Below are 288358 nucleotides of genomic sequence, written 5' to 3'. Positions count from 1 at the left end.
ATCATCAATGAAGCACGCCATCCATGCAGTGTAAAAACAAAACAAAAAAAGTGTTAGGGTTTTCTGGAAGCCGTTTTGGGTAATGCAGCACCTGATGGTGAACCACTTTCTAATAATGTAATTATCCAAAATGTTCTTAGTGTGTCAAATTCATTAACCAACCGATTAAGAAATGTTACATAATCCGTAAGCGGAACCCGAGAACGGCTAAACATTGAATCCTTCCGGATGGAGCAGGAGGGAGTCTGATGATGCCTCCTTTTGTTTCGACAAATCCTGCAAGGAAAAATGCATATTTTAAACTCAGACACAGGTTCGTGTTTTAGAGACTGACGCTAAGTGATCATTGAAATGGAACATAGGCTAAGTAATTCTATTAAATGAAATTCCATTCTACTATGATTAACAATTACCTTTTTCAGTAGCAGTAGGAATACATCCACATTGTTGGAAATAGGAGAACAAAATCTTTCCAGACAGACATGAAACATCTTGAGTGGTAGGCTGCAGGCCAAAGGTAGACTAGAAGGGTGTGCATCTCCAAAACTCTTCACTCGCTCTACATGGGCTTGCAGTCCATAGTGTCCAGAGTTGGAATGCAGCCTGGACACAGAGGAGCGCGAGCCCTTGTAGAAAGACTGGAAATCAAATTTCTCAAGCAGCACATACACAATGATGAAGGACAATGGCCAATGGAACGCTTAGATTTTTCTCTTCAATGAATGTTCATAGCAACATTTTTTTTTTTAAATCCGGCTTGTGAAAATATATAAAGGTCAATGTCAGAAGAGGCTGATGGGAGGAGCTATAGGAGGACAGGCTCCTTGTAATGGCTGGAATGGAATAAATGGAACAGTTTCAAACAAATAGAAACCATATGTTGACTCCGTTCCATTAATTCCATTCCAGCCATTACAATGAGCCCGTCCTCCAATAGCTCATTCATGGAAAATAACTGTTCAGCAAACAAGTAGTGCTGTTGCGCTTGGACATTACTGACTATGGGTCAATGAACACAGATTGACCCATACAGATCAACTGCTCACCCCTTTTTTTACATGTGTTATTAGGTAGGACCTAAATCCATCTTGACTGTTTGTGTTATGATTATTGCGGAGGAAAGAATGGTTATGCGACCTGTTTGTGTGTATCACAGATCTGTGCATTAGCCAGGCTATAAACTATAAAAAAGGGCAGGCCAGTCCATGGCCTAGTGGTTGGGAATCCCTTGCTTTAAGCAATCATCCGTTGGCTGACATTTGCCTGAATGTTCCCTTCATTTCTCTATTTACTGTAGGACAAGGGGTCAGACTCTCTCCCTAGGACCAAGTCCTGCCTCTTCTGTCGGTACGTTTATTTGCATTGTTTAATGGCATCTTTAAAGTTTTGTTTTAAAGTAAGGGACAGAGAACTTTCACATAAAATAAGAGTGAGATGGCGTACTGAACATACCGGTGCAAAATAAATACGGAATATTCAATATCAGCATGTGCGACTAAATATTAGCACTTCATATACTCGTGGGTAATTACATTCCATCTGGATAATAATACAAAACAAATCCTAAGGCTAGAGAAATGTATTGACAATATTGTGAATACAAGCAACACTCAAACATGATTGAGAGTAAACGTGGAGAATGAATCTCCAGAAGAAAATGTGACTCCTCCACGGATACAAACGAGTTATGCTTTTCACCACTGGGGCTGGTAAGTGTGGAACGCGATCTGTTAAAGTTGATAAATTACATACTTGAATTAGTCAGTAAGGAAATAAAGGAGTTGAAGTTGAGCCTTGAAATAAGTGACGAAGAGCTGCGATAATGGAGAAAGAAACAAACAAGCTAAAAGGGACAATCAATAAGATAGAAACGGACTTAATGTACTTAAAAAGGAGAACATCTTTCTGAGAGAAGCATTACTAGACATACAGACTAGATCTATGAGAGAAAATCTAGTACTTACAGGTATCCAAGAAAGAGAAGGAGAAGTTCCCGAAAACGTAGTGATGGTATTCTTTCTTACAACGCTTCAAATCCCACTCGATGCCTGTCAATAAAATCCAACCCGAATGTGTACACCGTTTCGGACAAAGAGGACAGAGATATGAGCATCCAATCATTGCCAAATTTGCTTTCTTTAAGGATAAAGCAATGGTTTAAAGCTTGGGTAAAAGACTTGCTGGCACGAAAATAGGCATGAATGATCAGTTCCTGAAGGAAATTGTAGAATGGCGCAAAGTTCTGTATCCAATCTTCAAGGAAAATAGATTAAAAGGGAATCGTGTAGCTCTCGTAGTCGACAAACTGTATATTGACAACCAAATGTTCCGAGACACAAAGACTACTCAATGGCTATTCTAAAATTACAAAGTTCTCATAGAGGAGTCAAATAATGGAACACCTAATACAAGCCATGGTAAGGATTATAATAATACAAAAAAAAGATAGAAAAGCAATAAAATAAAATAATGATTTAATACACTGTACCTTTTGAAAATAGGGAATGTTGTCAAATAATGCGTATTACATTACATAAGACAGTATTAGAATGATAACTAGAAAAATAACATCTTCAAAAATAACTAATTGGAACAAAAAGGTGCTAATTCAGCATGGTGGCAGTAAAAACAGCAAACAGAAGACATAGAAGGCACAGTATGTGGTATGTGTGGATGTATTTTGATGGAAGGTGTGGTGTGTTTTTGGTGTTGGAAAATTGTGGCATTAAGTGAGTGAGAAAGGAAATGGTTGCATATCCCAGAACCAATGTGTGTCTGTGAGCAGGGGTTGTGAGAGAGAGCTTTCAATTTTGTGCAGATGAGGGATATACATTTAAAATAAATGATACATCTAATTTATTTATTTATTGTCCTATCATGATGGAACTACATTTTAAAATAAATTATATACCTAATTTATTTATTTATGGTCCTATCATGATGGAACAGTCTACAGCCCTATAGCCTAGACACCCACCTGAACAACCCATACACTAAAGAGAAGTCCCTATCTGTTTTATGGGCCTGCTATAAGCTGCCTATATGCCGCCAAAACAGAAAGATAAATGCGGTCAGAGACCTACTAGAGCAGCACCGCCCCCTCAAAATGCTGAGCCCGCCTGGCAGGGTTGGTCCAACAGAGCCAGAGCCCCCTGATGGGAGAGCATAATATACAAGGAAATTCTCAAAGCTGCTAATGAGAACCTTGACAACCTTGTACATAGCCGGTGGGGATTCCTGTGGGGTATCCCCACCCAGGTAGTGGCAGTGCTGGCAACACTGGCTGCAGTAACCCATGGGGATGGGGTCACACTTGGACAATCAGAGAGGGGGCATACTATTGTGGCCCTTATAGTTGATTGTGGAGGAAAGGGGTTGAGTGTGTGTGTGTGTGTGTGTGTGTGTGTGTGTGTGTGTGTGTGTGTGTGTGTGTGTGTGTGTGTGTGTGTGTATGTATGTATCCCACATCTGTTGCAAGGGGGTAAGGATGTTAGGGATAATATAGAAGGAATCACAATTGTTTGCTAAAATAATAATTGCTTGACAAAAATGTAATGTAATGCAATGGCAATTCTGGTCATAGTTAACAATCCTTTGCACAAACTTCCGACATGATTACGCATATTAATTGTTAATAAAGGAAATAAAGATAAGCAAGATATTTGAATATACACTGCTCAAAAAAATAAAGGGAACACTTAAACAACACAATGTAACTCCAAGTCAATCACACTTCTGTGAAATCAAACTGTCCACTTAGGAAGCAACACTGATTGACAATAAATGTCACATGCTGTTGTGCAAATGGAATAGACAACAGGTGGAAATTATAGGCAATTAGCAAGACACCCCCAATAAAGGAGTGGTTCTGCAGGTGGGGACCACAGACCACTTCTCAGTTCCTATGCTTCCTGGCTGATGTTTTGGTCACTTTTGAATGCTGGCAGTGCTTTCACTCTAGTGGTAGCATGAGACGGAGTCTACAACCCACACAAGTGGCTCAGGTAGTGCAGCTCATACAGGATGGCACATCAATGCGAGCTGTGGCAAGAAGGTTTGCTGTGTCTGTCAGCGTAGTGTCCAGAGCATGGAGGTGCTACCAGGAGACAGGCCAGTACATCAGGAGACGTGGAGGAGGCCATAGGAGGGTAACAACCCAGCAGCAGGACCGCTACCTCCGCCTTTGTGCAAGGAGGAGCAGGAGGAGCACTGCCAGAGCCCTGGAAAATGACCTCCAGCAGGCCACAAATGTGCATGTGTCTGCTCAAACGGTCAGAAACAGACTCAATGAGGGTGGTATGAGGGCCCGACGTCCACAGGTGGGGGTTGTGCTTACAGCCCAACACCGTGCAGGACGTTTGGCATTTGCCAGAGAACACCACGATTGGCAAATTCGCCACTGGCGCCCTGTGCTCTTCACAGATGAAAGCAGGTTCACACTGAGCACATGTGACAGACGTGACAGAGTCTGGAGACGCCGTGGAGAACGTTCTGCTGCCTGCAACATCCTCCAGCATGACCGGTTTGGCGGTGGGTCAGTCATGGTGTGGGGTGGCATTTCTTTGGGGGGCCGCACAGCCCTCCATGTGCTCGCCAGAGGTAGCCTGACTGCCATTAGGTACCGAGATGAGATCCTCAGACCCCTTGTGAGACCATATGCTGGTGCGGTTGGCCCTGGGTTCCTCCTAATGCAAGACAATGCTGGACCTCATGTGGCTGGAGTGTGTCAGCAGATCCTGCAAGAGGAAGGCATTGATGCTATGGACTGGCCCGCCCGTTCCCCAGACCCGAATCCAATTGAGCACATCTGGGACATCATGTCTAGCTCCATCCACAAATGCCACGTGGCACCACAGACTGTCCAGGAGTTGGCCACCTCATCAGGAGCATGCCCAGGCGTTGTAGGGAGGTCATACAGGCACGTGGAGGCCACACACACTACTGAGCCTCATTTTGACTTGTTTTAAGGACATTACATCAAAGTTGGATCAGCCTGTAGTGTGGTTTTCCACTTTAATTTTGAGGTTGACTCCAAATCCAGACCTCCATGGGTTGATAAATTGAATTTCCATTGATTATTTTTGTGTGATTTTGTTGTCAGCACATTCAACTATGTAAAGACAAAAGTATTTAATAAGATGACTTCTTTCATTCAGATCTAGGATGTGTTGTTTAAGTGTTCCCTTTATTTTTTTGAGCAGTATATACTTTTAATAGCTATATATAAAGCAAATTGAGGTTAGAGCATTGGAAATACTTTCAGCGGTTGATCTGCTTCTGTTCTGTGGGTGGCAATCTGTGCTCTTTTCGAAGGATGGGTCTAGGGATCCGGGGGGACGTGGGTGGTCTGCCAGTCACTGGGATGACAACCCAACTTTGGAGGGGCTTTGGCGGGTTGAGTTGAGGAGAACAATTGGAGGATTACTTAGTAGCAATGCAAATATCATGTTACAGCTATAATTGTAATTGTAATGGCTTAGCAGATAATAAGAAAAGAAGAACAATATTTACCTGGCTCAAAGAGAAATAATATAATATCTATTGTTTACAGGAAACTCATTCAACAATTTTAGATGAAGTTGTGTGGAAAATGTACTGAGGGCATGAAATATACTTCTCCCATGGGCAAAAAAACTCAAAAGGGGTGATGATATTAATTAACAGTAATTTTGATCCGAATATGCAAATTGTCCAAACAGATCCGCAAGGTTGATGGATGATTTTAAATGTTATTGGACCATAATGTCACGTCCTGCCCATAGAAAGATGTTATTTTCTATGGTAGAGTAGGTCAGGGCGTGACAGGGTTTTTTTCCCTATGTTTTCTATTTCTATGTTGTCAGGTTCTAGTTTTGTATTTCTATGTTGGGGTTTTGTTTGGGATGATCTCCAATTAGAGGCAGCTGATCCTCGTTGTCTCTAATTGGAGATCATACTTAGGTAGAGTTTTTTCCACCTGGGTTTGTGGGAGATTGTTTTTGAGTAGTGTAGGTTTCACCTCTGCGTCACGGTTTGTTGTTTTGTTTGTTATTGATTTCGTGTATTTTTGTATTGGTGAGCTACGGGTATTTTTACCCATGTTATTTTTATGTACGTTGGTTTTGGAGTTTGTGTTTGTTTATTAAACAACTCCAGTTATAGCAAGTTGGTTTCTCCTGCGCCTGACTTCCTTGCCAACTACACACACGACAATGACACATAAACCTTTACGAACCAAATAATGATGATCCACGCTTCTTTGAAAATATAATAAGTTATCAATCCTGCAAGCAATACTCTATTATTGCGAAGGGAGATTATAATACTGTTTTAAATACCTCAATGGACAGTAAAGGAAATCTCACTACAAACTATCACCCTCATGCTCTTAAGGAAATCATGAATGTCATGGATATATTGGAACTAGTGGATATATGGAGGTTTAAATATCCTGACCTAGTGAGATATACACGGCAGAGACTCAATCAAGCTAGTCGTCTTGACAGCTTTCTTATGTCATTCACGTTGGCACCTAAAGTGAAAAAAGTGTGGGGATAGAATGCGGTCGGACCATCAGATAATTGGCATATTATCTTCCTTTAAAAGTTTATGAGCTAATGCAGCAACCATTAAAATGCCACCATCTACCACAAGAGGGAGTTAGAAGGCTGATCTATCGGTAGTCTAAACTGTGGCACAAATTGACTATCTTTTCATAAATTAATGGAGGTGTTTTCAGTCTGAGAGTCTCTCTTCTCTGGCACTAGAGTCCTGCATCAGGCAACAACAACAACAAAAATGTTGGTGGTTCTGGAGTTAAGAGAGAACTTGGGTAAATACAATGGGGGAATTACCCTTGACATGTGGACAGACGATTTTGGAAAAAATAGGCATGGTGGGCTTTTGGTTTCTCTCCATCTAAAAACAGACATAAATAATTCTAAACAACAAACTGTCTTTATTTACCACAGTGTGAAAGAGTGATAGCCCCTCTATATAAAGCGAGTTTCTGAAACACGGAGTCCTTCTTTGCTGATGTGAAGATATTCTTTTTTAAACAAGCCATAGAAAGTTGGTTGCAATTTCAGTTTAATCCACCAGCAAAGACAATATAAAAATAATACAACAAATATTGTGGTTAAACTCAAATATATTAATTGATCAATTGGAACCTTTATCAAGTGAAGGGGGAAAAAGTAAAGAACTTGTCTGTCGGCCCTGCAAAAAAGACCATAATTGGTTAAAGAAAATTGTTGATGAATAAAAAAGTATACCAGTTTCATTTCACAACCAAAAAATTGACAGCCGTGCCATATAGACTGCAAAATACTTTGGAAGAGATTTTTGACGTACCGATTCAAAACTGCAAATGTTTTATATTTATTATACAGAATTCTTGCAACCAACAGAATGTTATATATATGGGGGATACAACCTTCCCAGCTCTGCAGATTTTTCTGTGAAGAGACAGACACATTAGATAATTTGTTTTGGTACTGTCCATACAGTGGGGAGAACAAGTATTTGATACACTGCCGATTTTGCAGGTTTCCTACTTACAAAGCATGTAGAGGTCTGTAATTTTTATCATAGGTACACTTCAACTGTGAAAGACGGAATCTAAAACAAAAATCCAGAAAATCACATTGTATGATTTTTAAGTAATTCATTTGCATTTTATTGCATGACATAAGTATTTGATACATCAGAAAAGCAGAACTTAATATTTAGTACAGAAACCTTTGTTTGCAATTACAGAGATCATACGTTTCCTGTAGTTCTTGACCAGGTTTGCACACACTGCAGCAGGGATTTTGGCCCACTCCTCCATACAGACCGTCTCCAGATCCTTCAGGTTTCGGGGCTGTCGCTGGGCAATACGGACTTTCAGCTCCCTCCAAAGATTTTCTATTGGGTTCAGGTCTGGAGACTGGCTAGGCCACTCCAGGACCTTGAGATGCTTCTTACGGAGCCACCCCTTAGTTGCCCTGGCTGTGTGTTTCGGGTCGTTGTCATGCTGGAAGACCCAGCCACGACCCATCTTCAATGCTCTTACTGAGGGAAGGAGGTTGTTGGCCAAGATCTCACGATACATGGCCCCATCCATCCTCCCCTCAATACGGTGCAATCGTCCTGTCCCCTTTGCAGAAAAGCATCCCCAAAGAATTATGTTTCCACCTCCATGCTTCACGGTTGGGATGGTGTTCTTGGGGTTGTACTCATCCTTCTTCTTCCTCCAAACATGGCGAGTGGAGTTTTGTGCAGGTCTACAATTGTATCCCTGATGTCCTTACACAGCTCTCTGGTCTTGGCCATTGTGGAGAGGTTGGATTCTGTTTGATTGAGTGTGTGGACAGGTGTCTACATGCTTTGTAAGTAGGAAAACCTGCAAAATCGGCAGTGTATCAAATACTTGTTCTCCCCACTGTATGTAGCTTGTTTTTGGTCACAGGTCAAGGAATGGCTGAAGAATTGCAATATTTACCTGGAGCTAACCCAGCAGATAGAAGTACTGGGCGATCTGAAAAGTCATTGTCAAATGATCAATAATATAATACTTTAAGCAAAACATTTTATTTTCAAATTACAATCTGTAGAAACCATGAAAATAGAAAGGTTCAGAACTTTTGTGAATCATCACAGCACAGTTGAAAAATATATGGCAAATAGAAATCCAATATGGATGGTATTAATTAAGAGATAGATGGGAGGGGTTAAATGGAGCTGAAGGTTGGGATTACTAACAACTAGTAACAACAAGATAACTAATGTAAAACATACTGTGCCCGTAAAGCGTAAACAGGTTAAGAACTTTTTTGAAAAACACAGTTTGAAAGATATGGCAAATAGAAATCAAACCGGATGGACATCATAAATATGGGACAGGTTGAGGAAGGACAAGAGTTAATAACAAACAAAATAAAACTTTTGTAAAATACAATGTGTCCATAAAAAGTATACAGTATGTGTAAGGAGGAAATACAGCCTTAAGTGTTGTTCACTCAAATTGGGGGAGGGGTGGTAGGGTTGGAGGGTAATAAAGGAAATAGAGATGTGTATACAGTGGGGGAAAAAAGTATTTGATCCCCTGCTGATTTTCTACGTTTGGCCACTTACAAAGAAATGATCAGTCTCTAATTTTAATAGTAGGTTTATTTGAACAGTGAGAGACAGAATAACAACAAAAACATCCAGAAAAACACATCACAAATGTTATAAAATGATTTTAATGAGGGAAATAAGTATTTGACCCCTCTGCAAAACATGACTTAGTACTTGGTGGCAAAGCCCTTGTTGGCAATCACAGAGTTCAGACGTTTCTTGTAGTTGGCCACCAGGTTTGCACACATCTCAGGAAAATTTTGTCCCACTCCTCTTTGCAGATCTTCTCCAAGTCATTAAGGTTTCGAGGCTGACGTTTGGCAACTCGAACCTTCAGCTCCCTCCACAGATTTTCTATGGGATTAAGGTCTGGAGACTGGCTATGCCACTCCAGGACCTTAATGTGATTCTTCTTGAGCCACTACTTTGTTGCTTTGGCCGTGTGTTTTGGGTCATTGTCATGCTGGAATACCCATCCGCGACCCATTTTCAATTCCCTGGCTGAGGGAAGGAGGTTCTCACCCAAGATTTGACGGTACATGGCCTCGTCCATCGTCCCTTTGATGTGGTGAAGTTGTCATGCCCCCTTAGCAGAAAAACACCCCCAAAGTGTAATGTGTCCACCTCCATGTTTGACGGTGGAGATGGTGTTCTCGGGGTCATAGGCAGCATTCCTCCTCCTCCAAACACGGCGAGTTGAGTTGATGTCAAAGAGCTCCATTTTGGTCTCACGGTTGTCCTCTGAATCATTCAGATGTTCATTGGCAAACTTCAGACGGGCATGTATATGTATTCTTGAGCAGGGGGACCTTGCGGGTGCTGCAATATTTCAGTCCTTCACGGCATAGTGTGTTACCAATTGTTTTCTTGGTGACTATGGTCCCAGCTGCCTTGAGATCATTGTCAAGATCCTCCCGTGTAGTTCTGGGCTGATTCCTCACCGTTCTCATGATCATTGCAACTCCACGAGGTGAGATCTTGCATGGAGCCCCAGGCCGAGGGATATTGACAGTTCTTTTGTGTTTCTTCCATTTGCAAATAATCGCACCAAATGTTGTCACCTTCTCACCAAGCTGCTTGGTGATGGTCTTGTAGCCTATTCCAGCCTTGTGTAGGTCTACAATCTTGTCCCTGACATCCATGGAGCGCTCTTTGGTCTTGGCCATGGTGGAGAGTTTGGAATCCGATTGATTGATTGCTTCTGTGGACAGGTGTCTTTTTTACAGGTAACAAGCTGCGGTTAGGAGCACTCCCTTTAAGAGTGTGCTCCTAATCTCAGCTCGTTACCTGTATAAAAGACACCTGGGAGCCAGAAATCTTTCTGATTGAGAGGGGGTCAAATACTTATTTCCCTCATTAAAATGCAAATCAATTTATAACATTTCTGACATGCGTTTTTCTGGAAATTTTTGTTGTTATTCTGTCTCTCACTGTTCAAATAAACCTACCATTAAAATTATAGACTGATCCTTTATTTGTCAGTGGGCAAACGTACAAAATCAGCAGGGGATCAAATACTTTTTCCCCCCACTGTATATATGTATTTATATGTTATGTATGTGTGTATATATATGTTATGTATGTGTGTATATATATATATATTTGCAAAAAAATATATGGAGGATTGGAAGTGATGCAGACAATTACATTGATGGAAGCTACAATCTATCTGCAATAATAAAGCTGATCTACCCCCTAAAAAAAGAGTGATTATACAGTGCCTTTGGAAAGTATTCAGACCCCTTGACGTTTTTCCCCATTCTGTTAGGTTCCAGCCGTATTCAAAAACGTATTAAATCATTTTTTCACTCATCAATATACACACAATACCCTATTAACAACTGGAATATGATATTTACATACAGTTGAAGTCGGAAGTTCACATACACCTTAGCCAAATATATTTAAACTCAGTTTTTCACAATTCCTGACATTTAATCCTAGTAAAAATTCCCTGTCTTAGGTCAGTTAGGATCATCACTTAATTTTAAGAATGTGAAATATCAGAATAATAGTAGAGAGAATTATGTATTTCAGCTTTCATTTAATTCATCACATTCCCAGTAGGTCATAAGTTTACATACACTCAATGAGTATTAGGTAGCATTGCCTTTAAATTGTTTAACCTCTATGGGCTAGGTGGGACGCTAGCGTCCCCCCCGTGGTGCACTCCATCAACAGCAGATGCATTTCAAGAGCGGCAAATTTGAAACCAAATAAATGTCAAAATTCAAAGTTTTCAAACATACAACTATCTTACACCCTTTGAAAGATAAACATCTCCTTAATCTAACCACGTTGTCCGATTTCAAAAAGGTTTTACGGCGAAAGCATAAAGTTAGATTATGTTAGGAGAGTACATTGACAATAGCTGTGTGTAATGTTTTGTCAATTCAAAGACAGGGTCACCAAAACCATAAAACCAGCTAAAATGATGCACTAACCTTTTACAATCTCCATCAGATGACACTCCTAGGACATTATGTTAGACAATGCATGCATTTTTAGTTCTATCAAGTTCATATTTATATCCAAAAACAGCGTTTTACTATGGCATTGATGTTGAGGAAATCGTTTCCCTCCAATAACCGGCAGTCAAGTCAGCACCACAAATTAAATAATTAAAATTAGAAAACATTGGTAAAATATTATATTGTCATTTAAAGAACTATAGATTTACATCTCTTGAACGCAATCAACTTGCCAGATTTAAAAATAACCTTACTGGGAAATCACACTTTGCAATAATCTGAGCACTGCGCCCAGAAAAATACGCGTTGCGATACAGACTAGACGTCATGTTGGGGAGATCTAAAATCGAAAATACTATGTAAATAATCCATTACCTTTGATTCTCTTCATCAGATGTCACTTCCAGGTATCACAGGTCCATAACGAATGTAGTTTTGTTCAAAAAAGCTCATCATTTATATCCAAAAAATCTGTGTTGTTAGCACATGATCTAAGCCAGCCGGACTTTTCGTCATGAACGAGGGGAAAAAATATATTTTCGTTCGTTCAAACATGTCAAACGTTGTATAGCATAAATCATTAGGGCCTTTTTTAACCAGAACATGAATAATATTCAAGGTGGACGAATGCATTCTCTTTTAAAACGTTTTGGAACAAGGGGACCCAACATGACCTCGCGCGCCAGAGTCTAATCGGCCATCATCGTTCCATGGCTCTTGTTCGGTCAGATCTCCCTCCAGAAGACTCAAAACACTTTGTAAAGGCTGGTGACATCTAGTGGAAGCAATAGGAAGTGCCAAAATATTCCTCAGCCCCTGTGTTTTTCAATGGGATAGGTTTAACCTCTTGGGGCTAGGTGGGACGCTAGCGTGCCACCCGTGGTGCACTCCATCAACAGCAGGTGCATTTCAAGAGCGGCAAATTTGAATCCAAATAAATGTCAAAATTCAAATTTTTCAAAAATACAACTATTTTACACCATTTGAAAGATAAACATCTCCTTAATCTAACCACGTTTTACGATTTCAAAAAGGTTTTACGGCGAAAGCATAAATTTAGAGTATGTTAGGACAGTACATTTACAAGAGTTGTGTGTAATGTTTTGTCAAGTCAAAGACAGGGTCACCAAAACCATAAAACCAGCTAAAATGATGCACTAACCTTTTACAATCTCCATCAGATGACACTCCTAGGACATTATGTTAGACAATGCATGCATTTTTAGTTCTATCAAGTTCATATTTATATCCAAAAACAGCGTTTTACTATGGCATTGATGTTGAGGAAATCGTTTCCCTCCAATAACCGGCAGTCAAGTCAGCGTAACAAATTAAATAATTAAAATTAGAAAACATTGGTAAAATATTATATTGTCATTTAAAGAATTATAGATTTACATCTCTTGAACGCAATCAACTTGCCAGATTTAAAAATAACCTTACTGGGAAATCACACTTTGCAATAATCTGAGCACTGCGCCCAGAAAAATACGCGTTGCGATACAGACTAGACGTCATGTTGGGGAGATCTAAAATCGAAAATACTATGTAAATAATCCATTACCTTTGATTCTCTTCATCAGATGTCACTTCCAGGTATCACAGGTCCATAACGAATGTAGTTTTGTTCAAAAAAGCTCATCATTTATGTCCAAAAATCTCCGTCTCGTTAGCACATGATGTAAGCCAGCCGGACTTCTCGTCATGAACGAGGGGAAAAAATATATTTCCGTTCGTTCAAACATGTCAAACGTTGTATAGCATAAATCATTAGGGCCTTTTTTAACCAGAACATGAATAATATTCAAGGTGGACGAATGCATACTCTTTTATAACGTATTGGAACGAGGGTACCCAACATGAACTAGCGCACCAGGTGTCTAATGGGACATCATCGTTCCATGGCTCTTGTTCGGTCAGATCTCCCTCCAGAAGACTCAAAACACTTTGTAAAGGCTGGTGACATCTAGTGGAAGCAATAGGAAGTGCCAAAATATTCCTAAACCCCTGTGTTTTTCAATGGGATAGGTTTAAAGTCAATACAACACATCAGGTATCCACTTCCTGTCAGAAAATGTCTCAGGGTTTTGCCTGCCAAATGAGTTCTGTTATACTCACAGACACCATTCAAACAGTTTTGGAAACTTTAGAGTGTTTTCTATCCATATATAATAAGTATATGCATATTCTAGTTACTGGGTAGGATTAGTAACCAGATTAAATCGGGTACATTTTTTTTATCCAGACGTGCAAATGCTGCCCCCTAGACCCAACAGGTTAAAGGTAATACAACACATCAGGTATCCACTTCCTGTCAGAAAATGTCTCAGGGTTTTGCCTGCCAAATGAGTTCTGTTATACTCACAGACACCATTCAAACAGTTTTGGAAACTTTAGAGTGTTTTCTATCCATATATAATAAGTATATGCATATTCTAGTTACTGGGTAGGATTAGTAACCAGATTAAATCGGGTACATTTTTTTTATCCAGACGTGCAAATGCTGCCCCCTAGACCCAACAGGTTAAAGGTAATACAACACATCAGGTATCCACTTCCTGTCAGAAAATGTCTCAGGGTTTTGCCTGCCAAATGAGTTCTGTTATACTCACAGACACCATTCAAACAGTTTTAGAAAATGTAGGGTGTTTTCTATCCATATGTAATAAGTATATGCATATTCTAGTTACTGGGTAGGAGTGGTAACCAGATTAAATCGGGTATGTTTTTTTATCCAGCCGTGTCAATACTGCCCCCTAGCCCTAACAGGTTAAAATAAAATGTATTCCCTTAGTGCCTAATGAACATCCCAAGACAAGCATCATGATTCCACTATTTATAAGGCAATGCCTATAGATCAAATAGATTAGGATCATTTTCACTCTCCAGATCAGAGTTCACCCTCTCCATTCACCATGGCATGTTTATAATAGTGTCAACATCTTTAGTTCATATCAAAAATCAAAACAATCAATCCCATCCTTGTCGCCAAATGTGGCGGTTAATTTCTGTATTATCAAACGAGGAGAGATAAACATTTCACACAAGTCAGAGTTATACTTAAAGTAAATCTTTAATAATAAGAGCTATGCAAATGACTTTCAATGATTCACCATTTCTAATGAACCGTTGAGAGTGATAAAACAAAAGTACAAAGATCTTTTATAGGCAAGATACACCCCTCTCAACCTACATGATGAACAACAGATACATAGAATGGTCACAAGGTTAAGATTTGTATAACATAATCTTGCAATTTCCATGACACCCTCTATCCTGTGTATGTAGTGCCAAAGTTGACTCGAGTGACTTCCTTCATGATAAAGTCAAGCTCTGGAAAGTACTTTTGTTCAAGGGAGACTGTAGAAGAGGCTCCTGGATCCACACCTCACCTTGATCTCAGCCATCTGTGCCAGCTTTGATTCTGCTGCTTTCTTCAGCTTGAGGATGGAATGGCAAGCTTTCCATGCCAGGATATTTTCCTTTTTCATTTCGACCACCTCCTCCTTGCCTGCATTGGAAGTGGTGACCACATGGAGGAAGTCCCCGAAGTCATACACCACACCTCCAGGTCGAGCTTTCATTTCCTGTTCCATGCCATGATGGAAATTGTCTGCACTCATAAAATAAAAAAAAGTTGAGTTGGCATTGACAACACTCAACCCAATACACTGCATGCTTGACATACCTTTCCCTCTCCAGTGCTGTTACGTAAAATGAAGAAATCTCCTCTGCCTTCTGACCAGCTGTTCCATCATGCCATTCCACTGTATTCTTCTTCTTTTGAAACTTCTTTCCAATGGTGGCGAATGTCTCATAAAAGGCAACGATTCTTCTTGTGAACACTGCTGTTTTCACACCTGGCATACGAGGGTGCATGATGACTTTCTGCATGTAAACGCTCCTCACAGACCAGTCCTCTGGCCAATCTTTCTGTGCATCAGCCTGGTAATGGCTTCTGCTCTGCCCTGCAGACTTCTTATGTTTCTCATATTTCCTATATTGCATGCAGTCAGGGTTGAACATGGTGAATTCAGGTGCTGCATGGATGTTGCCTTGGCAGGCTTGGGTTTCCATGGCCTCATTCTCCCAGTGCTCCATCTTCAGATGATGACCCTGCACCAAGCGGAGCTCGCACTCCTCCTCTCCAAGCTTCACAAAGCTGATGTTCCTTCCCTTTACTGCCTTGCGGATTTCATAACCACAGCTAGAATCTTTTTTATTTACCTTGTAGTCACTATGCATGAACCGAATATTTACGTCACTCGGAAGGTAGAGGCAATGTGGGGCATGCTCTCGTCTGTAGTGGCTGATTTGAGGATGGAAGGACTCAATGTGTTGCAGGATTGGGTTAATGTTCAATTTGCTCGCTGAAGCTTTCTTTCCCCTCTGATCCTTTGGTGGATTCAGCTTGGTGGTGATTGACTTCCCCATCATTGTGACAATCAGCTTATCATTTTTGGGGTGGTCACCCAATGTTGTCAGAAAAAACACTTTGCACACCTGTTGTGAAGTATCACTCTGGTCTGGAAGATGGTACACAAATTAACTGCTGTGTCGACTGTCAGCGCCAGCAGTTATATTTGTCTTAGATTGCTGTGCCACCATGTGTAAGAGCCATGCCCTCTTCTCCTTATACTTCATCTCCCAATACTGTTCCCATATTTCCTATTGCCTACCCTCTGAAATATTCTGAGTACATTGCATTTGGGACCACATGCCTTACCCATTGGTGGAATCTTTGATTTCTTGTTTGAAAGTACGTCTGGAATTGTGTTCAGGGGCTCAGTTACCACTTGTGCTGGAACATTCAACTCTGAAGGTGGATGATAATCCGCATCATCGGCATCATTGGCAATTGATTTCTCATCGAGTAGACTGATGTTACGGATACAGGTATCCTGAGTGTGTATCCTGTGTGTGTATTTCTTTTCTCTCCTTCTCCCCTCACAGGTGACAATCATCATTCCCCAATCAGTCAGTAATCAGAAAACACCTGCTCCTTTTCTATTACCCTATCACATCCCGTTCCCTTGGTTTAAAAACCCAGTCAGTTGTTTTCTCTGGAGCTCGATCTCTCTGTTACTCAATCCCCCACTCTCTTTGTAAGCTAGATCTCTCTTTTGTTTTGCACCTACATGTCACATTTGTCCGGTACCTGTGAGTATTGTTTTGTTAAAGTATTGACTGTTTGTTTGATGGTGGGAAAAGGGGGTACCAAGACAAGTCGCCCATGGACATACAACACCCGTATGAATACTTTGTCTAAGTACACTAGTTAGAACTGGGTGGACCACCCACTGTATTTTTGGTTAGTTAGCTGGCTGTTGTTGAAGCAGGTAGACTAGCTTAGGGGTGTTTTTGAGTACTTATTATTTCTTTCCTTGGGTCCAGCTCAGCCCCTTTTCCCGCCCCCCTTTACCATGTTTTTAGAAATAAACCCTGAGAGTTTGATGGTAGATTTAAGTTGTCTGTGGTTTTTGTTCTCACTGTTCCTTTTCACTATTATAATTTGCATGAGTTATGTTACGGGTCTCGTTTCCATCCCCCCTAGACTGCAGGTCCAAAGGGATTCGTAACAGATGTCTAAGGAGTCAGAGACCACCCACTGGTTATTTTTCTTCAAATAGTGTTGACACTGACTTCAGTTGAAGGGGGCAGATCAGGAATCTTTGTTGGAATGTGGCCCTCACACAATTGAAATAAATAGAGCAAATAATCAAGGACATGCATCCTAATGATTCTATTCTGTCATGGATGATAATTATTAATACTGACATTTTATGTTGTGCAAACATATGATCATAATCCTTTTCAGTTATTCTATTCTATAATATAGGATATAATCAATGTTGATTTTATTTTGTGCAAACATTATCATGATAAGAGATTGGGGGGAGAAGTAATTTTGGCTAAACTTAATGATGGTACTGAAGCAGACACATTGAGCACACATTTTGCATAACAACGCTTGTTGTACTAATTACACACGCCACCAACAAAGGTGATTAATATAACATGGGATTTTAACAGTCACTCAATACTGGAATATAAAAGAGAACCAGAAACCCTGGACATGTGAGTAGATCCATTATTAATGAGGTAACAACGCTGTGTGTGCTCAACCGGAAAACGAGGGTGTGTGGCTTTTGACATTTGTGACCGACCGCTTTGATTCGGTCTTATGTAACAAAATTTGAAATTGTGTTTTTTACATTGGATAAAAGCAGAGACACTTCAAAATGGTTTATCATACACTACATTTGAGGAACAATGGGAAGGTAATTCTGCTTTGAAAGTTGATCAACTTGTAACCCCACTTTTGAGAAAATGGCCCTTTAATGTTTTCGTACACCTACTGGAGAGCTCATCTTTGTCTACACCCATTCAGCATCGTTCACACCCTCTTAAGCCAGTCCCACCCATCTCTTTAAGGATTCACATGTGATGTCATGTGCTAAACAATGAGTAATGTAGTAAAGATTAAGACTAAGTGGTAAAAGTAATAGCCTACAATAAACAGTGTCCAGACACAAATATTTTATAAATATTAGATGACACACTTGTCTAAATTGTTGGGTCATGTGAAAGAAATGCTATAAACCCCAGCCACATCTTGCTAAGTGGATGGGTCTCTACAGAATGTGTTAACAGTACAGCGAAATGGTTACTTGCATAGTAGCAATATCAAAAATAGATAGTGTTAATGCCAGTTGAGGAAGAACAACATAATATACAGAATGTACAAGAACAATATCAATAACGATATCAGTGACATGAGGTAATTATATGCATACAATCAGGTGTGAAGTGCCTGAGCAGCAGGATAAAAAAATAAATAGTAGCAGCAACATATGGCGTGTGTTAGGAGAGAGTCATGTGAACAGAGGCACTACAGATAGTGCCGATGACTGGGAACTCACCCCCAGTGATGAACTGGTCTGTCCGAACCAGGCATGAACAAGGTAATCTATACTCAGAGTCTGTTTCTGTCCTGCCCTTGACTTTGGTGCAGGGCATGTAATGTCCATAGCCTCTTTGAAGCAAAAATCCCTGATCTTCTCAAAGATCAGTTTGTCTAGCTGTGTCCAGTCCAGGAGGTGCTTGTACAGGGACAGCATATATGGGAGGAAGGATGTCAGCATTGCGCAGCAGCTGAAACCTGCTCCCGACTGATTAAGAACGCACCTTAGACGTCAACAGTGAAGCGGCGACTCTGGGATGCTCTTCACAAAAAATGTCTAAACTACAGTTAAATGAATGAAATGAATAGAAAATATAGTCAAGATGTTGACAAGGTTATAAATAATGATTTTTAATTGAAATAATTGTGTCCTTCAAACTTTGCTTTCGTCAAAGAATCCTCTATTTGGAGCAATTACAGCCTTGCAGACATTCGGCATTCTAGTTGTCTCAATAGGGTTGAGATCCGGTGACTGTGCTTGTCACGACTTCTGAACCTGAGGCAGGGGACGAGGAGCACGCCGGATTTCGCTTTGGACTTCCGGACCCTGGCCGTCAGCGCGGGATGAAACGACAGGGCCCTGATCGATCACTACCGGTGCAGTCTGCGCGAGGACATCCGTCGGGTTGGCCTACTGAGACACCACCCTCACGTTGGACCAGCTGGTTGACCTGTCCATCCGGCTGGACAACCTGCTGGCTACCCGCAGACATCCGGATCGGGGCCTGTCAGTTCCATCCCCCAGCACCTCCGCTCCGACGACCATGGAGCTGGGAGGTGCTGCGCTTAGGGCGACCGGAGGAGGGGCCATTCCCTGCACCATCTGTGGCCGCAGAGGGCACACTGCTGGTCGGTGCTGGGGGGGTTCCTCAGGGAGTTGGGGCAGCAGGCAGGGCACTATTGTGTCACCCCAGGTGAGTCGGCACCAGGCTCACATGTATGTGTTTATTACATTTCCTGAGTTTTCCCCGCATTCCCAGGATAAGGAGCTCGTAGATTCAGGCGCAGGTGGGAATTTTATTGACCGTTCATTTGCCCATAGTTTAGGGATCCCCCTTGTTCCTGTGGATATGCCCTTCCCTGTGCATGCCCTAGATAGTCGACCATTAGGTTCAGGGCTGATTAGGGAGGCCACCGCTCCACTAGACATGGTTACGCAGGAGGGTCAAAAGGAGAGAATCAGTCTCTTCCTTATTGATTCTCCTGCGATTCCCGTGGTGCTGGGCCTACCCTGGTTGGTCTGTCATGACCCCACTATTTCGTGGCAACAGAGGGCTCTCAAGGGGTCGTCATGAGAGTGCTCGGGGATGTGTGTAGGAGTTTCCATCGGTGCGACTACGATGGGGTGGAGATGGAGAGTGACTGCATTTCAGCCGTGCGTAATTGGCCGACTCCCACCACGGTAAAGGAAGTGCAGCGGTTTCTAGGGTTTGCCAACTACTACCGAAGGTTTATCCGGGGTTTTGGTCAGGTAGCGGCTCCCATTACCTCACTGCTGAAGGGGGGACTGGTGCGACTGTAGTGGTCGGCTGAGGCGGACAGGGCTTTTGGTCACCTGAAGGCTTTGTTTACCTCGGCTCCCACGCTGGCTCATCCGGATCCCTCTTTGGCGTTCATAGTGGAGGTGGACCGAGGCTGGGATAGGAGCCATGCTCTCTTAGCGCTCGGGCACGCAACCAAAGCTCCGCCCCTGTGCTTTCTTTTTGAAGCTCAGCCCTGCGGAGCGAAAATATGATGTGGGTGACCGGGAGCTTTTGGCTGTTGTCAAGGCTCTGAAAGTGTGGAGACATTGGCTTGAGGGGGCTAAACACCCTTTCCTCATCTGAACTGACCACACCAATCTGGAGTACATCCGAGCGGTGAGGAGACTGAAGCCTCGCCAGGCAAGGTGGGCCGTTTTGTTTTCACAATCATGACAGAAAACTGAGCCAATCAGTCGCAACACTCCGTAATTTCTGTTGGCTAGCTCCATCACTAGTTGTGTGGTTGTGGTCAGTGGTTGTAGTCAGCAGTTGTGTCAGTAGTTGTGTCAGTAGTTGTGCCTAGTAGAACCGGGTAGAAGCTGGCTAGTGATGGCTATTTAACAGTCTGATGGCCTTGAGATAGAAGCTGTTTTTCAGTCTCTCGGTCCCAACTTTGATGCACCTGTACTGACCTTGCCTTCTGGTTGATAACGGGTTTAACAGGCCTTGGCTCGGGTGGTTGATGTCCTTGATGATCTTTTTGGCCTTCCTGTGACATCGGGTGATGTAGGTGTCCTGGAAGGCAGGTAGTTTATCCCCGGTGATGCGTTGGGCAGACCGCTCCACCTTCTGGAGAGCCTTGCGGTTGCGGGCGGTTCAGTTGCCATACCAGGCAGTGATACAGCCCAACAGGATGCTCTCATTTGTGCTCTGTAAAAGTTTGTGAGGGTTTTAGGGGCCAAGCCAAATTTCTTCAGCTTCCTGAGGTTGAAGAGGCACTGTTGCGCTTTCTTCACCAAACTGTCTGTGTGTGTGTGGACCATTTCAGATCATCAGCGATGTGTACGCCGAGGAACTTGAAGCTTTCCACTTTCTCCACTGTGATTCCATTGATGTGGATAGGGGCGTGCTCCCTCTGCTGTTTCCTGAAGTCCACGATCAGCTCCTTTGTTTTGTTGACGTTGAGTGAGAGGTTATTTTCCTGAAACCACTCTCCCGGGGCCCTCACCTCCTCCCTGTAGGCTGTCTCATCATTGTTGGTAATCAGGTCTTCTACTGTTGTGTCGTCTGCAAACTTGATGATTGAGTTGGAGGCACGCATGGACGACTGAGCATGCACCATTGTGGGGCCCCTGTGTTGAGGATCAGCGAAGTGGAGGTGTTGTTTCCTACCTTCACCACCTGGGGGGCAGCCTGTCAGGAAGTCCAGGACCAAGTTGCACAGGGCGGGGTTCAGACCCAGGGCCCCGAGATTAATTATGAGCTTGGAGGGTACTATGCTGTTAAATGCTGAGCTATAGTCAATGAACAGAATTCTTATATTGGTATTCCGCGTGTCCAGAAGGGATGTGCAGGTGTGCAGTGCGATGGTGAATGCATCGTCTGTGGATTTATTGGGGCGGGACACAAATTGAAGTGGGTCTCGGGTGTCAGGTAAGGTAGAGGTGATATGATCATAACTAGCCTCTCAAAGCACTTCATGATGACAGGAGTGCTACAGGGTGATAGTCATTTAGTTCAGTTACCTTTTCTTTCTTGGGTAGAGGAACAATGGTGGACAATTGAAGCAAGTGGGGACAGCAGACTGGGATAGGGAAAGATTGAATCTCTTCGTAAACGCTCCAGCCAGCTGGTCTACGCATGCTCTGAGGACGCGGCTAGGGATGTCGTCTGGGCTGGCAGCCTTGTGAGGGTTAACACGCTTAAATGTCTTACTCACGTAGGCCACCGAGAAGAAGAGCCCACAGTCCTTGGTAGCGGGCCGCGTTGGTGGCACTGTGTTAACTTCAGAGCGGGCGAAAAAGGTGTTTAGCTTGTCCAGAAGGAAGAGGTCGGTGTCTGTGACGTGGCTGGTTTTCCCTTTGTAGTCCATGATTCTCTGTAGACCCTGCCACATTCGTTTCGTGTCTGAGCCATTAAATTGTTGTCAATAGTTGTGTGGTTGTGGTCAGTAGTGCGGTCCGTGGTTATGGTCTGTGATTGTGGAGAGTAATTTTGGTAGTTAGTTGTGGTCAGTAGTTTAGTGGTTGTGTACAGTAGTTGTGGTCAGTAGATGTGTTCAGGAGTTATGGTCTGTAGTTGTATTGTTTTCGTCAGTAATTGGGGTCAGAAGTTCTCTGTTTGTGGTCAGTAATTTTGGTCAGTAGTTGTGGTCAGGAGTTATGGTCAATAGTTGTGTTCAGTAGGTGTGGTGTAAGTGGTGGTGGTAGTTGTGGTCAGTAGTTGTGTAGTTGTGTTGCAGGGACTTTGGACGGTACAGTATGGTTGTGGTCATTACTTGTGGTCAGTAGTTGTGGTCATTGATTGTGGTCAGTAGTTGTGGTCAGTAATTATTGTCAGTAGTTGGGTGGGTGATTGTGGTCAGTAATTGGGGTCAGAAGTTGTCTGTGGTCAGTAATCTTGGTCAGTAGTTGTGGTCAGGAGTTATGGTCAATAGTTGTGTTCAGTAGGTGTGGTGTAAGTGGTGGTGGGTTCGGTAGTTGTCGGTAGTAGTTGTGTGGTTGTGGTCAGTAGTTGTGTTGCAGGGACTTTGGACGGTACAGTATGGTCATGGTCATTACTTATGGTCAGTAGTTGTGGACATTGATTGTGGTCAGTAGTTGTGGTCAGTAATTATTGTCAGTAGTTGGGTGGGTGATTGTGGTCAGTAACCGTGGTCAGTAGTTGTGGTATGTAGTTGTATTGTTTTGGTCAGTAGTTGTGTGTTTAGTATTTGTGTGGTTGTGGTCACTAATTGTGGTCAGTCGTTTTGGTCAGGAGGTGTGGAGTAAGTAGTTGTGTGTTTGTGGTCAGTAGTTGCGGTCTGTAGTTATATTGTTTTGGTCAGTAGCTGTGGTCAGTAGTTGTGTGTTTAGTATTTGTGAGGTTGTGGTCAGTAGTTTTGGTCAGGTGGTGAGGGGTAAGTAGTGTGGTTGTGGGATCAGTAGTAGTTGTGGTCAGTAGTTGTTTATTTTAATATTTGTGTGGTTGTGGTCAGTAGTTGTGTAGCAGGGTCTTTGGGCTGTACACTATGGGCTGTACACAGGGTCTTTGGGCTGTACACAATGTCAGTAGTTGTGGTCAAGAGTTATGGTCAGGAGTTATATTTTTGTGGTAAGTAGTTTTGGTCAGGAGTTGTGTTCAGTACTTGTAGGCAGTAGTTTTGGTCAGGAGTTGTGGTCAGTAGTTGTATGGTTGTGGACAGCAGTGGTGTAGTTGTGGTCAGTAATTGTGGTCGGTAGTCATGTGGTTGTGGTCAATAGTTGTGGACATTAGTTGTGTGGTTGTAGCCAGTAGTTGTGGTCAGTAATTGTGATCAGGATTTGTTTGCAGTAGTTGTGGTCAGTAATTATGGTCAGTAGTCATGTGGGTGCTTGTGGTCAGTCGTTTTGTCAGTAGTTGTGTGGTTGTGGTCAGTCGTTGTGAAGTTCAGTAGTTGTGTGGTCAGTAGTTGTGGTCAGTGAATGTGGTTAGTGCTTTTGGTCAGTGGTTGTGGTCTGTAGTTGTGGTCGGACGGATGTACTTGAAGTCATTCATTATGGTCATCAGTTGTGTGGGTGTTTGTGGTTAGTAACTGTGGTAAGTAGTTGTGTGGTTGTGGTCAGTAGTTGTGGTCAGTACATTTGGTCAGTGGTTGTAGTGGTCAGTAGTTACAATCGTCCCAGTCAACAAGCGACAAACAAGCGTTAAGTTAACGGTTGCAAAGCACCGTACATCAAAAGTGATTTTTATACTCCTATGTGCAGCTCGGAATATACAATTTACATCAATTATGTTGTAAATATTGCACATGTTTCCTTTGTGGATATTTGTGGTGCATTTTGTTGAATATAATTTCAGCTAATGCTGGCTGAAAAACAAAAAATGCACATTCAGAGGCATAGTTCCTCGTGGCCGGTGATTTTAATGCAGGGGAAACAAATCTGTTTTACCAAAGTTTTACCTGTGCAACTGGAGGTGACAAAAATCTAGATCTCCTTTATTCACTACACAGAAACGCATACAAGGCCAAGCCTTTGGAAAATCAGACCATAACTCTATCCTCCTGCTTCCTTCTTACAAGAAAAAACTCAAACAGGAAGTACTAGTGACTCGCTCAATACAGAAGTGGTCTGATGAAGCAGATGCTAAGCTATAGGATTGTTTCGCTAGCACAGATTGGAATATGTTCCAGGATTCATCCGACAACATTAAGGCGTTTACCACGTCAGTCACCGGCTTCATTAATAAGTGCATTGACGACAACGACTCAACAGTGACCGTACGTACATACCCCAACCAGAAGCCACAGATTACAGGCAACATCTACATTGAGCTAAATGCTAGAGCTGCTGATTTCAAGGAGCGGAACACTAATCCAGATGCTTATAAAAAAATCTCACTATGACCTCTGACAAGCCATTAAACAGGCAAAGCGTCAATACAGGACTAAGACCGAATCCTACTACGCCGGCTCTGATGCTCGACGGCTGTGGCAAGGCTTGTAAACTATCATCGATTAAAGGGGAAACCCAGCCGCATACCAGAAGAGCTACAGTAAATGCCTTCGCTTTGAGCAAGCAACACTAAACCATGCAACAGGTTAACATTTGCAAGGCCACGGGGCCAGATGGAATACCAAGACGTGTACTCAGAGCATGCACTGACCAGCTGGCAAGTGTCTTCACTGATATTTTCAACCTTTCCCTGACCCGGTCTGCAATACCAACTTGTTTCAAGCAGACCACTATAGTCCCATGCCCAAGAACGCCAAGATAACCTTCCTAGTTGACTATCGTCCCAAAGCACTCATATCTATAACCATGAAAGGCTGGTCATGGCTCACATCAACACCATCATCACAGACACCCTGTACCCACTCCAATTCGCATACCGCCCCAACAGATGCATAGATGATGCAATATCTATAGCATTTCACACTGGCCTCACCCACCTGGACAAAAGGAATACCTATGTAAGAATGCTGTTCATTGACTATAGCTCAGCATTCAACACCATAGTCCCCTTCAAACTCATACCCAAGCTCAGGACACTGGAACTGACCAACTCCCTCTCCAACTGGATCCTGGACTTCCTGACGGGCCACCCCCAGGCGGTGAGTATAGGCAACAACACATTGGCTATGCTGACAAACACGGGGGCCCCTCGGATGTGTGCTTAGTCCTTTCTTGTACTCTCTGTTCACCCATGACCGTGTGACCACGCACAACTCCAACACCATCATCAAGTTTTCTCACGACACAATGATCACAGATGATGATGAGGCAGCCTATAGTGAGGAGGTCAGAGACCTGGCAGTGTGGTGCCAGGACAATAACCTCTCCATCAATGTCAGGATCTGATTGTGGTCTACAGGAAACAGAGATGAGCACGCCCCCATCCACATCGATGGGGCTGTAGTGGAGCGGGTCGAGAGCTTCAAGTTCCTCGTTGTCCACATCACTAAGGAATTAACATGGTCTACACACAGAGTGTGAGCTACTGCTCAGTCTATTATCTATCCTGTTGCCTAGTCACTTTACCCCATTATGTACATAGCTACCTCAATTACCCCATACCCCTGCACATCAACTCGGTACTGGCACTCCCTGCATATAGCCATGCTATTTTTACTTTTTATTGTTATTCACTGTGTATTTATCCCTCATGTCACTATTAATATTTTTATTTGATCTTTTTTTATCTTTAACTCTACATTGTTGGAAAATGACCCGTATGTAAGCATTTCACTGTTAGCTTACACCTGTTGTTTACGAAGTATGTGACCAATACATTTGATTTGATTCTGAATTTCACATCAGATTTAGAGAGTTTAGAGAAGTGCTCAATATAGTCATATACACACACACTGCTCTGCATGATACTGTCCAGAAGACATGAAACTTAGCTTACTGCATGATAATGCCCTGAACACAATTTTGCCATGTCTCGGCTCATTTGGGGGACTGGGGTGCTACTGAGGGTCCTGTCTAAATGGGGTGGATCGTCCCGGGGTTCCAGCATTACATCAGCATGGCATTCTCAAAATAACAAAATAGACAGTAGAAATGGGGGGAGTACAGGGTGACAAGATGAGACGGAGAAGAAAGGGAGAAAGTGACGGGGAGACAGAGAAAACAACCATAGTGTTGGACAGTGGCTTGTTCAAATCAAATCCGAGTTGCTGTTGGAGTTATGTAGATGTAATCTTCACTGATAGGCAGTACATGCTTCCTGTCTGTCTATATGTTGTGTGTTTGAGAGAGGGAAGACTTTGCAGCTTTACATCTAATAGGCACAGAACGGACCAGTAAGAGCGTGTGTGTATGTATACGTTTGTGGGTGTGTATGAGGGTTTACGCGAGTATGTATGTACGTGTGTGTACGCGAGCGTGTGTGTAAGTGTCCATACATTTGTGGATTTGAGCCCCTTGTCGAGATCCTGCATGATTCATGAAAGGGGAACAAAGGGAAGTTTTTCCTTTGCTTTAGCTGCAAGGGCCTGCAAAGAGAGGAAAGACGGAGGGATCTTCTCCAAATGCCACCGTGGGTGCACTAATGCCTGCTTTGTTCGTCCAAGGCTAATTCTATTATGGTAATCGAGGATGAATCCAAGCTTCTTTCCCTTCTTGCTACTTCTTCCCAGATAAAGTCTCCAGTTATTCCTGTTGCTCAGTGCTTCCGGCAGGTGATGTCACAACACGGCAGTGGGCTGTGGCCCCTAGGGGCTTCTGGGTGAATATCAATAGAGCAAAGACCTCTAGCTCAACTCTGGGTGTGTTTACATCAGGAACCTTTTTCAGTTCACCTACCCAGGGCAATTGATCAGTTTAGTCAGGTCCCCTCACACACACACAATGATTTATTTTATTATAATAATACAATTATATTTAGTGACTTTACTTTTCCCCCAAAATGTGTTACAAAGTTGGATTACAATGAACTGTTATTTTTTGTCAACAAAATACACAAAATTATCTGTTTCATTTCAGAAAACTAGGCGTATGTCGAGTGTCACTACATCACAGGAGAGACATTTGAACGTAAACTTAAAAAAAAAAAATCTAAATGCGTTTTTTGGCTGAAGTGCACTCTGGAATATGTAAACTTTCATGTACCTTAATAACAAACGTCTATGCCATCTGTACGAATAAAATTGTTAAATTACAAGCCTAGTTGGTTTAGCCACAGAAAAAGCCAGGAACCTTCCTACTACCCATGATTGGCTGAGATAATGGGTGGGCTGGACATGCCGAGAGATGACTTCGGATTGCTCTGCCATCTAGCACGCTTCTGTCTATAACATGAGCTGGTCAGTATGTGTAGGTAATCATATTTAACTTTTTTTAAAGAGATCACGTAGTAAAACTGCAAAAATGTTGCTCTTCACTTTCTGGAAGACCGAGTTTTGAAATTAGTGGAATGCACAGTGGAATTAGAGTATGACAGCTAAGGAGATTTGGCATTTGATTGCAAATATGCAGACAGAGTTGAAAAGAAAACACGCAGAAGGCTGTTGTATAAAACACCCATCTCAGGATTACATATTCAAATTTCTATACTGACCACACCGCTCGCATCGCGTGCATGAGCGTTGCAAAATAACGTACAAATAGATGTTTAACGCTGAACACGGTGCAAGTCCTGCCTCTCCCATATCCTCATTGGTTTACAGAAGCATATACTCACGTGCCATCTCCTCATTGGTTATTATACCCATGTGGGTGATTGAAAGATGAACTGAGGTCGGTCGGTTGGTCAGTTGTGGTAATACACCTTATTATGAAAGTTAGATGCCAATAGCCATATAAAGTCCAAAGAAGAAAAAGCCTGGAAGGAGGAGAGATGACTAGAAACGATTTGGCTGACCGTTTTATATGTGGATTAATTGTTGGAGTAGAGGACCTTGTGCATTTCAGGTAAAATAACAACTCAACGTTTATATCCCAGGACAAATTAATGTAATTGGTTCAGAGTTTGTTTTGATATTTCAATCTGTGTGTCGTGATCGCGTTTGGTGTGGGGGTACAAAATCAATTTGGGCGCGCGTCTGGTTTGGGCATGGTGCAAGGCAACCATGACAAAGGGAGAAGCGTACATCCATGTATACGGGTAAGATAGTCTAGCAAGCTACATTTTCCGATATTACACATTTCTAATTTTGTCAGAAAGTCATTTTCATTGCAAGTTAAAGCATACTGTTAGCTAGCTAGCTAACATTATCTGACTGGCTCGCTAGCTAAGGTTCCATGTATGATCTGTGTAGTAATATTATTTGTATCTCAGAGCTTTTTGCATTGCTAGTTATAGCCTAATGTTAGCTAGCTAACATTGAACCTGGTAGGTTAGTAACGTTAAATTGGAATTGGGATTATTGAGTTGGGATTATGGTTTATTGTTTAGATAGCTAACTACATGTCTAAACAAAAGACTCCACTATGCAAGTAACCATTCAATAATGTTCATGATGTCACTGCGAAAACTGTCGATAGACGTAGCTGGTAAATTTGCTCTGGCTATCTACTCCAATTTCAGAGCACTCTAGTCTGAGTGTACCAGAGCGCGGAATAACTGACAAATTTACGAACGCTCAACACCCGTTGAATATGGCTGGTGTCAGTAAAAGTTGGCAAAATAGTGTAATTAAATTGTTGCCAGCAGCACAGTTGCAGTCATCAATGCTCTGGATAACATAAAAACAGCCTAACCAGCACCTCAAGGGCAAGTAAAATGGTCAGAGTGAGCTGTTCCCTCATTTGTCTGGAAGTAGCTAGCAAGCTAGCCAACGTTAGCCAGTTAGCTTGGGTGCATGACTGTTAGGTCAGAACGCTCGGATCAACCCTACTCCTCGGCCAGAGCGTCCAGTGTGCGCTCTTAACGCTCCGAGAGCAAATCGCTCTGAATTTACGAACGGACAATCCGACAACGAGATTACGAGCGGCCTGAGCGCGCTCTGAGCACATTATGGCACTCCAGATTGAATTTCCGAACACACCCGTAGTATAAACCAGCCTTTAGTCCTGAAATCTTTGGTTGTTTAGTACATGGCCTCATGTGAATCCTTAAAGAGCTGGGTGGGGCTAAAGTTTAAGAGGGTGTGAACGATGCTGAATGAGTGTAGACAAAAAATTCTCTCTCCAGTAGGTGTACCAAAACATTCAATGGCCATTTTCTCAAAAGAGCAGGTTACAAGTTTACTTTTATCCAATATAAAAAACACAATTTCAAATGTTGCTACATAAGACCGAATCGTGTTAGAATCAACTTTAGTAGCTATTACAGCAGTGAGTCTTTCTGGGTAAGTCTCTAAGAGCTTTGCTCACCTGGATTGTACAATATTTGCACATACAACATTTGCACATTATTATTTTTTAACTTCAAGCCCTGTCAAGTTGGTTGTTGATCATTGCTAGGTAGCCATTTTCACGTCTACCATAGATTTTCAAGATGATTTAAGTCAAAACTGTAACTAGGCCACTCAGGAACATTCAATGTCATTGTGGTAAGCAACTAAAGTGTAGATTTGGCCTTGTGTTTTAGGTTATGTCCTGCTGAAAGGTGGATTTGTCTTCCAATGTCTGTTGGAAAGCAGACTGAACCAGGTTTTCCTTTAGGATTTTGCCTGTGCTTAGCTCTATTCCATTTATTTTTATCATGACAAACTCCCTTGCTGATGACAAGCATACCCATAACATGATGCTTGAAAATATGAAGAGTAGTACTCAGTGATGTGTTGGATTTCCCAAACATAATACTTTCTATTCAGGACAAAAACAAATGTTTTTTTGTAGGGAAAGATAAGGGATGACAAATATGAACGATTACATTGGATCAAATTATATTACCTTTATTGTCCACTTACATGGAAATTGATTTTGTACAGGTCAGCACATCACAATTATAAAAACAATTTATCCATGTGATCACTTTGACCATTGTTTCCTCTACTCCATTTGCAGGCCTGGCATTGCAGAAATGAAAATCTTCCCTTTGTTTCCCACTGGTTGGTAAGTCTTGTGCTGTGGCAGTCTGAGGGGTTTGCGGAGGTACCAGTCTAAGTCTGAATGAGTGCCAGCCAGCATTGGGCAGCTGAACACTGCAACCCTGGGTGACTGTGCTTTGGTCAAACCCTGCCGTCTCCTCTCCTGGGACTGACCACCCGTCTCCTGTTGGCTGGTGCCCCATGTCACTACCCAACTGCACCATAGCTTCAAGGTCTGGGAACAACTCCAAAATGGAATAACTCAGTGTCACCAAGTCACAGTTAGTTGCATGATTGTATGCCATGAATTACACTAAAGGTATATGAAAGAGAAAACAGGCGAACGGACCACTGATAAATCTGAAATAATGAAACAAAGCTATAAGTGGAAGCAGGGGGTGATTCTTGACACAGGCTATGTCACAAATGGCACCCTATTCCCTACACTGTAAAAGAAAACTGTAAATTATACAATCATTTTGTTATTATTAACAGTAAAATACTCAAATGTTTTACTGCAGCATACTATAAATGATGGTGCATTGTGGGAAAAGTTTGTGGGCAGGGAAAGAATTCCTGTATTTAGAATGGTACTGTAATTCCACCCCTCAGAATACAGTTCTTACTGTATCTTTGGAGTGCCAAAAACCCTTTGACCACTAGTGCGTGCATGGTATTGTTGTTTCTGGCTCATTAACATATTTTGAGGTGTGCCTTGTAAGAGGCTATATTTGTTGCACCTTTGAGTGGAATGCTGTGACAATTTCATTCCTATGTGGTTATAGTGCCTCATTAATTTGTAGAGGGGACAGATTGGAGTGGCAGCAAGTCTTGAAACGTAAATGGTTGAGGATTTTGCCATGTCCTTTTGTTGTGTTTTGCCCTGTAGTCGCTGCCAGTTTGTAAGCCTTTGTTAAGGCCTCTAGAAGTGCAAATATTAATATGTACCTAGCAGCCAACCTGCTTGCACCAACCCTTGTAATTTCAGTAAAATACAAACCCATCCCTTCAATGAATTTAATTAATCCATTCATTAGTTCATTTGGATTACGGTACCATGTACGTTCTTACAGTATAATACTGTTGTGGTATGGTACTGCACGTTATTACATAGTACTTGCTTTGATACCATATTTATTTTACAATGGGTGTACTGTAATATGAAATACAGAATTTTACTTTCCACTGAGCTGCCTGTAAACTACCGTCAAATTCACAGTAATCCCTTTGGCTATTGGGTGTGGATGATATAATACACTAATCTAAACATTATATACTAATGTAAACATTATATAACATCGAAACACCTTATGGAACAGCGAGGACTGTGAAGCAACAAACATTGGCACAGACACATGCACACACACGATAACATATGCACTATACATACACATGGATTTAGTACTGTTGATAAGTGGTAGTGGTGGAGTAGGGGCCTGAGGACATACAGTGTGTTGTGAAATCTGTGAATGTATTGTAATGTTTTTAAAATTGTATAAACTGCCTAAATTTTGCTGGACCCCAGGAAGCTAACGGGGTTCCATAATAAACGGGGATCGATAATAAATATAAATACTGACAAAAGCACAATTTTTTTTACCTTCATAATAAAGCATTGCATGCATCTATCATCACATTTGTGTAGCAGCATAGAGTAATAACGACCTTATCCAATGTGGCTTTACTAACAGTAGTATTTCCCCCTTACGGCAATTATCCTAACGACTATAGGCTAGTTGAGCACACACAATAAAACAAATTATCTTGGGATTCTTGAGGCCGGGGGCTATGTGTGTCTGTTGTTAATTTGTTTTCTGTAAAATAACTTAACCATTAAAGAGTGCTCTGCTATTCTTTGGTAGCGGAATGACCTTTGCCTCCCTCCATGTCTAAGGGCACACACTGTCTTCTTGGCTTAAATGGAAGATGTGACAAACAGGAGTCACAATGTATTTCGCTACCAACCTCAGCAATTTACCATCCAGATTTTGTGTTATTTCATAGTTATTATTATTCTACAATGTAGAAAATAGTACAAATGAAGAAAAACCCTTGAGTAGGTGTGTCCAAACGTTTGACCGGTACTGTATGTCACAACAGGTGTAAATGAGTCATGACAGTGTTCTGACCATATTATGACAGATTATGACTGCTGTTATCACTGTGTCATAATGTGTTAAGATGCTGGGTGTTAAGTAAAGTGTTACCCCCAAAAATTACTTGAAAATGGCAAAAATCTCCGCTACACTGATAAAACCCACCCTAGTTATATAATATATACATTAGAATTGTAAATAAACAAATACAATGAAGATTATATGACTTATCAGTGAAGTTAAAGTCCCAATGAATGTACAAAGTGTCTCAATAGCAAAAATCATCAAAACACTTCAGTACTGAGAAAAATAAGACACTGGTGCCCTCCTGGGGCGAAATGAGGTACAGGTCAAACTGCACTAGCAAACTCTTATCTGATTCTCCAATGGAAACCACGGCAAACTTCTGGAATGGAAGCCCAGCGAAGGATGATCCAGAAGAACGGTCACAGCACCACTTTAACAGTACTCTTCTTGCGTTGGGAACAATCATCGACAAAGAGTCCAGCATGTAGCACCAGTTATGGATGTATTATCTGATAGGAAACAGCACATCATGCAATAGACACCACATATCATCATCCTACTCTCTGCATACGTGTTGGTTTGGCAATGTTGACTGATCCGATTCAATGGTTTCCAAAAATAATACAAGTTTACAAGAATAATACAATAAGTGACATGAAAATTACAATGCACAATATAATTATAATTTCAACAATGTATCTGATAAGAAACAGCATGAATAGCATGTTATGCAATGCAGCCAACCAGATCATCATCTTACTCTCTGCACGAGCTGTACAAAATACATGCTGTACAAAAATAGTGCCAGCATCAGGCTGTGGTGGTAAATAGACAGCTATGAAAAATATAGCTAAACTATTGGTAAATAGTATGGTCTGCAGCTTATCATGAGGTATTCTAGCGCAGGTGAGCAAAAACTTGAGACTTCCTTAACATTAGAGATTGCACACTAGCTGTTGTTAACAAAAGGGACACGTACCCCTCCTCCTTCGACTTACTACTACCGAGTCTGCTGTCCAGTCTTGACGATGTGTAGAAAAACCAGCGTGATATATATCCATGTCCTCATTCAGCCACGACTCTGAAAAACATAGGATATTACAGTTTTTCAGGTCCCGTTGACAGGATACCCTAGAACAGAGCTCATCTAGTTTGTTCTCCAGTGACTGCACGTTCACCAATATAACAGAGGGCAACGTAGTCTCGTCAGGGTGCCGGCTCGCTTGCCTGTCTTTTGCCGCCATTTCCTCTTTCGAGTCCTGGGGATTATGGTCTGGTAGGGAGAATGCAGAATGTCCGGAGCAGTAAGAGAAGTAAAACAAGTTGTCTAATTCGAGGTTAGCGATCCCTGTTCTGATGTCCAGAAGCTGTTTCCAGTCATAGGAAATGATGGCGGAGACATTATGTACAAAAAAAAGTAAAGATCAGTGTGAAATATTATCAGAATTGGTCAGGAGCCCATAAGACGGCTGCTATCCACTGCAGTGCCATCACAGAAGAAGGTGGGAATGGAGGGGTTGGGCAAATTTTTATTTTTATTTTTTATAATCTCATGTGTATGTGATGTAGCTGTTCTTAGTAATAAGAGTGGAATCCACTGTGAGGAATATGTGTCATTCAAATTATAATTTTTTGTTTACAATAAAGATACGGTTGAACTAGCTTACGTATTGAGAATTTAAATTAGAGAGAATTACTGGACTGAGAATGAACAGTGAATGAACCTTAGAAGATTACCTCATACTCAGACTGAATTCTCCCTCACAACACTTACATTGCCACATAGCCAGACCTATGCTGCCCCCTATTCGACATAATAACAATTTTAATTTCAGAAAGGACAACACAAGATTCCATAGCCATAACTTTTCCAACCAAAACCTTAAAGGACAAACAGTTACAGTTTGACTTGGGTCTGATTGATTACCATCATAACTTTTTAGCAGTTAAGATGCTTTCCTATGAAGGCCACCAGAGAATGGCAACCAGGGTCTGGTTGCGTTTGGCAGAGTAACACGCGCTAACCTACAGGAGTGTGAGCCTGCCCTGGGCGACAGACTCTGTGTGTGTGTGTGTGTGTTTGTGCATGTACACAGACAGCGGAACAGACCAGCCCAACCCTCCTGTGCCTCCACCGTCCCTCACATCCCCTCTCCACACAGCGCTGATGTGTCCGGCTTGCTGCACAAAGAGGAAACGTACTCCGCTTGACTAGAAACATAAACACATTACTCCTCTAGAGTCCCCCCTAACTGCAGAACTACTGGGCACCAACACCGAAAAGAAGCCAATGTAGTGAGAGTAGGGTTCAGATACATACGTTTGCTTGCACATACACACCCCATCGTGGAAATTCTAACCAATAATAAGGAGAGACAAGGTCAATCACCAATCAGGATATTAATTTATTCAAAACAATAAATTATTGCAATAATGAAGCTGGTCGACGACCCACCTGTAGGTGATTCGTTGAGAGCCCAACGAGGGGATTTGAGCCACAGCATTTCATAGCAAAGTGCTATAAATGTTCATGACAAATGTTCATGACAAACAACAGATGTATGGAATGCGTCACATGATTAGGATTTAGGATTTGTATGAAAGATACTGCTGTAAAGATTGTTCTCATTGTGTAGGAACCAGGGTCTGGCCCCCAAAACAAAGTTACTCTCATCGTTATCCATACCGGAGCCATCTCCACCCCAGTACCTCCTGGTACCTCCCGGCACACAAACACCAACTCATTCTATGGAATGTGGGCTCCGAGAGAGGACAAGACCATCATAAATCACTTGCTAGAGTTAAATCTCAGAAACTCCTCTCACTTCACACAGACACAATAGAGTTCTAATAACCCTATTTTGTTGCATAAAACAACCATTTGATGCAATAACAGTATTATCAACATAATCTTGTCATTTCTCCACGATATACTCCCCCCCTTTCCCCTCCATCCTACCCTGAAAAGGAATACCCAATAGTGATGCACCGAAAATGACATTTTTGGCCGAAACCAATATCCGATATTATCCTTGCCAAAAAAAAACGATACCGGTATTTAACATTTTTGCGCCTTTTAAGCATTCTAGTACAGTAAAATAGTGAACACACACACGGACGCAGCGGTCTAAGGCACTGCATCTCAGTGCAAGAGGAGTCACTACAGTCCCTGGTTCGAATCCAGGCTGTTTCACATCCAGCCGTTAGTGGGAGTCCCATAAGACGGCACACAATTTGCCCAGCATCGTCCGGGTTTGGCCGTCATTGTAAATAAGAATTTGTTCTTAACTGACTTGCCTAGTTAAATAAAGATTACACACACAAATACACACACACACACACCTCACACTGACCAAAAAGTAGTTTTGTTGGCATTTACATTACCAGTAAAACATAATCAAAACCTATTTCTTTCAATTACTTGCTGTGCTGTTTCGTTGTTCATTTGTTCAGTCGTTTCATTCTCAACCAGGATTTCTCATACTATGGAACGCCATTTGGGTCTATGAGTGTCAAAAAACATTCACGTCAAATAACACTATTTGACTTGCCTAGTCAAACATAGGAAAACAACAATATGTTTCAGTAGCTATAGTTAGCTAGCTAGCTAACTATATAGCTAGGTGTCATCATCTAAATAACCTTAAGAATAATGAAAATGACTTCAGTTTCTACTGGTCACTGTTTTCAGGCTGGTTGTATTGGTGCTAGCTAGGTACCAATCTAAAGCTAGCTACCCCAGAACTTGTGCTCGAACAAATAATGCTTGTAAACACATCGTTCATGGCTGGTGTTCGCTTGTTTGCAGACTTTTTTGTACAGCTTTAACAGTGCTACTGGCGGTAGTGGTGGCGCTTGGCTTGCACGTGCAAATTCAGAATACAACATTCTATAATAGAATTGTGTTATTTGACATGTCAAATGAAAAGCTTATTTAATGCGTCAAATAGTGTTATGACAGACAAAGACCCAAACGGCGTTCCATAGTATGTCGTTAAGCTAATAGCAGTGATGCTATTACTGTGTATCTCCGGTAGAGCAACATCTGAAAAAGTGTACTTGGTAGTGTGTACCGGTGCTCGACCAGTCAGCGAAAGCCAACATCACCTACAACAGAGAATGGTTGATTGTCAAGGGCAATGAATTCCATTATCTTGGTGTTAATGGGTTTCGCCTTTGAGTTGTCTTGCTGAAATGTTCTTACTCTTTCAAATGACTGCTCGACTTGTTGACTGTTCGATCCACACAACAGACATTGTGGCTAGGTATGGAATGCTGTGTTGCATGTGTAGCGCAACATTTTACGTGGCGTCATTACGTCATGTACCTACGTTATATAGGTACGCACATCAGCTTTGACATCGGTTTTGCACATCGGCGTTAAACTAGACATCAGGCTGATACCAATGTTGGCATTTTTAGCTAATATCGTCCGATTCTGATATGTTCACCGATATATCATGCATCCCTAATACCCTTATTTATCCGGCTGTATGCCCAGCTCAGGTTACTACAGAGTCCATGAGAGGCCATTTCCTTCATAATCAACCATGTCCTCCCCTCCTCTAATCTCCCCAAGGACCGTGAAAATTAGCTCTGGGGGTTTTCCTCTCTACCAGGACAATCTGAGGCATCTCTGTTACCTAGTCTGCATCCAAAATGGCACCCTATTCCCTACACAATGCATTACTTTTGACCAGGGCCCATATGGCTTTGGTCAAAAGTAGTAAATATTGTAGGGAATACTGTGCAAGTGGGGACGCACAGCCTTAAATGTCCAGACTGAAACAGACTACTGCAACACACATATCCCCTCCCTGTAGAAACAGGTAAGAGTCCTATACTGGAGCCAGAGACTATATGCTACAGTAATTGACGGAGGCAGTACCACACTTCCACTATAATGTCCCCATTGATTCACGGTGCTTTTGTAAATAACGGTCTCCACCACAGTATGCAGGCGTGGCAGCCACAAAAGAGCCGTTTTAAAGATGGCGCAAGCAATTTAAAGATTATTCTGTCCACAAGTCATTACAGGGAGTTGATAACAGTATGTCATCACATGGTAATGTTCCAGAAATCCTGTTGCTTTGCCATTCTTTTTTCCTCGATCCCCCCCTTTTCCCAAGCAAGTCTTGAAGGAGGGTAGTGTATTGCTGTGGTAAGGTGAGGCTATGGTTCACCGAGCACTGTGACATTCTGAATCTAAATGGCATCAGATAAGATTGAGGCATGAATAGCTCCAACATAAACATCACCTGCAGCCCCCAGCCTTGCCAACCACTGGCCCGGCCAGTATAGAGGGGGCAGCTGTGGGTCAGCCAATAAGAGGAGGAGAAAAGTCAGGGGCATCTCCATTTTGACCAATCAGAAGTGGCAAGCAGTGCAGGTGTATCAGATCAGAGCTGGTTCCCTGCCATGCCAGAAGATACCCCCAGATGTGGATGAGGGAGGAGTGTGAGAAACAGATATGACCTTGCCACATGTATCAGGTTCCCTGTAGTGGCCTAGGAGGAAAGTAAGGAAATGTTGTTAATTGACAAAACTAAGCACAGGAGAATAATCATCTTGATTTATGATGTATGTATGGAGGTGGATGATCGAAAAACAAGGGGACGAGAAAGGGTTGTAAAAATGTTAAATAGCAGTGGTGACGATAGAAAAATTACACCCTGTGCTGTGGAAGGAAAGATGACGAAAAAAGCAAGAAATAGTAATGATTCATTTTCTGTAGGAGGAGCAGGCTTAGATCTGCCTTACCTAGATAAAGCTATCTGTCAACACCAGTAGTGAGAGAATATCCTCCTACGAGAGGGTCCAACTATATTTTACTGCAGCCCAGAGTACTGCAGAGTACACCTCAGTTGCACAGTGCTATATGCTTTCGCAAACCACCGCCTAAGGGGGCCTATTGGATCGATCACCACTTGTATGGAGGATTGAACATGCTTTAACCCTAGGCCATCATAAATGGTTGTTGATGAACCATATCAGTCGCGAGACCCCAGCAAAAATCTGTTTTTCATTTATTTATATACACTGCTCAAAAAAATTAAGGGAACACTAAAATAACACATCCTAGATCTTAATGAATGAAATAATCTTATTAAATACTTTTTTCTTTACATAGTTGAATGTGCTGACAACAAAATCACACAAAATAATCAATGGAAATCCAATTGATCAACCCATGGAGGTCGGGATTTGGAGTCACACTCAAAATTAAAGTGGAAAACCACACTACAGGCTGATCCAACTTTGATGTAATGTCCTTAAAACAAGTCAAAATGAGGCTCAGTAGTGTGTGTGGCCTCCACGTGCCTGTATGACCTCCCTACAACGCCTGGGCATGCTCCTGATGAGGTGGCGGATGGTCTCCTGAGGGATCTCCTCCCAGACCTGGACTAAAGCAACCTCCAACTCCTGGACAGTCTGTGGTGCAATGTGGCGTTGGTGGATGGAGCGAGACATGATGTCCCAGATGTGCTCAATTGGATTCAGGTCTGGGGAATGGGCGGGCCAGTCCATAGCATCAATGCCTTCCTCTTGCAGGAACTGCTGACACACTCCAGCCACATGAGGTCTAGCATTGTCTTGCATTAGGAGGAACCCAGGGCCAACCGCACCAGCATATGGTCTCACAAGGGGTCTGAGGATCTCATCTCGGTACCTAATGGCAGTCAGGCTACCTCTGGCGGGCACATGGAGGGCTGTGCGGCCCCCCAAAGAAATGCCGCCCCACACCATGACTGACCCACCGCCAAACCGGCCATGCTGGAGGATGTTGCAGGCAGCAGAATGTTCTCCACGGCGTCTCCAGACTGTCACGTCTGTCACATGTGCTCAGTGTGAACCTGCTTTCATCTGTGAAGAGCATAGGGCGCCAGTGGCGAATTTGCCAATCTTGGTGTTCTCTGGCAAATGCCAAACGTCCTGCACGGTGTTGGGCTGTAAGCACAACCCCCACCTGTGGACGTCGGGCCCTCATACCACCCTCATGGAGTCTGTTTCTGACCGTTTGAGCAGACACATGCACATTTGTGGCCTGCTGGAGGTCATTTTGCAGGGCTCTGGCAGTGCTCCTCCTTGCACAAAGACGGAGGTAGCGGTCCTGCTGCTGGACACTACACTGACAGACACAGCAAACCTTCTTGCCACAGCTCGCATTGATGTGCCATCCTGGATGAGCTGCACTACCTGAGCCACTTGCTTCCTAAGTGGACAGTTTGATTTCACAGAAGTGTGATTGACTTGGAGTTGTGTTGTTTAAGTGTTCCCTTTATTTTTTGGAGCTATATATATATATATATATATATATATATATATATATATATATATATATATATATATATATATATATATATATATATATATATACACACACACACACACACATATATACACACTTATATTTAGCCTCACAAATAAGTGTTTTTACAATTTTCTTTTCAGGACATCAAGGGCTACAAGTAGACCACAAAACAATTTCACAAGCAGTTGCATTCATGCGTTTTATTGACAAATGCGGTCTTACAAAGCAATTGTTTCAAATCAACTGTTTCAAAGCAACATCATACAAATAAATGTATATGAATGCTGTAAGTACAGAGATTGTCTGCTCAGTGAGAAATTAATATGCAACTAGTCTGACAACCGTGTGGAATTTGTGACAGCAACTATGTGAGCTTTTTACAGTATTATAGACAATATGTCCTTGGATTTCCTATAATCTTCTACGTAGACAAACCCCTTACCTTCTAACAAGTTGCGTAGCTTGTGAGCATCATAGAGCAAAGCATGTTACATGTGTGTGTGTCTGAGTCTCAGCTTTTAATAGTTTGTAGCTCAAACCATTCGGACTCTACAGATGTTTTTGTAAAAAGACCCGGCCTCGGGCCCCTTCGGGATCCACCCTTGTCTCACAAACACAGCTCTTGCTCAGCCCCCGTTAATCACACAGACTAATGGTTGGTACCAACAGATGCAGGATAAATAGACAAATCCAATAGTACAACCATGAAAGAAGTAGTTAAAGTCCAAATCATGCCGGCGTCGCAGTGGGACTCATTGGGTAAATTATCTTTGTAACAATGTATTCACCATGGTGTCATGACTTTACTTTCATTAATCTGATGACTGGTATTTATTTAATCCCCTAACTATGTTTAATTGTTACCCGATTAAATGAATCATGTAACAATGAACTCCTTAGGATTTGGGGCACCACGGAAGAAGTTGTTATAAAGAGTTACTATCTCCCGAAATAAACTCTATAAGGTCTTTACCTATAACATCCATAAAACAGTCCAAATATTAATCATAACCTCTTATCATATCATCATTCTAAACAGTCATAACCTTCTTGAATCTGCAAAAAATCCAGCCTTACTCATGATTCAGTACTACACAAAATGGTTTAATTATTTATTTATTAGTTAACCTGTCTGGGCTAGGGGGCAGTATTTTCACAGCCGGATAAAAAACGTACCCAATTTAAACAGGTTACTACTCCGGCCCAGAAACTAGAATATGCATATTATTAGTAGATTTGGATAGAAAACACTGAAGTTTCTAAAATTGCTTGAATGGTGTCTGAGTATAACAGAACTCATATGGCAGGCAAAAACCTGAGAAAAACTCAAGCTGGAAGTGGAAAGTCTGAGAATTGTAGTTTTTCTTTTGATTCTCTATCGAAGCTACAGTGTCTGTGGGGTGACGTTGCACTTCCTAAGGCTTCCATTGGCTGTCTAAAGCCTTCAGAAAGTGGTTTGAGCCTTCTCCTGTCACTGGGCAGAGTATAGGAGCTCATTCACTGAGTGGTCTGCCTGGCAACAAAGGGATTGGATATGCGCGAGCATGCCGTTCCTTATTTTTCTTCTTGAATGAATATGCTATTGTCCATGTTGGAATATTATTGCAGTTTTACATAAAAAATACCATAAAGATTGATTTTAAACAGCGTTTGACATGCTTCTAAGTACGGTAATGGAACATTTAGACTTTGTCTCTCGTTCCACGCTCACGCGTTATGCCTTTGGATAAGTGATCTGTACGCACGAACAAAACAGAGGTATTTGTACATAAATATGGATTATTTGGAACAAAAACATTTCTTGTGGAAGTAGCAATCCTGGGAGTGCATTCTGACAAAGATCAGCAAAAGTAAGAGAATATTTCTAATACTAATTCTGAGTTTAGGTTGCCCCGAACTTGGTGGGTGTCTGAATAGCTCACCGTGATGGCTGAGCTATGTACTCAGAATATTGAAAGATGTGCTTTCTCCGTAAAGCTATTTTAAAATCTGACACAGCGGTTGCATCCAGGAGTAGTCCATCTATAATTCTTTAAATAATTGTTATATATTTTGTCAACGTTTATGATGAGTATTTTTGTAAATTGATGTGCACATTCACCGGATGTTTTGGTGGGAATACATTTTCTGAACATAACGCGCCAATGTAAAATGCTGTTTATCGAACAAAACATACATGTATTGTGTAACAATGTCCTAGGAGTGTCATCTGATGAAGATCGTCAAAGGTTAGTGCTTCATTTAGCTGTGTTTTGGGTTTTATTGACACATGTCCTTGCTTGGAAAATGGCTGTGTGATTATTTTTGTCTATGTACTCTCCTAACATAATCTAATGTTTTGCTTTCGCTGGAAAGCCTTTTTGAAAATCGGACAATGTGGTTACATCAAGGAGAAGTGTATCTTTAAAATGGTGTAAAATAGTTGTATGTTTGAGAAAGTTGAATTCTGACATTTTTTTGTTTTTGAATTTGCCACCCTGATATTTCACTGGCTGTGTCCCGCAGGTGGACGCTAGCCCATAGAAGTTAACTAAATAATAACACAGAATAAACATACACCTAATACATGAGGAAAAGTCCCTAGCGGACTAACAACATGACTGCTTGTTTACCAAAAGTGGGGGAGAGAGAAGAGCGAGAAAGAGACGTATCGTTGATACATTTGGAAACTACTTCCACAGTAATCATTTACTTTGCACATGAACCACCGCCTGTTTGGAGTAAGAAATCATGAATGCATTTACGTGTGAATGCCTTCGTTCGTCGTCTATCGCTGTCAAAACCAAACCTTCTTGGAAAGGGGTTTGGTTGGGTCTCCTCACGTGTAAGGCTTTGGGGTGTTTCCTCAGAACTTCTTAGCCGTACCAGTGATTGTCTGAGAGGGGAGACAATCACTGGTATGGCGACATACTTTATAGCTATTTTGTCCTGGTCTGGTAGGCGAGTTCATTTTCTTCACCTCGTGTTGAGGTTCAAAGTTCCAACCATTTCAGACATGTAGTGACCGCTCCACGCTTTTCTGGTCTAATGTTAATTTCGTTACCAAGGCTTTTTATGCACTCTGGCCAAAGGGGATGGCTCCGTCCGTCTGACATGCTCTCCGACTTTACTCGGGGCGTGGCTACTTACTTATGCAGAGTTCATAGGAGATAGATTCTCTTATACCTCCTACAATCACATTCCTATCTTAAGACAAAATACTTTCATATTTGTTTCATATTATATGCACAACGTATTGGATGGAAACTTGACAGATAAAGGGGATATACTTTCCAAATTACAGTATTTCGTCCATACAGTTTTTAATGGCATCACAAAATGAGTTCCCCACTGACTATTCCCCACATTATGTTAGAAATATTGTTCCGGTAGTCACTTGTTGGACGTTAGAGGGCGGGAGACAAAGAGCATTCCTTTAGCTAATACTGGAGGGTAAAGAGAGAGTTCTCTCCTGCTTAATTTACAACGGAGTGTGAGCTGTCAACCCGGAAGTTCCCTCCCCCCCACCCCCCCTTTTGCGGGTGGGAGAGGGTCTGGTTATTGTCAACCATTGCCAAGCTGATCTGAGCCATGTTATCCTCACAGGACAGTCATGACAATGGTCATGGAAGACCATGGTCATGATTGAGCAAGTATTGAATAAATACTATAAATACACGATGCAACAGTGTCTGGAACAATGACTGTTTACAGCTAAGCAAATTAGACTTGAACTGTTGGATTTGCTAGCCTTTGAGGAAAGGCAGAGGCATGAAGAGGTGAAAGAGGAGAGAAGGAAGAGAGTGATGTACTTTCTTTCAATCTCTGGAACTAAACAAGTATTCCAGGAAACCAACTAAGAAAAACACAAAACCAATTCAATGTGTTGTGTGGTGCAGAAGCGAGTGTTGGCTCTATGCTTTAGAGCTGAGGGAGAGCGAGAGAAGGGGAGAGAAAGCAAGCGATAGAGTGAGATAAAGCGACAAAGAAAGAGAAAGAAGGGCCACATCCAGGGTGGTAGAGGGATCTGTGCAGTTCTGAGAAACGGCGGATGGGAGGGTGTACCGGGGATGTCAGGGTGAATACAGGACCAATCTGGCTGGCTTGAGGTGCAGAGGAACAGTGGGGAGAATAGGTTAGCTGTGGCTCAGGCCAAGCCCTGTTAGGCCCTACAGCATACTGATGTTCCAGGGGTGCGTCCAAAATGATACCATATTCCCTACATAGTGCACTACTTTTGACCACAGCTCTATGGGCCCTGGTCAAAAGTAGTGCACTATAGGGAATAGGTTGTCATTTGGGACTAAAAGCCCAGGTCTAACGGATGGGACCCATACCCAGCCACTTTCTTTAAAGCACTAAACAGCAGCACACAATCAGGCTGTTTGTGTGGCCCAAAGACCTTTTGTTTCAGACTGTTTTTCCTCTCTCTTTGTTCCATTTCACAGTGAAGAGAAGTAACAGAATGCACATGACTGAATAAATTGAGGTGAGAGAGCGCTAGAGAGAAGGCAACAGCACAAACGTGACATTGGTTTGGATGCAACAGCTCAGCACTTGCCAGGAAAGAGGAACAAAAATGTATTCTAAACGTGGGGGGTGGGGGTCAATCAACCACAGCAGGGCCAGTTAAACCCCCTTACACCTCGATCACACCGACAGCGTCATTGCATTTTGGTACACCAGGTGCACATTAATTTCCAATGGAATGTTGCGTTTGCCTTGCAGCATTGCGATGCAGAGGCAGTGCGTTCTGTGTGGTGCATACATTGGATGAATTACATTTTTGAATAAAATTTTTGTTGTACACATATCCAGATGATGCTTCGTACATTTTGCGCAATGACGTTGTAGGTGTGATCAAGGAATTAGTCAGTGCGTCAATCTAAGTAACATTAAAAAAAAAATCCCCATCAAAATATGAGTTTATTCTAGAGATATGTTTTTTTAGCATGGGCTGCGTCTCAATCCACCTCATCCGCTTATGTCACCCTCCGCCATCTGCAGTGGAAAGTAGCAGAGCTACAGTGCTGTCTGTCAAACCAGGAGACATCCCAAAAATTGGTCTTCCCATGAAAACGTCTGCAGCATCCAAACGGTTTGGCCTACAAACTACTATGACCACTCTAGAAAAGGGAGACTGTGCTCTACAACCCCCACAACTGTCATGGGACTCAGCTAAATGTAACCCATACAAATGAATGTTAGTTTCGTGCCAACAAAAATAAGGGGTTAAATGTGTTTAAAAAATATATATATTTCCTGATTGCCTAGGTATTTTTTTAAATATTTTTAGTTAATTAACCTTTATTTAACTAGGCAAGTCCGTTAAGAACAAATTCTTATTTACAATGATGTCCTACCAAAAGGCAAAAGATATAGGACATACACACAAAACCTTATTCCTTTTTTGCCATTTATGAATGTGTTATTCAATGCATTTCTATGAGCTAGTAAAGGCCAAATAAAACATTTTATCCAATAATTTGAATATATGTTTTTATACATAAAGGGGTGCTAAAATCCAAAATCAAATACCTAAACAATCCATGGTATGACCTCCTGAAAACAATTCCATGTCAGCTTAGACCCTCCCCACGGCTTAGACGTTTTAAATTACTTAACATTTGATTTAATGTGCAAAAGGGATTTCCCAAAGGAATTCCAGTCTGTCCATGGCTGTTTGATACACTTTTTTACTCACTTTGTCTCTCTCATAGTGCAACAGTGCCCACATGTGGTCAGATAGAGAGAGACACAATATAGGTAGATACTTTAAATGCTTTTATTGCTATCCATTTTAAATTTTTTTCTAGAACAAGATTTATAAAGCTCAAAGCGGATGTGAGGGTCACTCAGTGTAAACATTATGAGACGACAAGAAAAAAAGGCAAAGCTTTTCCATTTTTGACACCGTCAAAATTCTAAATTGTCTTCAATCAAAACAAAATAAAAAGGCAGATTTTTTTTCTATATGTAGTTAACGTCCAAGTCACATACAATAACCCCTTAAAAGGCAGACAGTTGTTCTGTAAAGTTTAACAACAAAATGAAACAAAGCAGCAGTTGTTAATACAAATCTACTTTAAAAGACACCAGAAGGAAGGGGTACAGTAGCCTGATTCCAGGTCTGTTTGTGCTGTCTTGCCAACTCCTATGGGCAGCATTGGCAAGACAGCATAAATAGATTTGGGACCAGGCTAGGGGTACAGTGGGGGCCAATATTACTTTGACAATACTGTAGGACATGATTAGATCAAAATAAACAGTATCATATCAACTAATTGGATCTTTTAGACCACAGAAATAGTAAACCATAGATTATATTTCTATGGTCTGGACTCTAGTCCATTTCAGGCATAATGGAAACTAAAACTCCAAACACACAAACTACATGTCATGGATATGTGGGAACTAAGCCCTGTGTAATCCCCAAAATAAGCGTGGGTTACCATTGTGACATTGCCTAGGGTGGTCAAACAAGATCCCAAACTAGAACAGCACTCACGTGTTTCGGCAACAGAACGACACACGGATTTAGTTACAATATCACTTCAGAACAAGAAAACATAATACAAGTGCTACTAAACACAGAATTACTTTTCATGTACATCATTCACATATTTTTTTGTATATATATTTTTTAATAATTAATTTCTTTAATAGTTTTGACTTTTAACAAGACAGACGAGGCAGGGGAAAAAAACTATATTTTACCCGCTCTCCTAACACCCTATACGGAAGAGTTGACATGGGATTGGTCGTTTTTGGTGAGTGGTTTAAGAGCTATACAGTTTTTGGTATGTGGGTGTGAGTCAACAGTTAGACTGGTTTAGCCTAGTGATACAGTTGAAGTCGGAAGTTTACATACACTTAGGTTGGAGTCATTAAAACTCGTTTTTAAACCACTCCACAAATGTCTTGTTAACAAACTATAGTTTTGGCAAGTCGGTTAGGACATCTACTTTGTGCATGACACATGTCATTTTTCCAACAATTGTTTACAGACAGATTATTTCACTTATAATTCACTGTATCACAATTCGAGTGGGTCAGAAGTTTACATACACTAAGTTGACTGTGCCTTTAAACAGTTTGGAAAATTCCAGAAAATTATGTCATGGCTTTAGAAGCCTCTGATATGGTAATTGATATAATTTGAGTCAATTGGAGGTGTACCTGTGGAAGTACTTCAAGGCCTACCTTCAAACTCAGTGCCTCTTTGCTTGACATCATGGGAAAATCTAAAGAAATCAGCCAAGACCCCAGAAAAAAATGGTAGACCTCCACAAGTCTGGTTCATCCTTGGGAGCAATTTCCAAACGCCTGAAGGTACCACGTTCATCTGTACAAACAATAGTATGCAAGTACAAACAATAGTATGCAAGTATAAACACCATGGGACCACACAGCCATCATACCGTTCAGGAAGGAGACGCGTTCTGTCTCCTAGAGATGAACGTACTTCGGTGTGAAAAGTGAACAACAGCAAAGGACATGGAACAACAGCAAAGGACATGGTGAAGATGCTGGAGGAAACAGGTTCAAAAGTTTCTATATCCATAGTAAAACGAGTAAGAACAACAGCAAAGGACATGGTGAAGATGCTGGAGGAAACAGGTACAAAAGTAACGAGTCCTATATCGACATAACCATTCAAAGGCCGCTCAGCAAGGAAGAAGCCACTGCTCCAAAACCGCCATAAAAAAGCCAGTCTACGGTTTGCAACTGCACATGGGGATAAAGATTGTACTTTTTGGAGAAATATCCTCTGGTCCGGTCTGATGAAACAAAAATAGATCCGTTAATAATGACCATCATTATGTTTGGAGGAAAAAGGGGGAGACTTGCAAGCCGAAGAACACCATCCCAACCATGACGCACAGGGGTGGCAGCATCATGTTGTGGGGGTGCTTTGCTGCAGGAGGGACTGGTGCACTTCACAAAATAGATGGCATCATGAGGATGGAAAATTATGTGGATATATTGAAGCAACATCTCAAGACATCAGTTAGGAAGTTAAAGCTTGGTCGCAAATGGGTCTTCCAAATGGACAATGACCCCAAGCATACTTCCAAAGTTGTGGCAAAATGGCTTCAGGACAACAAAGTCAAGGTATTGGAGTGGCCATCACAAAGCCCTGACCTCAATCCCATAGAATATTTGTGGGCAGAACTGAAAAACCGTATGCGAGCAAGGAGGCCTACACACCTGACTCAGTTACGCCAGCTCTGTCAGGGGGAATGGGCCAAAATTCAACCAACTTATTGTGAGAAGCTTGTGAAAGGCTACCCGAAACGTTTGACCCAGGTTAAACAATTTAAAGGCAATGCTACCAAATACTAATTGAGTGTTTGTAAACTTCTGACGCACTGGGAATGTGATGAAAGAAAAAAAAGCTGAAATAAATAATTCTCTCTGTTATTATTCTGACATTTCACATTCTTAAAATAAAGTGGTGATCCTAACTGACCTTTTACTAGGATTAATTGTCAGGAATTGTGAAAAACTGAGTTTAAATGTATTTGGCTAAGGTGTATGTAAACTTCTGACTTCAACTGTACTTAGATACAGATTGTGTAATGCAGTTTGTGGATCCTTTAGAATTGCAACCCTACAGTATGCAACAGGAAGTACTTGCTGATTGGTTCATTTTAGTCCTGAGCCTGGTACCAGCCAATGCCATGCTCCTGATGAGGGAGGACTTTTAGTGATCTTGACAGAACAGCAGTCAACTTCATGCTGATTCTGTCTTTTCTGGTCCATTAGAATGATTTGCTAAACATTATATTTTAATGAGACATCTTCATACTTCACACATCAGAAAACACACAATAAAACTGACATCTTATGTCCTTATAGGAAAAAGCTGGAGATCAATCTGCAATCCAACTGTTGAATACTTCATGCCCACATTTTATATATTAACCAAGAAGCCCTTATAGCTAACAGTGGTCAAATCCTCTCTTCTGTGTAGGGGTATAATATACTGTGTCTGTTAGCGCAAACAATCCTGGCTAACTAGACTAGAGGAAGAGCCTCATCAGTGTCCCATCTGTAATGGAGGGACAAGTTGATGAATGCAGTCCCCTGTGCTAACTATGCCTGGCTTTGGTCAGTCTTAATAGAGCTACTCTATACCACCTACTCTCAGTTACTACACAGCAGACCGGGGCTCAAATACTACCACAAATACTTAGCTGTGCTTGACTGAGCTTGCCTGTTGCAATATAACCAATAGATACGTCTCAACCGTGCAAACCACGCCCATCTGACACTCCAAGCAGGCTAAAGCAAACACTCAAAGTATTTGAAAGATTTCAAATAGTATTTGAACCCAGGTCAGGTACACTGTGTGGGACATGTTTCATGTCTGAGCTACAGGGAATGGACACTCACTTGACCTAATGTCATTCATTCAAACATTTAAACATTAATTTAATTTACACTGACACCAGGATTAAATAAAAGGGAGTGCATAATACAGAATGTTGAAGGATAAAAGGTTGTGCCACTTTTAACTGCTTTAAACAGTAATTGCAGTACATCGACAGTCAGCAAACTTTGAATCTTCCACAGAAGAGTCAGATTATTACAAAACACTCAAAATAAAGCTAACAGACCATTCAAAACCTCAAATCAATCAACAAAAACTGATTATAATCTCTTAATCTGTTCTTAATAACCATAAATTGATGCATTAGATGAATGTATGCATTTGCTGTGTGAGTGAGTGTATGGTTCCATTTGGCCTGCCACTGGGGGAGAAATCGACATGCATACACATACACTGATCATGTGATGAATCAGAACACACATAAACATATTAACAGACATGGCAATCTCCAGTGACAAACACTTCCTCTCCTCTCCCCCTAAATTGCCCCTAGAACACTGATCCAAGATCAGTTTTGCATTTTCACCTGTAATAGTTACGATTAGGAGGGGTGAGCGTTAGCTGATCATAAATCTTTGCTTATGGGAAACTCCTCCCCTCTCCTCCACACTCAGGGATCACTCGGTGTTCTCCATGCCCTCCGTTTCCTCGGGCACTGCCCCCTCTCCCTGGAAGAGTTCTTCCAGCAGCTGCTCTCCGGCGCCCCCTGCCCGCGATGCCCAGAACGCGGCGCTCTCCCTCAGGCCCAGGGTGCGCAGCAGTCGGGCGTAGTCCACGAACGCAGCCCCGATCAGCTTATGTGGCAACACATAGGTCAAGGAGAAAACACTGGGAAATGGTATCAAATAAAAACACTCAATGGGCCCGAACCCAGGACATTCTGCACAACAACTACTTTCGATTCCTCTCAATCAAGATTACTCATGGAACAGACACACAGCAGACTACTCTCATGGGCTAACCTAGCAGAGTATGCCCCTCCAGGATAACAATCAGAGTTTTTGTTCTCTGTGTTCGAGTTCTCTGATATCTTAGACAGAAAGTAGCCTAACCTAGCTATTTAAAGAGTGGCAGTGAATTTAAGTTGCTAAATAAAGTGTGCTAAAAACAAGAAACAGACAAACCCCAATGCACAGTAAGATCTGGTTGGATAAAGGATGTGAAGTGTTCAGCCTGTAGTTGAGTGTTAACACTTCTGGCTCTGCACATACTGTGTACCACAACCCCGGAGACTGGGGTTCAATCCCCGCCTCAACCCTTCATACTGTTTCACCTATACATCAATCTCCCTCTCTTCTGTCTGAATAAAACATCAAAGTACAAAAGGTAGTGTGGTGTCCACTCTTCAGGTAAAGAAAATAAAGCATGTGAACTGTACTATAAAGGTACAGTAAGTCCATTCTGTTCCAGACTGCTGTAGTATTAGACTAGACAAACTTTGTGAGAAAGATTGAGAATAACCTGATTTGCACAGCCAGACTGTATGATGTCTTGACTTTGAAAGGATATTGGTGGAATCGTTGGCCTCCATCACACCGTACTTCAGGCAGGCTTCAATGAAGAGCGCTGCACGGTCAAAGTACCTCATGCTGTCACAGTTGAGATTGATGGATGAATGGATGGATGGGAGAAAGAGGTAGAGACAGGAGAGAGAGAAATAGAGGAGGGGTGGAAGCGACATCATAGACTTTCATCACAACTTTCTTGAAGTTTCACGTCAACCTGCCAGCCACACGCCTTTCTAATTTCATTTGAGATGTGTCATGGGGAGAGGCACATTAAAATGCAGGCTGCCACTGAGACAGCAGGTCTACTTACACAGAGCAGATCAATATTGAATGTGATGAGACAAGCAAGGTAGGAGAGCACCACCACACCTTTGTAAATGCTCTAAGTTAGACAATGAGGACCAATATGGAGACAGAGTCATGGTTAACACAGAGCTGAGCAAAAAGCAGAATAAAGTCCCAGAGGAGCTGATAATAGGGAACATGAGAGAGAGAGAGGCTGTTACTGTTACCTTTGGAGCATCTCTCCTACTTTATGGAAGCAGCCCAAGGACAGCAGCACTAGGATGGCCTTAGACTTCTGGTTGACCTGGGGGGAGCAGAGGTGCTCTGCCCAACGCTTTAGCACGTCTGAGCTCTCTGCCGGGTTCAGACGCACCTGACACACATGTGCAGGCAAATGCGCATACAGAGGCACACATAAGCGATCAAGTTATAATTTAAATGATGTTTTATAGGCTTTATCTTAAATACTACAACATTTTATATTACAGTACACTCTTGATTTGCAACGAACCATCTCCTTGATGCCAGCCCAGCAATATGATTTGAGAGTTTCTCTGGCCCTAATACTTTAAATGGGATACTGATGATGGACAGATGAGTGAAAGATAAGTTACCTTTGCCAGCCAGGCAGCGCGGTTCCACTCCCCATAGGTCTGCAGGTATCGGCATGCGTCCGCAGCCTTGTCAATCAAACACAGCAGTTGCACTCCCTCTGACAGACGGAGAAAAAGAGAGTGAGAGAGAGCGAGACAGAGAGAGTGATGGAGTGTGTGAGATGAGGGTGGTTGAGGGTTGATTACTAAGGGAAACTATAACTGCGCTACAAGGCCTTTTTTTTATGGGCTGTGGAGTTAAACTACCTGTTATGTGAGCTGTTGTGCTGCAGAAGGGGACCGTGGTAATAATACACTGCATAATAATACACTCAACACACAACCTACTCCATAGAACTAGAGGTGGGGGTTGTGCAATGGCAGAGGCTCTGCCTAGGCTGGTCTGGGTATTAGAGCCAAGGTAGGAAGATCCCATGGCATACACCACAATGGTACCACAGTTGAAACAATAGTCTCTTTGTTGCCACCTGCGTAGATATACAGTGTAATACTAGAGTGACTGACATCATAAAACTTAATGGAACTAGTGTTCTATTTAGCTTTATGGCCACCAGTACATGCCAGCTTGCCTTTGGCGATCATGATTGTGGCCACCAGTTTGATGGTGCTCTGGGAGGGCAGCTTAGAAATAAAATACTAGAGTGGCAGATGTCATAAACCTTCCATAAACTAGAGTTATATTTAATTATATGGCTTCCAGTTACCTGCCAGCTTGCCGTTGGCGATCATGTTGGTGGCCACTAGTTTGATGGTGCTCTGGGAGGGCCCTGAGGAGGTGATGGTGGTCACCAGACACGCCTTCAGCGAGTCACAGTAGTAACTGGGGTTGTCAGCACTAGTCTCCAACAGCAACTGCACCGCTCGGTCCGTCTGAGGGAGAGAAGGCAGAAGAAAAATGTTTTAAGATTATTTGTTATTTTAAAGGAGGCAGTCCCACAGCTTGCAACTGTTTTCATTTCTTTATTGGGGATAAAGACCGTGAGAGAGAGTCAGGGAAGTTAAGAGGGTTTGTGTCAGAAGTATTTTGTTTCTTTGAGTTCTCTCGTCTCACTGTTCCTTATTCAATGTCTGTGATGTCTACCGTTGTCCATTGTGACAACTGCAAAATTGACAGTGTTTTTCATATGTTTTAGGGGCATCTCTGTTATGCTTGTAATGTCTTTCTTTTGTGGACTCCAGGGAGACTAGCGGTCGCTAGGGCCAAGGCGTCAGCTAATGGGGATCCAAATAAAGAACAAAGAAAAGAGGTGCAGAGAGTGAATGAGAGGAGAGGAGGGAAAAACACAGTCATTATTTATACCTTTAATCAGGTAAAGAATGGTGGCCATACACTATGGACCAGTGAGTAATTGACCAGTAGTTAACATAAACATGTTTAGGATCTCCAGATTTTCAAGCATATGGTGCATTTGGAAAATATTTGGACCCTTCGACTTTTTCCACATTTTGTTAAGTTACAGCCTTATTCAAAAATGGATTCAATTGTTTGTTTTGTCTCGTAAATCTCCAGACAATAGCCCATAATGACAAAGCAAAAATAGGTTTTTAGAAATTGTAGCAAATGTATATAACCTCAGCAAAAAAAGAAATGTACCTTTTCAGGACCCTGTCTTTCGAAGATAATTCGTAAAAATCCAATTAACTTCACAGATCTTCATTGTAAAGGGTTTAAACACTGTTTCCCATGCTTGTTCAATTAACCATAAACAATTAATGAACATGCACCTGTGGAACGGTCGTTAAGACACTAACAGCTTACAGACGGTAGGCAATTAAGGTCATGGTTATGAAAACGTAGGACACTAAAGAGTCCTTTCTACTGACTCAAAAGAAAGATGCCCAGGGTCCCTGCCCAGGGTCCCTGCTCATCTGTCAACGTGCCTTAGGCATGCTGCAAGGAGGCATGATGACTGTAGATGTGGCCAGGGCGATAAATTGCAATGTCCGTACTGTGAGACGCCTAAGACAGCGCTACAGGGAGACAGGACGGACAGCTGATCGTCCCCGCAGAGGCAGACCACGTGGAACAACACCTGCACAGGATCAGGACATCCGAACATCACACCTGCGGGACAGGTACACCGGCAACACGTCGCCTATGGGCACAAACCCACCGTCGCTGGACCTGACAGGACTGACAAAAAGTGCTCTTCACTGACGAGTCACGGTTTTGTCTCACCAGGGGTGATGGTCAGATTCACGTTTATCGTCGAAGGAATGAGCATTACACCGAGGCCTGTACTCTGGAGCGGGATCGATTTGGAGGTGGAGGATCCATCATTGTCTGGGGCGGTGTGTCACAGCAGCATCATCAGACTGAGCTTGTTGTCATTGCAGGCAATCTCAATGCTGTTGGAAAACAGTAAAAGCACTGAAGAATACAAATTCCTTTTCTTCCCTGCCTAAGCAAGTTCTGACTCCGGCATCATAACTGAGAAGAATGGAATAAGTGACGCTTCAATCATCATTTTATTTCGGCAGCATTTGTATTTGAGAGAAACGGTGCTTTAATTGACCCTTGTCAATCAATCGACAGCTCTTCCAGCACCTAGCTGACTCGACTGTTAAACCCATCAACTTCGAGTGAATCTTTGTTTTCATGTCAACAATTTACTATATGTGATGTGCTAGATGCCTTGCTTAAGACTGTTGGAAAATCCACTGGGGCTGATATGTTGGATCCATTTTTGCTGCAGCTCTCTGCTCCCGATTTCTAAATCATTAAATCATATGTTTAACCTGATGACTATTTCTGGTACTATCCCCAAGATATGGAAGGCGGCCAATATACAACCCCTTCACAAGGGTGGTGACCCCAGACTTAAATAATTATTGGCCTATTTCTAAACTTTCTTGCCTAGCAAAAATATTAGAATCCTTGATTATCTCTTAGCTAAGAACTTTGAAATGTATTCTAAATGTACATCAGTCGGGTTTTAGACCAGGTCATTGCATCATCTCAGCTGCATCCCTAGTTATAAATCATGTGGTTAACGCTGTGGATAAAAGGAAATGTTGTGCTGCCCTCTTCATTGACCTGTCGAAGGCTTTCGATACTTTTGATCACTCACTGCTAATTCAGACGCTTTCCTCAATTGGCCTAGAGCAGCCTGAACGTAGCTTGTTTAAAAATTATTTGACAGATAGAACACAATGTACAGTGCATTTGGAAAGTATTCAAACCCACTGAATTTTTTCCACATTTTGTAACGGTACAGCCTTATTCTAAAATGTATTAAATAAAACATCCTCAGCAATCTACATTTACATTTAAGTCATTTAGCAGACGCTCTTAACCAGAGCGACTTGCATTCACCTTATGATATCCAGTGGAACAACCACTTTACAATAGTGCATCTAAATCTTTTAAAGGGGGGGGGGGGGGGTTAGAAGGATTACTTTATCCTATCCTAGGTATTCCTTAAAGAGGTGGGGTTTCAGGTGTCTCCGGAAGGTGGTGATTGACTCCGCTGTCCTGGCGTCGTGAGGGAGCATGTTCCACCATTGGGGTGCCAGAGCAGCGAACAGTTTTGACTGGGCTGAGCGGGAACTGTGCTTCCTCAGAGGTAGGGGGGCCAGCTGGCCAGAGGTGGATGAACGCAGTGCCCTTGTTTGGGTGTAGGGCCTGATCAGAGCCTGAAGGTATGGAGGTGCCGTTCCCTTCACAGCTCCGTAGGCAATCACCATGGTCTTGTAGCAGATGCGAGCTTCAACTGGAAGCCAGTGGAGAGAGCGGAGGAGCGGGGTGACGTGAGAGAACTTGGGAAGTTTGAACACCAGACGGGCTGCGGCGTTCTGGATGAGTTGTAGGGGTTTAATGGCACAGGCAGGGAGCCCAGCCAACAGCGAGTTGCAGTAATCCAGACGGGAGATGACAAGTGCCTGGATTAGGACCTGCGCCGCTTCCTGTGTGAGGCAGGGTCGTACTCTGCGAATGTTGTAGAGCATGAACCTACAGGATCGGGTCACCGCCTTGATGTTAGTGGAGGACGACAGGGGTGTCACCTGAGGAAGCACCTGAGCTCAATTTCGAATCTCATAGCAAAGGGTGAATTACATTTTGAAAAATGTCTAAATTAACAGTTTTGGCTTTGTCATTATGGGGTATTGTGTGTAGATTAGGGCTGTTGTGGTGACCGTATTACTGCCACACCGGTGGTCACGAGTCAGTCAAATTCCACATGACCATTTAGTCACGGTAATTAGGCTTCTCCAAGCTCTAATGCTGCTAATGGTCATTAGTAGCCAACCAAATTTGCTAACTGCCTGGTACTCAGCACTATTGTCCCTCTAATCACTATGACATCAATGCAAATGCCATCGAAAATCTAATCAAACACTTCATGAGAGTCCATGAGGTCATGTTGCACAACATTTCTATAGGCTATGCAATTGTGCGAGAAAACAGATTGATGGCCTCTCTTAAAAAGAGAAGAATCCCATCAGCTTTCTATAGGCTAAGCCTACTATATTTATTTCTCAACTTTCCTAATATTAAGCAAATATAAAACACCTTGCTTATCTTTACAACAGGAGTATGAAAGTATGAAAAAGAACCACAGGAAAAGTGTCCTCCATTCGCTATTTATGTGCAGAGATGAAATTTATTTTTTCCCCCTGCCCGTTTCAAGTCAGGTGCATGTTAATGGTCCATTCTAAATCAAAATGAACTTCACACATATATTATTTAGTATATGTAAAGCCAAGATTAAATCAAGAATAGTCTGATGGGTGACAATATTAGCCTATCACTTACAAATTATATGTTATCACTTGTGAATGATGAACAGGTTAATGCAAGAAACAATACTTAATTTGTTTTACTTTGTCGAATCCTAGTCGCACACCTCATGTTTTGATAAGGTTTGTATCATAACTAAAGTGGCCAAATAACTTCTTAAAAATAAGCACATTAATCCACTTTATAATACTGTATGCAGCACGAGTTTCAAGTTTTGGGAAGATCATTTTCACCATAAAAATGCACCTTTATAATAAAAGCATAACATGCATAATCACATTTGTGGTCAATTTTGATAATGTTTTCCCGTTAATGGAACATTCGCGCTTATAGCCTACTGCCGTGTGTGCAACGCTGCGCTTATAATGTGAAGAAAGTGTAATAGTTGATCAACATTTTCAGCTAAACATTCTGATGTGTTGCGTCAGCCTCATTCGGCAAAAACCTTTTTCATTTTTTTTTTATTATAGTGGTTGTGTTAATTTGGGATCTATCGCATCCCACAACTGTCCCAGATTTTGTTTGGAATATTTATTTCTCGCACAGAATAGCTCAACTTTTGTACTATGGGGGATAGTAGATTGACATAGGCTAGTGCTTTTGCTGCTCTTCAGGCCTACTCATCTTGTGGCTGACAAAAACTAAATGTGGACAGTTCTTACAATATCTTCAATATGCACCTCGGAATTGGATAAGGACACGGACAGTTGCGTCCCCGATGTGTCTGTCTTCACTTATAGCCTGTGTGAAAGACCAGCTGACGTGATGGAGAGCTGTGTGAGTGAGGTGAGTGGTGCTTCGGAGCAGGCAGCACACAGGGAGAAGGGCTGCAAAAGGCATGTTTTTTTTTTGGGGTGCATTATGGCCAGACAAACGGGATGCCGCTGGGAAATTGGAAGCATTATCAAGTGTAAATGAGAGACTGACGAAGTGTGTACAGCCTGCGCAAAAAACAAAGCAGAGTTCATGCCTTTCAAGCAACTTTTTTCAAATCATCATTAGTCACATCATGCAGCCTTACAATGTATTAAAAATAAAAACATATAGCCCAGTGTTTGTAGAACAACTAACGTTTCATTAATAACTCTAAATTAAGCATAAAAGAGTACCTATTTCTTTGTTAACCGCTCAACACAGAATAGCCGCATGTGCGCACTCCATCAAATCGTTTGGAGAAAAATAGCCTTTCTATTTTATTCAGCTTTGTTCATTTGTATTCTTCATACTATAAAATAATGCCACGGAATTCTAAGAAAATCTAGTCTGCTAAATGATATGGCATAGCCAGATCAGGACCTAACATAAGGACAACTCAGAGTATGCTATTCTGTTCTTCTGAAATAGACTACATTTCCTTCATATCATGTTTCTTTAGACCTGTCTAAAATAAATAATGGTTTTATTGTGAAGGTGTAGGCTATATTACATTAATTTATTAGACTATGAAGCTAAATGTAGATGTTCCAAAGGTCTGCATCAGTGGCTTGTAGGCTGTGTGTGGAACCATTTTAGAATTAGGCTGTAATGTGGAAAAAGTCAAGGGGTCTGAATACCTTCCGAATGCACTGTTTATGTACGGATGTTAAAACAGGTTTACTGGATATTACAAAAGGTGTCCCGCGGGGGTTGATTCTGGGTCCTGTAATTTTCACTGTTCACAATATCAACTTGTCTGTAAAAAATGATAACGTGCACTTGTATGCCGATGATACTGTTGTGTATGCTATTGTCCCCACGGTTGACCAGGCTCTATCTGAACTATAGTCTGCCTTCATTGTATTACTGAATGCAGGTAAAAAAAACAAAGTATATGTTATTCTCCAGCACATAAACAATTCTGATGATTTAAGCCTATGTACTTTGGATAGAGTCCATATTGATCATGTCTGTGCCCACAAATATCTGGGCATCTGGATAGATGAAATGCTGTCTTTTAAAAAACATAATGATCAGTTAGTTAAGAAGCTGAGAATAAAATGGGCTTCTTGTATAGAAATAGGTCCTGCAACTCACTAAAGAGTAGAAAGCAGATTATTCAGTTGACGTTCCTATCGGTTGTCGACTATTGCAACATCCTCTATATGAACGTAACTGCCACTTTATGGAAGCCGTTAAATGCAGTTTATCATAGTGCACTGTGCTTTATTTCAGGCAACAATTTTTGTAATCATCACTGCATTCTCTACCAGAAAGTTGGTTGGCCCTATTTGATGTCACATAGGCTGATACATTTTTTTTTATTAACCTTAATTTAACTAGGCAGGTTAGTTTAGAACACATTCCTATTTACAATGGCAGCCTACCAAAAGGCAAAAGGCCTCCGGCGGGGATGGGGCTGGGATGCAAAAAAAGATATAGTACAAAAACACACAACAAGAGACAACAACACTACATAAGAGAGACCGAAGACAACAACATAGCAAGGCAGCAACACGTGACAACACAGCATGGTAGCAACATAACATGACAACAACATGATAGAAACACAACATGGCAGCAGCACAACATGGTAGCAGCACAAAACATGGTACAAAAGATATTGGGCACAGACAACAACACAAAGGGCAAGAAGGTAGAGACAACAATACATCACCCAAAGCAGCCACAACTGTCAGTAAGAGTGTCCATGATTGAGTCTTTGAATGAAGAGATTGAAATAAAACTGTCCAGTTTGAGTGTTTGTTGCGGCTCGTTCCAATACCTAGCTGCAGCGAATTGAAAAGACGAGTGACCCAGGAATGCGTGCGCTTTGGGGACCTTTAACAGAATGTGACTGGCAGAACGGGTGTTGTATGTGGAGGATGAAGGCTGCAGTAAATATCTCAGATGGGGGGAGTGAGGCCTAAGAGGGTTTAATAAATATGCATCAACCAGTGGGTCTTGCGACTGGTATACAGAGATGACCTGTTTACTGAGGAGTACAGAGTGCAATGAGGTGTCCTATAAAGAGCATTGGTGGCAAATCTGTTGGCCGAATGGTAAAGGAAATCTAGCCGCTCGAGAGCACCCTCAACTGACGATCTATAAACTACGACTGCGTAATCTAGCATGGGTAGGATGGTCATCTGAATCAGGGTTAGTTTGGCAGCTGGGGTGAAAGAGGAGCGATTAAGATAGAGGAAACCAAGTCTAGATTTAACTTTAGCCTGCAGCTTTGATATGTGCTGAGAGAAGGACAGTGTACTGTCTAGCCATACTCCCAAGTACTTGTATGAGGTGACTACCTCAAGCTCTAAACCCTCAGAGGTAGTAATCACACCTGTGGGGAGAGGGGCATTCTTCTTACCAAACCACATGACCTTTGTTTTGGAGGTGTTCAGAACAAGGTTAAGGGCAGAGAAAGCTTGTTGGACATTAAGAAAGCTTTGTTGTAGAGTGTTTAACACAAAATCCAAGGAGGGCCCAGCTGAGTATAAGACTATCATCTGCATATAAATGGATGAGAGAGAGCTTCCTACTGCCTGAGCTGTGTTTATGTAAATTGAGAAGAGCGTGGGGCCTAGGATTGAGCCTTGGGGTACTCCCTTGGTGACAGGCAGTGGCTGAGACAGCAGATGTTCTAACTTTATACAGTGCACTCTTTGAGGTAGTTAGCAAACCAGGCCAAAAACCCCTCAGAGACACCAATACTCCTTAGCTGGCCCACAAGAATGGAACGGTCTATCGTATCAAAGCTTTGACCAAGTCAATAAAACTAGCAGCACAACATTGCTTAGAATCAAGGGAATGGTGACATCATTGAGTGACACATCCATAACCAGATTGCATACCAGAAAGATACTATAGACGTCAAGAAAGCCAGTCAGTTGATTATTGACAAGTTTTTCCAACACTTTTGATAAACAGGGCAAAATAGAAATAGGCCTATAACAGGATCAGCTTGATCTCTCCCTTCAAATAAAGGACGAACCGTGGCTGCCTTCCAAGTAATGGGAACCTCCCCAGAGATAGGCTTGGCGATGATAGGGGCAGCAACCTTAAAGAATAAAGGGTCTAAACCATCTGACCCAGATATTTCTGTGTGGTCAAATTTAAGGAGCCTCTTTAGCACCTGGGATTCAGTGATCGCCTGGAGAAACTTTGTAGCGGGCAGGGAAAAAGAGGGAGGAGCATCAGGGCTAGTCGCATTAGAAGGGGTGAGAGATGAGGAAATGTTGGACGGGCAAGGAGGCATGGCTGAGTCAAATAGAAATCCTGACTTAATGAAGTGGTGATTAAAGAGCTCAGCCATGTGCTTCTTGTCAGTAACAACCACATCATCAATATTAAGGGACATGGACAGCTGTGAGGAGGAGGGTTAATTCAAGAGGTCTTTAACCTCTTACATCTAGACGTTCTGCTAGCGGAACACCGCTCCAATATCCAATGATAGGGCGTGGCTCGAAATACAAACTCCTCGAAAATCCGAAAACTTCCATTTTTCAAACATATGACTATTAAACACCATTTTAAAGACAAGACTCTCCTTTATCTAACCACACTGTCCGATTTCAAAAAGGCTTTACAACGAAAGCAAAACATTAGATTATGTCAGGAGAGTACCCAGCCAGAAATAATCAGACACCCATTTTTCAAGCTAGCATATAATGTCACAAAAACCAAAACCACAGCTAAATGCAGCACTGACCTTTGATGATCTTCATCAGATGACAACCCTAGGACATTATGTTATACAATACATGCATGTTTTGTTCAATCAAGTTCATATTTATATCAAAAACCAGCTTTTTACATTAGCATGTGACGTTCAGAACTAGCATTCCCACCGAACACTTCCGGTGAATTTACTAAATTACTCACGATAAACGTTCACAAAAAACAAATTATTTTAAGAATTATAGATACGGAACTCCTTTATGCAATCGCGGTGTCCGATTTTAAAATAGCTTTTCGGTGAAAGCACATTTTGCAATATTCTGAGTAGATAGCCCGGCCATCACAGGCTAGCTATTTAGACACCCACCAAGTTTAGTACTCACCAAACTCAGATTTACTATAAGAAAAATTGGATTACCTTTGCTGTTCTTCGTCAGAATGCACTCCCAGGACTTCTACTTCAACAACAAATGTTGGTTTGGTTCCAAATAATCCATAGTTATATCCAAATAGCGGCGTTTTGTTCGTGCGTTCAAGACACTATCCGAAGGGTAACGAAGGATGACGCGCCGGCGCGTTTCGTGACAAAAAAATTCTAAATATTCCATTACCGTACTTCGAAGCATGTCAAACGCTGTTTAAAATCAATTTTTATGCGATTTTTCTCGTAAAATAGCGATAATATTCCGACCGGGAATCGTTTCCGTTCAAAGACTGAAAATGTAAAATGGACTCTTCACGTGCACGCGCGCACCTGTCTCATTGTTCTAAGATCGACCACTATCCAAATGCGCTACTGTTTTTCAGCCATGGACTGCAAAGTCATCATTCAACGTTCTGGCGCCTTCTGAGAGCCTATGGGAGCCTTAGAAAGTGTCACGTTACAGCAGAGATCCTCTGTTTTGGATAGAGATGACAAAGGAGGCCAAGAAATGGTCAGACAGGGTACTTCCTGTACAGAATATTCTCAGGTTTTGGCCTGCCATTTGAGTTCTGTTATACTCACAGACACCATTCAAACAGTTTTAGAAACGTTGGAGTGTTTTCTATCCAAAGCTACTAATTATATGCATATTCTAGTTTCTGGGCAGGAGTAATAACCAGATTAAATCTGGTATGTTTTTTATCCGGCCGTGAAAATACTGCCTCCTATCCATAACAAGTTAACCTTTTTCCAGAACTTCTTGGGGTTAGACCCACAGAGAGAACTGCTCCTTAAACGAACTAACTTTGGCCTTCCGGATAGCCTGAGTGCACTTATTTCTCATTTGCCTGAACGAGAGCCAGTCAGAAGGTTATAACCAGAAAGGTTAACACTCTTCCTTAACCTGTTAGGGCTAGGGGGCAGCATTTGCACGTCTGGATAAAAAAAATGTACCCGATTTAATCTGGTTACTAATCCTACCCAGTAACTAGAATATGCATATACTTAATATATATGGATAGAAAACACTCTAAAGTTTCTAAAATAGTTTGAATGGTGTCTGTGAGTATAACAGAACTCATTTGGCAGGCAAAACCCTGAGACATTTTCTGACAGGAAGTGGATACCTGATGTGTTGTATTACCTTTAAACCTATCCCATTGAAAAACACAGGGGCTGAGGAATATTTTGGCACTTCCTATTGCTTCCACTAGATGTCACCAGCCTTTACAAAGTGTTTTGAGTCTTCTGGAGGGAGATCTGACCGAACAAGAGCCATGGAACGATGATGTCCCATTAGACACCTGGCGCGCGAGTTCATGTTGGGTACCCTCGTTCCAATACGTTATAAAAGAGTATGCATTCGTCCACCTTGAATATTATTCATGTTCTGGTTAAAAAAGGCCCTAATGATTTATGCTATACAACGTTTGACATGTTTGAACGAACGTAAATATATTTTTTCCCCTCGTTCATGACGAGAAGTCCGGCTGGCTTAGATCATGTGCTAACAAGACGGAGATTTTTGGACATAAATGATGAGCTTTTTTGAACAAAACTACATTCGTTATGGACCTGTGATACCTGGAAGTGACATCTGATGAAGAGAATCAAAGGTAATGGATTATTTACATAGTATTTTCGATTTTAGATCTCCCCAACATGACGTCTAGTCTGTATCGCAACGCGTATTTTTCTGGGCACAGTGCTCAGATTATTGCAAAGTGTGATTTCCCAGTAAGGTTATTTTTAAATCTGGCAAGTTGATTGCGTTCAAGAGATGTAAATCTATAATTCTTTAAATGACAATATAATATTTTACCAATGTTTTCTAATTTTAATTATTTAATTTGTGACGCTGACTTGACTGCCGGTTATTGGAGGGAAACGATTTCCTCAACATCAATGCCATAGTAAAACGCTGTTTTTGGATATAAATATGAACTTGATAGAACTAAAAATGCATGCATTGTCTAACATAATGTCCTAGGAGTGTCATCTGATGGAGATTGTAAAAGGTTAGTGCATCATTTTAGCTGGTTTTATGGTTTTGGTGACCCTGTCTTTGACTTGACAAAACATTACACACAACTCTTGTAAATGTACTGTCCTAACATACTCTAAATTTATGCTTTCGCCGTAAAACCTTTTTGAAATCGTAAAAACGTGGTTAGATTAAGGAGATGTTTATCTTTCAAAGGGTGTAAAATAGTTGTATGTTTGAAAAATTTGAATTTTGACATTTATTTGGATTCAAATTTGCCGCTCTTGAAATGCACCTGCTGTTGATGGAGTGCACCACGGGTGGCACGCTAGCGTCCCACCTAGCCCATAGAGGTTAACCACATCTCAGTAAGGACCAAAATATGTAGATTGGAGCTGTGAACCCACACTTTCAATTTATAAACTTTAGGTAATAAGATCCTAGTGTTAATGTGCAGAAAACCCAGGCTTTTACGAGAGCAGAAATCAATGAAGCAGATATCAGAGCACAAGTCAGAATTGGGGCTAGCAACAGTAGATGGGCCAGGGTGTACATGCACATTTCCAGATATCAGCAGTAATACAATCAAGGCACAGCAGATGAAAGGGAGAGCTCTGCAGTGTTGATTTATGACATTTTAATGTGCATTAGATGGCAACAAGATCATATTGTACAGCAATTTTATCAGGTAACATGAATACAAAGCCGGTGAGAGGTTGTTAGAATAGGATAGGAGGCCAAAAGTCTGTAACCAATAGAGAGTCAGAGTCCCGAGTGTGGGAACAAACAGATGGTTTGGGATGAGTTGGACCGCAGAGTGAAGGAAAAACATATGTGGGAACTCCAAGACTGTTGGAAAAGCATTCCAGGTGACTACCTCATGAAGCTGTTTGAGAGAACGCCAAGAGTTTGCAAAGCTGTCATCATGGCAAAGGGTGGAAACTTTGAAGAATCTCAAATATAAAACATAAGAATGAGTGTGAGTTTGTGTCACAACCTGGCTCGTGGGAAGTGACAAAGAGCTCTTATAGGACGAGGGCACAAATAATAATATAATGATTTTACTCTTTATTTAGCCATCTTACATATAAAACTTGATTTGTTCATCGAAAATTGTGAATAACTCACCACAGGTTATTGAGAAGGGTGTGCTTGAAAGGATGCACATAACTCTGCAATGTTGGGTTGTACTGGAGTCTCAGTCTTATATAATTTTCCACACACAGTCTGTGCCTATATTTAGTTTTCCTGCTAGTGAGGGCCGAGAATCCACTCTCACATAGGTACTTGGCTGCAAAGGGCATCAGTGTCTTAACAGCACGATTTGCCAAGGCAGGATACTCTGAGCGCAGCCCAATCCAGAAATCTGGCACTGGCTTTTGATTAAATAAAATTTTCACAGAACCGCTTGTTGCAATTTTGATGAGGCTCTCTTGTTCAGATATCGGTAAGTGGACTGGAGGCAGGGTATGAAAGGGATAACGAATCCAGTTGTTTGTGTCATGCGTTTCGGAAAAGTACTTGCGTAATTGCGCACCCAACTCACTCAAGTGCTTCGCTATAGGCCAGTCGCTATAGGCCAGTCGTGTGAAAAACGTCATCATCATCATGCAAGCGGTCAGACATGTGAAAATTATGGTCAGTAAAGAAAACTTTAAGCTCATCTCTCAATTAAAAAAAAAAACATGTCAATACTTTGCCCCTTGATAACCAGCGCACTTCTGTATGTTGTAAAAGTGTTACATGGTCGCTGCCCATATCATTGCATAGTGCAGAAAACACACGAGAGTTCAGGGGCCTTGCTTTAACCTGTTAGGGCTAGGGGGCAGTATTTGCACGGCTGGATAATTTTTTTTTACCCGATTTAATCTGGTTACTAATCCTACCCAGTAACTAGAATATGCATATACTTATTATATATGGATAGAAAACACTCTAAAGTTCCTAAAACTGTTTGAATGGTGTCTGTGAGTATAACAGAACTCATTTGGCAGGCAAAACCCTGAGACATTTTCTGACAGGAAGTGGATACCTGATGTGTTGTATTACCTTTAAACCTATCCCATTGAAAAACACAGGGGCTGAGGAATATTTTGGCACTTCCTATTGCTTCCACTAGATGTCACCAGCCTTTACAAAGTGTTTTGAGTCTTCTGGAGGGAGATCTGACCGAACAAGAGCCATGGAACGATGATGGCCCATTAGACACCTGGCGTGCGAGTTCATGTTGGGTACCGTCGTTCCAATACGTTATAAAAGAGTTTGCATTCGTCCACCTTGAATATTATTCATGTTCTGGTTAAAAAAGGCCCTAATGATTTATGCTATACAACGTTTGACATGTTTGAACGAACGTAAATATATTTTTTCCCCTCGTTCATGACGAGAAGTCCGGCTGGCTTAGATCATGTGCTAACAAGACGGAGATTTTTGGACATAAATGATGAGCTTTTTTGAACAAAACTACATTCGTTATGGACCTGTGATACCTGGAAGTGACATCTGATGAAGAGAATCAAAGGTAATGGATTATTTACATAGTATTTTCGATTTTAGATCTCCCCAACATGACGTCTAGTCTGTATCGCAACGCGTATTTTTCTGGGCGCAGTGCTCAGATTATTGCAAAGTGTGATTTCCCAGTAAGGTTATTTTTAAATCTGGCAAGTTGATTGCGTTCAAGAGATGTAAATCTATAATTCTTTAAATGACAATATAATATTTTACCAATGTTTTCTAATTTTAATTATTTAATTTGTGGTGTTGACTTGACTGCCGGTTATTGGAGGGAAACGATTTCCTCAACATCAATGCCATAGTAAAACGCTGTTTTTGGATATAAATATGAACTTGATAGAACTAAAAATGCATGCATTGTCTAACATAATGTCCTAGGAGTGTCATCTGATGGAGATTGTAAAAGGTTAGTGCATCATTTTAGCTGGTTTTATGGTTTTGGTGACCCTGTCTTTGAATTGACAAAACATTACACACAACTCTTGTAAATGTACTGTCCTAACATACTCAATTTATGCTTTCGCCGTAAAACCTTTTTGAAATCGTAAAACGTGGTTAGATTAAGGAGATGTTTATCTTTCAAAGGGTGTAAAATAGTTGTATGTTTGAAAAATTTGAATTTTGACATTTATTTGGATTCAAATTTGCCGCTCTTGAAATGCACCTGCTGTTGATGGAGTGCACCACGGGGGGGACGCTAGCGTCCCACCTAGCCCATAGAGGTTAACAAAGTTGACCATTTTCACTGTAGCGTCCAAAACGTCTTTCAAGCTGTCAGGCATTGCCTGGGCAGCAAGCCTCTTGGTGGATGCTACAGTATACCCAAGTGGCATCGGGAGGAACTGCTTGCATACGCGTTACCACTCCACTATGTCTCCCTGTCATGGCTTTTGCGCCATGAGTAAAGATACCAACACATCTTGACCACCAAAGTCCATTTGATGTCACAAAGCTGTCCAGTACTTTAAAAATATCCTCTCCTGTTGTCCTGGTTTCCAGTGGTATGCAGAAGAGGATGTCTTCCTTAATTCCTTAAGTTCACCATTCTGCCATTCTCACTGTTAAACATCGCACAGTGTTCAACACAACGGCTCTTTATGTCAATCATTTGATCTGATCCTCCACAACAGTATGGGGTTTGCCTGTCCTAACCACTCGGTAGCTCACCATATAAGACGCTTCTAGCCCCTTCTTAGTAATGGTATCTGTTGCTTTTATACATGTCTTACTACTCAAAAGTCTTAACCTGTTGGGTCTAGGGGGCAGCATTTGCACGTCTGTATAAAAAAAATGTACCCGATTTAATCTGGTTACTAATCCTACCCAGTAACTAGAATATGCATATACTTATTATATATGGATAGAAAACACTCTAAAGTTTCCAAAACTGTTTGAATGGTGTCTGTGAGTATAACAGAACTCATTTGGCAGGCAAAACCCTGAGACATTTTCTGACAGGAAGTGGATACCTGATGTGTTGTATTGACTTTAAACCTATCCCATTGAAAAACACAGGGGTTTAGGAATATTTTGGCACTTCCTATTGCTTCCACTAGATGTCACCAGCCTTTACAAAGTGTTTTGAGTCTTCTGGAGGGAGATCTGACCGAACAAGAGCCATGGAACGATGATGTCCCATTAGACACCTGGCGCGCGAGTTCATGTTGGGTACCCTCGTTCCAATACGTTATAAAAGAGTATGCATTCGTCCACCTTGAATATTATTCATGTTCTGGTTAAAAAAGGCCCTAATGATTTATGCTATACAACGTTTGACATGTTTGAACGAACGGAAATATATTTTTTCCCCTCGTTCATGACGAGAAGTCCGGCTGGCTTACATCATGTGCTAACGAGACGGAGATTTTTGGACATAAATGATGAGCTTTTTTGAACAAAACTACATTCGTTATGGACCTGTGATACCTGGAAGTGACATCTGATGAAGAGAATCAAAGGTAATGGATTATTTACATAGTATTTTCGATTTTAGATCTCCCCAACATGACGTCTAGTCTGTATCGCAACGCGTATTTTTCTGGGCGCAGTGCTCAGATTATTGCAAAGTGTGATTTCCCAGTAAGGTTATTTTTAAATCTGGCAAGTTGATTGCGTTCAAGAGATGTAAATCTATAATTCTTTAATATTGCGGAAAGAATATTGCTTCCATCAATGTAATTGTCTGCATCATTTCCAATCCCCCATTTATTTTTTGGTAAATATATATATCACATACACATACCTATATAGACATACATACTTTTTTAAAGAATATACCTTTTTTATTATTCCCAGCAAACCCTAACACCGATCGCCCAATTGGAGCAAACTAATTAACACTTTGGCTTTTACCTTCAATTTATTCATCTTATACACATTTTACAGACAGTCTATTTTACAATAGTTATTTTTTGTTTGTTTCTAGTCCTTCCTCTATTTCTGACGTCCATCCAGTTTGATTTCTATTTGTAACTGTGCTATATCACAAAAGTTCTGAACCTATATACATTTTACAGACCCCGTATGTTTTACATTGTTAATCTTGTTATTAGTCCCACCCTTCAGCTCCATTCAACCCCTCCCATCTATCCATCAACATCATCCATTTCGGATTTCTATTTGCCATATATTTTTCAACTGTGCTGTGACGCTTCACAAAACAATTGAACCTTTCTATTCTCATAGCTTCTACAGACTGTAAATTAAAATAAACATTTTTGCTAAAATAATTATTATATTATTGATTGATTGACTATGGCTTTTCAAATCACCCAGTAATGCTATCTGCAGCGTTAGTTCTAGGCAAATGTAGCAATTCTTCAGCCATTGCTGGACCTGTGACCAAAAACGAGCTACATATGGACAATACCAAAATAAATGATCTAATGACTGCCTCCTCACAGCAGAATCTGCAGAGCTGGGAAGATTGTATCCCCTATACAGTGGGGGGAAAAAAGTATTTGATCCCCTGCTGATTTTAAACATTTGCCCACTGACAAAGAAAGGATCAGTCTATAATTTTAATGGTAGGTTTATTTGAACAGTGAGAGACAGAATAACAACAAAAATATCCAGAAAAACGCATGTCAAAAATGTTATAAAATGATTTGCATTTTAATGAGGGAAATAAGTATTTGACCCCCTCTCAATTAAAAATATTTCTGGCTCCCAGATGTCTTTATTACAGGTAACGAGCTGAGATTTAGGAGCACACTCTTAAAGGGAGTGCTCCTAACCGCAGCATCTTACCTGTAAAAAAGACACCTGTCCACAGAAGAAATCAATCAATCAGATTCCAAACTCTCCACCATGGCCAAGACCAAAGAGCTCTCCAAGGATGTCAGGGACAAGATTGTAGACCTACACAAGGCTGGAATGGGCTACAAGACCATCGCCAAGCAGCTTGGTGAGGTGACAACATTTGGTGCGATTATTCGCAAATGGAAGAAACACAAAAGAACTGTCAATATCCCTCGGCCTGGGGCTCCATGCAAGATCTCACCTCGTGGAGTTGCAATGATCATGAGAACGGTGAGGAATCAGCCCAGAACTACACGGGAGGATCTTGTCAATGATCTCAAGGCAGCTGGGACCATAGTCACCAAGAAAACAATTGGTAACACACTACGCCGTGAAGGACTGAAATCCTGCAGCGCCCGCAAGGTCCCCCCTGCTCAAGAATACATATACATGCCCGTCTGAAGTTTGCCAATGAACATCTGAATGACTCAGAGGACAACTGGGTGAAAGTGTTGTGGTCAGATGAGACCAAAATGGAGGTCTTTGGTATCAACTCAACTCGCCATGTTTGGAGGAGGAGGAATGCTGCATATGACCGCAAGAACACCATCTCCACCGTCAAACATGGAGGTGGAAACATTATGCTTTGGGGGAGTTTTTCTGCTAAGGGGACAGGACAACTTCACCACATCAAAGGGACAATGGACGGGGCCATGTACCGTCAAATCTTGGGTGAGAACCTCCTTCCCTCAGCCAGGGCATTGAAAATGGGTCGTGGATGGGTATTCCAGCATGACAATGACCCAAAACACACGGCCAAGGCAACAAAGGAGTGGCTCAAGAAGAAGCACATTAAGGTCCTGGAGTGGCCTAGCCAGTCTCCAGACCTTAATCCCATAGAAAATCTGTGGAGGGAGCTGAAGGTTCGAGTTGCCAAACGTCAGCCTCGAAACCTTAATGACTTGGAGAAGATCTGCAAAGAGGAGTGGGACAAAATCCCTCATGAGATGTGTACAAACCTGGTGGCCAACTACAAGAAACTTCTGACCTCTGATTGCCAACAAGGGTTTTGCCACCAAGTACTAAGTCATGTTTTGCAGAGGGATCAAATACTTATTTCCCTCATTAAAATGCTAATCATTTTACAACATTTTTGACATGCGTTTTTCTGGATTTGTTTGTTGTTATTCTGTCTCTCACTGTTCAAATAAACCTACCATTAAAATTATAGACTGATCATACAAAATAAATTATAGACTGAACGTACAAAATCAGCAGGGGATCAAATACTTTTTTCCCTCACTGTATATATAACATTCTATTAGTTGGAAGAATTGTGTATAGTAATTTAAGTTTTGAATTCGGCGTTATTTTGCGTATCAATTCATAAACCATGTGCCATGGAATGGCAACTGCCAACTATGTGTCTGTCTATCCCTGTTCTCTCCTCTCTGCACAGGCCACACAAACGCCTCACACCGCGTGGCCGCTGCCACTCTAACGTGGAGTTCCAGGTCTCCGGCACCCTCTGGAACTGCCGGTCTGCGGCCAACAAGGCAGAGTTCATCTCAGCCTATGCTACCCTCCAGTCCCTCGACTTCTTGGCGCAGTGACGGAAACATGGATGACCACAGAAAACACTGCTACTCCTACTGCTCTCTCCTCTCCGGCGCGGCCCACGCTTGGATTGCGTCCTACCTGACAGGTCGCTCCTACCAGGTGGCGTGGCGAGAATCTGTCTCCGCACCACGTGCTCTCACCACTGGTGTCCCCCAGGGCTCAGTTCTAGGCCCTCTCCTATTCTCGCTATACACCAAGTCACTTGGCTCTGTCATATCCTCACATGGTCTCTCCTATCATTGCTATGCAGACGACACACAATTAATCTTCTCCTTTCCCCCTTCTGATAACCAGGTGGCGAATCGCATCTCTGCATGTCTGGCAGACATATCAGTGTGGATGACGGATCACCACCTCAAGCTGAACCTCGCCTCGGCGGAGCTGCTTTTCCTCCCGGGGAAGGACTGCCCGTTCCATGATCTCGCCATCACGGTTGACAACTCCATTGTGTCCTCCTCCCAGAGTGCTAAGAACCTTGGCGTGACCCTGGACAACACCCTGTCGTTCTCCACTAACATCAAGGCGGTGACCCGATCCTGTAGGTTCATGCTCTACTACGTACCGACGAATATGACCCTGCCTCACACAGGAAGCGGAGCAGGTCCTAATCCAGGCACTTGTCATCTCCCGTCTGGATTACTGCAACTTGCTGCTGGCGGGGCTCCCTGCCTGTGCCATTAAACCCCTACAACTCATCCAGAACGCCGCAGCCCGTCTGGTGTTCAACCTTCCCAAGTTCTCTCACGTCACCCCGCTCCTCCGCACACTCCACTGGCTTCCAGTTGAAGCTCGCATCTGCTACAAGACCATGGTGCTTGCCTACGGAGCCGTGAGGGGAACGGCACCTCCGTACCTTCAGGCTCTGATCAGTCCCTACACCCAAAGAAGGGCACTGCGTTCATCCACCTCTGGCCTGCTCGCCTCCCTACCTCTGCGGAAGCATAGTTCCCGCTCAGCCCAGTCAAAACTGTTCGCTACTCTGGCACCCCAATGGTGGAACAAGCTCCCTCACGACGCCAGGACAGCGGAGTCAATCACCACCTTCCTGAAACCCCACCTCTTTAAGGAATACCTGGGGTAGGATTAAGTAATCCTTCTACCCCCCCTCCCCCCAAAAAAAGATATAGATGTACTATTGTAAAGTGGTTGTTCCACTGGATACCATAAGGTGAATGCACCAATTTGTAAGTTGCTCTGGATAAGAGCGTCTGCTAAATGACGTAAATGTAAAATGTAAATGAATGGGCACATCGAAAATCTCCCCAACTATTTTGCAATTTATATGGCATAGCTATCACTTTTTGGTCCTTAAATGAAATTGGTATATGTTTTTATTTATCACACTTTTCTTTAACCATTTATGTTCATTGATACAGGGCCGACATACAAGTTCCTTACTTTCTTCCCCTTCTACTTGCCTCTTCCATTTTTGTGGTAATGCTGCAATTAATTGGTTGTAATTTTGGGTAGAGCAGACATTTCCATATGTCTGTGTTAGCTGCATGTGTGACATCACTCCACCAGTCGTATTTATAATATCATTCACTAAAATTATACCTTTTTTAAACATTTCTTCGAAAAATCGTTTTTTTGTTTTTTTTAAATCAATTACCGTAAATTCCGGACTATAAGCCACAACTTTTTTCCCACGCTTTGAACATCGCGGCTTAAACAATATATGGATTTTTCCCACTTTCAATTTTTTTTCTTACAAAAAAACACATTCTGTGACGTGCTCAGTTTTTTGGCGGCATGAAGCTTTCATTAGACCAATGAAATTGCCAAACGGGTTAAGGTTAAACAACTTTTTTGTTTACTGTTTAGATTAAATCGAGCGCTCTCAACCTTCCCATCATTCTGATTACGGTAGTCATTTTGTCACCCTCATCATGGCAAAGACATGGAGAAATGCATATGATGCAGCTTTCAAGATGAAGGCGATTGATCTGGCTGTTGGAAAAAGAAATAGAGCTGCTGCACGGGAGCTTGGTCTTAATGAGTCGATGATAAGACGTTGGAAACAGCAGCTTGAGGAATTGACTCAGTGCAAAAAGACAACTAAAGCTTACTGCTAATTTTAAATGTTTTGTTACAAGCCGTGTTTCGTTAAAGCCCATTTATTTTTGTTACAAGCCGTGTTTCGTTAAAGCCTGTGTAAAGTTAATTTGTTTCAATGTACCGGTAGGCACCTGCGGCTTATAGACATGTGAGGCTTATTTATGTTCAAAATAATATTATTTTTTTAAATTCAGTGGGTGATGCTTATATTCAGGTGCGCTTAATAGTCCGGAAAATACGGTACTATATTTGAATTTAACCACAATATTTGTTGTATTAATTGTTCTGTCTTTTCAGGTGGATTAAACTGAAATTGCAACCAACTTTCTAAGGCTCGTTTAACCTGTTATGGCTAGGGGGCAGTATTTTCACGGCCGGATAAAAAACGTACCCGATTTAATCTGATTATTACTCCTGCCCAGAAACTAGAATATGCATATAATTATTAGCTTTGGATAGAAAACACTCCAAAGTTTCTAAAACTGTTTGAATGGTGTCTGTGAGTATAACAGAACTCATTTGGCAGGCCAAAACCTGAGAAGATTCTGTACAGGAAGTACCCTGTCTGACCATTTCTTGGCCTTCTTGATTATCTCTATCCAATACAGGGGATCTCTGCTGTTATGTGACACTTCCTACGGCTCCCATGGGCTCTCAGAAGGCGGCAAAAAGCTGAATCGTGGCTTTGCAGGCTATGGCTGAAAAACAGTAGCGCGTTTGGATAGTGGCCGGTCACAGTACTATGAGACTTAGGCTCGTGCACGAGTCGACTCCATGTTTTTATTCTTTCATCTGTGAACGAAAACCACCACTCCCGGGCGGAATATTATCGCTTTTTTACGAGAAAAATTGCATAAAAATTGATTTTAAACAGCGTTTGACATGCTTCGAAGTACGGTAATGGAATATTTCGATTTTTTTTTGTCACGAAATGCGTCGTGCGCGTGACCCTTCGTCACCCTTGGATAGTGTCTTGAACGCACGAACAAAACGCCGCTATTTGGATATAACTATGGATTATTTTGAACCAAACCAACATTTGTTATTGAAGTAGAAGTCCTGGGAGTGCATTCTGACGAAGAACACCAAAGGTAATCAAACTTTTCTAATAGTAAATCGGAGTTTGGTCAGGGCTAAACTTGGTGGGTGTCAAAATAGCTAGCCGTGATGGCCGGGCTATCTACTCAGAATATTGCAAAATGTGCTTTCACCGAAAAGCTATTTTAAAATTGGACACCTCGATTGCACAAAGGAGTTCTGTATCTATAATTCTTAAAATAATTGTTATGTTTTTTGTGAACGTTTATCGTGAGTAATTTAGTAAATTCACCGCAAGTGTTCGGTGGGAATGCTAGTTCTGAACATCACATGCTAATGTAAAAAGCTGTTTTTTGATATAAATATGAACTTGATTGAACAAAACATGCATGTATTGTATAACATAATGTCCTAGGCGTGTCATCTGATGAAGATCATCAAAGGTTAGTGCTGCATTTAGCTGTGGTTTTGTTTTTTTGTGACATTATATGCTAGCTTGAAAAATGGGTGTCTGATTATTTCTGGCTGGGTACTCTGCTGACATAATCTAATGTTTTGCTTTCGCTGTAAAGCCTTTTTGAAATCGGACAGTGTGGTTAGATAAAGGAGAGTCTTGTCTTTAAAATGCTGTAAAATAGTCATATGTTTGAAAAATTGAAGTTTTTGTATTTTTGAGGAATTTGTAATTCGCGCCACGCCTATCATTGGATACTGGAGCAGGTGTTCCGCTAGCGGAACGTCTAGATGTAAGAGGTTAAAAAATAAGGATATTTTGGAGATTATTTCCTTTTCAAACAACCGAAAGTGGGCAGGTGTAATCTGAATAAAGGGAAAAAGGCCCTTCTTGAACATAGGATGAGACATTTGTACCAATTTACTAGAAAACCAGTTTGGATTTAAATATAACTTTGGTATGACTGATGCCTTTAGTGAGAGGTCTAATGCTTTAATATGTAATAATTTCTGCCCTCCGAATTCATATTCGTTATATAAATAGACCCTTTTAATTTTATCTGGCTTGCCGTTCCAAATAAAATGGAATATTTTTTGTTCATATAATTTAAAAAGCAGGTCACTAGGTGTAGGCAAAACCATAAGCAAATAGGTAAACTGTGATGCGATTAAAGAGTTAATCAGGGTGATTTTTCCACAAATAGACAGGTATTTTCCTTTCCATGGTACCAAGATCTTACCTTTTTTTGCCAACTTTCTATAAAAATGTATTGAAGTGTGATCATTTCTTTCTTTTGGGATTTGTATACCGAGTATGTCCACATCTCCATCAGACCATTTAATTGGTAAACTACATGGTAATGTAAAATGTGCATTTTTTTGTGATCCAATACGTAATATAATAATTATCATTATTTGGTTTTAATCCAGAGAGGATAGCAAAAGTATCTAGATCCTCTATGAGGCCGTGGAGAGACTAATTGTGGTTTTATAAGAAAACATGAATCATCGGCGTACAATGACACCTTGGTTTGTAAGCCACGGATTTCTAATCCCTTAATATTATTGTTTGAGCTAATCTTAACAGCTAACATTTCAATTGCAATAATAAATAAATATGCCGATAGTGGACAACCTTGTTTTACTCCTCTAGATAGTTTAAAACTTTCTGAGATGTAGCCATTATTTACTGTTTTACACCTAGGGTTACTATACATAACTTTAACCCATTTTATAAGAGATTCCCCAAAATTGAAATATTCTAGGCATTTATATATAAACTCGTCGTACTTTATCAAAAGCCTTTTCAAAATCAGCTATGAAAACCAGGCCTGGTGTCCCCGAAATGTCATAGTATTCTATTGTTTCCAGTACTTGTCTTATATTATCTCCAATGTATCGTCCATGTAAAAAACCTGTCTGATTAGGATGAATAATATCTGACAATACTTTCTTAATTCTATGCGCCAAGCATTTGCTAGGATTTTTGCATCACAACACTGAAGTGTAAGAGGTCTCCAATTTTTTAAATGGACTGGATCTTTATATATACCATTTGGGTCCCGTTTCAGTAATAATGATATCAGACCTTGTTGTGTGTCTGATAATCTACCATTTATATAGGAGTGGTTAAAACATGCTAATAATGGTACTTTGAGTATATGAAAAAAAGTTTTGTATACTTCCACTGGTATGCCATCCAGCCCTGGAGTTTTCCCATCCTTAAAGGCCCTAATTACATCAAGAAGTTCCTCCTCTGTAATTTGGCCTTCACATGAGTCTTTCTGTACAGATGTTAATTTTACATTATTATTAGGGGAAAAAAACATACAATTAGTTTCAGTTAGTGGAGATAGAGGAACCTGAAACGAAAACATATTCTTAAAATACTTTTCTTCCTCTTTCAAAATATAATTTGGTGAATCATGCGTGACTCCATCATTTGTAACAAGTTTTAATAAAAAAATGTTGGTAGCATTAATATATTGAAGATTGAAAAAGAATTTGGTGCTTTTTTCCCCATATTCCATCCAGTTCGCTTAATTTTTATAATATATTACACTGGATCTTTCTTGAATAAGTTCCTCCATTTGTTTTTGTTTTTCCTCTAACTTATTCTGTGCCTCTATGGTACCGTTTTTTATTGCTATCTAACTGTACTGTTAGTCCTTCAATTTCCTTTGTTTAATATGGACTCTTTTGATCTAAATTGCTTTTGTTTTATAGATGAGTACTGAATTGCATTGTCTCTAAAGGCACACTTAAGTGTCCCATACAATAAGGGGATCTGCTGTACCTATGTTATATCTGAAAAAGTCAGTTATAAATTCTTCTGTCCTAGTTAACCCACTGTTCCTAGTCATTGTAAATAAGAATTTGTTCTTAACTGACTTGCCTAGTTAAATAAAAAATACATGTAAAAAAAAAATCTCTCTCACAGGTGCAACAAATATAGCCTCTTACATGCGTCAAAATATGTTAATACATCAGAAACAACAATACCATGCGCCCACTAGTGGTGAAAAGGGTTCTGGCACTCCAAAGATACGGTAACCATTAGAAATTCAATAATTCTATCCCCAGCCACAAAATGTACCATAATTTACAGTATGCTGCAGTAAAACATAGTATTTTACTGTTGATAATACCCAACATTACTGTATAAATTACAAATCAAATCACATTTTATTTGATATTATTTGATATAGTGTATAGAAATGTTGCGCAATAAGAACACATTTCATTTCACGCATCAACAAGCTATTTTAGGAGCTGAATTTCTCCAACTCTGTTCCTTGAGAGCTAACCCTCCTGAAGGTTTTCGCTCCAACCTCAGATGTTACTAACCTATTTCAGCTTATCAACTAGCTAATTATCAGCCTCACATTCCAAAATGTGTTCCAATGGCATGAAGTGTTTGATTTGATTTTTGATTATATTTGCATTGATGTCAGAGTGATTAGAGGGACAATAGAGCGCCAAGTACGAGGCCATTAGCAAGTTTGGTAGGCTACTAATGACCATCAGTGGTACGAGTGGCGGCATTCATACAGAGCGCAGTTTTGGAGTAGCCTTGTTACCGTAACTCAGCGGTCACGTAGAATTTGACTGTGGTCATAACTGGTGACTGCCGGTGTGGCTGTAATACGGTCACCTTAACAACCCTATTGGCGCGTCTTCATCCTCCACTGACAGGGGTGTTGGAGGGAAAGAGAGCAACAACACTCATCCCTGTCCATCAGGCTCCACCCAGAGTGGAGGCTGGGCGAGAGGGGGTGAGAGAAAGAGGGAGCGAGGGAGCAAGCAGAAAAGAACAGTGTGTGCGTTGTAAATATTTTGTGTGTGAAAGAGTGATATTCGTATGAAAGACCGACTGCAGTATATGTTCTTCTGCAGGTGTGCTCAGGCGAGTGTGTGTGTACAAGTGTTTGTGTACAAAATAGAGATTTAGTCTGATAGAAAGAATACAGTATATTGTATTTGTGTGTGCATATGACAACTTCTACAGAAGCCCATACAGTAGTGTAAAGACAGTAGTACTGACCTGTCCCAGCAGGAGGAGCTGGTCAGCACACTTCTTGGTGTGTTCATAACTGGACCTCTTCACCTCCTGTAGATGGACTCGCTCCAACTGGAACCTCTGTTACAACATACAGAGAGCGAGATTGAGAGATGGAGAGAGAAAGAGGTGAAGAGATGGAGAGATTATTATTTAACATGTACTTATCCAGATTCGTATCATTGAAATAAAAATCTATTTTACAAGAGAGACCTGTTTCAAGATGGCAGCCATCAACAGTTACTAAAGTTACACACATATAGTAAAGGTACATTCAATTAAGTTATAAACAAAACATAGCAAAAGCAATCCTCAAGTCACGTGGTACGAGTGGCAATCACAATTGTCATCTAGTTATTTAATCGACCAACCTCTTAAATTCCCGAAATATAAAAATACATTTTTGGCCTGGTGAGATTGTTTAAGAGATCATTACATGAGTAGAAGAAGAGAAAGTATGAGAGACAGGAGATGGAGAGTAAGAAGGTAAAGGGATAGAGACTAGGTAAAGAGCAGACCATGTCATTACATTTTGTTTAAATATTCAAGAATCATTATTCTATTGCACTGCCACGCTTCACCAGACATTTATATTCCGCACCACCCCATCACAATGATTGCATTTAATGTTCACTGCAGGATAATTGATGGAACTCAGACAAATGCATGAAAGTGTTTTCAGAGCAAAGAAGAAAAGTAATAAAATCTAGAATTACATTGTCTAGTGGATAGACTCGATGGATTTTCCAAAACACAAGAGCTAATCAGAGTATTATAAGAGGACTGACGAGAAGATGCTGGGCAGAAGAAGTGCTGTGTACCACCCATTACCTAGTTAAATAAAGGTTAAATAAAAATAAATAAAATACCAAAGTTCTCTATGACAACTAAGGGGAGAGTGCTAAACACATATGTTCACTGCAGGTAAATGTAGTGTTCAGAACATGTTGCTGCAACAGTTGAAGATGGATAGAGGAGAGAGTGGTGGCTGTTTTGGTGCCATCATCATCTTCCCCATCTGCTACACCATCTTAGTTAACCTGCTAAAGCTAAAGAAGAGAGCAAAAGTGTGGAGGCGAGCTGAGCCTGATGAACAAAGAGACTGAAATTTGACAGAGATTGAAAAGTGTCTTGTTACTTGAAGTTGACCTTTGCTTATTGTCTAAGTTCAGGGGGGTTCTGTTTTAACATGCTCTGACCACAGTCCTGCCATGAATCTCCTGTGATGATCCAAAGGATCAGGTTACAGTGGATCAGCTCTACAGAGCTCTCTCTCTCGCAGAGGGGGAGAGGGATGGATGTGGGGGGGGGGGGGGGGGGTTTATGACACCTCGATCGTAAACCATGGGCAGCAGACGATTCCTTCTGAGGCCTAATTTGGGCAAATGGAATGTCTCTGTGTTACAGAAGAGTTTACCGCCCAAGAACTTCAACATCAAACCATGGACACTGGGACAATTTATTTCAAAATCCGAATATTGGGACTGATGAGAGATGGAATATGGAAAATTAACGTCTATTTTGGGATGTCATTAAAAGTTGCATGAAGACATTATAACGAAAACATTGTAACTTGAAGAATTTTCATACAGTGTATGTCATGTTTACATGCTTTGCGTTGTGTGGAAAATATCCAGGATAAAGTGAATGTTTTGTGACGATAAGATTGTGATTTTATTTCTCTAACGAGATCATTGTAAATTGTGATACCTTGCCTCTTAACTAGCTACACCCCAGGGAACCCAGAGAGTGTGTCAGCAAGACGTAAACACCCCCTTTCTACCCGAGGGTATAAAGCGTTTTAGTTAAGAATTAACATATCAGACTAGAAGGGACACAAGCTGCAGCTGAGGCCTACAATTAGTCACGACCCCGAAATGCAACACGAGTTTGAAGAAGACAAAGGAACCTTATAACAATCAATGATACAGTTGAGTACTGAGACCTGTATCTAAGAATGTGAATTTCAGCAGGACCATATGGTTCTTCTCTTCAAATCATTGTTCGTCTACACTGCTTTTATCACCACTCTGGAATCATTGACATGGCTGATTAGCTGTCCTCAGGAGACTATTCTTCCAGAACGAGTGCAAGTAAACAGACAACTAAGAAGGACAATATGACATCTTGTGGACAATCAGAGACTTACACCTGAGAACGAAGGAGAAGGACATTCAAAGAACAAGTCCTCTGTCAAACCCTTATCACTGAACCTGGCCCACGAAGGTCTGGGCCCAACAGAGATACACCAACAAAGACCTTCAACGTGCAATTTTTTTAATAAAAAACATCCCTTTTTCAGGACCCCATCTATCAAAGATAATTCGTCAAATCCAAATGACTTCACAGATCTTCATTATAAAGGTTTTAAACACTGTTTCCCATGCTTGTTCAATTAACCATAAACAATTAATGAACATGCACCTGTGGAACGGTTGTTAAGACACTAACAGTTTACAGAGGGTAGGCAATTAAGGTCACAGTTATGAAAACTTAGGACACTAAAGAGTCCTTTCTACTGACTCTGAAAAAAAAAAGAAGAAAGATGCCCAGGGTCCCTGCTCATCTGTGTCAACGTGCCTTAGGCATGCTGCAAGGAGGCATGAAGACTGTAGATGTGGCCAGGGAAATAATTTGCAATGTCCGTACTGTGAGACGCCTAAGACAGCGCTACAGGGAGATGGGACAGACAGCTGATCGTCCTCGCAGTGGCAGACCACGTGTAACAACACCTGCACAGGATCGGTACATCCGAACATCACACCTGCGGGACAGGTACAGGATGGCAACAACTGCCTGAGTTACACCAGGAATGTACAATCCTTCCATCAGTGCTCAGACTGTCCGCAATAGGCTGAGAGAGGCTGGACTGAGGGCCTGTTGTAAGGCAGGTCCTCATCAGACATCACCGGAAACAACGTCACCTATGGGCACAAACCCACCGTTGCTGGACCAGACAGGACTGGCAAAAAGTGCTCTTCACTGACGAGTTGCAGTTTTGTCTCACCAGGGGTGATGGTCGGATTCACTTTTATCGTCGATGGAATGAGCGTTACACCGAGGCCTGTACTCTGGAGCGGGATCGATTTGGAGATGGAGGAACCGTCATGGTCTGGGGCGGTGTGTCACAGCATCATCGGACTGAGCTTGTTGTCATTGCAGGTAATCTCAATGCTGTGCGTTACAGGGAAGACATCCTCCTCCCTCATGTTGTACCCTTCCTGCAGGCTCATCCTGACATGACCCTCCAGCATGACAATGCCACCAGCCATACTGCTCGTTCTGTGCGTGATTTGCTGCAAGACAGGAATGTCAGTGTTCTGCCATGGCCAGCATAGAGCCCGGATCTCAATCCCATTGAGCATGTCTGGGACCTGTTGGATCGGCGGGTGAGGGCTAGGGCCATTCCACCCAAAAATGTCCGTGAACTTGCAGGTGCCTTGGTGGAAGAGTGGGGTAACATCTCACAGCAAGAACTGGCAAATATGGTGCAGTCCACGAGGAGGAGATGCACTGCAGTACTTCATGCAGCTGGTGGCCACACCAGATACTGACTGTTACTTTTGATTTGACCCCCCCCCCCCTTTGTTCAGGGACACATTATTCAATTTCTGTTAGGCACATGTCTGTTCAGTGTATGTCTCAGTTATTGAATCTTATGGTCATACAAATATTTACAAATGTTAAGTTTGCTGATAATAAAACGCAGTTGACAGTGAGGACGTTTCTTTTTTTTACATACATTACTTCTTACCCATAAGAGCGGCAGTTTGGGGCACGGTATTCGGACTAAACTAAGCGTAGTTTACAAATGTATCCAAGTGTTGTTTCTCTCTCGCTCTATATTTCCATCTTGGGTAACCAGTGTCATATTAGTCTGCCAGGGACTTGTTGTCATCGTATTACGTTTCTATTCAATAACCTATACCGTTGGTATATGTGTATCTTATGTTATCACTTAGCTTATTAGTGAATAAATAACCAAATCAATTTGTGTGGTATGGAATGATCAGTGAGACCCGGGTTTGTGCAGATTGATGGAGTCTACGATGTTCAGAATGAGACTGATATGAGGAAACTATTAATTGATGACTGGTATGATATCTATATATTCTTGAGTTAATTTGTGAAATGGTAACTCATTAACCTCTTGAGGATACCCTAGGATAGGGGGCGCCACAGCGCATTTTGAAAAAAAATCGTTCCCATTTTCAACGGCCTACTAATCAAACTCAGAAGATAGGGCATGCATATACTTATTATATATGGATAGAAAACACTCTAAAGTTTCTAAAACTGTTTGAATGGTGTCTGTGAGTATAACAGAACTCATTTGGCAGGCAAAACCCTGAGACATTTTCTGACAGGAAGTGGATACCTGATGTGTTGTATTGAGTTCTAACCTATCCCATTGAAAAACACAGGGGTTTAGGAATATTTTGGCACTTCCTATTGCTTCCACTAGATGTCGCCAGTCCTTTCACAGTGGTTTGAGCCTTATAGAGTCAAAACTCAGTGAATGACAGGAGTTTGAAATTGGTCACAGGGGATGGGCCATCACCATTATGACGCCGGCGGCCATGTCTGCCCCCACCTTTGGAAACGGTTTTAAAGGCAATGAAATCATCCCCCTCGAATCTTATTGGCTCTCTTGGTGTTAGTGGCCCTGAACATTTATTTTATACAACGTTTGACATGTTTGAACGAACCTACATGCGCGAGGATTGCTTTCAGTATGAAGTGCAGAGCTGCGTTTGGAGAGAGCCATAGGACGCGCTACCAACATCAGGCTAATGGAACGTGAAGTATGGACTTTTTGACCGAAAATACATCTGTTGTGGACCTGGGATGCTTTCTGATGAAGACAACTAAAGGTAGGCGATTATTGACAATATTATTGAAGATGAGATGGTTCATACTGTTGCATCCAAGATGGCGCCGAGCACTGTATATTAGCTGATTTTCTGAGTATCGCATCTCCTTTTATCGCAAAGTGTGATTACCCAGTAAAGTTAATTTAAAATCTGGTATGACGGGTGTTCTCAAGAGATATTCATCTATAAATGTTAGATTGACAATATACATTTAAAAAATCGTTATAGTATAGCAATTTATTGAAACGTAGCATTGTTTACCGGGACGCTTTTGAGGGGAAATTAGGTAGTCAACGTCAGACAGAGATGTAAAATGCTGTTTTTATATATAAATATGACCTTTATTGAACAAAAGAATGCATGCATTGTATAACATGATGTCCTAGGGGTGCCATCTGATGAAGTTTGTAAAAGGTTAGTGCTACATTTAGCTGTTTATTGATAATATGTGATGGAAGTGGTTGGTCGGAAAATGGCTATGAAGCTGCTTTTTAAGATGGACTCATCTAATATAATCTAATGATTTGCTTTTCCTGTAAAACCTTTTTGAAATCGGACGACGTGGGTCGATTCAGGAGAGGTGTATCTATAAAAAAAAAAAAAAAATATTTTTTATTTTTGTAAAAAATTATGATAATTTTTTAATGCTAATTGGCGATATGATTTTTCGCTGGATTTTGATCCCGCTAACGGGATCAGATGCTCAAGAGGTTAAACTTTTCCCATGGTGCCCCAAATTCCTAATGAGTTAATTGTTACATGATTAATTTAATAGAGTAATAAACATAGTAGGTAATTATTCGATGAATAGCAGTCATCACATTAATGATAATGGACTGTCGTAACGTGACTGTTTTATAATGAGTGAAGTCGATGGAGGTTTGTTTAGTGTTATATCTACACTATTACTTTCAATTTAGTGGAGACAATGGAGTGTGTTAAGTGTTATATTCACACTCAATCACTTCGAAAAAAGTGGAGATGGTGGAGTGTGGATAGCACTGAAGGGTGTTTCCATAGGAGGTGGCCCAATTTCATTATAAAAGGGAGAAGTAGGATGATAGATATTCATTCTTCCTCTTTTGGATGTTGTGGGCGGTGGAGGCTGGTGGGGCGGACCTGTGGGAGAGCGGGCTCATTGTGGTGGTTGGAGTGGAGTGAACTGTCAAAGGTGGTTTCCATGTTTGGTACCGTTCTGTTTGTTCCGGCCAATGCGGTGGGCCCGTCTTCTTACGGCTCCAATCACCGGCCTCCACTGCTTGTGAGTATTCTTTGGCAGTTTTACTTAAATGCAGGGGAGCTAGTTACGCATGTCTGTCTTTACTTTTTGAGGGAAAATGTACTTGATACGATTGTGATACCCTGGATAAGAGCATCTGCTAAATGACTAAAACGTCAAATGTAACTAGAGCTTTTATTCAATTCAGTGATTAATTCTGTGTCAACCACCTGCTTTGGACATAAAACCACATACAAAGAACAATATTTGTCTTATTGTTCAGTAGGTTCAAAAGCCTTCCATAGACATAGACTGTCAGTGTACTCTCATTAGGCTCATGTTATGGTGATTTTGGAATACTCTGACAAATGTATTTTTGACTGAAAGCTTATCACATCTTATCTAATATTGCAGATCATTTTTCTTCATGTTGATATTGGTGGGCAATGGGCATGTAGCTGAAGTGTCTCAGAGTATCTAGGATCAGTTTTACCTTTTAGATAACAAGGAATAACATTGTGGGGGTCCTGATCCTAGATCAGCACTCCTACTCTGAGACGCTTGATCCATACAGCCCATGGAATATGATATTACTTGACACTAGTGAACAATGGACAGTGTACCAGCAGCACTTGTGCTCTGAGTCTTTCATCATTGTCTACTTTCATCTCATGGGCATGAGATCATAGAGGAATAAGACTTATTTCAACAATTAAAGGGGAGGGGAGAAACTGGTCTGGCTCTCACAGATGTTGTCGAGACAAATAAAAACAGGACTATTGTTATGCTTTCGAGCATTGACATGATTATTCTAGTGAAACTGTTCTGGTATTTGATGTATTGAGTAGAACAACTACCAGTCAACAGAAAAAGCTTTCTGAATTGGTTTATGTGTCAATGCCATTTCTTATGATAATAAGTATTGTTAAATTACACTTTGAACATGGAAATATACGGAACAAAAACATAAACGCAATATGCAACAACAAAAGATTTTACTGAGTTACAAATCATATGAGGAAATCAGTCAATTGAAATGCATTAGGCCCTAATCTATGGATTTCACATGACTGATATGCATCTGTTGGTCAGAGATACATAAAAAAAAAATAGGCTTTCCAATGGGCCTTAGGATCTTGTCGGGGTATTTCTGTCCATTCAAATTGCCATCAATAAAATGCAATTGTGTTCATTGTCCATAGCTTAAGCCTGCCCATACCATAACTTCCCCGCCACCATGGAGCACACTGTTCATAACGTTAACATTAGCAAACGGCTCACCCACACAACGCCATACATGTGGTCTGCGGTTGTGAGGCCAGTTTGACTTATTGCCAAATTATCCAAAATGACGTTTGAGGCGGCTTATGGTAGAGAAATGAACATTAAATTCTCTGGCAACAGCTCTGGTGGACATTCCTGCAGTCAGCATGCCAATTACACACTCCCTCAAATCTTGAGACATCCATGGCATCGTGTTGTGACACAAAACTGCACATTTTAGAGCTGCCTTTTATTGTCCCCAGCACAAGTACATCAGTGTAATGATCATGCTATTTAATCAGCTTCTTCATATGCCACACCTGTCAGGTGGATGGATTATCTTGGCAAAGGAGAAATGCTCACTTACAGGGATGTAAACAAATGTGTGCACAACATTTGAGAGAAAAAAGAAAAAAAAATTGTGTGCAAATGGAACATTTCTGGGATCTTTTATTTGGTCTCATGAAACATGGGGCCTACACTTTACATGTTGCTTTTATATTTTTGTTAAGTGTACAATCCAAGATTGATATTTCCTAGGCCCTAAAAAAAAGTATGTTGCTCGAAATCTCCATTAGACAGACCGACAGAAGAATGTGACGCTCATGAAGGCCCAAATGCACCATCTCTGATTAAAAAGTATTCTCCATCAACTTGGCAACTGACAAGCGGATGGATCACAGCTGAGTCCGGTTGTCACGTGGTTGCCATGTCAACCAGTCATGCGATAGACATAACAGAGACAGGCCAATCAATATACACCGATTTAGCACACCTCCTGAATCCTAACCCTCCTGTGTCCAAAATGGCAGCTTATTCCCTATATAGTGCAAGTACACTAATTTTGACTAGGGCCCATACAGCTCTGGTAAAAAAGTAGTACATTATGAAGGGAATAGGGTGCAATTTGGGATACACCGAGAGGATCCAATCAATTATTAAGGTTGAAAAAAATCCACCAGCCTTGCTGGATTGTTTCTCAGGGCACTCTTCTCTTCTCCGTCCAACTACTCAGTTTCTTTTCTCCTCCGCCCTACACTCCTATTTTTTCACTCCTCCCCCATCTCCTCTGCAAAGGCAAAGGGATACTGCCAATGACAGAGCACACCACAAACAACGGCCCAAAGAGGGAGGGCAGTTGGCGGTTTGTGTGACTGTGTTGACCGGTCAAAACTGCTGACACGGCAGAATGGCTGAGGTCACAGGGGACTGTCTGCTAGAGGAATTACTATGTGGTCTGGGGCCAATACAACCTGTGGTGTTGACAGTTTGACAAATGTAATGGTATATACCCATTAACTCTCAAACACTGACGCCCACCTCCTTGGACGTTAACTAGAATAAATCCCTTGTAGAGACAACACATTGATTTGTTAGACCAGTGGATGCTGGTGTCACTTTAAATTGGAGGACGGGCTGATTGCAATGGCTGGAATGGAATTCCAGCCTTCAATGAGCCTGTTCTCCAATTTCTCCCTCAACCAGCTTCCAGTGTGTTAGACAAGGCACACTGCCTAATAAAAAAACATCCTAAACGTCCATTTGTCCATTCTTTCGCTCACCTGGAAATAGAAGCTCTCACACAGGGTGTCGTGGTAGATGTCCAGGTGGCCCTGTGGGGTGGCCTGGGTCCCCTCGGCTGGGGTCTGGCCCTCGGGGACGGGCACACTGAGGTGGCGAGCCTGGGCGAACGACTGGAGGTAGTGGGCCGCCACCGTCCAGAACTGCAGGTCCGACTCGTCCCCAAACAGCCTGCATTGGGACACAACCAGGCCAGTGTTCATTTGGCACCAAACTAAATAAAACGGACTGAAACAGGAAAGGATTACCTGTGTGTGTCCATTAAGGAACCCCTTGATTTGTTTTACATGGCAACATAATTTTTTTGCTAGGGTGTGCTGACGAAAATAGGCCAAAACAGGGATGCACTACCTGGGGATCCGATAAGAAACACTCATTTTTATTTGCAAAACGTTCTGGTACAGTGTGTCCAAATAAACACCCTGATTGCACTTGGTTTTGAAACGTTCGCTGTGATAGCAATAATGGATCAACCACTAATGACCGCACCACATGACCAGTTCTGCATGAAACCATCCCCACATCAATTCGTCGTTTTACTCCATCTTTCTGCTATATGCTTTTAAAACATTTTCACAGTGTAATATCGAACCGTTGCTAGGCTACCCCCCTTCACTAACAAAGGGGTACAAGAACATCAAACCACTATTGTAAAGTTTAATGTGAGTGTAAGAATCTTCTGAACATGGAAGAAAAGACACCTTAATGTGCATTCTTCTTCTGAAAAGGAGAGTCCTTGGGGATTCTCGGGCTTGGTGGGTTTAGAACAGTCAAAATGGGTTACAAAAACATTAATCATAGTTCAGAGCAGATTGTTTCTGCAGGTTTATGTAAGCTTGAGGGTGTAAAGTTAAGTTTAGACAAAGCTAGATCTCCTGACTTGGCACTAATGGTTGTAGCTCAATGTTAAATTGAAATCTCCCTGCCATCATATTTAAGCCAATATGACACCAATGTCGTAGGCTATTAATTTAAACAAGGATATATCTGACGATATCAGGCCATATACATTAAAGCTGTGTCACGACATGCCCTTGGGGGGGAGGATCATAGGCGCCCCCTCTCTCCAGTTTTATGATGGTCATAAATATCTGCAGGAAAACTCTTCCCCCCCACTCTCAGAAATGGAAGTTAATCCCTTTGTTACCACAGAGAGAGACGTTGCAGTAAGGTAACATCAAAAGGTTGAATAATTAAACAGTATTTCTGTATTCCAAACATTTGGAATGATCTGTGTGTATTTAAAGAACAATCCTGTCGAATTTGTTAATAATTTGTTATGTAACTAAAGACGGTAGGACAACATAACTATTTCTGGATGGGTATAATTGTCAGTGATCTGGTCCACATTCAAATGTGGGGGAACGTATATGATTAAATATGAAACTATTTGTGAGAATATATAATGTGGTGTTAGCCTTCTAAATGAGAGAATTGTTTTTCATATTAAGTATTAACCAAGTCAGTGGCCACGCCCCCATGAGTACAGACATTGCATCGGCGTCATGGAACGCCCCCCTTTTCCCAGAAGTGTATAAATCCCACTTCTGACAGAATTTACATTAGTCAAGCAAACGCAGGGACGGGGTCCCCACGTTGAAATGGCTACTACTCTAGAGGCCAACGAGACTGACAGCGTGAGCTGAGAGTGACGTAATGGCTAGAATTCTATTTTCAACAGAGAAGAAGGAAATCTACAAAACTGAAGACTACACAGGAACATTCAGTCTGTAAACTCGACCGAGAACCACCAGGTAGTACTCTGAAAGATCCATTCTGGAGAACATTTCCCTATCGAACGACCATTGGCATGCCGGACGTATCCATTATAACAAGCTACAACTAAGAAAGACTGATCTCTGGTGGACAAACTAGAGACTTTCTGTTGACTGACTCTCCAGCAGACGGACCGGTGATCACAGAGAGAGACAACAAAGGCCTACACTCGTAAATATGTAATTTGAAATTTATTTTCGAATGAGCGGCTGTTCATGTGCAAAGTATTAGCATTTCCATGAGCCTAGTTATCAGCTGTGTGTACAATAGTGGAGTCCTTTGTCTGTTCTCCTGCTCTTTCTCACCTGCTCCTCCCTTTTCATTTGGTGAAACAAGCCGTCATATTGGTTTAGTCCACTAGGGACTTTTCATTGTATCATATTAGTAACCAATGTATAACCTATCCAGGGTGTGTTCATGTACTTCTGTGTGATTATTTAGTTAGTAAATACATAAATAAGCCAATTGGTATATCGCTGATTCATCATTTATGCTAGGGTTCGTGCAGATATCCAAGAGTTTGCGACATTCACAATGAGACTGATAGAAGGTAAACAATTAACTAATGACTGATTGATGACTGAAATTTAAGAGATATATGAAAGAGTAAATTCGGAAAACGGTAACTCGTTAAATAAACTTTTTCCGTGGTGCCCTAAAATTGCTGATGAGTTAATTGTTACATAAGTAATTTTATCGTAATAATCAAACATAGTTAATACATTTTATAAAACAATTGTTATCACATTAATGATATTGCAGCTGTCGTGTCTTTGGACTATGTAATTTTCTGGCCGACCTGACCAAATTCACATATACTGAACAAAATATAAACGCAACTTGTAAAGTGTTGGTCCCATGTTTCATGAGCTGAAATAAAAGATCCCAGAAATGTTCCATACACACCAATTTCAATCACTGTTAGTGAGCATTTCTCGTTTTCCAAGATAATATGCCACACCTGTCAGTTGGATGGATGAAGAAGCTGATTAAAGAGCATGATCATTACAGTGGCACCGTGGGCTGGGGACAATAAAAGGCCACTAAGTTGTGCAGTTTTGTCACACAACACAATGCCAGAGAAGTCAAGATTTGAGGGGAGCGGGCAATTGGCATGCTGACTGCAGGAATGTCCACCAGAGCTGTTGCCAGAGAATTGTTCATTTCTCTACCATAAGCGGCCTCCAACGTCATTTTAGAGAATTTGGCAGCACGTCCAACCGCAGACCACATGTAACCACGACAGCCCAGGACCTCCACATACAGTTTCTTCACCTGCGGGATAGTCTGAGACTAGCCACTAGGCCAGTTGACGAATCTGTGGGTTTGCACAACCGAAAAATGTCCTGACAAACTGTCAGAAACCATCTTAGGGAAGCTCATCTGCGTGATCATCATCCTCACCAGGGTCTTAACCTGACTGCAGTTCGGCGTCATAACCGACTTCAGTGGGCAAATGGCCACTGGAACGCTGACAACTTCGATGGCCACTGGAACGCTGGAGAAGTATGCTCTTCACGGATGAATCCAGGTTGTATCGGGCAGATGGCAGACAGCGTGTATGGTGTTGTGTGGGCGAGCGGTTTGTTGATGTCAACGTTGTGAATAGAGTGCCGCATGGTGGCAGTGGGGTTATGGTATGGGCAGGCATAGGCTAAGGACAACGAACATAATTGCATTTTATCGATGGCAATTTCAATACACAGAGATACGGTGAAGAGATCCTGAGGCCCAATGTTGTGCCATTCATCCGCCACTATCTCCTAATGTTTCAGCATGATAATGCACAGCCCCATGTCGCAAGGATCTGTACACAATTCCTGGAAGCTGAAAATGCCCCAGTTCTTCCATGGCCTGCATACTCACCAGAAATGCCACCCATTGAGCATGTTTGGGTTGCTCAAATCAACGTGTACAACAGCATGTCCCAGTTCCCGCCAATATCCAGCAACATCGCACTGCAATTGAAGAGGAGTGGGACAACATTCCACAGGCCTAAATCAACAGCCTGATCAAATGGTGGTCACACAAGATACTGACTGGTTATCTGATCCATGTGACCAACAGATGCATATCTGTATTCCCAGTGATGTTAAATCCATACATTAGGGCCTAATGAATTTATTTAAATTGACTGATTCCCTTATATGAACTGTAACCCAGTAAAATCTTTGAAATTGTTCCATGTTGCGTTTATATTTTTGTTCAGTGTAGATTTCCGCAGGGGCACAGACATCGACCTTAGGGGGTTAAAAAAAAAAAACATACTGATGTGCTAGTTTAAAAGCCAAGATTTCTTGGCTTCATTTTTAGAAAGAGATATTGCCTCTCCCTAAAAAGCAGGAAGCAGATTGTACAGTCAATTTTCCTGCCAGTTCTTGACTATGGTGACACAATTTACCTCTACTGTTAAAATGTTGGATGCCGTCTACTATACTGCCTTTCACTTTATTACAGGTGACAGTTTTATGACTCCTCACTGCATCAAAAGGTTGGCTAGTCCTCATTAACGTCCCGTAGATTGATTCACTATACCCTTTTGGTTTACAAAGCTCTACTACACAAGCTTCTGACTTACCTAACTTTGTTGTTGAAGGGTTGGTTAACTCGAGGTTGCTCGGGTCGTTTTAATGTGCCTCAATGCTGGAACAATTTGCATAACTCATTGCAATTGGACGTTCTGGTGCCGCTTGGGCAGTTTAGGGTGTTGTTTGAGGACCTAGTAGCTGAGGAACGTAACTGTATTTATTAAATTGTGTGTTTTGTATTGATTGCTGTTTTGTTTTACATTGCATTTGGTTGTTGTATTACTGTGATCAGGGCACCCTAGGGAATGAAACCCTTGTCTCAATCGGTTTTTCCCTGAATGAATAAAAAACGAATTTTAGAGGCCAAAATGGGCGATCATAATTTACATGGGCTTTTTAGGGCAGTCCGCTGCTTTTGTCACCGCTAGGTTGCTATGCCGTAACTGACCAGCAGAGCTCATGACTTCACGTTCCAGACAGGACACATCAGGAGTTTTCTATGGATGATAAGCAGCTGCTGTGTTAAAAAAAACTACTTTCAAGAGGTGAGAATCAAATTGTATTTGTCACATGCTTCGTAGCCAACAGGCGTAGACTACTTTTTCAACAATGCAGAGTTAAAGATGAGATGCAAAATCAAATAAAAAATAGTGACATGAGGAATAAATACACAGTGAATAATGAATAAAATAATGATTAAAAATAACATTGATATATATATATATATATATGGAGTAGAAAATAAAATGGCTATATACAGGGATCACCAGTACCGAGTCGATGTGCATGGGTACTAGGTAATTGAGGTAGCTCTGCAATGTACATATACAGTGCCTTCAGAAAGTATTCATACCCCCTGACTTATTTCACATTTTGTTGCATTACAGCCTGAATTCAAAATTGATTAAATGCATTTTCTCTCACCCATCTACACACAATATTCTATAATGACAAAGTAAAACATGTTTTTAGAAATGTTTGCTAATTTATTGAAATTTAAATACATAAATATGACATTTACATAAGTATTCACACCCCTGAGTCAATATATGTTAGAATCACCTTTGGTAGTGATTACAGCTGTGAGTCTACCTGGTTAAGTCTAAAAGAGCTTTGCACACCTGGATTGTCCAATATTTGCACATTATTCTTATTTCGAGTTGGTTGTTGATCAGTGCTAGACAGCCATTTTCTAGTCTTGTCTTAGATTTTCAAGCCAATTTAAATCAAAACTAACTAGGCCACTCTGGAACATTCAATGTCGTCTTGGTAAGCGACTGCAGTGTATATTTGTTCTTCTGTTTTAGGTTATTCTGCTGAAAGGTGCATTTGTCACCCAGTGTTTACTGGAAAGCAGGCTTAACCAGGTTTTCCTCTAGGATTTTGCCTGTGCTTAGCTCTATTCCGTTTATTTTTATCCTAAAAAAACTCTAGTCCTTGCCGATGACAAGCATACCCATAACATAATGCAGCCACCACCATGCTTGAAAATATGAAGAGTGGTACTCAGTGTTGTGTTGGATTTGCCCCAAACATAATGCTTTATATTCAGGACATGAAGGTAATTTCTGTGCCACATTTTTTGCAGTTTATATAAGACAGTAGTAGCAGCATATGTGGTGAGTGTGAAAGTGTGTGTGTGTGTTTGAGTGTGCATGTGGCGTCAGTGTGCATGTTATCTGTGTGTGGGCATACGTAGCATGTGTGCGTATGTGTTGGGGTGTCAGTTTAAGCAAGTGTGTGAGTAGTGTCCAGCGTGTGTGCATAGAGTCGGCTAAATAAATACAACAGAATATGCCTAATTAAAATAACAGTGATGAAGTCAATGAAAAATGCTGTGCAGAGCATACCCAGAGCTCGTGACTGAGCGGCACTGGAGCGAGAGAAAAGGTCGGCACACCACTCCAGTTCCGCTCACATCCTCTGAACGAGACTACAGCGTCCATAAAGTGATAATTGGACTTAAGTGATAATTAGACCAGCAATGCTACTGTAGATAGCTAGCTACAGTGGTCCTTTCTTTAAAAGTTTTGAGTTTAAGCCGCAATCGTTTGTGGTAGATGGTGGCAGATTGTGGTAAATTGCGTCATTCTAGCAACAAATCAAATCGTATTTGTCACATGCTTGAGTGTATACAACAGGTGTAGACCTTACAGTGAAATGCTTACAACATAAGAGACGGTAGCAGCAACATAAACAGCAGCAACAAAAACAAGTTACGAACAACGCAAAAGATAGCATGGTTGAGCCTATATAACGGCAGCCATCCCCTCCAGCTCCATCTTATTTACAATGGCTGACACTTAAATAACGTGCCATATAATTATGTTGTTGCCGAAGTTTTTTCATTTATTTTATTTTGTTCATAAGTGATGGTGTCAAAACCTGCTACCAACTAGCTAGCTAGGTTGCAATGGAGCCCGCTTTGCCTGGAATAGCTAACAAACGTTTCCAGAGCTGTAAAAGCTGTGTTTATTACGCTATTGTCCTTGACAATATTGACAATATGGAGTTCCAATTGTGGCAATTGTTTGCTTGCGGAGGATTACAGGAATGAGATGGCTAATTTCAATTCTGCGCAAACTTATTGGGAAAACACAAATTGGAATTTTCTCGTTCTCAAATCCTGTGGCTGGACGCCACTCGGTCTTGATGGATGTATCCCCACCTTGTCACCTGTCCCTATCCGAAAGGCATGTGCTATTTTGAGCTTGCCTGCCAAAGAAGTCACCTCCATCAGCTTTTCCTCCTCAACCCTGTAGTGGAGTAGACAGAGAACAGCAAGAGGATTGTTCCAATCAGCACTGGTCCTATGTCACAAGTCGTGGAAACCGAAGGCAGTGGCATGTTAATAAGAGGACTGACTGGAGTGTCTGCGAGAGGTCCGGAGCAGATTGACATGAGGAATAGCTTCACCGCCCTGGTGCCTGATCTACCTACTACCCTGCTTCTCGTGGGGTCGTGAAAGGTTCCGCGAATTGTGTGAGGGGTTAGGATCTCTCCATCCCCTTCTCTGGCCGTTGCATTGGGCAGTTCAATGGTGAGAAATGTCTCAGTCTCTGGAGCAAAAACTAAACGCTATCCAGGAGCATGAGTACAGGACATCAATAAGTTGCTCCCAAACATTTTAAACCTGTATCAGGAAATGTAGTCTATTATAGTTCATTATGAAGGGCAGCTCAGAACAGCTGAAGATGGATTCTGAATAACTGATTGGGTCTCTGACACCAACAAGCACCCCATAATATCTACCCTCTGCCTTCCCTAAATCATGGCATTGAACGTTTCAGCAAACTTTTAGCCCTCCATAACTGGCTACGTGACTATTAAAGGTCTGTGGGTGAAACATTTATTGACAATTTTGATACCTTCTAAAAACAAAGCTCATTTTATAAGGAGGATGGGATCCACCCAAATAATTTGGGTTCCTGGATCCTTTCACAGCATTATAAGGCTATGTTGAGACAATGATTAATCATAATTGTTCAGCAAATGTACATTATCCCAGGGGCGTTGGAAGACCATGTAAGTAACCTAATTTATGCCCCTCTCACTGCCCTGAATGCCTCTGCTGATCACACAGCTATTGTATGCAGTGATCATATGCCTATGAACCAGAGTTATACTGTTAGCACTGAGGCAGTGTGCCCTAGGAGGTCCACTGTGTGCAGCTCACCCTGCATTAACATAAATAACATGAGCATGTCTACATTGACTGGCTTTCATCCGGCTGCCCACTCAAGAGAAAGCTTCAAACTGTAACTAGTGCCTGCAACCTGGTTCAGGTTATCAGTCAACTTACCAGGGTAGTTACAAACAGCACAGGAATGAAATCATCAATATGTATTGATCACATCTTTACTAATGCTACAGAAATTAGCTTTAAAGCATTATCCAAATCCATCGGATCTAGTCATCACAATCATAGTAGTTATATCTAGGAAAACCAAAGTTCCAAGGACTGGGCCTAATATAGTGTATAAGAGGTCATACAATAAGTTTTGTAATAATTCCTATATTGTTGATGTTAACATATTGGTCTGAAGTGTGTAATGAGGAGCAACCAGACACTGCACTTGACACATTTATGAAATTGCTTATTCCAGTGACTAATAAGCATGCATCCATTAAGAAAATGACTGTAAAAACGGTTAAATCCCTGTGGATTGATGATGAATTGAAAAATTGTATGGTTGAGAGGGATGAGGCAAAAGGAATGGCAAAAACGTCTGACTGCACAACCGATTTGAAAACGTACTGCAAATTGAGAACTCATGTGACTAAACTGAATAGAAATAATAAACTATACTATGAAACAAAGATAAATTATATATAAATAATGATATTAAAAAGCTTTGGATAACCTTACCGTAAATTCCGGACTATAAGCTGCAACTTTTTTCCCAGGCTTTGAACCTCGCGGCTTAAACAATGACGCGGGTAATATATGGATTTTTCCCGCTTTCAATTTTTTTTCTTCCAAAAAAACATTCTGTGACGTGCTCAGTTTTTTGGCGGCATGAAGCTTTCATTAGACCAATGAAATTGCCAAACGGGTTAAGGTCAAACAACTTTTTTGTTTACTGTTTAGATTAAATCGAGCGCTCTCAAACTTCCCATCATTCTGATTACGGTAGTCATTTTGTCACCCTCATCATGGCAAAGACACGGACAAATGCATATGATGCAGCTTTCAAGTTGAAGGCGATTGATCTGGCTGTCGGGAAAAGGAAATAGAGTTGCTGCACGGGAGCTTGGTCTTAATGAGTCGATGATAAGACGTTGGAAACAGCAGCGTGAGGAATTGACTCAGTGCAAAAAGACAACTAAAGCTTACTGCAAATTTTTTTTTTTTTTGTTACAAGCCGTGTTTTGTTAAAGCCTATTTATTTTTGTTACAAGCAGTGTTTCGTTAAAGCCTGTGTAACGTTCATTTGTTTCAATGTACCGGTAGGCACCTGCGGCTTATAGACATGTGCGGCTTATTTATGTTCAAAATAATATATATTTTTAAATTCAGTGGGTGCGGCTTATATTCAGGTGCGCTTAATAGTCCGGGAAATTACGGTAAATGACATTTTGGGCAAAGAGTCCAACTCAGCTCCATCATTCACTGAATCAAATGACTCGTTCATCACAAAACCCACTGATATTGCCAATTTATTTAATGATTTTTTCATTGGCAAGATTAGCAAACTTAGGCATGACATGCCAGCAACAAAACACATACACATCCAAGTATAAGGGATCAAATTATGAAAGACAAGCCTTGTAATTTTGAATATCGTAAAAGAGTGTGGAAGACGTGAATTGTTGTTGTTGTCAACTATGACAAGCCACCAGGTTCTGACAACTTGGATGGAAAATTACTGAATATAATAGAGGACGATATTGACACTCATATTTGCCTACTAGAAAGTGTGTACCCTCAGGCCTGGAGGGAAGCAAAAGTAATTCCCCTACCCAAGAATAGTAAAGCCCCCTTTACTGGCTCAAAAAGCCGACCAATCAGCATGTTACAAACCCTTAGTAAACTTTAGGAAAGAATTGTGTTTGACCAGATACAATACTATTTCACTGTAAACAAATTGACAACAGACTTTCAGCATGCTTATATGAAAGAACATTCAACAAGCACAGCACTTACACAAATGACTGATGATTGGCTGAGAGAAATTGATAAAAAGATTGTGGGGGCTGCTTTGTTAGACTTCAATGCGGCTATCTGCTGATAGAAAAATATATGTATTATGGCTTTACACCCCCTGCTATATTGTGTATAAAGAGTTACCTACATAAGGGATGCTTGTGACATTTCCCTTACGGGTGAGGAGCATCTCCATATGGCAAATGGACGGTCCCTTACTAGACTTCCGTGGGTGTTAATAAAATAGGCTGACGGCCTCAGGTCGTCCCCGAGAGCCCGGTCTTCCGGGAAGTCATCAAATAAAGTTTCCAGGACACATCGTTTCCGCAATTATTTTTTGACTTGTTCCTGCTGTTCCGGAAAATACCACCAGATGGCGACTGGACATTTATACGGCAAATGGACATTTCGTCACCAAATGGACATGGCCGTTTCTCGGAAACGGAACATACTTCGAAGACGAAACTCGGTGAGCACAAGGGTAGCCAAATGTACTTTCAGCCCAGAAACAAGATGGCCTCGAGGCCACAACGCTCTTTAAGTTAATCCCACAAAATGTGCATTAATGGTCGAAAACAGTAATACAGCGCTAATTTGACTGCTTCCCGTCAAAGTACATAAACCTACGGTGTAAGGAAAAATAGAACCAGACATTTATCTATCATACTTTTGTGATGGTTAAAAAAGTATTTTTTTCCCCCAAAAAGTTATAGAACCAGTTGAGGTATGTTAAGGCGAATCCGTTAACCTGTTAGGGCTAGGGGGCAGTATTGACACGGCTGGATAAAAAAACATACCCGATTTAATCTGGTTACCACTCCTACCCAGTAACTAGAATATGCATATACTTATTACATATGGATAGAAAACACCCTAAATTTTCTAAAACTGTTTGAATGGTGTCTGTGAGTATAACAGAACTCATTTGGCAGGCAAAACCCTGAGACATTTTCTGACAGGAAGTGGATACCTGATGTGTTGTATTACCTTTAAACCTATCCCATTGAAAAACACAGGGGCTGAGGAATATTTTGGCACTTCCTATTGCTTCCACTAGATGTCACCAGCCTTTACAAAGTGTTTTGAGTCTTCTGGAGGGAGATCTGACCGAACAAGAGCCATGGAACGATGATGGCCCATTAGACACCTGGCGCGCGAGTTCATGTTGGGTACCCTCGTTCCAATACGTTATAAAAGAGTATGCATTCGTCCACCTTGAATATTATTCATGTTCTGGTTAAAAAAGGCCCTAATGATTTATGCTATACAACGTTTGACATGTTTGAACGAACGTAAATATATTTTTTCCCCTCGTTCATGACGAGAAGTCCGGCTGGCTTAGATCATGTGCTAACAAGACGGAGATTTTTGGACATAAATGATGAGCTTTTTTGAACAAAACTACATTCGTTATGGACCTGTGATACCTGGAAGTGACATCTGATGAAGAGAATCAAAGGTAATGGATTATTTACATAGTATTTTCGATTTTAGATCTCCCCAACATGACGTCTAGTCTGTATCGCAACGCGTATTTTTCTGGGCGCAGTGCTCAGATTATTGCAAAGTGTGATTTCCCAGTAAGGTTATTTTTAAATCTGGCAAGTTGATTGCGTTCAAGAGATGTAAATCTATAATTCTTTAAATGACAATATAATATTTTACCAATGTTTTCTAATTTTAATTATTTAATTTGTGGTGTTGACTTGACTGCCGGTTATTGGAGGGAAACGATTTCCTCAACATCAATGCCATAGTAAAACGCTGTTTTTGGATATAAATATGAACTTGATAGAACTAAAAATGCATGCATTGTCTAACATAATGTCCTAGGAGTGTCATCTGATGGAGATTGTAAAAGGTTAGTGCATCATTTTAGCTGGTTTTATGGTTTTGGTGACCCTGTCTTTGAATTGACAAAACATTACACACAACTCTTGTAAATGTACTGTCCTAACATACTCTAAATTTATGCTTTCGCCGTAAAACCTTTTTGAAATCGTAAAACGTGGTTAGATTAAGGAGATGTTTATCTTTCAAAGGGTGTAAAATAGTTGTATGTTTGAAAAATTTGAATTTTGACATTTATTTGGATTCAAATTTGCCGCTCTTGAAATGCACCTGCTGTTGATGGAGTGCACCACGGGTGGCACGCTAGCGTCCCACCTAGCCCATAGAGGTTAAGGCGGGTTTCAGAGCTCTACGTGATTTCTGTACTCACACACACAGTCAATATGGAGTGACACAGTGTGGGGCTTAAAGACACACAGAGCCTGCAATAGTTACCTGCGTTCGAACTATCAAAGAACCGCCTCTGAAATATGTGATAGTTGGCTTCTAAACGAGTTGGACAAATTGGGGTTTGGTGTCAGTATGTATCAGTTTGGTGTCAGTATGATATCTTATTGACTGATGGATGGTTACTTGATGGCTGACTTATTGTCCATTACCAATAAGTTTAAACAGTGATGAAACACCACCAAATGGACATGCTGAAATCAACACTGAAAGTGTTGGCAAATGGCATCACCGTAGTCTCTAGGCCGTGCCTAGAGGAGATGCCCCACTTGACCGTAGCTCGCTCTGTCTGAACGCAGCGACCATGCAAATTGAGGCCTGAAATAAAGCCTGACTAGTAGTGATTTAATGATGCTTTGGACATACTGCGGCCTCTGGGTCACAGACACGCAAGCGTCCCACCTAGCCCATAGAGGTTAACAAGAAATGTGTGGGGTGGTTGAAAAACGAGTTTTAATGACTCCAACCTAAGTGTATGTAAACTTCCGACTTCAACTGTATATATATCCCACTTAAGACACTCCTCCTCTCCAATCCTTACATCTTATGGTTCTACAGGGAAAGAGTAACAGGATAGTAAACCCTTATTACTCCCTTCAGGGGATCTGATCTCACCTCCTGACCTCAACCCCTTCACCTAATCCACAGATGTCCATCTGTCTCCCCTATATCAACACGTTGGTCTCCTCCAGTCCACCCAACACATTCCAAAGCCATCTGTCGTTCTAAAGAGAACCATTAACTTCTGACATAAAACCCCGTCTCTTTCACTCCTTATATTCTATGCTTCTTCTATCATTTATTTAATGTCTCAATGTTCAAAATGTCAAATCCAACAACAGAACCAGTGTGTGCGCCTTTCCAAATCATGTCCAATCAATTGAATTTACCACAGGTGGACTCCAATCAAGTTGTATAAACATCTCAAGGATGATCGATAGGATGCACCTGAGCTCAATTTCGAGTCTCATAGCAAAGGGTCTGAATATTCATGTAAATAGGGTATTTGTTTATTTTTCTTGCTAAAATGTCTAAAAACCTGTTTTTGCCTTGTTATTATGGGGTGTTGTGTGTAGATTGATGTATTTAATCAATTTTAGTCAAGGGGTCTGAATACTTTTTGAATGCACTGTATCTCTTTCATGGCTCAAAGTGGAGGAGAAATTGACTTACATTTACATTTTAGTCATTTAGCAGACGCTCTTATCCAGAGTGACTTACAGTAGTGAATGCATACATTTCATTTCATGTATTATTTTTTGTTTTTTTTCTACTGGCCCCCCGTGGGAATCGAACCCACAACCCTGGCGTTGCACACACCATGCTGGCGTTGCAAACACCATGCTCTACCAACTGAGCCACAGGGATGACCTTCTCCTTTGTTATCAGATACGAGAAACTGTTCCATTTTGGAAGCATCAGACACAAGGAACTGTTCCATTCTGGAAGCATCAGACACGAGGAACTGTTCCATTCTGGAAGCATCAGACACGAGGAACTGTTCCATTCTGGAAGCATCAGACACGAGAAACTGTTCCATTCTGGAAGCATCAGACACGAGGAACTGTTCCATTCTGGAAGCATCAGACACGAGGAACTGCTCCATTCTGGAAGCATCAGCATGTTCTTAGAACAGTATGAAAGAACAGGCTGTGCTTCCACATCCATGACTTCATCACTACTTGTTTTTGTAAGAAGTGTTGACATGCTGAATGCACAGAGATATCTGATTAAACTACTAGGACACAGCTCAGACGCCCATGCATACCCCACAAGACATTGAAGGTCCTTTAACAAACAATCCAAGCCAAGAACAGACTATGGGAGGTGCACAGTACCACATAGAGCCATGGCTACATGGAACTCTATTCCATATCAGTAACTGATGCAAGCAGTAGAATCAGATTTAAAAAAACAAAAATACAACTTATGGAATGGCGGAGACTGAAGACACACACACAGGCACAGACACACATACTCATGATATGATATGCACTCTTCACACACATGAATTTTGTATTGTAGATATGTGATAGCAGAGTAGTGGCCTGAGGGAACACACTTAATGTGTTGTGAAAAGTGTTAAGTTTGAATTTCCCCAACTAATGGTTAAGGTTCAGATTAGGGGAAGGCATGCTGTTCCTAGATCTGTACCTAGACAAAACTTCACCCCAGAGCACAAGGAGGGGTGTGGGGTGTGTTTTGAGGGGACAGCAAGGCTACTTACAATGTCCATACTAACCCACCACTTAGAATACAAGCTGTGTGCCCAATAAATTGCTTCATACTAAGTGGTATGAGAGTGTGGATATGTAGACAGGGACAGGAGGATTTGAAAACAGCACAAGTTTCACTCACCGAGACACCAGGAGGCAGCGTTGCAGCAGGTTGAGCTCGGGATCCAGCAAGACGCTCTTCATGTCACTGGGGAGCAAATCAAGGATCACGGAATTACAACACAACACAGAAACACGCAGACAAACAGACACAGATTAGGCTTCTCAGGCTCTTAACTAACAGCAGGCACAGTCTGGCACTGACACACACACGTGCGCATGCACACACACACTCCAAGATACAATCACACACAACTCTGCAAGACATCTAGACAAAAAGAATACCAGGAAACCTGGCTTCCATTGCTGCGCAATCTGGATATCTACATTTGCTTCTCACACAGACAATGTGAGTGCATGCGTGTGTGACAGACATGCCGATAAATAGACCCCCTACATCAAATGTTGCTGTCACTTCATATTTAAGACAAATGCTTTAAATAGTAGCATTGACGTGTGTGTGTGTGTGTGTGTGTGTGGTGTGTGTGTGTGTGTGTGTGTGTGTGAGCTAGCGCATGTGTCAGTTTGTTGAAGAGCGATCACTCACTTGGACATGGAGTTGAGCTGTTCCTGGATCAGGCCCTTAATCTCATGTTTTTCAGTGTAATCCCTACAGAGAAAGAGACAACAAGGCCCATATTTACAACATGTCTCAGAATAAAAGTGCTGATCAAGGATCCGGTCCACATCTTATGATCTAAAAGGCAATACTTAGATCAGCACTCATATTCTGAGACGTTTTGTGAATACGGTCCCAGACCAGACACAATTAGGATGGCTGTACCATTGAATTAGGAATTAGAATAACAGAATATTAGAATAAGTAATTTAATAGGATCTCTATAAAATGTACAGTTCAAATAATGAGTATCATATTAAAACTGTCCTGGGGTCAGATTGATATAGCAACTCAAACCTGTACACCCAGAGTGAATGTGAAGTGAAATAATCATTGCTACTATGCAAGTAACCATTTGGCTGTACTGTTTACACCTTCAGTAGAGACCCATCCACTTAGCAAAATATTGATATATAAAATTAATATTGATATGTGTGGTCGTAACATGATTTTGTGATATACCACAACAATATCCTGTGACCGTATCAAGTATCCACCACATAAATATATGGCGCATACATCTGTTTATGTACTGTACATGCGCACCACACTCAGGTATCAACTCAGGTTGCATGGCCTTAACTTATGTATGGAATACTATGTGATAAGTGCGTGTGTAACAGTATATAAAGTTTGCTAACGTTCTGGTGTGAAGGCATTTGGGGAGTGGTGTAAAGTACTTCAGTAAAAATACTTTAAAGTATTACTTAAGTATTTTTTGGCGGTATCTGTTCAGTCGTGGCCAAAAGTTTTGAGAATGACACAAATATGAATTTTCACAAAGTCTGCTGCCTCAGTTTGTATGATGGTAATTTGCATATACTCCAGAATGTTATGAAGAGTGATCAGATGAATTGCAATTAATTGCAAAGTCCCTCTTTGCCATGCAAATGAACTGAATCCCCAATAAATATTTCCACTGCATTTCAGCCCTGCCACAAAAGGACCAGCTGACATCACGTCAGTGATTCTCTCGTTAACACAGGTGTGAGTGTTGACGAGGACAAGGCTGGAGATCACTCTGTCATGCTGATTGAGTTTGAATAACAGACTGGAAGCTTCAAAAGGAGGGTGGTGCATTGGAATCATTGTTCTTCCTCCTTCAACCATGGTTACCTGCAAGGAAACACGTGCCATCATTGCTTTGCGCAAAAAGGGCTTCACAGGCAAAGATATTGCTGCCAGTAAGATTGCACCTAAATCAACCATTTATCGGATCATCAAGAACTTCAAGGAGAGCGGTTCAATTGTTGTGAAGAAGGCTTCAGGGCGCCCAAGAAAATCCGGCAAGCGCCAGGACCGTCTCCTAAAGTTGATTCAGCTGCGGGATCGGGGCACCACCAGTACAGAGCTTGCTCAGGAATGGCAGCAGGCAGGTGAGAGTGCATCTGCATGCACAGTGAGGCGAAGACTTTTGGAGGATGGCCTGGTGTCAAGAAGGGCAGCAAAGAAGCCACTTCTCTCCAGGAAAAACATCAGGGACAGACTGATATTCTACAAAAGGTACAGGGATTGGACTGCTGAGGACTGGGGTAAAGTCATTTTCTCTGATGAATCCCCTTTCCGATTGTTTGGGGCATCTGGAAAAAAACCTTGTCTGGAGAAGACAAGGTGAGCGCTACCATCAGTCCTGTGTCATGCCAACAGTAAAGCATCCTGAGACCATTCATGTGTGGGGTTGCATCTCAGCCAAGGGAGTGGGCTCACTCAAAATTTTGCCTAAGAACACAGCCATGAATAAAGAATGGTACCAATACATCCTCTGAAAGCAACTTCTCCCAACCATCCAGGAACAGTTTGGTGACGAACAATGCCTTTTCCAGCATGATGGAGCACCTTGCCATAAGGCAGAAGTGATAACTAAGTGGCTCGGGGAACAAAACATCGATATTGTGGGTCCATGGCCAGGAAACGCCCTAGACCTTAATCCCATTGAGAACTTGTGGTCAATCCCAAGAGGCAGGTGGACAAACAAAAACCCACAAATTCTGACAAACTCCAAGCATTGATTATGCAAGAATGGGCTGCCATCAGTCAGGATGTGGCCCAGAAGTTAACTGACAGCATGCCAGGGCGTATTGCAGAGGTCTTGAAAAAGAAGGGTCAACACTGCAAATACTGACTCTTTGCATCAACTTCATGTAATTGTCAATAAAAGCCTTTGACACTTATGAAACGCTTGTAATTATACTTCAGTATTCCATAGTAACATCTGACAAAAATATCTAAAGACACTGAAGCAGCAAACTTTGTGAAAATTAACATTTGTGTCATTCTCAAAACTTTTGGCCACGACTGTACATTACTTTACTATTTATATTTTGGGCTACCTTTACTTCACTACATTCCGAAAGAAAATAATGTACTTTTTACTCCAAACATTCTCCCTGACACCCAAAAGTACTCGTTACAATGCCAGGATAATTGTCCAATTCACAGACTTATCAAGAGACCTACTGCACTTGATCTGGCAGACTCACTAAACACAAATACTTAGTTTGCAAATTATGTGTGAGTGTTGGTGTGCCCCCTGGCTATCCATCAGTAAAAAAAAAAAAAAAAAAAAATTGGGCCGTCTGGTTTAATAAGGAATTTGAAAATATTTATACTTTTACTTTTGATACTTAAGTACATTTTAGCAATTCCATTTACTTTTGCTACTTATGTACTTTTAAAAACAAATACTTTTAGACTTTTACTCAAGTAGTATTTTACTGGGTGAATTACTTTTACGTGAGTCTAGGTAAGCGTCATCTAATATTTATAAAATATTTTTATCTGGACACTTCGTTAACCTGGAATTGTTCCTTATTGTAGGCTACTACCACTTTTAGTCTTAATCTTTACTACACTACTCACTGTTTAGCACATGACCTCACATGTGAATCCTTAAAGAGATGGGTGGGGCTTGCTTAAGAGGGTGTGAACAATGCTGAATGGGTGTAGACAAAGTTTATCAACTTTTAAAGCAGAATTCCTTTACCATTGTTCCTCAAAAATGCAGTGTATGATATACCATTTTGTAGCGCTGAGTCTCTACTTTTTAACAATGTAAAAAACTCAATTTCAAATGTTGCTACGTAAGACCGATTTGAGCCGGTCAATCAAATATGGATATGGCGATTTTGGGATGTCAATTAGCCTCATACAAACGGAGCTGCTAATAGCCCAACTGTTATCATTTCCTAGACTGGCTGTATTAAATGAATATTATGATATTTTTAAATATATGAATATAATTTAAAAAAACATCTTGGCATAGGTGAGAAAGCCAAAGGGGTCATGTTGGCTCAGCAAGATACATAATCAGAACCCTGACAACTCAAAAGAACATTGGTGAGGTGAGCATTTAGCCGTCATACACGCCAATGTGTATGTCTGAACCTCCATGGTGACCCATGTATAGTTGAAGTCAGAAGTTTACATACACCTTAGCCAAATACATTTAAACTCAGTTTTTTACAATTCCTTACATTTAATCCAAGTAAAAATTGTGCAGTTGCAAACCGTAGTCTGTCTTTTTTTATGGCAGTTTTGGAGCAGTGACTTCTTCCTTGCTGAGCGGCCTTTCAGGCTATGTCGATACAGGACTCGTTTTACTGTGGATATAGATACTTTTGTACCCGTTTCCTCCAGCATCTTCACAGGGTCCTTTGCTGTTGTTCTGGGATTGATTTGCACTTTTCACACCAAAGTACATTCAAATCAAATTTATTTATATAGCCCTTCTTACATCAGCTGATATCTCAAAGTGCTGTACAGAAACCCAGCCTAAAACCCCAAACAGCAAGCAATGCAGGTGTAGAAGCACGGTGGCTAGGAAAACTCCCAAGAAAGGTCAAAATCTAGGAAGAAACCTAGAAAGGAACCAGGCTATGAGGGGTGGCCAGTCCTCTTCTGGCTGTGCTGGGTGAAGATTATAACAGAACATGGCCAAGATGTTCAAATGTTCATAAATGACCAGCATGGTCAAATAATAATAATCACGGTAGTTGTCGAGGGTGCAACAGGTCAGCACCTCAGGAGTAAATGTCAGTTGGCTTTTCATAGCCGATCATTGAGAGTATCTCTACATTCATCTCTAGGAGACAGAACACATCTCCTCCTTCAGCGGTATGACGGCTGCGTGGTCCCATGGTGTTTATACTTGAGTACTATTGTTTGTACAGATGAACATGATACCTTCAGGCGTTTGAAAATTGCTCCCAAGGATGAACCAGACTTGCGGAGGTTTACAATTATTTTTCTGGGGTCTTGGCTGATTTCTTTTGATTTTCCCATGATGTTAAGCAAATAGGGACTGAGTTTGACGGTAGGCCTTGAAATACATCCACAGGTACAGCTCCAATTGACTCAAATGATGTCAATTAGCCTATCAGAAGCTTCTAAAGCCATGACATAATTTCCTGGAATTTTCCAAGCCGTTTAAAGGCACAGTCAACTTAGTGCACGTAAACTTCTGACCCACTGGAATTGTGATACAGTGAATTATAAGTTAAATAATCTGTCTGTAAATAATTGTTGGAAAAATGACTTGTGTCATGCACAAAGTAGATGTCCTAACCGACTTGCCAAAACTATAGTTTGTTAACAAGAAATTAGTGGAGTGGTTGAAAAACGAGTTTTAATGACTCCAACTGTACATGCCATTGCATTGTTCACACAGCTAAAAAGTCTAAACTTAAATAAGGAAAAAAAACGTAGGTATTTAAATGGTATAACACTCGTGTTCTTGAACACACAATTGATTTAGCAATACAATCCTAAGAGAAGGTGTAAATACAGGACAGAGCTGACACCATGGGAGAATTTGAAACAGTTTAATAGAGGACCCATTTGGAGTTGACACCCTGGGGATGTGTAACAATTTACTGGGGAGACCAATTTAGTGGTGACATCTTGGGGGATGTGTGAATTTGTTTAACAGTTGACTAAGAGACCTATTTTGAGGTGACACCCTGGAGGATATGTAATAGTTAACTGTGGGACTGATTTGGAGGTGACATCCCGGGGATGTGTATTTGTTTATACTCTAGAGTCTACTAAGCTAACAAATGGAATTGTTTTAAGATGGTCATACAAGGATAATTTAGATAATTGATTAGCATTTTAGGACCCCTTCAGGCATATCACTTTTTTTGGGGGGATGAAACATTGAAATTGGCCTTACTGCTATTAGCCCATACATTGAATAACAGATTCATTGATGGTAAAACAGATAATATTTTGGACTATCTAAAGGAAGTTTATTTTGAAGTGTCTGTCCTATATTTTAGAGATATATTTTATGACAAGTATTTTTTGTCATTATCAGTGATCGTAAAAAAAATATTTTCAGCTGCCAGCTCACATCTCTCTTTCACTCAAACAGTGTGAAGCGCCGTGTGCTCTAAACAACTATTGGTTAGTTATTTTGTCTGTAAAGAAACGGGTGTGTATATTGGTTGAGCTTGCTGTACCAATTGGATTAGAACAAACTGCTTCCCAACACAAACAGACACACACGGATGGGCATTTCTTTATCTCTTTCTCTCCCTCCCTCCCACTCATCTCAGGGCAAAAGTCTCCCCTTCTCCAAACATTGTGTATGAATCAGAAATTGTTGCTAGTTATTGTTGTTCAATCTATACTGATCAGAAAATAAACGCAACATGTAAAGTGTTGGTCCCATGTTTCATGAGCTGAAATAAAATATCCCAGAAATGTTCCATATCCACATAAGGGTTATTTCTCTCAAATGTTTCGCACAAATGTGTTTACATCCCTGTTAGTGAGCATTTCTCCTTTGCCAAGATAATCCATCCACCTGACAGGTGTGGCATATCAAGAAGCTGATTAAACAGCATGATCATTCCACAGGTGCATCTTGTGCTGGAGACAATAAAAGGCCACTCTAAAATGTGCAGTTTTGACACACAACACAATGCCACAGATGTCTCAAGTTTTGAGGGAGTGTGCAATTGGCATATATGATTGCAGCAATGTCTACAAGAGCTGTTGCCAGATAAATGAACAATTAAATTCTCTTCCATAAGCTGATTCCAATGTCGTTTTAGAGAACTTGGCAGCATGTCCAACTGGCCTCACAACCGCAGACCACATGTAACCACACCAGCCCAGGACCACCACATCTGTCTTCTTCACCTGCGGGATCGTCTGAGACCAGCCACCCGGACAGCTGATGAAACTGAGGAGTAATTCTGACAAATCAAGCCCATTTTAAAGAAAAACCAAGTTGTGTACATTAGCGGGAAGCTGTTGACGAGGGAACAAATTACACTGTGGAGAAAGAACGTCTCGTGATCAAGTGGGGGCAGGAGACGCTGAAATATGACTTGTTGGGACGACACTTCACCCTCGTAACGGACCATGCAGCACTGGTTTGGATGTCACGGAATAAGGACAGTAACGCCCGGTCACCCGCTGGTTCCACAGATCAGGATGCTGGACCACCCTTCCCTCCCGGTCGGAGCTGGGGGGGGGGGGGGTGGCGGCAGATGGCAGAGAGAGGTAAGGGGAGTGGTGATTGAAGGAAGATATCTTGCAGCCCGCTGGCTTGCCTCGCATGTCCTCAACTGGCAGCTTCATTACATAGTACCCACAAAACACCAGTCTCAACGTCAACAGTGAAGAGGCGACTCCGGGATGCTGGCCTTCTAGGCAGAGTTCCTATGTCCAGTGTGTGTGTTCTTTTTCCCATCTCAATCTTTTCTTTTTCTTGGCCATTCTGAGAAATGGCTTTATCTTTGCAACTCTGCCTGAAAGGCCAGCATCCTGGAGTTGCCTCTTCACTGTTGAGGTTGAGAGTCGTGTTTTGCAGGTACTATTTAATGAAGCTGCCAGTTTTTTTAATTTGATTTATTTCACCTTTATTTAACCAGGTAGGCTAGTTGAGAACAAGTTCTCATTTGCAGCTGTGACCTGGCCAAGATAAAGCATAGCAATTCAACACATACAATAACAGAGTTACACATGGAATAAACAAAACATAGTCAATAATACAGTAGAACAAAAGAAAACAAAAAGTCTATATACAGTGAGTGCAAATGAGGTAAGTTAAGGCAATAAATAGGCCATGGTAGCGAAGTAATTACAATATAGCAATTAAACACCGGAATGGTAGATGTGCAGAAGATGAATGTGCAAGTAGAGATACTGCGGTGCAAAGGAGCAAGATAAATAAATAAATAAATAAATAAATAAATACAGTATGGGGATGAGGTAGGTAGATAGATGGGCTGTTTACAGATGGGCTATGTACAGGTGCAGTGATCCGTGAGCTGTTCTGACAGCAGGTGCTTAAAGCTAGTGAGGGAGATATGAGTCTCCAGCTTCAGAGATTTTTGCAGTTCGTTCCAGTCATTGGCAGCAGAGAATTGGAAGGAAAGACGACCAAAGGAGGAATTGGCTTTGGGGGTGACCAGTGAGATATACCTGCTGGAGCGCGTGCTACGAGTGGGTGCTGCTATGGTGACCAGTGAGCTGAGATAAGGTGGGGCTTTACCTAGCAGAGACTTGTAGATAACCTGTAGCCAGTGGGTTTGGCGACGAGTATGAAGCGAGGGCCAACCAACGAGAGCGTACAGGTCGCAATGGTGGGTAGTGTATGGGGCTTTGGTGACAAAACGGATGGCACTGTGATAGACTGCATCCAGTTTGTTGAGTAGAGTGTTGGAGGCTATTTTATAGATGACATCACCGAAGTCGAGGATCGGTAGTATGGTCAGTTTTACGAGGGTATGTTTGGCAGCATGAGTGAAGGATGCTTTGTTGCGATATAGGAAGCCGATTCTAGATTAATTTTGGATCGGAGATGCTTAATGTGAGTCTGGAAGGAGAGTTTAGAGTCTAACCAGACACCCAGGTATTTGTAGTCGTCCACGTATTCTAAGTCAGAACCGTCCAGAGTAGTGATGCCGGACGGGCGAGCAGGTGCGGGCAGTGATCGATTGAATAGCATGCATTTAGTTTTACTTGCGTTTAAGAGCAGTTGGAGGCCACGGAAGGAGAGTTGTATGGCATTGAAGCTCGTCTGGAGGTTAGTTAACACAGTGTCCAAAGAGGGGCCAGAAGTATACAGAATGGTGACGTCTGCGTAGAGGTGGATCAGAGAATCACCAGCAGCAAGAGCAACATCATTGATGTATACAGAGAAGAGAGTCGGCACGAGAATTGAACCCTGTGGCACACCCATAGAGACTGCCAGAGGTCCGGACAACAGGCCCTCCGATTTGACACACTGAACTCTATCAGAGAAGTAGTTGGTAAACCAGGCGAGGCAATCATTTGAGAAACCAAGGCTGTCGAGTCTGCCAATAAGAATGTGGTGATTGACAGAGTCGAAAGCCTTGGCCAGGTCAATGAATACGGCTGCACAGTAATGTCTCTTATCGATGGCGGTTATGATGTCGTTTAGGACCTTGAGCGTGGCTGAGGTGCACCCATGACCAGCTCTGAAACCAGATTGCATAGCGGAGAAGGTACGGTGGGATTCAAAATGGTCGGTAATCTGTTAACTTGGCTTTCGAAGACCTTAGAATGACAGGGTAGGATAGATATAGGTCTGTAGCAGTTTGGGTCTAGAGTGTCACCCCCTTTGAAGACGGGGATGACCGCGGCAGCTTTCCAATCTTTGGGAATCTCAGATGATACGAAAGAGAGGTTGAACAGTTGAGGACTTGAGGCATCTGTTTCTCAAACTAAACACTAATGTACTTGTACTCTTGCTCAGTTGTGCACCGGGGCCTCCCACTCGTCTTTCTATTCTGGTTAGAGCCAGTTTGCGCTGTTCTGTGAAGGGAGTAGTACACAGCGTTGTATGAGATCTTCAGTTTCTTGGCAATTTCTCGCATGGAATAACCTTCATTTCTCAGAACATGAATAGACTGACGAGTTTCAGAATAAAGTTCTTTGTTTCTGGCCATTTTGAGCCTGTAATCGAACCCACAAACGCTGATGCTCCAAATACTCAACTAGTCTAAAGGCGGCTAGTTTTATTGCCTCTTTAAATCAGGACAACAATTTTCAGCTGTGCTAAAATAATTGGGTTTCTAATGATCAATTAGCCATTCAATTAGCCATTTAAAATGATAAACTTGGATTAGTTAACACAAGTTGCCATTGGAACACAGGAGTGATGGTTGCTGATAATGGGCCTCCGTACGCCTATGTAGATATTCAATAAAAAGAATCTGCCGTTTCCAGCTACAAAAATCATTTACAACATTAACAATGTCTACACTGTATTTCTGATCAATTTGATGTTATTTTAATGGACAAAAAAATTTGCTATTCTAAGTGACCCCAAACTTTTGAAAGGTAGTGTACGTGTTCATGAGAGACCTCCCCATAGAGGGGTCATAATAGTCCGTAGGCCAGACCGTTTCGGACGCTACAAACGTTTCTGTGAGAAGACCGACTTTCAGGTTGTGTCAGGGTCTGACAAACACCGCTGTAGCTCTGCCACCTTGTACCGCAAGATGTGGAAGGCCATTATCGGAGGATGCTCAAACAGACAGATTTATATGGGGATTTTGTTATTAAGCTAAATAGACTCAAGAGGGTTAATGTGGGACCCATTTAGAGCTGGTACGTACACTTGTGTGATGTCCATGGTGAATGTGCCAGACCAGGGCTGTAGCAGGAGGAAGGCCTTCAGGGTGAGGGCAGCACGGGGGAGCAGCAGGTATGGACACCACACTGGATCTGAGGGGGTTAGAGGTCCAAGGTTACAGGTCAAAAGAGCATTAGGAAGTGGGGCAATTGCTAGTGTCAGATACCAACCCATAATACTGTAAATGTTCAGTGTTCATCACTCAACTATTTATATCAGTAGTTTGAACTTCAATTTCACAATAAACAATGAAATATGGGAATTAATTTCTTACTCCACTGTACTCGGAGACTGGCAGGCTGCATCCTGATTCTACTATGGATCTGCACACTATGGATTTAACAATGCTGAAAAGTCTCTTTAGCCGATTATTTCACCAATCCAATGATCAGAAATTCATGACTGGACTTTGGGAGAAGAGTGGAGAATCCGGGCGCAGCTCTACTTCCACTAAGCCTATATGCCCTTTCTCTTCACTTCCCCCTCTCTCCCATCTCTCACCGGTCAGGTCTTGTTCATCCATCCTGTAGCTGGCAGACTTCATGGCCATCTCCAGCACACGGATGCAGCCGTCCTCAGAGGCTAACACCACCTTGTCAGAGGTGCACCAGTCGATGTCCAGGATACGGTAGTTCACGTTCCGACCAATCCGCAGGCTGCTTACCATGCTCACCTACAGGGATCAGAGGTCAGGGGGAGGAGCATGGATACACAATTGATTTGAGTTTGGATGTCAATTGAATAATATTTAGGATTAGATTGACAGGTGATAGGAAATAAAAAGTTTACATAGTCCTCAAACCAACCTGTCAAACTGTCAAAATGAAACTTAAAATTGTCCAGACAGAAGTCTGTGTTTGAGTGTATGAGCGTGCGTGCGAATAGGAGTCTGAGACAGCAGTCAAGAGAGCACTGGTGCGTTTGAGATCTCTCCTATATTTTTCCCTCTTCTTCATCCTTTCTCTCGCTCCCGCTTATGCCATCTGTTGCCTGCCACTGCCGCTGGGCGCGAAAGCTTCTCCAGCTTCTCTCTGTTGGTGCACATGCAATCCCCCATAGGAGATCCATCTCTCCTTACGTGCAGCACTGGGGTCTCACAATTCAGGTAAACAGAGTTCCTCTGTCCAGTGTCTGTGTTCTTTTGCCCATCTTAAAATGCCGACACCGCATTTCTGATCAATTTGATGTTATTTTAATGGACAAAAACATTTGCTTTTCTTTCCAAAACAAGGACATTTCTAAGTGACCCCACATTTCTGAACGGTAGTGTATATAAAGAATACTAACACCGTACATGGCTTTCTTGTACTAACACTTTTCTTTTTTGCTAGCACTGATTTAGCTGATAGCTGCTTTATTGAGGAAAGTGTGGTTTCTCACCTTAGTGAAATGCACTAAGAGCGCCTGCTACAGTAACTTACAGAAATGCAAACGATGCCTAAGGCAAATCATTCTGGGGAGGACCTTTGATGAAGGAGGGTCAATCAAAGTGCAGATCTTCAGTCTATCAGTGTGTGGCACCCTATTTTGAATGCACACAAAGTCTAACTTTTAGCTAGTGGGACAATGTGTGAATTTGGCCCATAGGTTATTCTTGAAGTTTTGGACCTTGATAAAATTTACACGGAGTGTATCTTGTCGCTATTACTAGAGGAAGGACAAATAGAGAAAAATAACTCACCTCTTTGGTGTCCCAGACTTCTGCCCCATCTGTGTACATGACCAGCAGCTTCTGGTTCCCTTTCCCAGGTGCGAAACGGATCTTCTTCACCCAACCACGGTGAGTAGGGATCCCCCTGGAACAAACATTGAGGTACTACACACACTCACGCATGCACGGATGAATGAACACTCATGCACACACACGTGACTTGTTACCTGGAGAGACGGGCCTTGAGGTCCCAGAAGTTGAGGTTCCCGTCCACATCACCGAGAACCAGAGTGTCTCCCTTCCAGGCGATGCACGCAATGCTACCCATACTGCCCTGCAACATACATAGGAAGAGAGGGTGATGGTGCTATGAGGTGAGGAGAGCAGAGCAGACAGCGCAAACAACCCAAGCAACTTTAACCAAATCACTCTCGCTCAGAAATCCTTATAATCACTCCATAATAATCCTCTGGTAATCAACTTAGAGGATCTGACAGCGTTTTAGCAACATTAAATCGTATTAAAATATTTTCATATTCACCTCCAGGAAGAATATGACACATTTGTATTAATTTTGTGAAGAGAGACATCTTAGATATGGTCATTTTCAAGTTTTCATAAATTCATAGAATGTTTGGGAATGAAGTATAGTAAGGCATTTGGGACATTTCTATACCAATATAGCATGGGAAAGTGGCCATGCATTTGGACAATTAATAGATAGAAACTGCGATAAATAAAACGTAATAAATACGTCTGTCTTACATCAGTGACAATGGCGCAGAAGAAGAAGGCTGACGTTTTGTGTGTGCCCAACCGATTGTGTTTTTTGTTCGTTTATTTGCGTTGTTTGTAACTTATTTTTAAACTGATTTTGTACATAATGTTGTCTCTACCATCTCTTATGACCGAAAATAACTTCTGGACATCAGGACTGCGATTACTCACCAAGGACTGGCAGAATCCTTTTTTTCCTTTAACGAGTCTGACGTGACCGACGCGAATGATATACTGCTTTCTCGTGAACAGGCCCAAATCCCCGTGAAGGGGAGGCGGAGAAAAAGGGTCCAGAGGGCGGCCTGCCTTCTGAGAATTCGTAGGCAATCGAACAAACCCTCACTTCCTACTATTCTACTAGCAAACGTGCAATCTTTGGAGAATAAAATCGATGACCTACGCAGAAGATTCAACTACCAACGGGAATTTCAAAACTGTAATATCTTATGCTTCACGGAGTCGTGGCTGAACGACGACACTATCAACATACAGCTGGCTGGTTATACGCTGTATTGGCAAGATAGAACAGCGGCGTCTGGTAAGACAAGGGGCGGCGGACTATGTATTTTTGTAAATAACAGCTGGTGCACGATTTCTAAGGAAGTCTCGAACTATTGCTCACCTGAGGTAGAGTATCTCATCACAAAGACAGCATTGAATGAGCTGTATACCGCCATAAGCAAACAAGAAAACGCTCACCCAGAGACGGCACTCCTAGTAGCCGGAGACTTTAATACAGGGAAACTTAAATCTGTTTTACCAAATTTCTGTTAGCATGCCTGTTGGGTCTAGGGGGCAGCATTTGCACGTCTGGATAAAAAAAATGTACCCGATTTAATCTGGTTACTAGAAAACACTCTAAAGTTTCTAAAACTGTTTGAATGGTGTCTGTGAGTATAACAGAACTCATTTGGCAGGCAAAACCCTGAGACATTTTCTGACAGGAAGTGGATACCTGATGTGTTGTATTGACTTTAAACCTATCCCATTGAAAAGGGGCTCGTAAAATACAACTATTTTACACCATTTGAAAGATAAACATCTCCTTAATCTAACCACGTTTTACGATTTCAAAAAGGTCTTACGGCGAAAGCATAAATTTAGAGTATGTTAGGACAGTACATTTACAAGAGTTGTGTGTAATGTTGTGCCAATTCAAAGACAGGCGTCACCAAAACCATAAATCAGCTAAAATGATGCACTAACCTTTTACAATCTCCAACAGATGACACTCCTAGGACATTGTGTTAGACAATGCATGCATTTTTAGTTCTATCAAGTTCATATTTATATCCAAAAACAGCGTTTTACTGTGGCGTTGATGTTCAGGAAATCGTTTCCCTTCAATAACCGGCAGTCAAGTCAGCACCACAAATTAAATAATTAAAATTAGAAAACATTGGTAAAATATTATATTGTCATTTAAAGAATTATAGATTTACATCTCTTGAACGCAATCAACTTGCCAGATTTAAAAATAACCTTACTGGGAAATCACACTTTGCAATAATCTGAGCACTGCGCCCAGAAAAATACGCGTTGCGATACAGACTAGCCGCCATGTTGGGGAGATCTAATATCGAAAATACTATGTAAATAATCCATTACCTTTGATTCTCTTCATCAGATGTCACTTCCAGGTATCACAGGTCCATAACGAATGTAGTTTTGTTCAAAAAAGCTCATCATTTATGTCCAAAAATCTCCGTCTTGTTAGCACATGATCTAAGCCCGCCGGACTTCACTTCATGAACGAGGGGAAAAAATATATTTACGTTCGTTCAAACATGTCAAACGTTGTATAGCATAAATCATTAGGGCTTTTTTTAACCAGAACATGAATAATATTCAAGGTGGACAAATGCATTCTCTTTTATAACGTATTGGAACGAGGGTACCCAACATGAACTCGCGCGCCAGGTGTCTAATGGGCCATCATCGTTCCATGGCTCTTGTTCGGTCAGATCTCCCTCCAGAAGACTCAAAACACTTTGTAAAGGCTGGTGACATCTAGTGGAAGCAATAGGAAGTGCCAAAATATTCCTCAGCCCCAGTGTTTTTCAATGGCATAGGTTTAAAGGTAATACAACACATCAGGTATCCACTTCCTGTCAGAAAATGTCTCAGGGTTTTGCCTGCCAAATGAGTTCTGTTATACTCACAGACACCATTCAAACAGTTTTAGAAACTTTAGGGTGTTTTCTATCCATATATAATAAGTATATGCATATTCTAGTTACTGGGTAGGATTAGTAACCAGATTAAATCGGGTACATTTTTTTATCCAGCCGTGCAAATACTGCCCCCTAGCCCCAACAGGTTAACATACCAAATATATTTTATATTTGAGATTCTTCAAATAGCCACCCTTTGCCTTGATGACAGCTTAGCACACTCTTGGAATTCTCTCAACCAGCTTCACCTGGAATACTTTTCCAACAGTCTTGAAGGAGTTCCCACATATGCTGAGCACTTGTTGGCTGTTTTTCCTTCACTCTGCGGTCCGACTCACCCCAAACCATCTCAATTTGGCTGAGCTTGGGGGATTGTGGAGGCCAGGTCATCTGATGCAGCACTCCATCACTCTCCTTCTTAACTTCTTTGGGATAGGGGGCAGTATTATTCACGGCCGGATAAAAAAACGTACCCGATTTAATCTGGTTACTACTCCTGCCCAGAAACGAGAATATGCATATAATTAGTAGATTTGGATAGAAAACACTCTAAAGTTTCTAAAACTGTTTGAATGGTGTCTGTGCGTATAACAGAACTCATATGGCAGGCAAAAACCTGAGAAGATTCCATGCAGGAAGTGCCTTGTCTGACAATTTGTTGTCCTTCTGTTGCATCTCTATTGAAATTACAGCATCTGTGCTGTAATGTGACACTTTCTAAGGCTTCCATTGGCGCTCTAAAGCCGCCAGAAAGTGGAATGGGGTGTCTGCTGTCTCTGGGCAAAGTATAGGAGCAGAGTTTGTAAGTGGTCAGCCTGGGGACAGTGAGACTGGAGATGCGCATTCACGAGAACTCGCCATGTTTTTCTTTCTCTCTTTGAATGAATACAACGTTGCCCGGTTCTAATATTATCGCTATTTTACAAGAAAAATAGCATAAAAATTGATTTTAAACAGCGTTTGACATGCTTCTAAGTATGGTAATGGAATATTTTGAATTTTTGTCACGAAATGCGCTCGCGCGTTACCCTTCGGATAGTGACCTCAACGCACGAACAAAACGGAGGTATTTGGATATAACTATGGATTATTTGGAACCAAAACAACATTTGCTGTTGAAGTAGAAATCCTGGGAGTGCATTCTGACGAAGAACAGCAAAGGTAATCCAATTTTTCTAATAGTAATTCTGAGTTTGGTGAGGGCCAAACTTGGTGGGTGTCAAAATAGCTAGCCGTGATGGCCGGGCTATCTACTCAGAATATTGCAAAATGTGCTTTCGCCGAAAAGCTATTTTAAAATCTGACACCGCAATTGCATAAAGGAGTTCTGTATCTATAATTCTTAAAATAATTGTTATCTATTTTGTCAACATTTATCATGAGTAATTTAGTAAATTCACCGGAAGTTTTTGGTGGGTATGCTAGTTCTGAACATCACATGCTTATGTAAAAAGCTGTTTTTTGATATAAATATGAACTTGATTGAACAAAACATGCATGTATTGTATAACAATGTCCTAGGAGTGTCATCTGATGAAGATCAAAGGTTGGTGCTGCATTTAGCTGTGGTTTTGGTTTATGTGACATATATGCTTGCTTGGAAAATGGCTGTGTGATTATTTGTGTCTATGTACTCTCCTAACATAATCTAATGTTTTGCTTTCGCTGTAAAGCCTTTTTGACATCGGACAATGTGGTTAGATTAACGAGTCTTATCTTTAAAATGGTGTAAAATAGTTGATTGTTTGAGAAAATTGAATTGTGGTATTTTAGTTGGTTTTGTATTTCGCGCAGTGCGATGCCATTGGCTGTTGGCTAGGGGTTCCGCAGGCGGAACGGGGTTCCGCTAGCGGAACGTCTGTCCTCAACAGGTTAATAAAATAGCCCTTACACAGCCTGGAGGTGTGTTGGATAGAAAATCACAAAGATACGGCGGCTGGAACCAAAAGTCTTCAATTTGGACACCAGACCAAATGACACATTTCCACCAGTCTAATGTCCATTGCTCGTGTTTCTTGGCCCAAGCAAGTCTCCTCTTCTTTTTAGTGTCCTTTAGTAGTGGTTTCTTTGTACTTGGAGGAACTTTAAAAGTTCTTGAAATGTCCCGTATTGACTGACCATGTCTTACAGTAATGGACTGTCGTTTCTCTTTGCTTATTTGAGTTTTTCTTGCCATAATATGGACTTGGTCTTTTACCAAATAGGGCTATCTTCTGTATGCCAACCCCACCTTTTCACAACACAACTGATTGGCTCTAACGTATTAGGAAGGAAATAAATTACACAAATGAACTTAAGGCAGCACACCTGTTAATTGAAATGCATTCCAGGTGACTACCTCATGAAGCTGGTTGAGAATGCCAAGAGTGTGCAAAGCTGTCATCAAGGCAAAGGGTGGCTATTTGAAGAATCTCAAATATAACATTTTGATTTGTTTACCACTTTTTTTGCTTACTACATTATTCCATATGTGTTATTTCATAGTTTTGATGTCTTCACTATTATTCTACAATGTATAAAATTTTCAAAATAAAGAAAAACCAACATATATATACATACACAGTTGAAGTCGGAAGTTTACATACACCTTAGCTAAATACATTTAAACTCAGCTTTTCACAATTCCTGACATTTTATCCTAGTAAATATTCCCTGTCTAAGGTCAGTTAGGATCACCACCTTATTTTAAGAATGTGAAATGTCAGAATAATAGTAGAGAGAATTATTTATTTTAGCTTTTATTTCTTTCATCACATTCCCAGTGGGTCAGAAGTTTACATACACTCAATTAGTATTTGGTAGCATTGCCTTTAAATTGTTTAACTTGGGTCAAACGTTTCGGGTAGCCTTCCACAAGCTTCCCACAATAAGTTGGGTGAATTTTGGCCCATTCCTCCTGACAGGGCTGGTGTAACTGAGTCAGGTTTGTAGGCCTCCTTGCTAGCACACATTTTTTTCCAGTTCTGCCCACAAATTTTCTTTAGGATTGAGGTCAGGGCTTTGTGATGGCCACTCCAATACCTTGACTTTGTTGTCCTTAAGCCATTTTGCAACAACTTTGGAAGTATGCTTGGGGTCATTGTCCATTTGGAAGACCCACTTGCAACCAAGCTTTAACTTCCTGGCTGATGTCTTGAGATGTTGCTTCAAAATATCCACATAATTTTCCATCCTCATGATGCCATCTATTTTGTGAAGTGCACCAGTCCCTCCTGCAGCAAAGCACCTCCACAACATAATGCTGCCATTCCCGTGCTTCAAGGTTGGGATGGTGTTCTTCGGCTTGCAAGCCTCCCCCTTTTCCCTCCAAACATAACAACAGTCATTCTGGCCAAACAGTTCTATTTTTGTTTCATCAGACCAGAGGACACTTCTCTATGATCTTTGTCCCATGTGCAGTTGCAAACCGTAGTCTGGCTTTTTTAAACAGAGGTTTTGGAGCAGTGGTTCCTTCCTTGCTGAGCGGCATTTTAGGTTAAGTCGATATAGGACTCGTTTTAATGTGGATATAGATACCTTTGTACCTGTTTCCTCCAGCATCTTCACAAGGTCCTTTGCTGCTGTTCTGGGATTGATTTGCACTTTTCTCACCAAAGTATGTTCATCTCTAGGAGCCAGAACGCGTCGCCTTCCTGAGCGGTATGACGGCTGCGTGGTCCCATGGTGTTTATACTTGCATACTATTGTTTGTACAGATGAACATGGTACCTTCAGGCATTTGGAAATTGCTCCCAAGGATGAACCAGACTGGAAGTACCAAAAAAAAGAGGTTAAATATTTAACCCCATTTTTTGGGTACTTCCATTATTTTTAACTGGTACTGGTTACCTTCAGATGAGTCCCATGACACTTGTGAGCAAAACCGAGAACAGCATTGTGTTCATGAGTCTCCACTTCACATTGAGTGGTCACAGAGTGGTCCAAATGTTTCGGATGCTAGAGACGTTATTGTGAGAAGAACGATTTTTGGCATGGCTCATGGTCCGACAAACACTGCTCCAGCTCTGCCGCCTTTCACCGCAGATGTGGAATTGCGACATCGGCAGATGCGGTGGACTGAGACACATCCAATGCAAAAAAAAACCCAGATCTCTCGCTTAAATTGACAGATTTTGATCTGGATTTATTTATTATGTTACTTAGATTGACAGGCCGGTGAATCAATCGACTCTAGGGGGTTAATTACACTTTGGATATTGTGTCAATACACCCAGTCACGACAAAGATTCAGGTGTCCTTCCTAACTCAGTTGCCGGAGAGGAAGGAAACCGCCCAGGGATTTCACCATGAGGCCAATTGTGACTTTAAAACAGAGTTTAATGGCTGTAATATGAGAAAACTGAAGACAGATCAACAACATTGTAGTTATTCTACAAGACTAACCTAAATGACAGAGTGAAAATAATAAAAATATTCCATAACATGCATCCTGTTTGCAATAAGGCACTAAAGTAAAACTGCAACAACAAAAATTCTTTATGTCCTGAATACAGCGTTATGTTTGGTGCTAATCCAACACATCACTGAGTACCACTCTTCATATTTCAAGCATGATGGTGGCTGCATCATGTTACGGTATGCTTGTCATGGGCAAGGACTAGGGAGTTTTTTTTTGCATAAAAAGAAACGGAATAGAGCTAAGCACAGGCAAAATCCTAGAGGAAAACCTGGTTCATTCTGCTTTCCAACAGACACTGGGAGACAAATGCACCTTTCAGCAGGGCAATAGCCTAAAACACAAGGCCAAATATACACTGGAGTTGCTTACCAAGATGACATTAAATGTTCCTGAGTGACCTAGTTACAGTTGTGACTTAAATCAGCTTGAAAATCTATGGCAAGACTAGTCTAGGAATGATCAACAAAAACACTTGACAGAGCTTGAAGAAATATTGTACAATCCAGGTGTGCACATCTCTTATAGACTTACCCAGAAAGACTCACAGCTGTAAAATGCTGCCAAAGGTGATTCTAACATGTATTGACTCAGTGGTATGAATACTAATGTAAATCAGACATTTCTGTATTCCATTTTCAAAACAATTGCTATAATTTCTAAAAAGATGTTTTCACTGTCACTAAGGGATCTATAAATCTATTTAATACATTTTTATTCAGGCTGGATCAACAAAATGTGGAATAAGTCAAGGGGTATGAATACTTTCGTAAGGCACTGTACATATTTGTGACCAAAAAAATTGCTCCACAGGGAACTTCAACCTGGTCGTAAATGAACTGAAACACAAAACAAGGAGGGCTTTCTATGCCATTAAAATATCTATCAAATTAGACACACCGATTAGGATCTGGCTAAAAATACTCAAAAAATAGAACCAATTGCACTATATATAGCAGCGAAGTGTAGGGTCCGCTTACAAAACAAGAATTTGCCAAATGGGACAAACACCCAATTAAAACTCTGCATGCAGAATTCTGTTACAGCAAAAACTCAGAACACTACATGCAGAACAGAAATAGGCCTAATCCCTCTTGATTAATATCCCCCAAAACTATAATAATTTAAAAAACAGGCTGTGCTCATTCAGCCCCCAGGAAGAGATCGAGACAGAGCTGCATTTTCTGTAATCCATCTAATGGCTGCTTGCTAGGCACAGCACCATCCATCCTAAACTAAATCTACCTCCAGCCATCTTTTTTTTTACCCCAAGTTTGTGTTAAACACCTGGAATAGATTCAGTATGAGTAGGCATAAAAGAAACACCAGCAATTTGGCGAAGTCAGTCCCGAAGGGAAAACAAAACGACATGAGGAGCCGCAGTCCCTCGCCACATAAGGCTGATGATGGCAATGCGCGCCCACATGTGTCACAGGCAAGCAAAGTGAGCACAATTCTAACAATGCAGAAAATTCCAACAGGAGATGAACAAAAGCCTAAGTAAGATGACAAGCTCCATAGCTAAGCTGGAACAATCTGTTAAGGGACTCGGTGAAAGGGTGACTGAGGCAGAGAATCAAGTTAGAACAGTGGAGGATGGGTGCATTCGCACTGACCGCCTCCTCTCATACCTGCTACAGAAGGACAGATGGCTCTAGGACAGGTGTGAGGCACTCAAGAAGTTTATGAGGTGCAGCTTGAGACTCTACGGTGTGCAGTGGGTTGAAAACTTACTCAGAGACATAATGAAACTACCACCAAACTTCCCTTTCTTACTGGATGGTTTCAAATGTCATCTCATCGGCTTATAAAACATTAGGGACCAATTAAGGTAATAAGCTATTCATAGCACGATTAAGAAAAAGAAAGTACTCTATCAGTTGAAAAAACTTGGATGTAAGATTGCATTTCTGCAAGAAACACATTTATCGGATAACGAGCATGAGAAACTGAATAGGACATGGGCTAATACAATATTATATTCATCTCATATATCAGAACGGAAAAGGGGGGTAGCAATTCTAGTGCACAGGTCAGTCAATTTCAATGCCAGCTCCTCTCATAAGGATACAGAGTTTAGGTTCATATTAGTAAATGGAACTATAGATGGGGTGAATGTATCATTGCTAAAAGTGTACGATCCCAACGAGGATGATTGATCAAGGGTTTATCAAAAAGATTTAACTTTATCTTGGAGAATAGCTCTGACTTACTCCTAATGGGGGGGGAGATGTCAATTGTGTTATGTCTCCGACTGTAGACTGATCACCTTTACCATCAACTCCACCCTCTAGGATAAGGGAGTCACTGATTAGCCACTGTCTAGAAGTGGGATTGGTTGAAGTATGGAGATCCAAGCGAGAGAGACTTCACATTTTATTCAAACCGCTACTTACTCTATTTACGCATTGACTACTTCTTTACCACTAAGTCTGAAGCCTATATGATAATGGATTGTGAGACACCTCCAATAACTTTGTTGGACCATTCACCATTGATGGCGACGTGGGATTTAGGACAGAAGTCTATCTCATGACGGTGAAGACTAAACGCGTCCCTACTTAATGAAACAAAATTTGTGGACTTTGTTAGAAAAGAGCTGCAGTTCTATCTTGATCTTAGCATAACCGCTGAGGTCTCCCCACTTACGCTCTGGGAGTGTGCAAAAGCCTTTCTAAGAGGTCGCATTATATCATTCGCCAAAAGAAATTCAAGTGCACTGAATTGGAAAACAAAATAAACCATTTAGAACAGCACAAACCAAAACCTTCCACAGCTCTGATGACAGCCTGCTCTCTGAAAAAATAGAGGGCTGTGAAAGGTTTGCTAAGCAGAGAGATTCAATTTGAGAGAAAGAAATCAATGAAATGGACTGAAAAAGAGACAAGGAAGAGGTGAGGGAAATAAAGTATGTACGGAGAGTGGAGATCAGTGGGGGAGGAGAGAGAAGGGCGTGAAGAAGAGGTGAAGAATGAGGTACTGAATATGTATGGAAGGTAAAGATAAGTGGGTATTATATAAAAGGGCAGGGAGAAGAGAAGAAGAGAAGCAGAAGTGAGAAGAGAGGAGGTAGAGAAATAGAGTATACAGTATGTCTGGAGAGTAAAGATGAGTATGTAGAGTGTACACTGAGGATGTACAATTACAGTTGCATTAGATCAGCATCCATGAAGGAGAAGGTAGGAGAGGAGGTAGAGTTAAGACTCACGTCTGGGGGGATGCGGGCACCATCTTTGACGGTATTCCCCTCGACAGTGATGTGGTACACCTGTCCGTCTGTGTCTGTGAACACAAAGTGTTCCCTCGCTGAGATGGCCTGGCCTCCTCCCTCCGATTTACTCTCTGCATCCTGCAGAAGACTAGAGACACATACAAACACGTTTTACTATTAAAGTGAGGACCACTGATAAAGCGAGGTCTAGATCAGGGGTCAGCAACAGGCGGACCGCATAATTTTTTGTCCCCTTTTAGATTTTAGTTTTTTTTCTCAAAAAAAGACCAGAAATTCAGCTAAAAATGCATTTAATTTAGGAAATCTGTTCCCAAGTATTCCCACAAATAAAAAAAGCAACGTGATTGTGTCTCAATGTAATTAAGGTATGAAATTATTGTTATCTTCAAATACTATTTCTTTTTGGGCTTAAGTTGTGGTCAATTTGTAGTGTACAATATATTATAAATACATTCCGGACACCCGACCATGACTAGATACACTACTGTTCAAACGTTTGGGGTCACTTAGAAATGTCCTTGTTTTTGAAAGAAAAGCACATTTTTTGTCCATTAAAATAACATCAAATTGATCAGAAACACAGTGTAGACATTGTTAATGTTGTAAATGACTATTGTAACTGGAAACGGCAGATTTTGGAATATCTACATAGGCGTACTGAGGCCCATTATCAGCAACCATTACTCCTGTGTTCCAATGGCACGTTGTGCTGGCTAATCCAAGTTTATCATTTTAAAAGGCTAATTGATCAAAGAACCCCAGTCTCAACGTCAACAGCGAAGGGGCGACTCTGGGACGCTGGCCTTCTAGGCATAGTTGCAAAGAAAAAGCCATATCTCAGACAGGACAATAAAAATAAAAGATGAAGATGGGCAAAAGAACACATACACTGGACAGAGGAACTCTGCCTAGAAGGCCAGCGTCCCGGAGTCGCCTCGTTACTGTTGATTTTGAGAGGTGTTTTGCGGGTACTATTTAACTGACAGTTGAGGACTTGTGAGGCATCTGTTTCTCAAACTAGACACTCTCCTTCTCCACACTCCTCTTTCTATTCTGGTTAGAGCCAGTTTGCACTGTTCTGTGAAGGGATGAGTACACAGCATTGTACGAGATCGTCAGTTTCTCGCATGGAATAGCCTTCATTTCTCAGATCAAGGTCAGACTGATGAGTTTCAGAAGAAAGGTCTTTGTTTCTGGCCATTTTGAGCCTGCAATCGAGCCCACAAATGCTGATGCTCCAGATACTCAACTAGTTTTATTGCTTCTTTAATCAGGACAACAGTTTTCAGCTGTGCTAACATAATTGCAAAAGGGTTTTCTAATGATCAATTTGCCTTTTAAAATGATACATTTGGATTAGTTAACACAACGTGGCATTGGAACACAGGAGTGATGGTTGCTGATAATGGGCCTCTATACACTTATGTAGATATTCCATAAAAAATCCAGCAACAATAGTCATTTACAACATTAACAATGTCTAAACTGTATTTCTGATCCATTTGATGTTATTTTAATGGACAAATTGTTTTGCTTTTCTTTCAAAAACAAGGACATTTCTAAGTGACTCCAAACCTTTGAACGGTAGTGTACATACTGACACCACGTCTCACCCCGAGAAACAAACACACAATATTAAGAAAGACACATTGAGCATATACAATGAATTTATGATGAGTAGGGCCAGGAGTTTTTTATGACCATGTGGCAAAACTCCAGGCCTTAGTGCTGAGGTGCGACCCCCCCCCTTCATGCCCCCTGCTCTCTGACCTGATAACGGAGGACTCCACGCTGCTCTGCTCGTTGTCAGACAGAGTGGTATATCTGGCCATGGCCTCCCGTGCTAACAACTGTTTCTTCTTCAGACTCTTCAGGTTGTGGGAGGGGGACCACTCCTGCACACACAATCGCAAAAAGTGCATGACACACACAGACACACACAGTTCATGGAGATTTCTTCGCTGCCTGACATCTTGAAGAACACGATTGTTGGTGGACAAACATTGATACGTTTTCCTTGGAACCACACCCATAAATTCACAAAATAGCTCCACTGTTTCCCATACCCTGCTTCATCATTCAGGATTGCAGCCAAAACAACTGCCCCATTTTGCCCGGAGGGTGCAATCAATGTGGAAATGAGCAGGCAGTAAGGGGCTGGGGAGAGAATGTATTATTAACATTACTGTGGCTGCTATTTGCACAGTGTCTCAGACTTTCCAGCCCACATCACTCTCCATTTATCAGTTTTTCTTGGGACTAATGTAGCGACTTCGTTGCTGAGAGAGGAGAAATTTCCCAACTAATCTTCCAAATTGCAAATATAAATATGTACACAGGAGTACAGTGCATTCAGAAAGTATTCAGACCCCTTGACTTTTCCACATTTTGCTACGTTACAGCCTTATTCGAAAATTTCTGAAATTAAATGTTTCCATCAATCTACACACAATACCCCATAATGACAAAGAACTGGTTGTTAGATTTTTTTTGCAAATGTATAAAAAAAACTAAAAAAAACCTGAGATATTACATTTACATTAATATTCAGACCCTTTAGTCAGTACTTTGTTGAAGCACCTTTGGCAGCGATTACAGACTTGAGTCTTCTTGGGTATGACGCTACAAGCTTGGCACACCTGTATTTGTGGAGTTTTTCCCCATTCTTCTCTGCAGATCCTCTCAAGCTCTGTCAGGTTGGATGGGGAGCGTTGCTGCACAGCTATTTTAAGGTCTCTCCAGAGGTGTTCGATCGGGTTCAAGTCTGGGCTCTGGCTGGGCCACTCAAGGACATTCAGAGACTTGTCCCAAAGCCACTCCTGCGTTGTTTTGGCTGTGTGCTTAGGGTCATTGTCCTGTTGTAAGGTGAACCTTCGCCACATTCTGAGGTCCTGCGCACTCTGGAGCAGGTTTTCATCAATGATCTCTAAGTACTTTGCTCCGTTCATCTTTCCCTTGATCCTGACTAATGTTCCAGTCCCAACCGTTGAAAAACATCCCCACAGCATGATGCTGCCACCACCATGCTTTACCGTAGGGATGGTGCCAGGTTTCATTCAGACGTGACGCTTTGCATTCAGGCCTAAGAGTTCAAGCTTTGTTTCAGTCTTTTAGGTGCCTTTTGGAAAACTCCAAGCGGGCTGTCATGTTCCTTTTACTGAGGAGTGGCTTCCGTCTGACCACTCTACCATAAAAGGCATGATTGGTAGAGTGCTGCACATATGGTTGTCCTTCTGGAAGGTTCTCCCATCTCCAGAGAAGAACGTTGGAGTTCTTTCAGAGTGACCAACGGGTTCTTGGTCACCTGATTGACCAATTCCCTTCTCCCCCGATTGCTCAGTTTGTCCAGGCGGCCAGCTCTAGCAAGAGTCTTGGTGGTTCCAACCTGTTTCTCGTTTAGTCATCATTATGTAGTATCGTATGTAGATTGATGATAATTAAAAAAAGAAAAAGGCTGTAATGTAACAAAATGTGTAAAAAGTAAATGGGTCTGAATACTTTCCGAACGCATTGTATAGACACAGAATAATCAACACAAAGAGACTCTTGGAGAGTATTGTCTCAGTTTACAATGCCTAGGTGTATATGCATGTATGCTATAGTGTTTCTGTGTGTGTGCGTTCAGTACCAGTGCAGTGACAGTGGGGAAGTTCTTGGCCATCTCTCGTAGCAGGGTGCCGGTCCTGACGTCCCACAGCTCCAGAGGCTTGTCTCTGAACACCACCACAAGGTACTGCCTGTAGGGTGCAACACACACCGCAGTACAGGAACATGACAGTCAGTACCATCAAAATCATCCCCATGTGCTCTATGGGCCACTTTCTCTCTCAATGACACACACATCCGTACACACACGAGCGTGCACACGCAAGCACAAACAGATTTCAAACATCCATTCTTTGTGTGAAGGGCGCCCTGTGCTGTCCTGGAGTTCATGCTGTTCTAGGGAGAGAACAAATAGCATCAGAATATACATTAGCTCTCAGGGAACAGAGACAAAGAGCAGAAGCATTACACTGCTACAGTACTTTGTCAGAAGTTTCATTAAGGGTGCTTTGTCCTGATGAGACAGCTGAGCCCTTGCAAAGGTATAGTGAGGGAAAAAAGTATTTGATCCCCTGCTGATTTTGTACATTTGCCCACTGACAAAGAAATGATCAGTCTATAATTTTAATGGTAGGTTTATTTGAACAGTGAGAGACAGAATAACATAAAAAAATCCAGAAAAACGCATGTCAAAAATGTTATTAAATGATTTGCATTTTAATGAGGGAAATAAGTATTTGACCCCTCGGCAAAACATGACTTAGTACTTGGTAGCAAAACCCTTGTTGGCAATCAGAGGTCAGACGTTTCTTGTAGTTGGCCACCAGGTTCGCACACATCTCAGGAGGGATTTTGTCCCACTCCTCTTTGCAGATCTTCTCCAAGTCATTAAGGTTTCGAGGCTGACGTTTGGCAACTCAAACCTTCAGCTCCCTCCACAGATTTTCTATGGGATTAATGTCTGGAATCTGGCTAGGCCACTCCAGGACCTTAATGTGCTTCTTCTTGAGCCACTCATTTGTTGCCTTGGCCGTGTGTTTTGGGTCATTGTCATGCTGGAATACCCATCCACGACCCATTTTAAATGCCCTGGCTGAGGGAAGGAGGTTCTCACCCAAGATTTGACGGTACATGGCCCCGTCCATCATCCCTTTGATGCGGTGAAGTTGTCCTGTCCCCTTAGCAGAAAAACACCCCCAAAGCATAATGTTTCCACCTCCATGTTTGACGGTGGGGATGGTATTCTTGGGGTCATAGGCAGCATTCCTCCTCCTCCAAACACAGCGAGTTGAGTTGATGCCAAAGAGCTCCATTTTGGTCTCATCTGACCACAACACTTTCACCCAGTTGTCCTCTGAATCATTCAGATGTTCATTGGCAAACTTCAGACGGGCATGTATATGTGCTTTCTTGAGCAGGGGGACCTTGCGGGCGCTGCAGGATTTCAGTCCTTCACGGCGCAGTGTGTTACCAATTGTTTTCTTGGTGACTATGGTCCCAGCTGCCTTGAGATCATTCACAAGATCCTCCCGTGTAGTTCTGGGCTGATTCCTCACCGTTCTCATGATCATTGCAACTCCACGAGGTGAGATCTTGCATGGAGCCCCAGGCCGAGGGAGATTAACAGTTCTTTTGTGTTTCTTCCATTTGCGAGTAATCGCACCAACTGTTGTCACCTTCTCACCAAGCTGCTTGGTGATGGTCTTGTAGCCCATTCCAGCCTTGTGTAGGTCTACAATCAGGTCTACAACCTTGTCCCTGACATCTTTGGAGAGCTCTTTGGTCTTGGCCATGGTGGACAGTTTGGAATCTGATTGATTGATTGCTTCTGTGGACAGCTGAGATTAGGAGCACTCCCTTTAAGCACTCCCTTTAAGAGTGTGCTCCTAATCTCAGCTCGTTACCTGTATAAAAGACACCTGGGAGGCAGAAATCTTTCTGATTGAGAGGGGGTCAAATACTTATTTCCCTCATTAAAATGCAAATCCATTTATAACATTTTTGACATGCGTTTGTGTTTTTTTGTTGTTGTTATTCTGTCTCTCACTGTTCAAATAAACCTACCATTAAAATTATAGACTGATCATTTCTTTGTCAGTGGGCAAACGTACAAAATCAGCAGGGGATCAAATACTTTTTTCCCTCACTGTAAATCTCTCACCCTCCCTCTTTTGTCTAACACTCTCTTTACCCCTCACCATCTCCGGCTCTCCCTTTCAATCTTCGTGCTCTCTCACCATCCCCCTCTCCCTTCATCTTCTCCCTTCATCTCTCTCTCCATCCCTCCTTCATGCATGCATGCAGAGAGCTCTTTAGAGGGCCTTTAGCCAAGCATGTGCTTCTGACAACAGCTCAGTAGCAGGAACAGAATGAGAGAGTATGCCCTGGAGAATTAAAAGAAATGGATATCCCCTGACAGCACATAGGCTTAATAAAAAAAAACACCCGGTGGGGAGACGAGAAAGAAAGAGGCGACAGTGGCAGTTGAGGTGAAGGGTGTGTGCGTGCGTGCGTGAGTGTGGCAGGTGTAAAGAGGTGGCTGTGTGTAGGGGACTCACTTCAGATGAGACACTTTCATCATCTCAATGGCAGGCTCGTCATTCCCCTGTTCGCCTCGGAATGCAAAGCACCTGCCTGGAAGAGGAGAGGAAGGAGAGAGAGAGGAAGGAGAGAGCGAGAGAAAAATAGAGCATGAAATCATTCAACATCATGAAACACATAAGGATGGTCATTTATACATTAGCTAAAGAGTATAGGGCCTAAGATGGATCCCTGGGGAACCCCTGCATTACAGTTGTAAGACGTGGCGGTAATAACTTCAAATTTACGCCAGCTAAGAGAATGTGCCACTTTAGATCTGCTGCAGCGATCTCATTTTACTCACATAAACAATATTCTCATGAATCAAGTGTCCTTTATCTACTCAAAATGCCAGAAGGCAAAAACATGAATATACGCCAGTTGTATTCTACTACACCAGAAAAATGCTGATGTACTTTGCAGAGGACATTAAAGGAGGTGGCCTGTAAAATGCACGAGTGAGAGAGCACAGTAACCCAAACTGAGCACAAGTAGGAGAGGTGGGAACTCCCAACAATTGCCTAAGATGTTTGTTGCACGGGCAAAAGGGACGCAGATAAAGTGACACAAGGCAAGATTGCAGGTGAAGAGACTGGGGAGTAGTGCAGGTGAGGCATCCGGTCTGTGTGTGCGTGTGTGTGTGGTACAGTCGCTGTAACGAGTCTGGGATGGGCGTCTGATTCTAATGACACCCTCAATCATCTCCTCCTCTATTTACTCCCTGTGTGTGTGTGTGTGTCACCCACAGCTCCTGATCACTGTCTCAATTACTGTTCTCACCAAATCATCAACTCAGAGTTGCAGTAATAACTGGGTCTGTATCCGACATGTCTCAAGTTCTTCTACACTGTTGGGAAGATTTTTCAAATAGCTTACTGTGAGGAATTCTAGTCTTAATATATTATCATTCACAATGGATGTTAAAAAAAAAACGTTCCTACATTTCCACGCAGCAGGCCAGGTACTTTTATGCGTGCTCAGACGTGCGCGATGCCTCGACATTATCAGGACAGAGAAACCAGACACATGCTCATTACTCACACGGAGAATTCCAAACAAAAGAAAATGGTAACATTGACAAATCTCGTAAATGACGGTTATGAAATAAACAAAAACTAGTTTCTCACACGTGTAGCAGGTTGTGAACTCTGCAAAACAACGTTTCCACTTCGGGAATGAGAACGGTAAATGACTAATGAATACATGCATTAACATAAATGAATGTAACCAAATGACGGGGATTGACTGAACATTTGCTACTGGTGACAGCTGAGCCATTCTGGAGAGAAACTCAACTATATCTTCACCACACACCCCTCCCCAACATATTTTACATGCTTTTCACCGAGTGCCGCAACTAAATAATCAGCTAGGTCTATTGCCATGCATGCTGCCCAAATTGCGGGGTTCCCAAATAGGCATAGGCCTACGAGCTTGTGATTTCAAACAATCCACAGCTATTTTTTTTAAATAAGCTAATGATCCTCAATTTCTCTGTGGCCAAGTCATGCTTTCTGGTGAAATATTTTATTTCTGTTTAGACAGGAGTAATTATATAACTTTGGCAAATTTATTTCCATTTACTTCCCTATTGGACCCACCTCTATGGCATTTTTCTCCTGTTCGATTGGGTTTTATTTAAATGTTATTGTCCATAAGCCAAAGGCACAATCCTAGTCATATTAGCAGCCCATCCTAGTTTTTGCATCTTTAGACTCCCCCTCATTCTAAGTTGCTAACAGAGACTTTCATCTCTGTCACATATGGAACCGCTACAAGGTGCACTGTTTAGAACAGTGTTCAGAAGGCAAATGTTTGAAAATGACGTTTTACTGGCTTCTTCATCACGAGTTACATGTTCTGTTAAGATGCATTACAATAATCAAGATGTGATTTCTGTCATTCTGAGCACCATGGGTGGACGCTCTAATGGGTTATGCACCCAATGCATATGGGTCCGGTAAATTTCTCAAATGGCCGGTAAATTTAAAATCTTCCTGGTCACGATGTCCGGCGCCACAAGTATTGTCATCAGAAAAAACCTTGTTGCAAGATCTTTGAATTCTAATGTGGCTGGGGCAAACACCAAACCTAATGCTCTGGTCAGTTCAATTTTATTTATCCAGCCTGGGTGTCATAAGTGAGTGGCTCACCCTTCAACTGAACTGTGAAAAAGAAACACTTCAGAATGGCTTGGCTGGTACTGAAACAAGAACTGACAACCCCAAATGAATTGTGTCTTCTGTCATTTTCCCTGTCTCCTGAGCTCTCCATCTCTTGCATACTATATGGCCATCCCTGTATCCTCTCACAACCTCTTCTCCTTATTCCTCTCTCTCCTTACTATCTCTCTGAGCTTGACTTGATATGTACAGTATTTCCCTGCATGGTTCCCAGTTATTAAGATAAGTTTCAACAGGGGAGAGAAACATAGGGTCAGTGTGCAATCCAATTTCACTGCCAGCCCTGACACACACAGCTGTGTTATCACAGTGTAATGGAGAGTGTTTAGACTTGAAAGTGTATCCCTAGAGAGCTATGGGGAGAGAAGTCTCGAGTGGCGCAGCAGTCTAAGGTACTGCATCTCAGTGCTGGAGGCGTCACTCACTACAGGCACCCTGGTTCACCAGCCGTGATTGGGAGTCTCATAGGGAGGCGCACAATTGGCCCAGCGTCGTCCGGGTTTGGCCGGGGTAGGCCATCATTATAAATAAGAATCTGTTCTTAACTGACATGCCTAGTTAAATAAAGGTTCAATAAAAAAAAAAAGTTTTAAAAAAATGCCTTAGAGTAACACAGAAAGGAGTGTGCATGTTTGTGTGCATTATGGCATGCGTGCATGTAGACCTTGAGAGTTTAGATGTGTGTGCAAGTGAGTACATACGTGCCCATGTGCGCAACTCACCAGTGGGAAGGTCGACGTGCTGAAGCTCATTCCTCACTAGTCCAGCGTTGTTGGGGGTTGAAGTGGCAAAGGAGAGGAAGCTGGTGAGACTGACCCATTCTATGCCTCTGCAGAACACACATTAAAAGCCCCATTAAAAAAATACATTAACACGCCTCATCAGCCTTTGCCTGATGAGTTCGTTTTCCATCTACATTTCACTCAAACCTTTATGTAAATAAAACAAAAACTACATTTGCAAGCACTAAAGCTAGGAGGTGTTAGAGCATTCCATTGCATACAGGGCACTTGCCCGCTTCAAATAATAAAAACAGACCTTTTCCCGACATTCCCCTAAGCTAACAAATACATTTTAAAGAATACATTTTGAAGGCTTTTTAGCGCCTACAAATGTAGAATAGCGATTACAGTATAGTTGGCAACACCGATAAAACTTTCCATGGAATCAAAGAGACAACAATCCAGCCGAGAGCCCTTTGAGGGGTTTGGCAGGCACAGCAAGGCAGCAGCTACAGTAAGCACCATGCTGTAATGAGATCCTAAATAACCACATGATTAAGTTCTACATTTTTCCCTAAAATTAAAATTAGAAGCAAAATAGCCCGATGTCCCTCCCTTGCCGTTCCAGGGCTGAACTGGCCTGATTTCCACCCTAACGACACACACCTCTCATATCTCATCATATTATACATCTCACCACTGGCCCTCTGTCAGCAGGGAGAAGACTCATGGGGGCAGAGAGCATTGCTAACTGAGATTAGAAGTGATACATATGTTGTGATTCAAATATTGCATTATGGGTAGACAATTATGCTATTGTTATATTTTAACAGGGCTCTAGATAAAACATTTTGTTCAATAAAAATGAAACTGCCTGTAACTTTATGTGCTCTCATATCATAGGCTAATTTATTTGGGGATAACTCACCACCTCAGTAAGTGGAAACTCAAAACACAGCTAGATTACTACCGTAAATTCCGGACTATAAGCCGCAACTTTTTTCCCAGGCTTTGAACCTCACGGCATAAACAATGACGCGGCTAATATATGGATTTTTCCCGCTTTCAATTTTTTTTTCTCCAAAAAAACACATTCTGTGACGTGCTCAGTTTTTTGGCGGCATGAAGCTTTCATTAGACCAATGAAATTGCCGAACGGGTTAAGGTCAAACAACTTTTTTGTTTACTGTTTAGATTAAATCGAGCGCTCTCAAACTTCATCATTCTGATTACGGTAGTCATTTTGTCACCCTCATCATGGCAAAGACACGGAGAAATGCATATGATGCAGCTTTCAAGTTAAAGGCGATTTATCTGGCTGTTGGAAAAGGAAATAGAGCTGCTGCACGGGAGCTTGGTCTTAATGAGTCGATGATAAGACGTTGGAAACAGCAGCGTGAGGAATTGACTCAGTGCAAAAAGACAACTACCGGTAAAGCTTACTGCTCATTTTTTATTTTTTGTTACAAGCCATGTTTCGTTAAAGCCTATTAATTTTTGTTACAAGCCGTGTTTCGTTAAAGCCTATTTATTTTTGTTACAAGCCGTGTTTTGTTAAAGCCAGTGTAAAGTTCATTTGTTTCAATGTACCGGTAGGCACCTGCGGCTTATAGACATGTGCGGCTAATTTATGTTCACAATAATACTTTTTTTTTTAAATATTCAGGTGCGCTTAATAGTCCGGAAATTACAGTAACTAAAGATACCACTGTTAGTAGCCACGTATTAATCAAAAAGCGTATTTAATGTCCAAAAGATTGCAGTTGTAGCCTACCGCCCCAATGAAGCCTATGCACTCGCAATGCCTAATGCGCATTTCGCAGGCTCCATATCTCAAAGCCATATCAACTATATTGTTAGAAAAATAGTTGCTAGTGAGCTCAAAATTCAGAGTTGAGAAATACAACAGGATAGCTGTGTTGTCCCCACAATTGGATTTTAAAACGTTATACAATCAAAATACTTTTTTCTCCAGGAGCTTTTTTTTCCCCCCAGGAAAGAAGAGAGTGGCTTGCTTGACACAGCAGCAGGCCCCAGCGAAACAGAGGCAGGCAGGCAGACACTTTCATTACAGGAATCATAAGGATGACGTACTTTATACTCTTTGACCAAATCATGGTTTTAGCCTCCTAACAAACATGAAGTTTTGAGTGAGGTGAATGAATGTGAGCAACACATTTTTTCACTCGCACAGCCAACATTTCTGCAGTATTGAAGGTCCTCAAAAACACAGTGGCCTCCATAATTTTTTAATGGAAAAAGTTTGGAACGAACAAGACTCTTCCTAGATCTGGCCACCTGGCTAAACTGAGCAATCGGGGGAGAAGGGCCTTGGTCAGGAAAGCTACAGAGTTCCTCTGTGGAGATGAGAGAACCTTTCAGAAAGACAACAATTTCTGCAGCATTCCACCAGACCAAGCCTTTATGGTAGAGATGCCAGACGGAAACCACTCCTCAGTAAAAGGCACATGACAGCTCGCTTGGAGTTTGCCAAAATGCACCTAAAGGACTCTCAGAACATGAGAAACGAGATCCTCTGGTCTGATGAAACCAAGATTGAACTCTTTGGCATTAATGCCCAGAGTCACATCTGGAGGAAAACTGGCACCATTCTGGGAGACTAATCAGGATCGAGGGAAAGATGTGAACAAAGTACAGAGAGATCCTTGATGAAAACCTGCTTCAGAGCGCTCAGGACCTCAGACTGGGGTAAGGTTCACCTTACAAGGTTCACCTTACAACAGGACAACGACCATAAACACACAGCCAAGACAACGTAGGACTGGCTTCGGGGCAAGTCTCTGAATGTCCTTGAGTGGCCCAGCCAGAATGCAGACTTGAACCCGATCGAACATCTCCGAAAATAGCTGTGCAGCGATGCTCCCCATCCAACCTGACAGAGCTTGAGAGGATCTGCAGAGAAGAATGGGAGAAGCTCCCCAAATACAGGTGTGCAAAACGTCGTACCAAAGAAGACTCAAGGCTATAACCTGCCAAAGGTGCTTCAACAAAGTACTGAGTAAAGGGTCTGAATACTTACACTACCGTTCAAAAGTTTGGGGTCACTTATAAATGTCCTTGTTTGTGAGAGAAAAGCACATTTTCTGTAACATCAAATTGATCAGAAACACAGTGTAGACATTGTTAATGTTGCAAATTATTATTGTAGCTGGAAATGGCTGATTTTTAATGGAATATCTACATAGGTCCATTATCAGCAACCATCACTCCTGTGTTCCAAAGGAACACTGTGTTAGCGAATCCAAGTTTATAATTTTTTAAAGGCTAATTGATCATTAGAAAACCCCTTTTTAATTCTGTTAGCACAGCTGAAAACTGTTTTCCCAATTAAAGAAGCAATAAAATTGTCCTTCTTTAAACTAGTTGAGTATCTGGAGCATCAGCATCTGTGGGTTCGATTACAGGCTCAAAAAGGCCAGAAACAAAGAACTTTCTTCTGAAACTCGTCAGTCTATTCTTGTTCTGAGAAATGAAGGCTATTCCATGCGAGAAATTGCCAAGAAATTGATGATCTCGTACCACGCTGTGTACTACTCCCTTCACAGAACAGAGCAAACTGGGTCTAACCAGAATAGAAAGAGGAGTGGGAGGCCCCGGTGCACAACTGAGCAAGAGAACAAGTACATTAGGGTGGCTAGTTTGAGAAACAGATGCATCAAGTCCTCAACTGGCAGCTTCATTAAATGGTACCTGCAAAACACCAGTCTCAACGTGAACAGTGAAGAGGCCACTCCGGGATGCTGGCCTTCTAGGCAGAGTTCCTCTGTCCAGTGTGTGTGTTCTTTTGCCCATCTTAATCTTTTATTTTTATTGGCCAGTCTGAGATAAGACTTTTTCTTTGCGACACTGCCGAGAAGGCCAGCATTCCGAAGTCACCTCTTCTCTGTTATTATTTGACCCCGTGTCTTTTGACCGTACTAGGTGGATGGGGTATTTTGTATTTGTCGTTATAAAAGTAAGCTGTTACCATGTTCCATCACATATGCTTTCTGATTCATAGTTGTAACAAAGGCACTTCTCTAATAAAATGGATTGTTTTTACATATAGCCTGTTATTTGAAATAAGATACAAATCGTATTCTAATGTTACCCAAGGCCTTCATAAACACAACCAAATGATTATTTTTGCTATAGCATAAGTGACCTGATTCAGGAAACTAGGCATATGTCGCAAGTCACGACTTCACAGGAGAGCCGTTTGAACGTAAAAATTATTTTTGTTATTAAAATGCATTTTTTGGGGGCAGAAATGCCTTCTCAAACGTGAACTCTTACGTGTATGAACTGTGTGTAGTGACGTTCTCAGAATGCAATTTTACATTTATTGTATAATAATGCTAAAATATGTGTATCTGGAATTTGTCTTTCAGCATCAGTAGAACACACCTGACTCTCCTCCACCAGTCATACAAGGAGAATGGCCTAATGCCTCCCATCAAAAAGAGAGCTGGCCCAAGCAAGCACAGGTTACACCTAAAGCATGAGGATTTGCAGCGAGTGGTGAACTTCAACAATTACGCAGAGAATAATGCAATAGTATTACCAGGAAGCCACCCAGGACACAAACACTTTGGTGGAAAAAGGCTGCCATCCCATGTGACAAAAGCAGCAGTGTGGCGTCTATACAAGGAATCGATGACAACACTTGGTATGTAAAGCATAAACACATTTTGATTGTTTAATTGACCTCCAACATGATTGGCACTACTTTTATTGATCTCACATTATTTCTGTATTTTTCAGAGGTACGTGTAGTCGGGCTATCTTCCTTCAGGAATCTGTGGAGAAAATTGCTGCCCCACTTCTCAAGCACTAAGCCCAGGAAAGACCTGTGCTGGCAGTGCCAGAGGAACAACTATAAGGTCTTCAAGATCTGCCAATCTGCCAGAAGCAGTTAACCTCTGGACGGGCTCCGTTTTTTCAAATATAGGACTATTTTATATCATTTTATAGATACACCTCTCCTGAATCGAACCACGTTGTCCGATTTCAAAAAGGCTTTACAGCAAAAGCAAAACATTAGATTATGTTAGAGGAGTATATCGTAAAAGTAGCCACATAGCCATTTTCCGACCAACCACATGCATCACAAATAACCAAAAAACAGCTAAATGCAGCACTAACCTTTGACAATCTTCATCAGATGACACACCTAGGACATCATGTTACACAATACATGCATTCTTTTGTTCGATAAAGTTCATATTTATATATAAAAACAGCATTTTACATCGGCGCGTGACGTTGACTAACTATTTTCCCTCAAATGCGTCCGGTGAAACAGCGCTACAATTTACTAAATTACTATTCGAAAACATTTTTTAAATGTAATATTGTCATTCTAAGATTTATAGATTAGCATCTCTTGAAAGCACCTGCAATGCCAGATTTAAAAATAACTTTACTGGGTAATCACACTTTGCGATAAAAGGGGATGCGATACTCAGAAAAAATAGGCTACTGTTACAGGTCAGCGCCATCTTGGAACAATCGCATATCAAATCCACTCTTGTATACTATTGTCAATAATCCCTTACCTTTGATTATCTTCATCAGAAGGCACTTCCAGGTATCCCAGGTCCACAACAAATGTATTTTCGTTCGAAAAAGTTAATCCTTTATGTCCCAATTGCTTGTTGTTGTTAGCGCGTTCTGAAGGCTGCTCCAAAAGTACCGTCGTTCACGGGACTTCTCTCTCAACAAAATGCATTTTAAAAAAAAATGTAGGTTCGTTCAAACATGTCAAACGTTGTATAACATAAATCTTTAGGGCCTTTTTCAACCAGAGCTCCAATAAGATTCAAGGGGGACGGTTGCAATGTCTTTCGAAACGTTTCGAAAGGGGAGGGTAGCCAGGGGCGCTGGCGTCATAATGGTGATGGCCGTCTCCATGTGACCACTTTCCACAGACTCTCATTCTGTCAGTTTTCACAGTAGAAGGCTCAAACCACTTTGTAAAGACTGGGGACATCTAGTGGAAGCAATAGGAAGTTCTCAATGAACCATAGCTCACGGTGTGATTTATAGGCAAAGTGATGAAGTTGAGTCCGCAATTCAGAATTCCACATCCTGTTACGATCTGTCTCGGGGTTTTGACTGCCATATGAGTTCTGTTATACTCACAGACACCATTCAAACAGTTTTAGAAACTTTAGGGTGTTTTCTATCCACAAGTATTAATTATATGCATATCCTAGCTTCTGAGTTTGAGTAGGAGGCCGTTTAAAATGGGCACAATTGTTTTTCAAAAATCGCTGTAGCGCCCCCTATCCTAGGCGACCGTCAAGAGGTTAACCTGTTATGGCTAGGGGGCAGTATTTTCACGGCTGGATAAAAAAACATACCCGATTTAATCTGGTTACCACTCCTACCCAGTAACTAGAATATGCATATACTTATTACATATGGATAGAAAACACCCTAAAGTTTCTAAAACTGTTTGAATGGTGTCTGTGAGTATAACAGAACTCAAATGGCAGGTCAAAACCTGAGAGATTCCTTTACAGGAAGTGGCCTGTCTGACCATTTCTTGAACTTCTTTTCCATCTCTATCTTTTACTAAGGATCTCTGCTCTAACGTGACACTTCCTACGTCGTCCATAGGCGCTCAGAGCCCGGGAAAAACCTGAATGTCGTCATCCCAGCCCCAGGCTGAAACACATTATCGCCTTTCTCAAGTGGCCGATCAAGGGACTCTGGGCTTAGGCGCGTGACCCGACCGCCCCCGCCTTTGTGATTTTTTCCTCTGTTTGCCGAAAAGGAGATTCCCTGTCGGAATATTATCGCTTTTCTACGAGAAAAATGGCGTAAAAATTGATTTTAAACAGCGGTTGACATGCTTTGAAGTACGGTAATGGAATATTTAGAATTTCTTTGTCACGAATTGCGCCATGCGCACGACCCTTCTTTACCATTTCGGATAGTGTCTGGAACGCACGAACAAAACGCCGCTATTCGGATATAACGATGGATTATTTTGGACCAAACCAACATTTGTTATTGAAGTAGCAGTCCTGGGAGTGCATTCTGACGAAGACAACAAAAGGTAATGAAACTTTTATAATAGTAAAGCTGATATTGGTGAGTGCTAAACTTGCCGGGTGTCTAAATAGCTAGCCCGTGATGCCTGGGCTATGTACTTAGAATATTGCAAAATGTGCTTTCACCAAAAAGCTATTTTAAAATCGGACATATCGAGTGCATAGAGGAGGTCTGTATCTATAATTCTTAAAATAATTGTTATGCTTTTTGTGAACATTTATCGTGAGTAATTTAGTTAAATGTTAGCGAATTCCCCGGAAGTTTGCGGGGGGTATGCTAGTTCTGAACGTCACATGCTAATGTATAAAGCTGTTTTTTGATATAAATATGAACTTGATTGAACAAAACATGCATGTATTGTATAACATAATGTCCTAGGGTTGTCATCTGATGAAGACAATAAAAGGTTAGTGCTGCATTTAGCTGTCTTCTGGGTTTTTGTGACATTATATGCTAGCTTGAAAAATGGGTGTCTGATTATTTCTGGCTTGGTACTCTGCTGACATAATCTAATGTTTTGCTTTCGTTGTAAAGCCTTTTTGAAATCGGACAGTGTGGTTAGATAAAGGAGAGTCTTATCTTTAAAATGCTGTGAAATAGTCATATGTTTGAAAAATTGAAGTTTTTGTATTTTAGAGGAGTTTGTATTTCGCGCCACGCCCATCATTGGATATTGGAGCAGGTGTTCCGCTAGCGGAACGTCTAGATGTAAGAGGTTAAGTAAGCCAAGCTGAAGAAGCAAGAGCAGCATATCTTGCTTGTTCAGAGTGAGCGGTCTGTCTACCAGAAGATGGTTGCTGACTGCAAGACCACCTCTCAAGACTTGAATTTGTCTCTGGGGGCCCTACTGAACCAGCAAGCTTTGATTTTGCTCAACAAGTAACAATTTGCTATACCAATTAAGGACATAGATGGATGTATAGATATACACAAAAAATAATATATATATGGGAGGCAGGCAAATACCTTTCACTGAGCTGTGTAAAGACAGATTGACAGGGGTGAGAATTAATTGTAATTTATCTTAATGTTATTTTGTTGTTTGCAGGTGCACTATCCATCTTTCTGAACCTACGCAGCCAGGTCCCATCTACTTTTTAACTCCTCGCAAGTGTGGCTTGTTTAGAGTCTGCTCTGAAGGAATACCACAAGTCAACTACTTGGTTGATGAAGGCATGTCATCCAGCAAAGGCAGCAGTGTAGTCATCAACTACATGCACCATTTCTTCACCAACTACAGAGTTGGGGAAACACCTGTGGACCTGAATTTTGATAACTGCAGTGGCCAAAAAGAGAACAAGTTTGTGCTCTGGTATTGTGCAAGGCGGACCATGCACAAGCACCATCACAGTCTGGACCATCACTTCCTGATCACAGGCCACACCAAGTTTGCCCCCGACTGGTGCTTTGGCCTCATCAAGCAGCTCTTCAGAAAGACCAGAGTGAACACTTTTTCTGAGACGGCTGGTGTTGTGAAGGACAGCACTGTGAAAGGGGTGGTTGGACTGGAGGATGGTACAGTGCTGATGGAAAGCTATGGCTGGCAACAACACCTGACTCTGTACTTCAGGCCACTACCACAGATCAAGCAGTACCAGCACTTCAGGTGAATATAATGTTCATTGCTTTGCATGAGGTTATTCTTATCTAAACTTGGGAGGTGTATTGATGTGCAAGGTTGTAATGTCTTCAATTTTTTTTGTTATTTCCTGTTTTACAGCTTCGATGCTCTGGAACCTGGTGTTGTTGTCACCAAGGAGCGTTTGGACTCAGTCGGGACCAGGTTTCAGCTGCTGCGCAAAGCTGACATCCTTCCTTCCATAGATGGTCTGCCTGTACAAGCACCACCTGGACTGGACACAGCTAGACAATCTTCTCTTTTGAGAAGATCAGATCAGTTTTGCGTAGAAGAGGCTATGGACATCACATGCCCTGCACTAAAGTCAAGTTCAGGACAGAAACATGCTCTCCGGATATAGATTCCCTTGTTCATGCGTGGTTCTGACGGACCAGTCATCAGCACTATCTACAGTGCCTCTATTCAAATGACTCGGCTAACACACACACGTCATACGTTGTTGCTACTATTTTTTTATCCTGCCGCTCAACCACTTTACACCTGATTGTATGCATATAATTACCTTGTCTATTACGATCATTATTTATATTTTTTGTATACATACAGTATATTATTTTATTTATATTGACACCATTTCTGATATTGCTACTATGCAAGTAACCATTTGGCTGTACCATTTACACCTTCTGTAGAGACCCATCCACTTAGCAAGACTTAGCAAAATATTGATATACAAAATTAATATTGATATGTGTGGTCGTAACATGATTTTGTGATATACCACAACAATATCATGTGACCGTATCAAGTATCCACCACATAAATATACGGCATATGCATCTGTTTATGTACTGTACATGTGCACTGTTAGGTTCTAATTTTGAGTAAATAACTCGGACACTAGAGAAACTTAACCAAGTTTAATTCCTCCCAAAGGGTCGATACAGCTGTAATCCAGACAACCGACATTTCACATAAGCACTGATATTTAACCCTTTCTCCTAGGCTGAGTCTCCTCCTCTACAACTGAACAGCCAATGCATCTCTGTTGCTAGACAGAACCTTAGTGATATCTGTTCTTCCTCACTTCATCTAACCTGACCTCTACCCCAAAGTGATCAATCCTCCCCAACTCAAGGCTGTCATGGTTATTGATACCAGACTGTCTCTTCTCCTCCCAGAGTATCCCTGACGTCTAACAATAACATATTCTGACATAATGTAAACGTTATACATTACCCTCACTCCCTCAGTGACATTGTTAGTTTCTAAGATCGCCACCTGTCTCCCCTTATCAATGCCTGCCACATGTAATCGCTTCCCTGCACTCAACACATTCCAAGCGTAGTTGCACCCACTATATACCTTTCTCCTATAACCCTTAACTTCTGGTATAGACACTCTAAACCTTAGCACTCCATCAGTGACATGAATAAGTATATTTTCATATTCTCAGAACCCAACAGCACCTCACTCAGGTTGCATGGTCTTAACTTATGTATGGAATACTATGTGATAAGTGCGTGTGTAACAGTATATAAAATATGCTAATGTACTGGTGTGAAGGCATTTGGGCAGTGGTGTAAAGTACTACTTAAGTATTTTTTTGGGGTATCTGTACATTACTTTACTATTTATATTTTTGACTACTTTTACTTCACCACATTCCGAAAGAAAATAATGTACTGTTAACTCCATACATTTTCCCTGACACCCAAAAGTACTCATTACATTTTGACAGGAAAATTGTCCAATTCACAAACTTCAAGAGAGCATCCCTACTGCATTTGATCTGGCAGACTCACTAAACACAAATGCTTTGTTTGTAAATTATGTCTGAGTGTTGGTGTGCCCCTTGCTATCATCAATAAAAAAAATAAAAAAATAATTGGGCCGTCTGGTTTAATATAAGGAATTTGAAATGATTTATACTTTTACTTTTGATACTTAAGTACATTTTAGCAGTTCCATTTACTTTTGATACTTTTTAAAAACCAAAACCTTTTTGAATTTTGCTCAAGTAGTATTTTACTTGGTGACTTTTACTTCAGTCATTTTCTATTAAGGTATCTTTACACTCAAGTGTGACAATTTAGCATTTCTTTCACATGACCCATCAATACAGACAAGTGTGTCTGGGTAAGTGTTATCTAATATTTATAAAATATTTTCATCTGGACACTTTCTGGTTGCCTGGAATATTTTTGTATTGTAGGCTACTACCACTTTTAGTCTTATTCTTTACTACACTACTCACTGTTTAGCACATGACTTCACATTTGAATCCTTAAAGAGATGGATGGGGCTTGCTTAACCTTAAGAAGGTGTGAATAATGCTGAATGGTGTAGACAAAGGAGAACTCTCAAGTAGGTACCAAAAGTGAGCTTACAAGTGAGCTTACAAGTTTATCAACTTTCAAAGCAGAATTACTTTCCCCACTGTTCCTCAAAAATGCAGTGTATGATATATAAGACCGAATCTATGTGGTAAGTCACATATATGAAATATATTAATTACACTGTTAGAATGATGTAGTCAGAATGACGAGGGGGGTGGGGGGTCCATCGACACCCAGCGGTTCTAGTGTTAAGAAGTGTCTGGCCATCTGAGGATGAATGGCTGTTTGATCCCAATCAATTTCTGAATGACATAATATATTCAATCTTGCACTTAATTAATCACAGTATTTAGTTTGAGCTCATTAGAGAATGGTAATTGATGACGCAAAGTTTGCTCTTTGTTGATATTCACTCCCTGACAGTTAAACGGACCTTTTTGCAGTGTCGTGACTTTTTAGCACAGTTAACCTACACAATAGATGGACAGGGACTGAGGGTAGAGGAGCCAAAGAGTGGTCCAAGACACTATTTCAGCTTCCTTAGAAGCTAATTCTAACTTACACTTAATTTTCACAAAGTTATGCATTGATGTCAATGGGAGACAAACTGAAAATTCGACTTAAGTGGAAGTTAGGATTCAGCCATTACTGAATGGAATGAGGGGATTTCTAAGTCATCAGTCCTATATATGTTGATGGTGGAGGTCAACGGAATGGAATGTTTGGAGAGCCTATTGAGTTTGAGCCCACCAGACTTAAATAGCCTGTCTAATGCCAACACCGCATGTTATTAAATCTGCACCGAAGTAGGTGGGAGGAGACGCAAATCACAGCTAAATGAATGGTGGCATTTGTGATGAAAGTGAGTTGTAAGTAGGTGATTATAAAATGGCTCAGTGGGTGTCTTGGGCAGAGCCATGAGTGGACAATGATGAGTGGACAGTCCTTGATTTGAGACACCACACTAGGGAAGTGGGTGATGTTACTCACTTGACTTCACAGGAGTGGACACTCAGGTCCTTGTGCAGAAGACCACTGGTGAGGTTATAGACCAGAACTGACCCATTACTGGTACCTGTGGACAGACAAAGAGACGTATACAGTTATAATCATAGGAGCAAATCCTAACTTCCCTTAAGTCAGATTTCTACGTCTAACTGTCCCATCAATTTCTGAATTTGCCCCCCAATAAAACTGTTACTGATGGAGGCACATGAACATTATTAATACAATTACTAATTGTATATAAATCGAAGCAATAGTGTGCGGCAGGCCTAGAATTCACCGGCAGTATCGACGGCCCCCTTGTGTGGCCGTAATGCCCCCTAAAGAAAAGTTAGAATTCCCTTCTCCTGGCTGCCAATAGCCGTGCTCCGAAGCACCTTTCATTTACATTGCTCTCTCAGATATCTCAATACTTAGTCAATGCACGTCATGTGATCGGTACTTCTCACAGGCATCACAGCTCCAAAGTACAAGTGAAGACAGACATATCGGGGATGTAACGGTGCGCCTCCTTATCGAATTCCGAGGCGCACATTGAAGATATTACGAAACGAACAGCAAAATCACTAGCCCTCAGTTCGTTCGGAAAGTATTTAGACCGCTTGACTTTCTTCATATATTGTTAGGCTACAGCCTTATAAAATTGGTTAAATAGTATATTTTTCCTCATCAATCTACACACAAGACCCCATAACGACAAAGCAAAAACTGTTAAGAAAATTGTTGCAAATGTATTAAAAATAAAACACTGAAATATCATATTTACGTAAGTATGCAGAACCTTTACTCAGTACTTTGTTGAAGTACCTTTGGCAGTGATTACAGCCTCGAGTCTTCTTGGGTATGATGCTACAAGCTTGGCACAACTGTACTTCGGGAGTTTCTCCCATTCTTCTCTGCAGATCCTCTCAAGCTCTGTCAGGCTGGATGGGGAGCGTTGCTGCACAGCTATTTTAAGGTCTCTCCAGAGGTGTTCGATCGGGTTCAAGTCCGGCCACTTAAGAACATTCAGAGGCTTGTCCCAAAGCCAAAGCTGCGTTGTTTTGGCTGTGTGCTTAAGGTCGTTGTCCTGTTGGAAGGTGAATCTCCGCCCCAGTCTGAGGTCCTGAGCGCTCTAGAACAGGATTTCATCAAGGATCTCTCTGTACTTTGCTCAGTTCATCTTTCCATCGATCCTAACTAGTCACCCAGTCCCTGCCGCTGATCCCCACAGCATGATGCTGCCACCACGCTTCACTTGTAGTCTGTAGCTTGTGAGGTGTGGAAACACTTTGTTTCTTTTATGGATTTTGTCTTATTAGTTTTTGTGCTATGTTGCTCTGTCTGCATGTTACGTCTTGCGTGTCCTATGTTGCTCTGCGTGTGCTCACTGCTCATTGATTGTCTGTATTGTTATTGTAATTGTTTTTAATAACCTGCCCAGGGATTGTGGTTGAAAATTAGCGTGCTGGCTAAAACATGGCACCTCTACTGAAACGTTGAGTAATGTGCACTCTCCCTGTAAAAATTAACTCAAACATCTTAGGGATGGTGCCAGGTTTCCTCCAGACGTTAAGTTCTCTCATTCAGGCCAAAAAGTTCAATCTTGGTTTCATCAGACCAGAGAATCTTGTTTCTCATGGTCTGAGAGTCATTTAGGTGCCTTTTGGCAAAGTCCAAGCGGGCTGTCATGTACCTTATACTGAGGAGTGGCTTCCATTTGGCCACTCTACCATAAAGGCCTGATTGGTGGAGTGCTGCAGAGATAGTTGTCCTTCTGGAACTCTATAGCTCTGTCAGAGTGAACATTGGGTACTTGGTCACCCCTTCTCCCCCGATTGCTCAGTTGGGCGGTCAGCTCTAGGAAGAGTCTTGGTGGTTCCAAACTTCATTCATTTAAGAATGGAGGCCACTGTGTTCTTGGGGACCTTCAATACTGCAGAAATGTTTTGGTACCCCTCCCCAGATGTGTGCCTCGACACAATCCTGTCTCGGAGCTCTACGGACAATTCATTCTACCTCATGGCTTGGTTTTTGCTCTGACATGCACTGTCAACTGTGGGACTTTATATAGACAGGTGTGTGCCTTTCCAACTCATGTCCAATCAATTTCATTTACCACAGGTGGACTTCAATCAAGTTGAAGAAACAAAGACAATCAATGGAAACAGCAACATTTCAAGTCTCATAGCAAAGGGTCTGAATACTTATGTAAATAAGGTATTTCTGTTTTGTATTTTTAATACATAATTTATTTAACACATTTTAGAACACTGCTGTATTTGTATTTATTATGGATCCCCATTAGCTGCTGCCAACTCTTGGCAGTTAAGGCAGTTATATATATATTTTTAAAGATTACAATACATTCATTACAGAATTCACAACACACTAAGTATGTGCCCTCAGGCCCATACCCCACGACCACATACACTACCGTTCAAAAGTTTGGGGTCACTTAGAATTTTGCTTGTTTTCCATGAAAACATAAATGAAATGAGTTGCAAAATGAATAGGAAATACAGTCAATACATTGACAAGGTTATAAACAATGATTATTAATGGAAATAATAATTGTGTCCTTCAAAATTTGCTTTCGTCAAAGAATCCTCAATTTGCAGCAATTACAGCCTTGCAGACCTTTGGCATTCTAGTTGCCAATTTATTGAGGGAATCTGAAGAGATTTCACCCCACACTTCCTGAAGCACCTCCCACAAGTTGGATTGGCATGATGGGCACTTCTTACGTACCATACGGTCAAGCTGCCCCCACAACAGCTCAATAGGGTTGAGATTCAGTGACTGTGCTGGCAAATCGATTATAGACAGAATACCAGCTTCTTCCCTAAATTGTTATTGCATAGTTTGACGCAAAGCACAGCTCCATTGTCCTGTTGTAGGAGGAAATTGGCTCCAATTAAGCGCCGTCCACAGGGTATGGCATTGCAAAATGAAGTGATAGCCTTCCTTCTTCAAGATCCCTTTTACCCTGTATAAATCTCCCACTTTACCACCACCAAAGCACCACCAGACCATCACATTGCCACCACCATGCTTGACAGATGGTGTCAAGCACTCCTCCAGCATCTTTAATTTTTTTCTGCATCTCACGAATGTTCTTCTTTGTGATTTGAGCACCTCAAACTTAGATTCGTCTGTCCATAACACTTTTTTCCAATCTTCCTCTGTCCAGTGTGTGTTCTTTTGCCCATCCTAATCTTTTCTTTTTATTGGCCAACCTGAGAAACTGATTTTTCTTTGCAACTCCGCCTAGAAGGCCAGCATCCCGGAGTCACCTCTTCACTGTTGACATTGAAACTGGTGTTTTGCGGGTACTATTTCATGAAGCAGCCAGTTGAGGACTTATGAGGCATCTGTTTCTCAAACTAGACTCTAATGTACTTGTCCTCTTGCTCAGTTGTGCACCGGGGCCTCCCACGCCTCTTTCTATTCTGGTTAGAGTTAGTTTGCGCTGTTCTGTGAAGCGAGTAACACAGCATTGTACGAGATCTTCAGTTTCTTGCATAGAATAGACTTCATTTCTCAGAACAAGAATAGACTGACAAGTTTCAGAAGAAAGGTCTTCGTTTCTGGCCATTTTGAGCCTGTGAGCGAACCCACAAACGCTGATGCTCCAGATACTCAACTAGTCTAAAGAAGGCCAGTTTTATTGCTTCTTTAATCAGTTTTCAGCTGTGCTAACAAATGCAAAAGGGTTTTCTAATGATCAATTAGTCTTTTAAAATGAAAAACTTGGATTAGCTAACACAACGTGCCATTGGAACTCAGGAGTGATGGTTGCTGATAATGGGCCTCTGTACGCCTATGTAGATATTCCATAAAAAAATCGGCCGTTTCCAGCTACAATAGTCATTTGCAACAATAACAATGTCTACACTGTATTTCTGATCAATTCTATGTTATTTTAAATGGGTAAAAATGTTGCTTTGCTTTCAAAAACAAGGATATTTAAGTGACCCCAAACTTTTGAACAGTAGTGTATCTACAACACAAAATCCATGCATGTGTGCATGTTTGTGTTGCTTCACAGTCCTGCATGTTCCATAAGGTGCATTTTAATCCGTTTTTTAAAAATCTGATTCTACTGCTTGCATCTGTTACCTGATGTGGAATAGAGTTTCATGTAGTCACAGTTGTATGTAATGTAACAAAATGTGGAAGGGAAGGGGGCTGAAAACTTTCCGAATGCACTGTATGTGTCACGACTTCCGCCTAAGTCGGCTCCTCTCCTTGTTTGGGCGGCGTTCGACGGTCGACTTCACTGGCTTTCTAGCCATCGCAACTCCATTTTTCATTGTTCCATTTGATATGTCTTGTTCCCTGCACACCTGGTTTACATTCCCTAATCACACTGCATGTATTTATTCCTCTGTTCCCCCATGTCGTTGTGTAAAATTGTTTTGTTACGTATTTAGTTATGCACCAGACTGGTTTTTCCCTCGAGTACCGTATTTTGACCCGTTGTATGTATTTGTCATACATTTGTATATTTGTGAGTGTTTTCGCACTTAATTACTTTTACCTGTGGCTGGAGGATTTTGGACGCAGTTAGACCTATACCTGGCCACCGTTCACCCAGCTCCCTCGGGAAGGGAGAGGGTGTCTGCCCTCGTCTCATGCCTCTCGGGAGAGCTCTGGAGTGGGCACACGCTGTGTGGGGAGAAGGAGACGTGGCGTTGGAACACTTCGAGGGAACGGCTCTTCCACTTGAGGCAGGGGACGAGGAGCGCCCAAGAGTTCGCCCAGGAGTTCGCCCTGGAATTCCGGACCTTGGCCGCCGGAGCAGGATGGAACGACAGGGCTCTTATCGAGCACTACCGACGCAGCCTGCGCGAGGACGTCCGATGGGAGTTGGCCTGCAGTGATGCCACCATCACTTTTGACCAACTGGTGGATCTGTCCATCCGGTTGGATAACCTACTGGTCACCCGCGGACGTTCAGAGAGGGCTCTGTCGGTTCCATCTTCCAGCGCCCCCGCTCCGGTGCCCATGGAGCTGGGAGGGGCTGCGCTTAGGGAGGCTGGAGGAGGGGCCTTCACGTGCACCAACTGTGGCCGCAGAGGGCACACTGCCGGTCGGTGCAGGGTTGGTCCCTCTGGGAGTCGAGGCAGCAAGCAGGGCACAATGGCATAACCCCAGGTGAGTCTGCATCACTCTCATCCAGAGTCCTCTGTTGTCCACCTGTTTGTATCCCTGAGTTTTCCCCGCATAAGGCGCTCGACGATTAAGGCGCAGCTGGGAATTGTATCGACAGAGCGTTCGCCTTAAGTTTAGGGATCACCATTATTCCTGTGGTTAGACCTTGCCTGGGACACGCTCTGGATAGTTGACCATTAGGGACCGGGCTAATCAGGGAAGCCACCATCTCCCTGGCCATGGTGACGCAGGGGGGTCACGAGGAGAGAATCCGTCTCTTCCTCATTGACTCTCCTGCGTTTCCCGTGGTACTAGGCCTTCCCTGGTTAGCTCATCATGACCCCACCCTTTCATGGCAACAGAGGGCGCTCATGGGGTGGTCCTGAGAGTGCTCGGGGAGGTATGTAGGGGTTTCCGTTGGTGCTACCACCAGAATATGCTGATTTGGCTCTAGCCTTCTGTAAAAAGAAGGTGACTCAATTACCACCCCATCGACGGGAGGGGGGGGGGATTGTGCGATAAATCTCCTGGTAGACGCTGCACTTCCTAGGAGTCACGTGTATCCCCTGTCGCAAGTGGAGATGGCGGCTATGGAGACATATGTATCTGAATCCCTTCGTCAGGGGTACATTCGGTCCTCCACTTCACCCACCTCCTCGAGTTTCTTTTTTGTGAAGAAGGAGGGAGGTCTGCGCCCGAGCATTGACTATCGAGGTCTCAATCAAGTCACGGTGAGGTACAGTTACCCGCTACCTCTCATCGCCACGGCGATTGAGTCAATGCACGGGGCACGCTTCTTCACTAAACTGGATCTCAGGAGCGCGTACAACCTGGTGCGTATCCGGGAGGGAGACGAGTAGAAGACAGCGTTTTGTACCACCTCAGGGCATTATGAGTACCTCGTCATGCCGTACGGGTTGATGAATGCTCCATCTGTCTTTCAATCCTTTGTAGACATGATTTTCAGGGACTTGCACGGGCAGGGTGTAGTGGTGTATATCGATGACATTCTGATATACTCCGCTACACGCACCGAGTATGTGTCCTTGGTGCGCAAGGTACTTGGACGACTGTTGTAGCATGACCTGTACGTCAAAGCTGAGAAATGCCTGTTCTTTCAGCAGGCCATCTCCTTCCTAGGGTATCGCATTTCCACTTCAGGGGTGAAGATGGAGAGTGACCGCATTTCAGCCGTGCGTAATTGGCCGACTCCCACCACGGTAAAGGAGGTGCAGCGGTTTTTAGGGTTTACCAATTACTACCGGAAATGTATCTGGGTTTTGGCCAGGTGGCTGCTCCCATTACCTCACTGCTGAAGGGGGGTCCTGTACGTCTGCAGTGGTCGGTTGAGGCGGACAGGGCTTTTGGGCACCTAAGAGCTGTTTACCTCGGCTCCCGTGCTGGCCCATCTGGATCCCTCTTTGGAGTTCAAAGTGGAGGTGGACACGTCCGAGGCTGGGATAGGAGCCGTGCTCTCTCAGCGCTCGGGCACACCACCGAAGCTCCGCCCCTGTGCTTTCTTCTCGAAGAAGCTCAGCGGAGCGGAACTATGATGTGGGGTACCGGGAGCTGTTGGCTGTGGTTAAAGCTTTGAAGTGGAGACATTGGCTTGAGGGGGCTAAACACCGTTTTCTCATCTGGACTGACCACCGCAACCTGGAGTACATCCGGGCAGCGAGGAGACTGAATCCTCGTCAGGCAAGGTGGGCCATGTTCTTTACCCGTTTTGTGTTTACCCTGTCCTACAGACCAGGTTCCCAGAATATGAAGGCAGACGCACTGTCCCGGCTGTATGACACAGAGGAGCGCCCGTGGATCAGACTCCCATACCCCGGCCTCCTGCCTGGTAGCACCGGTCATGTGGGAGCTGGACGCGGACATTGAGCAGGCGTTGCATACAGAGCCCACTCCCCTCCAGTGTCCCGTCGGGCGTCTGTACGTTCCGTCTGCTGAACGTGACCAGTTGATCTATTGGGCCCACACGTCACCCTCCTCTGGTCATCCGGGGACCACTACTGTAAGTCGCTCTGGATAAGAGCATCTGCTAAATGACTAAAATGTAATGTAAAAATGGATCGGTCGGACGGTGCGCTGCCTGACTGGGAAATACTGGTGGCCCACCTTGGCTAAGGATGTGAGGGTTTATGTTTCCTCCTGCTCGGTGTGCGCCCAGTGCAAGGCTCCTAGGCACCTGCCCAGAGGTAAGTTACAACCCTTACCCATTCCACAACAGCCGTGGTCGCACCTGTTGGTAGATTTCCTGACCGATCTTCCTCCCTCACAGGGTGACACCGCGATCCTGGTCGTTGTTGATCGTTTTTCTAAGTCCTGTCGTCTCCTCCCATTGCCCGGTCTCCCTACGGCCCTACAGACTGCGGAGGCCTTGGTTACACACGTCTTCCGGCACTACGGGGTGCCTGAGGATAGTGCCTGATCGGGGTCCCCAGTTCACGTCGAGGGTCTGGAAGGCGTTCATGGAATGTCTGGGGGTCTCGGTCAGCCTTACCTCAGGTTTTCACCCCGAGAGTAACGGGCAGGTGGAGAGAGTAAACCAGGATGTGGGTAGGTTTCTGAGGTCCTATTGCCAGGACCGGCCGGGGGAGTGGGCAGCGTTCGTGCCCTGGGCAGAGATGGCCCAGAACTCGCTCCGCCACTCCTCCACTAACCTCAACCCCTTCCAGTGTGTATCGGGGTATCAGCCAGTTCTGGCTCCTTGGCATCAGAGTCAGACCGAGGCTCCTGCGTTGGACGACTGGTTTTGGCGCGTGGAGGAAACATGGGATGCCACCCATGTCCACCTTCAGCGCGCCATGCTGCGCCAGAAAGTGGCCGCAGACCGTCACCGCAGTGAGGCCCCGGTGTTCGTATCGGGGGACCGGGTCTGGCTCTCGACCTGAAACCTGCCCCTCTGCCTGCCCTGCCGGAAGCTGGGCCCGTGGTTTGTGGGGCCATTCAAAGTCCTGAGGAGAGTGAACAAGGTGTGTTACAGGTTACAGCTTCTCCTCGATTACCATATTAAGCCCTCGTGGTGGTTGGTCCACTCCAGGAATCTGAGGTACGGGAGGTTCCTCCACCCCCTCTGGACATCGAGGGGGCCCCGGCGTACTCCGTTCGTTCCATCCTGGATTCGAGACGTCGGGCGGGGGGGCCTTCAGTACCTCGTGGAGTGGGAGGGGTACGGTCTAAAGGAGAGGTGCTGGGTTGCCCTGCGCCTCGCCCTCCAGGTTGTTCCCGAGGCCGGTGTCAGCGCGCCGCTAGAGCCGCGCGTCGGGGGGGGGGGGGGGGCGGGGATACTGTCACGACTTCCGCCGAAGTCGGCTCCTCTCCTTATTCGGGCGGCGTTCGGCGGTCGATGTCACCAGCTTTCTAGTCATCACCACTCCATTTTTCACTGTTCCATTTGTTATGTCTTGTTCCCTGCACACCTGGTTTACATTCCCTAATCACACTGAATGTATTTATTCCTCTGTTCCCCCCCATGTCTTTGTGTGAAATTGTTTTGTTACGCGTTTAGTTATGCGCCAGACTGGTTTTTCCCTCGGGTATCGTATTTTGACCCGTTGTATGTATTTGTCATACATTCGTATATATGTGAGTGTTTTCGCGCTTAATTACTTTTACCTGTGGCTGGAGGATTTTGGACGCAGTTGCGTCTGTCTTTTGTGCTTCTGCCAAATAAAGTGCGCCTGATCACAACTCACTGCTCTCCTGCACCTGACTTCGTACCAGTAGCACACAACCTTGACAGTATGTCAATCTATCCCCCATAGTACCTATTCCATTCTGTCCTACAAAGGCAAAACCTAGTAACTACAAACTATTATTACTGCAAAATTTGACTTTAACATTTTTTTTTTTATCTAGACAGCCATTTAAGATACTCCATTATATATTTTGATCAACTGGCTTGTTCTTGTGTCAGGAAACTAAATACCACATTAATCAGATAATATACCTGACCATTAGAACAGGCCAAAGATTTTTCACCAAATTCTCAGTTACAGCATTTTGCCTTTGTAGGTCAGCATTGGTCAGCTTGTTGTTCTATGTGAGAAATAAATATTCCTAACAGTCTCTGGGACAGTTTTGGGATGGTAGATTCCAAATTCATACATCCACTGTACATCAAAAAACACTTTTAAAAGCAACAAGGCAGATGCAACAGATCAGAACCGTCAGCTTAAAATGTTGATATAATGTGAAGAAATAATATTTTAAGTGCAGCAATAAGCACACAGTATTAGGCTATCAGTGTGAATGTTCCAAAACGTAATTAGCAGGAAAATTAACTAACTCCAGAATGTGGCTTTAAGTTAATTAAATGGGGTTCATACACTCATATTTCTTGACAACCTGAACTTAATCAAATAACTTGTTTTCAAAAAAATCTATACAATAGGTGTAAGGAGTGGTCCTTGTAAATAATTAGAGTTACCAGCACAGCACACCTATTGACTACACATTAGAATTAGCTTATTATCATTACCGAAATTAAGGATCTCATTATCGAAAAGGACCTAAAAATTACATGGTAATGAGAAGTGTATTTCGGTATTGTGAAGCGCTTAGCTCAATCTGCAAGTAATAGGAGACAGCCATTATGAATCGGCAAACAATTGACCATATCACTAAAGCCCATGCATGCCTCCATGTTGGTAAGGTAATGGTTCTCTACGTTTTTCCCAATTTGAGCATTTTAGTCTCATCAGCCCAACAAAACAATGTATAAACTTGATCTCCACTATAAAAAGCATCTAAAAATTCCCACATTTCTTTTAGACTAACATTTATTTTTCCACAGTAGAGATTTGTATACATTTTGCTGTCTGTCTCTCCGACATTTGCAACATTGTTTCAATATTCAAATTTGATCTCCAGCTGTCCAATAGTAATGAACGTGTCGGGACTCCCGAGATGAGATGGAAAGAAAGGCTGCATTTCTCAGCCAGTCGAAATCATGAATCAGCAACAATTTCATGGATATATAAGAACTGGCAATGGAACATTTACAATGAACGACTGGGTTGCGTCTCTGGCAACCAAACCGATAGAATGAATGACCAACCGGCTCGGGTAGCAACCCTAGATGTGTGTCGGGATTATATCTTGTGGAAGGATGAAATAGTATGACTAAATTCAGCAAAATAATGTTAATGAAAATATGTCAAACATTACTTGTATATGTTGGTAACCGGTTGTTTAAAAGTGATAATGCACCAGAAGCCGGTGTTCGGAGAATATATTGGCATGGTTTGCCGGCCATTGACTTTGTCTCGGGCTTAACACCCATGCCAATATATCCTCCAAACACCGGCTTCTGGGGCATTATCACTTAATTCTAAACCTCAACTAGTGTATTTAAAATGTGACAGTGAGCCAAACTAGGTATCTTAGTCTTCAGAATTATAAATCAAATCACATTTTATTGGTCACATACACATATTTAGCAGATTTTATTGCGGGTGTAGCGAAATGCTTGTGTTCCTAGCTCCAACAGTGCAGTAGTATCTAACAATTCACACAAATCTAAAAGTAAAAGAATGTAATTCAGAAATATTTAATTAGATCAAGCCATGTCAGAATAGCATTGACTAAAATACAGTACAATAGAAAACAATATATACATATGAGATGAGTAAAGCAGTATTGTAAGCATTATTAAAGTGACTAGTGTTCCATTATTAAAGTGGCTAATGATTCCAAGTCTACAGTGGGGGAAAAAAGTATTTGATCCCCTGCTGATTTTGTACGTTTGCCCACTGATAAAGAAAGGATCAGTCTTTAATTTTAATGGTAGGTTCATTTGAACAGTGAGAGACAGAATAACAACAAAAATATCCTGAAAAACGCATGTCAAAAATGTTATAAATTGATTAGCATTTTAATGAGGGAAATAAGTATTTGACCCCCTCTCAATCAGAAAGATTTCTGGCTCCCAGGTGTCTTTTATACAGGTAACGAGCTGAGATTAGGAGCACACTCTTAAAGGGAGTGCTCCTAATCTCAGCTTGTTACCTGTAAAAAAGACACCTGTCCACAGAAGCAATCAATCAGATTTACAAACTCTCCACCATGGCCAAGACCAAAGAGCTCTCCAAGGATGTCAGGGACAAGATAGTAGACCAACACAAGGCTGGAATGGGCTACAAGACCATCGCCAAGCAGCTTGGTGAGAAGGTGACAACTTTGGTGCGATTATTCGCAAATGGAAGAAACACAAAAGAACTGTCAATATCCCTCGGCCTGGGGCTCCATGCAAGATCTCACCTTGAGGGGTTGCAATGATCATGAGAACGGTGAGGAATCAGCCCAGAACTACACGGGAGGATCTTGTGAATGATCTCAAGGCAGCTGGGACCATAGTCACCAAGAAAACATTTTAGTCATTTAGTAGACGCTCTTATCCAGAGCAACTTACAGTAGTGAATGCATACATTTCATAATTTTTTTTTTCTGTGCTGGCCCCCCGTGGGAATCGAACCCACAACCCTGGCGTTGCAAACACCATGCTCTACCAACTGAGCTACAATTGGTAACACACTACGCCGTGAAGGACTGAAAACCTGCAGCGCCCGCAAGGTCCCCCTGCTCAATAATACATATACATGCCTGTCTGAAGTTTGCCAATGAACATCTGAATGATTCAGAGGACAACTGGTGAAAGTGTTGTGGTCAGATGAGACCAAAATGGAGCTCTTTGGCATCAACTCAACTCGCCGTGTTTGGAGGAGGAGGAATGCTGCCTATGAACCCAAGAACACCATCTCCACCGTCAAACATGGAGGTGGAAACATTATGCTTTGGGGGTGTTTTTCTGCTAAGGGGACAGGACAACTTCACCGCATCAAAGGGACGATGGACGGGGCCATGTACCGTCAAATCTTGGGTGAGAACATCCTTCCCTCAGCCAGGGCATTGAAAATGGGTCATGAATGGGTATTCCAGCATGACAATGACCCAAAACACACAGCCAAGGCAACAAAGGAGTCGCTCAAGAAGAAGCACATAAAGGACCTTAATCCCATAGAAAATCTGTGGAAGGAGCTGAAGGTTCGAGTTGCCAAACGTCAGCCTCAAAACCTTAATGACTTGGAGAAGATCTGCAAAGAGGAGTGGGACAAAATCCCTCCTGAGATGTGTGCAAACCAGGTGGCCAACTACAAGAAACGTCTGACCTCTGTGATTGCCAACAAGGGTTTTGCCACCAAGTACTAAGTCATGTTTTGCAGAGGGGTCAAATACTTATTTCCCTCATTAAAATGCAAATCATTTTATAACATTTTTGACATGTGTTTCTGTATTTTTTTGTTGTTATTCTGTCTCTCACTGTTCAAATAAACATACCATTAAAATTATAGACTGATCAATTCTTCGTAAGTGGGCAAACGTACAAAATCAGCAGGGGATCAAATACTTTTTCCCCCCACTGTATTTATATAGGGCAGCATCCTCTAAGGAGCAGGGTTGCTTAACCGGGTGGAAGCCGGCTTGTGGTGGCTATTTAACAGTCTGATAGCCTTGAGAATGAAGCTGTTTTTCCAGTCTCTCAGTCCCAGCTTTGATGCAGCTGTACTGACCTTGCCTTCTAGATGATAGTGGGGTGAACAGCCCGTGGCTCGGGTGGCTGATGTCCTAGATTATCTTTTTGGCCTTCCTGTGACATCGTGTGTTGTAGGTGTCACCCGACCTCAACCCAATTGAGATGGTTTGGGATGAGTTGGAGAGCAGAGGTAAGGAAAAGCAGCCAACAAGTGCTCAGCATATGTGGGATCTCCTTCAAGACTGTTGGAAAAGCAAGTCTCATGAAGCTGGTTGAGAGAATGGCAAGACTGTGCAAAGCTGTCATCAAGGCAATGGGTGGCTTCATTGGAGAATCTCAAATGTAAAATATTTGTAGATTTTTTTAACACTTTTTTGGTTACTACATGATTCCATATGCGTTATTTCTTAGTCTTGATGTCTTCAGTATTATTCTACAATGTAGAAAATTGTACAAATAAAGAAAAACCCCAACGATGGGGTGTCCGAACTTTTCACTGGTACTGTTGGTATTCCTCTTGTACAGACGATATAGGGCAGTGCAGTGCGATGGCATCGTTTGTGGATGTATTGGGTTGGTAAGCAAATTGAAGGGGTCTAGGTTGTATGGTAAGGTAGAGGTGATATGATCCTTAATTAGCCTCTCAAAGCACTTCATGATGACAGGAGTGAGTGCTACTGGGCAATAGTCATTTCATTTAGTTACCTTTGCTTTCTTGGGTAGAGGAACAATGGTGGACATCTTGAAGCAAGAGGGGACAGCAGACTGGGATAGGGTGAGATTGAATGTGTCCATAAAAACTCCAGCCAGGTGGTCTGTGCATGCTGTGGACGCAGCTAGGGATGCCATCTGGGCCGGCAGCCTTGCTAGGATTAACACGCTTAAATGTCTTACTCACGTCGGCCATGGAGAAGTCCTCGGGAGAGGCGGTGGCAATGTGTTATCCTTAAAGCGTGCAAATAAGGTGTTAAGCTTGTCCTGGAGCAAGACATTGTCGGCGACGTTGCTGGTTGTCCCTTTGTAATCAGTGATTGTCTGGATTCCCTGCCACATACGTCTAGTGTCTGAGCCGTGGAATTGCGACTCCACTTTGTCTCTGTACTGACATTTTGCCTGTTTGATTGCTTTACAGAGGGAATAACTATACTGTTTGTATTCGGCCAGTTCCCAGTCACCTTGCCATGGTTAAATGCGGTGGTTCGCGCTTTCAGTTTTGCGTGAATGCTGCCATCTATCCACGGTTTCTGGTTTGGTTAGGTTTAAATAGTCACAGTGGGTACAACATCTCCTATACACTTCCTGATGAACTCAGTCACTGTGTCCGTGTATTTGTCAATGTTATTCTCAGAGGCAACCCGGAACATATCACAGTCCGCGTGATCAAAACAATATTGACGCATGGATTCCGATTGGTCAGACCTGCGTTGAATATAACTTTTTAAAATAAATATGTTTTATTTTATTTAACTAGGCAAGTCATTTAAGAACAAATTCTTATTTACAATGACGGCCTACTACGGCCAAACCCGGACGATACTGTGATACTGGTATAGTCACAGCCCTACCGTACAGCCAGTCTGGACTGATTGATTGAATGGTGCGGCAGTAACTGTCGCAGCCAACCCGAGCATGATTGAATTAGATCACTCAGGGGAAAACCTTTATCCCCCACTGTCACCAATCGTCCTTCTCTCATACCAGGATATAATGTATTAACAACTTAATACACAAGGGGGTGCAAAAAACAACATTGGGTGTCTACCAGAATGCTAACAAAATTAGTACAAGTAATAGCGAATTTAAATGGACGCTGCTAGCTAAATATGCTAAAAGAGCACAAACGACAATAAAGATGCAAAGAGAGACAATCCAGCTCATAAAGTTATACCGAAACTCAGCAAAAAAAGAAAGGTCCCTTTTTCAGGACCCGGTCTTTCAAAGATAATTCGTAAAAATCCAAATAACTTCAGAGATCTTCATTGTAAAGGGTTTAACTTCTTATGGCTCAAATCCCGTTAACGGGATCGATTTGACAACATCCGGTGAAATGGCAGAGCGCCAAATTAAAAAAAAGTATTAAAAACATTTAACTTTTATACATTCACATGTGTAATACACCAAATTAAAGCTGAACTTCTTGTTAATCTAGCCACATTGTCAGATTTCAAAAAGGCTTTACAGCGAAAGCAAACAATGCTATTATGTGAGCACAGCACCCCATCAAACAACAGACAATCATATTTCATCCCGCCCGGCGCGACACAAAACTCAGAAATAACGATATAATTCATGCCTTTGACGAGCTTCTTCTGTTGGCACTCCAATATGTCCCATAAACATCACAAATGGTCATTTTGTTCCGATTAATTTCGTCGTTATATATCCAAAATGTCCATTTATTTGGCACGTTTGATCCAGAAAAACACCGTTCCAACTCGCGCAACATGACTACAAAATATCTCAAGTTACCTGTAACCTTTGTCCAAACATTTCAAACAACTCTCCTAATACAACTTTAGGTATTTTTTTACGTAAATAATCGATCAAATTTAAGACGGGATAAACTGCGTTCAATACCGGAGGAAAACAAAGTGGAGAGTGTTTTTCAGGTCACGCACCTCTATCAAACAGTACACTTCCCTCGAGCCTCATTCTGAACAGGGCTACTTCTTCATTACACAAAGGAAAAACATCAACCAATTTCTAAAGACTGTTGACATCCAGTGGAAGCGATAGCAACTGCCTTAGAATTATGGATTCTCAATGAAATCCCATTGAAAAGAGACCTAAAAAAAAAGAAAATCCTGGATGGTTTGTCCTCGGGGTTTCGCCTGCCAAATAAGTTCTGTTATACTCACAGACATCATTCAAACAGTTTTAGAAACCTTAGAGTATTTTCTATCCAAATCTACCAATTATATGCATATCCTAGCATCTGAGTAGCAGGCAGTATACTTTGGGCACACTTTTCATCCGGACGTGAAAATAGCGCCCTCAAGCCATAAGTTAAACACCGTTTCCCATGCTTGTTCAATGAACCATAAACTGTGAAACGGTCTTTAAGACACTACCAGCTTACAGACAGTAGGCAATTAAGGTTACAGTTATGAAAACTTAGGACATTAAAGAGGCCTTTCTACCGACTCTGAAAAACACCAAAAGAAAGATGCCCAGGGCCCCTGTTCATCTGCTGCAAGGTGGCATGAGGACTGCAACAACGTCGCCTATGGGCACAAACCCACCGTCGCTGGACCAGACAGGACCGGCAAAAAGTCTGAGGCGGTGTGTCACAGCATCATCAGACTGAGCTTGTTGTCATCGCAAGCAATCTCAACGCTGTGCGTTACAGGGAAGACATCCTCCTCCCTTATGTGGTACCCTTCCTGCAGGCTCATCCTGACATGACCCTTCAGCATGACAATGCCACCAGCCATACTGCTCGTTCTGTGCGCGATTTCCTGTAAGACAGGAATGTCAGTGTTCTGCCATGGCCAGCGAAGAGCCCGGATCTCAATCCCATTGAGCACGTCGGGGACCTGTTGGATCGGAGGGGAGGGCTCGGGCCATTCCACCCAGAAATGTCTGGGAACTTGCAGGTGCCTTGATGGAAGAGTGGGGTAACACTGCACAGCAAGAACTGGCAAATCTGGTGCAGTCCATGTGGAGGAGATGCACTGCAGTACTTAATGCAGCTGGTGGCCACACCAGATACTGACTGTTACTTTTGATGATGACCACCCCTTTGTTCAGGGACACATTATTCCATTTCTGTTAGTCACATTTCTGTGGAAGTTGTTCAGTTTATGTCTCAGTTGTTGAATCTTATGTTCAAACACATGTTAAGTTTGCTGAAAATAAACGCAGTTGACAGTGAGAGGACATAATGTTTTTGCTGAGTTGATATCAGCAGGAGCTACCGAACATCATTTTTGGTGAGTTTGGACATTTACAAGGGAATGTGAATGAGACATTGTACAAATGAACAAGGTTTTGATGCATGCTTGTCTGAAGGAAGAACAGCAGCCTACTGGCTCTGGAGCAGCATGTGTAGGCTACACACTGTGTCGGTGTGGAGTATGGGGGCAATGGGCCTACCTGCTCTGCTCAGAAGAGGTGGGGAATAAGACAGACCATAACGGAGAAGAGAAAATACGCAAGGAAATCAAGATAGCGGCAGCTGTACAAATAACTTTGACTTCTCAAACACAGCAGAAAGCTAACACAATATGACGCCTCATCACCTTGTCCATTCAGCCACTAATTCTGCAAACCCCATTCAGTTAAACGTAGGGGCTGCATTAATGTAGAATTCTGCATTTTTCACACAGGAAAAAAAGAGAAAGAAATATCTTCATGCGTTTTGTAAACACAGATGTAAACTGCTTCTTATTGTAATTTCTGCTCAGCATCAAACTCATTTTGTGCTTCAGTTGCACTTCTTCACTGATGAGAATAAACAAATGGGCATTCTATACAGCAGACAGCACACTGACTGATGTGTAGCTACTTCTCTCAGGTACTTTTCTCAGTTTAGCTAGCCTACTTATCTCTTATAAAATGCAAGATTTACTTTAAGAAAAACAGAAATATTATGGCCATGCATCGTTTTTGCTTTTTCATTGCAAGCCCATTTACTTGCATGGCTGCCAGCCAAATAGCGTTGCACTTCTGTTGTCAACTGATGAAAATTTAACTATTTTCTGCCTGTGTTACACTAATGAATTTTCTGGGAAGGAAAACTATAGTTGCATATCCCTGATCACTCTATTGAAGCAAAAAAAACACGACTTTCAATATAAAACACAACCCGTCAATACACAACTGGACTCACCTGCTCCCGCTTCTCCAGCTGTGCTATTTACAAACAAACAGGTCACTGGCTCAACTGTTCTGGGGAAATATAGTAAGCTTCATAATGTAATGAGACAGATGAAATAAAAACAGGATCTGCTTCATCTCCCAAGGTATTGCACAAGTTGACTGCAGGTATTTACTTTAAAGTAGTTATAAATATTAAAATGTGTTACTAAACTTCAAAGGGATAGTTGAATAGGAACTTCAAAGGAATAGTTTATTAAAACTCTACCTGATGGTTTAGAACCTAAGGAAAAAAATGGCAAACAGATGTAAATGAGAAAATAGAGGAGAACCATTGGTCACAGATGTGAAAATGTTCATACCTGCTACTACAACCTAATATGCTGACTAGACCGGGGCACGCGCGTATGTCCGCATGCACCATAGTGCGCATGTTGATATTGTACATCCACACCAGACGCGATCAGGACACGCAGGTTGAAATATCAAAACAAACTCTGAACCAACTATATTAATTTGGGACAGGTCGGAACACATGAAACATTCATGACATTTAGCTAGCTAACTTGCTGTTGCTAGGTAATGTGTCCTGGGACATTAACATTAGGTTGTTATTTTACCTGAAATGCACAACGTCCTTTTTTTCTGGATGTTTGTAGAATTTTGACCCATTTTGAGTTACACAAAATGGTGTGTTCTCTACTCCAACAGTTACACAGATAAAAAGGAGAAACCTAGTTAGTTTCTAGTAATCTCTCCTCCTTCAATCTTCTTCCACTGTGGACTTTAAATGATGGTTGGCAACCAACTTTAAGGTCCATTACAACTACCCACTGGACTGGAGTGTGGACCTCAGTCCATCTTTCAATAGCCCACATGAGTATATTCTCCTAAAAACCAATGAGTTGGGAGAAGTGGGACTTGCAGAGAGTCAAGGGTCAAAAATAAAACAAAGTGAAGTTGTCCTGTCCCCTTAGTAGAAAAACACCCCCAAAGCATAATGTTTCCACCTCCATGTTTGACGGTGGGGATGGTATTCTTGGGGTCATAGGCAGCATTCCTCCTCCTCCAAACACGGCGAGTTGAGTTGATGCCAAAGAGCTCCATTTTGGTCTCATCAGACCACAACACTGTCACCAGTTGACCTCTGAATCATTCAGATGTTCACTGGCAAACTTCAGACGAGCATGTATATGTGCTTTCTTGAGCAGGGGGACCTTGCGGGCGCTGCAGGATTTCAGTCCTTCACGGCGTAGTGTGTTACCAATTGTTTTCTTGGTGACTATGGTCCCAGCTGCCTTGAGATCATTGACAAGATCCTCCCGTGTAGTTCTGGGCTGATTCCTCACCGTTCTCATGATCCTTGCAACTCCACGAGGTGAGATCTTGCATGGAGCCCCAGGCCGAGAGAGACAGTTCTTTTGCGTTTCTTCCATTTGCGAGTAATCGCACCAAGCTGCTTGGTGATGGTCTTGTAGCCCATTCCAGCCTTGTGTAGGTCTACAATCTTGTCCCTGACATCCTTGGAGAGCTCTTTGGTCTTGGCCATGGTGGAGAATTTGGAATCTGATTGATTGATTGCTTCTGTGGACAGGTGTCTTTTATACAGGTAACAAGCTGAGATTAGGAGCACTCCCTTGTGTGCTCCTAATCTCAGCTCGTTACCTGTATACAAAGACACCTGGGAGCCAGAAATCTTTCTGATTGAGAGGGGGTCAAATACTTATTTCCCTCATTAAAATGCAAATCAATTAATAACATTTTTGACATGCGTTTTTCTGGATTTTTTTGTTGTTATTCTGTCTCTCACTGTTCAAATAAATCTACCATTAAAATTATAGACTGATCATTTCTTTGTCAGCGGGCAAACGTACAAAATCAGCAGGGGATCAAATACTTTTTCCCCCTCACTGTACATAGTGCCAACTGTAAAGTTTGGTGGAGGAGGAATAATGGCCTGGGGCTGTTTTTCATGGGTCGGGCTAGGCCCCTTAGCTCCAGTGAAGGAAACTCTTAATGCTACAGTTTTCAATTACATTCTAGGTCTGTGCTTCTAACTTTGTGGTAACAGTTTGGGGAAGCCCCTTTCTTATTTCAGAATTACAATGCCCCTGTGCACAAAGCAAGGTCCATACAGACATTGTTTGTCAAGATCGTTGTGGAAGAACTTGACTGGCCTGCACAGAGCCCTGACCTCAACCCCATCACACACCTTTAGGATGAATTGGAACGCCGACTGCAAGCCAGGCCTAATTGCCCAACATCACTAATGCTCTTGTGGCTGAATGGAAGCAAGTCCATTGTGTCTAGGAATTGATATACATCTGTCTCCAAGTTTATGTTTTTGGGAATTGTAAATATTGGTGATCAATAGAGACATGTTTGTAATCTAGGTCAAATTGCTGTATAGCTAAAAATGTATAGCCATCAGTTGGAAAGCCTTAAATCCACTCTCAATAACAAACTGGAGGACTGAACTGTGTAGCTACATCCAATTAGACTCTGTACATTACAAAACCAAACACATTCCACAGAATTTGGAAACAGTATGCTGACCATCTTACATTTTCATTTTAGTCATTTTGCAAACGCTCTTATCCAGAGCGACTTACAGTAGTGAATGCATACATTTCATAAATTTCTTTTCCGTACTGGCCCCCCGTGGAAATCAAACCCACAACCCTGGCGTTGCAAACACCATGCTCTACCAACTGAGCCACAAGGGACCAGAGGATGTTTTGTATAGTTGCCGGTTTTGTGATGCATGTGAAAAAAATAAAAATAAAATAAATAAATGAAACGCTGTCAATTGAACACCGAAATTCCGAACTGTGGAGCAGTTGTAGGGGGAGGTTAAGTGCCTTGCTCAAGGGCACAACGGCGGGCAACGGCATTTAGGATTTCGATACCAGCAACCCTGGCATGCCAGCTCACTTTCTGGCAGATTTTCCCCGTCAGACCCGGGATTTGAACTGGCAACCCTCTGGGGGGAAAAAATGCTAGATGCTACTTGCTGCTCCTAACTAAACTAAACATAAAGCACTGTTGTGGCAGAAAAAGAGAACTGAACCGAAATAGCACCGTAACAGCAGGTGTGCACACCAGATAACACTCAAGAATATGCAACTTTTCCAAACTGTGATGTATGCAAACCTGCATACATTTCAGTCATTTAGCAGACAATCTTATCCAGAGCGACTTACAGGAGCAATTAGGGATAAGTATCTTCCTCAAGGGCACAGACAGATGTTTCACCTAGTCGTCTCTGGGATTCGACCTTTCGTTTACTGGACCACAAAGCTCTTAACCGCCAGGTTACCTGCTGCATGCACAAACACATATAGGCCTTTACCGAATCCTTCCTAATTATGTCTAGCTTCAACTAGCTAGCTTCTGACTTTGATGCTGTATGTAATACATAATCATGACTTTTGACAACGTAGGGGCAATGCTCTCTTCTCATATGTCCAGTGTTATTCTACAAACAACCAGACTACCTCATCTCTCTCTCTCTCCCTCCCACCCTCCCTCTCGTCTCCTGCTTTATCTTTATTAACGCAATCTATTCGCCAGGCTGTGTGGCAGTCATCTCAGGGGTGTTAATAATAGAAGAAAATGAACTTTCAGATGAAGAGATCCATCTTTTGCGTCATTTGGAGAGATCACAGAGCCAAATGAGATGAGCTGTCATCTCCTTACAGTAGGCCTACATCATAATCCTGCTTTATGTTACACAATCCTTACTGAATCAATAATGCCCGAGGGGTTTTGGTATATAGCCAATATACCTTGCTAACGGATATTCTTTATGCACGACACAGCCCTTAGGGTTAGGGTTATATTGGCTATATACCACAAACCCCAGAGGTGCCTTATTGCTATTATAAACTGGTTACCAACGTAATTAGACCAGTAAAATTAAATGTTTGTCATTCCTGTGGTATACGGTCTGATATCAGCATTCAGGGCTCGAACCACCCAACTTATAAAAATAATTTTTGCACTCAGACATGCTGACATTGTACAGTTTTACATCATAACATGCCTCAAGTAGTCATTTTGTAATTGTGTCTGTGATAAAAATGCATTTAGATTGAAACTGCTGGGGGGAAGTTAGCTAATGTTACCAAACTTCCACCATCAGTCTGAGTTCACCATCTTAGCTAGCTATATTTCAGATGGAGTTAGATCACTAAAAAGCAGCACGCAGACAGACCAGGGCCTGTATTTACAAAGCATCTCAGCAGTCGTTTCACCCCAGGACCCAAGAGGTATTACAGTCAATGCTTATGAATTTACATAAATCAATGACACTAACAATAGTTGAATTGTTCAGCAACATGTGCAGTGCATGCTAACATGGTTTTGGTGATAAATGGTACATAATGTAATGCATACTGTGACATGGCCCCGGATGGTGACACAGATCTTCAAGCTTCCTGAATGAATACTGGGTCCTTCAGTAGTACCGGAAGCAAGGGCCTTACCTGGGAGCACAGCAACAGTCTCTCTCTCTGGCTCGCAGCCATTCTGTCAACATGTATTGTATGTATAACCACTCAAATTCATTTAAACTGCTACAGACGCAAGCACTGACTTATATTCACTGTCTACTTGTCCCATTCTTAAATATTGTCTGGAAAAGGGATATATATATTTTAGTTGACACCTGTGTGATTTGTCTGATATACATTAATAAAAATGTAATCACTCTGAAAATGACTTGCATTTATTTTAGACCTTTTGAATCAAAAGCTCTCAGTATTTGTCTATATGTTTAACTTACCACAGAAGTCAGTAAAAATGTGAAGACCAAAGTGAAACATGCTATGAAAAAGTTAGTTTGTAATCATTTTGTCATGCCAAAATGAGGCCATTGAACAAATTGAGTCCTTCCTCAGGGAATAGTCTGTGGATAGCTGAAAACAGGGTGGCATTTTTTTTTTTTTTTATGTACTGCTCTAGAGCTCCACAGCCCAGCTCACTCAACTGGGGATGGACATGTTAGGTTTTATTAAAGTCTGGACAACATTTACAGGGAGAGAGCATGAGTTTGAGTGAGTAGAGTAATCCAATCCAACCATTGGCCCTGGATAATATTCCATGTCATCACACAAGCAGACTGCCACAGTGAAGAAGGTTTACAACGTGTATCAGGAATACTATTATGAGTGGAGCTTATCTCTCTGTGCTCTGGAGATCACAGGTATTTGGTCACAATCTCTCAGACAGGGAGTTACTCCAGGAGTAGACCGGTGTATTATGCATAGGGCTTCTCCACTCCTTACACTGTATGAGTGGAGTATTAGTTTTTGTAACGGTATCATGCAACGTAAAGAAAAAATAATAATATGACTTACTGAGATGGAGTGCTCCATGTTCCTGCTGGTAGCATCTCATTCACATACTCATCATGGTTTACCACCACCACAGCTCCGCCCTTTTAATTTTTATTTAACTAGACAAGTCTCTGAGTCAGAATTCTTAACTATTATGCACTAAGTGGAATATATATATATATTTTTTAAACATCCAATGCTCGTCTCTGTTCTTTAGGGAGATCATTACTCTTCCCGTTTCTTACTCAAAATCTGTGACAACTTTTTGCGGTGCTGCTGACCCGTGTTGGGCCATTCAGGGTATCCTCTTCCCCCTCGCTTGCGTCCTAAAAAAATCATTGATTTAATCCGAATATGCATCAAGAGAAGACACACTCGAGTGTGGAGGTAGGGTAACCTGTTTTGGGTAGTCTGACGTCAATGCACATCGGTCTACGGCCTCGCCGGGGATTCCCTCTCCAGATACACCTTATTCTGTTCATAGTCATTGGAGTGCCGCTCAAACTTATAATTTTCCTCGCTCTGACGTCCTGCTCCAGGTCAGTCTTGAATTTCAATAGTGTGCTCTATATTTGTGAGTTTCTCCGAGTCAGTTATTGCTGCGTGCAGTTGTGATCTCCCGCTTGTATCTTCTCATGTATTCCACCCAGTCGCTCAGTTATTTCCTGGATAATGAAAGCCATGAGATCAAATGAGCATTTGTTCGTAATTTGGCACCACTGGTCACAGAAATTCTCATCGTCTCTGCCGATTGTGGGTGCCCTCTGGATTCTAAGGCCTCGTGGAATCAATTTCTTCCGCAAAATGTCGCTCAAAGTGACGGCGTGAAGATTCATACGTGTCTCTGTCATATAGGTGTTTCAGTCTCTTTTGTAGTGACTCCGTTGTTTCAACTGGATCAACATGATTGTCAAACAAATAGTCTCATCATAATACGGGCATAATCTTCTGTTGTGAATTCAAATGTCTTATTGAGGTTGAAATCTTCTTAGATTTTATTTTCCATCTCAGGTCCACCTCCATTACGCACCACCAAATGACGGTGCGTAATGGAGTCTTGCAGTTTGGAGTGCCGTATGAAAAGGACGTACCGTCTATAGAAAAGTTTGTGGTCATACGCACATCATTAAAAACATAGGCGCTGGGCTAATAAAGAATACTAGTATAAAAGAAGGCCCCCATTTCCCCCCATCTATCAACAGTAGGGCCTGCTCCGCTCCTTCTTCCAAAAGTTGAAAGTGCAGTACCCAGCTGATAATCACTCCGACAAATGCCACGAAACTGAACCTAAACTATACCAAAACAAATTTCACACATAACAGATGAAATACATTTAAGTTAAGTATGATGGGGAGAAAGGGGGAGAAGTGGTGAGTTGATGAGCGAGTGGAAGTGAACAATGCATAATTATGTAATCACCAATTGTGAAAAAAGAACAGGGTGGCACATTCTATTTTATTGATCCATTATAATTCTAATCTTAAAATGGTATGTATCCTATATTAGTCTACCAAATCAAAGTGGTCTCATCAGTCTACTCTGGCCTACTTGAAATCAAAGTGGTCTCATCAGTCTACTCTGGCCTACTTGAAGTAAGCTACACAGTGAGAGCGTGTGTAATTGTACATGCTGACCGGCTTTCAATGTCTGGGAAAATATCCACATCGGGCAGCAAGTGAGCAAGTGTTGGAGAATGTGGAGATAGAGTTTGTAGAATCTTACCTTGGCAAGGGGAGAAATGTCACCATGGACAATTTCTTCACTTCACTGTCATTGACAAACAATTTGCTTGCAAAGAAAACAAGTTTGGCTGGCACCATGAACAAAGAGAGACAGGAGCTTCCTCCCTCTGCGCAAAATAAGGCACCTGCACAGCCGTTGTACTCCACAACAGTGCTGAAGAATAACAAGACAATGGGAAGACAATGAAGAGAAAACTGGAGACTATTACACACTACAACCAAACAAAGGTATCTCAAAGTGTGTCAAGCAAGTGAGTTACAAAAATTGTGTCAACAGCTAAATGAAATCCAACTGATGCCATTGCGTGAAGATGCACACAATAAGCACGAGCTGACAATAGGACTATTTTTGACTGCTGTCATATCAACTTATATTCATTATATTGCCATTATTGCTTTTGTGCCGAGTTTAACACTTTATCAAGGCCACTTGATGCTTATAATGTTTAGGCTACTGATGTTTCATTTTTTTTTATTTTGACGTTATAAAAAGAAGCTGTTACCGTGTTCCAACACATAGGCTTTCTGTTTCATAGTAAGAATGGATGTTCATTAGCTTGAAAAGGGGTCCATTCAAGCGTTAAAGGGAGATTTGAGGTATGAGCAAGCATCTATCCAGTCGTGTGTGTATTTAAATCCATCCCAAGTACAGGGTCACACTCATCTGCAGTACTCACCCACAGCTAGTAGGGGCTGGTAGTGGTTGATGTTCTTGGTGGTCAGTGGGGGGCACATCCTCAGGGCGAAGGGGGGCAGGGGAAGCCCTGACAGTAGCCCCGTCAATAGGAACTTCAGCTGTACCTCCTGCTGCAGTGAGGTGGGTGGTGGGTCTGTTCCTGAAACCAAACTCTGACCTGGATACACACCAACACACAGGATGGAAAGGGTTAACAGAGATCTCACCGTCTTAGAAGGAGCAGGACTCAATCTCTCTTGGAGGTCATTACAGAAAGAATAAATAATTAAGTTATATTTCCCAAGCCACAGTTTACAACCACCATTGCTAGGGGTTGTGTTCAATGGTTGTTGATCATTAGTAGACAACCATTTTCAGGTCTTGCCATATATTTTCAAATAGATTTAAGTTAAAACTAACTCGGACACTCGAGAACATTCACTGTCTTCTTGGTAAGCAACTCCAGTGTAGATTTGGTATTGCGCTTTAGGTTATTGTCCTGCTGAAATGTAAATTAACATATTGTGCCTTGTTGTAAAAAGGATGTACGTTTTGGAATAGTTGTACTCTGTACAGGCTTCCTTCTTTTCACTGTGTCAATTAAGTTAGTATTGTGGAGTACCTATAATGTTGTTGATCCATACTCTCTTTTCTCCCATCACAGCCATTAAACTCTGTACATGTTTTAAAGTCACCATTGGCATCATGGTGAAATCCCTGAGCAGTTTCCTTCCTCTCTGCCAAGTGAGTTAGGAAGGACGCCAGTATATTTGTATTAACTGGGTGGATTGATACACCATCCAAAGTGTAATTAATAACTTCACCATGCTCAAAGGGATATTCAATGTCTGCTTTTTTGAATTTTTTTAACCCATTGGTAAGCATTGAAAAACCTCCCTGGTCTTTGTGGTTGAATCTGTGTTTGAAATGCACTGCTCGTCTGAGGGACCTTACAGATAATTGTTTGCGTGGGGTACAGAGATGTGGTAGTCACACAGAGTGTGTCCTTATTATGTGACTTGTTAAGCACATTTTAACTTCTGAACTCATTTACACTAGCCATAACAAAGGGGTTGAAGACTTTTTAACTCAAGACATTAAAGATTGTCATTTTTTATTCATTTGTAGAAGAAAAAAAAAAATCGAAAAACATTTCCACTTGGACATTATGGGGTATTGTGTGAAGGCCAGTCACAAAAATCAATTTAATCAATTTTAAATTTAGGCTGTAACACAACAAAATGTGGACAAAGTCAAGGGGTGTGAATACTTTCTAAAGGCACTGCATGTGATGTAGTGTGCTCTCTGCAGGTTGAGGTCAAGCTCTCCTCCACTTTGAGCCAGGAGAGATTAACATGCATTATTAATATAAGCTGTCTGTGTACATCCAAAGGCAAGCCGTGCTGCCCTGTTCTGAGCCAATTGCAATTTTCCTAAATCCCTCTTTGTGGCACCTGACCACACAACTGAACGGTAGTCCAGGTGCGACAAAACTAGGGCCTGTAAGACCTGCCTTGTTGATAGTGCTGTTAACTGAACGGTAGTCCAGGTGCGACAAAACTAGGGCCTGTAGGACCTGCCTTGTTGATAGTGCTGTTAAGGTAGAGCAATGCTTTACTACGGAGATACTTCTCCCCTTCTTAGCTACTATCAATATGTTTTGACCATGACAGTTTACAATCCAGGGTTACTCCAAGCAGTTTAGTGACCTCAACTTTCTGAATTTCCACATTATTTATTACAAGATATAGTATAGGATTTAGTGAATGATTTGTCCCAAAGACAATGCTTGTAGTTTTAGAAATATTTAGGACTAACATTCCATTACACCCACTCTGAAAGTGTTGCAGTTGCTGTGGTAGCTGACATGTACAGTCGTGGCCAAAAGTTGAGAATGACACAAATATTAAGTTTCACAAAGTCTGCTGCCTCAGTTTGTATGATGGCAATTTGCATATACTCCAGAATGTCATGAAGAGTGATCAGATGAATTGCAATTAATTGGAAAGTCCTTCTTTGCCATGCAAATGAACTGAATCCCCAAAATACATTTCCACTGCATTTCAGCCCTGCCACAAAAGGACCAGCTGACATGTCAGTGATTCTCTCGTTAACACAGGTGTGAGTGTTGACGAGGACAAGGCTGGAGATCACTCTGTCATGCTGATTGAGTTTGAATAACAGACTGGAAGCTTCAAAAGGAGGGTGGTGCTTGGAATTATGGTTCTTCCTCTGTCAACCATGGTTACCTGCAAGGAAACACGTGCCGTCATCATTGCTTTGCACAAAAAGGGCTTCACAGGCAAGGATATTGCTGCCAGTAAGATTGCACCTAAATCAACCATTTATCGGATCATCAAGAATTTCAAGGAGAGCGGTTCAAATGTTGTGAAGAACGTCCAGCAAGCGCCAGGACCGTCTCCTAAAGTTGATTCAGCTGCAGGATCGGGGCACCACCCGTACAGAGCTTGCTCAGGAATGGCAGCAGGCAGGTGTGAGTGCATCTGCACGCACAGTGAGGCGAAGACTTTTGGAGGATGGCCTGGTGTCAAGAAGGGCAGCAAAGAAGCCACTTCTCTCCAGGAAAAACATCAGGGACATGCTGATATTCTGCAAAAGATACAGGGATTGGACTGCTGAGGACTGCGGTAAAGTAATTTTCTCTGATGAATCCCCTTTCCGATTGTTTGGGGCATCCGGAAAAAAGCTTGTCCGGAGAAGACAAGGTGAGCACTACCATCAGTCCTGTGTCATGCCAACAGTAAAGCATCCTGAAACCATTCATGTTTGGGGTTGCTTCTCAGCCAAGGGAGTGGGCTCACGCACAATTTTGCCTAAGAACACAGCCATGAATAAAGAATGGTACCAACACATCCTCCGAAAGCAACTTCTCCCAACCATCCAGGAACAGTTTGGTGACGAACAATGCCTTCTCCAGCATGATGGAGCACTTTGCCTTAAGGCAGAAGTGATAACTAAGTGGCTCGGGGAACAAAACATCGATATTGTGGGTCCATGGCCAGGAAACTCCCTAGACCTTAATCCCATTGAGAACTTGTGGTCAATCCTCAAGAGGCAGGTTGACAAACAAAAACCCACAAATTCTGACAAACTCCAAGCATTGATTATGTAAGAATGGGCTGCCATCAGTCAGGATGTGGCCCAGAAGTTAATTGACAGCATGCCAGGGCGTATTGCAAAGGTCTTGAAAAAGAAGGGTCAACACTGCAAATATTGACTCTTTGCATCAACTTCATGTAATTGTCAATAAAAGCCTTTGACACTTATGAAATATATATATATATATATATATATATATATATATATATCTAAATATATATTTTATAATATATATATATATATATATATATATATATATATCTAAATATATATTTTATAATATATATATATATATATAAATATATATTTTATAATATATATATATATTTTATATATATATATATATATTTTATATATATATATATATTTTATATATATATATATATATATATATATTTTATATATATATATATATATTTTATATATATATATATAAATATATATTTTATAATATATATATAAATATATAATATATATAATATATATATATATTATAACGAGTACTTTTGGGTGTCAGGGAGAATGTATGGAGTAAAAAGTACATTATTTTCTTTCGGAATGTAGTGAAGTAAAGGTAGCCCAAAATATATATATATATATTTTGGGCTACCTTTACTTCACTACATTCAATATTTAAAATCACCCAGAAAATATGCCTCTGTTGATATCACATATTTGATCAAGCATTTCACATGTTATCCAGATACTGACTGTTAGCACTTGGTCTATAGCAGCTTCCCACCAGAATGGGCTTTAGGTGAGGCAGATGAACCTGCAGCCATATTACTTCAACAGTTTTTAACATGAGATCCTCTCTATTCTTTACAGGAATGTGGTTCTGAATATAAACAGCAACACCACCATTGGCATTTCTATTTTTTCTGTAAATGTTATAGCTATTGTATTGCTACCACTGTATCAAAGGTATTATCTAAGTGACTTTCAGAGATAGAATATGAATATAATCTGTTACTAGCAAATTAATGATTTCATTAATCTTTTTTATAAAGCTACATATGTTAACATGGGCTATTTTGAGCACTTTTCTTCTGCGATGAATACTTATATTGCTTTACTGGAAAGCTTAGCAGTAGTAGGTATGTTAGTATAGGGTGAGCTGCACACAGTGGACTTCCTCCTAGGGCACACCAGCTCAATGCTAATAGTATAAATCTGGTTCATAAGCACATGATTACGGGGACATACATTAGGGTAATTACATTGTCTACCAAACTCCCCTGGTGTAATGTACATTTGCTGAAGAATTATGACAATTCTGCGTCAATTTGGTAGGTATTAACTGAGCTGGGCTTGGGTCATTGATAAGTCATTGTCTCAACACAGCCTTATAATGCTGTGAAAGGATCCATGAACCCAAATGACTTGGAAGGATCCCATCCTCCTGATAAAATGTGTTTTGTTTCCAAAAGGTATCGAAATTGTCAACAAAAGTAACACCCATTGAGCTGCAATAATTACATAGCTAGTAGTGAAAAGAAAGAATCCTGCTAAAGCGTTAATGCCACGATTCAGAAAGGGCCCAGGGCCAGATATGTGTATTTTGTTAGAGTCTAGCAGACAGTCATTGAGCTCTTTAAAATCCAGTTTCAACTGTTCAGAGTTGCCCTTCATAATGTAATTAAAACCCACATGGACTACAATAGAATTGAATTCCATGTCCTGATGTAGTACATTCGGGAGTAGCTTTAGTAATGTCATTTACTCGAGCTCCGGGGTAGGATATTGTTTTTGCATAAGGAACGGTCACGTCTTCCCATGGAGCTGCCCAAAATCACAGCTGGCGAGAAGGACGAGGAAATCCACCCACTCCCACGCTTCACAGGATTCTGAGAACCATTTATGGATGGGCGAGAGGCAGGATAACTTGAGCACGTGGCTCCCAGCGCAGGCCTCTAACAGATGTCGAAGCCCCACTCGATCCAGAGCAGGGACGGAAGGTTGCCGTCGTCGACTTTTAAATCGTAGTAGTAGGCACTGCGGCCGCAGACACAGGCACTGCCAGCGACAAAGGTGAAGGAAGATCAGGCTCCAGGACGGCGAACATATTTGTTGTTTGTATCCTCTCCGGGCCTCTTGTCGGGAGTGTAGACTGCTTTGGGGGAGGCCGCTGTCTTCGGCTTCCACGGCTCGTGACATGTGACCATCGTTGATTGCCTTGCTCCTCTTGCTGTGCTCCTTCGACTCAGCTAGCAGATGGGGGAGGCCTGGGCAACACCGGCCAGTCGGATGACGACAAGGCGTAGATGCATCCAACAAGCGAGAACGCCGTACAACCACCGGCGTCGAAAATGTAAACATTCCACTCTGCGTTTTCCCCAGTTTCATACGTAGGCTGGCGACCTGTGCAATCAAGGAAGCCATCTCAAGCCTATAATCCTCGGCAAGTAAACAATTGCCGCATTGAAAATTAGAGTGATCCTGTTTGTCCCTAAACAAAGTAGTAGAAACAGCTCCTACAGCGCTGGAACCGTTCATTTACTTCTGCAGAAAAAGAGGGCTCCATTGGACAACTAATTTGGTACCAACTTTGTTAGCTTGATGGCTAGCAGCTTAGCATCTTTGTCAACCTGTCTGTGAAGCGGGAAGTTGTGGTCAATGTTCACTTGTCCCTGATGGAGGGTGCTCCAAGTCTCTTATCGCTGGCTACATATTAGATGGAGTTTGTTGCTTGTGACCATGGTGCGAGTGAATGGAGTTGGTCTCTCAGTTTAGAAACAGTAGGGTTACAGGTTGTCCCGTGGTTTGTTAAAGTCAGATACTTTTGTAAGGAAAATAATTACCTGAGAAAGAGCAGGGAATTTGACGGTTTTGGTTTTTGACTGGTTTCCGGTTTTGAGAATGGCTTTATCTCAGAGATTAGGGTTTCTGTAGTCAGGTTGGGTAACTGGGGCTCCAGTGCTTATACTGCACATTGTTTTTCTTCAGCTAAGGAAGTTTTATGTAAAATAAATAGAAAAAAGTATAAAAGTTAGGTAGTGGTGACAGTTTTTTTTATTTTGGGGAGATGTTGTGATAGGGGGGGAGCAAGGTTAGTGTTAGGACATAAACAAATACACTATGATACAATTCCACACTCCATCCCCCAGGTGGCAGCAACTTTGTCCAGATGCTCAGCTTGGTTAATAAGCACATCAGGGGCCGCATTTATAACCGCTGTGTAAAATTCACACAATTGTTCTTGGCACCATTTAAAAATAAATATTGCGATTTATCAGTTATGATTCAGATCCACATTTTGGTACATTTATTTACCATGTATAGTCATATTTTCCCCAAAATATATTTGAATAGCATCTGTTTATAAAGCCATACATACGCATGTTTCCCGTTATAAAATCAGACCTGTCACAAAACCGTGGCTCATGAAAGAGCATAAAACGCCTCCATTGACCTTTTATGGTGACAAGAACGCCCTTTATTTGCACAATAATTTGGAACTATTGGCATTATTAGGCTACGGCATGCAAAAGATATATGGTTGTTCAATATTTTTGACTCACCACCTGGATTCGGTCTTATGCAGCAAAATTTGAAATTGTGTTTTTTACATTGGATAAAAGTAGAGACTCAGAACTACAAAATGGTATATCATACACTGCATTTGAGGAACAATGGGAAAGTTATTCTGCTTTGAAAATTGATCAACTTGTAAACTCACTTTTGAGAAAATCGCCTTTGAATATTTTGGTATCTAGTGAAGAGTGCTTCTTTGTCAACACCCACTCAGCATCGTTCATACCCTCTTAAGCTTTAGCCCCACCCATCTCGTTTCGCTCTCGGAGCGCACACGTGACGCTCTGGCCAATTATTTGTTTACCTCTGGTGAACATGAAAACAGCATAACCAGCTCTGCTGGCAACAATTTCATGACACTTTTTTGCTTGACAGCTTGAAAGGCAGTTTAGGATACTACAGTGAAAATGGTTAACTTTGTTAAAACAAGGCCCCTAAACTCTCGTGTGTTTTCTGCACTATGCAATGATATGGGCAGCGACCATGTAACACTTTTACAACATACAGAAGTGCGCTGTTATCAAGGGGCAAAGTATTGACATGTTTTTTTTTTTTAATTGAGAGACGAGCTTAAAGTTTACTTTAGTGACACATTTTTCACGTGTCTCATCGCTTGCATGATGAGTTCCTCACACAACTGGCCGATCTGGGTGATGTTTTTTCTCGTCTGAATTATTCGAATCTAGGATTACAGGGACTCTCCGCAACTATATTCAATGTGCGGGACAAAATTGAGGCTATGATTAAGAAGTTGTTGCTCTTAGGTCTTTCCATCATTGTATGATTTTTTGTGTGCAAATTAACTCAAGCTTACGGACAATGTCAAATGTGATATAGCGAAGCACCTGAGAGCTGGGTGAGCAATTTCGCAGGTACTTTCCAGAAATGGACGACTCAAACAACTGGATTCGTTATCCCTTTCATGCCCTGCCTCCAGTTCACTTATCGATATCTGAACAAAAGAGCCTCAATGAAATTGCAACAAGTGGTTCTGTAAAAATTGAATTGAATCAGAAGCCACTGCCAGATATCTGGACTAGGATGCGCTCAGAGTATTCTGCCTTTGCAAATCGCGCTGTTAACCTCTTACATCTAGACGTTCCGCTAGCGGAACACCTGCTCCAATATCCAATGATAGGCGTGGCGCGAATTACAAATTCCTCAAAAATACAAAAACTTCAATTTTTCAAACATATGACTATTTTACACCATTTTAAAGACAAGACTCTCCTTTATCTAACCACACTGTCCGATTTCAAAAAGGCTTTACAACGAAAGCAAAACATTAGATTATGTCAGCAGAGTACCAAGCCAGAAATAATAAGACACCCATTTTTCAAGCTAGCATATAATGTCACAAAAACCCAGAAGACAGCTAAATGCAGCACTAACCTTTGATGATCTTCATCAGATGACACACCTAGGACATTATGTTATACAATACATGCATGTTTTGTTCAATCAAGTTCATATTTATATCAAAAAACAGCTTTTTACATTAGCATGTGACGTTCAGAACTAGCATACCCCCGCAAACTTCCGGGGAATTTGCTAACAATTTACTAAATTACTCACGATAAACGTTCACAAAAAGCATAACAATTATTTTAAGAATTATAGATACAGAACTCCTCTATGCACTCGATATGTCCGATTTTAAAATAGCTTTTTGGTGAAAGCACATTTTGCAATATTCTAAGTACATAGCCCAGCCATCACGGGCTAGCTATTTAAACACCCGGCAAGTTTAGCCTTCACCAAAATCAGATTTACTATTATAAAAGATTGATTACCTTTTGTTGTCTTCGTCAGAATGCACTCCCAGGACTGCTACTTCAATAACAAATGTTGGTTTGGTCCAAAATAATCCATCGTTATATCCGAATAGCGGCGTTTTGTTCGTGCATCCCAGACACTATCCGAAATGGTAAATCAGGGTCGTGCGCATGGCGCAATTCGTGACAAAAAAAATCTAAATATTCCATTACCGTACTTCGAAGCATGTCAACCGCTGTTTAAAATCAATTTTTATGCAATTTATCTCGTAAAAAAGCGATAATATTCCGACCGGGAATCTCCTTTTCGGCAAACAGAGGAAAAATCACAAAGACGGGGGCGGCCAGGTCACGCGCCTAAGCCCACAGTCCCTTGATCGGCCACTTGAGAAAGGCGATAATGTGTTTCAGCCTGGGGTTGGGATGACGACATTCAGGTTTTTCCCGGGCTCTGAGCGCCCATGGAAGACGTAGGAAGTGTCACGTTAGAGCAGAGATCCTTTGTAAAAGATAGAGATGGCAAAGAAGTTCAAGAAATGGTCAGACAGGCCACTTCCTGTAAAGGAATCTCTCAGGTTTTGACCTGCCATTTGAGTTCTGTTATACTCACAGACACCATTCAAACAGTTTTAGAAACTTTGGAGTGTTTTCTATCCAAAGCCAATAATTATATGCATATTCTAGTTACTGGGCAGGAGTAGTAACCAGATTAAATCGGGTATGTTTTTTATCCAGCCGTGAAAATACTGCCCCCTAGCCATAACAGGTTAAGACACAGATGCCCTTTGCAACCACGTACCTGAAATGTCCATCTCTAACTATTACATTTTCCGACAAGAAAAACCTGCCAAAGGGGGTGGTGTTGCAATCTACTGCAGAGATAGCCTGCAGAGTTCTGTACCCAAACAATTCAAACTTCTACTTTTAAAAATCCATCTTTCCAGAAACAAGTCTCTTACTGTTGCCAGTTGCGATAGAAAACCCTGTGCCCCCAGCTGTGCCCTGGACACCATATGTGAATTGATTGCCCCCCCCATCTATCTTCAGAGCTCGTGCTGCTAGGTGACCTAAACGGTGACATGCTTAACACCCCGGCCATCCTACAATCTAAGCTTGACGCCCTCAATCTCACACAAATGATCAATGAACCCACCAGGTACAACCCCAAATCCGTAAACACGGGCACCATCACAGATATCATCCTAACCAACTTGCCCTCCAAATACACCTCTGCTGTTTTCAACAAAGATCTCAGCGATCACTGCCTCATTGCCGGCATCCGTAATTGGTCTGCGGTCAAACGACCACCCCTCATCACTGTCAAACGCACCCTAAAACACTTCAGTGAGCAGGCCTTTCTAATCGACCTGGCCAGGGTATCCTGGAAGGACATTGACCTCATCCCGTCAGTGGAGGATGCCTGGTTATTCTTTAAAAGTGCCTTCCTCACCATCTTAAATAAGCATGCCCCATTCAATTTTTTTTTTAACCAGGAACAGATATAACCCTTGGTTCTCTCCAGACCCGACTGCCCTTGACCAGCACAAAAACATCCTGTGGCGTACTGCATTAGCATCGAACAGCCCCTGTGATATGCAACTTTTCAGGGAAGTTAGGAATAAATATACACAGGCAGTTAGGAAAGCTAAGGCTAGCTTTTTCAAGCAGAAATGTGCATCCTGTAGCATAAACTCCCAAAAAGTTCTGGGACACTAAAGTCCATGGAGAATAAAAACACCTCCTCCCAGCTGCCCACTGCACTGAGGCTAGGAAACACTGTCACCACCGATAAATCCACTATAATTGATCATTTCAATAAGCATTTTTCTACGGCTGGCCATGCTTTCCACCTGGCTACCGCTACCCCGGTCAATAGCCCTGCGCTCCCCACAGCAACTCGCCCAAACCTCCCCCACTTCTCCTTCACCCAAATCCAGATAGCTGATGTTCTGAAAGAGCTGCAAAATCTGGACCCCTACAAATCAGCTGGGCTAGAAAATCTGGACCCTCTCTTTCTAAAATTATCTGCCGAAATTGTTGCAACCCCAAATATTAGCCTGTTCAACCTCTTTCCTATCGTCTGAGATTCCCATAAATTGAAGGGCGGGATGACTGCGGCAGCTTTCCAAAGGGGGGGACACTAGATCCAAACTGCTACAGACCTATATCTATTCTACCCTGCCTTTCTAAGGTCTTCGAAAGCCAAGTTAACAAACAGATTACCGACCATTTCGAATCCCACCGTACCTTCTCCGCTATGCAATCTGGTTTCAGAGCTGGTCATGGGTGCACCTAAGCCACGCTCAAGGTCCTAAACGATATCATAACCGCCATCGATAAGAGGCATTACTGTGCAGCTGTATTCATTGACCTGGCTAAGGCTTTCGACTCTGTCAATCACAACATTCTTATTGGCAGACAAAACAGCCTTGGTTTCTCAAATGATTGCCTCGCCTGGTTTACCAACTACTTCTATGATTGAGTTCAGTGTGTCAAATCGGTGGGCCTGTTGTCCGGACCTCTGGCAGTCTCTATTGAGTTGCCACAGGGTTCAATTCTCGGGCCGACTCTCTTCTCTGTATACATCAATGATGTTGCTCTTGCTGCTGGTGATTCTTTGATCCACCTCTACGCAGACGACACCATTCGGTATACCTCTGGCCCTTCTTTGGACACTATGTTAACTAACCTCCAGATAAGCATCGATGCCATACAACTCTCCTTCCGTGGCCTCCAACTGCTCTTAAATGCAAGTAAAACTAAATGCATGCTCTTCAACCGATCGCTGCCCGCACCTGCCCACCCGTCCAGCATCACTATTCTGGACGGTTCTGACTTAGAATACATGGACAACTACAAATACCTGGGTGTCTGGTTAGACTGTAAACTCTCCTTCCAGACTCACATTAAACATCTCCAATCCAAAATTAAATCTAGAATCTGCTTCCTATTTCGCAACAAAGCATCCTTCACTCATGCTGCCAAACATACCCTCGTAAAACTGACCATCCTACCGATCCTCGACTTGGCGATGTCATTTACAAAATAGCCTCCAACCCTCTACTCAACAAATTGGATGCAGTCTGTCACAGTGTCATTTGTTGTGTCACCAAAGCCCCATATACTACCCACCACTGCAACCTGTAAGTTCTCGTTGGCTGGCCCTTGCTTCATACTCGTCGCCAAACCCACTGGCTCCAGGTCATCGACAAGTCTCTGCTAGGTTTAAGCTCCGCCTTATCTCAGCTCACTGGTCACCACCCGTAGCACGCGCTCCAGCAGGTATATCTCACTGGTCACCCCCAAAGCCAATTCTTCCTTTGGCGCCTCTCCTTCCCGTTCTCTGCTGCCAATGACTGGAACGAACAGCAAAAATCACTAAAGCTGGAGACTCTTAACTCCCTCACTAGCTTTAAGCACCAGCTGTCAGAGCAGCTCACTGATCACTGCACCTGTACATAGCTCAACTATAAATAGCCCATCCAACTACCTCATCCCCATACTGGGGCAGCAGCGTAGCCTAGTGGTTAGAGCGTTGGACTAGTAACCGAAAGGTTGCAAGATCGAATCCCTGAGCTGACAAGGTACAAATCTGTCGTTATGCCCCTGAACAAGGCAGTTAACCCACTGTTCCTAGGCCGTCATTGAAAATAAGAATTTGTTATTAACTGACTTGCCTAGTTAAAATAAAGGTCAAATTAAAAACAATACTGTATTTATTTATTTATTTATCTTTGCACCCCAGTATGTCGACTTGCACATTCATCTTCTGCACATTCTACCATTCCAGTGTTAAACTGCTATATTGTAATTACATTGCCACCATGGCCTATTTATTGCCTGACCTCTCTTATCGTACCTTATTTGCACATGCTGTATATAGATTTTTTCTACTGTTATTGATTGTATGTTTGTTTATTCCATGTGTAACTCTGTTGTTGTGTCGAACTGCTTTGCTTGATCTTGGCCAGGTCGCAGTTGCAAATGAGAACTTGTTCTCAACTAGCCTACCTGGTTAAATAAAGGTGAAATAAAATAAACCTATATGAGAGTGGATTTTTGGCCCTCGCTAGCATGAAAACTAAATACAGGCAGACTGTGTGTGAAAAATGATTTAAGACTGATACTCTCTCCAATACAACCCAACATTGCTGAGTTATGTGCAATCTTTCAAGCACACCCTTCATTAACCTGTGTTGAGTTATTCACAATTTATGATGAACAAGTAAGGTTTTATATGTAAGAAGGCTAAACAAAGAGCAAAATTATTGATTATTTTTAATATAATATTATTGTGCCCTGGTCCTATAAGAGCTCTTTGTCACTTCCCACGAGCCGGGTTGTGACAAAAACTCACACTCATTCTTATGTTTAATAAATGTATTATATAGTGTGTGTGTGGCAGTCTTACAATGATGGCAAAAAAAACAAAGCTGGAGGTTGAATGTTTGAAGGGGTACAGGACTATAAAACGTTTGGGAACCACTGATCTAGCGGATAGGAGCTATGTGTTGTTTCTGGATTCTCCCTGGTAATTACAAGGCCAGTTGAATATAACCTGGAGCGACAGTGCAGGGGATGAGTCATTGCAGGGGTTTAGTCCTTACATAGCTTCCCCTTTGTCTGACTGTACTATTAGGCTTAGCCCATGTTGTCATGTCCTTCATATGGAGTGCTTTAGTCTCTGTCATTTGACCAGAGCAATATGAGCCCTGGTCAAAAGTAGTGCACTATATAGGGAACAGCCACACCCCGAGTGAGGTCAGAGAGTGTCAACCTGACAAAACCGCCCTCTCTCTCAGAGTGCATTAAAGGTCTGGTAAAGAAATTAACATGAGAAGTGTTTCTTCACGAGGTGAAGAAAATACTCACCTCAGGGACGAGAACATCGCCAGGCTGCAGCGTCGCGTGTAAAGTGATTCAAACTGACTATCAACATGAGGTGGAGAGAGAAAAAAAACACCCCTCTCGGACAATCACTGGTACAGCTGATTAGCTGTCCTAAGTCAAATATCTAGAAAAGTGAATTTAAGTGGGACAATCCTACTACTCTTCAAAATCTTCCAAGGAGCATCTTCCAGAGTGAACAACAGTACAAGACGGGAAAGGGGCTACCCCTTTCGGACAATCAGAGCCTTACAAGCATGCTGCTTAATGGGCCAATCCATCACCCTTCCTAAGGAGGGCTGGTTCCGACAGAGATAAACGGCGAACGAAGGCATTCACACGTAAATACATACATGATTTCTTACTCCAAATGGGCGGCGGTTCGTGTGCAAAGTATATGATTACTGTGAGAATAGTTTCTAAAATCTATCAACGATAAGTGTCTCTTTTTTCGCCCTCCGTCTCCAAGTCGTTGTGTAACAAGCCGCTATATGTTGTGTCAGTTCGCTAGGGACCTTTCCTAATGTATTAAGTGTGTATGTTATCCTGTGTTATTATTAGGTTAGCTAGTAAATAAATAATTAAACCACTTTGTGTAGTACTGAATCCTAAGGCTGGGGTTTTTGCAGAACCAAGGAGGTTATGACTGTTCAGAATGATGATATGATAAGGAGGTATGATTAATATGTTGACTGTTTTATAGATGTGATAAGTAAAGACTGAGTTTAATTCGGGAGATGGTAACTCAAAACAACTGCTCTTGTGGTGCCCCAAATTCCTAATGAGTTAATTGTTAAATGATTAATTTAAAATCAGGTCAAAAAAGTTAGTTAGCATAGTTAGCTGATTGGATAAATAACAGTCATCAGATTAATGAAATTAAAGTCATGACACCAACAGTCAGCTTCCATCTGCAGCTGGGCTACTCTATTCACTAGGCTAGAAGGGGTGAAAGTGGGCCATTCCTCTGTTCTACCAACATCAATATAAACAGTGTATACTCCAGACCACAAAACAAAACCAAAGGCTCTCATACTCAACACGAACTGATGCACATTGAATCTCCCACCGCCCATCCACATGTACACAATAGTATTCTTTATTAGCTGCTTCATTCTGTCTCAAATCTAAAGAGCACAACACAATGTCAGCATTTAGATGTCTACAGGCATAGCTAGACAGAGGGAGGAAGAAAGCGAGAGAGGGAGGGGAGTAAGAGAGAGGAGAGAGAGATGGAGAGAGCAACAGATAGAGATAAAGCAAGAAATATAGTAAAAAAGACAGATGGATAGAAAGAGAGAAAGGAGAGATAAAAGTAACATCCACCCACAATATCTCTTTTGCTGGGGTTTTCAGTGCGAGGAGCAGTCAGCGAGTCAGGGTTGATGAGAAACAAGAAATGACAGAAGGGGGAGAGCTAATGGTCGCCTCGGGGCTAAGAGTGCACACGGCTCAGGCAAACTGCTATAAAGGATGTCTAAAGGGCCCTGGCACACAGCCGGTGTTTGGATTCTTTATTGTCGGTCTGTTGAAAAGATTCTAAGACCTGCCTCATCTCGAATGATTCGTTTTTCAAGAGAATTGAGGACGGTGATTGCTGCCTTGAAAACACTACTGTACTGTGTACGCGATAAGATGATTTGTAAGTCATAGATTAGAAGCATGACCTGAATGTATTGATTTGATTTCTGTGTTGAGTGAATACAAAAAGAGCCCAGTCATGTGTTGTGCTCATTAGGCACAAAAAGAAAGGAAATGGTCCAAAACAGGGAGATTCTATCTGAACATGTCCAATAAGAAATGCTCATTTTCAATTGCAAAACGTTTTTCTATGGTTTGTCCTAATGAACATGCCCCAGGTGTGTCTAGTTGAGATGAGATATGCGTACCGATCATGGTGTTAAGAGACAGGTCCTGAATCTTCTTCTGGTTCTGACCCAGTGGTGAACCACAGAATGCCACAGGAGCGTAGAGGGGGGACAAACCCGAGCTGAGGGAGGAAGGGAATTATTATAACTAAACAAAACCAGTTCAAAGTGTGTACGTACAGTGGGGGAAAAAGTATTTGATCCCCTGCTGATTTTGTATGTTTGCCCACTGACAAAGAAATGATCAGTCTATAATTTTAATGGTAGGTTTATTTGAACAGTGAGAGACAGAATAACAACAAAAATTTTATAAATTGATTTGCATTTTAATGAGGGAAATAAGTATTTGACCCCATGTCAATCAGAAGGATTTCTGGCTCCCAGGTGTCTTTTATACAGGTAACGAGCTGAGATTAGGAGCACGCTCTTAAAGGGAGTGCTCCTAACCGCAGCTTGTTACCTGTATAAAAGACACCTGTCCACAGAAGCAATCAATCAATCAGATTCCAAACTCTCCCCCATGGCCAAGACCAAAGAGCTCTCCAAGGATGTCAGGGACAAGATTGTAGACCTACACAAGGCTGGAATAGGCTACAAGACCATCGCCAAGCAGCTTGGTGAGAAGGTGCAAACATTTGGTGCGATTATTCGCAAATGGAAGAAACACAAAAGAACTGTCAATATCCCTCGGCATGGAGCTCCATGCAAGATCTCACCTCGTGGAGTTGCAATGATTATGAGAACGGTGAGGAATCAGCGCAGAACTACACGGGAGGATCTTGACAATGATCTCAAGGCAGCTGGGACCATAGTCACCAAGAAAACAATTGGTAACACACTACGCCATGAAGGACTGAAATCCTGCAGCGCCCGCAAGGTCCCCCTGCTCAAGAATACATATACATGCCCGTCTGAAGTTTGCCAATGAACATCTGAATTATTCAGAGGACAACTGGTGAAAGTGTTGTGGTCAGATGAGACCAAAATGGAGCTCTTTGGCATCAACTCAACTCGCCGTGTTTGGAGGAGATGGAATGCTGCCTATGACCCCAAGAACACCATCCCCACCGTCAAACATGGAGGTGGAAACATTATGCTTTGGGGGTGTTTTTCTGCTAAGGGGACAGGACAACTTCACCTCATCATTTGACGGGGCCATGTACTGTCAAATCTTGGGTGAGAACCTCCTTCCCTCAGCCAGGGCATTGAAAATTGGTCGTGGATGGGTATTCCAGCATGACAATGACCCAAAACACACGGCCAAGGCAACAAAGGAGTGGCTCAAGAATAAGCACATTAAGGTCCTGGAGTGGCCTAGCCAGTCTCCAGACCTTAATCCCATAGAAAATCTGTGGAGGGAGCTGAAGGTTCGAGTTGCCAAACGTCTGCCTCGAAACCTTAATGACTTGGGGAAGATCTGCAAAGAGGAGTGGGACAAAATCCCTCCTGAGATGTGTGCAAAACTTGTGGCCAACTACAAGAAACGTCTGACCTCTGTGATTGCCAACAAGGGTTTTGCCACCAAGTACTAAGTCATGTTTTGCAGAGGGGTCAAATATTTATTTCCCTCATTAAAATACAAATCATTTTATAACATTTTTGACATGCGTTTTTCTGGATTTTTTGTTGTTATTCTGTCTCTCACTGTTCATATAAACCTACCATTAAAATTATAGACTGATCATTTCTTTGTAAGTGGGCAAACGTACAAAATCAGCAGGGGATCAAATACTTTTTTCCCCCCACTGTATGTATGTATGCATGCATGTATACACACCTGGGGTTGACCGTGGGCTTGGACACGTGGGCTTTGAGCTCCCACAGCATGACACGGCCGTCGCTGACCGTCAGGGCGGCGTTGTTCTCATTGACCGGACAGATGACCATGCGGTAAGGTCGCACGGTCTTGGTGACCCTGATGGCATCACACTGGGAACGCAGGTCATACACCAGCTCCTGGACACTCTGCTCTGGGTCTGACGCTGCTACTACACACATACAGATTATGAGATGGAGAGTGTAGGAGAGAGAAAGAAAGAAATTGGGGGGAGAAAGATAACGCAAATGACTCCCCGCTTTCAGGGTCATCAGCACTTCTCACTAACAGAGAATAATGAGAATGGGAAAATATACAGTCCATTGACATGCAAGGTTTATGGGTTATTTACTGCAGTCTAGGCTGCTAGATGGATGAATGGAGGAGTGATTGACAGATGGACAGAGTGTGAGAGTAGATTAGTTATTTTTGAGAGAGGATGAATGAATGGAACGAATGAGTGACAGAGGTAGAGTAGAGGAGTTCTTGTTTTTGAGAGAAGATTGACTGACTGAGTGACAGTAGAGGGGTGCTTGCCTGATTCGTTGGGTGCAGTGGTGGAGCGACACACCCTCAGAGTGATGCAGCCATTCTCGTGGAGACAGAAGAGGGCGTCTCTTTGTGCACAGGGGATCACCTGGATAAAGGAAGTAGAACAGAGAATGATGTGATTGGGTGAAAATATCCCCCAATCCCAAACTAGCCCATAGCCTCAAGCAACTCGCTTGGAAGTCCCTCTGTTATCACTATCAGAGGGTGACTACAAGAGCGGTGAAGGGATAATATAATATGCCATCAAGCAGATACTTTTAACCAAAGCGACTTAGTCATGTGTGCTGATTGTTTTTATATGGGTGCTCCCAGCGGTAATCGAACCCACACTCATGACGTTGCAAGTGACATGCTCTACCAACTTAGCCACAGAGGGATCAATAAGCTTGGTCGAAGTGGCTATCAGAGGGTCTCAATATCCCCTACGAACTAGATGATTTCACCCCCTTAGCTTTGGGACATCACTACATATGGAAGAGGCGCGTGTCAAATGCACAAACGGAGGGCCGAGGGGAAGTGGAAGAGAAAGGGATTGGTTGGGGATTCAGCATATTGTGTCTTTCTATGTCTTTATTGGAGTGTGACTGGGTAAGTGTGAATGTGTAACTATCTCTAATGACAGTGTGGTTGTGCATCTGTGTGTGTGTCAGTGTGTATCCCTGGCTCCCTATCCTCTACCACAGTCCAGGCTGGACTCAGAGCCTTCTTCACTGCAGCTGTATCATCACTCGTGCAAATTGGCTGTGACAAGTGCTTTACAACACTTAGCGAGAACCCTGCAACTGATGGACAGAGCCTCAAAGGCTGAGTAATGCTGGTCCTCTACTACTGCCCTGTGACTTGGGCTGGGCTGCTGTACTGAAATGTGTACAGTGTAGGCTACACACTTGTGAACCCAAATAGACGGACATACAGTACCAGTCAGAAGTTTGGACACACCTTTATTTTTTACTATTTTCTACATTCTAGACAAATAGTGGAGAAAACTAAACAATGAAATAACACATATGGAATCATGTAGTAACCCAAAAAAAGTTTTCAAAAGATATTTTACATTTTAATTTCTTCAAAGTAGCCACCCTTTGCCTTGACAGCTTTGCATACTCTTGGCATTCTCTCAACCAGCTTAACCAAGAATGCTTTTCCAACAGTTTTGAAGGAGTTCCATCATATGCTGAGCACATGTCGGCTGCTTTCCTTCATTGTGCAGTCCAACTCATCCCAAACCATTTCAAATGGGTTGAGGTTGGGTGATTGTGGAAGCCAGGTCATCTGATGCAGCACTCAATCACTCCCCTTCTTGGTCAAATAGCCCTTACACAGCCTGGTGGTGTGTTGGGTCATTGTCCTGTTGAAAAACAAATGATAGTCCCACTAAGCCCAAACCAGATGGGATGGCGTATCACTGCAGAATGCTATGGTAGCCAAGCTGGTTAAGTGTGCCTTGAACTATAAATAAATCACAGAAAGTGACATCAGCAAAGCACCCCACACCTCTTCCTCCATGCTTCACAGGAAAGGAAGACCCAGGGAACCACACAAGTAAAGATCATCCGTACTCTGCGTCTCACAAAGACACAGCGATTGGAACCAAAATTTTAAAATTGGACTCATCAGACCAAAGGACAGATTTCAACTGGTCTAATGTACATTGCTCGTGTTTCTTGGCCCAAGCAAGTCTTATTTGTGTCCTTTAGTAGTAGTTTATTTGTATTAATGAAGGCCTGATTCACGCAGTCTCCTCTGAAAAGCTGATGTTGAGATGTGTCTGTTACTTGAACTCTGTGAAGCAATTATTTGGGATGCCATTTCTGAGGCTGGTAACTCTAATGAACTTGTCCTCTGCAGCAGAGGTAACTCTGGGTCTTCCTTTCCTGTGGCTGTCCTCATGAGAGCCAGTTTCATCATAGCGTTTGATGGTTTTTGCGACTGTACTTGAAGAAACTTAAAAAGTTCTCCAAATTTTCCGGATTGACTGACCTTCATGTCTTAAAGTAATGGACTGTCATTTCTCTTTGCTTATTTGAGCTATTCTTATCATAATATGGACTTTGTATTTTAACAAATAGGGATATCTTCTGTATACCAACCCTATCTTGCCACAACACAACTGATTGGCTCAAATGCATTAAAACTTCTTCAGGATAGGTGGGTCCCCTGCGAGACGGTTGACCTAACGTAGGCTAATGCGATTAGCATGAGATTGTAACTAACAAGAACATTTCCCAGGACATAGACATATCTGATATTGGCAGAAAGCTTAAATCCATGTTAATCTAACTGCACTGTCCAATTTACAGTAGCTATTAGAGTGAAATAATACCATGCTATTGTTGGAGGAGAGTGCAGTTTTTTTACATGAAAAGTTATGAATAAACAAATTAAGCACATTTGGGCAGTATTGATACAACATTTTGAACAGAAATGCTGTGGTTCATTGGATCAGATTAAAACTTTGCATATACACTGCTGCCATCTAGTGGCCAAAATCTAAATTGCAATGGGGCTTCAATAGTACATTATGGCCATTCTCTTGCATGTCAAAGATGGTAAAAAGAATACAAAAAAGTTAATACAAAAAAAAAGTTATTTTACCAGATCTAATGTGCTATATTCTCCTACATTCCTTTTACATTTCCACAAACGTCATAGTGTTTCCTTTCAAATGGTACCATATGCATATCCAGGTGACTACCTCACGAAGCTGGTTTAGCGAATGCCAAAAGTGTGCAAAGCTGTCATCAAGGCAAAGGGTAGTTACTTTGAAGAATCTCAAATATATTTTGATTTGTTTAACACTTTTTTGGTTAGTACATGATTCCATGTGTGTTATTTCATAGTTTTGATGTCTTCACTATTATTCTAGAATGTAGAAAATAGTTTAAAAAAATACAAACCCTTGAATAAGTACGTGTGTCCAAAACATTTGACGGGAACTGTACATGCCCACGCCACTTGCAGATGCACGTGCCCGCATACGCACGCACCTGTACATTTTTTGGTTCTAAAACCATTATTTGGTCAACAGTAATGCATAAACCTAGTTCCTGGAATTTAAGTATCTGCCCTGTCCCTGTTTCGCTGCGTGAAAGGGAGAAAGGCATTCTGATATGCGCATTTCAAAATGTAATTGCGGGGGAAAACAGTTATTAAAACAACAACTGTTAACGTTAAATACAGTGGGGGAAAAAAGTATTTAGTCAGCCACCAATTGTGCAAATTCTCCCACTTAAAAAGATGAGAGGCCTGTAATTTTCATCATAGGTACACGTCAGCTATGACAGACAAAATGAGGAAAAAAAATCCAGAAAATCACATTTTAGGATTTTTTATGAATTTATTTGCAAATTATGGTGGAAAATAAGTATTTGGTCACCTACAAACAAGCAAGATTTCTGGCTCTCACAGACCTGTAACTTCTTCTTTAAGAGGCTCCTCGGTCCTCCACTCGTTACCTGTATTAATGGTACCTGTTTGAACTTGTTATCAGTATAAAAGACACCTGTCCACAACCTCAAACAGTCACACTCCAAACTCCACTATGGCCAAGACCAAAGAGCTGTCAAAGGACACCAGAAACAAAATTGTAGACCTGCACCAGGCTGGGAAGACTGAATCTGCAATAGGTAAGCAGCTTGGTTTGAAGAAATCAACTGTGGGAGCAATTATTAGGAAATGGAAGACATACAAGACCACTGATAATCTCCCTCGATCTGGGGCTCCACGCAAGAGCTCACCCCGTGGGGTCAAAATTATCACAAGAACGGTGAGCAAAAATCCCAGAACCACACAGGGGCACCTAGTGAATGAATGACCTGCAGAGAGCTGGGACCAAAGCAACAAAGCCTACCGTCAGTAACACACTACGCCGCCAGGGACTCAAATCCTGCAGTACCAGACGTGTCCCCCTGCTTAAGCCAGTACATGTCCAGGCCCGTCTGAAGTTTGCTAGAGAGCATTTGGATGATCCAGAAGAGGATTGGGAGAATGTCATATGGTCAGATGAAACCAAAATATAACTTTTTGGTAAAAACTCAACTCGTCGTGTTTGGAGGACAATGAATGCTGAGTTGCATCCAAAGAACACCATACCTACTGTGAAACATGGGGGTGGAAACATCATGCTTTGTGGCTGTTTTTCTGCAAAGGGACCAGGACGACTGATCCGTGTAAAGGAAAGAATGAATGGGGCCATGTATCGTGAGATTTTGAGTGAAAACCTCCTTCCATCAGCAAGGGCATTGAAGATGAAACGTGGCTGGGTCTTTCAGCATGACAATGATCCCAAACACACCGCCCGGGCAATGAAGGAGTGGCTTCGTAAGAAGCATTTCAAGGTCCTGGAGTGGCCTAGCCAGTCTCCAGATCTCAACCCCATAGAAAATCTTTGGAGGGAGTTGAAAGTCCGTGTTGCCCAGCGACAGCCCCAAAACATCACTGCTCTAGAGGAGATCTGCATGGCGGAATGGGCCAAAATACCAGCAACAGTGTGTGAAAACCTTGTGAAGACTTACAGAAAACGTTTGACCTGTGTCATTGCCAACAAAGGGTATATAACAAAGTATTGAGATAAACTTTTGTTATTGACCAAATACTTATTTTCCACCATAATTTGCAAATAAATTCATAAAAAATCCTACAATGTGATTTTCTGGATTTTTTTCTCTCATTTTGTCTGTCATCGTTGAAGTGTACCTATGATGAAAATTACAGGCCTCTCTCATCTTTTTAAGTGGGAGAACTTGCACAATTGGTGGCTGACTAAATACTCTTTTCCCCCACTGTAGAAGAGAGTCTCAGCCTTCTGTGAGTATCAACATTATTTCTAGCCTACAGTGCCTTCAGAAAGTATTCACACCTCTTGACTTCTTCCACATTTTGTTGTGCAACAGCCTGAATTTAAAATGGATTAAATTGAGATGTGTCACTGATCAACACACAAAACCCCATAAAGTCAAAGTGAAATGATGTTTTTAGAGCTGTTTACAAATTAATAAAAAGCTGAAATGTCGATTCAATAAGTACACTACATGACCAAATGTATTTGGAACCTTCTCATCAAAAATCTCACTCCAAAATCATGGGCATTAATATGGAGTTGGTCCCCCTTTGCTGCTATAAAAGCCAGCACCAGATGTTGGAATGTTGCTGCTCAGCCACAAGAGGATGAGCACTGAATATGGGCAATTAGACCTGGCTCGCAGTTGGCGTTCCAATTCATCCCAAAGGTGATCGATGGAGTTCAGGTCAGGGCTCTGTGCAGGCCAGTCAAGTTCTTCCACACAAATCTCGACAAACCATTTCTGTATGGACCTCGATTTGTACACGGGGGCATTGTCATGCTGAAACAGCAAAGGGCCTTCCCCAAACTGGTGCCACAAAGTTGGAAGCACAAGAATGTCATTGTATGCTGTAGCGCTAAGATTCACTTCACTGGAACTGAGGGGCCTAGCCGAAACCATGAAAAACAACCCCAGACCGATATTCCACCTCCACCAAACGTTACAGTTGGCACTATGCAAATCAGGCAGGTCGCGTTCTCCCCGCATCCGCCAAATCCAGATTCGTCCATCGAACTGCCAGATGGTGAAGCGTGATTAAATCACTCCAAAGAAGGCTGCAGTAGATATCTCAGATAGGAGGGAGTGAGACCTAAGAGGGTTTAATAAATATGCATCAACCAGTGGGTCTTGCGACGGGTATAAAGAGAGATTACCAGCTTACAGAGTAGTATAGATTGCAGTGATGTGTCTTATAAGGAGCATTGGTGGAAAATCTGATGGCCGAATGCTAAAGAACATCTAGCCGCTCGAGAGCACCCTTACCTGCTGATCTATAAGTTATGTCTCCGTAATCTATCATGGGTAGGATGGTTACCTGAATCAGGGTTAGTTTGGCAGTTGGGATGAAATAGGAGCGATTACAATAGAGGAAACCAAGTCTAGATTTAACCTTAGCCTGCATCGTTGATATGTGCTGAGAGAAGGACACTGTATCATCTACCCATACTCCCAAGTACTTGTATGAGGTGACTACCTCAAGCTCCACATCCTCAGAGGTAGTAATCACACCGGTGGGGAGAGGGGCACTCTTACCAAACCTCAACCTTTGTTGGATGTGTTCAGAACAAGGTTAAGGGCAAAGAAAGCTTGTTGGACACTAAGAAAGCTTTGTTGTAGAGAGTTTAATAAAAAATCAGAGGGGCCAGCTGAGTATAAGACTGCATATAAATGGATGAGAGAGATTCCTACTGCTTGAGCTATGTTGTTGATGTAAATTGAGAAGAGTGTGGGACGTAGGATCGAGCCTTGGGGTACTCCCTTGCTGTCAGGCAGTGGCTGACACAGCACATGTTCTGACTTTATACACTGCACTCTTTGGGGTAGTTAGCAAACCAGGCCAAAGACCCCTCCGAGACACCAATACTCCTTAGCTGGCCCACAAGAATGGAATGGTCTACCGTATAAAAAGCTTTGGCCAAGTCAAAAATAGCAGCACAGCATTGCATAGAATCAAGGGCAATGGTGACATTGTTGAGGACCTTTAAAGTTGCAGGGCTAACCACAGTGCGAGCTTGTTAGTTATCCTCCAGAGACAGGTAGTCTATACGAGTTGTGGCCAGGAGCAGGTAGAGCCCGGTGTGGAGTTGGCTATGAGCTGGAACTAAAACAGTGTGAATAAAAACTCTGTATTAAAAATGAGGAAAAGATTAAATAAAGTGCCATATATTAGGTTAAAACAAACAACAAATCGAAATACCGGTAACACACCAACCGGATGCCGTCAAAGTTCCAACTAATGTTGTGTTGGGCGCAATATAATAGAACTACCGGTAGGCCTACTCACACTCGAACCATGAAAAAGAAAAAACAAATAGGATGACATGTAAAACGTAATTTAATGCCGCAATATAATAACCTGTTTGTATGACTTGACTTTTGATATTAACATATCGGAATCGGCCGATATTAGCTAAAAATGCCAACATCGGCATCAGCCCGATGTCTAGTTTAACGCTGATGTGAAAAATCGATGTCAAAGATGATGTGCATACCTATATAACGTAGGTACATGATGTAATGATGCCACGTAAAATTTGGCGCTACACGTGCAACACAGTATTCCTAACCTAGCCACAATGTCTGCTGTGTGGATCGAGCAGTCAACAAGACGAGCAGTCATTTGAAAGATTAAGACAATTTCAGCAAGACAACTGAAAGGTGAAATCCATTAACGCCAAGATAACGGAATTCATTGCCCTTTACTTTTATTTCACCTTTATTTAACTAGGCAACTCAGTTAAGAACAGATTCTTATTTACAATGACGGTCTACCCCAGCCAATCCCGGACGGCGCTGGGCCAATTGCCAAAAAGCCTGCATTCGAACCAGGGAGTATAGTGACGCCTCTTGCACTGAGATACAGTGCCTTAGACCGCTGTGTCCATGGATGTGTGTTAACTATTTCACTGTACTAGAATGCTTAAAAGGCCGCTAATATTTTAAATATCGGTTATCGGTATCGGGTTTTTTGGCAAGGAAAATATCGGATATCGGCCAAAATGTAATATCGGTGAATCACTAGATATTACTGTAATAAAGTTAAAAACTTGTGTGAACGTTTGATGTGGTATGACTATTATCAGGCTTAGCTACTGCAGGCCTATGAAGGCAGTGCACATTGGTGCACTAACTGACTCCGACAGTTGAACTTGATGAGGAAGGATGTTTTAAGCCTTATCCTTATAAAAAAATATATACTGTCATGACTGTCCTGATCAGGTCAGGGTACAGGAGACCACCACCCTACAGATTATCTCCCAAACCCCCAACAGAGGAGGAGAGATCTAGGGGTCTGAAGATGTGGGGGGGTTTATGACACCTCACGCCCATAATAAACCTTAGGCCACTGAGAAATTCCTTTGTCCTCTCACTATGGAGAACTGGCCTCAGAACATTAAACATGCAATAAAGGGACTTTGGAACAATGGTTTCCGTCAGCCACAATGGTGGTCATGACGAGAGGTGGAATATGAAAATGTATGTAACTTTTGAATTGTTATTAAAGGTTAAGAGATGACGTTATTATGAAAACATTGTACCTTTAAGAGTTTTCCCAGTATATGCCTGATGTTTATACATTGTACGTTGTGTGGAAAATATCCAAATCAAAGAGAATGTTTTGGTAAAGATGAGATGTGAAGGTAGTGTCTAAAATAGGATTTTAGTCAAATCTAGGCCTTGCCCCTTAACTTGGTCCGCCCAGAGAATTGCCCTAAAGGCGGTTACGCCCACTTCTGACCCGAGGGTATAAGACAGGAGAGTGAAGAATTAACATATCAGACTAATTGACCCCAAGCTGCAGCGAAGGTCTAACGAAGTCAACGAACCCCAAAACGAAACAAGGTTGAAGACAAATAAATCTTTTTCTACACGAGCTACGGACGAGTAGCTGTGTCTAAGCGGGTGAATTCAAGCCGAACCACCCAGCCTCCACTCTCCATTGAATCGTGGTATCTACACCGTTCGAGTCCGAAGCTGTGAGCTCTGAGCTACAGAGCTGTCTGTCCTCAGAAGACCGCGAGGGATCAGACCACTAAGCCAAGAAGGACACTGACATCGTGAGGACAACCAGAGAGTTGCGCCGGAGAAGTGCGTCATTGAGAAGCCTAAACGACCCACGCGGAGCTTCCCACCTGAGACCTGCAACACGTAATTACATCATTATATTCTGACCCATAAGAGCGGCAGTTCGGGGCAAGGCTAGGTTTAAATAAGCATGGCTGACAAATGAACCCAAATGTATATTTCTCTCGTGTACTTTCTTGGTTTCTCTCTTCTAAATCCCCAACTTGGGTAACACGTGCCATAGTGTGTTGGCCCGTTATACTAAGTCCTAATCAATAGCTATACTGTGTTTTGTGTATGTGTATTTTTATCATCATTTTAGCTTGCTAGTAAATAAATAATCAACTAAGATTGGTGTGGTAAACTCATTGGTGGGACCCGGGTCCGTGCAGATTGCCGGATTATGCGACGTTCAGACATGAGACAAGAGGTTGATTAATTTAGCGACTGTTGTAAAATCGATATTCTGATATCCTTTGAGTTAATTTGGGAAATAGAAACTCAATCAAAATACTGTTCCCATGGTGCCCCAGGTCGATGAGTTAATAATTGCTTGATTCATTGCTTAATTCATTTAATCACGCAATTATAAACCGTTAATCATTCGATGAGCAACAGTCGTCACATTAACTAATACAACGTCACGACAATACTATAATCAAAAATAGACATATTAGCCTCCTTAAGTATGCCTATATCTGTATCACAGTAGTAGCCTATCTGACAAGGATAAAGAAATGTATGTCGTGTCGGGAACATTCAACCGGCATATCTACATCTTTCTTTCGATGTCTCTCGGGCTAGGCCTAAGCTTCTCTTCATGAATATATCATACAGTGGACGCCTAATCCTACATGCATGCAATACCCTGATACATTTGCGCTTAAATCAGCACCGATAATTATTTTAGCAAAATAAAATAAAAAACAATAGACTACAACGTTTTTAATATGCACCACATCGAAACAACCAATCGTTTTTTGTAATAGGTTATAGGAAGGTTTACAGGACACAACTGTGGATCATTTGGCCAACATCACTCATTTATTGATGGTGCTGGCAGCGCCCAGTTGGAAGTCTCTTTCACTCGTTCTTTCTACTCTCGGATCTGAACGGGTCTCTCAGTTCCGAATCGGCACAGGTCTGTTTGGGTCTGTTTTTCAACGGGCCTTTCTGGAATGGTGTGACTGTCCTCAGGTCCATTCGGAACGGGTCTCCATTTTTTGGGGGGGTTGATTTACACATATCAGGTCAGGTGGGAATGCCACAGATCCATTTTGTTGCAGGTCCAACTCTGTGTGTTGTGTGTGCATGCATGAGTACAGTGCCTATAGAAAGTATTCATACTCCTTGACTTATTCTAGATTGTGTTGCGTTAAAGCCTAAATTGAGTAGTCTTGAGTATGTCTGTATCAGTTTTGCACATCTGGATTTGAGGATTTTCTCCCATTCTTCCTTGCTGATTTTCTCAAGCTCTGTTAAGTTAGATGGGGAGTGGCGGTGAACAGAAATCTTTAAGTCATTCCACAGTTTTTCAACGGGATTCAAGTACGGGCTTTGGCTGGGCCTCTCAGGGACTTTCAAATTTTTGTTCTGAAGTCATTCCAGCGTTGCTTTGGCTGTATGCTTGGGGTCATTGTCCTGCTGGAACATAAATATCTGCCTCAGTTTAGGGTCATTAGACTCTGAAGCAGGTTCTTATTTAAGGATTTGCATGTATTTGGCTCATTCATTGTTCCCTCGATCCTAACCAGTCTCACAAGCCCGGCCGCTGAATAGTATCCCCATAGCATGATGCTGCCACCACCATGCTTCACTGTAGGGATGGTGTTAGACAGGTGATGAGCTATGCATGGTTCTCCAGACATAGCGTTTTGCATTTAGTCCAAATAGTTCAATTTGTCTCATCAGGCCACAAAATATTCTGCCTTGGGTCATCAGAGTCTTTCACATACCTTTTTGCAAACTCCAGGTGTGCAGTCATGTGCCTTTCTCAGGAATGGCTTCCGTTTTACCACTCTCCCATAAAGCCCAGATTGGTGAAGTGCTGTAGAGACTGTTGTCCTATCAGGTTCTCCCATCTCAGCCAAGGAACTTCGTAGTTCTGTCAGAGCGGTCATTGGGTTCTTGGTCACCTCCCTGATCAAGGCCCTTCTTGCCCGGTTGCTCAATTACTACCAGCTCTAGGCAGTTACATATTTTTTCAATTTCCCAATTATGGAGACTACTGTGCTCTTGGAAACTGTCAACACTAGAAATTGTTTTATTCCCATCCCCAGAGATATGCCGTATATCACGATTATATATTGGAGATATACGGACAGTTCTTTGCACTATATGGTAAAGTTTCTGCTCTGAGATACACTGTCAACTGTGGGACCTTATATAGACAGGTGTGTTATTTCTAAATCATGTCCAATCTGACCACAGGTGGACTCCAATCAAATTGTAGTGACATCTAGGATGATCAAAGGAAATTAGATGCACCTGAGCTCAATTTGGAGTGTAATAGCAAAGGGGTATGTAAATTGATATTTCTGTATTTAATTTTTAATACATTTGCAAAACACATGTTTCACTTTGTCATCATGGGGTATTGTGTGAAAAATTGGTAAATCTTTTGAATTCAGACTTAACAACAAAATGTGGAATAAGTCAAAGGGCATGAATACTTTCTGAAGGCACAGTATCTGTTTTTTAAAGTAAAAAACTTGATCATGCCCAGAGGAAAATTGTTTTTGCAGCAGAATTGTCAATATTTCAACAATGAACCTAAAATATATATACAGTTGAAGTCGGAAGTTTAAATACACTTAGGTTGGAGTCATTAAAACACGTTTTTCAACCACTCCACAAATTTATTGTAAACAAACTATAGTTTTGTCAAGTCGGTTAGGACATCTACTTTGTGCTTGACAAGTCATTTTTCCAGCAATGGTTGACAGACAGATGATTTCACTTATAATTCACTGTATCACAATTCCAGTGGGTAAGAACTTTACATACACTAAATTGACTGTGCCTTTAAACAGCTTGGAAAATTCCAGAAAATAATTGCATGGCTTTAGAAGCTTCTGATAGACAAATTTACATAATTTGAGTCAATTGAACATGTACCTGTGGATGTATTTCAAAGCCTACCTTCAAACTTAGTGCCTCTTTGCTTGACATCATGGGGAAATTAAAAGAAATTAGCCAAGACCTCAGGAAAAAAGTTGTAGACCACAAGTCTGGTTCAAAAGTATCTATATCCACAGTAAAACGAGTCCTATATCGACATAACCTGAAAGGCCGCTGAGCAAGGAAGAAGCCACCTCCAAAACTGCCATAAAAAAGCCAGACAACGGTTTGCAACTGCACATGGGGACAAAGATCGTACTTTTTGGAGAAATGTCCTCTGGTCTGATGAAACAAAAATAGAACTGTTTGGCCATAATGACCATTGTTATGATTGAGGGAAAAAGGGGGAGTATTGCAAGCCGAAGAACACCATCCCAACCGTGAAGCAAGGGGTGGCAGCATCATGTTGTGTGGGTGCTTTGCTGCAGGAGGGACTGGTACACTTCAAAATAGATGGCATAATGAGGATGGAAAAGTATGTGGATATATTGAAGCAACATCTCAAGACATCAGTCAGGAAGTTGGATGGACAATGACCCCAATCATACTTCCAAAGTTGTGGCAAAATGGCTTAAGGACAACAAAGTCAATGTATTTGAGTGGCCATCAAAAAGCCCTGACCTCAATCCTATAGAAAATGTGTGGGCAGAACTGAAAAAGCGTGTGCGAGCTAGGAGGCCTACACACCTGACTCAGTTACACCAGCTCTGTCAGGAGGAATGGGCCAAAATTCACCCAACTTATTGTGGGAAGCTTGTGGAAGGCTACCCAAATCGTTTGACCCAAGTTAAACAATTTAAAGGCAATGCTACCAAATAATAATTATGTGTATGTAAACTTCTGACCCACTGGGAATGTGATGAAAGAAATAAAACTTGAAATAAATCATTCTCTCTACTATTATTCTGACATTTCACATTCTTAAAATAAAGTGGTGATCCTAACTGACCTAAGACAGGGAATTGTTACAAGGATTAAATGTCAGGAATTGTGAAAAACTGAGTTTAAATGTATTTGGCTAAGGTGTATGTAAACTTCAACTGTATATTTGTAAAGTACCATACAAAACTATAAAACACTGATTGCACAGGGGTTTAATTGAGGTGAGGGTAGGTTGAGGTGAGACTGAAGTGTGTGTGTGTGTGTGTGTGTGTGTGTGTGTGTGTGTGTGTGTGTGTGTGTGTGTGTGTGTGTGTGTGTGTTGCGTCCCACCTGAATGAAGGGCACCCCGGAGCGTTCAATGGCCACCACACCCACGGTCTGGCTGAGCTCAAGGTCCAGGATGAGGATCTCTCTGGGGTAGAGCAGCAGCATGTGGTTCCTCTTGGAGGGCAGGTAGGACAGCTGCAGGCAGTCTGCATTCAGGGTCACAGCCTCCGCTCTGACGAACACATCCATAGAAATATAATTAACTTCCTGATTTTAATTCCTGGAATGGGTACATTCAATTTTGCTGCCTATCCGCTCATCATGGAACAGTGACTTGAATAGGAATGGCCCTTCCATCAATTCTGTTTTCATGAAACACATCATCACAGTCGTTAACTTTGACTAACTTTAAACCAGCAGGTATTACGCTGTCTACTGATGCAGTTCTTGACCAACTCAGTGGCATTGTGGTTAGAGTGTCTGCCCTGTGCTAGGATAGGAAGGTCGGTGGTTTGATCCTTGGTCGAGACATAAGACGTAAAAAAAAGATTTGAAGATAAAATCAGACCCCCTCTGCTTGGCACTCATCATTAAGGAGATGAATTGGGGGTAAGGCCCTGCAATAGATGAGTGTCCTGTTCAATGTCCAGGGGGTGTGCTTGCCCCATGGCCCGTTCTGGCTCAGAAAAAGTTACTTACTCACTGGTGTAGTATAATGCATTGCCAGAATTGTTATGGACATGTAATCCTTCAGTTATAGCGTCTTAGCTTCATCTCATAATGACACGCTGAATTGACCTGCTAATTTTATTCATCCACTGAAAAATTGCCACACTGTCGTTGTACATACAATACTAGTCAAAAGTTGACACACCTACAAGGGTTTTTCTTTATTTTTACTATTTTCTACATTGTAGAATAATAGTGAAGACATCAAAACTCTGAAATCACATTGCAACACGTTGTAACCAAAAAAACGAATCAAAATATATTTGAGATTCAAAGTTGCCACCCTTTGCCTTGATGACAGCTTTGAACACTCTTGGCAATCTCTCAACCACCTTCACCTGGAATCCTTTTCCAGCAGTCTTGACTTCCCACATATGCTAAGCACTTCTTGGCTGCTTTTCCTTCAAAATGATAGTCCCACCAAGCGCAAACCAGATGGGATGGCGTATTGCTGCAGAATGCTGTGGTAGCCATGCTGGTTAAGTGAGCCTTGAATTCTAAATAAATCACAGACAGTGTCCCCCAAACCTCCTTCTCCATGCTTCATGGTTGAAACCACACATGCGGAGATCATCCGTTCACCTACTGAGTTTCACAAAGACACGGCGGTTGGAACCGAAAATCACAAATTTGGACTCATCAGACCAGACCAAACCAAAGGACAGACTTCCAACGGTCTAATGTCCATTGTTCGTGTTTCTTGGCCCAAGCAAGTCTCTTTTTCTTATTGGTGTCCTTTAGTAGCGGTTTCTTTGCAGCAATTCAACCATAAAGGCCTGATTCACACAGTCTCCTCTGAACAGTTGATGTTGAGATGTGTCTGTTACTTTAACTCTGTGACGCATTTATTTGGGCTGCAATTTCTGAGGCTGGTAACTTTAATGAACTTATCCTCTGCAGCAGAGGTAACTCTGGGTCTTCCTTTCTTGTGGCGGTCCTTATGAGAGCCAGTTTCATAGCGCCTGATGTTTTTTTGGACTGCACTTGAAGAAACGTTCAAAGTTCTTGAAATGTTCAGCAGGCCTATATCATGAGCTGATTGGAAACGTATAAGGGCCCTTACATTCTCTATCAGGTCAATTATACGCGCAAGGTAATGAAATACCTGCTCAGGTAAACAAACTTTCTCTTTTCTCAGACAGAGCAACAAGACTAATATAGATTTTTTTATAACTTGATTAATTAACCCAAAGATATGAAAGATCTTACAAGATGGCCCGATAGACATGGCAGCTCTGTTTCTAGCTCCTAAGGAAAACATTTTTGTTTATGTGTTATTTCTTACATTATTTTTGTATTATTACATACAGCCGGAAATAACTTTTGGATATCAAAACGGGGTAACACACCAGCATCCTTTGTTCGTACCTCCCAAGGCAATTAAACTTATCCCAGAAGCTGCTCCAAGATGCCGCCGGCGGAGAAGAGGTATTCAGAGTGGACTTCTAGTCCCGACTCAGGAGGCGCGTACACCACCCACCGCTATCACTGTATATTACTCGCTAATGTTCAGTCCTTGGACAATAAAGTAGATTAAATCAGGGCAAGCATCTCCCTCCAAAGAGACATCAGGGACTGTACCAGTCTTTCACGGAATCATGGTTCTCTCAGGACATACTGTCCCAGTCCATACAGCCAGCTGGGTTCTCAGTACAATGTGCAGAAAGAAATAAAGAACTCTCCAGGAAGAAGAAAGGTGGAGGTGTACGTTTCATGATTAACTACTCATGGTGTGATTTTGGTAACGTACAAGAACTCAAGTCCTTCTGTTCACCCGACCCAGAATATTGAAATATCAAATGCTAATCGTATTACCACCAAAAATAATTATCTTATCTTTGGTTGTCGTCACAGCTGTGTATATTCCCCCTCAAGCCGATACCACGATGGTCCTGAAGGAACTACACTGGACTTTGAGCAAACTGGGAACCACATATCTTGAGGTCGCAGTTAATGTAGCTGGGGACTATAACAAAGTAAATATGAGGAAAAGCTACTGAAATGCTAACACATTGCCTGCAGTACATGCGCTTCAAAATCTCTTGACCATTGTTACCCTCCCTTGGCTACAAGGCCCTATCCCACACTCCTTTAGGAAAATTAGATCATGACTCCATTCTGCTCCTCCTTTACGAATAGGTAGAAACTCAAACTGGAAGTACCCGTGCTAAGGTCAATTCAACACTAGTCTATCCAATCGGAATCCATGCTTCAAGACTGGGATATGTTCCGGGTTACACTTGAGATTAACATTGACACGGTGACTGAGTTCATCAGGAAGTGTATAGGGGATGTTGTTCCCACTGTGACTATTAAAACCTATCCAAACCAAAAATCATGTATAGATGGCAGTATTTGTGCAAAAATGAAAGCTCAAACCACCGCATTTAACCCAGGGCTCTCCATCTTGCAATCAAACAGGCAAAATGTCAGTACAGATAAAGTGGAGTAGCAATTCAACGACTCAGACACTAGACGTATGTGGCAGGTAATCCAGACAAACACAGATTACAAAGGGACATCCAGCAACGTCGCAGACACCGATGTCTTGCTCCAGGACAAGCTAAACACCTAATTTGCACGCTTTAATGTTAACACATTGCCACCGCCTCTCCCGAGGACTGTCGTTCTCCATGGCCGACGTGAGTAAAACATTTAAGCGTGTTAATCCTAGCAAGGCTGCCGGCCCAGACGGCATCCCTAGCTGCGTCCTCAGAGCATGCGCAGACCAGTAGGCTGGAAAGTTTACGGATAAATTCAATCTATCAATAGCCCAGTCTGCTGTCCCCATTTGCTTCAAGACATCCACTATTGTTTATGTACACAAGAAAGCAAAGGTAACTGAACTAAATTACTATCGCCCCGTAGCACTCACCTCTGTCATCATGAAGTGCTTTGAGAGGCTAGTTAAGGATCATATCACCTCCGCCTTACCTGCCACCCTAGACCCACTTCCATACCGCCCCACTGCACACTGCCCTATCCCATCTGGAAAAGAGGAAAACCATTGTAAGAATGCTGTTCATTGACTATAGCTCAGCCTTCATCACCATAGTACCCTCCAAGCTCATCATTAAGCTCGGGGCCCTGGGTCTGAACCCCACATTGTGCAACTGGGTCCTGGACTTGCTGACGGCCACCCCCAGGTGGTGAAGGTAGTAAACAACACCCTCACTATGCTGATCCTCAACACAGGAGCCCCACAAGTGTATGTGCTCAGCCCCTTATGTACTCCCTGTTCACCCCATGACTGCGTGACCATGCATGCCTCCAAATCAATCATCAAGTTTGCAGACGACACAACAGTAATAGGCCTGTTTACCAAATGACAAGACAAACTACAGGGAGGAGGTGATGCCCCTGCGGAGTGGTGCCAGGTAAATAACCTCTCCCACAACAAAATGAAGGAGCTGATCGTGGACTTCAGGACAACAGTGGGAACACGCCCCCATCCACATCGACGAGGCCACAGTTGAGATGGTAAAAAGCTTGAAGTTCATCGGCGTACACATCACTGACAAACTGAAATGGTCCACCCACACAGACAGTGTGGTGAAGGCGTCGCAACAGCACCTCTTCAACTTCAGTCGGCTGAAGAATTTTGGCTTGGCCACTAAGACCCTCACAAACGTTTACAGATTCATCATTGAGAGCATCCTGTCGGGCCGTACCACCGCCTAGTACGGTGACTGCACCGCCCACAACCCGCAGGACTCTAAGGAGGGTGGTGCGGTCTTCCCAGAGCATCAATGGGGGCACATTACCTGCATTCCAGAACATCTACAGTACCCGATGTCACAGGAAGGCCAAAAAGATCATCAAGAACATCAGCCACCTGAGCCACGGCCTGTCCATCCTGTTTGGGGGAAAGGTAATTCCTGTTTGAGTTTCTGCCTACAGGAAGGGAGGAGCAAAATGGAGTCATGATCAGAGTTCCCAAAAGGAGGGCGGGGGAGGGCCTTGTAGGCATTTCGCAAAGTTGAGTAGCAGTGGTCCAATGTTTTCCCAGCGTGAGTACTACAGTCAATGTGTTGGTAGAACTTCAGCAGTGTTTTCCTCTAATTTGCTTTGTACAAATCCCCAGCTACAATAAATGTGGCCTTGGGATATTTGGTTTCCAGTTTGCATAAAGTGCAGTTCTTTGAGGGCCGTTGTGGTATTGGCTTGAGGGGGAATGTGACTATAAATGAAGAGAATTCTCTTGGGAGAATTGTGAGGTATTCTAGGTCGGGTGAACAAAAAGGACTTGAGTTTGTGTATGTTACCACAATCACACCATGAGTAGTTAACCTGTTGGGTCTAGGGGGCAGCATTTGCACGTCTGGATAAAAAAAATGTACCCGATTTAATCTGGTTACTAATCCTACCCAGTAACTAGAATATGCATATACTTATTATATATGGATAGAAAACACTCTAAAGTTTCTAAAACTGTTTGAATGGTGTCTGTGAGTATAACAGAACTCATTTGGCAGGCAAAACCCTGAGACATTTTCTGACAGGAAGTGGATACCTGATGTGTTGTATTGACTTTAAACCTATCCCATTGAAAAACACAGGGGCTTAGGAATATTTTGGCACTTCCTATTGCTTCCACTAGATGTCACCAGCCTTTACAAAGTGTTTTGAGTCTTCTGGAGGGAGATCTGACCGAACAAGAGCCATGGAACGATGATGTCCCATTAGACACCTGGCGCGCTAGTTCATGTTGGGTACCCTCGTTCCAATACGTTATAAAAGAGTATGCATTCGTCCACCTTGAATATTATTCATGTTCTGGTTAAAAAAGGCCCTAATGATTTATGCTATACAACGTTTGACATGTTTGAACGAACGGAAATATATTTTTTCCCCTCGTTCATGACGAGAAGTCCGGCTGGCTTACATCATGTGCTAACGAGACGGAGATTTTTGGACATAAATGATGAGCTTTTTTGAACAAAACTACATTCGTTATGGACCTGTGATACCTGGAAGTGACATCTGATGAAGAGAATCAAAGGTAATGGATTATTTACATAGTATTTTCGATTTTAGATCTCCCCAACATGACGTCTAGTCTGTATCGCAACGCGTATTTTTCTGGGCGCAGTGCTCAGATTATTGCAAAGTGTGATTTCCCGGTAAGGTTATTTTTAAATCTGGCAAGTTGATTGCGTTCAAGAGATGTAAATCTATAATTCTTTAAATGACAATATAATATTTTACCAATGTTTTCTAATTTTAATTATTTAATTTGTTACGCTGACTTGACTGCCGGTTATTGGAGGGAAACGATTTCCTCAACATCAATGCCATAGTAAAACGCTGTTTTTGGATATAAATATGAACTTGATAGAACTAAAAATGCATGCATTGTCTAACATAATGTCCTAGGAGTGTCATCTGATGGAGATTGTAAAAGGTTAGTGCATCATTTTAGCTGGTTTTATGGTTTTGGTGACCCTGTCTTTGACTTGACAAAACATTACACACAACTCTTGTAAATGTACTGTCCTAACATACTCTAAATTTATGCTTTCGCCGTAAAACCTTTTTGAAATCGTAAAACGTGGTTAGATTAAGGAGATGTTTATCTTTCAAATGGTGTAAAATAGTTGTATTTTTGAAAAATTTGAATTTTGACATTTATTTGGATTCAAATTTGCCGCTCTTGAAATGCACCTGCTGTTGATGGAGTGCACCACGGGTGGCACGCTAGCGTCCCACCTAGCCCCAAGAGGTTAATAATGAAACATACACCCCTGCCTTTCTTCTTCCAGTAGAGTTCTTTATTCCTGTCTGTGCGATGTACTGAGAACTCAGAGGCTGTATGGACGGGGACAGTATATCCCGAGAGAGCCATGTTTCCGTGAAACAGAGTATGTTACAATCCCTGATGTCTCTCGAAGGAGATTCTCGCCCAGAGCTTGTCTACTTTATTAACCTCTATGGGCTATGTGGTACCCCTGGTACACCCTATCAACAACAGGTGAAATATCAAGAGCGCCAAATTTGAAAACAATTAAATGTCATAATTCAAATTTCTCAAACATACAACTATCTTACACCCTTTGAAAGATAAACATCTCCTTAATCTAACCACGTTGTCCGATTTCAAAAAGGCTTTACGGCGAAAGCATAAAGTTAGATTATGTTAGGAGAGTACATTGACAATAGCTGTGTGTAATGTTTTGTCAATTCAAAGACAGGCGTCACCAAAAGCAGAAAACCAGCAAAAATTATGCACTAACCTTTGACAATCTCCATCAGATGACACTCCTAGGACATGTTAGACAATACATGCATTTTTTGTTCTATCAAGTTCATATTTATATCCAAAAACAGCGTTTTACTATGGCGTTGATGTTGAGGAAATCGTTTCCCTCCAATAACCGCCAGTCAATCAGCACAACAAATTAAATAATTACTATTCGAAAACATTGGTAAAATATTATATTGTCATTCAAAGAATTATAGATTTACATCTCTTGAACGCAACCGGATTGCCAGATTTAAAATAACCTTACTGGGAAATCACACTTTGCAAGAATAATATGCTTTGCGATACAGACTAACCGCCATGTTGGAGAGATCTAAAATCGAAAATACTATGTAAATAATTCATTACCTTTGATTCTCTTCATCAGATGTCACTTCCAGGAATCCCAGGTCCATAACAAATGTAGTTTTGTTCGAAAAAGCTCATAATTTATGTCCAAAAAGCTCCGTGTTGTTAGCACATGATCTATGCCCGCCGGACTTCTCTTCATGAACGAGGGGTAAAAAAATATTTACGTTCGTTCAAACATGTCAAACGTTGTATAGCATAAATTATTAGTGCCTTTTTTAACCAGAACAAGAATAATATTCAAGGCGGATGTTTGCATTCTCTTTTAAAACCTTTTGGAACGAGAGTACCCAAACATGAACTCGCGCGCCAGAGTCTAATCGGCCACCACCGTTCCAAGGCTCTTGTTCGTTCAGTTCTCACAGTATAAGACTCAAAACACTTTCTAAAGACTGGTGACATCTAGTGGAAGCCATAGGAAGTGCTCAACAATTAATAAGCCCCTGTGTGTTTCAATGGCATAGGCTTAAAGGTAATTCAACACATCAGGTATCCACTTCCTGTCAGAATTTGTCTCAGGGTTTTGACTGCCATATGAGTTCTGTTATACTTACAGACACCATTCAAACAGTTTTAGAAAATTCAGAGTGTTTTCTATCCAAACCTGAACAATAATATGCATATTCTAGCTTCTGAGTTGCTGTAGGAGGCAGTTAAAAATGGGCACATATTTTTTTCAAAATTCTCAATACTGCCCCCTAGCCCCAACAGGTTATTAAATCAGAGACTGAACATTAGCATACTTGCCTCCGAGCATATTACTATATGCTCGGAGGCAGTGGATGCTGTACACGCCTCCTGAGTCAGACTAAAAGTCCACTCTGAATACCTCTTCTTCGCCGGGAATGTTATGGAGCAGCCTCTGGAATAAGTTCAATTGCCCTGGGGGATAAGAACAAAGGATCCAATTAGGGAAAGTCGTATTTATGGTCGTAATGCTGGTGAATTATCATCCAGAAGGCAAGGTCAGTACAGGTGCATCAAAACTGGGACAGAGAATGCTTCTATCTCAGGGCTGTCAGACTGTTAAATAGCCTCCACCCAGTACCTTGCCCTGAACTTAGTCACTATCACTAGCCAGCTACAATAGTTGCTCCACTACAAGATTTGCGATTATGCTACGGGACTTAGAGGTAATTTGTGGTTTAGTACGGTACCCTGCGTCACCACTTTATTGCTCCAGACCAGCGCAAGAGGTAGTCAGAGCACTGATTATGCTTTTGGTTCCTACTGTGGCTCTAACTGACAATGAATGGGCGACATAAACCTAAATAGAAACTGATAATTGTGCACGACTTCAGTATTACTTACTAAAATGGTTGTTACACTAAGGTTTTTATTCTTTATTTTGTTAGGATTATTTTGCTCTTACTGTAGTACTGTAGCCAACTCCCGACCAGTCACATTGTTCAGCGCCTAAGTGGCGCAACGGTCTAAGAGACTGCATTGCAGTCCAAGCTGTGCTGCTACAGATGCTCGTCGGCCTTGACTGGGAGACCCATGAGATGACTATAGGTTTTTGGTTTCTCTCCCTCTAAAAACAGAAATAAATAATTCTAAATAACAAACTGGCTTTATTTACAAATTAGTAACAATGTCTCACCCCATGTCCAAGAATGGCCTTTTTCATCTCCAAAATATAGCTATTTTTTAAACAAATCAATTATTATTATTATTATTATTATTAATTTAGAAGATTAATATAAAAGACCACTGGATATTATTAACCCTGTTATTAGCAGGACAATCTATATTGGTCATGGCTCCTGAGTTCTCCAGCTGTATCCACTGAAAGTGCGCAAGGTTCAAGGCACGAGGGCAGGGGGCAAGGGATGGGCCGCATAGCCGCGCACAGAAGATGGAGCTAGCCCATAGGGAAGGGAGGAGGAGGAAGGGTGGACCCCCAGCCAGCCACACTGGGAAGCACAGAGCAACACTTTAAAGGGGCATTGCGCTAATAATGGCACTGACTAGGGAAACGTTCCCGCTGTTCTTAGTGCCAGTATGCACGTTCAAACTAAAACAATGTAAATAATAATGGCATCTTTATGCTTTAGTTAATAAAATAATGATAAAAATCGTCTTTCAAAATGCAGATGTTAATTTAGTTATGGATCCATAACGAATTACTATGGGAATAAATATCACTGAATTACAGAAATATTGTAACAAGTTGTCTAATGAAGGTAAACAAATTGTTGCTTACTGGAAAATACTCTAACACACGGTCACATTGTACAGCGCCATTATGGCTATTAGCAGGGGGAGATTTCTATCATCAAATGTATTTCTTATTTAGGTTGGCTGTATCACAACCGGCCGTGATTGGTTGCAATTTCAGTTTAATCCACCAGAAAAGACAAAACAAATAATACAAGAAAAAGTATTATTATTTATGTATAACAGCTGACAGTGATTGGGAGTCCCATATGGCGGCGCACAATTGGCCCAGCGTCTCTCTCTAAAAACAGAAATAGAATGTTTTGGCCTATACAAATATTATTTGGGCCTTTATTCAGATTACAAATCGCTCTTCCGTATAAAAAAAACCCTCCAAAACATCGTTATATATTATCAAGTTGATGGCACGGTCATAAAGCCCGGCACCTACATAAAGATGAGTGACTCACTCATTCATGGCTTTGGATGAAAATAAATAAGTACCAACATTCTTTCTGACAGTCTTTAATAAAGAAATGTTTTGGTTATCCTGACCTGGACACTGTGTACAGTATTATAATATCCCATTATGGGCTATTAGCAGGACAATATACCTTTACCAACACCTCTGTATTTTGATACTTTGTGGATGGGGGCTCCCGCAGTGCAAAATGCATTGCTACAGATGCAGGTTCGATACCCGTGCCGGCCGCCACCGGGACACCCATGAGGCGGCTTTTGGTTTTAATTTAGAATCCTCTATGTAATTATTGGCGGAGAGTCACGTCAAATTTTTTGATATACTGTAGGTGACATGAGCATCACTAGTGTTGAGTAATGTGCTATATAAAGTGGCGTAGGTCTTATTTACTTAAAGAGAATATTGAAGTAAGAAGCAATAGGATGAAGCAACAGCCTACAACTATTTTAGCACCGTTTCATGCTGCTCTGAGACAAGCTTGGGGACTGGTCTTGATAAATCAATGACATTTTTAATTTTCACTGAATCTCCATTTGGGTATTGGTGAGACTACAATTAGGGTGTAGAAACGTTATGCTCTTTGTGTAACCTTTATTTAACTAAGCAAGTCAGTTAAGAACAAATTCTTATTTACTAGGATAGCCTACTCCTTCCTCCACATCGGGGAATTGAACCCCGGTCTCACGCATGCCCGCACGACACAGGGATACTTTAGCAAAAATAGCCCAGTACTGTAGCCTACACCCGACCATCACGTTGTACTGCACCATATTTTCCATTCCAACCTAACGGAAACCCAGAGGGTTTTTCATTTTTCTTGGAATAGAAACACCAAAATACTAAGCAAATCTTCTTAAAATCAGTCCCATATACTATGTTGTTACAAAAAAGGGTATTCATATTTCTCGTACAGCCACTATTGAAGGCTAATGATCAAATGCTTCTCAAAGATGATCTCTGGTGGTCAAACTAGCACTAACTAGCATTAATGATACCAGTGGTTGGCACTTAAATAACATGCCATAGAATTCTGCTGCACCATGCAAGCAGTGCTGCAGTATGCTGCAACTTTTAAAATACGAACCACTGTACCATCTGGTTACCACCCTGCAACTTAGAGAGTGCTGCCCTATGTACAAAGAATTGAAATCACTGGTCACTTAAATAATGTTTACATACTGTTTCACTCATTTTAATGTATATAATGTATTCTAGTCAATGCCATCCTACTCAACTATTGCTATATTGTGTGTGTGGTGTGTGTGTGTACATATACCACCGTTCAAAAGTTTGGGGTCACTTAGAAATGTTCTTGTTTTCAATGAAAACATACATGGAATGAGTTGCAAAATGAATAGGAAATATGGTCAAGATGTTGATGAGGTTATAAATAATGAATTTTAATTGAAATAATAATTGTGTTCTTCAAACTTTGCTTTCGTCAAAGAATCCTCAATTTGCAGACTTCAAGATTTTTGGCATTCTAGTGTCAATTTGTTGAGGGAATTTGAAGATATGTCACTACATGCTTCCTGAAGCACCTCCCACAAGTTGGATTGGCTTGATGGGCACTTCTTATGTACCATACAGTCAAGCTGCTCCCACAACAGATCAAAAGGGTTGAGATCCGGTGACTGTGCTGGCCACTCCATTATAGACAGAATACCAGCTGACTGCTTCTTCCCTAAATAGTTATTGCATAGTTTTGAGCTGTGTTTTGGGTCATTGTCCTGTTGTAGGAGGAAATTGGCTCCAATTAAGGGCCGTCCACAGGGTATGGCATGGCGTAGCAAAATGGGAGTGATAGCCTTCCTTCCTCAAGATCCCTTTTACCCTGTACAAATCTCCCACTTTACCACCACCAAAGCACCCCCAGACCATCATATTGCCTCCACCATGCTTGACAGATGGCATCAAGCAATCCTCCAGCATATTTTCATTTTTTCTGCGTCTGACGAATGTTCTTCTTTGTGATCCGAACACCTCAATCTTAGATTCGTCTGGCCATAACACTTTTTTCCAATCTTCCTCTGTCCAGTGTCTGTTCTTTTGCCCATCCTAATCTTTTCTTTTTATTGGCCAGTCAGAGATATGGCTTTTTCTTTGCAACTCTGCAGAGAAGGCCAGCATCCTGGAGTCAGCCTCTTCACTGTTGAAATTGAGACTGGTGTTTTGTGGGTACTACTTAATGAAGCTGCCAGTTGAGGACTTGTGAGGCGTCTGTTTCTCAAACTAGACACTAATGTACTTGTCCTCTTGCTCAGTTGTGCTCCGGGGCCTCCCATTCCTCGGTCTATTCTGGTTAGAGCCAATTTGCGCTGTTCTGTGAAGCGAGAAGTACACAGTGTTGTACGAGATCTTCAGTTTCTTGGCAATTTCGCGCATTGAATAGCCTTCATTTCTGAGAACATGAATAGACTGACGAGTTTCAGAATAAATGTATTTGTTTCTGTAATCGAATCCACAAATGCTGATTCTCCAGATACTCAACTAGTCTAAAGAAAGATAGTTTTATTGATTCTTTAAATCAGCACAAAAGTTTCCAGCTGCTCTAACAATTTCAAAAGGGTTTTCTAATGATCAATTAGCCTTTTAAAATGATAAACTTGGATTAGCTAACAACGTGCCATTGGAACACAGGAGTGATGGTTGCTGATAATGGGCCACTGTACGCCTATGTAGATATTCCAATAAAAACATTTTTTTTAAAACAACCGTTTCCAGCTACAAAAGTCGTTTACAACATTAAAAATGTCTACATTGTATTTCTGACAAATTTGATGTTATTTTAAATGGACAAAAACAATTGCTTTTCTTTCAAAAACAAGGACGTTTCTAAGTGACCCAAAAATGTTGAACGGTAGTGTATATATAAACATATATATTTGGGTGTATGTGTCTATATGTATGTGTATATTGTTTAGGACTTGAGGTAGCCTTTAACAGAGACACAGAAAGAATATTCTTTATGTAAATAACACCACCACCACCTTGGCATTTCCTATCAGCCCTAAACACATTGTAACCATGCATTGAAACCGCAGAGTCCAGGGTGATCAGTTAACCAGGTCTCAGATACAATAAAAAATATCAGCGTCTGCCTGAGGCCCAGATCTTGACATGATATATTTTTGGTAATAAACTACAAATATTAAGATGTAAAAATGTCAAACCTTTTCTGCATTTAAGATCATACAATACAAGTCAGATTACTTTGAGATTTCAGAACAACAGTAGACTCAGACTTATTTTCCTAATAGGTATAATCCAAACAAAGAAATAGCAATTACCTTTTTTCTGGTTAGCACCATTTGGCATGTCACCACTTTCAGATACAACATGGGGATGGGGATGTGGATAGTTAAAACTGACTTACATGTAATGGTAATATTGACCTCACATCAATTTAGTTGACAAAAAACCTTTCCAATGATCACGTGGACTGGGATATGTTCTGAGAAGTCTCTGATAATAACATTGACGAATATACTGATACGGTGAGAGAGTTAATCAGGAAGTGTATAGGAGATGTTGTACCCACTGACTATTGAAACCTATCCTAACTAGAAACCGTGGATAGATGGCAGCATTAAAGCAAAATTGAAAGCGCAAACCATCGCATTTAACCGCGGCAAGGTAACTGGGAATATTGCAGAAAACAAACAGTGAAGTTATTCCCTCTGCAAGACAATCTAACAGGCAAAACGTCAGTATAGAGAGAAAGTGTAGTGAAAATTCAACGGCTCAGACACGAGACGCATGAGGCCCGCTACCAAGGACTGTGGGCTCTCCTCCGTGGATGACGTGAGTAAGACATTTAAGTGTGTTAACCCTCACAAGGCTGCAGGTCCAGATGGCATCCCTAGCCGCATCTTCGGAGCATGCGCAGACCAGCTGGCGGGTGTTTAACCTGATATGGATAGGGGGCAGTATTTTCACGGCCGGATGAAATACTTCTCTTGCCCAGAAACAAGAATATGCATATTATTAGTGGATTTGGATAGAAAACACTCTGAAGTTTCTAAAATTGTTTGAATGGTGTCGGAGTATAACAGAACTCATATGGCAGGCAAAAACCTGAGAAAAAGTCAACCAGGAAGTATAGGATCTGAGAAATGTAGTTCTTTCTAGTCCATTCGAAACTACAGTATCTGTGCTGTTACGTTGCACTTTCTAAGGCTTCCATTGGCTGTCTAAAGCCTTCAGAAAGTGGATTGAGCCTTCTCCTGTCTCTGGGCAGTGTATAGGAGCTCAGTTACTGAGTGGTCTGCCTGAGGACAAAGAGATTGGATATGCGTGTTCCCGCAAGCACGCTGTTTTTTCTTTTCCTCCTTGAATGAATACACTATTCATTATAGCAATTTAACGTTAAAAATACCATAAAAATGTATTTTAAACAGCGTTTGACATGCTTCTAAGTATGGTAATGGCATATTGACTTTTTGTGTCTCGAAATGCGCTCGCGCGTTACCCTTTGGATAGTGACCTGAACGCACGAACAAAACGGATGTATTTGGACATAACTATGGATTATTTCAAACAAAAACAACATTTCTTGCAGAAGTAGCAGTCCTGGGAGTGCATTCTGACGAAGATCAGCAAAGGTAATACAATATTTGAGTTTATGTTGCCCCGAACTTGGCGGGTGTCTGAATAGCTCGCCGTGATGGCGAGCTATGTACTAAGAATATTGAAAAATGTGCTTTCGCCGAAAAGCTATTTTAAAATCTGACACAGCGATTGCATAAAGGAGTTTTGTAAATTCACCAGAAGTTTTTGGTGGGAATACATTTTCTGAACATCACGCGCCAATGTAAAAAGCTGTTTTTGGATATAAATATGAACTTGATTGAACAAAACATGCATGCATCGTATAACATAATGTCCTAGGAGTGTCATCTGATGAAGATCATCAAAGGTTAGTGCTTCATTTAGCTGTGTTTTGGGTTTTATTGACATACATGCTTGCTTGGAAAATGGCTGTGTGGTTATTTTGGTCTATGTACTCTCCTATCATAATCTAATGTTTTGCTTTCGCTGTAAAGCCTTTTTGAAAATCGGACAACGTGGTTGGATTCAGGAGAGGTTTATCTTTCAAATGGTGTAAAATAGTCGTATGTTTGAGAAAATTGAATTGTGGTATTTTAGTTGTTTTTGTATTTTGCGCCATGCGATCCCATTGGCTGTTGGCTAGGGGTTCCGGTGGCGGAACGGGGTTCCGCTAGTGGAACGCCTAGATCTAAGAGGTTTTAAGGACAAATTCAATCTCTCACTAGTACAAGTCTGCTGTCCCCACATGCTTCAAGATGGCCAGCATTGTTTCTGTACCCAAGAAAGCAAAGGTACCTAAAACTAAATGACCATCTCTCCGTAGCACTCATTTCTGTCATCATGAAGTGATTTGAGAGACTAGTCAAGGATCATGTCACCTCTACTTTACTTGTTACCCTAGACCACTTCAATTTGCTTACCGCCCAAATAAATACACAGACGATGCAATCGCCATCGCACTGCCCTATCCATTCTGGACAAGAGGGATTCAACACCATAGTACCCTCCAAGCTCATCATTAAGCTCAAAGCCCTGGGCATGAACCCCGCCCTGGGCATGAACCCCGCCCTGGGCAACTGGGTCCTGTACTTCCTGACGGGCCACATAAAACCCTCACAAGCTTTTACAAATGCACAATTGAGAGCATCCTGTCGGGCTGTATCACCGCCTGGTATGGCAACTACCCCACCTGCAGGGATCTCCAGAGGGTTGTGTAGTCTGCCCAACGCATCACCAGGGGCAAACTACCTGACCTACAGGACACTTACACTTACAGCAGCCGATGTCACAGGAAGGCCAAAAAGATCATCAAGGACAACGACCACCCGAGCCACTGCCTGTTCACCCCGCTATCACCCAGAAGGCGAGGTCAGTACAGGTGCATCAAAGCTGGAACCTAGAGACTGAAAAATGGCTTCTATCTCAAGAACATCACCAGCACAGTGGCTGCAGCCTATATAAACTCAGCAAAAAAGAAACGCCCCTTTTTCAGGACCCTGTCTTTCAAAGATAATTCGTAAAACCCAAATAACTTCACAGATCTTCATTGTAAAGGGTTTAAACACTTTCTCATGCTTGTTCAATGAACCGAACAATCACACCTGTGGGACAGGTACAGGATGGCAACAATAACTGCCAGAGTTACACCAGGAATGCACAATCCCTCCATCAGTGCTCAGACTGTCCGCAATAGGCTGAGAGGCTGGACTGAGGGCTTGTAGGCATGTTGTACAGTGCCTTGCAAAAGTATTCATACCCCTTGGCGTGTTCCCTATTTTGTTACATTACAACCTGTAATTTGAGTGGATTTTTATTTGGATTTAATGTAATGGACATACACAAAATAGTTTAAAATTGGTGAAGTGAAATGGAAAAAACAACTTGTTTACAAACAAAACGCTAAAGTGGTGGGCGCATTTGTTTTCACCCCCTTTGCTATGAAGCTCCTAAATACAATCTGGTGCAACCAATTACCTTCAGAAGTCACAGAATGAGTTAAATAAAGTCCACCTGTGTACAATCTAAGTGTCACATGATCTGTCACATGATCTCAGTATATATACATAAGTTCTGAAAGGCCTCAGAGTCTGCAACACAACTAAGCAAGGGGCAACACCATGAAGACCAAGGAGCTCTCCAAACAGGCCAGGGACAAAGTTGTGGAAAAGTACAGATCAGGGTTGGTTTATAAAAAAATATCCGAAACTTCCCACGGAGCACCATTAAATCCATTAAACATTTTCATGAATATGGCACGACAACAAACCTGCCAAGAGATGGCAGACCACCAAAACTCACAGACCAGGGAAGAAGGGCATTAATCAGAGGCACAACAAAGAGACAAAGATAACCCTGAAGGAGCTGCAAAGCTCCACAGCAGAGATTGGAGTATCTGTCCATAGGACCACTTTAAGCCATACACTCCACAGAGCTAGGATTTACGGAAGAGTGGCCAGAAAAATGTCATTGCTTAAAGAAAAAAATAAGCAAACTTTTGGTGTTAGCCAAAAGTCATGTGTGAGACTCCCCAAACATATGGAAGAAGGTACTCTGGTCAGATGAGACTAAAATTTTGCTTTTTGGCCATCAAGGAAAACACTATTTCTGGCACAAAGTCAACACCTCTCATCACCCCGAGACACCATACCCACAGTGAAGTATGGTGGTGGCAGCATCATGCTGTGGGGATGTTTTTAAATCGGTAAGGACTGGGAAACTGGTCAGAATTGAAGGAATGATAGATGGCGCTAAATACAGAGAAATTATTGAGGGGAAACCTGTTTCTGCCTTCCTGCAGGCTCATCCAGACATGACCTTCCAGCATGACAATGCCACCAGCCATACTGCTCGTGATTTCCTGCAAGGCAGGAATGTCAGTGTTATGTCATGGCCAGCGAAGAGCCCATATCTCAATCCCATTGAGCACATCTGGGACCTGATGGATCGGAGGGTGAGGGCTCAGTGCTTCTCCTTCCATTAGGGCGCTTCCCCCTTAATACCCAATTAAATAGCCAGCATCAGCTGCGCAAAAGTGGTGTTGTGATGGAGACGCGAATAAGGATGTGTTCAACCCTCAGTTCTGAAGCTTCTCTCTTCCGTTTGTTTTGTTGCATTTAAACGTGTGCTTTTGTAGCCTAATAGCAAGTTTGCCCAGGATCGGATCCACTCTTTGCATCCGTTGGACTACACATCTCCGTTGTTCTTCGTGGCCTTTCTCAGCTGGAGATCTGTTGGCGGATTGGATTGTCTGACTGACCGACTACAACCTTTTTGTATACGGTATTTCATTTGTTTTGGTGTGATGTATACCGTGATGATTTATGTAGTTGTAGTTGAGGACTTAAGATTTGATACGCTTTATGGTTGTGGTAAAATAATTGTTATTTTGATTGATACTGGGTTTACGCTACACTTGTATGAACGGACAAACATTGCGTGACTAAGGTCACTTGAGTTCCCTGAACTACTTTACCGAGCAAGACTCTTTTTGGCCCGAGGTACAGGACTTTTCTGGAGGAACCAGAGCTCATTATGTGTTATATTATTATGTGTGTGTGTAATCATTTATGTTGGTAATACAACCCATGCAAAAGAATACAGTTGTTTTGAAGTTATTTCCAATGTTTTAAGGGTTTATGAAAAGTGTATGCCCATCCTGACTTATACATGCGTCCTTTGTATTGGTGTAGACTTGACGGACCAGATGGGACTCATTCCCTCCCAAACCAAAAGGAAAAACCAATATTTTCTCTGTAGGCACAACCAACCTGGCACCCCTATAAAGAATAATCTCAAGTCAAAACCGTTACAATATGAACAATAAAATGTGATTTGATTATTTCAACCTGACTCAAATAATACAAGGTCCAATCAGAGTAACTAAGTCATCCAAGACTCAAATTGATCTGGTGTTTACTAACAGACCTGATCGAATAATTAAGTCCAGTAATTTACGAACTGGCATATCTGACCACATTGGTGGTTAGAAAGCTCACTAAAAAGATATTTAAGCACCATATTAATGTACGATAATCCTGAAAGGTGAGCAGAGTAACTGCGATGCAGCTATAAGTCAAATTGACTGGTCTGATCTGTTAAGCAATGTGTGGATACAGAGCATTTGTCAGCTATTGACAAAGTTGATACCTTTTTTACTAGGAAATGTCAACGTAAGCCAAGACGAAAAGCCGCTCTACCATGGCTCAATGCGGACCTCTGGAGGCAGATGAGAAAATTGGATTTTTCCATGAAAAAATTACTAGTCTGGTAAGAATGATGACAGACAAATATTTGCATCACTGAAAAATAAGGTGGTTAGGAATATAAAAATGCAAAAGCAGAGTGATCAATGAAGCAAAGGAAATGGCAAAGTTATTTGGGAATATCTCAAACTATAGGGAGAGGAGCTGAAAGGTCCAAAAAACATCTTGAATTAAAGGTTAATGGGATTCTAATTCAAGACTCCAATTTCATATCCACCACCTTTAACAACGTTTTTGTTGACTGTCAGGTAACTGGCTCAAAGATTTTCAGTTCTCATTCCCATAGACAATAATAAACCAATATTCAGAATTCCTGAAATCTCAGCGTCAGCAGTGGACAGTATTATTAGCAAATATGGGTTCTTCCCCAACGCTTGGAAGTCTGCTGCAGTGATACCTGTTTTCAAATCTGGTGACCCAACACTGATGGAAAATTACAGACCTATAAGCATTCTTCCAGTGCTATCAAAAGTAGCTGAAAGATGGGTGGTTGATCATCTGACTGATCACCTCATTCAGGGCAACTCCATACATCAAATGCAATTTGGATTCAGAACGAACCATTCTACCGAAACAGCCAATTACTATTTTCTGGAGTGCATTAAATCTAAACTGAACATAGGTGGTGAAGTCAGCACAGTCATTTTGGATCTTAAAAAGGCCTTGATACTGTGAATCATGAGGTCCTCCTATCCAAACTATCCTCCCTTAATGTGTCCTCTGACGTCATTAGTTGGATGTATTCCTTCCTATCTGACAAACAGAAGTGAAAGGGTTCGTTTGGGGAACACTCGGTCGGACTCTCTTTACTATAACATTGGGGTCCCACAATTTCCTGAAATCTCAGGTTCAGCAGTGGACAGTATTATTAGCAAATACGGGTTCTTCCCCAATGCTTGGAAGTTTGCTGCAGTGATTCAATGTAAGGCCCCCTTCTGTTTACCATCTATATAAATGATCTCCCACTAGCTTGCCCACAAGTTAACACGCAGATGATACAATTCAAATCAACTTCATTTATAAAGCCCTTCTTACATCAGCTGATATCTCAAAGTGCTGTACAGAAACCCAGCCTAAAACCCCAAACAGAAAGCAATGCAGGTGTAGAAGCACGGTGGCTAGGAATAACTCCCTAGAAAGGCCAGAATTTAGGATGAAACCTAGAGAGGAACCAGGCAATGAGGGGTGGCCAGTCCTCTTCTGGCTGTGCCGGGTGGAGATTATAACAGAACATGGCCAAGATGTTCAAATGTTCATAGATGACCAGCAGGGTCAAATAATAATAATCACAGCTCTGGACGTACACTCAAAAAAATAGACAATTGGTTGTGAAGTTAACTGAAGCTATGGTACATGTTTCGAAATGAATGACTAACTCTTGCCTCCAATTAAATATCAACAAGACTGTTTGTTCGTATGTACTTCTGTAAGAAATCCATTGATTCTTCCCAACGAGCTGTTCTTGTTAATGGTGAGAATCTGAAAGTTGTGTCTAACTTCAGGTATCTTGGTGTCATTTTCGACTCCAACTTGGCATTTAAGAAACATGTGAAGGTGGTGTTTAACACGGTTAAGTTTGGATTATCCAACTTTAGGTTTATAAGACCTTTCCTTCGTCTGGAGGCCGCCAAACTATATATGCATGCTATGATCTTCTCACATTTTGAGATATTGCCTCACATGCTGGTCACAAGCAGGAGCTACTACTCTGAAACCAATTGAATTACAGTTGTGGCCAAAAGTTGAGAATGACACAAATATACATTTTCACAAAGTCTGCTGCCTCAGTTTGTATGATGGCAATTTGCATATACTCCAGAATGTTATGAAGAGTGATCAAAGTCCCTCTTTGCCATGCAAATGAACTGAATCCCCCCAAAAACATTTCCACTACATTTCAGCCCTGCCACAAAAGGACCAGCTGACATAATGTCAGTGATTCTCTTGTTAACACATGTGTGAGTGTTGACGAGGACAAGGCTGGAGATCACTCTGTCATGCTGATTGAGTTTGAATAACAGACTGGAAGCTTCAAAAGGAGGGTGGTGCTTGGAATCATTGTTCTACCTCTGTCAACCATGGTTACCTGCAAGGAAACACGTGCCGTCATCATTGCTTTGCACAAAATGGGCTTCACAGGCAAGGATATTGCTGCCAGTAAGATTGCACCTAAATCAACCATTTATCAGATCATCAAGAACTTCAAGGACAGCGGTTCAATTGTTGTGAAGACGGCTTCAGGGAGCCCAAGAAAGCCCAGCAAGCGCCAGGACCGTCTCCTAAAGTTGATTCAGCTGCGGGATCAGGGCACTAGTTCAGGAATGGCAACAGGCAGGTGTGAGTGCATCTGCACGCACAATGAGGCAAAGACTTTTGGAAGATTGCTTGGTGTCAAGAATGGCAGCAAAGAAGCCACTTCTCTCCAGGAAAAACATTAGGGACAGACTGATATTCTGCAAAAGGTACAGAGATTGGACTGCTGAGGACTGGGGTAAAGTCATTTTCTCTGATGAATCCCCTTTCCGATTGTTTGGGGCATCCGGAAAAAAGTTTGTCCGGAAAAGACAAGGTGAGCACTACCATCAGTCCTGTGTCATATGCCAACAGTAAAGCATCCTGATACCATTCATGTGTGGGGTTGCTTCTCAGCCAAGGGAGTTGGCTCACTCACAATTTTGCCTAAGAACACAGCCATGAATAAAGAATGGTACCAACACATACTCCGAGAGCAACTTCTCCCAACCATCCAGGAACAGTTTGGTGACCAACAATGCCTTTTCCAGCATGATGGAGCACCTTGCCATAAGACAAGTGATAACTAAGTGGCTCGGGGAACAAAACATCAATATTGTGGGTCCATGGCGAGGAAACTCCCCAGACCTTAATCCCATTGAGAACTTGTGGTCAATCCTCAAGAGGCGGGTGGACAAACAAAAACCCACAAATTCTGACAAACTCCAAGCATTGATTATGCAAGAGTGCAGCTGCCATCAGTCAGGATGTGGCCCAGAAGTTAATTGACAGCATGCCAGGGTGGATTGCAGAGGTCTTGAAAAAGAAGGGTCAACACTGCAATTATTGACTCTTTACATCAACTTCATGTAATTGTCAATAAAAGCCTTTGACACTTATGAAATGCTTGTAATTATACTTCAGTATTCCATAGTAACACCTGACAAAAATATCTAAAGTATCCAAATATCTGAAGCAGCAAACTGTGTAAAATAATATTTGTGTCATTCTCAAAACTTTTGGCCACAACTGTACTCTACAAACACTTAACATTTTTGATAACAAACCAAACAGTTTCCACCATTGTCATTTCATTTACAGACAATTTAATTAGTCTGGATAGCTTTAAGATCCTGCATGGTCTTGCCCCTCCACCCCTATGCCGGCATATGCTCAAGGAAAGCACCTCCAAGATAACAAGGGCAGTAACTAAAGTGGATTGCGTTGTCCCATTTCGACACAGTACAATCAGCCAAATCTGTTAAAGCTACAATATACTGTATCGCAATGCCCATGGACTTGAGAAGCTGCACTGATTATTGTACTTTTACATTTGAATTGAAAGCATGGCTAAAATCTATCCAAACCTGTACACGAGTTAGTTGATGATAGTGTTGCAGTTGTCGTTAGAATACTATATTATTGGATGTAATGTATTTGCAATTTTTATTGTTTTAGTGAGTATATGTATTGTGGTTGTGTAATGGTCCTTAGCTGCCCTGGGACGACAGGTGCAAATTATCTTTTGGCTAACCCCGGCACATTTACATGGATGTTGCATTATTGATGTTGATTAATGTGCATTGTCCCCTTTAAATAAATAACTCATGAGAGCTGGCCATTATCCAAGAGAAGCCAACAGAACAGCCCATTTCAGACCCCGACCACAGGCAGGACCCACCAACCCATCAGACCCCTACTCCTAGCACCCCTGAAGCCTTCCTGACATCCCCCACACACCCACTGAGGGCCCATTGAGGGCCCAGCTGGAAAGGGTGGCCACAGCACTCAAGGGAGTGATTGAAAAAGTCTCTTCCACATTCCCCAATTGAAGGCTGGTCATCGCTACCCTTCTTCCATGAAGACTTTCACCCTGCCACCATACAGCGGGCCAATGCAAGCATTTCCCGTGACTGTGCCTCAAAACCCAAACCCCTACCTGGCCCATCACCGAACCCCGAATTTGGACAGCCTATACGACCAGATACAGCTCAACAAGACGACAATCCCAACCTTTGCCAGGACTCTGAAAGACATCACATTTAAACGCAGCCTCAGCACATTTACATTTACGTCATTTAGCAGACGCTCTTATCCAGAGCGACTTACAAATTGGTGCATTCACCTTAAGATATCCAGTGGAACAACCACTTTACAATAGTGCATCTAAATCTTTTAAGGGGAGGGGGGGTTAGAAGGATTACTTTATCCTATCCCAGGTATTCCTTAAAGAGGTGGGGTTTCAGGTGTCTACGGAAAGTGGTGATTGACTCCGCTGGCGTCGTGAGGGAGCTTGTTCCACCATTGGGGTGCCAGAGCAGCGAACACCCTGCCCAGATCTAAAAGACTCCTTACCAGACCTGCACCCAGTGGACCTGCACCCAGACAACAGCACTACCCCAACCAGTCAACCCCCCCCCAAACAAACCCTCGCCACACCCTTTATAGCCCCCACTACTATACTGGGTCACAACTCTGACAGCTCTGTCGCATGATGGGTCTGTAAATAATCAATGCTAGGCTTCGAGGGGACTCAGAGTAGGTACACCTACAGCTCATCCCTTGGCAGTACTACTGTAGATTACTTCATCACGACCACAAACTCAGAGCGTACACACTCAGCCCACTTGGGGGCGGAAGGTAGCCTGGTGGTTAGAGCGTTGGGCCAGTAACCGGAAGGTTGCTGGATCGAAACCCCGAGCTGACAAGTTAAAAATCTGTTGTTCGGCCCAAGCAAGGCAGTTAACCCACTGTTCCCCGGGCGCCGAAGACGTGGATGTCGAATTAAGGCAGCCCCTGCACCTCTCTGATTCAGGAGGGGTTTGGCTAAATGCAGAAGACACATTTCAATTGAATACATTCAGGTAGACAACTGACTAGGTATCCCCCTTTCCCTTTCCACATCCCATACAGTTGGTACTGACACCCCTATTAGATCAAAGCAAAATCACAGTCTCCTTGATCAGAGCAATACTGAATCATGAGATAAAGCCGAACAAACTACATAGTATTAAGTAGTGATGTACTAATATGATATTTTTGGTCGATACCGATATGCAATATTTTCCTTGCCCCCAAAAAACATTACAATTAACACACACACACACACAGCGGTCTAAGGCACTGCATCTCAGTGCAAGAGGTGTCACTACAGTCCTTGTTTGGAAGACAGGCTGTAACGGATCCTGGTGTGATTGGGAGTCCCATAGGGCGGCGCACAACTGGCCCAGCGTCGTCCGGGTTTGACCGGGATAGGCTGTCATTGTAAATAAAATTTGTTCTTAACGGACTTGCCTAGTTAAGTAAAAAGGTTGAACACACACACCACACTGACCAAAACGTAAATTTGTTGGCATTTACATATGTCCCCATTACCAGTAAAACAATCAAAACCTATTTATTTCACTTACTTGCTGTGCTGTTTCATTGTTCATTTGTTCAGTCGTTTCATTCTCAACCATGATTGCATCATACATGTCAAGCAGTGAAGTTTCAGCTCTGTCTGTCCGTGGCCGCTCTTCCTCTGTGCGCACTGCCACTGTTTCAAATCTTGTCCAGCTGTGTATGTAACATTTCACATAAACCCTGTTTCTTGTCTGCATCGAAGTCCAGTCCTTGATCATAGCATGTTGTCAAGGGCAACTGTTTCATTCGCCAATGTGGGCCAGTAAAAACATCCACCTCGTCGGGAAAAGGGGCCATCTTCACGCCATAGAAACTAGTCCGCACTAACGTTGCTGGCTAACTGGTTAGCTTAGCATTGGCAAAGTCAGAATGGGCATGCGCACTCCACTGTTATGTGACAGAATCGGTGTCGTTAGAATTAGAAAACTACTCTGAACAAAAATTAAAGCAACATGTAAAGTGTTTGTCCCAAGTTAAACGAGTTGAAAAAAATTATCCCAGAAATGTTCCATTACGCACATAAAGCTTCTCAAATGTTGTGCAGATTTGTTTACATCCCTGTCAGTTCTGTTGCGCAGTCATTTCAATGCCATGACAGAGGGCATCACGTCTGCTGCAGGCGCAGTTGATGTGATTACTTCTTGAATCAGTTGTTCAAATGGAGCTAGCTGGCGTGTTCATATTTCCAAGTTTCAAACATGTTCTCAAATGCCATTGAAATGAGCATGCAATACGACTTTCCCCAGTACAAAATCCTCAACAACCCACTGTGCTGTCAGCATGCTCATGAGGCTGATATTGCTGGTCCAAATGTCGGTCGTGAAGCTAATAGCAGTGACGCTATTACTGTGCAACTCCAGGGCAACATCTGAAAAATAGTACCAAACATTTTTTGGGACATTCTACCGGTGCTCGACCAGTCGGCGAAAGCCAACATCACCCACAACAAAGAACGGTTGATTGTCAAGGGCAATGAATTCCATTATCTAGGCGTTAATGGATTTTGCCTTTGAGTTGTCTCGCTGAAATGTTCTTACTCTTTCAAATGACTGCTCGACTTGTTGACTGCTTGAACCACACAGCAGACATTGTGGGCTAGGTTAGGAATGCTGTGTTGCACGTTTAGAGCAGAATTTTACGTGGCATCATTACAACATGTACCTACGGTATATACAAAGACGTCCTCATATATCTGTGTTATATAGGTATGCATATGTTGGCATTTTTTGATAATATCGGCCGATTCCGATATGTTCAACGATATATCGTGCATCCCGACTATTAAGAAATGCTATAGATGGAAGGAAAGTAGTGTAGAAACCTACCAAAAAAAACTATTGGGCAACAACAAATTAAATTCCTTTTAGACAACTTCCTGGACAAAACATTTCACTGCAATAGTGAAGGCGTAAATTTGCCAGTAGAAAGCCTAAACAGTATATTTTCCTTTTCACTTCCCTGATCAAATCAAAAAAAATCTATCCAACCAAAAACACAGAGACTAAGAAAGCCTGAGCCTACGCCTTCACTATGGTCAAACACTAAAACAGTACAGAAATACAGTAAGGAAAAAGAACAAACAGCAGAAACCAACTCAATGTATTTGAAGTATCCATAGAATTGAACCACTTGTGGGAAAACTGGAACACACTAAACAAACACGAAGAGCTATCTATCCAAAATGAAGATGTATGGACTTCTCCAATACAAAGAACAAACAGCAAAAACATACAATGAGGGAAAAAAATATTATTTCCCTCATTAAAATGCTAATCAATTTATAACATTTTTGACATGCGTTTTTCTGTATTTTTGTTGTTGTTATTCTGTCTCTCACTGTTCAAATAAACCTACCATTAAAATTATAGACTGATCATTTCTTTGTCAGTGGGCAAACGTACAAAATCAGCAGGGGATCAAATACTTTTTTCCCCTCACTGTACACATGATGATCAATTACAGATCTTAGAATCACCTATTAAAAGACTAACAGGACCCACTGGTTTCGCCAATAACATTGAATTAACTACAGGACAAAATATAAACCCTCCAAGCCAAAAAGGCCTGTGGTGTTGATGGTATCCTAAATGAAATGATAAAATATGCAGACAACAAATTCCAATTGGCTACACGATTTCAATTGGCTACACTATTTAACATCCTTAGCTCGGGCTTCTTCCCCAATATTTGGAACCAAGGACTGATTACCCCAATAACGATGATCTGCGTCAACAGCAACCTCTGGAAAACCATCTGCATTATCATTAACAGACTACTACATTTCCTCAGTGAAAACATCCTGACCAAATGTCAAATTGCCTTTTTACCAAGTTATTGTACGACAGACCCCATATCCACCCTGCAAACCCTAATTGACAAAAAAAAAACAAAGCAAAGTCTTCTCATGCTTTGTTGGCATCTAAAAAGCTATTGACTCAATTTGGGGGTCTGCACGAACATACATTTATGGGACAAAACTAAAACATTTTTTTTTTAAATCTACACAAACAAGTGTGTGGTTAAAATTGGCTAAAAACTCACAGGTTTCTTTGTGGGGTGTGGGGTGAGACAGGGATGTAGCTTGAGCCCCACCTTCTTCAACACATACAGTACCAGTCAACCGTTTGGACACACCTACTCATTCAAGGGTTTTAATTTTGACAATTTTCTACATTGTAGAATAATAGTGAATACATCAAAACTATGAAATAACACATATGGAATCACGTAGCAACCACTTTTTTTAACAAATCTAAATATATTTGATATGAAATTCTTCAAAGTAGCTACCCTTTGCCTTGACAGCTTCTACCAACCAGCTTCACCTGGAATGCTTTTCCAACAGTCTTGGAAGAGTTCCCACATATGCTGAGCACTTGTTGGATGCTTTTCCTTCACTCTGCAATCCAACTCATCCCAAACCATCTCAATTGGGTTGAGGTCAGGTGATTGTGGAGGCCAGGTCTTCTGATGCAGCACTCCATCACTCTCCTTCTTGGTCAAATAGCCCTTACATAGTCTGGAGGTCTTGGGTCATTGTCCAGAGTTGACATCAATGAAGCTGGAAGACGGCAGTCAAACACTGGAGCTAAATGTCAACATTAAAGATGAAGAAGAGGAGGAGATGATTGGGAAATCTAGTCCCACCAAGCACAAACCAGATGGCATGGCGTATCACTGCAGAATGCTGTGGTAGCCACGCTGATTAAGTGTACCTTGAATTCTATATAAAACCACAGACAGTGTCACCAGCAAAGCACCCCCACACCATCACACATCCTCCTCAATGCTTCATGGTGGGAAACGCATGCGGAGATCATCCGTTCGCCTACTCTGCATCTCACAAAAGATATGGTGGTCTTTGTGAGACGCAGTCAGACCAAAGGACAGATTTCCACCGATCTAACGTTCATGTTTCTTGTCCCAAGCAAGTCTCATCTTATTATTAGTGTCCTTTAGTAGCGGTTTCTTTGAAGCAATTCAACCATGAAGGCCTGATTCACACAGTCTCTGAACAGTTAATGATATGTGTCTGTTTCTTGAACTCTGTGAAGCATTTATTTGGGCTGCCATTTCTGAGGCTGGTAACTCTAATGGATAAGGGTTTGGCCAGGGTAGACCGTCATTGTAAATAAGAATTGTTCTTAATTAACTGACTTGCATAGTTAAATAAAGATCAAATACATTTCAAATTATTAACATTTCCTCTGCAGCAGAGGTAATTCTGGGTCTTCCTCATGAGTCAGTTTCATCATAGCACTTGATGGTTTTTCAAATCAAACTATGTCACATGCGCCGAACACAACAAGTGTAGACCATACCGTGAAATGTCTACTTAACCAACAGTGCAGTTCAAGAAGAGTTAAGAAAATATTTACCAAATAAACTGAAGTAAAAAATTATAAAAAGTAACAATAACAACGCTAGTGTGCGGGTAATTTGTACATGTAGTGAAGTGACTTTGCATACATAATAAACAGAGCGATTGGTCTTTTACCAAATAAGGCCATCTTCTGTATACTACCCCTGCCTTGTCACAACACAACTGATTGGCTCAAACACATTAAGAAGGAAAGGAATTACACAAATTAACTTAAGGCAGCACACCTGTTAATGACTACCTCATGAAGCTGGTTGAGAGAATGCCAAGAGTGTGCAAAGCTGTCATCAAGGCAAAGGGTGGCTACTTTAAAGAACCTAAAATATACTTTGATTTGTTTAACACTTTTTGCGTCGTCCAAACTTTTGACTGGTACTGCATATCAATGAATTGGCGAGGGCACTACAACAGTCTGCAGCACCCGGCCTCACCCTTCTAGAATCTGAAGTCAAATGTCTACTTAAATCAGTTATAGAAACCATTGCCCTCTACGGTTGTGAGGTCTGGGGTCCGCTCACCAACCAAGAATTCAGCAAATGGGACAAACACTAAATTGAGAATATGCATGTAGAATTCTGCAAAACATCTCCCTTGAACAATGTAAAACACGAAATAATGCATGCAAAGCAGAATAAGGATGATATCTTCTAATTATCAAGATCAAGAAAAAAATAATTTAAATTCAACAGCAATTCCCAAACCTCACATCACCTATAGAGAGATAAACTGAGAGAAGAGTCCCCTCAGCAAGCTGGTCCTGGGGCTCTGTTCACAAACACAAAGAGATGCCACTGAGCCCCACGAAACCAACACAATTCGACCCAACCAAATCATGTGAAAACAAAAATAATAATTACTTGGCACAAAAGAACTAAACAAAAAAACTAAGTTATTTAGCCCTAAACAGAGAGTACACAGTGGCAGAATACCTGACCATTGTGATTTGCCCAAAATTAAGGTTAGCATAGTCTTGCTATTGAGAGAGGCCGCCGTAGCCAGACCTGGTTCTTGAGAAGACCGACTGCCCACAAATGTGCCCACATTTGGTGGAAACTGACCTGACCATATTAAAAAGACACAATTCCCTCTTATTACACAGACCCAACTCCCATATATATTAGGTGAAATACCACAGTGTGCAATCCCAGCAGCAAGATTTGTGACCTGTTGCCACAAGGGCAACCAGTGAAGCAAACACCATCGTGAATACAAATGATATTTATACTGAACAAAAACAGAACACAACAATTTCATCAATTTTATTGAGTTACAGTTCATAGAAGGAAAAAGTTAATGGAAATAAATTCATTAGGCCCTAATCTAAGGAATTCACATGACTGGGCAGGGGCGCAGTCATGGGTGGGCCTTGGGGGGGGGGCATAGGCCCACCTACTGGGGAGCCAGGCCCAGCCAATCAGAATACGTTTTTTCCCCAGATAAGGGGTTATTACAGACCGAAATACAGTGCATTCAAAAAGTATTTAGACCCCTTGACTTTTTCCACATTTTGATACATTAGAGCCTTATTATAAAATTGATGTTAAAAACAATTCACTCATTTACCTAGACACTATACCCCATAATGACAAAGCAAAGAGAGGTTGACATTTTTGCACAAGTATAATTTTTTTTCTTTAAATGACGAGTTTCAGAAGAAAGTTATTTGTTTCTGGCCATTTTGAGCCTGTAATCGAACCCACAAATGCTGATGCTCCAGATACTCAACTAGTCTAAAGAAGGCCAGTTTTATTGCTTCTTTAAATCAGGACAACGGTTTTCAGCTGTGCCAACAATTGCAAAAGGGTTTTCTAATGATCAATTAGGCTTTTAAAATGATAAACTTGGTTTAGCTAACACAATGTGCCATTGGAACACAGGAGTGATGGTTGCTGATAATGGGCCTCCGTATGCCTATGTAGATATTCAATAAATATTTTTTTTTATTTTTTTTTCAATCAGCCGTTTCCAGCTACAATAGTCATTTACAACATTAACAATGTCTACACACCCCCCCTAAAAGATTTAGATGCACTATTGTAAAGTGGTTGTTCCACTGGATATCATAAGGTGAATGCACCAATTTGTAAGTCGCTCTGGATAAGAGCGTCTGCTAAATGACTTAAATGTAAATGTTATTTTAATGGACAAAAAATGTGCTTTTTTTTTCTTCCAAAAACAAGGACATTTCTAAGTGACCCCAAACTTTTGAACGGTAGTGTATGTAAATAAGGTATTACTGTTTTTTATCTTTTATAAAGTCGCAAATATTTCAAAAACCTGTTTTCGCTTTGTTATTATGGGGTATTGTGTGGAGACTAATGAGGAACATTTTAATTTAATCCACTTTAAAATAAGGCTGTAATGTAACATGTGGAAAAGGTCAAGGGGTGTCAATACTTTCCGAATGCACTGTACTACTCAGTTTCATCATCTGTCCGGGTGGCTGGTCTCAGACGATCACACAGGTGAAGAAGCCAGATGGAGTGGCCTTTTATTGTCCCTAGCACAAGGTGCACCTGTGTAATGATCATGCTGTTTAATCAGCTTCTTGATATGCCACACCTGTCAGGAGGATGGAATATCTTGGGAAAGGATAAATGCTCACTAACAGGGATGTAAACAAATGACAATGACGACCTTTCTCGCTCTCTCAACTGTCCTCTGTCTAGCTAGTTACTGTTCAAAATCAAACTAATATGCTATGTGATGTGACAGAATCACATACAGGCCTTGTGTTATGATCCGCACATAGAATGTAGGACGATGGTAATTAGGCCTAATAAAAGGTAATCATTCGCTTACAACTTTTCCTGTATGTACCGTTGAGTGATTTCTTGAACTCAACCAGGATACATTTTTCGTATTACAAGACTAAATAATAAACTAGCTACAGACATGAAGGTGGGCAGCTGTGTTTAGAGGGTGGTTATTAGAGCAACGGTAGCCTATGCCTCACTGCAACAGTCAAACAAATATTGCATAGGGGCAATTCCATACAGGTTGGCCTAAATATGTTTTTGATCTTCCTGAAATAAAATCCATAGAAATGTCATTTGAGGGAAGGATGTTTAGCATACCTTTGAAGTCTATTTCCAAAACGATAATTGAGAAATAATTCACATTGGAAAATTGGTGGCATTTCGCCTTACCCAGGCCTTCTTTAAGACACTACAACAATGAGTCTGTAGATGCTATAAAGCGAGTCATGCTCTCATTTGAAACCTTAATGTGGGCTCTGAAATATGAGTAATGTTTTGTCATTAATTTATGAATAATACAAATATATACTTACATATCTCAAAAGTACCCATTTTGATAAAGTACATTTTTAGATATATTGTTTTAAACAATACAAGCTTTCTAATATGGAACGTGTAATAAGAACCATGCATCTAATATGGATCATGCGGTGTTTAGCTATGGGGTTTTCTTACGTTGGCTTCTCGTTGGTGATGAGCACTTTGACCTTGTTCAGGGCCTTCTTGGCACCGGTGGGGGCAGGGAGGGCAGCAGGCACAGGCTTAGTGTGGGCAGGGCTGGCATGGGGGCTGGCGATATAGACCTTCTTACCCCCGCTGCCCGGGGGTTTGGAGTGAGAGAAGTCGGAGATGAAGACAATGCCTTCACTGGTCAGCACTGAGCATGAAAGAAGAAGAGAGCAAGGGAAGAGATTATGACAGGTTTGAAATCTATTTAAAGTATAAGTGGTTTTTTTCTTATTATTAACGGGACTGTAATGACTGCTCTAGGATCAACAGGTCTGGGATCTGTTCAAAGGAATGTTGTTCAGGGGCATCACGCATCCCAAGAATCTGAGGGGGTACAAAGTTTGTGAGGATGGCTGGGGGGTGGTCCGGAGGGGGAAATATGCCATCCGTAAATTTAGCATTTTTTAAACCCCTGAAACAACTTTTTTCTGTAATCTAAAGCCATCATTATGCTTAATTCTATTAATCCCCAAAACTTAGTTAAGTGAATAATTAGCATTTTTCTGAAGCCGAAGAAGACAGGAAATTCGAACGCTAATTTGACCTACAGCGGCAAAGAGAAGTATCTGATCCCTTTGGAATTATCAGGATTTCAGAACAAATGAGTCATAAAATTTTATCTGATCTTCATCTTAGTCACAACAATAGACAAACAGTGTGCTTACACTAATAACAAATTGTATTGTTCTTGTCTATATTGAATACATCATTGAAACATTCACAGTGTAGGTTGGAAAAAGGATGTGAACCTCTAGGCTAATGACTTCTCCCAAAAGCTAATTGGAGTCAGGAGTCAGCTAATCTGGAGTCCAATCAATGAGACGAGATTGGAGATGTTGGTTAGACCTAGATAGCAGCTTGCCCTGAGTTCGCTATTCACAAGAAGCATTGCCTGATGTGAACCATGCCTCGAACAAAAGAGATCTCAGAAGACCTAATATTAAGAATTGTTGACTTGCATAAAGCTGGAAAGGGTTACAAAAGTATCTCTAAAAGCCTTGATGTTCATCAGTCCTCAGTAAGACAGATTGTCTATAAACGGAGAAAGTTCTGCACTGTTGCTACTCTCCCTAGGAGTGGCCGTCCTGCAAAGACAAGTGCAAAGGCACAGTGCAGAATGCTCAAGAAGAATCAGCTAAGAAGAGTGTCAGCTAAAGACTTAAAGAAATCTTTGGAACATGCTAACATCTCTGTTGACGAGTTTACGATACGTAAAACACTAAACAAGAATGGTGTTCATGGGAGGACACCACGAAATAAGCCAGTGCTGTCCAACAAAAACATTGCTGCACATCTGAAGTTTGCAGAAGTGCAACTGGATGTTCCACAGCGCTACTGGCAAAATATTCTGTGGACAGATGAAACTACAGTTGAGTTGTTTGGAAGGAACACAACATTGTGTGGCGAAAAAGGGGCACAGCACACCAACATCAAAACCTCATCAACCATAAAGCAGCTCAAACCATCATGGTTTCAGGGACAGGACAGCTTGCTAGACGGAAAAATGAATTCCCAAGTTTATCAAGACATTTTGCAGGAGAATGTAAGGCTATCTGTCCACCAATTGAAGCTCAACATAAATTGGGAGATGCAACAGGACAACAACCCAAAACACAGAAGAAAATTAACAACAGAAGAAAATACACCTTCTGGAGTGGCCCAGTCAGAGTCCCGACCTCAAACCGATTTAAAATGCTGTGGCATGATCTTGAGAGCGGTTCACACCAGACATCCTAAGAATATTGCTGAACAGAAACAGTTTTGTAAAGAGGAATGGTCCAAAATTCCCCCTGACCATTGTGCATGTCTGATCCACAACTACAGAAAACTGTTTGGTTGAGTTTATTGCTGCCAAAGGAGGGTCAACCAGTTTTTAAATCCAAGGGTTCACATACTTTTTACACCCTACACTGTGAATGTTTACACGGTGTGTTCAATTAAGACATGAAAACGTATAATTGGTTGTGTGTTATTAGTTTATGCTGACTGTTTGTCTATTATTGTGACTTAGATGAAAATCAGATCAAATGTTATATTTTTCTTGCCACTATGCACCAACAAGGCTTTTCATCAATAAGCAGCTTAATTACTGCTAGAGTACTGTAGGTTTATTGATCTACTGTACTTCAACAACAGATGTACTCACAATGGATTGTGGCTGGAGATTTTCCATTGATCTTGCTTTTTAGTCCACGAAAACCTCCCCATAATGTTTGAATTAGCGGAATGGGATGATTTTTTACATGAAAGAACATATTTACATTAATGGGAGAAACCTTCTCTAAAAGGATGTATTAGGCAGTTTGATAGGTCTAAACCCTAATCAATCCATCCAATGTACCCATGTTGTTTAAGTAGATCAATAAAGCTACAGTACTCTAGTAGCAGTCAAGCTGCTTATGCTGAAAAGTCCTGTTAGTGCATAGGTCAAATTAGCTTTTGAATTTCCTGTCTTTTTCAACATCAGACAAAAGCTAATACTTAACTTAAAACACCAACTGTAAAAATATCTTAATTACTTAACTAATTTATATAATGATTTAAAATGTGCATACATTTGCATAAGAGGAACACATTTACCACAGTACCCAACTGCCACCACGATGGATGTTCTGAATACAGTCACCGTTAAATATGTCTGCCTTGCTTTTATAAAACGGTAACCAACATTTTCAACAAAACATTATTTTGATAAGTACGTTTAATTTTATAAGCAAATTCCTACAAGTTAATTCTTCCACCAGTCCAGACAAAAATATGGTTGTTAGTACTTTTGGTCATGTTGCTAGACGGACAGTTTTTTTTAGCAACAAAAACCGGTGTGCGCAACTTATGGGGCAAAACAGACGGGTTTGGCTTAGACTGTTGATAACAAACTATATTTAGTCTCCAAATGTTTATTGAAAACATAAAAATATTGTTAGGTTGTTGGTTAGCTACAGTGCCTTCAGAAAGCATTCATACCCCTTTCCATATTTGACATGTGTTACAGCCTGAATTCTAAATTTATTAAATAGATTTGTCTCCCCCATCTACACACAATACCCCTAAAAACATGTTTTAGACATTTAGAAAATGTATTGAACATGAAATACAGAAATATACAGAAGTATTCACAGCCGAGTCAATATTTTGTAGAAGAACCTTTGGCGGCGATTACAGCTGTGAGTCATTTGGGAAAGTATAAGATCTTTGCATACCTGGATTATACAATATTTGCCCATTACACTTTTCCAAATTCTTCAAACTCTGTCAAGTTGTTTGCTGATCATTGCTCGTCTTGCCATAGATTTTCAAGCCAATTTAAGTCAAACTGTAACTAGGCCACACAGGAACATTCAACGCCGTCTTGGTAAGCACCTCCAGTGTAGATTTGGCCTTGTGTTGTAGGTTTTTGTCCTGCTGAAAGCTGAATTCATGTCCCAGTGTCTGTTGGAAAGCAAACTGTACGAGATTTCCTCTAGGTTTTTGCCTGTGATTTATTCCATATTCGTGTTGTCTAATTTTTCCTTATTTTTTTTTCTCTCCGCAATCTCGTGATTATGATCTTGTTTAGTCGCTGAAACTCCACAACGGGCTCTGGAGAGGCGAAGGTCGAGTCATGTCCTCCGAAACATGACCCGCCAAGCCACACTTCTTAACACGTGCTCGTTTAACCCAGAAGCCAGCTGCACCAATGTGTCGGAGGAAACACCGTTCAACTGACGACCAAAGTCAGCCTGCAGGTGCCAGCCACGGCACAAGGAGTTGCTAGAGCACGATGAGCCAAGTAAAGACTCCCCGGCCAAACCCTACCCTAACCTGGACGACGCTGGGCAAATTGTGCACGGCCTTATGGGACTCCCGGTCACGGCCAGTTGTGTAGTGACGCCGCAACACTGTGATGTGCCTTAAACCACTGCGCCACTCAGCAGGACCTATTCCGTTCCGTTTTACACAACAACAAAAAATTCCCTAGTTCTTGCCGATGACAAGCATACCCATAACATGATGCAGCCACCACCATGCATTGAAAATATGAAGAGTGGTACTCAGTGATGTGTTGGATTAGCTACGACCATAACACTTTGTATTCAGGACAAAAAGTTCATTTCTTTGCCACATTTTTTGCGGTATTAAGTGCCTTGTTGCAAACAAGATGCATGTTTTGGAATATTTGTATTCTGTACAGGCTTCCTTTTCACTCTGTCAATTAGGTTAGTATTGTGGAGTAACTACAATGTTGTTGATCCATCCTCAGTTCTCCTATCACAAGCATTAAACGGTGTACCGTGTTAAAGTCACCATTGGCGATTTCCATCCTCTCCCTGGCAACTGAGTTAGGAATGTCGCCTGTATCTTTGTAGGAACTGGGTGTATTGATACACCAGCCAAAATGTAATTAATAACTTCACCATGCTCAAAGGGATATTCAGCGTATGTTGTATTTTTACCCATCTACCAATAAGTGCCCTTCTTTGTAATGCAATGGAATACCTCCCTGGTATTCCAATGAATGTGTTTGAAATTCACTGTTCGACTAAAGGACCTTACAGATAATTGTATGTGTGGACTACAGAGATGAGGTAGTCATTCAAAAACCATGTTAAATGTTATTATGGTATATAGAGTGAGTCCATGACTTAAGTAAATGTTCACTCCCAAACGTATTTAGGCTTGCCATAACAAAGAGGTTGAACACTTAACATTTCAGCTTTTAATTTTTTATTAATTTGTAAAACATTCATTCTAAAAACATAATTCCACTTTGACATTATGGGGTAGCGTGTGTAGAGACAAAATCTCAATTTACTCCATTTAAAATTTAGGCTGTAAAATAACAAAATGTGGAAAAAGTCGAGTGGTGTGGATACTTTCTGAAGGAACTCAAAAAGGTCAGATTAGGAACGGCAGGAAGCCTAGTGGTTAGAGCGTTGGGCCAGTAACCAAAAGGTTGCTGGATCGAATCCCCGAGCTGACAAAGGTAAAAATGTCGCTCTGCCCCTGAACAAGGCAGTTAACCCACTGTTCCCTGGTAGGCCGTCATTGTATATAATAATTTGTTCTTAACTGGCTTGCCTAGTTAAATAAATATTAAATAAAATTAAAAAAGAACGAAGAGGTGGTGTTTGCTCAGTTGCGCCTAGGAAATAATACATTGAACTCATCACTACATCTGGTTAGCAAGCATGTGAATGGTTTGTGTGCGGAGTGTATGGTTGATGAAACAATGAAGCATGTTGTTAAGTACCGGTATTTGGAAGAGAAGGAAAGATTAATGTGTAGGGTTATTGAGATTGGTCACTGACAGAGCTCCAGAGTTCCTCTGTGGAGATGGGAGAACCTTCCAGAAGGACAACCATCTCTGCAGCACTCCACCATTCAGGCCTTTATAGAAGAGTGGCCAGACAGAAGCCACTCCTCAGTAAAAAGGCACACGACAGCCCGCTTGGAGTTTGCCAAAAAGCACCTTAGACTGACAAAAAGATTCTCTGGTCTGATGAAACCAGGATTGAATGCTTTGGCCTGAATGCCAAGTTTCACATCTGGAGGAAACCTGGAACAATCCCTACGGTGAAGCATGGTGGTGGCAGAGTCATGCTGTGGGGATAATTGTCAGTGGCAGAGAGATGGTTAATCTTTCCTTCGATGCTGACTAGAGTAAAGTACAGAGAGATCCTTGATGAAAACCTGCTCCAGAGCGCTCAGGACCTCAGACTGGGGCAAAGGGTCACCTTCCAACAGGACAAAGACCCTAAGCACACAGCCAAGACAACGAAGGACTGGGTTCAGGACAAGTCTCTGAATGTCCTTGAGTGGCCCAGCCAGAACGATCGAACATCTCTGGAGAGACCTGAAAATAGCTGTGCAGCAACGCTCCCCATTCAACCTGATATGCAGAGAAGAATGGGAGACACTCCCCAAATACGTGTCAAGCTTGTAGAGACATACCCAAGAATACTCAAGGCTGTAATCGCTGCCAAAGGTGCTTCAACAAAGTACTAAGTAAATGGTCTGAATGTAAAATGTAAATTTCTTCAGTAAAAAAAATGAAAAATTCACAAAAATGTCTTAAAACCAGTTTTGGACTTGTCATTATGGGGTATTGTGTGTAGATAAAAAATTTTCCCCCTCATCAATTTAATCCATTTTTGAATAAGGCTGTAACGTAACAAAATGTGGAAAAAGTCAAGGGGTCTGAATACTTCCCGAATGCACTTTGACCTAGCTAGTTAACATTATCTGTTGGTTAAGGGCTTGTAAGTAAGCATTTCACGGTAAGGTCTACATTTGTATTCGGCGCATGTGACAAATAAAGTTTGATTTATCAACCAGAGACATTCAGGTCTTACCTAGCTACGATTCCTAGCTAGTTGTCTAACGCTGTAAACAGCTAAGTTGAATTCCTATTTTAAAAGGCCTTGATGAGTAGAAGTTTTTTAATGTTAGTATTTAAAACCATCCTGTCCTATGATTAAATATCTATCATTTACAAAGTTTTATTTGTTTCTGGCAGTCATACCATACCTGAAGTGGCAGAATAATAAAAAAAGTATCTCTATCAGAGATAGAGATCAAGGATATTGACCTGTAATCTGCCTACACATTTGAAAATACAGTACAACCCCAATCAAAGTACTGAATATATATATTTTTTCCACTTTCCTCAATATTGTAATAACATGATGTTCTAGTGGAAACCTTCCTTTATCTATGTGCGTGGGTGTGTGTAATAATGTGTACATCTCTCGCCAATGCGACACCCCCAGGGTTCTTTTTTTTTTAATAAGATAGTATTTTATCTTTTATAAACAATAGAAAACATACGAACTACATAACACCTGCCAAAACCCACATCTCCAGCGCCCTTATCAATTTCTGGCATATGGCAAGTTGTTTGAGGCTTCAATGGTGAACAGAGAGCCAACAAAGGAAGTTGGTGACCCAGGGAAGGGCATCAGTTCATTGGCGCGCATTCACGCGAGAGTTAGCTGTGTTCCAAAACCTTTTTCAAGACACTGGAATCGTGCGGTTGGAATATTATTGAAGTTCTGATTGAAAAAGGCCCTAAAGATTGATGCTATACAACGTTTGACATGTTTGAACGAACGTAAATATAACTTTTTGTTGACTTTTCGTCATTACATTTTCCTCGAGTCCTACATTTTGAGTAGCTTACTGAACGCGCAAACAACATGGAGTTATTTGGACATAAATTATGAACTTTATCGAACAAAACAACATTTATTGTGGACCTGGGATACCTGGAAGTGCCTTCTGATTAAGATTATTAAAGGTAGTGAATATTTATAATGCTATTTATGCATTTAGATGACTCCAAAACGGCGGGTATCTGTAATTGCCTGACGCATTTTTCTGAGCGCAGCACTCAGATTATTGCAAAGTGTGCTTTCGCAGTAAAGTTATTTTGAAATCTGTCAACGCGGCTGCATTCAGGAGATGTTAATCTATAATTCTCTGAATAACAGTTTAATATTTTATCAACGTTTATGACGAGTATTTTTGTAGATTGTTGTGCTGATTCACCGGTAGTTTTGGGGGAAATACATTTTCTGAACGTCATGCGCCAATGTAAAATGGGATTTTTGGATATAAATATGAACTTGATAGAACAAAAAATGCATGTATTGTCTAACAATGTCCTAGGAGTGTCATCTGATGAAGAATGTCAAAGGTTAGTGCATAATTTTAGCTGGTTTTCTGCTTTTGGTGACGCTTGTCCTTGCATTGAAAATGGCTGTGTGTAATGTTTTGTCTATGTACTGTCCTAACATAATCTAACTTTATGCTTTCGCCGTAAAGCCTTTTTGAAATCGGACAACTTGGTTGGATTAAGGAGATGTTTATCTAGCGTTCCACTAGCCTCAAAAATTAAAGCGGACATGGAAATAAATGTATTTCTTATTACCATGTCAATTACGGTTTTCTATGCCTTTAGTTTTACATGTGGGCCAATTAATCTATGAATTCTGAAAAGATATCAAAGGATTGTTCCATAAGGTTGTGTTTATAGGGAGTGATATTGGTTCTTGCTAAATAAGTTTCATTATCTTCCATATTGTTATAGTGTTCTTAACTATGAATTTGTTAATATTCTTAGCTTTATCCTTTGAAAACAGAAACGTAGAAAAATTCTGGGGATGAGCATGTGCATCTTCAATATGTAGCCATTGTTCCTCTTTAAATAGAAGCCTTGAGTAGAAAGTGGATACAATTCCAAGTCCAGAAGGTAAAGATCACCCACAGACTTAGGAAGATGTAAAACAAAAAAACAAAAACAAAATTAAAATAACATTTTTATTCTATGAATTTTATTTGCCCATATAAAGTATTTTAAAGAAAGTATTCTGCAGGGTAATTGGTATTACTGAAAATAAATATAAAAACTTTAGCAGCCATGCCATTCTAAAAGAGATTTATTCTACCTGTAAGATTTATGGGAAGATAATTCAATTTAATTAGATCCGATTTCCAATTGCTGAGTAATAAAGTTCTTTATATATTTGTTATGTCAGTTAAGCATCCTAAGTATTTAATATTATTTGGTGGTACACTTAAAGGACTGCTGTATATCATAAGTTATTCTAAACTTTTTAGTATTGCCATTAAGGTTCCTTCCACGTTAATTTTATAACTTGAGATTTGAATATTCAGATTTGTTTAGGTTTTTGCAAAAGGGGAAATTAGTTATTTTTAATACAATTCCTGACATTTAATCCTAGAAAAAAATTCCCTGTCTTAGGTCAGTTAGGATCACCACTTTATTTTAAGAATGTGAAATGTCAGAATAATAGTAGATAAATCATTCTATTTCAACTTTTAATTCTTTCATCACATTCCCAGTGGGTCAGAAGTTCACATACACTCAATTAGTATCTGGTAGCATTGCCTTTAAATTGTTTAACTTGGGTCAAACGGTTTGGGTAGCCTTCCACAAGCTTCCCACAATAAGTTGGGTGAATTTTGGCCCATTCCTCCTGACAGAGCTGGTGTAACTGAGTCAGGTGTGTAGGCCTCCTAGCTCGCACACGCTTTTTCAGTTCTGCCCACACATTTTCTATAGGATTGAGGTCAGGGCTTTGCGATGGCCACTCCAATACCTTGACTTTGTTGCCCTTAAGACATTTTGCCACAACTTTGGAAGTATGCTTGGGGTCATTGTTCATTTGGAAGACCCATTTGCGATCTAGCTTTAACTTCCTGACTGATGTCTTGAGATGTTGCTTCAATATATCCACGTAAAGTTCCTTCCTCATGATGCCATCTATTTTGTGAAGTGCACCAGTCCCTCCTGTAGCAATGTACCCCCACAACATGATGCTGCCACCCCCGTGCTTCAAGGTTGGGATGGTGTTCTTCGGCTTGCAAGCCTCCCCCTTTTTCCTCCAAACAAGACGATGGTCATTATGGCCAAACAGTTCTATTTCTGTTTCATCAGACCAGAGGACATTACTCCAAAAAGTACGATCTTTGTCCCCATGTGCAATTGCAAAGCGTAGTCTGGCATTTTTAATGCGGTTTTGGAGCAGTGGCTTTTTCCTTGCTGAGCGGCCTTTCAGGTTATGTCGACATAGGACACGTTTTACTGTGGATATAGATACTTTTGTACCCGTTTCCTCCAGCATCTTCACAAGGTCCTTTGCTGTTGTTCTGGGATTGATTTGTACTTCTCGCACCTAAGAAGGTTCATCTCTAGGAGACAGAACGCGTCTGCTTCCTGAGCGGTAGGACGGCTGCGTGGTCCCATGGTGTTTATACTTGCGTACTATTGTTTGTACAGATGAACGGGGTACCTTCAGGCATTTGGAAATTTCTCCCAAGGAGGAACCAGACTTGTGGAGGACTCAAATTGTTTTCTGAGGTCTTCTGATTTCCCCATGATGTCAAGCAAAGAGGCACTGAGTTTGAAGGTAGGCCTTAAAATACATCCACAGGTACACCTCCAATTGACCCTAACGCCATGCCATCATTTTCTGGAATTTTCCAAGCTGTTTAAAGGCACAGTCAACTTAGTGTATGTAAACTTCTGACCCACTGGAATTGTGATACAGTGAAATATAAGTGAAATAATCTGTCTGTAAACAATTGTTGGAAAAATGACTTGTGTCATGCACAAAGTAGATGTCCTAACCGACTTGCCAAAACTATAGTTTGTTAACAAGAAATGTGTGGAGTGGTTGAAAAATGAGTTTTAAATGACTCCAACCTAAGTGTATGTAAACTTCCGACTTCAACTAAGTTTAGTTTATATACATTTTTACCAATACTGCTACGTTTGAGTTCAGTCTCATTCTTTCTGCAAATGGTTAAACTTGCCAGTGTATATTTTATTACATTTATTATTGTAGCTGAAAAGACATAAGCTTCCAAAGTTTTGCATAATAAAGGCCACTCAAGAGGATCGAAAGCCTGTTCGGCATCAACCGTCATTGTTGATAACTCCTTGTTTTTTTGGGTATTGTATTAAGCTGAAAAATGTATTGATTTGAAAGTGTCTATATTTAATAAACCTTATTTGACTGACATGTATCAGGTCTGGTAAGACTTACCATTCTATTGCTTATAAGCGTTCTTATTTGTCACAATGTATTTAACTTATGGGTCTATAAATCAGCAGGGGAGACTCCAGATTTTCCGGGTTTTAATAAAACTTAAATACAGTGAGGGAAAAAAGGATTTGATCCCCTGCTGATTTTGTACATTTGCCCACTGACAAAGAAATGATCAGTCTATAATTTTAATGGCAGGTTTATTTGAACAGTGAGAGACAGAATAACAACAAAATCCAGAAAAACGCATGTCAAAAATGTTATAAATTGATTTGCATTTTAATGTGGGAAATAAGTATTTGACCCCCTCTCAATCAGAAAGATTTCTGGCTCCCAGGTGTCTTTTATACAGGTAATGAGCTGAGGTTAGGAGCATACTCTTAAAGGGAGTGCTCCTAATCTCAGCTTGTTACCTGTATAAAAGACACCTGTCCACAGAAGCAATCAATCAATCAGATTCCAAATTCTCCACCATGGCCAAGACCAAAGAGCTCTCCAAGGATGTCAGGGACAAGATTGTAGACCTACACAAGGCTGGAATGGGCTACAAGACCATCGCCAAGCAGATTGGTGAGGTGACAACATTTGGTGCGTTTATTCGCAAATGGAAGAAACAAAAGAACTGTCAATATCCCTTGGCCTGGGGCTCCATGCAAGATCTCACCTCGTGGGGTTGCAATGATCATGAGAACAGTGAGGAATCAGCCCAGAACTACACGGGAGGATCTTGTCAATGATCTCAAGGCAGCTGGGACCATAGTCACCAAGAAAACAATTGGTAACACACTACGCCGTAAAAGGACTGAAATCCTGCAGCGCCCGCAAGGTCCCCCTGCTCAAGAAAGCACATATACATGCCCGTCTGAAGTTTGCCAATGAACATCTGAATGATTCAGAGGACAACTGGGTGAAAGTGTTGTGGTCAGATGAGACCAAAATGGAGCTCTTTGGCATCAACTCAACTCGCCGTGTTTGGAGTAGGAGGAATGCTGCCTATGACCCCAAGAACACCATCCCAACCGTCAAACATGGAGGTGGAAACATTATGCTTTGGGGGTGTTTTTCTGCTAAGGGGACAGGACAACTTCACCGCATCAAAGGGATGATGGACGGGGCCATGTACTGTCAAATCTTGGGTGAGAACCTCCTTCCCTCAGCCAGGGCATAGAAAAGGGGTTGTGGATGGATATTCCAGAATGACAATGACCCAAAACACACGGCCAAGGCAACAAAGGAGTGGCTCAAGAAGAAGCACATTAAGGTCCTGGAGTGGCCTAGCCAGTCTCCAGACCTTAATCCAATAGAAAATCTGTGGAGGGAGCTGAAGGTTCGAGTTGCCAAACGTCAGCCTCGAAATTTTAATGACTTGGAGAAGATCTGCAAAGAGGAGTGGGACAAAATCCCTCCTGAGATGTGTGCAAACCTGGTGGCCAACTACAACAAACGTCTCTGGTTGCCAACAAGGGTTTTGCCACCAAGTACTAAGTCATGTTTTGCAGAGGGGGTCAAAAACGTATTTCCCTCATTAAACACATCTCAGGAGGGATTTTGTCCCACTCGGGATTTTGTCCCACAGCGTTTAAGTTCCTTGCTCAGAATATGACAAATCTGAAAGCTGGTGGCTCCTTTTAACATGAGTCTTTAATATTCCCAGGTAAGAAGTTTTAGGTTGTAGTTATTATAGGACTATTTCTCTCTATACCATTTGTATTTCATATACAAGTGACTATTGGATGTTCTAATAGTAACTTTAGGATTGCCAGCCTAATCTCGGGAGTTGATAGGCTTGAAGTCATAAACAGCGCAATGCTTGAAGCATTGCAAAGAGCTGATGGCAAACGCAGGAAAGTGCTGTTTGAATGAATGCTTACGAGCCTGCTGCTGCCTACCACCGCTCAGTCAGACTGCTCTATCAAATCATAGACTTACTTATAATATAATAACACAAAGAAATATGAGCCTTAGGTCATAAATATGGTCAAATCCGGAAACTATCATTTCGAAAACAAAACGTTTATTCTTTCAGTGAAATACGGAACCGTTCCATATTTTATCTTGCCTGCTAACCTGGATTTCTTTTAGCTAAATATGCAGGTTTAAAAATATATACTTCTGTGTATTGATTTTAAGAAAGGCATTGATGTTTATGGTTAGGTACATTCGTGCAACGATTGTGCTTTTTTCACAAATGCGCTTTTGTTAAATCATCACCCGTTTGGCGAAGTTGGCTGTCTTTGTTAGAAAGAAATAGTCTTAATACAGTTCGCAACGAGCCAGGCGGCCCAAACTGCTGCATATACCTTGACTCTGTTGCACAGAACGCAAGAGAAGTGACACAATTTCCCTAGTTAAAAGAAATTCATGTTAGCAGGCAATATTAACTAAATATGCAGGTTTAAAAATATATACTTGTGTATTGATTTTAAGAAAGGCGTTGATGTTTAGGTGCACATTGGTGAAACGACAGTGCTTTATTCGCGAATGCGCTTGTTAAATCACCCGTTTGGCGAAATAGGCTATGATTCAATGCTAAATTAACAGGCACCGCATCGATTATATGCAACGCAGGAGAAGCTAGATAAACTAGTAATATCATCAACCATGTGTAGTTAACTAGTGATTATGTTAAGTGGGCAGAGCCCTCCGGCCCGCGCACCGCTCGGCCGCCACGCAGTCCCCGGGTGCAATGCGGCGTCAAAAAATGACGATTGTTACAAAAACTTGAAATCGGCCCTAATTAAAAATCGGCCATTGCGATTAAATCAGTCGACCTCAAATAAATAAATAAATAAATAAATAAATATATATATATACACATACACACAAATGTTTGTTACGTGTACCTGTTTTCTTTCTTTACCGACCACAAGCATGTAGGTTAGATATGAGAGCATTGCTTCGTTTTAAAGAAGTTTGCAAACAAAGTAATTGTGACACTGTGTTTTTCAGGTGATCATGGTGACAGTCATCATAGAGATGGGCAACTCTCCGGAATGCAATTAGTATAAAATCAGTTAAGTTAGCTGGGGCTGGGGAAAAAGTGTGACAAATTCAGGTCCCCGAGGGCTGGAGTACTACGATGAGGATGACCAGATCAAGATGGAATCAACAGACTTGATGCAAGATCCAGCATGATCTGATACAGGGCTCTCCTAGAGAGTTTCAGTCTTGTAAGTGTTCTCCAACCCCCTAATCTAGTGCACATGATTCTAATAACTAGGTGGTTGATAAGCTACAGGAGGGAAATCTCCAGGAGACCTGAACCTCCATCGTGTCCCCCTACCCTATTCTTTTATAACCTCTCTACAATAGCAGTCTTTTGGACTGAGAGGGATGTAAACAAAGACCGCTTGCAGCTACCACATTAACAATGTGTGAATCATTCACCATTACATTTTTTTTTTAAGTACTGATTACTACAATCATGTTGGTAAGGTTGACATAAGTGAAATGATGTGTTTATATTGCAATATTTCTGTAACTGGTCTCATCACATGCTGCTTGCATTTCAATAGCCAAAGTTTCAATGAATTACACAATTGTCAAAGTCAGGATAAAAATCAGGCAAAGTGGTTGCAAAATCAGTCAACAGCCATCTTAGTGCAAGACAACATTACCTGGACAAATACAGTATGTATTATTTGGGGTGAGAATCAAAATAATATTGCTGATATGGGCAAAGAATAGCAAATACCGACGATCAAGGTAAGAATAGACATAACTATAACATTCTACTTCGGTTTGATGAAACTGTCATGGCATTACGCTATTGTATGTAATTTGAGCATTGGTTTGATTAGCGAACGTAGCTAACTAGCTAGCTACGGTGAAGAGGTTGATTTGATGCAACAAAATTAAAACGTTTGTAGCTGATCTGAGCGTATGGCTATTAGATAGTTAATCTTCCTTGAATTTAATTCTGAATATGGCTCAGATAACATTCTTCTTTTCTTCAGTTGAGTGTCAATGTTGTCAAGGTACAACGAGATAGCTAGCCAGCTAGTGCTATAGCTGGCCTGCTCCGACGAGACGTGAACTGTAACACATTAGTGGAAACCAAGACTGTTCTCAGGGCAGGTTTGCAAGTTTTGACTAGCTGAAGTTACTTTTCGTCACACAGGCCTGGGCAATTATTTTCCATGGAGGGCCACATTAGAATATATTTTTGCCATCGGGGGCCAGAATCGTATTACAGGATTATACATCATGTGTATGACTGTTCACAGATATATCTATTGTAAATCACGTCCAGATATGCTACTTATTTTACTTTAACATGCATAGAAATAAACCACATCCATGTTCTCCTTTCGGTAGGTATTTTTATTATTAAACATGCATTGAACTACATGGAGGGAAAGTACACTGTGCATTCAGCACCACGGACAGAACTCTTGTTAACGGGTATGCACAAAAACACAAGAAAGAGAGAGAGAGAGCTCAACATTACATTTAAACTACTCAATCAGTGTGAGGAGTGAAGTCTGACGGGCATTGAATACAGTAGTGAAGTCAGGTATAGTTTCTGGCGTCAAGTTGCAGGTCAGTGGGAGCGTTATCCACATTGAAGTTGAAAGGAGAGGAAACCAATAGCATGTCATTTTCCAACACTTTGAAATCCTCAAAACGACGAGAAAACTCACTGTTCAAAGCACGCAGAAGCGATGTATACTTCTCCCACTGGTCATCTGATAGGGAACAGACTAGTAGTGTCGGAAGGTGGGTGAGATTAATGGCTTCTACTTGGCGGTTCAGGAGGAGTCATTTTCCCTTGAAGGCTTTGACAAGGCTGTACAACTGACGTGCAAAAAGGCACATGTAGTTCGGAATTCAGTTCTTTATGAGGGACATAATGTTCACGGTGAAGGCAAAAATCAGCCAACCATTCTTTATCTTGCAGTTGAGGGAAATCCACATATTTTCCTTTCATTTGCAAAAACTCCGCAATCTCCGACTTCAGGTCCCATAACCTTTTAAGCACCTTCCCCAAAATCAGCCATCTCACGTTTGTGTGATAGGGGAGATCTGCACGACCCGACTCTGTCTCTTCCAACAGTGAGACAAACTGCCTGTGGTTTAAAGATTTTGCTCCTATGAAGTTAACCACTTTAGTGACTGTTTACACAACATGGCTCATTTTCAGAACACATTTACAGAGCACCTCCTGATGAATAATGGAATTGAGAAAAGTAATATCCGATTTGGGTTCAACTCAGCTACTTGATCTTGTATCCTTTTTTCCTGTCAAGTTTGGGCACCCATCACTGGTCACACTGGATACCTTTTCAAAACTCAGTCACAGCTTTGCCACACACTTATTAACCTCCACCAATAAATATTTCCCTGTGGTTGTGCTCTTCATTGACTGCACTGAAGCACGCTCCTCTGTAATTTCAAAGTCTGGGGTTTTGCCTCGTAAGAACAACAGCGCAGTGTCACGTGCATCACTGCTCTCATCCAGGACCAAGGAGAAATCCTTCACCTTGTCTTTCAACTGTTGTTTCATATTCTCAGTGATGTCCTCAACACGCCGTGTCACTGTTCATCTTGACAGGGAAACATTTCAAACAGATCTTTCTTGTCGGGGCAAAGTATTGCTGCAGAGTCAATTAAACTTTCTTTAATGAAATCGCCCTCAGCGAATGGCTTGCTATGTTTAGCAATTTTGTGGCTAGCTCTCGCAATTCTGTCGTTTGCTGAAATCAGTTTTGTGAAAAGACCTTGCTGCTTTTGCAACTGAGAAAGCAACTCTTTCGATGCACTTGCCTACTGCTCAGAAGACATATTCCTATATTTCTGTGTCGGGACAAGTTGTAGTCTTTCAAGACAGCGAAGTCCTCTTCGCAGACTAAGCACACAGCTTTCCATGCCACCTCAGTAAAGACATTTTTCGATGTCCACTCTTGCTGGAACACTCTACATTCATTATCTACCTTTTCTTAGAAAAACACATTTTTGCGCAATTTCTAGCTAGCTACTATCTCTAACAGTGACGTGTGTCGTCGGCCTGTCAGTCCTCGTGCAGTTGTTATTTATACGTGCCTTCAAAATAAATGTCCCACAAGCGGTGGGAGTTAAATCATTACACAAAGGCGAGTATTCATTGGGCTCTTCATTTGAATAACAAATACATTTTTCAAAACTTCTCAAAAATGATTTGTGATCTGAGCATGATTCCGCAGGCAGTATTGAATCAGGTTGCGGGCCGCATATGGCACCTGGGCCGGCCTTTGCCCAGGCCTGGGTTAGGAGAACTTAAGCAGCAGGTTAGGAAAAGTGGTAGCTAAAATGCTACAATTGTCTCCAACGCGACTCGAACATATCTAGCTACAACCAGGCCTGCCCGGAGAACAGTCTTGGTTTCCACTAATGCGATGCTGCAAACCCGTGAGGTAGCAACTAACATGCTGACCAGACACGTCACGTGCACAAGCATCACAACAAATTTAGGAAACCATGTTATTCAATTATTGCACCCACACTGCTCACGCACACCAACGAGTGTCTGCATTGCCAAGGCCTAAAATAGAAGTCATTCCTATTTCTGACACAGATCGAGCTGCAAGTCCTGCCTCTCCCATCTCATTGGTTTATAGAAGCAGGAACCCATGTGCCATCTCCAGATTGGTTATACCCACATGGGTGATTGAAAGACGAAATGTTTTGCCGGTTGTCGTGGTAATACTATGAAAGTGTAGATGCCAATCACCATATAAGTTCAAAGATGAAAAAGCCTGGAAAGAGGAGAGATGACTAGAAACGATTCGGTTGGCCGTTTTATGTGTGGATTAATTGTCGGATTAGAGGACCTTGTGCATTTCAGGTAAAATAACAACTCAATGTTTATATCCCAGGACAAATTAGCTTGCAACAGCAAGCTAGCTAAATAGGACAAATTAGCTAGCAAGTGCAATCTAACTAGCTAAATTGCCATACATGTTCAATGCTTTTCGACCTGTCCCAAAATGTATGTCATTGGTTCAGAGTTTGTTTTGATATTTTAACTTGCGTGTCGTGATTGCGTTTGGTGTAGGGTGACAAAATAAATGTATGCACGATAGCGCACGTGCGCAAGCCGGTTTGGGTTCTGTGTAACGGTACAAAGTCAACTAACGAAACGGATACAATTCCAATAAAGGCTATCTGGCTTGAATTAAATTTTGAATTTGGCTTAGAAGTGGCTGAGAACCCAAATATATTGGAGCGTCAATGTTGTCGGAATGTAACGTTAGCTAGCTAGGTAAAAACTGTTGCTAAGACACGAGAGTGGCTAGGTTTAAGTTGTGTCACAGCTCGGTACTCAATGAGGACATGCTGCATTTCTAACTTTTAATGAGACTGTTGGATCTGTAATCGTAATTCTGTCCATCTTCTTCTGTTTCTCCTTCAACAAAAATGAAATATTAGCCTCTTAGCTACCATGTAATTAGTTTGCTATCTTTTATAGCAAACAATGATGGAAAGCTAAGAAAATATTTGTTTTGATTAAATCACCTTTATTGAATATTCTAAAGTGGTCATAATTAATCTTTCTCTGTGGCTCGACTGTCACTTCACAACTTTGTGGAATTTCTTAGCGGTCACTTCAAAAAGCGCCTTTGTGATAATGCTAATAACCAAAAAATTGTTTTAGGAAGACAACTAGTGAATCGATCGCAGTGTCACCTAGTGACCATTTAGGTAATGGAGTTCTCAACTGAGGTGGCAAATTTCGTTCAGGAATACAGATTATTGACGGAGAACAGAAGAGGGGGAAAAAAAAAAAAAAAAAAAAATCACTTTAACACGTGTTGGCCAATCAAAATCCAATACAGACATATCGCCGCCTCTATAACGTAAAAATGTATATTTTTCTGCATATCTAAGCATCTTCTGTTTATCCTCCTGACTGGTGGTTATTTTTTGAAAGACACAAAATATGCTTCTCTGCTAAAATCTGGGTAAAAGATTGAAAGGAATGTGAGTCTTATTCAGTACATTAAGTTATTGCTTGCTTTTCAAAAGTCTACCAACCTTGCCAGCAGGCATGCCAGCTAAGACAGTTAGCCAAGCTAGCTACTCTTACTTGATTGATAGCCTGAAGTTGCTTCTTGGTAGCTAATTATGACATTGGGAACCTATCTGGGCTAGCTAAAGCCAACGTCATAAAATATCTATGTGCCTGGTAGTATTAGACAAAAATACATACATACATACATACATACATACATACATACATACATACATACATACATACATACATACATACATTACATTACATACATACATACATACAGTGGGGCAAAAAAGTATTTAGTCAGCCACCAATTGTGCAAGTTCTCCCACTTAAAAAGATGAGAGAGGCCTGTAATTTTCATCATAGGTACACTTCAATTATGACAGACAAAATGAGAAGAAAAAAAATCCAGAAAATCACATTGTAGGATTTTTTATGAATTTATTTGCAAATTATGGTGGAAAATAAGTATTTGGTCAATAACAAAAGTTTCTCAATACTTTGTTATATACCCTTTGTTGGCAATGACAAAGGTCAAACGTTTTCTGTAAGTCTTCACAAGGTTTTCACACACTGTTGCTGGTATTTTGGCCCATTCCCCCATGCAGATCTCCTCTAGAGCAGTGATGTTTTGGGGCTGTCGCTGGGCAACACGGACTTTCAACTCCCTCCAAAGATTTTCTATGGGGTTGAGATCTGGAGATTGGCTAGGCCACTCCAGGACCTTGAAATGCTTCTTACGAAGCCACTCCTTCATTGCCCGGGCAGTGTGTTTGGGATCATTGTCATGCTGAAAGACCCAGCCAAGTTTCATCCTCAATGCCCTTGCTGATGGGAGGAGGTTTTCACTCAAAATCTCACGATACATGGCCCCATTCATTCTTTCCTTTACACGGATCAGTCGTCCTGGTCCCTTTGCAGAAAAACAGCCACAAAGCATGATGTTTCCACCCCCATGCTTCACAGTAGGTATGGTGTTCTTTAGATGCAACTCAGCATTCTTTGTCCTCCAAACACGACGAGTTGAGTTTTTACCAAAAAGTTCTATTTTGGTTTCATCTGACCATATGACATTCTCCCAATCCTCTTCTGGATCATCCAAATGCTCTCTTGCAAACTTCAGACGGGCCTGGACATGTACTGGCTTAAGCAGGGGGACACGTCTGGTACTGCAGGATTTGAGTCCCTGGCGGCGTAGTGTGTTACTGATGGTAGGCTTTGTTGCTTTGGTCCCAGCTCTCTGCAGGTCATTCATTCACTAGGTGCCCCCGTGTGGTTCTGGGATTTTTGCTCACCGTTCCGAAACATGGATTACCACAGATAACACTGCTACTCCTACTGCTCTCTCTTCGTCTGCCCACGTGTTCTCGCATACCCCTAGAGCATCGAGCCAGCGGGGTGGTGGCACTGGAATCCTCATCTCTCCCAAGTGGACATTCTCTCTTTCTCCCCTGACCCATCTGTCTATCTCCTCATTTGAATTCCATGCTGTCACAGTTACCAGCCCTTTCAAGCTTAACATCCTTATCATTTATCGCCCTCCAGGTTCCCTTGGAGAGTTCATCAATGAGCTTGACGCCTTGATAAGTTCCTTTCCTGAGGATGGCTCACCTCTCACAGTTCTGGGTGACTTTAACCTCCCCACGTCTACCTTTGACTCATTCCTCTCTGCCTCCTTCTTTCCACTCCTCTCCTCTTTTGACCTCACCCTCTCACCTTCCCCCCCTACTCACAAGGCAGGCAATACGCTTGACCTCATCTTTACTAGATGCTGTTCTTCCACTAATCTCATTGCAACTCCCCTCCAAATCTCCGACCACTACCTTGTATCCTTTTCCCGCTTGCTCTCATCCAACACTTCTCACTCTGCCCCTACTCGGATGGTATTGCGCCGTCCCAACCTTCGCTCTCTCTCTCCCGCTACTCTCTCCTCTTCCATCCTATCATCTCTTCCCTCTGCTCAAACCTTCTCCAACCTATCTCCTGATTCTGCCTCCTCAACCCTCCTCTCCTCCCTTTCTGCATCCTTTGATTTTCTCTGTCCCCTATCCTCCAGGCCGGCTCGGTCCTCCCCTCCTGCTCCGTGGCTCGACGACTCACTACGAGCTCACAGAACAAGGCTCCGGGCAGCCGAGCGGAAATGGAGGAAAACTCCCCTCCCTGCGGACCTGGCATCCTTTCACTCACTCCTCTCTACATTCTCCTCTTCTGTCTCTGCTGCTAAAGCCACTTTCTACCACTCTAAATTCCAAGCATCTGCCTCTAACCCTAGGAAGCTCTTTGCTACCTTCTCCTCCCTCCTGAATCCTCCTCCCCCTCCCCCCCCCTCCTCCCTCTCTGCGGATGACATCGTCAACCATTTTGAAAAGAAGGTTGACGATATCCGATCCTCGTTTGCTAAGTCAAACGACACAGCTGGTCCTGCTCACACTGCCCTACCCTGTGCTTTGACCTCTTTCTCCCCTCTCTCTCCAGATGAAATCTCGCGTCTTGTGACTGCCGGCCGCCCAACAACCTGCCCACTTGACCCTATCCCCTCCTCTCTTCTCCAGACCATTTCCGGAGACCTTCTCCCCTTCCTCACCTCGCTCATCAACTCATCCTTGACCGCTGGCTACGTCCCTTCCGTCTTCAAGAGAGCGAGAGTTGCACCCCTTCTGAAAAAACCTACACTCGATCCCTCCGATGTCAACAACTACAGACCAGTATCCCTTCTTTCTTTTCTCTCCAAAACTCTTGAACGTGCCGTCCTTGGCCAGCTCTCCTGCTATCTCTCTCAGAATGACCTTCTTGATCCTAATCAGTCAGGTTTCAAGACTGGGCATTCAACTGAGACTGCTCTTCTCTGTGTCACGGAGGCTCTCCGCACTGCTAAAGCTAACTCTCTCTCCTCTGCTCTCATCCTTCTAGACCTATCTGCTGCCTTTGATACTGTGAACCATCAGATCCTCCTCTCCACCCTCTCCGAGTTGGCATCTCCGGCGCGGCCCACGCTTGGATTGCGTCCTACCTGACAGGTCGCTCTACCAGGTGGCGTGGCGAGAATCTGTCTCCGCACCATGCGCTCTCACCACTGGTGTCCCCCAGGGCTCTGTTCTAGGCCCTCTCCTATTCTCGCTATACACCAAGTCACTTGGCTCTGTCATATCCTCACATGGTCTCTCCTATCATTGCTATGCAGACGACACACAATTAATCTTCTCCTTTCCCCCTTCTGATAACCAGGCGGCGAATCGCATCTCTGCATGTCTGTCAGACATATCAGTGTGGATGACGGATCACCAGCTCAAGCTGAACCTCGGCAAGACGGAGCTGCTCTTCCTCCCGGGGAAGGACTGCCCGTTCCATGATCTTGCCATCACGGTTGACAACTCCCTTGTGTCCTCCTCCCAGAGTGCTAAGAACCTTGGCGTGATCCTGGACAACACCCTGTCGTTCTCCACTAACATCAAGGCGGTGACCCGATCCTGTAGGTTCATGCTCTACAACATTCGCAGAGTACGACCCTGCCTCACACAGGAAGCGGCGCAGGTCCTAATCCAGGCACTTGTCATCTCCCGTCTGGATTACTGCAACTCGCTGTTGGCTGGGCTCCCTGCCTGTGCCATTAAACCCCTACAACTCATCCAGAACGCCGCAGCCCGTCTGGTGTTCAACCTTCCCAAGTTCTCTCACGTCACCCCGCTCCTCCGCTCTCTCCACTGGCTTCCAGTTGAAGCTCGCATCCGCTACAAGACCATGGTGATTGCCTACGGAGCTGTGAAGGGAACGGCACCTCCATACCTTCAGGCTCTGATCAGGCCCTACACCCAAACAAGGGCACTGCGTTCATCCACCACTGGCCTGCTGGCCCCCCTACCTCTGAGGAAGCACAGTTCCCGCTCAGCCCAGTCAAAACTGTTCGCTGCCCTGGCACCCCAATGGTGGAACAAGCTCCCTCACGACGCCAGGACAGCGGAGTCAATCACCACCTTCCGGAGACACCTGAAACCCCACCTCTTTAAGGAATACCTAGGATAGGATAAAGTAATCCTTCTAACCCCCCCTCCCCTTAAAAGATTTAGATGCACTATTGTAAAGTGGTTGTTCCACTGGATATCATAAGGTGAATGCACCAATTTGTGAGTCGCTCTGGATAAGAGCGTCTGCTAAATGACTTAAATGTAATGTAATGTAATGTTCTTGTGATCATTTTGACCCCACGGGGTGAGATCTTGCGTGGAGCCCCAGATCGAGGGAGATTATCAGTGGTCTTGTATGTCTTCCATTTCCTAATAATTGCTCCCACAGTTGATTTCTTCAAACCAAGCTGCTTACCTATTGCAGATTCAGTCTTCCCAGCCTGGTGCAGGTCTACAATTTTGTTTCTGGTGTCCTTTGACAGCTCTTTGGTCTTGGCCATAGTGGAGTTTGGAGTGTGACTGTTTGAGGTTGTGGACAGGTGTCTTTTATACTGATAACAAGTTCAAACAGGTGCCATTAATACAGGTAACGAGTGGAGGACAGAGGAGCCTCTTAAAGAAGAAGTTACAGGTCTGTGAGAGCCAGAAATCTTGCTTGTAGGTGACCAAATACTTATTTTCCACCATAATTTGCAAATAAATTCATTAAAAATCCTAAAATGTGATTTTCTGGATTTTGTTTTCTCATTTTGTCTGTCATAGTTGACATGTACCTATGATGAAAATTACAGGCCTCTCATCTTTTTAAGTGGGAGAACTTGCACAATACATACATGCATAGTATTAGAGAAAAATACATGCATACATACAAATCTGAGACGGCACATGCCACTGTGCCCTTATGCCTGTTTTTTTACATTATTAAATGGACTGTAAATATCTACCACATGATTAACAAAGATTAACTTCCAACTGAAAGAGAAGCTTTCTACAAGCAGGCAGGGAATCTGCTACAAATAACATTTAACCTGTGAGATTAAGGAGTTGGAGTGATTGAAAAAACAGAGATTGACATAGTATGAAAGAGTGAGAGAAAGCAAGACTAGATAAAGAGATCTATAGAACACGGCACAGTAGGTGGGTGATTGCTGCTTACATGCTAGGTTGGATGGATCGAAGGGGTCAAAAGAGAAGGAGAGGATGTTCTCTGCATAGCTCTTCTTCCACAGCTTGGTCCCTGTGTCGCCGTTCCACAGGACTATGTAGTTAGGTGGATGGATGGCCAGGAGAAGATCACGTGAAGCGTCCTGAGTCCACAACCAGTCCATATCTGAGAGCAAGAGGGAAAAGAGCGAGAGAGAGGGAAAAAAAGATTGCGAGCGAGAGAGAGAGAGAGAGAGAGACAGAGGGAAAAAAAGATTGCGAGCGCGCGAGACAGAGAGAGAGAGACAGAGAGAGAGACAGAGACAGAGACAGAGAGAGACAGAGACAGAGACAGAGAGAGAGACAGAGACAGAGACAGAGACAGAGACAGAGACAGAGAGAGACAGAGAGAGAGACAGAGAGAGACAGAGAGAGACAGAGAGAGACAGAGAGAGACAGAGAGAGACAGAGAGAGACAGAGAGAGACAGAGAGAGACAGAGAGAGACAGAGAGAGACAGAGAGAGACAGAGAGAGACAGAGAGAGACAGAGAGAGACAGAGAGAGAAAAAAAAGAGAGCGAGAGGAAAAAGAGCATATAAGATATATTTGAAATAATGTTTGTGGATGAATTTACTTCTGCCAGATAGTCAAAAATGTGATTTTCCTGTGTTTTATATATACAGCGCATTCAGAAAGTAATCAGACTCCTTGACTTTTCCCCACTTTGTTACGTTACACACAGCCTTATTCTAAAATGGATTAAGCAAAACATTTCTCAATCTACACACAACAGCCCATGATGACAATACGCAAACATGTTCAGAAATGTTTGCAAATGTATTAATTGTCCTTGAGTGGCCCAGCCAGAGCCCGGACTTGAATCCGATCAAACATCTCCGGCGACGTAGAACATTGTAAAAATAAAGAAAAACCCTTCAAATGAGTATGGGTCCAAACTTTTGACTGCTAATGTATACACCACACACACACACAGCAGTATTTGGGGAGTTTCTCTCATTCTTCTCTGCAGATCCTCTCAAGCTCTATCAGGTTGGATGGGGAGTGTCGCTGCACAGCTATTTTCAGGTCTCTCCAGAGATGTTCGATTGTATTCAAGTCCGGGCTCTGGCTGGACCACTAAAAGACATTCAGAGACTTGTCCTGCAGCCACTCCTGCGTTGTCTTGGCTGTCTGCTTAGGGTCGTTGTCCTGTTGGAAGGTGACCCTTAGACCTCAGACTGGTGCGGAGTGCTCTGGAGCAGTATCTCTTTGTACTTTGCTACATTTATCTTTCCCTCAATCCTGACTTGCTCCTAGTCCCTGCCACTGCCAAACATCCCCACAGCATGATGCTGCCACCTCCATGCTTCACTGTAGGGGTGGTGCCAGGTTTCCTCCAGATGTGACACTTGGCATTCAGGCCAAAGAGTTCAATCTTTGTTTCATCAGACCAGAGAATCTTGTTTCTCATGGTCAGAGTCTTTAGGTGCCTTTTGGCAAACTCCAAGCAGGCTGTCATGTGCCTTTTACTGAGGAGTGGCTTCTGTCTGGCCTGATTGGTGGAGTGCTACAGAGATGGTTGTCCTTTTGGAAGGTTCTCTCATCTCCACTGAGAAACTCTGGAGCTCTGTCAAAGTGAAAATCAGGTTCTTTGTCACCTCCATGACCAATGCACTTCTCCCCACGATATATCAAGCTGGTCGGGCAGCCAGTTCAAATCAAACTATTTGTCACGAGCCGAATACAAGTGTAGACCTTACCATGAAATACTTACAAGCCCTTAACCAACAGTGCAGTTCAAGAAGAGTTAAGAAAATATTTACCAAATAAACTGAAGTAAAAAATTATAAAAAGTAACATAATAACGAGGCTATATTAGGGGGTACCGGTATTGAGTCAGTGTGCGGGGGTACAGGTTAGAGATAATTTGTGGCCATTCGATTAATTTTTCAGCAGTCTTACGCTTTGGTAAAAGCTGTTAAGGAGCCTTTTGGTCCTAGACTTGGCGCTCCGGTATCGCCTGCCGTGCCGTAGCTGAAAAAAAACAGTCTATGACTTGGGTGAGTGGAGTCTGACAGTTTTATGGGCTTTCGTCTGACACCACCTATTATATTGGTCCTGGATTGCAGGAAGCTTGGCCCCAGTGATGTACTGGGCCGTAAGCACTACCCTCTGCAGCGCCTTACGGTCATATGCCGAGCAGTTGCCACACCAGGCGGTGATGCAACCGGTCAGGATGCTCTCGATGGTGCAGCTGTAGAACCTTTTGAGGATCTGGGGACCCATGCCAAATCTTTTCAGTCTCCTAAGGGGGAAAAGGTTTTGTCATGCCCTCTTCACGACTGTCTTGGTGAGAGTTCTAGGAAGTGTTAGTGGTTCAAAACGGCTTCCATTTAAGAATGATGGACACCACTGTTCTTGGGAACCTTTAATGCTGTAGACATTTTTTGATACTCTTACCCAGAGCTGTGCCTCAACACGATCCTGTCTCGGAACTCTACGGACAATTTCTTCTACCTCATGGCTTGGTTTCAGGGACTAGGATATTTGTCAGCTCAAGAGGATAATAACCTTGCTGAAAAAGAAAAAAAACTATCCCAGGGTTTATGATATATCTAATTTTAATTTATTCATTATTCAAAATGTATGTCAGGGAGGTTTGGCTTAATGTACTTGAAAGGAAATCATTGATACAGGTTGTAATTTCTTGGTCTCTTGCTTTCTCAAAGTTGATGTAATAAATGCAGCAGTGGTCCTTTTCCAAGGTTTGGCTCTCACCCTGGATAGGTTTGGAGTGCTCCTGGATCTCACAGTGGGCCGTGCCACTCACCACATCCCACACGATAATCTTCCCTGCTGAATCGGCAGAGGCCAGCCTCAGAGAGTAGGGCGAGCTCAGGCTGTGGTGGTAGTTCTCCCTGGACCATTTCACCTGCAGGCAGAGAGAGAAAAGGAGAGAGTGGGAGCAGGTGAGATGGTTTAGCCTATTTGAACATAGCTCTCTAGAACACACAATTAAAAACAACCAGAACCCAATTGACTACCAAATTACACATGCTGAACTTTCAAATAAAATTTTACCTGGAAAGGCATATGGCCCTGACAGCTAGAGGAATTAAATGCTAAAACACAGTACTCCTGTGCTGCAGGGTGCCTTATTAAAACCTGGTTTTGGAGAGTGGCTGCATCCCTGATATCCTATATAACCCCCATATATAAAAAAGTTTAAAAAAGTGACAAATTAGAGCCTAATAACTATATGCATCACCCGTAACATGGGGAAACTGTTCTGCTGTATTCTCAATAGCTGAATACAGACCTTCCTCAGTCAGCATAAAAGGCCTTCTACCCAAACGCAGAACAGACCACACACACCTGCATGTTCATCAGAAACGCAGAGGAAAAGTACTTGCATGTTTTGTTGATTATAAAGAATGCTTTTGATTCCATATGGCATGATAGATTATACTGTAAACCTGTCCAAAAAAAATAAGAGGTTTTGGGGGCAAAGTAGGCGACATCATAAAATCAATTTACTCAAACACACATTATTAAAATTAAACAATAAAAGAGAATTTGGCACAGGGGTGGGGGTTTGCTGCCCATATACAAAGTCTTAAACACTGGCCAGTTTAATAAATGGAACTCGTCACTTTAATAACGTTTACATATCTTGCAGTACTCATCTCATATGTATATACTAGAGGTCGACCGATTATGATTTTTTTCAACGCCGATACCGATTATTGGAGGACCCAAAAAAAGCCGATACCAATTAAAAATCGGCAGATTTTTTAACAATACTGAATGAACACTTATTTTAACTTAATATAATACATCAATAAAATATATTTAGCCTCAAATAAATAATGAAACATGTTCTGCTGCCTGCAACATCCTCCAGCATGGAGGGCCGCACAGCCCTCCATGTGCTCGCCAGAGGTAGCCTGACTGCCATTAGGTACCGAGATGAGATCCTCAGACCCCTTGTGAGACCATATGCTGGTGCGGTTGGCCCTGGGTTCCTCCTAATGCAAGACAATGCTAGACCTCATGTGGCTGGAGTGTGTCAGCAGTTCCTGCAAGAGGAAGGCATTGATGCTATGGACTGGCCCGCCCGTTCCCCAGACCTGAATCCAATTGATCACATCTGGGACATCATGTCTCGCTCCATCCACCAACGCCACGTTGCACCACAGACTGTCCAGGAGTTGGCGGATGCTTTAGTCCAGGTCTGGGAGGAGATCCCTCAGGAGACCATCCGCCACCTCATCAGGAGCATGCCCAGGCGTTGTAGGGAGGTCATACAGGCACGTGGAGGCCACACACACTACTGAGCCTCATTTTGACTTGTTTTAAGGACATTACATCAAAGTCGGATCAGCCTGTAGTGTGGTTTTCCACTTTCATTTTGAGTGCGACTCCAAATCCAGACCTCTATGGGTTGATAAATTGGATTTCCATTGATTATTTTTGTGTGATTTTGTTGTCAGCACATTCAACTATGTAAAGAAAAAAGTATTTAATAAGATTATTTCATTCAGATCTAGGATGTGTTATTTTAGTGTTCCCTTTATTTTTTTGAGCTATATATATATATATATAAAATTCAGCAGCAGTACCAGCACGATGATGTATCACATCAAGAACAAACACCCGGGTGCCATCACATTGATGCTAGCGGGGAGACTGATGCGTGCCGTCTGAGGTGATCACACAGTTGTGTAGAATGATTGAGTGTGATGATGCCAATCAGTGTGGTCGAGGGCTTTAGGGGAGTTAATTCGTTACCTTGAGCCAGAGTACTGCATGCCATCACGAGGTACAATAACAAATAGAAATCAAAAAGCACTACCAGGAGAAAAAATATAAGTGCTGAAAGTGAAGCTAGCCACAGCCGTCAAGTTCGCTCTCACAACTGACTGTTGTACTGTGCTGACCACCGAGATCTAAATTACCACGACTTGCCACTTCAGCGACGTTGACTGGGTAATGGAATCAACGGTCCTCCTGACACAGAGTCTATCTGTCAGACACACAGCTGACAACCTCGGGGAGAAGCTGACCAGTGATGTTGAGACGTGGGACATAATGACTGTGTTGGCATGCATCCACGACAACGCACGCAACATTGTGGCTGCCAATTCCCCTGCTTGCGTCCCCTGGGACTCGGTGCCATGCTATGCACGCAGACTTCAACTCCGCATCAACGATGACTTCAATATGTATGTGTCGTATTATTGTTGCTGCTGAGAGACTGGTTAGGCACTTTAACCATAGCCAACTCAGCCACCAAGGCACTAGGAGCCAAGCAAGTCCAAATGCAGCTGCCGCAGCACCACCTGATCCAGTCTTGTAAAGACAGACCGAGTTCCAGCGTGTGGCATGTTTGAGAGGTTGGTGGAGCAGAGACAGCCGTGCTGTTCAACCGGACCGTCACCAAGCTGCAAGAGGCAGAACTCTCGAGCTCCCAGATGATCACTGGCAAATAATGATGGAGATCAAGCCCGTCTTGCCAACCCTGACATGTGCAACCACCATCATGTCATACAAAAGATGTCCATCACCAACATATACCTCATCACATTCAGCCTACTGCAAACATCTTTTCCGTGGAGTGGATAAAAGCAGGAGAGTGTTAGAGTTCAGAAGTCCCTCTGAAAAACGCATGCAGGAATGAATCTATAAAATTAGGCTATATTGTATATAGGCTATTAGCAGCCAATTGTTATTGTCATTGTCTTATTGAAAGTATTAGGAGAAGCAAAACCATAAATTGCACATTTATGAAAAAAATATATTTTTGAAGGATAGGATATGCAAAATCATATAATACTTATTTTATTCTTCACAGGTGGATGCAAAACATCTGACCTTAAATGGCACCTCTCGTCACATTGATGTTGGACCATCGCCACAAGCATCTGCGATTTCTTTTGCCAGCTGAGAGTGACCGCAAAAACAAAGCTGCTCAAGTTGGCGGACTTGGCATCCACTGACACAGATGCGACTGGGTCAAATGGAGAGGCCGCAGCAGCCGAGAGAGTGTGCCCCGCTGCTGCTGACAGAGGGTGACTGATCGAGCCAGGAAGCCTTGGGTCTTCAGAGCCTATTTGGGAGCGCCAACAACGCCATGCTGTTACTCCTTGGTGTGACTACAACCCCGCACTTGAGAGAGAGAGGCAGAAAACAAGGTGGACAACTACTTGAGAGACATTCCCCCCCATCACTCAATGTGAATCCACGTCACTGGTGGAAAGTCAACAGTGCAAGATTCCCAAGGATCGCCACTTTAGCGAGACGCTACAATTTGCTGACAATAGTCCACAATGGGCCTACTGTTAACTGAAAGAAAATGTTAATGTTTTGAAAATGAAATGGAAAAGCAAAATAGCGTTTTTTGTTACTGTTTTGTTGTTAATTTGCAAGAATATGTTGTACAATGTAGCATACATTGTACAATAAGATATTTTTACATTTGGGAAATGAAAGGTTTTACATTTGGCTGCTTCATTTTAATGAAGCTCTTAATGAAAACAGCCGTTACTTGTACGCATGCAATTCACAGAGGAGTCAGAAGTTATCAGCGGAACCATTATTTGATTTAGTCAAGTTTAAATCTGCTATGGTTGCTAAAAAGGAGTAAAAATGTTCAACAAAAAGACTCATTACAACTAAATTATACGTTGATAAATCAAATGTATAAAAATAATGTTGTCCATAAATCAAGACCATACCACCTAAAATAAAATGTAGGCCCTATTAAAACTTCTAAATACAGTATCGAAATAAAAATAACCTTTATTTAACTAGACAAGTCAGTTAAGAACAAATTCTTATTTACAATGACAGCCTACCCCGGCCAAACCCGGACGACGCTGGGTCAATTGTGCACCGCCCTACGGGACTCCAAATCACAGCCGGATGTAACACAGCCTGGATTCGAACCGGGGACTGTAGTGAAGACTTGCACTGAGACCGCTGCGCCACTCGGGAGCTGAAGCAAACTTTATCAGTGGCTTTTTGGCCCAAACACAGTGAAACGTGGCCGAATCTTGCTGACAAAGAGAAAAAGCTTACTCTCACCAAGGTCAGAGAGAACCCACTTTCTTACTTTGGATGATAAATACCACTTCGCTTGAAAACCGACTTTTTACTTAGAACCAGACATGAATATAGTTTACTCCTGCGATAGGTTACATTCACTTTTGCAAATGTAATCTAGGCTACATGCTATGAATTCACTCAAACAACATATTCAAAAAAAGGCAGAGGCTACTTCCTGGGATTTTCCCATTATGATATTGAAAAACCCTGACTGGAACTTACCTTGACCACATTGGCTTTGTGTCTCTCCAGAACCTGGATGGTCTGGGAAGTCTTTGGGTCGATGATGAGGATGCTGGAGTGACATCCCTGGGCTATCAGCCCCTGCCAACCCCTAGAAGAGAAGAGATTTAAAATATAGGAGATATAACTAACCTATCTCGCACAGCAGCAGGGTATACCGTATCCATCAAAGATAAAATGTATATTTTAACCTATCAACAGGGCAGCACACAGCTGCTTGAAAAGTGGGGTCATTACAGCAGCGGCATGTTCTAGGGTGAGACGGTATCCAGATTTTCATATCGTCATATACCAGGATAAATGTATTACCGGCTTAGTACACAAGGTGGCGCCAATGAAATGCAAAAAAAAAAACCCATTGGGCGTCTATTAAAAGAATGCTAAGAAAATGTGCAGTGAGTCCGCTAGCTAAACTTAACAAGCGCAAACCAATTATTTTTTACTTTTTTTTGCAAAGGCAGGCAATCCAGCTCATGAACATACATAAACTCAGCAAAAAAAGAAACACCCTCTCACTGTCAGCTGCGTTTATTTTCAGCAAACTTAACATGTGTAAATATTTGTATGAACATAAGATTCAACAATTGAGAAAAACTGAACAAGTTCCACAGACATGTGACTAACAGAAATGGAAAAATGTGTCCATGATCAAGGGGGGGGGGGCCGTACTCACTACTAGAGGTTGACCGATTAATCGGAATGGCCGATTTCAAGTTTTCATAACAATCGGTAATCAGCATTTTTGGACACCGATTGTAACCGATTACATTGCACTCCACGAGGAGACTGCGTGGCATGCTGACTACCTGTTATGCAAGTGCAGCAAGGAGCCAAGGTAAGTTGCTAGCTAGCATTAAACGTATCTTATAAAAAACAATCAATCTTAACATAATCACTAATTAGCTACACATGGTTGATGATATTACTAGTTTATCTAGCTTGTCCTGCGTTGCATATAATCGATGCGGTGCCTATTAATTTCTCATCGAATCACAGCCTACTTTGCCAAACGGGTGATGATTTAACAAGCGCATTCGCAAAAAAAGCAGTCGTTCCACCAATGTGTACCTAACCATAAACATCAATGCCTTTCTTTAAAATCAACACACATTTATATTTTTAAACCTGCAAATTTAGTTAATATTGACTGCTAACATGAATTTCTTTTAACTAGGGAAATTGTGTCACTTCTCTTGCGTTCCGTACAAGCAGAATCAAGGTATATGCAGCAGTTTGGGCCGCCTGGCTCGTTGCGAACTGTGTGAAGACCATTTCTCTTCCTAACAAAGACCGTAATTAATTTTCCGTATCTCACCGAAAGAACAAACCTTTTGTTTTCGAAATTATGTAGCAGTCTGACTGAGCGGTGATAGGCGGCAGCAGCAGGCTCATAAGCATTCATTCAAACAGCACTTTCCTGCATTTGCCAGCAGCTCGTCGCTGTGCTTCAAGCATTGAGCTGTTTATGACTTCAAGCCTATCAGCTCCCGAGATTACGCTGGTGTAACCGATGTGAAATGGCTAGCTAGTTAACGGGGTGCGCGCTAATTGCGTTTCAATCGGTGACGTCACTCGCTCTGAGACCTTGAAGTAGTTGTTCCCCTTGCTCTGCAAAGGCTGCGGCTTTTGTGGAGCGATGGGTAACGATGCTTCGAAGGTGGCTGTTGTTGATGTGTCCCTGGTTCGAGCCCAGGTAGGGGCGAGGAGAGGGACGGAAGCTATACTGTTACACTGGCAATACTAAAGTGCCTATAAGAACATCCAATAGTCAAAGGTATATGAAATACAAATCGTATAGAGGGAAATAGTCCTATAATAACTACAACCTAAAACTTCTTACCTGGGAATATTGAAGACTCATGTTAAAAGGAACCACCAGCTTTTATATGTTCTCATGTTCTGATCAAGGAACTTAAATGTTAGTTTTTTTTTTACATGGCACGTATTGCACTTTTACTTTCTTCTCCAACACTTTGTTTTTGCATTATTTAAACAAAATTGAACATTTTTCATTATTTATTTGAGGGTAAACTGATTTTATTGATGTATTATATTAAGTTAAAATAAGTGTTCATTGTTCATTCAGTATTGTTGTAATTATAAATATATATAAATAACCGGACGATTAATCTCAATACTTTTTTTGGTCCTCCAATAATTGGCATCGGTATGGAAAAATCATAGTCGGTCGACCTCTAGTCTTAAGCGTCTCACACTACGGACATTGCAATTTATTGCACTGGCCACATCTGCAGTCCTCATGCCTCCTTGCAGCAATGAGATGAGCAGGGACCCTGGGCATCTTTTGTTTGGTCTTTTTCCAGAGTCAGTAGAAAGGCCTCTTTAGTGTCTTAAGTTTGAATTGCATACCGTCTGTAAGCTGTTAGTGTCTTAACGACAGTTCCACAGGTGCAAATTCATTAATTGTTTATGGTTCATTGAACAAGCATGGGAAACAGTGTTTAAACCCTTTACAATGAAGATCTGTGAAGTTATTTGGATTATACAAATTATCTTTGAAAGACAGGGTGCTGAAAAAGGGACGTTTATATGGAGCAGCATGTGTAGGCTACACGCTATGTCGTTGTGAAGATTGCTATGGCAATGGGCCTGCCTGCTCAGAGAAGAGTCAGGAGGAGAAAACAGGTGAGAACGGAGGGGAGAAAAAAAACAAGGACATCAAGATAGATAAAATAAAAAATAGCTGCCACTATCACCTTTATTTAAGTAGGTAGGGTAGTTTAGAACAAGTTGTCATTTACAACTGCGACCTGCCCAAGATAAAGCAAAGCAGTACGACAGAGTTACACATGGAATAAATAAACAAACGTGAAGTCAATAATACAATAGAAAAGAGAGTCTACATACAGTGTGTGCAGATGAGGTAGGATAAGGGAGGTAAGGCAATAAATAGGCTATAGTGGCGAAATAATTACAATATAGCAATTAAACAGTGGAGTGATAGATGTGCAGAAGATTAGTGTGCAAGTAGAGATACTGGGGTGCAAAGGAGCAAAATAAAATAACAGTATGGGGATGAGGTAGCTGGATGGTCTATTTACAGATGGGCTATGAACAGGTGCAGTGATCTGTGAGCTGCTCTGACAGCTGGTGCTTAAAGTTAGTGAGGGAGATATGAGCCTCCAGCTTCAGTAAGTTTTGCAGTTTGTCCCAGTCATTGGCAGCAGAGAACTAGAAGGAAAGGCGGCCAAAGGGGGAATTGGCTTTGGGGATGACCAGTGAAATATACCTGCTGGAGCGCGTGCTACGCGAGGGTGCTGCTATGGTGACCAGTGAGCTGAGATAAGAAGGGGCTTTACCTAGCAAAGACTTATAGATGACCTGGAGCCAGTGGGTTTGGCGACAAATATGAAGCGAGGGCCAGCCAAGGAAAGCATACAGGTAGCAGAGGTGGGTAGTATATGGGGCTTTGGTGAGAAAACGGATGCACTGTGATAGACTGCATCCAATTTTCTGAGTAGAGTGTTGGAGGCTATTTTGTAGATGACGTCGCCGAAGTCGAGGATCGGTAGGATGGTCGGTTTTACGAGGGTATGTTTGGCAGCATGAGTGAAGGATGCTTTGTTTTGAAATAGGAAGCCGATTATAGATTTAATTTTGGATTGTAGATGCTTAATGTGAGTCTGGAAGGAGAGTTTACAGTCTAACCAGCCACCTAGGTATTTGTAGTTGTCCACGTATTCTAAGTCAGAACCGTCCAGAATAGTGATGCTGGACAGGCAGACAGGTGCGGGCAGCGATCGGTTGAAGAGCATGCACTTCGTTTTACTTGTATTTAAGAGCAGTTGGAGGCCACGGAAGGAGAGTTGTATGGCACTGAAGCTCGTGTGGAGGTTAGTTAACACAGTGTCCAAAGAAGTGCCAGAAGTATACAGAATGGTATCGTCTGCATAGAGGTGGATCAGAGAATCTCCAGCAGCAAGAGCGACATCATTGATGTATACAGAGTAGAGTCGGCCCACGAATTGAACCCTGTGGCACCCCCATAGAGACTGCCAGAGGTCCGCACAACAGGCCCTCCAATTTGACACACTGAAGTGTAGTTGGAGAAGTAGTTGGTGAACCAGGCGAGGCAGTCATCTGAGAAACCAAGGCTGTTGAGTCTACCGATAAGAAATGTGGTGATTGACAGAGTTGAAAGCCTTGGCTAGGTCAATGAATACAGCTGCACAGTACTGTTTTTTTTAATAGATGGCGGTTATGATATCGTTTAGGACCCTGAGCGTGGCTGAGGTGCACCCAAGACCAGCTCGGAAACCAGATTGCATAGCGGAGAAGGTAAGGTGGGATTTGAAATGGTTGGTGTTCTGTTAACCTGTTGGGGATAGGGGGCAGTATTTGCACGGCTGGATAAAAAACGTACCCAATTTAATCTGGTTACTACTCCTGCCCAGTAACTAGAATATGCATATAATTATTGGCTTTGGATAGAAAACACCCTAAAGTTTCTAAAACTGTTTGAATGGTGTCTGTGAGTATAACAGAACTCCTATGGCAGGCCAAAACCTGAGAAGATTTCAAGCAGGAAGTGGCCTGTCTGAGAAGTAGTGTTTCATCTTGGCTCTTTTTATTGAAGACTCAGGATCTGTGCAATAACGTGACACTTCCTACGTCTTCCATAGGGTCTCAGAGCCCGGGAAAACGTTGAACGATATCGAGGCAGGCTCTGGCTGAAACACTTTATCGCTTTTGGCAAGTGGCCACTCAGAGTACTATGGGCTTAGGCGCGTGCCCGCTTCGACCGAATGCTTTCTTTTCCTTTGTCTGTTTATCTAAACGCAGATTCCCGGTCGGAATATTATCTCTTTTTTATGAGAAAAATGGCATAAAAAATGATTTTAAACAGCGGTTGACATGCTTCGAAGTACGGTAATGGAATATTTAGAATTCTTTTGTCACGAATTGCGCCATGCTCGTCACCCTTATTTAGCCTTTAGGATAGTGTCTAGAACGCACGAACAAAACGCAGCTGTTTGGATATAACGATGGATTATTTTGGACCAAACCAACATTTGTTATTGAAGTAGAAGTCCTGGGAGTGCATTCTGACGAAGACAACAAAGGTAAGAACATTTTTCTTATAGTAAATCTGACTTTGATGAGTGCTAAACCTGCTGGGTGTCTAAATAGCTAGCCCTGTGATGCCGGGCTATCTACTGAGAATATTGCAAAATGTGCTTTCACCGAAAAGCTATTTTAAAATCGGACATATCGAGTGCATAGAGGAGTTCTGTATCTATAATTCTTAAAACAATTGTTATGCTTTTTGTGAACGTTTATCGTGAGTAATTTAGTAAATTCACCGGCAGCGTTCGGTGGGAATGCTAGTCACATGCTAGTCACATGCTAATGTAAAAAGCTGGTTTTTGATATAAATATGAACTTGATTGAACAAAACATGCATGTATTGTATAACATAATGTCCTAGGGTTGTCATCTGATGAAGATCAAAGGTTAGTGCTACATTTAGCTGTGGTTTGGGTTTGTGTGACATTATATGCTAGCTTGAAAAATGGGTGTCTGATTATTTTTGGCTCGGTACTCTGCTGACATAATCTAATGTTTTGCTTTCGTTGTAAAGCCTTTTTGAAATCGGACAGTGTGGTTAGATTAACGAGAGTCTTATCTTTAAAATGGTGTAAAATAGTCATATGTTTGAAAAATTGAAGTAATAGCATATCAAGGATTTGAATAATGCGCCACGGGATTCAACTGGCTGTTTATTAGGTGGGACGCAAGCGTCCCACCTAGCCCATAGAGGTCAACTTGGCTTCCGAAGACCTTAGAAAGGCAGGGAAGGATAGATATAGGTCTGTAGCAGTGTGGGTCTAGAGTGTCTCCCCCTTTGAAGAGGGGGATGACCGCGGCAGCTTTCTAATCTTTGGGGATCTCAGACAACACGAAAGAGAGATTGAACAGGCTAGTAAATAGGGGTTCCAACAATTCCGGCTGATAATTTTAGAAAGAGGGTCCAGATTGTCTAGCCCGGCTAATTTGTAGGGGTCCAGATTTTGCAGCTCTTTCAGAACATCGGCTATCTGGATTTGGGTGAAGGAGAAATGGGGGAGGCTTGGGCAAGTTGCTGTGGGGGGGTTCAGGGCTGTTAACCGGGGTAGGGGTAGCCAGGTGGAAAGCATGGCCAGCCGTAGAAAAATGCTTCTTAAAATTCTCAATTATCGTGGATTTATCAGTGGTGACAGTATTTCCTAGCCTCAGTGCAGGGGCAGCTGGGAGGAAGTGCTCTTATTCTCCATGGACTTTACAGTGTCCCAGAACTTTTTAGAGTTTGTGCTACAGGATGCAAATTTCTGTTTGAAAAAGCTAGCCTTTGCTTTCCTAACTGCCTGTGTATATTGGTTCCTAACTTCCCTGAAAAGTAGCATATCGTGGGGCTATTCTATGCTAATGCAGTACGCCACAGGATGTTTTTGTGCTTTCAAGGGCAGTCAAGTCTGGAGAGAACAAGGGCTATATCTGTTCCTGGTTAAAAAATTATGGGGCATGCTTATTTAAGATGGTGAGGAAGGCACTTTTAAAGAATAACCAGGCATCCTCTACTGACGGGATGAGGTCAGTATCCTTCCAAGAAACCCGGGCCAGGTTGATTACAAAGGCCTGCTCGTTTTAGTGTTTTAGGGAGCGTTTGACAGTGATGAGGGATGGTTGTTTGACTGCAGGCCCATTACGGACGCAGGCAATGAGGCAGTAATTGCTGAGATCCTGGTTGAAGACAGCAGAGGTGCATTTGGAGGGCAGGTTGGTTAGGATGATATCTATGAGGGTGCCCGTGTTTACGGATTTGGGGTTGTATCTGGTAGGTTCATTGATAATTTGTGTGAGATTGAGGGCATCAAGCTTAGATTGTCGGATGGCCGGGGTATTAAGCATGTCCCAGTTTAGGTCACCTAACAGCACGAGCTCTGACGATAGATGGGGGGCAATCAATTCACATATGGTTTGGGCACAGACCTGGATAGTATGACAGAACTCTGCAGGCTAACACCGCCACCTTTGGCAGTTCTATCTTGTCGGAAAATGTTATAGTTAGGGATGGAAATTTCAGGGTTTTTGGTGGTCTTCCTAAACCAGGATTCAGACACGGCTAGGACATCCGGGTTGGCAGAGTGTGCTAAAGCAGCGAATAAAACAAACTTAGGGAGGAGGCTTCTAATGTTAACATGCATGAAACCAAGGCTTTTACGGTTACAGAAGTCAACAAATGAGAGCGCCTGGGGAATGGAAGTGGAGCTAGGCACTACAGTTCCTAGATTAACCTCTACATCACCAGAGGGACAGAGGAGGAGTAGGTTAAGGGTACGGCTAAAGGCTATAAGAACTGGTTGTCTAGTACGTAGGGAACTGAGAGTAAAAGGAGCAGGTTTCTGGGCACGGTAGAATAGATTCAAGGCATAATGTACAGGCAAAGGTATGGTAGGATGTGAATACAGTGGAGGTAAATCTATGCATTGAGTGACGATGAGAGATATTGTCTCTAGAAACATAATTTAAATCAGGTGAGGTCACCGTATGTGTGGGAGGTAGAACTGAAGGGTTAGCTAAGGCGTATTGAGCAGGGCTAGAGGCTCTACAGTGAAATAAGGATATAATCACTAACCAAAACAGCAATGGACAAGGCATATTGACATTGTGGAGAGGCATGCGTAGCCGAGTTATCATAGGGGTCCAGTGAGTAGCTCGGTGGGCTGGAGACACGGCGATTCAGACGGCTAGTGGGCCGGGGCTAGCAAGCTAGCAGAAGGGCCTTAGAGGGACGTGCGCGATGGAAGAAGTCTGTTGTAGCCCCCTTGTGCTGTTACGTCGGCAGACCAGTCCTATTAATTCAGCCACTTAGTTAGATTAACTAGCATGTTCAATTTAGGGGTTAACGCAAAATGCTGTCTTTTTCACACAGGAAAAAAATATAAAAACGCATTAGAAATACAGTATCTTTCTATGTTTTGTAAATGCAGATGTAAAACGCTTCTTATTGAAATTTCTACTCAGCATTAGACTCATTTTGTGCTTCAGTTGCGCACTTCTCCACTCAGATGAGAATTAAAAAAAATACATTCTATCAGCAGACAGAGCTCTGACTGATGTGCAGCTACTTTTCTCCGGTGTAACCAGCCAACTTTTCTCCAACAGGAAATGTAGTCTGGCTACATTCTTTCTATGATAAGCATTAGAAATATGATGGCCATGCATCGTTTTTGCAATAAAGACCATGCTTTTTCATTGTAAGCTCATTTACTTGTGCGGCTGCCAGTAAAATAGCATTGCACTTTGTCATTGATGAAAATGAAGGTATTTTCTGCTGAATGTGTTGTACTAATGTATTTTCTGTGAAGGAAAACTATAGTTGCACGTCCCTGATCACTATATTGAAGCAAAAAAAAATGTACAAAAAAAAAATACAAAAAAAAAAAACTTTCATTACAAAACACGATCCCTGTCAATACACAGCTGGACTCACCTGCAAACCGCTTTCTCCTGTTGTGCGATTTACAGACACAACTGACTGGCTAAACTGTTCTAGGGAACTTTTGTAAGCTTTAGAATTTAAATGTGACAGGTGAAATGAAGAACACAAATCAGTTTTATCTCCTAAAGTACAGCAGAAGTTGACTGCAGATATTTACTTAAGTAACTACAAATACTAAAATGTATTGAAAAAGTTAAGAAATAGTTGGCACGGAATTGAAAAATTCATCCTGTTGCCATTTCCAAATACCCCGGTATATACGGTATACCACCCAAGCCTAGCGTGTTCAGCAGGACAGATAGAAATATGCCATTGTTATGTAGAACAAACATGCCTCTGACAATAAACCATAGTTATCTCCAAGCGTCCTATAGTAAGAAGTTGAGTATGGAATTTTTTTATACAGTGTGTAATTTCGAGTATACTTAAAATGCCCGGATATCATACTCATTTCGGATTTTCACGTAGTAGAATTCGCTGCATAATATTGAGCAAGAGAACCGTCTCTTTACACCCACGTGTTTGACAACAGCTGATAAATGAGAATAGGGGACATTCGATGATGCCTACTCAGAATGGATTTTACATACACTACATGACCAACAGTATGTGGACACCTGCTCATCGAACAGCTCATTCCAAAATCATGGGCATTAATATGGAATTAGTCCCCCTTTCCTACTATAACAGCCTCCACTATTCTAGGAAGGCTTTCCACTAGATGTTGGAACATTTCTGCGGAGACTTGCTTGCATTCAGCCACAAGAGCTTTAGTCAGGTTGGGCACTGATGTTAGGCGATTAGGCCTGGCTCGCAGTCGGCTTTCTAATTCATCCCAAAGGCGTATGATGGGGTTGAGGTCAGGGCTCTGTGCAGGCCAGTCAAGTTCTTCCACACCGATCTCAACAAACCATTTCTGTATGGACCTCGCTTCAAGCATTGTCATGCTGAAACAGGAAAGGGCCTACCCCAAACTGTTGCCACAAAGTTGGAAGCACAGAATCATCTGGAATGTCATTGTTTACTGAAGCATTGACTGGAGCTAAGGGGCCTAGCCCGAAAAATGAAAAACAGCCCCAGACCATTATTACTTCACCACCAAACTTTACAGTTGGCACTATGCATTGGGGAAGGTAGCATTCTCCTGGCATCTGCCAAACCCAGATTTGTCCATGGGACCAACAGATGGTGAAGCATGATTCATCACTCCAGAGAACGCTTTTCCATTGCTCCAGAGTCCAATGGTAGCAAACTTTACACCACTCCAAGCGACACTTGGCATTGCAAAGCATTAGGCTTGTGTTTGTTCATTTGCGTTGTTTGTGACTTATTTTAACATAATGTTGACGCTAGATTGCAAACGTGCAATCTTTGGGGAATAAAATCGATGACCTACGCGGAAGATTAAAGTACCAACGGGACATTCAAAACTGTAAAATCTTATGCTTCATGGAGTCGTGGCTGAACGACAACACTATCAACATACAGCTGGCTGGTTATACGCTGTACTGGCAGGATAGAACAGCGGCGTCTGGTAATACAAAGGGTGGCGGACTATGAGAGGCTGGCACTAAGACATCATTGAATGAGCTGTATTCCACCAAATAAGCAAACAAGAAAATGCTCACCCAGAGGTGGAGCTTCTAGTAGCCGGGGACTTTCATGCAGGGAAACTTAAATCTGCTTTACCAAATTGCTATCAGCATGTTAAATATGCAACCAGAGAGGAAAAAATACAAATCTGGACCACTTTTACTTAACACAGAGAAGCATACAAAGCTCTCCCTCCATTTGGCTAATCTGACCATAATTATATCCTCCTGACTAGAGGTCAACCGATTATGATTTTTTTTTTCAACGCCGATACCGATTATTGGAGGGCCCCAAAAAACCCACGCCGCTGTCGATTAATCAGCTGATTTTTTAAATTTCTTTTTAATAATGACAATTACCACAATACTGAATGAACACTTATTTTAACTTAATATAATACATCAATAAAATCTATTTAGCCTCATAAATAATGAAACATGTTCAATTTGGTTTAAATAATGCAAAAACAAAGTGTTGGAGAAGAAAGTAAAAGTGCAATACGTGCCATGTAAAAAAAAAACGAACATTTAAGTTCCTTGATCAGAACATGAGAACATATGAAAGCTGGTGGTTCCTTTTAACATGAGTCTTCAATATTCCCAGGTAAGAAGTTTTAGGTTGTAGTTATTATAGGACTATTTCCCTCTATACGATTTGTATTTCATATACCTTTGACTATTGGATGTTCTTATAGGCACTTTAGTATTGCCAGTGTAACAGTATAGCTTCCGTCCCTCTCCTCGCTCCTACCTGGGCTCAAACCAGGAACACAACGACAACAGCCACCCTCGAAGCAGTGATACCCATGCAGAGCAAGGGGAACAACTACTCCAAGTCTCAGAGCGAGTGACGTTTGAAACGCTATTAGCGCCCACCCCGCTAACTAGCTAGCCATTTCACATTGGGAGTTGATAGGCTTGAAGTCATAAACAACACAGTGCTTGAAGCATTGCGAAGAGCTGCTGGCAAACGCACGAAAGTGCTGTTTGAATGAATGCTTACGAGCCTGCTGCTGCCTACCACCGCTCAGTCAGACTGCTCTATCAAATCATAGACTTAATTATAACATAACACAGAAATACGAGCCTTTGGTCATTAAAATGGTCGAATCCGGAAACTATCATTTCGAAAACAAAACGTTTATTCTTTCAGTGAAATACGGAACCGTTCCGTATTTTATCTAAAGGATGGCATCTCTAAGTCTAAATATTGCTGTTACATAGTACAACCTTCAATGTTGTCATAATTATGTACAATTCTGGCAAATTAATTACGGCCTTTGTTCGGAATAAATGGACTTCACACAGTTCGCAATGAGCCAGGTGGCCCAAACTGCTGCATATGCCCTGACTGCTTGAACGGAACGCAAGAAAAGTGACACAATTTCCCTAGAAATAAGAAATTCATGTTAGCTGGCAATATTAACTAAATATGCAGGTTTAAAAATATATACTTGTGTATTGATTTTAAGAAAGGTGTTGATGTTTAGGTACACATTGGTGCAACGACAGTGCTTTATTCGCAAATGCGCTTGTTAAATCGTCACCCGTTTGTCGAAGTAGGCTGTGATTCAATGAGAAATTAACAGGTGCTGCATCGAATATATGCAACACAGGACACGCTAGATAAACTAGCAATATCATCAACCATGTGTAGTGAACTAGTGATTGTTAAGAGTGATTGTTTTTTTATAAGATAAGTTTAATGCTAGCTAGCAACTTACCTTGGCTTCTTGCTGCCCTCGCGTAACAGGTAGTCAGCCTGCCACACAGGCTCCTCGTGGAGTGCAATATAAGGCAAGTGGTTAGAGCGTTGAACTAGTAACCGGAAGGTTGCAAAAACGGATCCCCAAGCTGACTTACCGTGGCAACGTAAAGCAGGTGGTTAGAGCGTTGGGCTAGTTAACGTAAGGTTGCATCCCTAAGCTGACAACGTAAAAATCTGTCGTTCTGCCCCTGAACAAGGCAGTTAACCCACCGTTCCTAGGCCGTCATTGAAAATAAGAATGTGTTCTTTAACCTCTTGACGCACGCCCAGGATAGGGGGCGCTACAGCGATTTTTGAAAAAAATACGTATCCATTTTAAAATGCCTCCTACTCAAACTCAGAAGCTAGGATATGCATAGAATTAATAGATGTGGATAGAAAACACCCTAAAGTTTCTAAAACTGTTTGAATGGTGTCTGTGAGTATAACAGAACTCATATGGCAGTCAAAACCCCGAGACAGTTTCTAACAGGATGTGGAAATCTGATTTGCGGACTCAACTTCAGCACTTTGCCTATAAATCACACCGTGAGTTAGGATTCATTGAGCACTTCCTATGGCTTCCACTAGATGTCCCCAGTCTTTACAAAGTGGTTTGAGTCTTCTACTGTGAAAACTGACCGAATGAGAGGCTGTTGATCTTGGTCACATGGGGAGGCCCATCAGCATTATGACGCGGGCCCCCCTGGCTACCCTCCCCTTTCGAAACGTTTTGAAAGACAATGCAACCGTCCCCATGGAATATTATTGAAGCTCTGGTTGAAAAAGGCCCTAAAGATTTATTTACATTTACATTTAAGTCATTTAGCAGACGCTCTTATCCAGAGCGACGTACAAAATGGTGCATTCACCTTATGATATCCAGTGGAACAACCACTTTACAATAGTGCATCTAAATATTTTAAGGGGGGGGGGGGGGGTTAGAAGGATTACTTTATCCTATCCTAGGTATTCCTTAATAAAGAGGTGGGGTTTCAGGTGTCTCCGGAAGGTGGTGATTGACTCCGCTGTCTTGGCGTCGTGAGGGAGCTTGTTCCACCATTGGGGTGCCAGAGCAGCGAACAGTTTTGACTGGGCTGAGCGGGAACTGTGCTTCCTCAGAGGTAGGGGGGCCAGCAGGCCAGAGGTGGATGAATGAATTTATGTTATACAATGTTTGACATGTTTGAACGAACTTAAATATTTTTTGGCGGGGGCTTTCGTGAGGAGAAGTCCCGCGCACGACGGAACATTTTGAGGTGCCTTCGGAACGCGCTGACAAGAAGAAGCTAATGGGACATAAATTATGAACTTTTTCGAACAAAACTACATTTGTTGGGGACCTGGGAACTCCTGGAAGTGCCTTCTGATGAAGATAATCAAAGGTAAGGGAATATTTACAATAGTATACAAGAGTAGATTTGATATTCGATTGTTCCAAGATGGCGCTGACCTGTATTGCTAGCCTATTTTTCTGAGTATAGCATCCCCTTTTATTGCAAAGTGTGATTTCCCAGTAAAGTTATTTTTAAATCTGGCAATGCAGGTGCTTTCACGAGATGTTCATCTATAACTCTTTGAATGACAATATTACATTTTAAAAATGTTTTCGAATAGTAATTTAGTCAATTGTAGCGCTGATTCACCGGATGCATTTGAGGGAAAATAGTTTCTCAACGTCACGCACCGATGTAAAATGCTGTTTTTATATATAAATATGAACTTTATCGAACAAAAGAATGCATTTATTGTGTAACATGATGTCCTAGGAGTGTCATCTGATGAAGATTGTCAAAGGTTAGTGCTGCATTTAGCTGTTTTTTGGTTATTTGTGATGCATGTGGTTGGTCGGAAAATGGCTACGTGAATACTTTCACGATATACTCCTATAACATAATCTAATGTTTTGCTTTTGCTGTAAAGCCTTTTTGAAATCGGACAACGTGGTTCGATTCAGGAGAGGTGTATCTATAAAACGATATACAATAGTTCTATATTTGAAAAAAAAAAAAATGAAATGTTTCTATTGTTCGGTTATGAATATGGCAAAATGATTTTACGCTGGATGTTGATCCCGCATACGGGACGAGCGTTCCAAGAGGTTTTAACTGACTTGCCTAGTTAAATATAGTTTTTAAAAAATTTAAAAAATTAAATCGCCAAATCGGTGCCCAAAAATACCGATTACCGATTGTGACGAAAACTTCAAATCGGCCCTAATTAATCGGCCATTCCCATTAATCGGTCGACCTCTAGTCCACACACACCAACACAGTCGTGAAGAAGGCACGACATTGTCTCTTCCCCCTCAGGAGGCTGAAAAGTTTTGGTATGGGCCCTTAGATCCTCAAAAAGTTCTACAGCTGCACTGGTTGCACCACTAGCCTGCTTGCTGCCTACCACCGCTCAGTCAGACTGCGCTATCAAATCATAGACTTAATTATAATAACACACAGAAATACGAGCCTTAGGTCATTAATATGGTCAAATCCGGAAGCTATCATTTCGAAAACAACACGTTTATTCTTTCAGTGAAATACGGAACCGTTCCATATTTTATCTAACGGGTGGCATCCATCAGTCTAAATATTCCTGTTACATTGCACAACCTTCAATGTTATGTCATAACTATGTACAATTCTGGCAAATTAGTTCGCAACGAGCCAAGCGGGCCAAACTGTTGCATATACCCTGACTCTGCGTGCAATGAACGCAAGAGAAGTAACACAATTTGCCTAGTTAACATTGCCTGCAAACATGAATTTATTTTAACCTGTTAGGGCTAGGGGGCAGTATTTACACGGCCGGATAAAAAAACGTACCCGATTTAATCTGGTTATTACTACTGCCCAGAAACTAGAATATGCATATAATTATGGGCTTTGGATAGAAAACACCCTAAAGTTTCTAAAACAGTTTGAATGGTGTCTGCGAGTATAACAGAACTCATATGGCAGGCAAAAACCTGAGAAGATTCCTTACAGGAAGTGACCTGTCTGACAAGTTCTTGTTCTTCTTGGCTCTCTTTAATGAAAACTGAGGATCTTTGCTGTAACGTGACACTTCCTACGGCTCCCATAGGCTCTCAGAAGGCGGGAAAAAGCTGAATGATGTAATTCCAGCCACTGGCTGAAAAACATTAACGCTTTTGGTAAGTGCTCTATCAGAGGACAATGGGACGTAGGCGCGTGCACGAGTCGACCCCATGTTTTTATTTTCTCTCTCTTTGAACCTAAACACGCTTTCCCGGTCAGAATATTATCGCTTTTTTACGAGAAAAATGGCATAAAAATTGATTTTAAACCGCGGTTGACATGCTTCGAAGTACGGTAATGGAATATTTAGACATTTTTGACACGAAATGCGTCGTGCGCGTCACCCTTATTTACCATTCGGATAGTGTCTTGAACACACGAACAAAACAGAGGATATTTGAACATAACTATGGATTATTTTGAACCAAACCAACATTTGTTATTGCAGTAGAAGTCCTGGGAGTGCATTCTGACGAACAGCAAAGGTAATAACATTTTTCTTATAGTAAATCTGACTTTGGTGAGTGCTAAACTTGGTGGGTGTCTAAATAGCTAGCCCTGTGATGCCGGGCTATCTACTTAGAATATTGCAAAATGTGCTTTCACCGAAAAGCTATTTTAAAATCGGACATAGCGAGTGCATAGAGGAGTTCTGTATCTATAATTCTTAAAATAATTGTTGTGTTTTGTGAACGTTTATCGTGAGTAATTTAGTAAATTCACCGGAAGTTTGCGGGGGGGTATGCTAGTTCTGAACGTCACATGCTAATGTAAAAAGCTGGTTTTTGATATAAATATGAACTTGATTGAACAAAACATGCATGTATTGTGTAACATAATGTCCTAGGATTGTCATCTGATGAAGATCATCAAAGGTTAGTGCTGCATTTAGCTGTCTTCTGGGTTTATGTGACATTATATGCTAGCTTGAAAAATGGGTGTCTGATTATTTCTGGCTGGGTACTCTGCTGACATAATCTAATGTTTTGCTTTCGTTGTAAAGCCTTTTTGAAATCGGACAGTGTGGTTAGATTAACGAGAGTCTTGTCTTTAAAATGGTGTAAAATAGTCATATGTTTGAGAAATTGAAGTAATAGCATTTCTAAGGTATTTGAATAACGCGCCACGGGATTCCACTGGCTGTTACGTCCCACTGGCCCTAGAGAAGTTAACTAAATATGCAGGTTTAAAAAATATATATACTTCTGTGTATTGATTTTAAGAAAGGCATTGATGTTTATGGTTAGGTACATTCGTGCAACGATTGTGCTTTTTTCGCAAATGCGCTTTTGTTAAATAATCCCCCGTTTGGCTTAGTTGGCTGTCTTTGTTAGGAAGAAATGGTCTTCACACAGTTCGCAACGAGCCAGGCAGCCGAAACTGCTGCATTTACCCTGACTCCGTTGCACAAAACGCAAGAGAAGTGACACAATTTTTCCCTAGTTAAAAGAAATTCATGTTAGCAGGCAATATTAACTAAATATGCAGGTTTAAAAATATATAATTGTGTATAGATTTTAAGAAAGGCGTTGATGTTTATGGTTAGGTACATTCGTGCAACGACAGTGCTTTTTTCACAAATGCGCTTGTTAAATCACCCGTTTGGCTTAGTAGGCTGTGATTCAATGATAAATTAACAGGCACCACATCGATTATATGCAACACAGGACAAGCTAGATAGACTAGTAAAATCATCAACCATGTGTAGTTAACTAGTGATTATGTTAAGATTGTTTAATGCTAGCTAGCACCTTACCGTGGCTCCTTGCTGCACTCACATAACAGTTAGTCAGCATGCCACGCAGTCTCCTCGTGGAGTGCAATGTAATCGGCCATAATCGGTGTCCAAAAATGCTGATTACCGATTGTTATGAAAACTTGAAATCGGCCATTCCGATTAATCGGTCAACCTCTAGTAGTGAGTATGGCCCAGTACATCACTGGGGCCAATCCAGGACCTCTATAACAGGCAGCGTCAGAGGAAGGCCCTAAAAACTGCCAAAGACTCCAACCACCCAAGTCATAGACTCTGAAATCGCATGGCAAGCAGTACTGATGTACCAAGCATGAAAATAAATAAATGGCCCTGACCAGCTTCTCCCCCAAGCCATAAGAATAATTAACCATTAGCTACCCAGACTATCTGCATTTACAATTTTTACTCATCACATACGCCGTCGCTACAGTTCATCTATCCTGTTGCCTAGTCATTTTATCCCTACCTGTATACATCTTCTTAAATTACCTCGTAACGCTAAACATGAACTCGGTAGTGGTACCTTGTGTATGTAGCCAACATAATTCTCATTGTATATTTATCCTTGTGTTATTATTTTTCTATTATTTCCTCTCTGCATTGTTGGGAAGGAACCATAAGTAAGCGTTTCACTCTTAGACTACTTTACACCTGTTGTTTACGAAACATGTGAGAAATACAATTTCATATGGGATTGAGGGATGAAAGAGACTGATAACACAGAGAATGCTGCTATTGCTGCACTATCACACATTTTCCAACTCTAGGGACATAGACCATCAAGAAAATCACTATGGCCCAAATGTGGGGGTCTAGCCCATTATCTAATCTTACAAGCACACTTTATTTGCTTTGTTAAACTATAGCTAACTACTAGCAATTTGTCATCCATCAGTCACATACATTTATCCTCAACCAATGACACTAAACAGTGGTATCGTTATTGGTTGTCAGCTTTAACACAAAAACACAACAGCAATGTCAAATCACTAACTAGCTAACGTTAACGTTACGTTAGACAATTTGCTAATTAGCGAGCAAGCTAACGTTAGCTTCGTCCCACAACTGGCCATTTATGTTAGCTAACATTTATATTAACAATTTAAAAACTTTACTTTTAATGTCTACAGATGGCAAGGTAAAGTCAACATGGTTACTCCTAACTAACATAAATGGCTAAGCAAATTGCGGGACGAAGCTATTTTACGTTAGCTAAGCTAGCTTGCTGAAACTTGTAGCAGAACACCACTTGTCAACTGTGAAGCGAAGCATTCAAATTCTTGATTTTATCCAAAGACTAAACAATATAATATTGTAATCTAATACATATCTGCTCATCTTCATTTTCTGTAGAATAAACCATCTCAACTGAGTGAGTTAACGTAAATATCTAACATACATTTTAGCTAGCTAGGCCAATGCGCAGGGCTCCAGAACTCACCAGTCAACAGCAGTTTTGTTCTGCAAATTGAGCGTGCCAGTCAATGTCCGCGCCGCGAGTTTAATATTGACAGAGTAAGGAATCATTGTTACTATGAATTGTATTAACTAGCTACATCCAAATAAATGGACAAAATCTCGCAGAGAACATGTATTTTGGTTTGTTGACAGGGGCAAAAAATAATCAGGAAGTGTCAATTCCAGGATGCGTTATAATATAACCATGAAGTCGGCAATAATAACGAAGTACTTCCGGTTAAAAGTCCTGTTCTGTGTACTTTGTAAATAAAAAATTAGAACGAAAATAATAGAAATGTGCACAAGTATCAATAGATTTTATACTAGTTATGAATAAAAACATAATTTAAAGTATTTCTATAAGATTTTGTCTTTATCTTCTTTTCTTTCAAGCCTAAATGGTCAACAATGTTTTTTGTGTGTACACCTATCACTTATTGCACCATACAATACTATCTGTACGTTGTGCAGTAAAAGGGGGTCAGTTTACACCCCCTTCAGTGTTGCTGCTCATTTGCCAGCCCTTATAGAGTGGCCCATCAACTTAAACCCAATAGTTTTTTCATACTGGACATACATATTGCATCGTACAAAATGATCTGTACGTTGTGTCGCTGTGAAAGAACAGTCCATTCTACTCAGGAGCATTTTAACTTTCCAAATCCACAGTTTCCAAATCCACATCAGTGTTGCTTCTAATTTTACAACCATATTTCATATCGGACATACATATTACACCATACAACATTTTCTGGTCATTGTGTTGCAGGAAAAGGGGGGGGGGGGGTCCCTTTAACACAGGAGCAGCTGTAGTTTCCAAATCCGCGACCCCCAAGGTCGTCATTGCTGTTATTGTGGCCCTTTAAGAGTGGAAATCAGCTTACATCCAGCTATTTGCATGTTAGATAGTTAATTTAATTAACACAAATACATGTGCCACAGTGGAACACTTTGGCAGATTACAATAAAACTGAATTGCAGTGCAGTTTACATAAGATATATACAAATATGCTTGACTTGGAGGTAGCCTACCCACACTGTATCTGCAAGCTGTTTTGCTACACCCGCAGTAGCATCTGCTAAATATTTATATGCAACCAATAACATTTTATTTTATTTTATTTGGCTAGAGTGCACATGCCAAGACCAGAGTGGGCACATTTGCTATATAACTCAAGGACCACCAATTGAGCAGTGACACTCCTCTGGTTGTAAACTCTGTGGATTTGGAAACTAGAAGTGCTCCTGATTTGAATGGATCCCCCTTTAGATGTGACACAATGTACAGATAATTTTGTAAGGTGCAATATGTATGTCCGATATGAAAAAGAACTACTGGATTTAAGTTGAAGGGCCATTTTATAAGGGCCGCCAAATGATCAGCGACGTTTCTCTGGATGTAAATTCTGTAGATATAGAGACTAGAAGTGCTCCCTTTTATTTCGTCCTGCATAATTCTAAACTCTTATTTTATTTCAATCAGTTACATCTTGTAGACAGGAAGTGATATTTATTCGCTCTGGCCAACAGTATCTTGTATGCTAACGTTAGCTTTTTGGTTCGAGCTGGTTGCAAGCCCAGTGAATATTGGGCCTTTTTAGCTAGCTGCTCGCTGTTATTAATTATGTAAAAACAATCAATAATATCAATTATGTAAGCACATGGAAATACCTTTTAGGGAAGTATTGATCTATTTATTTCATGACTTAAATGTCTGGCTGTGAGTGACGGACTGTGAAACTCAATCTCCCATGATTCCGTAGTACCAGAACTGGCATTTTATCATTTGTACTGGAACTGACCGTTGTGTTCGTTCTTATTATACCTGTGGTTGTGTTGAATACCGCACTCAACTTAAAATAAGCAACTACTCTGCATATAATACATAACATATAATAAACAGATTAAACTATTTTGCCTTTTAATAAGATCTTTGATGGCATAGCTAGTTTATTTATGGCCTGTATGTGTCCCATATAAATATGATTCCATAGCTGTGCTGGTGTCTGCACATTTTAAACTGTAAACTGTCATTCTAATTTTGCTGTCTGTATACCAATTGTGTAAATGTGAATATACCAATCTAGTTCAGAAATAATAATACCAGCGTTGTTTGCACCTGAAATGTTAATGAATTCAAGCAGGTAAATAACAAAAACATTTGAGTGTTAACTGTGGAGGCTTTGTCTTTTGATTTTCCACAATAACCCACGATAATGAAAATTAACCATCCACAATGTTTACCAATTTATGTGTGAAACTACTATATATTATTTGATTGTGTCTCACAGTATATGATCATACATTTTGGTACTTGTTTTTCTATGTTATTAACATACAATAATGTTTATGTTCTACCAAATAGAGAAATGAGCTTGAGCAAACAGCGGGATGTGGCACTGGTGGCATTTGAGGAGGCACTTCCATCTACATTATAATTTCAAAATGTAGATGGAAGTGATATTTCTTCCCATTTCCCCAGTATATTTTTTAGGGCAGTTGAATTGTGGGTACATACCACAATGTTTGTTATGTTGTAATTTTAATCACAGACAGATTCCCATTGTATGTTTGATTTTAATAAATACTTTAGGATCAGAAGGAGCGAACTGCAAAGCGACAGTAACCTGCTCCTGACACTAGCCTTGCCCCTAAAACAGGGATTCCCCCACAGAAGTTTCACATTTTTGTTTTAACCCTATACTGCCACACCTGATTGAATTAGTCAAAGGCTTGATGCTTAGTTGACTAATTGAACCATGTGTGTCAGTTAAGGGTTAAAACAAAAATGTGAAACGTCTGGAGGGGGCCTAGGAGAGGTTTGGGAAACCTTTTCCTAAAGGAACCCCAAGGGAGATGCCAAGAGCGAGATCCCCCTTGGGGGATTTCTTAACAGATTTATCAAAGCTAAGATCGTTACACTACTCCCTCGGTTCAGAAAACACAACCTGTGCTTCTCTATCACAAATGCCTCACGCCTTAACACGACATGCTTTTGAGACTCATACACTATCCTGCTTCTGCTCATCAGAGTAGCAAATGGTAGGAGGGGTAGTGACCTGAGGTAGGCTTGAAGTCAGGTCGCTTGACCATAAGGAAATCCCGCTACAGACAACAACCTCAAGAGAGTAAGGGCCTCATCAAGGCTAGTGTCTTTCAACTTGTCAGGCAGCATGACTACCTTGTTAGGAAATGTCTAACTAGTAATAAATGCAGTTGCAATATACTGATCAAGTGTAGCTGTGTCACTGGCGTTCATTTCAATGTAGGATTAAATACAAAGTAGTGTTATAAAACATTTAACTCCTCAAACTGATTGACTGTAACCTAAGCCTCAGATATCCTCACTGTTGCAATACTGACACTGGCCCAACACAGTATCTTCAGTAGAGAGCATGCTCTCCACCATTGACTCTCTCTTTTCCCCCCACTTTTGTGCACACAAGGCCTGCCCAAGTCACCTTAGGGTTACATGACAATCTGGCCGCGTGAAACTCCCCATCGGCTCCTGCATCAGGGAGACTTGTGGAGATAAAAAAAATACAAAAACATAATTTTTTTAAGGTCTGCATGGCATTTGTTTGGCATTCTAGCATACTGTACCTGTATCTTGTGAGGATAGATGCAGGAGCATGGGTACTGGTACTGGAAACTGTTAAATACAAATTGTGTTATATTTCTTCATCAACACAAATTAAAGGCATTATATGTTTTTGGGTGAAGAGATGAGAATCCACTATGACACATTATGTCATAAAATTATGATATTAGTGTATGTCATTTTTAAATATGCCATTAAATGACATGTGCCTAACTATGTGGTTTTAATGTACATTAGCTGTGATTCCTCTTATTTTGGGAGTAATATAAAAAATGGTATCTATTTGCAATACATGCAACCTAAAAGATCATGCCTGCAAGACAGAGGTTGCTCCTGGAAGGTAAGGGACCCCTCATCATCCTGATGAATTACGGTGGTTGGAGACAAGGAGCGATAAAACCCTTCAAACAGAGACTACCTGTTGTGTAAAACCTTGGTGCTATGGGTGGCTATGTCACATGCGGCAGAGAAGATTCCTGTATTACATGTGTGTTTATTGTTTAGGTGTTTCAAATTAAATCTGATAGCACCTCCTGCAATACCAACTTTTTAGACATGCTGCACAATTTTCAATGCATCAGTATTTACAGTCCAAATATATAAAACAATTTATCTGGGATTTTTTGGTGTCACATTTTGGATTCTAGTTTGTCTTTTCCCCATGGCTGTACCACAGCTGTGTGGTTGCCCCCCTCAGTGCCCTAACATTGACTAGTGGCAGGCAGGTCATCCTGATTGGAATAAATGGTAAGTATGTGGTTTTTAAGGACTTTACTTATATTTACATGTTTTTAAAGAATGTCATTAATTACTTCCTAATAATTACTATTGACTCAGGGCGCTACAACCTGTCCCTTCCTGCTCTGAACTTCTCCGGGTGTCTGAGACATTGTACAGTGGGACTGGTTGAACTTCAAAAGAGTGGCTACAGGCCAGCCACCATGACGCACCACACCATCTTCACAGTGGACCTCTTCAAGTCCTTTGAAGACATGAAGGTGTTGGCCCCAGGATGCTCCCGTCAAGCCTTTGTGAGAATGCTTGACGGAAGAAAAAAACACTTTGGAAGGTTAAGTGTGTATATACTCATCAAATGATAATTTTTATGAATTAGTGGTTAATATTTGTCCCTAATATAAAAATTGACCCTTAATTATACCTCTGTATGTTTAGCATTTTATTAGAGTGGAAAGATGTGGCAACACATTCCAGAAGCCATTCCTCGAGTGGACGTATGGGCGGTTTGAAATAGACAAGCTTTGTGGAAGCGATCTCCTCCATTCTCCTGCCTGCTCACAGGAGATGCATGCTATATCAGTGGATGGGAATCGCAAGCAATGCCGCTTTCATAAAGCCTCAGGGTTTGTACTACCTTCTTATGTGTTGATGTTTTATTCAGGCTATATTTATACCTTCTTAAAGTGCATGCTGATCTTTTTGTTATGAAGTATATTTTGGAGATGTTATATTGCAGTTGGTATTCTTTTTAGAAGAATATTAATTGTCAACCTGAAAAGGTTGTTTTCCATGAAGAAAAATTGTGGAACATTGATTTGACTTTTTGCTTTATCCAAAACCCTCCGAGACACACACAGACACAGACACACCTACACAGAAAAGTTGGAGCAACACAGTCAGATGTCTGGGATTTGAACCAGCAACAGACCTTTCTAACCTCTAGGCTACTTGCCACTCTTAGTGGTTTGGTTTGATCTATCATTTTGTGATGTAATCTTGCAGTCTGAATCTCTATTTAGTGTTGAGAAGGGATTCTACGACGGTGTCTTCCTTGTGAAAGATGATGGTGTGTCATCCTTTGTCAAACATGTCCATACAAAGACCAATCATGTAATTATTCTCAAAGTTTCTATAATATAGCTTTAATGTCACCCAGTTTAGAACTTGTTTCTTTTAAATTAATCTCCGTACTTCACTATGATTTTCATGTTGTAGACGCCAGGCAAAGGAGTGTGTGGCACGTCAGAGTGGGCAGCGGCCAAAGAGACGTCAGGAAAGTAATCTGCCAAAGTAGATGAGGAGGGCCTTGAGATAGCAGTTTTCCCGACACGGCATGCTCCTCAAGGCCCTCAACATGTGCAGAGGCGAGATATACAGTGCATATGCAGACCCTTTCCCTTTTACCACATGTTGTTACGATACAGCCTTATTCTAAAATTGATTAAATAAAACATTTTCCTCATTAATCTATGCACAATACCCCAAAATGATGAAGCAAAAACAGGTTTTTAGACATTTTTGCAAATGTATATATATATACGTATTTACGTAAGTATTCAGACCATTTGCTATGTGACTTCGAAATTGAGCTCAGGTGCATCCTGTTTCCACTGATCATCCTTGAGATGTTTCTACCTGTGGCAAATTCAATTGATTGGACATGATTTGGAAAGACACACACCTGTCTATATAATGTCCCACAGTTGACAGTGCATGTCAGAGCAAAAACCAAGCCATGAGGTAGAAGGAGTTGTCCTTACAGCTCCGAGACAGGATTGTGTCGAGGCACAGATCTGGGGAAGGGTACCAAAACATTTCTGCAGCATTGGAGGTCCCCAAGAACACAATGTAAAAGTATTTTTATTGTAATTTCACAATTTTCACCCATATTAAGAGATTTAGTAACAAAGATAAAATAAGAATAACAAATAAACAAAAAAAAACTGACAGAAATTATACCCAAAAGCTCAGTTTAGATAAAGGAATTAGGTCCAACACATGGAACGTACAGTTACCACACATTGAAAATGGCGCCGACAGATAGGGCTGCCGTGCTTCGAGCTCTTAGGATAGGAAACTTTGCAGTATTTTTTTTAATATGTTATTTCTTACATGATAAGCCCAGACATGTTTTGGTGTTAATTACATACAGCTCGGAAAAACTTTTGGATATCAGATGTAACATTCGTCGTGAGGAAGGGACCAAGGCGCAGCGGGTTGAGTGCTCATAATTAGACTTTTAATGTGAACACTTATAAACAACAAAACAACAAAACGAAGAATGACGAAAAACAGTCTTGAAGGCAACATACAGCAATACAAGAACAACCTCCCACAAAACCCCATGAAAACAAACTCCTAATTATAGGACCTTCAATCAGAAGCAACGATAACCAGCTGCTTCCAATTGAAGGTCCAACCCCAATAAACTAAACATAGAACTGCAATAAACTAGACAGAACATAGAAATATACTAACATAAAACAATACAAAAACCCCGGAATACATAAACCAAACACCCCTCTAAACCAAACACCCCTCTATAACCCGAACCATATAAAACAAATACCCCCTGCCACGTCCTGACCAAACTACAATAACAAATAACTCCTATACTGGTCAGGACGTGACAGTACCCCCCCCAAAAGGTGCAGACCTCGGATGCACCTCACACAAAAACCCCAAATAACCCCCCAACACAAAATAAATCCCAAAATACATGGGAGGGAAAGGAGGGTGGCCACCGTCACCGACGGTGCTCCTACAACACCCCCCCTTTCCCCAATACTCCCCCCTCAGGAGGTGGCTCAGGAGCTGGACGCAGACCCTGCTCCACCCCTGGCTCACTCCACTCACACAATGTCTCTACAGCGATGTCCCTCTCTGTCGACCCCGGACTGTAG

At 41.8% G+C, this 288358-nt stretch overlaps 1 protein-coding gene and 1 long non-coding RNA gene across 3 annotated transcripts in view; both read right to left on the bottom strand.

Annotated features, from left to right (window-relative positions):
• The window catches only part of LOC106576927 (uncharacterized), a 4602-nt gene extending 3413 nt beyond the window's left edge, over positions 1-1189 (bottom strand). Inside the window, exon 1 of the long non-coding RNA XR_014381338.1 lies at positions 1-1189. This exon is cut by the window's left edge and continues 1368 nt beyond it. This is a non-coding gene — a long non-coding RNA (uncharacterized LOC106576927).
• A 44134-nt stretch (positions 1190-45323) lies between these two features.
• On the bottom strand, positions 45324-281323 carry wdr11 (WD repeat domain 11). 2 transcript variants are annotated; one of them, XM_014154429.3, is made up of 29 exons: positions 281100-281323; positions 263005-263116; positions 258454-258607; positions 255688-255861; positions 232030-232231; positions 200349-200517; positions 187375-187474; positions 186799-187009; positions 185043-185143; positions 169839-170015; positions 144572-144656; positions 132602-132708; positions 129675-129750; positions 127199-127307; positions 125341-125465; positions 123547-123697; positions 113219-113325; positions 113022-113136; positions 111842-112013; positions 111324-111432; positions 101656-101718; positions 101131-101196; positions 86505-86694; positions 77572-77667; positions 52061-52226; positions 51357-51454; positions 50970-51115; positions 50459-50538; positions 45324-49748 (listed from the first exon to the last, which is right to left on the bottom strand). In XM_014154429.3, the coding sequence occupies exons 1-29, from the start codon at positions 281183-281185 to the stop codon at positions 49567-49569; spliced, it is 3729 nt and encodes a 1242-aa protein (XP_014009904.1). In that variant the 5' UTR covers positions 281186-281323; the 3' UTR covers positions 45324-49566. The 2 variants fall into 2 exon arrangements, with proteins under 2 accessions (XP_014009904.1, XP_014009905.1); XM_014154430.3 differs by having other exon boundaries at positions 186799-187006.
• Positions 281324-288358: the final 7035 nt, after the last annotated feature.

This window comes from Salmo salar, chromosome 18 (genome assembly GCF_965601325.2).
Source record: "Salmo salar chromosome 18, fSalSal1, whole genome shotgun sequence".
Taxonomy (NCBI): Eukaryota; Metazoa; Chordata; class Actinopteri; order Salmoniformes; family Salmonidae; genus Salmo; species Salmo salar.
This window is presented reverse-complemented; position numbering and strand designations above follow the sequence as displayed.

Excerpts from the sequence above, each read along its gene's own strand:
- wdr11 (XM_014154429.3), bottom strand. The coding sequence starts at position 281,185 with ATGATTCCTTACTCTGTCAATATTAAACTCGCGGCGCGGACATTGACT. Across the intron at positions 187,010-187,374 it reads CACTGCACCCAACGAATCAG|TAGCAGCGTCAGACCCAGAG; the intron begins GCAAGCACCCCT and ends GTATGTGTGTAG. Across the intron at positions 86,695-101,130 it reads CGCTGCCTCCTGGTGTCTCG|GCTGTTTGGGGACGAGTCGG; the intron begins GTGAGTGAAACT and ends GTCCCAATGCAG.